Source organism: Uloborus diversus, chromosome 7 (assembly GCF_026930045.1).
Source record: "Uloborus diversus isolate 005 chromosome 7, Udiv.v.3.1, whole genome shotgun sequence".
Lineage (NCBI taxonomy): Eukaryota > Metazoa > Arthropoda > Arachnida > Araneae > Uloboridae > Uloborus > Uloborus diversus.
This window is the reverse complement of record NC_072737.1, coordinates 56,927,251-57,215,608: the sequence shown is the minus strand read 5'-3', so window position 1 is coordinate 57,215,608 and position 288,358 is coordinate 56,927,251. Positions and strand designations below refer to the sequence as shown.

At 34.1% G+C, this 288,358-nt stretch overlaps 1 protein-coding gene across 1 annotated transcript; it reads right to left on the bottom strand.

Annotated features, from left to right (window-relative positions):
• Positions 1 to 97,845: 97,845 nt before the first annotated feature.
• On the bottom strand, positions 97,846 to 272,182 carry LOC129226213 (cell adhesion molecule Dscam2-like). Its single transcript, XM_054860812.1, is given in 36 exon segments — positions 97,846 to 98,349; positions 110,320 to 110,456; positions 115,509 to 115,719; positions 120,265 to 120,516; positions 121,946 to 122,009; positions 124,584 to 124,714; positions 125,642 to 125,746; positions 125,786 to 125,896; positions 125,997 to 126,193; positions 127,197 to 127,476; positions 128,031 to 128,216; positions 129,811 to 129,906; positions 130,005 to 130,010; positions 132,997 to 133,151; positions 134,439 to 134,553; positions 134,936 to 135,089; positions 137,365 to 137,504; positions 141,807 to 141,962; positions 143,362 to 143,508; positions 145,223 to 145,460; positions 147,808 to 147,878; positions 150,298 to 150,465; positions 152,040 to 152,171; positions 153,451 to 153,599; positions 155,989 to 156,136; positions 157,428 to 157,601; positions 158,414 to 158,533; positions 159,316 to 159,597; positions 162,348 to 162,509; positions 170,187 to 170,594; positions 171,555 to 171,827; positions 173,493 to 173,677; positions 184,043 to 184,160; positions 190,052 to 190,201; positions 223,785 to 223,946; positions 271,864 to 272,182. Coding segments are annotated over 36 exon segments (5,940 nt in total). The 5' UTR covers positions 272,162 to 272,182; the 3' UTR covers positions 97,846 to 98,290.
• Between the last annotated feature and the right edge of the window lie 16,176 nt (positions 272,183 to 288,358).

Sequence of the window (288,358 nt, the reverse complement as noted above, 5' to 3'; positions counted from 1 at the left end):
AAACAATTATACACAATGTTTTAGTTTTTAAGAAAGGTTTGAATTTTAAGTTGCGTCCTGTAGTAGCTTTAATACGCATTGCGGTGACAGCTCAGCGACCGGTAAAAGCATTTTAGAATGGCTCGTCGCCGCGATGTCTTTACAAAAAATGTAATACAGCTGCAGGTTGCAAATTTCTACAAACCCTTTATTAAAACTCACATGTCGTGTAAATCGTCTTTGTGTCATTACTTTGAAACCTGTTTTTTTATGTTTTAGTAGTTTAAAAATCGTGTGTTTCTGTGTGTGGACACGTAAATAGGTAATTATGTTGCCATTGTTAAATATAAATTAAGTAAGTTTGAACCCACATTTATTCATATTTATTAATCAAACTTCAAGTAAATTAGAGTTTTTAAATGCAACTTTTACGCGTGATTATTTTAGACTAATTCCAGCATGCTGAAAGAGTCATTTTTTCTTTTTCTCTCTTTTTGAACGATTACCATCAACAAACCCTATTCGGAATGAAGCGCTCAGGGCCCGTGACTCAGTTCGGAAAACACGGAAAACGGGCAATAACGGGCAGCATATGCAGTCTTAAATATTGCACGGCGTGGATGAGTAGATAGCTGTGGGATGACCTATTCCGTGAATGCACTGTCCATATCGTATTTCTTTCTCTGGGGTGCAATTCCCGAAAGACGGTCCCCCTCTCTCTTTGCTTGTGACGTAGGTGGATCGTCAGAGGCAGGTTATGATTCATTTTATTGCCTTCTTCATTGGATGCGGCTCTATGCCCATTTTGTCTGATTTTTTTTTTTTTTTTTGCTTTCGTGAAGTTGCTGGTTTTCCAGTAAACGTGGTTTTGTTATGTTTTTTTTTTTTTTTTTCAAATCGAGTATGGATTGGATAAAAACAATAACCAATGTACTCTTAACCGGAAACTCGTTTAACCTACGTCGGTTTCCTTATATTAGTATATCCTTAATATTTTGGCAATTAAACTACATCATTTCAAGGTGACAGCAGCCAGCCACTCCTAAATGTAGGCACAGAAGTGCTTTTCCACGACTTCTCCTTTTTTCTTTTTTTTTCCATGTAATTACGTAGTCTGTGAAATAAATACGCGAACTGAGGGCATAAAATTTTACTTTGCAAAATTTAGTCCACACTGATTTTGTCCCCTTTAAAGTACTCTCCATTCGTTGCTATGCTTTTACCCCATCTTCTTTTCCACTCTTTAAAGCACCTTTGGAAGCCTTCAGCAGTAAAGCTCTTTAGATGTTTCGTCGTTTCTCGCTTTATTGATTCCAAATCTTCCCAATGGTGTCCCCTCAACACATTTTTGCATTTTGGGAATAGGAATAATATTCCCAAAGGAGGATAATCAGGATGGTGATTGAATTTTTGCCAGAAATTGGCGAACAATCAATGCTAAATGTGCTAGTGCATTGTTATGGTGAAGGATCAATCCATCGCCTTGAGTCAAATTTGGTCGCCCAGGACGCACATGATCTCTCCACACTAATTGATTTGTTGCTCCGTGATATTGTCGATTTCCATTTTCGACGAACAGTAAAAACAAGGACAACAGAAACTATTATAACTTGCAACATATACACTGGCAATCTGCCAAGCACTGACAGCTCATTGGACCTCGGGCAACTATCGTCAACAGTTAGCGGGACTATAGTCCGCTTCATGGCCGCTAGATAGCATGAGTTCGTGCATTTATTGGACAAACTACGTACAATTACTTATTGTTTCACACGATGTCCTATCCATGTACTCATCCTGGTCGGTGGCTCCTCCGGCTCCTTGTCGTCATCCATGTACCCCGGAATCTACTTTTTTTTTAATACACGACAATCTCGGCTTCACGCTATCCATTTTAGATTAAAACAACTACCAGCACACAGCATCTAGCATCCTGAAATTAACATCTAATGTAGCATCCAGCCTCTTGCATTAATATGAATTTCGATACCTTGAATTCACATTATGTTTTATCGGAAAAACAATTGCGATAGAAGCCATTTGTAGGAACAAGAATGCCATCGAGTAGAGTCCTACCGCAATTCATTCAATACATAATTTGAATTGAAGATATAAAATAGATATTAATGCCAGGTGCAGGATGCTAGATGTTGTGTGCTAGACGTTTCTTTTCTTTTTTTTCACACCAGTAACTATTTGGAACACTTGAAACACTATAAATAATCCTAATTTCTAAAAATGCTATCAAATTTGAAAGCAATCCAATCTGAAAGTCAACTATTCTTATATTTAAAAACTATTTTTTTCAACTACGTTTTTGTGTTTAAAATGGAAGAACAAAAAATAAATTTAACTTTATTACTGAACACGTATTCAACATTTCTTTTAAATAACTATATTAATATGATCAAAGATTTCACATTTAGTAGTTATCTTATAAATACAGACGTGTGTGAATCCAGAAGTTCAAATTTCTGCTGTTATTTTTAAGTGCTTTCATTTATCCCGAACTTTTGGTTTCCGGTCCTGTTAATCGAGTCTCTACTGCACTGCAGTAAATATTTCAAAGGTGACAGCGCAGCTACATCATCCATCAGTGCATAAACGCTAAACACCACACATAACAACAAGGTCATGAGTAAACATGAAATCAACCACAGAGATAATAGTATTTCGGCCAGCGCAAATTTTCTTGCGTTTTCGAGAAATGTAGAAGAATAAGTCTAACACATGACACATGTGATGTCCGCATCAGCTTTTTTTTTTTAGAAAAATCGTTGACAGTACGTATTGCGCAAACAGCAGTAGAATGTCGTTTATCCGGACTCCGTTTACCCGGATCTCCTGTTTATCCGGTTGAAATTAGAAGAGTTAAGATAAAAAAAGTTTAAATAATAATTTTAAATTATGATAGAAGAACGGGACCATAAATTACTGCTTTTGACTTAATAAAATTTGTTAGGGAATATGCAAAAAGTATTAATAGTTCTGCTTTCAGTACCGTTGACTTAAAGTAAACTGTACCAGTGGCGCAGCGAAGGGGGAGGGGACGCCCCCCAGAGCCATTGGTTTTATCTATATACAAATTCTAATACTGTAGTATATGCATATGAAAGGTCTGTTTCGATCCAAAAAAAAACCTTTCAAAAGGTATTTTTTTTATCAAGAAACCCCCCCAGAAGGTATTTTTCATCAAAACCCCTCCGGGAGGTATTTTTGGCTGCGCTAGTGGATTGTGCCGTTGCCAAAATTAACATCAAAAGCTTTTTACTTGCGTCAGATGTAGTTCTATAATCTAGGCATACATATAATTTGTAAAAAAAAAAGTGTAGACAGTGCCACATTTTTATTTGAACTGAGACGACGTTGTCAATCAAGGAAGTTCAGAAGTCTGTAGTTAAATTTTGACGGCAATAGAAGCAGATGATGAGCTTAAAATGAAAGACTGTTTAATAGTATAGAATGATCCTTGTGCTGGTCAGAACAAGGACTTTTCAATGATCTGCCTCTATCAATTCCTTATACTGAAAGGTTATTTCAAATCTATTAACCACAAATGTCCTGAAATGGGACACACATACCTGGGATTCAGATCGGGATTTTGAAAAAATTCAGAAGGGTCTTAGAAAACACGAAACCATATATCTATGTACCAAACCAGTATCGTGATATCATCCAGAGTGTATCTCGAAAGAACTAAGTGATTGATATGACAAACCATTTTCGCAATACTGAAATGCTTGCAACAATGTTAAATTTGGCAAACAAGAAGCAAGATATTGTCTACAAGAGAAGCTCAAGTTTAGGGATGAGATCAAATGAATTCTGGTTGAAGAATGTGGATCTTACACTGTTAAAACTACAGGATGCATTCGGCACCTTTCAGGGGAGAAACGCTTGTTCACCAGCGGCACCCAATACGGAGCCGAAATCGCACCTCTAAATAGGGTGAAAAACAGGCACCTTTTAAAAACTAGACAGCCGGAGTGAAAAAAAGGATCCTTCGGAGAGAGAAATGGCACCCTTACTATAGATCCTCCTCCCCCCTTCCCCGTATTGTGTGCGTTTTTAAATACAGTTGTGTACCTTTTTTTTTTTTAGTTTTGTTTTGATTTATGATATTCTACGTTTTGGACATTTTTCACATTGAACTCGGTATTGGAAATGATTAAAACATGTAATTACAGCATTTGATCATATTTCAGAGTTTTCAACATAGTTAAGAAGTGCTCATAGCGTTAATTCATCTGATCGTGCTCTAACTCAGTGTTTCTCAACCTCTTTTGACCCACGGGCGCGGTAAAAGCAAATGAAAAACTTTGCGGACCGGTGAAATCTTTATCGTTTTCTTAAAGAATCATAAAAAAAATAATATGAATAATAACTCTGGGGTCGTTAAAAAACATGTGAAAAAATTCAGGGTTCTGATGGTTTTTTTTTTTTTTTTTTTTACAAAAAGTAATGTTAAAAATTAATAAAACAATAAATATCTACCCCTTCACTTGTATCAAAGATCTGTCACAAATACGTTATAATTTAAAAACGAGTAATTATTTAAAACATGTGAGAAATTATACATTTACTAAAACTTGACGTATTCCGAAAATGAAGCATAGCTGTACTTATGGATTATTTAAATGATGAGCCAAAAATATTCAGGGATATTACAATTATGGAAAAACAAAATCGTTTCATAAACGTTAATCAAGAGTAACAAAAGAAACTGCGCATAAAGTTTTTCAACAGTTAAATAAAAAAAACAAAAGAAAGTTCTAACGCTTTCGAGGACTGCTAACAGGAAATGATTCTAACACTTGAATGAAAAAGCAAAAAAAAAAAAAAAGAAAAAAAGAGCTAGACTGAGAGAGATTTTTTTTTTCGCTATCTTTATGTTATAATCTACGAAGCACAAGAAACATTTTTATTAAGGTTCTTTTGGTGACTAATAAAAGCTGCTTATCGAGTATTCAAGAAAATAATGACAGATATTTTTAGTAGCGTTTTGAATGATGGAAATTTCACGATAGTAACAGTAAACGAGAACTAGAAGACTAACGGTTACTGTGAAAAGCAATAAATGCACGTTTAAACACTTAACTATGTTTGAAAGCCCTAAAAGCTACAAAGTGATCAAAAGCTGTACTTACTTGTAATTTCGGATAATTAATCCTAGAAAAGTTGGGTTTTAATCCAATAGTGTACTTCATTCAATGTGAAAGACACACAAACGCAATCATCATTTGTCCGCCATATTGAGGTGGTTGAATGTATGTCTAAGGCAAAAAGCGCATGCGCAATGAGTCTTTCTGCGATTGCATGATGTTCTGGCTCCTCTGCTCTATTTTCTAGCCTGTGATGCACCTTCAGGCACTATGCTTTCACCTTAGAGGGAATATTTTCACTCGTCTGGAACCCCTGCTTTTAACAGTGTACCTGTATGAGGAAAGTTATGATCAATCTGCACTATTTAAAAAAGTAGATTTACCACGAAATGCTAGTACATATTAGTCTTCCGAGAACAATGGTTAAAAAAGGAATTGCAACCAAGGAAAAAGCTCAAAATCTTAAAGAGCAACAAAAGTTTGTCCCAGAGGAACAACAATGGTTTTACAACATTATTATAAATGGAAATGATTTGTAAATGACAGGAAAGCTAGTAAATAAGTTTATTTCATTATTGAAGTATGGATACCACAATGTTTCCTTAAGTTAATCAATTAAAAAATCGATTGAGATAGATATTAGTGTATTTTAATACCATCATCCATTGACATGGCATGAAAAGTTTGATTCGAAGTGTAGTGGATGAAGGTAGAACATACTTCAGAAATTCCGAAGTAAGAATTTTAACAGAGATAAAAAAAAACCCCAATAATTTATGGTTTTCAAAGCTGATCATTTTATAATTGATATTTCAATTAGAGAACTAACATTTGCCACCAAAATAGAAACATTCTATCCACTGCATAAGAAATACTAGCCTTTGAACTTTGACTGCATTTTTCTCAAAGCATATGATTTGTCAGTTAACATTATACACCCCTTCAATTACTACCATAATAAGAGTTTTTAATATAGAGTGTGAGTCAATTAATGGCAGATGCCACAGACAAGCGTAGAATTGAGAAATATGTAGTATATATTTTTTCCCTCTAGCATTGTATTTCAAACAAAATCAAAACTTTTGCTCATTGTTAATTAGTTTCACTAGCTCGTTCCTGCTTCTATCTAACCAACTCAAACACAAATATCCACCTAATAAATCACTCATAAATAATTTGATTTCCATGCTCTGTCCTCTCTTTACATATTTCTCAATTCAACTTCATTAAGTCCTTAATCTTTCATCCCAAATCAACAAGTACATACTGCGCAACCCAGCATCAGCTCTCCATCCTCGCGTTTGTGGATGAAATTAGCCGGAAGTCGCATGTTTAACAGTGGCCCCATGGGCAAAAAGTCTCCCTCTCTCGAAGCCCTCGATCTCCATATGTGGTGGGACGGACTGTTAATAAGTTTGCCCACTTCCTGCCGCCCGTTTCCCAATGGATGCGGGCCACGCATCAACATTCGAAGCTAATTCGAAATTCGATCCCCGTGATCGAGTTATTGGAGTAATCGAATAAGACTTCTTACATTCTTTGGGGAACCCCGGGGGTAATTCGATAAGCATCGTCAGAGGAATGTGCATATGTTTTGTATAGATGCACCGAGAAGTTTTGTTCGATACATTATAGGTGGAATTATCAGATTGGCTTATACGTAGGTATGCACTTGAACTTCCTTAAGATTTTTAAGTCAGAGTCATTATTTTAATCTCGTAATAGTTATCAGACTCAATGCAGTTAACCGCGATTATAAAACAATCGGAGGAGCCGGGATAGTGATGACGTTAAAACGAGGTTGGTTTTAGAGATAGCAAATCAATTGCATACATTCCTGTGACGAAAAAATATATTCTTCATGGCGTAAGAACTTTTGCACCGATATTTAACTTCGCATTTGGCACAAACATAATAGCCGGCTCATTGAAGGTAACTTTCAAACCGCGATAAGAAAATTCCTTATCATAGGGGAAAAAAGCCGATTATTGCAGATAGAATTTTCGACTAACTGCTTAGGAAAAGAAAGCTGGTTATTTAAATGTACAGAGTTGCTCTTGTAACTTTATGCTTGACCTTGGACGAGCTCACTTATATTTGGTTTGTAAGCAGAGAAATTCTTAGATCGACACAACACTAATAATCGTTATAGGTAACAAAATATCCAACCGCCTTTCTATTTTAACGAATGAAATCGTTTAAGTCGCAACAGATCGGAAGTCAAATTCAAAGTTACAGTGAACTACACAGGTTATTGTACATTCGGGTGCTATCGGAAATTCAAACTCCCACTTACTTCCTTTGTAAACGCACCATTTATGACTGTAAGATTTTTTTTAGTTATTACTTTTACTTTATTTATTAATTAATTATTATTATTCTTATTTTCCTGTTTAAGTCTATAGCACAACTAGGCCTTGGCTTTGGGCACCAGATTTATAAGTTCCCGAAAATGACTGAAATTGTTCCTGTTTATTATTATTTACGTAAAGGAAATAAAATTAAGGTTTCTCACTTATTTACCTTTTCTTCCGTATACTAAGTGTAAGAGGCTCTTCAGGCCATCAAATATTTTGAACCAGGGGTTGAGCACCTGAATACCCCTGAAATCAACACTCCTGACCCTCCGTGAATATTCGGGTACTGAGCAGGGCTGCGGAGTCGGCGTCCAAAAGTCAGAGTCAGATTGAATTTTGGGGTAAAAGAGTCGGGAGTCGAAGATTTAAAATTTCAAGAGTCGGAGTCGATCATTTTCCTCTTTAATCCACCACTCTACCAGTACTTGCGGAGTCAGAGACGGACTGATTTTGGGGGTGAAGAAGTCGGAGTCGAGTCGAAGGCACAAAAACTCCCGGGGTCATTTTTTCTCAGACTCCGCAGCCCTGCTATGAGGGCCCCAAATAAATATTTTGCCCAGGATCCCCCAATATTGTAATCTGCCCAGGTGACAACGCAATTTTTTGTCTTACGAATCTCACATTAATTTGATTTTTCAATTCCATGCAATTACGCCCCCCTCCCCCGACCGATTCTCTAATACATTTAAATCTTGGGTTAAATTTACTCTGAACGTGGAAGGGGTGATATACGTGCAGCGAAAGTGTCCCGTGTATTTGATTTTCGGCATTCAAACAAATCTTTCCCGGCCATTTTGCAGTTCGTGAGCCGACGATTTAAAAAGGGACACGTAATCATTAGTTGCTCCCAGAAGAATTGGCTGCCGGGGAAAAAATGTCGCCTCTTTTTAGTTCACTGAAGGACGGCTCTCCGGGGAAATCTGGGCCGGAGTCGATTCCGTAGATCGGGGGAATAGGGAAAGAGTGAACTGTGTATTTAAAACGCTTTGGAGCGATTTTCAGATTGCATTTGACGTAAAGACGCTAAGCAAGCAATTTTGCTGAGTTTGTTTTTCTCTAAATTTAAACGTTTTCATGCGACATTAATTTGCGAAGAAAAAAAAAAACATGTATCTTTTAAATTTTCATCAGTTTTTTGTTTTTGTTTTTTAATCAATTAAATACATTTAAATTCGCAAAAAATCAAATTTTTCATGTTTTTCAGAAAACTTTTCGTAAAATAACAATTATGATATTCTAATTAAATTTAATTTTATCATCAGCAAACCTTGATTCTTTATGAAACTTTTCACAAATTCCGATATTAATATAAATTCTGGACAATCTCTTTACCTTTTAGATTTTTATTGACCTCTAAAAACATGTGGTTTTATGCGTCAGTACTTGGTATTTTTTATGTTCCTTCTAGCTTTCGTTAGTTATAAGTTTAAGTTCTCACTAATTCCTTTTTTAAAAATTTATATGTTCTTTCATTAATTACATTTTAACTTTTAAACTTAAGAAGTTTTTGATTTTTTTTAGTCTAGTCATGATGATATTGTACAATTATTTAACAATTATTTGCTAAATATAATAAAAAGCTATCATGCAACTATTTATATCCTAAATTATAACTTCCCAGCAATTCCTGGAAATATATAAACTTTGAGAATATTTCCGGAAACATTCCCCTGGCACATTTCATTTGTATAAATTCCCAGGAGGTTTACATCATCAGCTATGTAGTACTGTTGTACGCTAAGAGCACTGAATGCTGAAACACTAGCTTACAACAAATCTGTTCTATGCATTTATGGTTATACGTTGATTGCTATCCCAAACTCATTATCAATGCTATTGTGAAGCAAGATCTGCCTTTTCAACCCCCAATATAATAAAACGCTCTACTCATAATGAAAAGGGCATCACGCAAGTTCGAATGAGAGGGGGTGCTCTTTTAGGGACTTTTGTTATCGTGGTAGATGAAAAGATGCTCGAGTCACCAACCAACATATATTATCCCAAAGGCTGAGCTGAGCGAAAATGGATACAATGGGAATACTTCAACATATTTCTTAAACCGATTCGAAAATGAAGTTAGACTCCAGGTGGAGCAGCTGTGTCAATTTGCAACTCACGTGATTTGAGATTCCAGGGAACGTCTACAGCGAACCCTATGAAGAGGATACTACTTCAATATTGTGAAAGTTTGATAAAAAGAACTAGTGATGGTTTGGTTAGTAATCAAATCCTGAGATAGAATGTGAAATACGTAGGCTGTTCAATAAGTAATAAGACTAATTTTAAAGCCGCGAAACTATTCATCGGAATGCTATAGGGTTGTTCGGAAAGTCATTTCGTTTTTTTTTGGGGAACATGAAAGACAGTTTTCGTATAATGAATAAATATTTTATTAAATTATATATTGGCCATTCTGGTCCAACACCTTTTGCCATCTTTCTGGCAGTAACATAATTCCCCTCTCATAAAAGTTTTGGTCCTTGCTGGCAAAAAACTGGTTCAGGTGGTTTTTGACATCTTCATTTGAGGTAAAGGTTTTGCCATCCAAAAAATTTTGCAGGGACCGGAACAAATAGTAGTCGGAAGGCGCCAGATCTGGAGAATATGGTGGATGTTGCAGTACGTCCCATTCAAGCTGTAAAAGTTTTTGGCGAGTGACCAAACTTGTGTGAGGTCTCGCATTATCCTGGTGGAACACTACACCCTTCCTGTTGATTAATTCGGGCCTCTTCTCTTTAAGTGAATCATTCAATTTGTCCAGCTGATGACAATAGACTTCTGAATTAATCGTTGTATTGTCCGGCAAAAGCTCAAAAAAAAAACGATTCCTTTGACATCCCACCAAACGGAGAGCATCACCTTTTTTTGGTGAATGTTGGCTTTTGACACGCTTTGAGCCGGTTCATCTTTTCTGCTCCATGACCTCTTGCGTTTAACATTGTTGTATACACACGCGTCAACGCGACGACACAAATTTCGCTCCGTAAGGACATGGGGCACCCACACATCGAGCTTCGAGGTTAAGCCCATGCCTTTCAAATGGCCATAAACAGTCGAATTTGATAAATTTAATCTCTCACCGATCTCTCGTGTGGTTATTCGCCGATTTGCATCAACTAATGCCTTTATCGCATCTTTGTCAGCTTCGACCGGCCTTCCAGACCGTGGTGCATCTTCGACATCAAAATTGCCGGATCGAAATTTTGCAAACCAGTTCTGGCACTGGCGTACTGTTAACACGCCTTCTCCATACACATCCGTCAATTTTTTTCTCGCTTGGACAGAATTTTTACCTTTTCTGAAGTCAAAAAGTAAAATATGACGAAAATGCTGCTAATTGCTCTCCATATTTAAAAGGGCACCAACCAAAAACTACTGCGTAGAATTAATAGAACTTTTTCACACACAAGCCTTGCAATATCAGCTCTCAAGACATATAATGGTTATGCGGCTTAAGTGTGAAGTTGGTTTCGAAAAAACGTAATTAAGTCCTCTGACGGGAAAAAACGAAATTACTTTCCGAACAACCCAATAATTTCTGTAGCATGAAAATGTTTGTTATCTATATTAACAGAAGCTACCGATAGTTGTCGCGTACAGACTCATGCTCCTAAGTATCAAGTAATTAAATTGAAGCCTGTTGGCGGACGCTTACAAGACGTAGCCAGTTGTCAAAATAGAAGGAACAAAGTTATGCGATTAAAGTTTGTTTTCGTCTGCAAAAATCAGCTTTGGAGATCTTTGATTATGATATAGCAAGTTTTCAACGATGAAGTAATGTTTAGAGTCGGTACTTTTTGCTGGCATAAAGCTCTTAAGGAAGGCGGGCAAAATATGGAAGATATTGAACGCGAGGGACAACCTTCAACGTCCATCACAGAGACAATGATTAACTCTGCTATTATCATCAATGGGAATCGCAGAATTATTTTACATCAGTGATTTCTGGCTGTTTCCTCAATTTAAGAAACCATTACGAGGCAAACATTTTGAAAGCATGTCTAAACTCTGCGAGGCGGTTTTGAAAACGCTCTCACAAACTTAACGTTCACAAATTTTTAAGAAGTGGATAGAGAGTTGAAATAAATGCATTTAGTCCCGCAGAAGTTATTCTTAAAAAAAAACATGTAAATTATGACGATTAAAGTTGTCCTGTATCTTTTATGAATTTAGTCTTATTACTAATTGAACAGCTCTCGTGCATCTCGGTAATATCGCATAATTTTCCCATCAGTCATTCACTTAGATTGAAAGTTTAAAAGATCGTACTTGTGAAAAAATAATATGTTTAGTCAGTTGAAAACTTTTCGGAAATACAGTATTCCTTTTTTCCATCTTTTTATAAAGAACGAATATATGACGATCTATTAATTTTCACTTTGTTCATTGAAGCATTTTCTTTTGAACGATAATGTAGTTTTCAATGTTATAAGATTTTACTTTTAGAAAAATTAATTAATTTCAGTTTTCCTTTTATTTATTTCAGACAGTCACAAGAGCTGAAGAAAGCGAATCGGCTGTTGATGCAATCTTATATCAAATCGTCTATTGGAGATTAATGCTGAAAAGGATGTTCTAGATCAGTTTTTACGTTCTTTTGTGTCCTCTGGAACACTTCCATCTGCTTTTTACTTCGACGGATCATTATGGAGTGCGAACTACTTTAACGGAATCTTGTTCGATTTCAACTATGTTCGATTACTGAAGAGCTTCTAAAAAAAAGTGAATTTGTCGTGAAGTGTCATACGCAAAAATGTAAGATCGCGTTGTTCAAAGGAGTTTTTTCACTCTTCAAAGAACATTTAAACAAATTTAAACAGCTAAGAAGTTAGTGAAAAACTCGCCATTGTTTATAGAAAGGAATGAAAATCGAGGATCTTTTCGAGTAATCTATCAAAAAAATCCTGTTGATGAATAAATTTGACATCAGTGTTTACGAGACACTAGGAATACTCGATAATCGTAACGCGTGAACTACGGATATGGATTAAAACTGTCTTCACAGTGTCAGACTTCAACAGACTTCACTGTGTGTTTCACGTTTCAATGGTCGTCTTCGAGTTGTGTTAAAAAGTAAAAAAAAAAAGAATATGAAAAATCCACGTTTCTAGTTCGTCTAAATATGTGTTTTATAAAAAGTGCAAGTGAATATTCTTTGGTTTTCTGCGTAATTAATTGTATTTTCTAATTTTGGATTTATGTGAATAACATTTACTGTCAGTTTTCATGAGAAGTTCACCAGCTTTCTAATTACCTTCCATGAACAAAATTTGAAATATTTAACAAACTTTGAAGAATTTTCGTCTATTCCTAGTTTAGATGGTGCTTTACGAGATTCGAATCTAAAGTTTACACGAGGATTAATGTTAATAAACATTTCCTGTTTCTCTTCAAAAGGATTTCATTGTGATTATCTTCCATAAACAGAATTTGAAATATTTAACAAACTTTGAAAAATTTTTGTCTACCTGTTCCAGTTGGTTTGGAAGGATGCTTTGAAGGATTCAACTCAAAAGTTTGCGTAAGGTTTAATGTGAGTAAACACTTCCTGTTCCTCTTCAAAAGAATTTCCCCAGTTCTCTAATCATCTTACATAAACAAAATTCGAAATATTGGTTTGGAAAGATGTTTTTCGAGATTCAAATCAAGAACTTACCCTGATTCTCCCACCATGTACGTCTACCCCCCTGACAACCTTGGACCAGACTCTTCACCGGACGACTGCTGCAGCCACCCTGGGAGCCGAGACCGGGTGACAGCCCTGGTCACCCCGCCCGCCTCGCGGCCCCGTACCGCGGCCGGTCCAGGCGGGGGCGGCGTCCTCGAGGGCCCCGAGGGCGCGACGACGAGTCCCGCTTCAGCTCAGACACGACGACGTGCCGGGGGCGAATCCATGACGCACTTGACGCGTGAGGAGAGGCGGCGTCGGCGCCGTGCCACCCAGAAATATCGGCTGGCACATGCCACCAGGGAGAGGATTCGAGTCGAAGCTTTCAACGTGGCATTTGCAGAGCTCCGGAAACTGCTACCCACCCTACCACCTGATAAGAAACTATCCAAGATAGAAATTTTGAGGCTGGCTATCTGTTATATAGCTTACCTGAATGACGTACTTGATGTCTGAAAGAATTATGGATGTATTTACGAAATATGTGACTATAAGAAATACAGTCGAGTCTCCCTATGACAAGCTTCCGTTGATACATGTTTGTCATGGTAATGTACATATTTTTCCTTAACTTGCTTAAAAATTGTTTTTATGCAACGGAAACATTACTTTGGGGGTAATGTTTTGTTTGAGACTATTTTACCTAAGCATAGTTTTGAGGTTTGATGCGAAACAAATTTAAGCATTTCATTAAATAAGGTTTGTTGTAAATCAGTTTTTTGGTTTAATCATATTGCTGAATAGGGGAAAGCGAGCCAAAATTGCACCTTTAAGCTTTAGTGGACTTAAAAGATATTTATCGACTTTCGTCGATAAACATTTTTCAGCATGTACTTGCTAACCCACTGAAAGGCAATACTCCGAGTTTGGAAAAGCAGATGACAATGTAAAAACCGTTAAAATACTCAACACTTCTAACGGTCGTGTTACGTATTCCGGATATTTGTTATTTGTAATTACTTAGGACTCAATGATTCTTACATAATATATTGAGCTGTTTCCATTAAATTAATAAAAAATATCACGAAAAACAAAAGGTGCAATTAGAAGTCACATTAAAGTAAACTTGCCAGACGTCCAAGTTTGACCGGAACAGACCGGAACAGCACCAGACAAAACTCCGGTGTACCGGCCGGTTTACTTCATATCCCGAAAATTGATAGATTTGCTAAAATATGACCAAAAAGGTCTGAAAATAAGAAACTGAAGGATTATATTTAGGGGATAGTCAATTTGTCATTTGTAACATTAACATAAAAATTAATATTAGATTAGCTTGCGAAGATTTTTACAACAAGATTAAAAACGAAAAAGTTCTGGGCAATTGAAATTACATGAAAATATATTTCAAATTTTTATTCCTCATTCAAATAGTTTCTTTTTACTTTAGCGAGAAATGAAATGTTTAAATTTATTTGCTTGTTTCATGGGTTTTGGTTCATAGTTAGTAATCATTTATTCATCGCATTGAGAAGAAACTACCCACTAAAGTAATAATCTAAAAACCAACAAAAAAAGTGCACTCTTCTGAATACCTGCAACACTGGGAGGGGGGGGGGCACTTCTGATGGTCCATTTGAACATTTCAGAAATCTGGCAAACCTACTTTAAAGTATTATTGGTGAGTTTAAAATTTATACAACAAAATTGTATGAATAAGTTTTAACACCTCAATTAACTGTCTATTTCTTGTTTAAAACTGCTTTCTGAGAAGTATTAAATATTGCCTGGTTCTATTATAGTTTCGGACTCATAAATACATGAATGGAGTTTTGTTTGCTGAACTTGTAAAGACAATTTGAAACCCATTATATTTGTAAGCGATTATTTACTCAAATTACGGACTTTTTCCTTCTGTTTAATTGATTTTCAGTTTTACTGGAATCCAACCTATTTTGTTATACGGAGACTCGATCGTATATGTAAATAGGAAGTAAAATCATTATTATTTGTTTCATTAAGGAACAAGTTTAAATGCAATAAATTTATGCAAATATGTAATTAATATGTAATAAAAGATAAGGAGTGCGAGAGATCCTTCAGCTTGTTGCGACAAGAGAAGCAATTTTGAAATCAGAAAAACAATGAAGCAAATTAGATAATAATTTATAGAGATGCCAGATGCACCGAATGTTCGCGTTTTTTTTTTTTTTTTTTTTTTTTGAATACCGAATATTTGGTTAAAATTCGAACCGCATTTTCGTGCCAAATATTTAGATTGAATTTTTTAAACTAATATTTGAATGTTACGTCAATTTAAATCAGAAAAAGTTTATCTGTTTCGGGTAATGTTATACGCATTTCAATTTATCATCTCAATTTTGTCTACATAAAGTATAATTTTGAACTTAAAATAAATCATTTCGAAAGCAAAACAAATTCATGGAGTAAATATCTAATTTGGATTTTGTTTACCTGCAATTCATGCGTAATGGATAATTAATTTCTTTCCTAATCTATACTTTGATAACTGGTAATCACGGTAACATACATATCGTTACAAGTTTCAATTTGTTCACTTGATTTTCTGATATCTTAGTCTCTTCGGTAACATAACTGCATGGTAAATAACTTTGTCATTGAAATTGAGGAATGAAATTCAAACATTGCCACAAATTTTTATTTTTGTTTTTAAGTGCAAAGGACTTTTAAACTTTTATTACAATGATTAATTTTGAAAAAGGTTCTCTTTTTTATTAGTATTTAATGTGTCATACAGTGGAAAACTTTAAAAATTAAAATACTACAAAATTTGTTATACCCAAACGTTTTCACCTGCTTTTAGCTCAGCATTGTATGTAAAAAAATAGCAGTTAATGTTAAGTAGTAATACATTGACTCTATTTATTGATTACTGTTTACCCTTATGAGCTTTTTTTTTCTGGTTACTGTGTCACATTTAAATGAGTTAGTAATAGTAAGAATAATAGTGTCATAAGAATGAAGAAAAATTGAGAAGCCACAATATTTGAATTTAATGTCTTAGTATTTTCTTTTTCGTTAAAATTACTTTGAATGTGATTTAGTTAATAAGTAACAATTTGAATTAATTGTGTACTATGGTACTGTACTGTACATTTCATTCATTGTGTAAAAAAACATGATTGTTTACCAATTATCGAACATTTAAATTTGTTTGCTATTCGGTTCCCGAATGTTCTAGTATTCGACCGAACCAAATATTCAGTTTGTCTCTCGAATATGCAGTACATCGAATACCATATTTTGCCGAATAACGACTATCGAATATTCGGCAGAGTACCGAATGTTTGGTTAAATTTACTTTTTTTACTCTTCAAGGATTGTATTTTTCTTTTATGAAAATAGAAAATGCTCATCTATTTTGTGTCTTTTATGAAATGTAAATACACAACCATTTAGCATCCTAAATTTATCTACGTACTGTATAAATATTTATTTGAAATAAATAAATGACATAAATCAATCCTAAGGCAAAAGCAAATTAATTGCAATTCTGCACTTTAATTTCTTTCTTTCTTGACTTATGATTAGATAACTAATTATCATGGTAATGTTATGTTACAAATAAGAAATTTTGAATTTTTAAAAACCCAAGGTGCTTAAAATATCATGACAATTAATTCAAGGGATTTTCTGCTATTTTAGTCGCCTCAGTAACGGAACAATTAATAATAACTGATTTAACATCCAAGTGTTTTCTCAGAAATTAAAATTACTATGAATGTGAGAATATTTGTAAGTAACAATTTGAATTCATTTTTTACTATGGTAATGTACTATAAATTTAATTCATTGTGAAAAAAATGCGTTTACCAACTGTTATCAAATATGTAAATTTGTTAACTACTCGGTTGCCGCATATTAAAATTTTCAGCGGAACCGAATATTCGGTGCATCTTTCATTATTAACAACAAAATCGTGATTCAAGTTACCTACTACATCATATCTTACTAATTTACATTGTATTTTCTAACTTGTGTGACATTTATTGAGCAAATTAGTTTTTTAATTTTAGAAATATAATATAAAACATTATATCGTGGTGTGAGTGCTGTTTTTCACAACGCTGCCATGAAAACTCTACAAATCAATGTTTCTTCACCATTTTTGGGGAGTGTGCGGACTTGATTTAAATCTTATTAAACTACTGTAGAACCTCGTTTATCCGGCTCCCATTCATCCGGGTTAAATTCGTGTTATTTGTTATTATTTTTTTTTATATTCGCTGAAATAATTTTAAACTATAACAGCAGCAAGAACGGAACAGACAAAATTGTACCAAACGTTTGATTTAGATTAAATGTACTATAAATTACAGTACAAGAATTACGTAAATCGTACCAATAATTTAAATTTTTAGTAATATAGCAAACATCATGAAATACTATGGGCGTCATTCCAAAACCACTGCAGCTGCATTATAAATAATTAAGAGTTATCGCCAAACGATCCTAAGTATTTTTTTTTTTTTGCTGTAATAGAAGATAAGGTTGCTCAGTTAACACATTGACTGACACCGCAATTTCAGAAATCTGGCCTGAAATGACAACTTGATTTAATCATATTATATTATCATAAACTGTAGTTCTAGTGCATAGTTATCATCAAAAAGCTTAAAAAATGAACCACCTGCCGAAAAAAAAAATACTGCGTCCAACAAAGCCATGTCTTATGTACCCAAGTAAAAAAACGGCGAAAAATGTGTTATTTTTGTCCAACCTGTAAAGAGAAGCCAGCCTTTTGTGTGGAAGATTATTTTAAAAAGTTTCACAAACAATAAAATATTATTTTATTAATTGAATTAATTTTTATAATTATATTTTGTATTCGTTTTTTAATAAATTTTCTGCATGTGCAAGCCAGCATTTATTTTTTGTTCTTTTCCCAGAAGCAGTGCCGTAGCGAAGGGGGTATTTTCATGTTTTAGGGGTAAAAACACCTCCAGAGGCATTGGTTTTACAGTAGTTTAGGTATATTAAAAGACTGTTTTGTTCAAAAAAAGAAACCATCCATAAGGAATTTTTAATGAAAAAACCTACCCCAAATGTTTTTTTTTTTCTAATCAAAAACCTCCTCCAGACGGTATTTTTTTGATCAAAAAAACCCTCCAGAAGTTATTTTTGATCAAAGAACCTACCCCAGAAGATTTTTTTTTTAAATCAAAAAACCCCTTCAGACGGTATTTTTGATCAAAAAACCCCTGGCAGCGCTAGTGCCCAGAAGCCATATTTCGATATTAGATACGATCACTGATATGTTACGAATTTTAATCGAAGCTGCACAAAGATATAGCAAGTAAACAAGTACGAGATAACTCGTAGTTGGAGCCCTAGAAAAGAACGCGATCTACAAGTTATCTCGTAGTTGGCAGCCAACGTGTTATGAATGTTTTGCTTATCCGGTTCACCTTTGGTTCCATTTAACCCGGATAAACAAGGTTGCACTGTATGTTATTGTAAACTTTGCTTTAATGTTTCCCCATTTAAAACTATCATTTGGTGATGTTTAATAATGCTGTGATGGTACAGGTACATTTTCTTTCAGTGAGAATTGTTAAAATTGTAAATATGTGAAATTTGTACTGAAAATTGTTCTTTTCAATGGAAGTGCAATCATGAAATTGAAAATTATGTATACAGCAAACCGAAATGTAAGCCCGAGGAACTGGCATTACCACTGATGCCAATGAACGAAAGCAATAAATTAAAAACAACGAAAATGTGTTTGTGTTTTTTTGATGCTCGTATCATTTCTTCATTTTTCAAAGCGAAATTAGGGTAAATATAATCATTAATTCTAAAAGCTTTGTTTGGGTGTTTTCGATACTCTTACGCAAAATGTGAGCACTATAGTTTGGGGCAAACCTAACCTAGCAGCGTCGTAATGCTGTGATTAAGATCTGCTTAGCCTTCACAATGTTGCCTGCCAGGTTAGGTTTGCCCCAACTACAGAAAGACGTTTTTTCACACATTCAAGTTCAAAAACAAGAGCACTGTAAGATAATTCCAAAACGTCACAGATTACTGTAAAAGCACTTAATTTCGTGAACCGTAATATTCGCAAAAATGGTATCGGTGCTTTCGTGAGCTGAAAATTTTACGAATTTTAAACTAACAGAGCAGAAAATTGAAGAAGAAAATATTTTCTCGACGCTTAAATTTTCGCGATTACGACGGGTTTGCGGAAGTCGGAGAAATTAAAACCTCGCGAATATAAGTGCTTTTGCTTTTTACAGTATTTCCAGGCAACGTTCCGGGATTTCCTGTGTTTCCGTTATAGCTTCTTGTGAAAGTCTAGTATTTTTGCGAAAACGTTTGCTGAATTGCTACGAGTTTCATGAATTCAGACTTCTCAGCGTTGTGAAAAACCTTTTCAGGTGAAAATATGTTCAGTTTCTTTATTAAAAAATTCAGCCGTCAGCTCAGTTACGTCCCTTCCAGATTGACTGAGACCCAAACGAAGACAAAATAGTTTCTGGATATTGTAGCGTTGCAAGAATTGCAGGCAAATATGCAGATCGGTATTTGCTTGTAGTTCTGCCTTATCTTCGGGCACATTTGCTTCAAAAGCTTTCCTGATAAATCAGGTAGGTGCCGAGCTATCATTACAAACATATCTAAGTTTTATCTGAAAGTTGATGATTTATTCCATATACAAAACTGGATTTTATTGGCAAGGTTTCTGAATAATTTAGAAAGATTCCAGGAAAATTTTATGAAGGTCGCTGACTTTTAGTGGAAACTTTTCCGTTTTTTGCGAGATGTGTTATACTGGCGGAAATTAGACACATTTGCTGCCCATTATTTTTCAAGAACGTTTTGAATTTTTTTATCGTGCGACACAAAGTTCTGCAGGTTTTGATTGTTGTATCGAATCTTGATTTATAATTAATCTCTAATTTTACAGTTGCTATAAAAAGACCCATGCATTTAGTTACATCTTTCTAGATCAGCCAACTTTTTCGGGGATAGTGCCCTTTTCTGAAGGTCAAAAGTTCTATGAGCCACTTTATATATATTTTTTTCATCATAGTGAAAAATATAAAAAAGTGAAAAAATGTTATTTTTCGGCTCAGTGATTTTTACTCAAATTGCCTTTTTTTTCAATGTTAGCCTGAGTAGTGGAGAAGCTCAGTACAGGAAAATCTAGCCGATCTAGAACTCTTACAAGCTTTCGAAAATGTAGATTTTATTACTGCAGATGGATCACTACATGGTCAGAAACAGAACCTCAAAAACCGAGCGATGGAAAGCGCTGGCTCTGGCAGCTACCTCGTGCAGTAAAGGATGTGCTGGGACCGATTCCCTGTCCTGGGTGTTACTTCCTTCTCTTTGTGATGTAAATTCCATTCTATCTTGGGCCATCTGTGCTGCGTCGTACTCGCTGCGGAGCATTTTAAAATGCCTGTGTATTGATAAAAAGAGGAAGAAACATATTTTAAGATTGCAACAATAAAATAAAAAGAAAGCCTGGTGGTGATTGCTCAAAAGTAACGTAGAAAATAGTTTGACGTTTGTAATCCAAGTTGTATTCAGAACATGACAGCATAGTATACTGTCAAATGTGTTGGCATCAGCTAGTGAGAAGTTGCGTTTGTTGTGAAAATGTGTTGGCGAGTTTGCTTCAAGAAAAATGATTGAAAATGATGTTACGGAATTTCAAGGTAAAAGCTTTTCGTAATTCTTTAATTTTCTGTTTGTAGCCTTATCATACGCTCAAATACAATTATGAATAACTAGTTTCTTGTTGTCGAAATGCGTGCATCGCACATTGTCTATATATTTCTAAAACTTCAATTTGATTTCTCAGACGTTAACAACAACATCGAGCATCAAGGTAAAATACTGCCGTGGACAGGTAAAGGGCAGTTACTACAAAGTCCCCTTCCCCCCTATTTTCCCCTTGCGTTTTTATCATCTATTTTACGTTAGCTTTATTGAACAACTTTGCTTTTAATTTTCTCTGAAAAGAAAAAAATCGCAAAATGAAGTCTGATTTTAACATTTCCCTTGAACCCAAAATTCTTCAAATATCTTGAAAACTTATTTCTACATATATTGCCGTTTACTTGATCGCGGCAGAATATTACAAAAACACATAAAATTATGGTATTTAAAAGAATTAAAATTTTGCTTCAGGGGCCATTCATTAATTAGGTAAGGGTCTCAAGGGGCAGCGGGTTGGAAAAATCTCTACGTTTACTTGGGGGGGGGGGGGAGGGATCAAGCCCATTCTTACGCAATATTTTCCAAGTCAAAGTTTTATATTAGAAATTACACGGTCAAGTGGTTTAGCAGGAATTATATTGCATTTGTGTGTCTTGGGGAAGGTAAAAAGCGCAGTAAGATGAGCTGTTTTTTACTTATTTTACAAAGAATGAATAGTGTAAAATATAATAAAATAATCGCACTATGGTACGGTATGTTTTATTTTTAATTAGTATCTCATCATATACAAAAAAATTTCGGAAAAATATTCAGTCTAGATCTGAAGTGATCTTGTTTTAACTGTTTTAATTAATTTTCTTTAAGCTTAATTAAGAACAGGGTTCGTGATTTTTTAAAAAAAATTTTAAATAAAAAGAGTCGGATTTTTTAATTTAAATCAATTTTTTTTATTTTTAAAAAATCTTCAAAAATTTGTGAGTGTTAATTACTTTTATTAAACTGTAGATGAAAAAGCAACTTTTTAGCTATTTTTATAACATAACATATATAATATATATAATTTTATTAACGTAATATATATCATACTATAGATGAAAATGCAACTTTTTAGCTATTTTCATTTCATGGCAGTAGCTATTTTCAATAATAGTTTAAGTAGATCTGTTTACACAAATGCATGATTCAAATTAAAATTAAAGGTCCCCTCCCCCCTAGCTACAACCACCAATTCTTCAACTATAATTCTAAAAAACAGCATTACCTCTATTTTCTAGAATTATAATTTTCATACTTTTTAGAAGAAAAGATTTTCAAATTTTTGCAGTTTTCTATGTTCATCAGCTTAGAGTCAACAAAAGTTCTGAAATTGATTCAATTGTTCAATTGGGATGAAGAAGGCAAAAAAAAAAAAAAATATATAATTTGAATTTTGTCATCTTGAATTTAAATTGTTTTTCGCAATCACGAGTGTGTGTGTGTGTATGTAGGCCGTGTGTTTGTGTGTGGGGGTATGTGTGTTTGTGTGTAGGGAGTATGTGTATGTAGGCATATGTGTTTGTGTCTGTGTGCAGGCATGAATGTGTGGGTAGTTGTGTGTAGGTGTATGTGTAGGTATCTGTATGTATGCGTGTGTGTGTATGTGTTTGAGTGTGTGTAGGTGTATGTAGGTGTCTGTATGTATGCGTGTGTGTATGTGTTTGTGTGTGTATGTGTTTATCTATGTGTGTAGGTGTACTTATGTGTGTATATATATATGTGTGTGTGTATGTGTGCGCGTGTGTGCAGGACATGGATGCAACCTCGAGACGGCTTTCGCTGTAGGAGCAGCATCGTGAGGACCCGGTCGACGGTGATGGTGCGGAGGGTGGCGGCGGGAAAATAAAATGATAGGACGCCAAAACAGTCAAATGAAGCAATAAGCAATCGTGATTGCTCGAAAAAACTTGATAATAAAGCAATCTGAACTAATGAGTCCATTCAGCTTACTTTTAAAAATGCAAAAAGTACTTTAAATATTCAACATTTTTTAAATATTTATTAATATGTTATAATGTTTAGATATGATGGGATTTTGTTTTACACTTTGCTTAAAGATAAGGTTTCCATCATCATTTAATGATGGGATAAAATAATATGTTGAACAATTACTTTTCTTGACTATAAAATATTTGTCATGGTGTATGAGAAAAACTGCGAGTTTTTATTTTGTTATGAACAACTAATTTTGGAATAAAAGTAATATTGAAAGAGTTTGAAAACCTATTACACACACAGAAAGAGGGATCTATGTAGTTTTGCCAGTTGGAGTTAAAAGATTGCATTATGCAGCTTTGTTAAATTTAGAGTCACACATTCTAAAAATGCAAAATTACTTTATAAAAATAAATGCAACTGATTTTAATCAATGATTTTGTTTAAAACTAGTGGTACCCCGCACGGCTTTGCCCGTAATAGAAAAATTAAAAGGTCTTTTAGTTCGCCTGTATATTTACAAATAATGTATGGTGAATTTTCTCGCCAATTGGCTTGTACCCATGTTACGGTTCCACGTTATGATAATTTTGTAATTTACTCGTTCATCTTATGATATTTTTGTTCTTAAAATTGGAATAGAAAAAGAACCACATCGAATTTTTGAAAAATCGCTTCGAGGTGCACACCCCCATGCCACGAACTAACTTTGTGCCAAATTTCATGAAAATCGGCCGAACGATCTAGGCGCTATGCGCGTCACAGACATCCTCCGGACAGAGAGACTTTCAGCTTTATTATTAGTAAAGATAAAGAAAATCACTTTATTAAAATCAATTGATTTAAATCAATGATTTTTTTTTTTTAAATCACTTGATTTAAATCAAGCTGATTTAAATCAAAGAACCCTGATTAAGAAATAGTCGATCATGTCTTTAAAAGTGTTATTGGTTTGTAGATTGTTTAACTGATTTAGGTTTAAGATTATTTAAAAACTTTTGACTACTGATAAATAGTATTCCAAAGACTAGATAGATATTTTAATATGTAATGGTAACATGTAGTTGACGGCAATAAAATAAAACTTATCTGTTGAAAAATAAATACTTTGATTTACGTCAACCTGGGAGTTTTAGTGGAACTGATCCTTTTCTAACAGCATTTCATTATTTTGAACAACGAAATGGAATCTTATGCAAGAATAGAGGGAGGAGCTTGAAAATTCTTACGTACCCTTAGTTGGGGATGGGGGGGGGGGGATCAAAATTGTCAATCAAACTTACGTAATTAATGAATGACCCCTAATAACCCATGGCTGTCCCTGAACAGTTCATTTACAGCAAAGTTCAGGATAAAGCATGACTTCTTTACTAATAATAAAGCTGAAAGTCTCTCTGTCCGGAGGATGTCTGGATGTCTGTGACGCGCATAGCGCCTAAACCGTTCGGCCGATTTTCATGAAATTTGGCACAAAGTTAGTATGTAACATGGGGGTGTGCACCTCGAAGCGATTTTTCGGAAATTCGATGTGGTTCTTTTTCTATTCCAATTTTAAGAAAAAAAATATAAGATGGACGAGTAAATTACGAAATTATCATAACGTGGAACCGTAACATGGGCACAAGCCAATTGGCGAGATACGAAATTATCATAACGTGGAACCGTAAGATGGGTACAAGCCAAATGGCGAGAAAATTCACCATACATTATTTGTAAATATACAGGCGAACCAAAAGACCTTTTGATTTTTCTATTACGGGCAAAGCCGTGCGGGTATCACTAGTATTACATATAAATGATGCATGATCATAAATAATGAAATAAATAGGACATAGATAAAGTCCTGAAGAATCAAGTTTTATTGCGTGAATTGATTTCTAGTAAAAAACTCAGGTACGTTAATTGTAATATTTCACATTAGTTATGATAACAACCCCATTCCAATCCAAAATAGGATTTGGAAAATCGATGAATTTTTAGTTTCAGTCAAGTCCCGTTTTAGCGAAGTCCATCACAGCAAAAGTCCCGTTTTAGCGGACACTTATAGTGAAATTTATTCCGTTGGTCCTGGATTCGAGTGTATTACCCTTTGTGTTTAAATTGAATATTTAATTCATTTCTAGTTAGTTTTTGATAAGTTTATAGTTGAAATACAATGCGTACTTCAAAAGCCAGCAAATTTTTTCAGAAAGAGAAGCAAGTACTACTTGCTCAATATATTTTTGGACTAGTAAATGCTTTTTTATTCAACAGGTATTTGATTCTTGATTTGCAGGAATGGCACTCAGACTTTCGTCTGAATTTCTGACTTCTCTCAAATGTTTGAGAATATTTCTAATTTTTAATCAATTTCCTTTTTTTCCTTTCTGTGAACATAAAAACTAGGATCGTCGCGTCAAAATTTTCCATTCGGGGAGATGGTCATAGTTTACATTACAGAGGTGTTTGTGATCCGAAATTTCCAAACATTTTGGGTTGCCGTTTCCGAACATTTTGGGCTCACAACACATTATAAAACTGAAAATTGGTTTAAAAAAACTTTTAAAATGGTTGTTTTTTGCAATTATTTCAATGGTGTTCGTATGCATATTTGAAGAGTTTTTACTCGGGGGGGGGGGGGGGGGAGCAGAGTCTGATTACCGAAAGAATCCCTCAAAATCCCTTAATTTATCATGATATTTAAAAATAAATAATGATTTCACTCAGAATCTAGAGTGCAATGATATCATTGATATTTTTGCAAATGCCAAGACAAGGAAAAAATATAATTTTTGCTGATTAAAATCCCTTAGAAATTTGATCTCTTTGGAAATCCCCAAGCCACTCCTAGTTAGTCAGTAAAAGTAGTTAGTAAGTATATCTGTTAAAAGTTATATCATAGATAACTTTTATATTTATGGTTTACTGCAATGGGCAAAATAGCGGGGGGGGGGGGGGGGCACAACATGAATTTCATGCTAGAGCCTTAAAAAATCTTAATCGGGCCCAGGGGGCCCTGAAATAGAAATGTGCCCCGTTTCCAATATTAGAATGATCGGGCTCTGGGGGGGGGGGGGAGTCGGGGCTCAACTCCGGAATTGCTTCGAAATCGAAGACCGAAACATTCACAATCGACATACGTAATATGGGATCTGTCGTGGGTAAATATTAAAGATTCCCCCCCCCCTTGAAAAATGTCTGGATCCGCCCTTCTCCTCTCTTAAAAAGTATAACTAATCTCTCAGTGTAACCAAATATAAAAAGATCACGAATCGGTCATTCAAAATTAATATTGGTTGCCAAACACTTTGTACTTTATAAATTATCTGGAAAATCGCCCGTCAAGGTATGACGGATGAAAATTGCTTCTACATTTGATCGAAGCCATTGTTTGGTGATATTTTGATGGTTGAAATTTTTATCCTAACTCCAGTGGATTAACTCTCAACTTAAGATAGCGTTCATTGTTGACCACTTTTTCGTTTCTTCAATCTCTTAAAATCTGTACCTCAGATCCAGAGGAACGTAAGTTACATTATGATAATTTTACAGGAGAGAGGAAAAACGCTTTCCTCGCAAATGCAAAGGATGAGACGCGCACGCTTTTAACCCTTGTAAAATATTGAAGAGGATTTTTTAAGAATTGCGTTCGCATAGCTCGATCGGAAAAGTCTTCTACATACAAAGCACTAATAAACACAAAATCGCAATTTTCGGACTTACGTCCTTCTGGCTCTGAGGAACAAAAATGAGTCTTAGCAGTAAAATAGAAGTTAAGTTACCGAATACAGTTCAGCCTTGTCACAATAAAGCCTTTCCCTCCATGTCAAACATTACCAAAACATATTATCAAATTATCATGCCGTGGCGCAAGTTTCATTGTTGATGACGTCAGGAGCGTTACTCGATCATTGTCTATTATGTATACGAAGATAAGATTTGAGGAAAAGTTTCGTTAATCTCGCATTTTATATCTGGAAATAAACTCACACATTGCCAACGGCACTTATGTTCAAAAGAAAAAAAAAAAAAAGCTGCTTCTCGGAGGAACATCGTCTTTACGAAAGATAAAACGCACTACATCTCGCTTTAAGCAGGTGAGAAAAAACCATAAATGCATCAGCGGCCGTAAAGCTCCCAAATTGATTGCAATGATGGAATCTCAGTCTGACCGCCGAATCAATTCCTCGAGATCCAGTCCATCTCGAGGAAGCCCTCCGGGAAAAGACAGCCCCAGCCCCAACGTCGTCAACCGTGGTAAGAAAAACGACACCATTATCCACTCCTCTAACATTTCGCTTGTAAGCAGCGTCCACCACTTCTTAAACTGGCGCCCCATCCCCTTGAACCGGCCAATTCGCTGACCCGCCATGTCCATTTCACGCTACAGGGATTTGATTAGACTTTGACCCTATCATCCAGTAGCGTTTATTTTAGCCTCTTCCCTCGGCCATTCGTTTTTTCCCGCTCTCCCAGAAGGGGCTGGTCTTTCCCCAAGGGTCCGGTCATTGACTGGCAGGGTGATTACTCAGCCCCCCCCCCCCTCTAGATTCGTCCCATCGTTTATTCCTGGAGAATGGAACGTTTCTCCGCTTTGGATCTCCCTGGTCCTCTTTACCAACAGGGGATAGGTGCTTTATTGAAATGGTTTTTAGGATTGCGGGATTTCCTGAGAACCGTAGACCTTTTTTTTTTTTTTCGTTTCTGTTTGCTTGTTCTTTTTGAGGGTCTGTTCCATTGGGTAGAGTGAATAAATCCGAGAAAGATCAATCCTCCTGGAGGTAATTTACTCCCAATTCCCGGAATGTTTCTTTTATGCATACGATTTCAATGAATTTTTCAGCGAGACGTGATAGATCGGAACAGTGAGGAATAAATTAACCCATTGAAGATATTTCCGGTGTTCTCAGATTCATATATCTCTTTGGTTTTTAAGGGACGGAAGTACGTCCAAGGAAGTTAAAATAAAAATTCTAATTCGATTCACCTTGAGCATTTAGTATTTCGACTGAAAAAATTCTTCACATTTTAGTTTTTATAAAATTATCTTATTCTCCTTTCTTGCATCCAAGTGATTAAGATTTTCTCTGTCGCTTACTGCATACATATCCAGTATAACCCCGATTTAACGATTGTCAAGGGACTGTAAAAAGTTGTCGTTAAATGAAAGATATCATTAAATCGAGGAGATATAGACATTCAATACAATCAAATCCGGACCAGAGAAATGTATAGTTAAATTCGGGATATCGTAAAATCGGGTTTCTTTAAATCGAAGTTATACTGTATGTAGCAAACTTAAATGCAAATATGTGCTTTCACTTAATATAAATATTTGTTTGAACAATGAGGTCGTTCTCAAAATTTTAAAAGTATTTTTTTTTTCTGAAAGAGCATGCTTAAAAAGATAGGATCTGATCAGTTTTTTAAATAATTTATTTAAGTTTAATATTTTTAAAAAAAATACTTAAATCGTTGCGCTTTCATTGTTTACACTTCATCACAAATGATGAAATGCCATTCAATGTTGCCATTCACAGAACAAAATATTTAATTCGCATCTTTACTCACGTATATTGGCAACGATAAGGTTGATAGCAAGCGTAGAGCTCAATTTTAATTCGCTGCTTGATTATCATAACGTGGAAACGTAGTAGAAAGATGCTCCACAAATTACATCATTTGTGACGTCATAAAGAACACGCTTTGTTTGAAAAATTGGACGTTTAAAAAAATTAATTAAAAAAAACTGTTGGGAAAATGAAAGTATTTTCTGGGTCCATGTAATTTTTTTGCTCATTCTATCCATTGCAATGACTAAAAAGTAGTACTTTTGACTGAAGGAAACCACCCCATTTACTGTCAAAAACGATCTTTCAGCAGTGCATGTTGCAACAGGTAATTGATTAAAATATTTTTAAACTGAAGTGTATTCTAAAAAAATACCTATGTTGCACCCTTGAAAAACTTCTACAGTCTAGTTTATTGTGCGAGTATTTTCATTTTCCCTCGCTGATATTCCGCAATCAAAGAACAAATACACTACAATCTTACAAATCTTGAAAAATTCTTTCAAGATTTCTCATTTTTTCCCCCTATCTGTACGTGGTGCAGGAATGAGGTCATTCTCTCGTCATGATTAAAAGTTGTAGCGGACATGTAAATACTTTGCGTTTTGTCAAACTTTCTTTACGATGTAAAATATCAGCATCTAACAACTGATTAAAAAAAAAAGTGTTATTTTAAAATGAGAGAGAAGAAGATGAAAACAGAAAATATGTAATATTTAAAGTTGAAAACATGTACAATCGGCGGTGATAGTGCTAGAGGTTTCTGCAATGCTTGAGTTTCCTACAAAGTATTTATTAAATGCTAAGACAACCACATTGGGAAACATAGGAAGCACATTTTAATAAAAGTTACATTTTAAAATTTAACCTACTTTCTAACTCCTTCCTTCATTTTGGATTCGGGCATTTCCACTGGTTTTTAAAACTTGGTGGCATTGCATGTATATCAAAATCGTGGAGTGGAGATGTTCCTTTCCACCCCCACTTCTTTAGGAACGCCACTGCAACAAATACATTTGAGACTGAAATCATGAATGAAGGCTTTGTGGCCTTAAATTGCTAAACAATGGTATGGAGCTGCGCCGTTCTAAATTGGCCTGGGGTTGAAGCTGTAGAGACGGAGTAGGGTGGTTAATTCTGCGTGTGACTTATTGGTAGGAATTTCATTCAGAAAGTCTAAAAGTGACACTGAATTAGAAAAAAAAAATGTATTCAAAAAAAAAAAAAAAAAGGTACATATGTATAAAAATTTGTTCATTGTAACTCATATTGCTATTGTTTCTGGTTTCGAATTAGAAAAAAAGTATTCAAAAAAGAAAAGTATGTATATTTTTCCATTGCAACTCATATTGCTATTTTTTCTGGTTTGCACACTCACAAACCTCGTGTGTCCCCCCCCCCTTCCTCCGCTCCTCGGGAATCTTATTTACGTCAACGCTGCTGACCAAGTGCATCAATTGTTCCAGCAAAAATGCAGAAAAGACCAACAAGGGCGGTTGTGAACTAATTCAGACGAACCTTGATAAAGTTTGACCACGGAGAGATGGCGGATGACCTTGAAGCGGGAAATCATCTGTTAGATTCAGAATCAGCCAGAAAGTGCTGCGTAGTAAGAGGTGCTGATCCTATCTATATTACAAAATAATAACTAAAAGCCGATTACTAATGATACAAATGTTGTTTCCGCTTCAAGATCATCCGCCATCTCTCCGCGGTCAAGCTTTAGAGTTGCGGATGAAAATCGTCCTGAGCAACGATCAACATCTGGCAATGTTCCGCGACTGAATTTGTTCACAAGTAGTCAGATACTGGTCCTTGCTGGCGGATATTTTCCGTATTTTCGTTGGTACAACAGACGCAACTTTTATTATGTTTTATTACCACCCAGTTTCCAAGAAACGATGGCTATTTTAACTTCCTTTTACAAAAAAGGATATTGTATTCGCGAAAAAATTTTACTCAAAACTCGGCCTTAATTTCCATTTTGCTCGCGCCCGAATGAATATTTATTTTTTGTTCTACCCAAGCACACGTGGATACATGCCTAAGAACGTATAGACAAAGAATATAGATCCGGTTTGTAAGCTCCGCAGAGAAAATAAATTACTAACGAAAACATGTTTTGGGACAAAAGCCGACATTTAGGAACAAATTCGTCGCCAACGGTGAACTGGCTTGGCGGAGGGTTGCCATTTCCTCGCGGGAGTCGGGGAGACACACCCCCCATGGAGATTCTAAAGCCTTTTGTATCTGAAGATTTGAAGAGTTCCAGATGTTCAATCGTTCTTCTCTTTTAACTAATGTACTCATTTGCTACTGTTGAAAAACCGCAACTGATACCGCGATTTTTCTCTTTGAGTGGGCCTGGAAGAAGTGTCATCGCGCCGTTCGACCCCTGAGCGTTGTGCGAACTAATGCATCTACTAATCAGAATGAATTCGCCCTAAATTTCCCCTTTTACTGATCATTGAGGGAAGAAACATTATTATTTATTTCCACTTTTGCTGATTTATATCATTGAGTTTGTAAAAACAAAATAACCTTTTTGGTCTGCTACGGGAGTTGTTTTAGGTTAGTATTCTTCTTTTTTTTTAATTTAAAGAAATGGTTTAAACGAAGAAATAAATTTAAAAGTTTCTCTAGCAGTTCTAGTTTTCAGATAATTTCAGCTGCTTTACCCAAATTATGCAGTTTTAACTCCATTTTATGCATTTCTAAATCAAAGTGTAGGCTTCTGAAACAAGGACTGCCTCCAGCATGTTTGCTCTGCTATAATCAGTTGGCAGTCTAGTTACATTCAGAAAAACTCACTACATGAAGTAAATATCTAGTAAGTTTAGTAACAAGGCTTCAACGAATTGCGGTCAACTTGTAAGTTCTTGCAATGCATATATTCGCTTTGCGTGATGTGTGACGAATTGGATCTTTGTATGTAATATTTTCAGGGTCCGACTAATGTAGACAATAAACAAAATTTTTTGGGGGTCCTCTACAGTCAAAACTTATAAACAAAAGCATTAATAAAGAATCAGGGGTGGTAGTTTCAGGGGTGTTCAGGTGTTAAATCACTTATTCAAAGCAACCCACACTTGTACACATGAAAAACTAGATAAATTCAGGAGAGTACCTTAATTTTCTTACATAGAAACTGCAGCAATTTTAGTATTTTTGGGGCTCTTAAAAATTGGGGACCCATGGCCAACAGCCTAATTGGTCTGGTTCGTAATTGAGCTCTGATTCTTTTGTATAATACACTTTGAATAAAAATTCCATTATTTGTTTTTCATTTGATCTATGGATGTAACTTAAACCCATGTCACAAATATTTCAATGTTATGTTTTAGAAATTTGAGCTCCTGCGCAAAAATTGATGCCCCGTAAGAAATGCTTTGGTGAAACGGATGCAACGTGAAAATGCAACTTCAGACCGTTTAGTTACATTCATTCCAATAAAAGATTAAACAAAAAATAAAATGTGTTAGCATCTCACCCCTCCCCCCCCCCCCCGCACACACAACCGTACTCCGATTTTCCTGCTTTCCTTAACAAGGAGGAACAAGCGAAGTCTTAATTACATCGTATGCAATACTTCACACTTCACTGTGGCATTTTACGTAGAGGTCAAGTCCACCGAGAAGTTAATCGGGTCAACGAGAGAACATGAACCAACGGGACCCCACCTTACCCTAGCCTTGTCAAATAGAAACGCAGCTAAAAGGGAGCTAAGAAAATACGAACCTGTACAGCGAAATAAATGCGGTGTGTTGATCTTCTGACAACAAGCTTTAGCTATAAACTATCTGAATTCTATTTAACGTGTAAAAAAATCACCTAATAAAATAAGTACAGATTTTAGCTTCTGAGAATTCCTATGCAAACTAAGCTCTGACACGGGACATATTGTGGCTGCATAAAGTTTAAAAATTTCATACGACTTATTCATACAAATGTATCGAAATTTAACATTAGTGTTGAAAGGCAACAAAATTTGTAACAATGGGTTTTATATTTAAACATTTAATGAGGAAATTACATGAAACTTGCGGTTTTCCATCTTAACTTAAATAATTATTTTATTTTAGAATTTTATTTTTTCAGCGCTAAGTTGTACCTTAAGATTAAGCAAATCATTTAGTGAAATCCCGAAGTCTCTAAGTAGTCTAATAGCAGAGATATAAGAGAAACCAGGCCTCAGATTTCTCCGAGACAATCAGGCCAAGTATAATAAAAGTGCTTAAATAACAGAATTAAAAAAAAAAAAAAAAAAAAAAAAAAAAATACTAAGCACTTTTCATAACGCACTCAAAAGGACAAAATAACCTTTCTGGGTCAGAAAGGACAATTTAAGCATTCCTGTAGTTTTCGAAAATTCCAAGAAAATGACACCACAAACGAAGAAAAGTGCGGCTCAAATCATGAAGAGAATTTCTTATCATTATATAGCTTTCAATCATAGCTTTGATTGTTCAAATATGCATATTTTTCTTATTGGGGAAACGCTTTTTGTGTTCTCAAGAAGCATTATGATATTGAATGCAAAATAAACCTAATATTTACTCTTTGTTAAGCTTTAGTAGTTCAAAAAAAAAAAAAAAAACTCTTAAAAGTGTTGCATGACGTTGTGTATTTATCTCTGTACTTTTTTGAAAAACCTTCTTCATATAAAAACGCTGTCCGAAAAGGTGATTTTCAGGAAAAAGTTATAAAGGTCACTATATATGTGTCGTGAAAAAGGTCTGCGGACTGATTTCTAGTTGATAAGGATACAATGCGAACATTTATCGCTTGAAATCTGAAGACTTTTATTGTCTTAAAGTTAAAATTGCGGAATAAAACGCAAATGCGTATATTCACAAGGAACGATAAAATTAAAAATTTTAAAAACCTTCGATTGAGTCGCAACTGCAGAATCAAGAGGGAAAATTGAAAATCCTTTTAAAAGTCTTATATTATTTAAAATCAAAGTCAAGTATTTTTTTTTTGCTATTAAACTGAAACTGGCAACAGATAAAAACTTTAAATCACTGCTTTTAATTCCCTTGTTGGTCAACAATGAATGGGGTCGTTTCCAAAATTTTAAAAGTATTTTTTTCTGAAAGAGCATGCTTAAAAACACAGGATCTGACAATTTTTTAAATAATTTGTTTAAGTTTAATATTAAAAAAAAATGCTAAAATCTGCGCGCTTTCATTGTTTACATTTCTTGTCTATGACATCACAAATGATGAAATGCCATTCTGTGTTGCCATTCACAGAGCAAAATATTTAATTCGCATCTTTACTCACGTGTATTGGCAACGATATGGTTAATAGCAAGCGTAGAGCTCAATTTTAATTGGCTTCTTGATTATCATAACGTGGAAACGCGGTACAAAGATGCGTCAAAGAGCATCATTTGTGACGTCACCAAGACCACGCTTTGTTTGAAAAATCGGACATATTAAAAAATTAATTAAAAAATAACTGTTGGAAAAATGAAAGAATTTTTTGGGTTATGTCATTTATTTATTTATTTATTTTTGCTTATTCAATCAATTTTAGTGACTAAAAGTATTACTTTTGACTGAAGGAAACAACCCCATTCGGTTTTCAATCGCGTGAATAAATGCTTAGCGGTTATTAAAATCTGCATTAAAAAACGTCATAATTCGAATTATATGAAAGATAGAAGCTCCAAACACATTTTATCAGAAGGCGGAAAAAATTTCTCTTTATTTTGGTATTAAATTTTAAAATTTTTAACTATGTTCTCACTGCAAAAATCGCGAAAAACATTTCAGAGGTTTTTAACTAATATCTTCGTTAATTAATGTCATCCAAAAACACAACCTAGCTAAAAACACTCCCGATCAACTCCCCTTTCGATTTTTTTTTAATTTTTTTTTTTAAATAAAGCTGTCCGTCCATTTTGGCGCTAGAGTGCGACAGACAGATACACACACATAACGGGAGCTCAGATTTTAAGAAAATGCATATATCTTGAATAATTGCAAATTGCTTATCTCTACTATATCAGTGATATAATTGATTCACGTGCTTTAAGAAGTACTGCGGAACTTAGAATTGGATATGGATAATGTCCATCCGTCTCAATTTTTCAGGCTGGCCAAATTGATTGAGAAGGTAATTCAATAAATGATGAATTACTTTTTTTCGAAGATCTTCTAACAATTGTTTTACAACAACATGAGGGGTATTTAGCACGTTTGGGAACAAATAACAGACGTGTTTAGCGTTTATCAAAAGTCTAGAACATTTTGACTGCAAAAATCCACAGTGAAAAACACACGAACACAATGAAAAAGTATGTTTTGGTTTTTCCAGTAACTGAAATAAAATATTTAGATTTCGGATGTTTAGTTCCGATGTAAATTAGTATGCTAATTAATTAACATGTTGAAGTTTGCTGATCGTTTATTTAGTACTTTTGATATAAAGTTATCTTACCAACCCACTAGTACTCTCATTTTAGAATTAAGAGAGGGGGGGGGGGGGGGGATATGTAAGAGGTAAAAATGTCGCGTAAAAATGAATAAGTGAAAGGGAGGGGGGGGGGTCACAAGCGGTTTCTTTATAATATCTGATACCAGGGTCCACCGACTGATGACAGGCCCTGGTGTTAAGCAAATTGTAATTTAAAAAAAGGACAAAAAGAAAAAAAAATTCGAAGTGAAAAACAACGCTTGTTTTTTTTTTTTTTTCCGGCAAAATTAATTTATTTTAAGGATTCAAAATTTTTACTCGTTTCATACTTTTGCGCCATTCTAATTTCGCCCCAATTCTTTTAAATCACGTATCGCTAACGTAATAACTTACTCTTGACGATTCTACAATGACTTTTTTACTACCCTTTAGCAATGAACCATCGTCCGCAGAGGGGAGAGAAGAGAGAAAACATCTTCACCTCCGGATTCGCATTGCAAATGCAGCGACATCAGCATTGGCAATTTAGTGCCTTTTCGATCATTCAAGCACGCTTTTTCCCAAACTTGTCTCGCCAACCTGTTCCTTAATGTCGGCTTCTTGGTCGAACCACTTTTTCGTCAGGGGTCGAAAGGAAGGTTACATACGTTTCTACCGGAGTGGAACATCTTTGCGTGTGAACTATCTTTGGTATAGACACCTGAAGAATCCATTTTGACGATCCCCGAGTTAATTACAACGATTTTTCTCGTGACGTCCGTATGTATGTGTGTACGTGCGTATATATTTCGTATAACTCAAGAACGGTATGTTCTAGATCTACAAAGTTGAAGTTTAGTACATAGACTCCAAATGGGGTCTAGTTGTGCACCTTTTTTTTTTTTTTGGCTGCATTCGGATGTTCCAAAGGGGGTCTTTTACACCTTTTTGGGGTAAAATCATTGTTAATTTCAATGCAAACTCAAGTGGTGTTATAATTTGGCAAACACTTGGCAATATATCGCCAAGCTTTTGGTCGCCAAGTTTTTTCGCCAACTTGGCGACAGATTTGGTGATTTTTTTTAAAAATCTTGTTTTAATTTAGCCCCTGTTGGTGATTGCCAATAAAAAAAATAGTATTTAGTGAATTTGAGGATATACTGGCGATTTATAATTTTGGTAGAATGCCTATTATTGATGTATTTCCCCTCCATCAGTTATTTTCACCTCAGAAATAATGACATTGATAAGGCCTGTTACGGAGGTGAGGAATTTTCCATTAATATAGACCTGAGAGATTCATTTTTCAGGGAAATTTTTTTTTCTTTGTTGCTACAATCTGCACATGTTAAGCATATGAAAACGTATATTCAGTAAGTTACCGCCCTATAGCCAGGGTTAAGGGAGAAATACATTAAATACACCGCCAACTCAGTCAATTCCAGCCGAGGACTGCAGTTTCGTGCTGCCTTCAATATTCGAGTTGAACTGAATCATTGTTTCGGTCATTCGTCTGGTCTGTGCTAATTCTGTATTAGCTACCATGTATGTTTGGCACTCTTGGCTTCCCGAAGAGGTTTTCTGCCTCCAGCTCAATCACTTCCTATGCCGGGCTGATGAGTGCTAATAAGCACGCAAATGTTGTCCTCGGCTGGAAATGATTGAGCTGCCGGTGAATTTCATGTATATGAAAACGTGTTCACTTCTTCTTTTACATTAATTTACATCCCTGAAATTCAAGTTCACGGAGGTGAGAAGTCAGAATAACCGCACTAAGTTTTAAAGCAAAATCTATCTTCTTGTTTTTCGACAAAAATCTCACAACTTCAACTATGATGATATCGTGTTTACGCCACCACGTGCCAGTCATGTAAGCTAACTTCCTGCTGGTTTTGTATCAAGAAAGAGAGCATTCAATTTAGATTTTAAACTAATAGTTAGTACGCTTTCCTCAAATTTTAAGTTGTGTCGCTTTCTTTGCCGGGGTGCGATATGATGCACTAGCATATTAAATCAGTGTTTCTAACCCAATTATAGGATTTATTTTCATCAATAACTTCTCTTGACAACTTCGACAAAGAGGTTGAAGTATTTCATTCATGTTGCCCATTCTAAATGTTAGAGAGTGGAAAAACATTCAATCTCTCCTCCCTTATTGGCTGTTGAAATCATCGAGGACAAACCGCTAGATGCTGCTTGCTCCAACTCGTCCTGGGAGGCAGTGATTGTTTTCCTTGGAAATAAATATGCAGATTAGAGGCTCGCAAACATCCCGGCGGATCGCCCCTCTAAACTCGTGTCTGCGGTAGAAATAGCGCGGATCGGTCGGCCGCAGGTGCAGAGATCTTTTTTCGCCTCTATTTTCGATGTTTATGGAGCGATTCTTTATCGACGCCGCGTACAATGTTTTTCCTATCCTCTTTTTCTGCCCGTTTTTTTCAGCTGCTTCGGACCAAATTTTTCTGTTTTGGAAACCAATTATTCGATTTAAATTCAGAAGGAAAAAAATGCAGGCTTGATAATTTAATTGGATTTATTTGTTTTTCATTTTTACTTTTCTTAAATGGTTCTTATGTTTGGTAAGCTCTGCTTAAGTCAAGGCGATAAATTTTTTGTGTTGGTTCTTTTGAATTTATATATAAGAAGGGATGTTGTGTGGGTGCGTGTGTATGTTTCTCATACAGTCCACAGTTTATCTCGTATTTTTGCCAAATTTGGCAAAGAGGTCCTTTAATGCGCAGGAATCCCCATAATAAGAGGGGGGGGGGGGGGTGAAAAAATCTAAAAAGGGCAAAACTTTAAGTGTTGATTTGCAAATAACTCTTCCCCACACTCCCTCACACACTACGAGTATAGTTAAGAATTTGATCTGAATGAAAAACCTGTAATAAAACTACTCTAGATGAACTATCTTCAAAGATTGTCTATAATCGTTAAATTTGGGAACCTTTGTTGTGAGCAAACGAAAATTGTAAGTTTCGTTTTTTCCTTGATTTTGTTTTGTCTTTAGACTCGAATCAACAATATGTTTAAGAACACGGATCAAATATTGCTAGATATGTGGCGCTGCAAACTGAGAAAATACTTTACCTTTTCACTTCGCCCCGCTACTTTACTTTAACCCCACGTTCCACTACATGCACGCGTATGTGTTTATAAATGGAACACTTTCATAATGGATGCTCAAGAAATCATTCTTAAAATTTTTTATAAGTATTTTTTTAACAGAATTTCTGACATTAGTTTTATTTTTATGTGTACTAATCGCGTTTACCGGGGTTGCAGCGCAGTCTACCTCGAAATTAAAATTTGTGTCAAGTGACTCATGTTCAATTATCAATCTTGAAGAAAAGGGGGAAAAAATCAAAATTTTCCATTAATATGTAGAAAAGAGCAATTTTAGGACAAAAAATCTAAATTTATCCCTATTTGGATTTTTTTAAAGTCAGTCGATATTGTTAAATAGGCATAAACATTCCGTTTCACGGATTTTCTGGGGAAACCTTCCCTAAGGAAGATCTCCTCCCCATAGGAGAGTGGAAGACCCCTATGTGAATTCCTGTGCATCTAAGGATTTCTGTGACAAATTTTGCAAAGATCCGGAGCAAATTTTGGATTTATATAAGGAAAATTTTTATGGGGGTGGTTCTCATTTGTAGAGCGCCGCCCTCCTATGAGTATTTTCCGTTCTTTGACAATTCCTGAGCATCAAAAACCTCTGTGTCAAATTTGGTAAAAGCTTAGACGAAAACAGTTGTAAAAAGATCCCCTCTCATGGAGGTGAGCATCACATATAATACAACACACACACACAAATAAAATTCCATTAAGGATACGCAAAGCATGTCTTATCATGTGGTCTATAAAAGGATAGAAAACTTTCAATGACTAATTGTGAAATCCTTGAAGCGATGATAAAATATATGACATATAATTTAAATATAAGGGGCTCCAACCTCTGCTCGTTTCACTCGCCAACCCCCGTTCGCCTGCAGTGGTTCACTACCGCCTGCGACGGGTGGCAATTGATGATTTTGATGCTTTTCAGTGTGGCAGGGTATATCATCAAGGCGGGATGTCCGGTACATTATTGCCGGGCTGAGAGAGAGAGGAATCTCTTTCCTTGGATGTCCTGCATCCAATAGTACCAGAATTGACCTGGTAGATATTGCTAGTCTGGGGAGGTAGGCTTATAGATACACACATTAAACAGAAGCGTTTGTAACTTAAACAAGATTAACCTATTAATTATTATCTATTAAAGTATGAGAAACTAAATAACTCGGAGTGAAATGTCTCTGTCGTAAGTTTTCTGCAGTGCTGCGAAATACTGCAGGAAATATAGTTTTACAGAGATTGCAAGCAGAAATTCCGAAATTAACCATGGGGTTCTAAAATTTTGTGGCTTTGGCTTAATATCATCAAGAGGTTGTCGAATGGTCGCAAAATTTTGAAGTAACTTCTTTTGCACTTTCCGTTCCATTACTTTTGTTTTATTTTGTTGAAATTTTACCTTCATTGCGGTATAACAGAATTTTTTAAAACATACTAAGCACTTTTCATAATGCAATTAAAAATTACAAAATAACTTTTCTGGGTCAGAAAAGACAATTTAAGTATTCCTGTAGTTTTCAATTTTTCCAAGAAAAAGACTTCTCAAACGAGAAAGGTGCGGCTCAAGTCATGTAGAGAGTGTTTTATCATTATCTAGCTTTTAATCATAAATTTAAGTGTTGAAACATGCATATTTTTCTTAATGGAAAAGTTAAATTTGAAATGACTTGATCGCACTTTTCTTCGTTTGAGAAGTCTTTTTCTTAGAATAATTGAAAACTACAGGAATACTTAAATTGTTCTTTTTGACACAGAAAAGTTATTTTGTTATTTTGAATGCATTATGAAAAGTGTTTAGTATTTTAAAAAAAATTCTGTTATTTTAAAATTTTTTAATTTCAAACAAAATTTTTATGTCCAAAGAAGCTTTGATTTAAAATTTTCATTATGATTACTATAACATAACTGTCGCAAGGCAACAAATTTGTAACAATGGGTTTTATATTTAAACATTTAATGGAGAAATTAAATGAAATTTGCTGTTTTCCATCCTAACCGAAATAATAATTTCGTTTTAGAATTTTATTTTTTGAGCTTTAAATTGTACCTTAAGATTAAGCAAATCATTTAGTGAAATCCCGAAGTCTCTAAGTGGTCTAGTTGCTGAGAAATAAGCAAAATCAGACCTCAGATTACTCCGTGACAGTCAGGCCAAGTATAATAAAACTGCTTAATAACAGATTATTTTGAAAAATACCAAGCACTTTTCATAATGCAAAAATTCTGTTATTTTATTTTTTTTTAGTGTATATGTATTTCGGAAATAGAATAATTTTACCCTCACGAAACCTCACCTTATTTTTTCATATAAATGCTCGGTCTTAAAAGGGAATAAAACCTATATGCGTGTCTAAAACTTAAAGCATTTGGCACTAAAATTTAATGCTTGTTCCTCTCTAGGATTTATGCTTGCTAATTTCATGCTTGCTTCAGAGAAGATTTGATTCAAAATTTACATTATGATTGTTTTTAACGTTACTGTTGCAAGGCAACAAAATTTGTAACAATGGGTTTTATATTTAAGAATTTAATAGGGAAATTACATGAAATTTGCTGTTTTCCATCCTAACTGAAATAATAATTTTATTTTAGAATTTTAATTTTTCAGCGCTAAGTTGTACCTTAAGATTAAGCAAATCATTTAGTGAAATCCAAAAGTTTCTAAGTGGTCTAAATGCAGAGATATAAGCAAGACTAGGCCTCAGATTTCTCCGTGACAATCAGGCCAAGTATAATAAAAGTGCTTAATAAAAAGAAATATCGCTTCAAAAATATCTTACATGTCCTTATGATAAATTCAAAATCTGGCTCAGGGGAAAAGAGTTTTCATTCCTCAGAGACAATCAACCATTTTCAATCTCGGACAGAAAATGGAGGATATTCAATGTTTCAATTCATCTAGAAGAAAGGGAAGGATCTAAAGTTTTAACATTGAAATTCCGTTTCCCTTCACCGCAAATGACTAAATAATTACAGTAAACTCCCGATTATCCGCGGAATTGGGTGGCACAATTGCCACGGATAATAAAAATCGCGGATAAACCACAAAAAGGCTGAAATGAGGGACAAATAAGGTTGAAAATTGTCCTTCCTCTAAAACTCGGCCGCACTGATGTAATATACTTTTTACAAAGAGTTGAAATATATATAGTGTAGTAAAAATATTTTGTATTTTTGCACAACGGAACTTTCCGTCAATAACAAACAAGAGTATGCACAATGAAGAAAGCCCCCCTCCCCCCCAAAAAATAAATAAATAACCAAATAAATAAAACAAAAACAGGCGAGTTTAAATTTACAATTTTTCAGAGAAAAAAAACCATTGGTATTTGCTTTTTGTTGCGAAAATACATGTTCCTGATTGTTAATTGACTCGCGGATAATCCACCCCGCGGATAATCCGCTCGCGGATAATCGGGAGTGTACTGTATACAGGGTGATTCAAAAAAAAAAAAAAATACTTACACTTTGAATGATGAGAAAAACATTGTTTTGGAACCATGGCGAGAAATAGAATAGCTTCAAATAGAGAAGACAAATGTAGTTGAAGAATCATGTTCACAAATCTGACCATAATTGTCCAAACAACGCTGATAATACGCACCCGGGGATTTGCAAACCTCACGAATCAGGTCATTACGAATATCGCCTTTTCAATTTCCAATTCCAACCTCCGTGGTCGTCTAGAGCAGCGTTTCTTTTTTTTCTTTGACAAGTATAACCCTTTTTAGCCTACTTTCCCAGTAAAAGTCAGAAAAAGAAGAAAAAAGCATGAAAGAAAGCTTAATGCATCTTAAAAATATCGCAAAAAACAAAAAAAAAGTCAAAAATGAATTAAATAATTAAATAAATATTGAAAAATTAAAAATTGGAATGTAGGATATTGAGATATGGAAAAATGTCTGTCGGTCTGTCTGTCCCCAACCCCCCTAATAACTTTTGAATGAGTAGTCCGATTCGAACAAACTTTTTTTTTGTTCGAAAGATCTCGGCGAGGGCACCTCATTCCCATATTTTACTTTTTGATTGGAACTATTTTTTGTTCAATTTTGAACAGTTCAAAAAAACTTAACATTAGCGCCTACGGGTAAATTTAAGGCAACTCCGAACTGTGAGGCGAATTTGCTTCAAACAAACTTTGTAGGGAAAAAACTTTTGATGAAAAACTTGTATATAAAATATCTTTTTGATTTGAACAATTTTCTGTTCAATTTTGAACAGTTCAAATCCCTTAACATTAGCGCCTACGGCGAAACTGAAAGTCAATGCAGATTCTGTACCTGAAGGCGGATTTACTTCAAACAAATTTTGTTGGAAATAGCTCTTGACGACTAACTCCAGACTCCGACTCCGAGAATTTAAGAGCATCTGACTCCGACTCCTGTGCCCGATATTTAATCGGACTCCAACTCCCCGACTTCGACTCTGACTTCGTAGCGTTGCAAAAATTTATACACGGAGGACAAATGACTGACTCCGATTCTTAGATATTTGACTCCGACTCCTTTACCCCAAAATGAAATTGACTCCGACTCCGCAGCTATGGTTTTGACTGTGAAATAATTATTGTTGATATGACTTGTTTTTATTTTTACGCTAAAGTTTTAATTTAGGTATTCAGTTTTCGGCGAATAAACTCGAAGTCATTTATGTTTCTACATAAAGATATGCGCAGACGATTTTTTTTTTTTTTTGACAATGAAAGTTATTTCTTTAAGTTGACATTTTATTGTTTTTATTTATTTTGGTAAGGGCATTAATTCATTTAAAAAATTGTTTTTGGCAACAGGGGAAAAAGAAACAATTTTTTTTTTGATATGATGTATTTATTTTAATGAGCTTATTAATTTTAATTATTATTTTTTTCGTTTTGAAAGCTGTTAAAGATTTTTTTAATGGAAAAAAGTGTATTAACCGCTTTGTTTAAAAGTTGCTGCTACTTTTTTTTTTTTTTTTTTTTTTTTTTTTACGCATCTAATTTTTTTAGATGAGTAAGGAATATTTTATTCCTAGAAATCAGCTTAAAGTATTTTAAAAATTTGTTTGAAAAAATTTGCGATTTTAGCTATTTTTGAGAATATTGATCAGGTACTAGAAAGTAGTATGGGTATACGGGAAAGTAGGCTCGTCTAGTTCTAGACAGAACTTCTTGTTAATATTCAATTTTTTTTACGGAACCCCTGTTTTATCTTCATCAGTATAGTTTGAATGCAGCGTTCAAAAACGGCTTACTTGCAATAAAAACGAAAAATATCCCCAATAGTAATACTTATTATAAACATAGAGTAACAGTTTTTTTTAGAATAACTTTAAGTTATTTCAATAAAAATTTCATATCCTTGTACTAACATAGTCGCAATAATTGAGTTTATAATCCACAATTCATTTTGATCTTTCCTCTGCTGTTCATTCGGAAAATGTTGATTGAATGTTTCACTCAGAACTTATTTCAACCGATTTTTTAAAGTGACTTTGAATTGAAAAAAACAGAATGCGGAACCATAGATTGATCTTCATGGAACCCTGGGGTTCCGCGAACAATATAGGAACGTTGGTCTCGAACGTTTCTTATTGTCGTTCTGCACGGTTCCATCTGCTCCAAATTGGTCTCTGTTGCGAGCGATGGTCCTGGCAGGGGCGAGCGCATAAATTTTGGGGCTGTCAGAAATGACTAACCCCCATCCCCCCCCCCCCCGATATTCATTACACCTACGTCCCTACATATATTCACTCCTCATTTTAAAAATTTCGGGTCTCCTTCAGGCTCGGGACCGAACCAACAGGTGTCCCTTCTCCCCCTCCCTCCTTCCCCTGTGCATGCCCCTGGGTCCTAGCAGTTTTTTTTAATTAACTTCTGTATCGTATTTGCACTTCAATGGCGTTTTCGGTCTACCAAAAACATTTCAGAACAAACTTTCTCTTTTTCTAACTAAATTTATTTCCCGCCATGCTGTGATTAATTAATTACACCTCCAATAAGTGGCGCAGCGAGAAATATTTGATGGTGGAAGCTCCCTCCCTTTATATGTAATTTTTGGAAATTAAAGCCCGAAAAGCTCAATTTTATGTATTGCATATGTGTTTATACATGTAAGTTTGTTTCTCCATTGGGAGTTGGTTCAGTGGTGGGTCCACAGGGGGGGGGGGGGAGAGAGCAAAAGGTTTGTAAATTTGAAAAATTTCCGGGAAAAGGTCTCCAAATTCTCCCCGGCCCCAAACACATCACAAAAAATCACCTACAACTGTATTTTTACAGCTTTAATTCCAAAAATTTTCCAGTGGAGAGCCTTTCAAATGTCATGGAAGAACGCCAAAATTTTGAGATTTTAGAGCTTTAATTTCGAAAACATCGGCGGAATCGAAAACTTTTTCGAAAATGTCGTTAATGAGGGCCTTCAATTACGTTTTCAGAACCTCAATTCCGAAAAAATTCCGGGGGAGAGCCCCCGATCACGAGCCTTTCTCCTAACATCAATGAAGATCCACTAACATTACGTTTTTGATGCTTCGATATTGAAAAGTAGAGGGATAGCTCCTGACCCATTCCTTACCTTTCGCGCTACAAAATATGGCCAAGCATCGCATTTCAAGTCTCCAATTCCTAACAATTTCTGATTGAAAGTTCCAAACCCCGTTCCATCCCCCTACGTCATAAAAGATGACTTACAATTGCGTTTCAGGACTTCAATTACGAAAATTTTCCAGAGAGGAGCCCGCATTTCCTTCTTTCCTTATCTTTTAACACCATTCAAAATATCGTTTAAAGAAGCGTTTTTTGAACTCCTACATCGAAAAGTTTCTGGGGAAAAGTTCTGAACCCTATGTCTTTTACTACGTCTTCCAACGTGGTCTACAATTGCGTTTTTAGGACTTTAATTCCGGAATTTTGTTCCTAACAAAAATTTTCGGTGGAAGGGCTGCAAACATTTATACTTATGCACGAATATTAAACAACTCAATCAACAAACAAATCCCCAATAACTGTCTTCAAATTTTATTTACCAAATGCAATTTTAGTATTTTATTATATTTAGTACGAAAACTGGTAAAAAGAGATGCCATCTTGATACTGCAACATTTCTTTCATAATAAAAAAAAAAGTACAATTGAGGACCTAAATGGTTAGTGGAAATATTTCACGAATCCTCAAACGAATCAAAAGTTGAAGGGTTTAATTTGGATAATGAATCCAAAATGTTAGAGGAAATTTTTTTTTTCAATTTTTTATTCTTGTGTGTGGTACTCGAAACACTTAGGGTCTGGTGGGGTAAAGTGGTCATAAAATCGTAGGTTTTCAACTTAGGTGGATAATAAATGCAACAAATTCTATAAACACTTCAACTTTTTTTGTTGTTATTTTACATTGCATTATTAAAGAACACGGTACATTAAATTTTAGGAAGAAAAATATTGATTTTAGTAGTTTTATAGAACTTTCTTTTCCCTATGTTTTTATGACCACTTTACCCCATGGGATGGGGGAAAGTGGTCATAGCATGGGGTAAAGTGGTCATAGTTAAAAATAGTAGCAAAACCATTATAAAAAACCCTAATACTTGTATATTTCAGTTGTTTTTATAATTACAAGTATATTCACGAGTACATGCGTGTGTACACGAATATATACGTGTCGTGTTATACACGAGTAAACACGTTCCTATATGAGTAGATACATGTATACATCAGATACATGTATGCACGTGCCTACTCAAGTATATACGTGTATATACGAGTATATAAGCATGTATACTTGATTACTTACAGGAGTCTATACGTGTCTACATGAGTACATACGTATCACATGTATATACGTGTCACGTACATGTGCGTGTCACGTGTATATACGAGTATATACGCGTATAAACGAACATCATATGCGCGCATGCACTTGTATCTCGAGAAAATACGTGCATACTTGAGTATATATGTGTATAGTAGACGTATATACGCATATATGAGCGTACATGCATACATATGCGGGTGTACACGAGTTAATTCGTGGATACATCCATTTCGTCTTTGTACGTATCTACTCACGTATATATAATATGGAAGCACGAGTATATACACATGTACACGTGTACACACGATTATATACCTGTATAGACTTATATACGTATACTAACGTGTATACACCAGTAACATGTATGTATACACGAGAATATACGCTTATATACATGTCGGCCTACAGAGTGAATCTAAGCTCTTGGGCAAAAATCAAAGTGGTGTGAGAGGGGAGAATAGAAAGATAAGAGGAAGAAAGATAAGAAGCAAAGAATCATAAGGAAGTTATAATCACTGACGGGCTACATGCACACAAAGCCAGGAGACAAAGCAGGGCACAAATTTGTTGCACACAGATGATTTTACTTAACATTTTAGTTTTTAAGGAATATTTAGAGCAGTTGTTGAAAGTTACGGTCCGTAGTAGCTCTAATACACGCATCGCAACAAAGGCCCAGCGGCTGATGAAAGTTTTTCAAAAGTCTCGTTATTGCAACAGAGAGGGATCTGTAAATGCGACGCATGATGTTTTTCAGCTAAAGGCCGTAAATTTCATCAATCGGTTTAAAACTTTCTTAAGTCCTAAAATGTTGTGTAAAATTACATTTGTGTAATATATATATATATATATATATATATATATATATATATATATATGGAAATTTGTGACTTTTTTTGCATCCATCAGTTTCTCACTTTGCGTGCATGTAGCGCGTCAGCATTGTGTTTGTGACCATATGTTCCTTATTAACTCTTGCTTCTTCTCCTCTCCTCTAACTCCTTTTATTAATTTGCTCAAGAATGCAAACTCAACCTGCACTCTTTTATATCATATGCTTGTATGTAAGTGTCTACTCGAGTACGTACGCGTATATACGTGTCTACCTGAGTATATAAGTGTTCTTATATATACGAGTATAAGCGAGCATAGTAGAATGTAAAGCTGTGTGGATAAAAAATACTTGCAGATACCCATATATGTATTTATTGGCGCATTTATGTGAATACGTCTATGTACATGTCTACACGAGTATATATGCGTACAACGCATATACTCGTATATTTAACCCCGTTTACTGTAAAAACAATACATATTGAGTAAAATTAATATTTAATTTGTATCTGCCTTATACCTAAAGATTAAGTGACATTAGAAGAACAATATTCGTTAAGCCTAATATTATGACCACTTTACCCCATCTTACTTAAATTGCTCTAAAAGATTATCTAAAATAGATTCAGCTAACTGCTAATGAGTAAGAGTTCTTGAGAAATGTAGGAAGCTTCCTGTACAGTCAATCTGTTCCTAATTCTAACAAACAAAATTTCCCAAAGATGTTAAAATAGGTGTTTCGATTTAAAAAATTTTCATGTTCACGCAAAATATTTTTTTTACCAAATAAAATTTTTCCAGTTGTAAAATTTTGTATTCAAAATGTAGTTTCTAACTGCTTTACTCTAAAATAAAAGTTTCACATTCATTCGAACGTTTATTTCCAAGCTATAGCCATTTATTTGACGTATGACCACTTTACCCCATTGACCACTTTCCCCCACCAGACCCAATTTTCATTCGAACACTTAGAACGATATACATTATTCAAAAAAAAAAAAAAAAAAAAACATCATGCTTTATTTCTTAAACTGTTTTAAAATGTTATATTCATTAGTTCCCCCCACCCCTATAATGCAATACTCAATCGTCCCTCACAACAGGATCGTCTGGATCCTCCACTGGGTTGTTTATGACCCCTCTTTGGTTACGCCACTGCCTAATAAAAAATGCAGCATGTTAGCGACACTTCAAGTGTGAGTACCTTTTTTGAGACACCCTGTATTTATTCCGCGTAACTACAAAATCAATTAAAAAAAAAGAAAGAAAAAGTTGGACTAGGGGGGGGGGGGGTCCCCGTTAATTTATGAGAAAAGATAGCGTTTTTCTTCAGTAATGAAATATTTGACAAATAGTTTAGTTTGAGCTAGACTTACAGTTTCAGTAAGTTCTCGTACACATGACACCATAGCTGAAATATATAGTAATTGTACTTTAAATCAATTTTAGTTCAGAAGCTTTGAACTGGAGTGTGGAGTTTTGAAACTGAGAAACAGAGTAAACTCAAAATACGTGAGCGTTTTAAGATCTAAAATTACCATTAGTCGTTGTATACAAACAATGATTTTAGATTAATTCAATTAAGTTTTTATCCAATTTTTTAGTTTTCATTGACGTTTGAAAGGAAATATATTTTTAATAAACAACATGATTTATATGTCACTCCTTTCAAAAAAATTTGTGTCACTCTTTTGCAGGATTACTTAAGTAAAAATCCTTCTCTGATGCAGGGAAATCTTCTTACAAAATATTGTCAAACACCAAGCTTTATTGCTCTACATTCAAGGCTCATTTAGTTTGTTTTTCCCGTATAAAAATTGGGAGAAGTTCTCCGGCCTTAATTCGGGAAAAGTTTCGCGGGATACGGGAGGAGAAGAGAAGGATAAGGTTCAGGTGGTTTCCAGCTTGAGGATTTTTTTCTTCTCCTCGCTCCCATTTCCTGCTCCGTGCAAGTGGTGGAGTATATCCCGCAAGAAAGGCAATGTATTTCAAAGCAGCAGTCTTCGAACTTGCCCCAGGGCTGCCCAAATGCAACAACCTTCTATTGTCGATTTGGAAATGCATTTGGAGGAGATATGGCTGGGTTGGCAGAGGTTCTATGTTTATCGCTTTTTTGGTGATTGTATAAGTGCTTTTTCTGAAAAGTAACATTTGACATGATTCTATATTATTAAGACATTAATCTCTTCTGTATTTTTTTTCAATCGATTAAAACCGATTATCTTGGTGTCAATTGAAGTGTAAATGAAGGATCCTTTTGTCAACAGAACCAGCACACATAGTCAGGGCTTGACTGTGACCTTTGAGGACACTGGGCATATACATTATAACTTCGATTTAACGATTTCCTCAACTTAATGATCAATTTCCCTGGTCCAGATTGGATTTCACTGTAAGTCTATTTTCCTCGATTTAACGATATCCTTGATTTAATGATTAGCTTTTCCGGTCCATCGACCATCGTTAAATCGGGGTTATACTGTACATTGTTTGGTGCCACTCCCTCCCGTCCCCCCCCCACACATTTGCATATACAGTGTAGTAGTAATAAAATATTTTGATACTCAGTATTACTAGCAAAATTTGGCAATTTCTTATATTAACATTCATATATACTTCTTTAGCACTTTGAAATGGGGTCGTTTCCGAAATTTTAGAAGTATTGTTTTCTTAAAGAGCAAGCTTTAAAACATAGAATCTGACAATTTGTTAAAAATAATTTGACTAAGTTCAATATTTAAAAAAATATATTTTAATCGGTGCGCTTTCATTGTTTACACTTCTGCGGATGACATCACAAGTGATGAAATGCCATTCACTGATGCCATTCACGGAGAACAATATTTAATTCGCATCTTTACTCAAATATACTGGCAACGATAGGGTTGATAGCAAGCGTAGCACAATTCGCTTCTTGATTATCACAACGTGGAAACGCGGTAAACAGATGCACCAAAGCACATCATTTATGACGTCATCAAGACCACGCCTTATTTTTAAAATCGGACATTAAAAAAAAAAATAAATAAAATAAAATCAAGCGTTGGGAAAATGAAAGTTTTTCTCCCTCCATGTTAGTTTTTTTTTTCTTTTTTGCTTATTCTATCAATTTCAGTGACTAAAAGTAGTGCGTTTGACTGAAGTAAACAACCTATTAGACTTCGTTACTCAAGTTGGGCACGTTGGACTTGGAAAATTAATCCTTTGTGGCTAGATTTAATTTCAAAATCCTACATGTTAGCACAGCAACGCGGTCATAAAATTTGAACTTTTGGCGGTATTGAACTGGGTGTATTATTTGTATATAAATCACGTATAGAATGAAAATATAAAGCTCGATATAACGAGTCTGATCTGTACGCGATTTTCAATATTATCAGTGATTTGCGAGGTACCGTTGACGGTGTCAATGTCAAAGATGCAAAAGTAAATTATATTGAAAAAGTAAAAAAATTACTAATATTCGCTACAAACGTTAACAAGTGTGTGAGGTAGAATAGTTTTCTTTATCCATTTATTCTCAGAAAACTACAGAAAAGGATAAAATCGGACATTCTTTGTGTATCAATATCTGGAATAAAATAATAATTCAAAAAACTAAAAAAAACACGTTTTTGTAACAACTTGAACTAAAAAGTAAAAAATAATCTTAGGATGTTAAGTACGATAAAATAATTGATCGAACAATTAACTTAAATGTTAAAAAAAAAAAAAAAACCGTAAGGTGCCGTCCATTTACATTCTTGCGAGGACAACAAATGGAAGAAATTGAAGACAACTGATATGAAACCCCCCCCCCCCCCACCACCCTTTCAATTATTTTATCGTATTTGACATCCAAAGATTATTTCTTACTTTTCAGTTCATATTGCTACAAAAGCGTGTTTTTATATTTTTTCAAAACAGTATTTTCTTTTCTTTTTTTAGTTTTACTTGTCTTACGAAAAAATATTTATTTCACATAGTTAGAAATTGTCTATATTCATGAAATATCCCCCCCCCCCAAAAAAAAAAGACCACTAAAGAGCTATGGCAACATCACTCCGACTCCGCAAGTACGGGCAGAGTTTTCGGTCTTCAATATGAAACTCCCCCCACCCTTTTTTTACATTAAACTTAGTTGTTTGCTCAATTATTTTATCACATTTAACGTCCAAAGATTATTTCTTACTTATCAGTTCATATTGCTACAAAAGCGCGTTTTTATATTTTTTCAAAACAGTATTTTCTTTTCTTTTTTTAGTTTTACTTGTCTTACGAAAAAATATTAATTTTCACGTAATTAGAAATTGTCTATATTCATGAAATCCCCCCCCCCCCCCCCCGAAAAAAAAGACCACTAAAGGACTAGGGCATCATCAGTCCGACTCCGACTTCGCAAGTACTGGCAGAGTTTCGGACTTCAAGGGAAAATGACTGACTGTTGAAATTTTGATCCTTCGATTCCAGACTCCGACTCCTTTACCCTAAAATCAGTCTGACTCCAATTCCGATTCTGCAGCCCTGGTTGACCTTTAGTGCGTTTCATGGTCTCCGAATTCCGTAAAAGTAGTTTCTTTATCACAAGTGTACCATAGCAAAAAAAACAACTTGCCCTAACCACAAATGTTTGGTGAAGTTGGCAATTTGTCTCTGAAATCATGGATTGTATAGAAATTAACTGCCGGTTAACAGCTAAGATATTAAATTTTGCTCCAATTAAATTTATTAAATTTGAAGTTTTCTTTAAATGTTTCACCTTTTGGGAAGGATTTGACTTAACAACTCCTTGTGTTGAATCCGCAAGAGACTGGTATTTATTACATCACAGTAAACAGAATAATCATAATATTTTTCAGTCAAAAAAATCCTTTTTTGTAAGTTATTAAAAGTAAAAGACAATTCAAATTAACAATAATCAATCTTATGCACACATAGGATTTTTTTATTTATTCATCAGCGATCACCCATACTTAACTTTAGCGCGACTATTTTTTTTCATCAGATTTATTTTCTACTGAAATTTGTAAATAGCGAATGATATCCGATAGCATTTGACTGCTTTTATAATTAAAAAATCTGTAGAAAGTGTAATCTTTTTTTTCCCCTTTTCTTTTTTTTCTTTAACAACCAAGATCGCTCTTACTATGCCGCCACTGGTGTTCACTCCCTTTGTTATTAACTTCATCATTTGATAGATAAGTTGGTTGGTATTTAACGTACCAACGCAGCAAAATTTATACCCTATAAAAATTAGTTCCTGTCATTCAAGGACATATGCGCTAAGTAAATATTTTAAACATCATACTCGTTCAAACATGTTTCAATTACGTTTTACAATACGATAGTGGGGTATTTCATATGCAGAACGAATATACGAGGGTTAAAACAAATCTATACTAATATTATAAAGAGAGAGGACGAATTTTTGTGTGTTTAAATGTTCGAGGTAATTTCCGGAACCACTGCACCTCTTTGAAAAATTCTTTCATTGTATGAAAGTAGTAACACTGTTAACTTCTCACTGAGTAACATAGGCTATAATTTAAAAAAAATCTGATAAGTAGTTTTTTTTTGTTCCAAATTTCACGTAAATTGCCTATTATTGGCTATTAAAGGGGTGAAAAATTACTTGCACGTATTAATATTATATATCGTTGAAAAGGATAGAATTTTCCGCGTTCTAAGCAATTTGTTTCGATGCTCTAACTTCATTACGACGGGAGTAATTTGCGTTTTTAGCTCGAACTGTTTTAGGCTTAGCTGAAATTTAGGCACTACTTTCTTCATTCAATCTATCAATAAAAAGTGAAGGAATTGTCCCACAGTTTTCTTTTTGACACCACTGGAAAAAGCGACATTTTTTACTCCAGATCTCTCTTGACCTGTGGTCGAAAAAATTAGCTTCTATCTTCAAAGGAAAATAAGTTACAAGCGTTTTTAAATCAATTCCGAAATGTATCATTTTGATTCAGGTTGTCAACTATTTTATTTTCACGTTTCTACGGTTACGCTTTTTGAATCCATTGTTTATTTCCTCAGTTTGCATTTAATATCTTAAACTTATTTTATTTCATGTTTCCATGGTTACGCTTTCAAAATCCATCTTTCGCATTTTAATTTCTTAAAACTATTTTATTATCTGTCGTCAATGTTTGGAAGGGTAATTTTGCATGGTGTTTTTTTTTTCTTTCATTTAAGACTGATTGTTGAATATACGTCACTCGACACAATTTTTATTCTCAAGGTAGACCGGGCAAAGCCGGGAAACGCAGCTTTTAATATATAAATATTTGAAAGCTACTGTTAATGTGATCGTATACCTTTTTGTTTGTTAGGCGAAACATTTATTGTTGCCAAAGAAAAAACATCCGCTTCACTCGAAAAAGGACTGGTTTCCGGTAGCGTGGTCACTTGGCGCGTTAGGCGCTGAACAGGGGGGGGGGGTTCAGTCTAGGATTATTGTTTTAAGGCAACCGTTAATGAAATTCATTGTTTTGGCGGAGTGAAACGTACGACATTTTCTTTTTTTCTGACGATGATTTTTTGAATGGTCCACGGCATGTTTTTTTTTTTTTTCTTTAGACGGATGGATTATGATAGCGTGGTTGCTGGGCAAGTTTGGCGATAAACAACAGAGTTATGGAATTATTTTTACATTTGAAAGATATTATTTGATGCCTTTTTTTTTTGTTTTTTTGGCGAAATATTTTATATTGCAGTAAAAACCGCTTCACTCGCTGAATAGAGTTTTAAAGCAAATGTAAATCTAATTTAATCATTTGACGAAAAGTTTTAAATTCCTAAGAAACTAGAAACTTAAATAGTTTTTTTTTTTTGAAAAAGTGAGTACGCATTTTATACAAAGAAAAATGATCATTTCACATCCGAGGGGGAGGGAGCGTCAATTTTTTTTAATTCAATGGACCTCCATTAAATTTTTAGCACGGGCATCGCTGCGCTGTGCAGGTACTGCTAGTAACAAATAAATACCTTTGTGCTTGAAAATTAAATGAATGAATTACCAACGTTTTTATGCACAAATTTGGATGGAAAGTCATCCGGATGACTTTTCATCCAAAAGCTCACACTTCTTTGCATTGAAAAAGGTGTTCCTTCTAACACCGAAACCCGTGTCTGCAATAATTTTCAGTTTTTGTGCATCAAAATGTTGGTAATTCATTCATTGGGGAGGGGGGGGGGGGGTTACTCTGAAATTTTGAGATACATCTAGGTTTTTAAAGTTATACTTGCAAAATTTTAGAGCGTTCAAAGAATTTATGTAAACGAATTTACCACAGACCATTTGTGCCACAAACCTTTTTTTTTCCTTGGATGAAGAAAAAATGCATTTGTTGCCCCAACAATCTCTTCTTCTGAATGAGAACGACGTCCACGTAAGTTCTTTTTTAGATTAAAAAAATAACCAAAAAGTCACACATAGTTAGACCCTTATAGAGTAATGTGGATGTTTCATAACTTTAATTTGTTTTTGCTCACAAAACACAATTGTTAATCAGGCTGAATGGGAATACGCGTTGTCATGGTGAAGCAAGAGTCCTCTAGTCCCCTAACATTCATTTCTTGGAGAATTTCTGGAAGACATTTAGTACTGTTACTGTCTTCTGTGTGTTAGTGCAATTTGCTGTCACTGTCTTCTGTTTTTCCAACTTGATAGCTTTACCAATCCCGTGCTTCTGAAGAGAACGGAATATATTACTTAATTGCATCGTTGTCTTTTCACCATTGTCGACGTAGAATCATCTTCAAAGACCCAAACTTTGCCTTCTTAAGGCGCTAGAACGTCAAAAAACGATATGTACGTTTATCACCCGTTACAATTTCAGAAATCATGCGGTGGCCGCAATCATTTAACAATTTATGGGTTTCTTTACTGGTTCTGATACGCAAGTCTTTTTGGTGCTCAGTTAGATTATTGGGAATGCAATGACAACTTTTTTTTCAATACGTTAATCTTCATGAATAATTTTGGGTATGACTGCGACTTCAATGTTGAGTTCCTCCTGTATCATTTGGTAGGTATAGCGAGTATCATCCATTATCTATGGGATTACTGTCAACGGCGGCCTTCCTGTGTGTTCTTATCCTGAAGAGAATTGCGACCTCTATACAAATTCTTTAAACCATTTGAATACAATAGCACAAGATGGACATCCATTGCCAAATGCAAATTGCAGCCATTAAACTCATTCGTTTTCATTTAATCCCGTTTAAAATAATACAAAACCATAGCACGGGAATGTTCTCGCATCAACTCCATTTTCTCTTCTGTTTAAAATTTATTCTGTACTAAAGAACTTGAACTAAGTCAGTAAAAAAATCGCCTGCCCAGTTAAAATCGTTTGTATTTTCAAATTAAATTGGTAATTATTGTTATTATTATTTTATTTTCTCGTCTGTGCGTATCTCAAAAATTTTAGAGTGACCCGCGTATAATCTGCAATATCTTTGTTCGGGTTAAATTCCGAACAAGGCTAGAAATTAGTCATCTGCAATGGCTGAACTTGTTCTATTTAAGGAAGTTGAGCGCGATTGATTCACTAATAACATAAGAAACGTTGCTTATTCATAAGTCCTGCAAGCAGTGACGGCACAGTTCCAAACAATATCTCTGCCCCGTGATTGAGGATCCTTGTCCGAGGGAAGCCCGGGAGTAGTTCGTTTTGTGTCTGGGGGAAAGCTGCTTTCCTGAAAGACATCTAAGGGTTGATATCCCACTTTCCCGTTTCGTATTGAAACCTTTATGAGCAAGTCGTTGAGTTTTGTGGCTGCAGCGATTTTCTGTTTTGCGTAAAAACCCTTATGAGGCAAGTTATTGGGTGTTGTAGAAGTTACGCTTTCCCGATTTGAATTGAAACTCTCATAAGGAAAGTCGTAAGATGTTGTCGATGTCCTGCTTTCCTGTTTTGAAGAGAGAACCCTTATGAGGTAGACAAAAGTCATTGAGTCTTGTTGATGTTGTGCTTTTCTGCTTCAAATAGAATCCCTTATAAGGCAGTTCATTAAGTGTGTTCACATGCCCTTCTTTTCTGTTTCGAATAGAAATCTTTGCGAGTCAATGCATTGAATGCTGCCAGATGCCCTGCTTTGCCGTTTTGAATGGAAACTCTTACGAAGCCCCAAGCACTTGAATGTTGTAGATGGCTTGTTTTTCACTTTTAATTGAAACCCTAATGAGGCAAGTCACTAAGTGTTGCAGATGACCATCTTTTCTGCTTCGAATAGAAACTTTTACGAGGCAAGTCATTGAGTGTATGAGTGTTGCAGATGCCCTGCTTTGCTCTTTCGAATAGAAACCCACATGAGGCAAGTCATGGAGTGCTGTAGATTTTCTGCTTTTCCGCTTTGAAAATCCTTTTGTGGCAAGTCATTGGCAAGTATCGCAACGATTTGCCCAAATCGTGTAGCTACATGGGTCACGATTTGGGCAAGTCAATGTGAAGAAATCACTTCAAGAAATATTTAATAACAAAGTGTTACAAATTTTCAAGAAATGAACTTGTTGAAAAAAAGAAAAGAAAAATAATAATCATTTTTCTCCTTAATTTACGTACGCATCTATACATTGTTTTGTAAGAAAAAACATAAAAAGACAAATTAAAAATTAAATGCGCATAGAGTTAGGCTTTATTATTTCTTGCGTTTTTATTCTGTTAAAAAAGGAGCGATTAATCGACTTTCTATGCATTTTTTCTTCGCAAAAAAGTTCCTCTTTTTACAAAAACATCTCTTCCGTGTAATAATGGAAAAATAACATATCAATATAGCCATTTTCATCATCACTATTCAGTGTAGCAACATTTCTAAGAAAAAAAAATCCTTTATTACTATATCTCTTACTTCTCCAAAATTATTACTCCCAAAAAGTGAACGAGCAACACAAACAATCGAAATGCTTCGCATCGTTGCCTTAGCAACCGCCGTAGAAGGATAAACTTGCATGCAATTAACAACCGGAAATTAAAAAACTTAATAAAACACACAAACACGTTTACTGTAACTCCTATTTTAATTTAGGAAAACTTCTACATTCATTTTGGCGATACAAGACTTGGCGAAAGCTTGGCGGTACCACACTCCGGCTCGGGGATTAGCTGAATTCTATGCATTCGTGGGCCTCAGCTGGCGAAGGATCGGCGCGGATTAGGTTCTGGAGGAGTGGGGTGGGTTCGGGCTTCTTGGAACAGTGGCGGTACACACGCACCTCAAAAGAGAAGATAATTTAATTGGCCCTCTCACTTCTGTGGCAACATTTTTGCTGCCTCGTGGTTCGGAAGGGGCTACGAACAAATATGCCGTCAGAATTTCAAATTTATTTTCTCCACGGAGATGCTTCGATATTTTTTCTCTGGGAAAACTAAAAAAGAACGACCGAGTTTTTTGACATTTTCTTTTTTGTTCTGAATAAAAATAGTTGCCTTAAATTCAACTTGATTTTCCGTCAGTGTCGTCCATAGTTTTTTTTTTTTTTTCATGCAGTTGATAAAAATTATTAGAGAAGTTTTCTAAGTTCTTTAGTACAAATAAAATCTTCTAGTTCTCTTGACATTTGAGTACATGAGTACATGAATTCCTAATCTATATTCTATTCGATATTAGCAGTTTCATTATATGTAGGTACCGTATTGGTACATTCTACTGCAGAATTTTCTCGCTATCTGTCAATTTCATGCAAGTTTTTAGTAGTTGTGCCATTTCCAGTTTTAATTCTGAGCTATTCCACGGGTAACTTGACTGATATTTTTGAAGCGGAACAATACGCATTTTGTAATATTCAACGCAAAATATATATTGTAAAAACAATGTTTTTCCGTGGAATATTGTATTTTTCAGGCTGAGCTCAATGGTATAGTTAAATTCTCAAAATTAATTTTGACGATTAAAAAAAAAGTTAAAATCTTTATAACTGACTAGCATACTTGTTTTTTAAAATGTAAGTCAGTTACCACGTTTTTAATAAATATTTAAAAATCCTTTAAAATGTATTTCGGAAAATTCAATTATATCATTAAATTCAGGTAAAAAAAAAACAATATTCCAAGACGAAAGATCGTTTGCGCAACATATATTTCGCATTGAATGTTATAAAATACGTATTGTTTTGCTTCAAAAATGTCAGTCAGTTATCCGAGGAATTGCTTTTCTATAATTTCATTATTTTTTTCTTTCAACAAGATTTCCATTTATTGTATAAAAAGACAAAGATCGAGGTATATTGCACTCGAAAATTTTAGTACTAGTATTTAGTTTGAGTGTTAGCGCTTTCACGAATGAGAGTCGATGCATAAACTTTTTTAGTTGCCATACCAAATGGAGAAAAAGAGACTACTTATAAAACCAAACAGTTGGAAAACTGCGTGTTTTCAAGAAAAAAACGGGGGGGGGGGGGGGGGGGGGGGGGTCACCGCTCAAACTCCTTAGCCTCGAGTCATGTTCACTACACTCGTTGTGAAAGCAAAGTTACTCTCTCTATTTGCATTTCCTACTTCTTTTGGGAAAACTATCGCTTGTGCCTCAAGAACTACGCACACCAAATTAATTTAGGTCTGTATACACATTGATAAATACCTCCTCAAGTGATTAATCTAGAAGTAACCATGTTATTATAAGTTTTATGGTTTGTAACCTGACCTCTACTTTGTGAATTTTCAGCTTTTCTCGGGGTAACTTTAGGAGTGAGAGAGTTTCAAAGGAGAAGAGCTATAACTTTACAGCGACCTTTTGGCTTTGATTAACAAAAACAAAACGTTACTAAGTGTTAAATAATACTTGTTAATAAAATATCTGCTTGTTTTGAACATTTCAAAGCACAATTTGAAATAATATCTGTAATTTTAAGCCTTACCCACTGATTAGAATGTATGATTCTTATGACCTGTTAAATATAATACTTTAGGATTTATAAAACTCATTTCCTTTGTTTCTGATGTAGATAATGCACCTATATAATGATATTGAGGTAACATGGGTGCAAAGTCATATATCCTACTGCTTTTAATGGGGATATTGCACAGTCTCAATGTTACCCCAATCAATGGTGTAAAATTGGGACAAATTGATTTTTTTTAATATAAAATTGAGTAACAGCACCAGTAACAGACAAGAGTCCAGTAACAAACAATCTTAAGTTTGGATTTTAATAATAGGAATTTTAGGTAGGGAAAACTGATGTTGCTGTGGCCTATGAATACGTGCAACCATCTAGTGTTATCAGAGTAAATTTATGAGCCAGTTGGCATTTACAAGGCAGTGGTGGAAGGTTATGAACAACTACCACGAGGTCTGCCGGTGTTTCATGTTCATTTGAGTTCAATAAGGCATTAGTTTTAAAAATAAAGAACTTTTGCACATTTTGAAGAGAAATGGGGAATTTTGTACATTAATCATCCTTTCCTCATACTGTATATTATTAGATTTTTTTTTGGTGTTTGTTACTGGAGGGTTGGACCTTTTCTCGAAATTGAGCATGTAAAAATAGAATTAACTAACTCAGAGGATCCAAAAGCAGCCAAACGTTGGATGAGATGTAGTTTCATGAGAGAAAAATAGTTTCAAAAGTCTAAATACATTAAAAGGCTCAGAAAATTGAGTTAACCTGAGAGCGATGTCTGCAGCATATCTGTTACATGGTACCGTTACCCTATTATGGCAACTAGAGTTATTCTTTTGGCATATCTTGTAGGAGAAATAATCAAAATTAATACATGTACATATTAATGATATTGCAAGTTTTTTTTTTTTTTTTTTGAAAATAAAGATGAGAACAGAGTAAAACTTTGAAAAGTGTCTCAAAGTTACCCCATTTTACGGTACATTTTCTTTCTCTACTACTTTTCCACCTCCTGTTTGAGTGCTGACACACATCTGTATAATGATCACAAATTTGGTACTTAGTTCAACCCACGAAAAATGAGCTTACACTTTCAAATCCATATAGAGCCCGTTTATATTATCCAAAAATCAGGATCATTGCAGGTGCTTTAAAAAAGCCGCGATAAGAATACTCCCTAAAAAAGGAAAAACAACCGAATCATTGAAGGTAGAATTTTGGCACTTCCCCGTACTAGGTTCTGAGTGTGTAATTGTTCAATGGAGGTGTTAGTTAACTGCATGTGACTGGCTGCTATCAAAACTCCCTATTTTCAGCAACAAGCTGAGTCATTGCATTTTCTCTGTAAACACGCTTGTAGGCGAATCTTATAAAAACATTTTAAGTTCTGTTAGGTTAAGGAGAAATATAATTTCAATGTTTCAAATTGAGATCCTTCCCTTTCTTTCGGATGATTTGAGACTTAAAATTGTGTACATTGTGTGTCTAAGATTTTCTGAGAGTAACTGGGTATGAAAAAATTGATTTTATGTTGTTAGCGAGAGAATTCAAGTTTGTTTTCACTGCTGTGTGTTTCCTTTTATCCCAGCGATTAGGGAGGGTTAAAGGGAACATAATTTCAATGTTTCAAAGTGCTTTGAGACTTAAAATTTTCTGCATTGTGTCTAAGACTTTCTGAGAGTAACTCGGTATGAAAAAATTGACTTTATGACTGTTAGCGAGTGAAATCAAGTTTTCTTTTACTGCTGCGCGTTTCCTTTTACCTCAGAGATTCAATAGTGGTAAATAGAAACCCCAGAAATGCTGCTAGGTTAAATTTGCTCCTAGTAATACTAACAGTGCGACCAAATAAAATCAATCAGCACAGTATCACACTGCTGTCACAATGTTGTCTCGATACTTTACCGTCAAACGCTGGCTAATCGCAAAGAAATCTCGTCCTAGTATAAAAGCAAGGTTTAAAAATTCAAGGAATTCAGGCAAATGGGGTAAGATTGCTTCATGATTAATATACGTTTGACTTTAATATGACGCAATAGTATTTAACACCGTTCTGGGTGATTTTACTCGATGTTGCTGATCCTAGAACTGCGGAGTCGGAGGAAAAAGGCCTAGCTACGAGTCTTGGTGTTTTAAAGCCTTTGACTCCGACTCCTTTACCACAAAATCAGTTCCACTCTACCAGTACTAGCAGATTTATGGACTTAAGAGGAAACGACTGACTCCGACTCCTGAAAATTTAAACCTTCTGACTCCTTTAAACCAAAATCATTCTTTACTCAGATTCCTGTAGCCCTGATTAGTACACCGTTTCATTCCTCTGAATTCCGTAAAAGTTCTTTCTTTGTCACAAGAGTACCATAGCAAGAAAAAGAACTTGTCCTCGCTACACGTGTCAGGGGAAATTAACATTTCGTTTCTGAAATCAGGGATTGTATAGGAACTGTCGGTCAACACATCTTTTTTTTTATTTTACTATACTAATTTTGTCTAAGATATTAATTTTTTTCCAATTAAATTTGAAGCTGGCTTTAAATAATTAAACTTTTTGTAAGGATTTGAACTTAGCAACTTTTTGTGTTGAATCCACAAGAGACTGGTAATTGTTTCATCTCTGTAACTAGAATAATCATACCATTTTTCAGTAAAAAAATTATTATTATTATTATTATTATTTGCAAGCTATTAAAAATAAAATTCCATTCAAATTTTCAATAATATTTGTTTACATTCATCGTTAATGTCTATAGTCGAGACAGAGATAGAATTTTTTGTGGAGCCTTTATTTTTATTCATTCATTAGCCATCACTCACTTAACATTAGCAGGTCAATTTTTTTTTTTATAAAATCTGATTTATTTTCTATTGAAATTTGTAAATAGCGAATGATATCTGATAGCAGTTGACTGCTTTTATAATAAAAAAATCTGAAGATAATAGAGTTTGTTTCCCTTTTTCTTTCTTTCTTTTATTTATTTATTTATTTATTTTTTAAGCAACCAAAATTGCTTGTTGCTTTTACTATGCCACTACTAATGTTCACTCCCTTCATTACATAATTTCAATGTTTCAAATTTAGATTTTCCACTTTCCTTCGGATGTTTTGAGACTTAAAATTTTGTGCACTGTGTCTAAGACTTTCTGAGAGTAACTGGGTATGAAAAAATTGACTTGATGACGGTTTGTTAGCGAGTGAAATAAAGTTTCCTTTTACTGTTGTGTGTTTTTTTTTTACCCCAGAGACTAAATAAGTAGTAGTAAATGGAAAATCCTCATGAAGTTGATGTAGGTAAATATTCACACTATACATATTCCGTTTAGAAATTTAAGAAGTTCTCCACCAGTAACACTCAGTATGGGATCCGCAGGTTGCATGCTACCCGCTGAATCCTCCAAACGTAAGCTTAAACAATTTAAAAGGAAAAATCGTATAAAATTTTTACCTTCAACTACATTTATTTAAAAACAAAAACACATAAGTGTAATTTACATCAAAATGTAGTCTTCCAAAAAATAGGAAGAATGAAAATCTTAGTTGTTTCAATGTACCCCTGAGTACAGTACTTTTGGGTTGAATGGAACTTTCTAAATGGCAAATCAAAAATAGCTGGGAACGTGAATTTCATTGAAAAAAATGTTTTCTAACCAAAATTCTGCGTGACAAGTAAAAATTGTTGAAACCGGTTACTTCGCATTCGTAGACGTGTTGGAGAGGAAAAAAGATCACTAATCTTTTTTTCTCAGCGTGATCTTCAAGCGATGGTGACGGCTAAAAAATAGTTTGAAAAGGAAATCTCAGAATGTCTTCTATATGTTGCCTAGTCTTCACTGTCCAAAAGTTTAGTTTCAAAAATGACCAAAAGAGCTGGAGTTTGTTTGCATTCCCATGTTTCCTTCATCCCGACTGAACCTAGAATGAAAGAAACCTTCAACGAACAATATTTAACTGAGAGACTGCCCCCACCTTTGGGTCTTTCAATGCATCTTCGCATTTGGAGCCAAACGCCGCTTATTCTGCGTCAAACAAGCGTTTAATGGCTGCAACGGTGATGCTTCGCGGCCGATTTCTGCCACTCATTTCAAGCATTGCGTGGGAAAAAGAATAACTCCGATCCCGAGGGTGCCCTAAAAGGGGGAAGCGGAAAAATTTACAACAGACGATCATCACACGTGGGCTTTACTTGACGGCAATGAATCCTGCAATGAATCCAGGTTAGTGTAATGGCAACAGGTTAGCTGGGATTTTTCTCACACTACTGGACTTGCAATTGTCACAGAAAAGTGTCAAGGGATTAATTGACTAGAAAGTGGGAATGGAAGCACAAAAAGAAAATGTTTCATTTCCTGAATTTCCCATGCTTGATAAGTTTGTTCCGTTACTGCAATTGATACTTATATCTCGATAATACAAGAGAAATGTAAAGGTTCCGATTCTCAATTGTTGGACCATTTGACTGCTTTAGGGATTTGAAAGGGGGGGGGGGGGAGGGAATGTGTTTCGTAAGTATCAGTTTAAAAAAAAAAAATAATTGATTCAGTATACCAGTTAAAAAAGATCGAAAGCCCTCACAATACATACACGCACACACTCTTCAATATTCTAAATAAATCATATTGAATGTAACCGTGCTAACCTAGCTCAAAAAATTGCAGAACATTAATCATAAGCAAAATGTGTCAAACATTAAATTTTTTTTAAAAAAATGCAGTATCTATCATACTGCCGTGCTAAGCACAAACGTCGTATCTGAATTTTTCATCAAAATTGAGTTACAGTCACCACGTGGTTTTTTGTCACATATTGCATCTAAATACAACGTTTTGTGTTCATTTGTGATTTGGAGATGTTTTAAAAAATTCTGAAAAAGTAGCATTTGAATCAAGTACATGGAGGCGCAAACTTTAAAACGGCAATTTCTCTTTTTTTAATCAGCTGTAGATACGACTTTTGCGCTTAGCACTGCAGTATAATTCTATAACTGTTTTTAAAAAAGTTATTTCCTTCTTTCTCTTTTCTTTCTAAGGGAGTTGCATTAGGCGATTTAGTCATTTGCAGACCAACAAGTGTGATCCCACGATACGGCATCCCGTCTCTCATGTGCCACCATTAAGACGCGGTTATCAATGACACAGATAATTTCCACCAGATGGAAGAACCTGAGCTCTATTTGATGTGAAACTGAACTAGGTATTTAATTTTTCCGATTCGAAGCTAAAAAAGTAAAATTACCTTTAGCCATCTGACAATATTTCTCCCAATATGACTTCCTTATACGGCTTACATAAGATATATGTTTTGATAATTAAATACAAAGCTGCAATCCGAACATTACGATTTCTAGTGCTGAGCTGAGTGGCGCCTCAGAAAATGTCTTGATACAAAAAACCAACCTGAAATGAACGTTGACTTGCCTCGAAAAACAAGGAAAGATCCCTTTTAAAATATCCCTTAAGTCCGCTTTAGCCGTATTCTACAAGTTAAAATAGCGTGCACGTAATAGTCCAGTCAATAGATACATTTTACCTTGCAAAAAATGGGGTCAAAGATTTTATTTTTTTAATTTGTACATATTGGTGCCGACATGGAAAAACCAAGTTATCCGACACGAAAGACCCCGGGAGAACTTTTGGGAGCCGAAAAACCACAAAAATTTATGACTTTTTTTGTTTTTTCCAAAATATCTCCGAAATGGTTCAACTTAGAAAAAAGTTTTAAATGTAAAGTTTAAAGAACATAAAATTTCCTACAACTTTTGTATTTACAACTTTTTTGTAGCACAAATAACAAGCTTGCTATAGCTCTTTGAAAATAGGCAGTTTTCCTCCACTCCAAAAAAAAAAGCTTTCACACTGAAAGCAAGGCGTCATAATTAGTAGAACTTCAATAGAAACTTTAGTTTCAGAGAGTTTATCGACAGTTCGAGTAGTTTGAGTTTCTTGCTCACCTCCCCCCCCCCTCCCCCGCTGGACACAGTAGCAATTCTGGCTGACAGATTAGTTCCCACTAGACTCCAAAAACAAACGATGTATTATGAAACTGAAATACATATATACGCATTCATTTAAAGCACATACGACGATTCAATAATAATTTTAAAAAAAACCTTCCCCACTGCTCACGAACTAACTTTTCTGATCTGACAGAGGTAGTCTTCATCAGACTCCAATAATATATGATATATTATTATTTGTAACTGGATTACGCAATATATACATTCATTTGAGAGATATAATTCGTACATTTCAGTCTTTTATTGCAAACAAAGATGCGATTTTTAAATATTAATGTGAAGGAATGAATATTAGGCAGCTAATAAGCAAACAATCAACACAGTCATGCATCCTATGCTCTGATACAATAATAATAATAAACCCTCCCCCACCGCTCACGAACTAATATTTCTAGTCTGACAGAGATAGTCTTCAGTCAGACTCCAATAACATATGATTTATATTGCAGTTTGTAATTGAATTACAAAATCTTCTCATTCATTTAAATCACATAATTCGTACCATCTATTCTATTACAAGCGAAAATGCAATATTCGAATATAAATGTGAATGAATAAATATTAGGGTGATAATAAGCAAACAATAGACATAAAAATGAATAAATAAAGGTACAATAGTAATATGTAATGAACACTTTGAAAAAATTCTGCAGAAACTGACTTTTTGAGGCATGAAAAACCCAAAAGAATTACCTTACAAAATGAAAATCCAACTGTAGAAGATTAATACATACATCTAAATTACAGAGAGATTCATTCGACCTTAAAGCAAATAGAGAAATAACAACAAAATACGCTGTTTATCTTCTTCGAAGCCGTTTTGAAGGTCCAGGTTCTCCCAGTTCAGAATCTGTAGGGGGTAGAAAGAAGCTGTGGTCCTTTAATTGTTCATCTCCTTGTTCCGGTAATTCCAAAAGCTCCTGGAACAAATCATCTTCTTCAGCAGTCTCATCCAAACATGAAATTTCTGCAACATTTTCACAATTTGTGCCACTGCAGTGTTTGCACGTGCTGGAACATTTTAAGCCTGCCTTGTGACAAGAACAGGCTCCAGTACAATTTTTCTTGCAGGAACAAGGTACAATCTTCAAAAGATTCTGAGTAACTGAATATCTTTTCGTGTCAACATGCATTAGATCTTGCGTCCTGCGTTCCCAACCCCATTTCTCTGGATCAATTATGTTGCCCAACGAACTTTGAATTTGGTGGTAGAACCGATATGAGTGATAACGTCCAGCATGCCCCCCCTTCCAGCACGTTGGAGGTAGCCCTGCAAGATTTATCTTAGCCCTGTATACTAGTTTTATAAAAAGATTAAATTGCAAAGTATCCAAAGATAGGTTCAAATACTTTACGTCACCTGTGTATAATATTTGCAAAATGTTTTCTCCAGCTGCAGCTAAGGAAAGCATCATGATGACAGATTGGGTCCATAAATACTTCAATAGTTTCCTTAATTTCAGGAGGTTTTTTTTTTTGACTATTTTGTACAACTTAATTTTGCCTTGGCCAAAGATTGCCGAAGTCGTATCACACTCACTAGACGCATGGATGAAAAGAATATTGCTGGGGTCAAACTTAAAAGATTTAGTGGGAAAAAACAAATCACAAGCATTCCCTCTTCCAGGTTTTAAAAAGAACAAGTTGCTGAAAGGCTGTCCTAAAGCTGTCATCAGTCCTCTTGCTCACTATAACAACCTTTTCAATTTCTTTTGTCTTTGAAAGAGCAGTAAGTGAGTGAGTCGGCATCATCTTGAGTCTGCCTGACTTCAATGCCACACTCTTCGAAATATGTCTCAAGAAGTAGAATAAGACAATTCTTTTTGTTATAATTTGCCAGAAATCTTTCTTAAGGAATTTAGTTAACATGTTAGGTTCAACCATTACTTCAAGGGAAGAGATTGATTGCTCATTGATATAGCATTTGTGACAGGCAGTGTGAATTGTCACTTCTTTTAAGAACTTCAAAAAACGCTGATGTTCTTCATTTTGCCGTTTTGCGCTGCATCTTTGAAGATTTTCTGTTCCCTTCCCCTTCACAATCTTTATTTCGCATTCATGTAAACTGATTTCGCAAATAATAATGATAATAATAATAAAAAAAAAAACCTTGGTCAGGCGTAATCATTTCTAGGAAAAAAAATTGTAATTCAGAACACACAAATTGATAAAACATACTCTCGCTCAAACCCTGAAGTGACCAACATGAGTAGCTATTGAGTCGATTCATCTCATTTGGAGAAAAAAAAAGGGGGGGGGGATGGAATGGGGGTGTTTTGTTTAAATTAAAGGGAACGGAGGCATTTACCCTCAGCTGTGAAAGACAAATGATTTCCAAGGTCAGACTGCCGGCGTTTCTCCTTTTTTCCTCCGTTATCCGATGCTCTTTCACGCACTTCGCTGAAGGGGTTCAGAAAAAGTGTGACTTTCAAGAAGCTGTAACTCGCTTGCTTTTCATGCTACAAAAATGTTGTAATGACACAAGTTGAAGGAAATTTAATCCTCTTTAACATTTGCATTGGAAGTTTTTTTGTAATTTTAACCATTTTTGAGATATTTTGAAAATACTAGAAAAAGTCACAAATTTTTGGGGGTTTTCGGCCCCCAAAAGTTCTCCCGAGGTCTTTCGTGTTGGATAACTTGGTTTTTTCATATTGGCACTAGTATACACAAATTTAAAAAATAAAATTTTTGACCCCATTTTTTGTAAGGCAAGCCCGTTTTTTTCTACCTATTGACTGGACTATAATAGGATACAGGACTTCAACCTACATTCTGCGAAACCATTGGCGAACCTTGACAATAGTTCCGCAAGGGATCCCTATTTGTTTTATTACAGCTTAAAATCTTTACTAATAAAAAAGGTCCAAGTCTCTCTGTTTGGAGGATGTCTGGATCTCTGTGACGCGCCATGGCACCTAGACCGTTCGGCCGATTTTCATGAAATTGGGCACAAAGTTATTTTGTAGCATATGGAGATGTGCACCTCGAAGCGATTTTTCGAAAATTCGATTTTGTTCTTTTTCTATTCCAATTTTAAGAAAATTCTCCGGAGTAAAATGATCCTAAGATGGACGAGTAAATTACCAAGTTATCATAGCGTGGAATGGGAGAGCGAATGAACATAGCCAATTGGCGAGAAATTCTTCGTCCATTATTTGTAAATATACAGGCCTAATGACCTTTTAATTTTCAACTATGGGCAAAGCCGTGCGGGTATCGCTAGTTCTTAATAAAACTTAAATTCCTTTATTAAATGTTTTTTATTCCCGTTTGATTGCAAAAATAAATAAATATAAATAAACGGTAGAAAATATTTTTTCATGATTTTTATCATTTAAAATACTGCTGCTTTTGTTGATTGCTTGTAGAATATATTTTAGACCCCCCCCCCCACACACAAACAAAAAGCTATTTTATCATTCATGATCTCATTAATATATTGGTATTTTGATAAAATTAAAAGATACAGAAATAATTTTGAGTAGGAAAAGCACTGATATCATATTTTTTTACTCTTTGATCAACGGGTTCCTCCATAAAACGGTAAACAAAAAAGGTTAAAGGCTCATGTGTTAGGCAAACTTGATTTGAACTGAACTTTGGGGCTTAAGTTAACACGGGAGCTTGGCTCCCATTTTTTTTTGCAGTTTTATGTGAATTTTTTTTTATTTAGCTGGAGTATTTTAGTATAAAAATAAGTTAAAACGTACCGAGTACTCGGTAACTACTCGGTCCACTCGGCCAATTTGCCGAGTACTCGGTACTCGGCCAAATTTTAATCAGTTACTCGGTCAATACCGAGTAGTTGTAAAAAATGGAATATTGTTCAGGTAGATTTTAGAATTATAAAAAAATTGCAACCACATGCTGCAATCATTTACAATTCAATTTACAAATCAAATTTAAATTTTAAGAACAATGAAATTTGTTATACTTCAATGGAGTTAATCTTTATTTTAATGTCCCCAAAGTTAATAAAACTTATTTATTAAAAATGGAGCAGTGTTAAAAACATGAATTTTTTAATATTATTACATTTGGCGGAGTAGAACCAGAGGACGTTGCAGGGGTGGGGGGGGGGGGGGGAGGGACACCTGTGGGCCCAGGCCCGAGCCTGAAGGGGACTCGATATTTTTTTAACTAGGCATGAACTATAGAGGTAACCAATATGGAGGGGGACCCGGAAAAGTCATTTGTGACGGGCCCCAAATTTCTGTGCTCACCCCTGACTAGAACTATAATAGATTGACATAATTTGTTTTAATTCCAACTTGATTAATCATACCTTTTACTTATTTGTTAATTTTTAATTTTAAAAATAACCTTTTTATAAAATTTTGACACAAACAAAATCTTTTAAATAATGCGTAATTAAATTTCAACTGGAATTTTGTTTTAAAAACTATTATATGGACATGGAGGTCTATTCCAATAAGTTCGAAATTCATCACGTGTGTGTCGGTGGTTCTTTTTAAAACATAATTGGAACTCGGTACTCGGTACTTGGCCGAGTACTCGGTACTCGGCTACTCGGCCAAAGTGCTACTCGGCACGTCTCTAAAAATAAGTTTTGAAGATGATTACAGTAACTCCTCCGATTATCCGCGGGCGGCTAATCCACGGCGTTTCACTTTCGTGATGAAAAACTGAATATAGAGAAATGCACACAATACATTGGAAACAATTGCAAAATCTATTTTTGGACATTCCTATTTCTTTCTTCCCGTTCCCTTTCAATGACATCAAACCTTTCGAGAGACCTAACTAGTTGAAACTGATTTTTAGATCTACACTACTAACGAGCGTAAACGAGTGACCGGATCAGTCTCGAAAAGTATCTATCTTCTCCCTAATACGTTTTTGGTGAGCTTGATCTGTTGCAGTTAATCTGCTTGCACGGTTTTCTCGCGTATCTGTGTAATTCGTTAACAGTAATCAACGATCCTCTTTCAGCTTTTATATGCACTTTTATATACCTTGTTACTGTTTTAGCTATAGTTTACATGTATGGAAGCATTATTGATATTTCTAAGCTATTGCAGACACTATCATTGCTTTTCTCTAATTTACCTATTTTCCCTTATCCGCGGTTAGCTCGCCGCTCTGCGGAAAATAGGGAGCTTACTGTATGTATAAAGAAAACAAAGTATGAGCAAAGTACATGCTGCATTAAAGATTATCTGCACTTAAAACCTTTCGCAGTCCCAACAAAGTGAAATTGTTACGCAATCAAAATCAATCATCTTGTTCATGAAAATTTACCGTTCATTTTTGAACGAACTCTCATAGAGTTCCTGTTGTATTAAACATACTGTAATATTGCAACAACTTCATTTAGAGAAAAAGTATTTTATCTGTTGACTTCGCCACTGCTTTCCGTAACACTGAGGCTGAAGTTCCTAGTACAGCAACCCCTTGTATCGCTCATTCGGATACGTCGAGTGTTTTCGTTGCCTCCCGAAAAATTAAAAAAGTAAGTAAAACCTAGCATTGCATTTGAGGCTACTTAAATAAAAATAATGCATTTATGCGGATAATTTGTTTGCTCTTTTTTCTATTTGTAATATAGGAACAAAATTGGTGCGTTCTATTGATGTAAATTCACTGCAGTATGGAAATTTTGGATTCGTATTTCATCAAAGAAAAATATTAAAATAATTTAAATTCATTTTTCTATCTTAAAAACGCAGCTGTAAGCGAATTTTCCTCTGCAGTACATATTAATAAGGTCGTCTTATTATGATGGTAAAAAGAAAAATTAAAAATCTGTAGGAAAACACACGAAACATTTAAGGCAGTGAGAAGCAAAGGGAAGCACAAGTGGCAAAATTAAAAATTTGGCGATAACCAGTACACATGGTAGGTGAACCTCTCCTTAATGATTGTATTTTTTATACCAATATCAAATGCTCATCTATTTTGTCTTTCGTGAAATGTAAATGTGCAATCATTGAGCATTCTAAATTTATCCACAATAAGCACATTAAGATAATAAATTGCTAGTTTGGTTTATCTGTAATTCTACACGAACTTTAATTTCTTTCTGTCCTTATGAGACAGTGAGAAGCAAAGGGAGGTAAGTAACAAAATTAAAAATTTGAAGGTTACCAGTACAAATGGTAGGTGATCCTTTTCTCCATCTTGGGGCACCAGATGGTATTAGTAACCCTGGTAGGTTCTGTTATATACGGCATGATTTAGGAAAAAAATTCAATAAAAATCTACCAATGATTTTATCTTTAAACGAGTTTTACTCAAAACTTGAAAATGTCCACTTTTTACCTTTACTTCTCACTGCATCAGATGAGGTAGTGAGAAGCGAAGGAATGCAAGTGCCAAAATTAAAAATTTGGAGATAACCAATACAAGAACCTCTCCTCTGTCTTGGGGCAAGAGATGATACTAGTAGCCTTGATAGGTGCTGCCGTATAGCATTATTTAGAAAAAAACTTCAATGAAAGCCTACCTAAGATCTGATCTTTAAACGCGTTTTACTCATAACTTGAAAATGTCCACTTGCATCCCTTTGCTTCTCACTGCTTCATTTGTGCGTTAAATGAATTAGTACTTTTCATGACTCCGGTTATTTCAGATTCGGGAAGATTTTTTTTTCGTTACTATGCAACAAAACTTGTTTTAATCCTTCAACGAAATAGTTTGTGAAACTCTTGAATTGGATAAAAACAGTGGCGTACCCTGGGGGAGCGGGGTGCAAAGGGACATATGCACCCACGAAGATTATGTTGCATAAGAATGTAAAAAATATTATTTTGCATAAAACAAGTGAAATTTTTAAATAAGGAATGAGGTTGGGTATACAGCACATGAACACATAAATCTATTTTTAAAAAGCTAACCTATTTGTATTTCTATAACTGGGATTAAAGTAATTATTTTGTACCAGTTTGGAATTGGTATAACGTGTAATTTAAATTAAGAGGGAGAGGGGGGTCAACTCAGTGGGAAAATAGCTAACAATTTAGCTCTTGGATATTCGGGAGTTTATTGCATCAATATTTTTCGAACATTATCTTCAAACCCAGGCAATCCGGCAGAAGGCGTGAAATTTGAACGGTCCAGGAGTCTGGTAATACCAAGCATTGGTTTAATTAGATTTCTTTAATTGTCAAAAGTAATCCTTTTATCAAAAGTGCGTTACATAAGTTTAATTTGTCTGAGTGTGCATGGATAATAGAAATATTTATTTTTCATTTAAACTGATTTTCCCCTATTGATACCATGAATGTGAAGTCTTTACGCAGGTAACTTACATTAGAATCGGTCAGTTAAATATAATCATGTCTGTCTTTAGGAAAATATTCTTCAGAAATTCTAAAGTTACATCATCGGTTTTCTTTCTTTGATTAAACTAGATGGATCTGGGGATTGCTTTTTGCCAGTCTAGGTTTCAATTCTTTTGAAAATGTATGCCAAAAATTTTAAAAGTGCTAATGGTTGATGAAAATTACTAATGACTCTGAGTCTTCCCTGCATTTTCACCGCAAAAGTAAAGATCCCCAGAAAATATTTGGAAACGAATTTGGATAAAAAGCGCACTTGTCATTTAAATACAATCTTCTTCCTATTGAACGTTTTCTGTTGATTCGGCTTTGTAATGTATAGCAAATTTAAAAGATTAAAAAGACATCCTTTTCCCGAATATGATCAAAAATCCATGATGAGGTTGAAAATTTAAAGGGTCTTTTAAATCAACATACTTGATGCACGTCGATACCAAAAGTCCTCTTAAATTTTCAACCACTTCAGGATGGATACTTAGCAAATGGGAGAAATTCTTTTGGGGGATAGATTCTTTCTTCAGAAAAATTGTGTCTCACTTACAACTTGATTGAAAAGACATTCTTTTCCCAAATGTCAGGGGTCCCCACCCCCTTAAGGGCTAGGGCGTACCCCCCCCCCCCATTAAATTTCACGAAGACACCACTATCCCAAAAAGGGTGAATAATACCCCTCAAAACGCCCCCCTAAAAATTTCAATGGCGCAGTCTGCGCCAGGCCCCCTCTCCCCAGGTGGACACTTCTGCAGATATGATCAATAATCCATTAAGGGGTTGAAAATTTAAGGGGTCTTCTGTATCGACATATTTAATGAAAGTCGATACTAAAGTCCTCTCAAAATTTCACTTACTTTTATACTTTTATACTTAAATTTTATGGATACTTTGCAAAAATGGAAGAAAAATTCAGAATAAATTCTTCCTTCAAAAAAAAAAAAAAAAAAAAAAAAAAAAAAAAAAAAAAAAAAAAAATTGCGGTTTTCGTATATTGCCGTAATCAGGCAAACGGCAGTAACTGCAGAAATGATTTTTTGAGATGTTTGAAGAAATGTGTGTTGGATTCAATACTAACAACAGGAAAATGATGGAAATATACGTTTTATTCGCGCCTTTTTTCAGCGAAAACCAAATAAGCAAGCTCGTAAAGTAAAGCTAAATTATAATAGATGACAAAAATGAAATAAATAAATAAATGGAAAAATTTGCAGTTACTGCACTATCACGTTAATATGGTCCTTAGGCATGGAAAGTTTAAGAGGTATTTCACCACCGACATACTTGATGTAACGTACTTTGTAAATGAAAAAAATACTCTCAAAAAGTTTTTTTTTTCAGAAAAATTGCATCTCACGTATAATTTGGTTGACCCGACATTCTTTTTCTAAATGTGGTCAACAGGCGTTGAAAATATGAGGCTTTTTGCATCGACATATACTTGATGTAGCGTTTTTCGCAAATGGGATTAAATGGTGGAATTAGAAGCCACTCTCTCTCAAAAAAAAAAAAAGTGAGGCTCTCTTTTAAGTCTAAAATCCCGCGCCCCATTCCAGCAAGTCCCTCTTTCGTATGCAGAAGAAGCGGCCAATTGATAAATTACGTGCTTAACCGCATTCTGAACTGCGGGCGGCTTTCGCTTAAAGTGGCCCTTTGCGACAACCCGTGAAAATTGAATTTTCCTCCCGCCAGCGAGGCTTGATCCCCTCGTCTGGGGGCTGGCCGGGATCGATCCGCTGCTCCCATTGGACGGCAAGATGGAATGCGCGGGAGAGTTGATCCTTCCACTAATCCCCGCCCTTCCAGCTAGAGACGATGCGGCTGTGCATATTCGAGGGCAGAGATTTGCGCTACGGCCCCAATGCACTCCAGTCCAGATGGATCGAGAAATTAGAATGCGTTAACACTTCCTGACCAAACTTATATTTTGCATTTTTTTTTTTTATTATCTCCGAGTTTTGGAAGGAAAAAAAAAATCTTTATATCAGGTCAACTGTTTTACAATCAGGTTTTCTTGCCGAAAATAATATTTTTCTCTCCGTAAGTATCAGTAACAATTTCAAAAGTGTTCCCTGCATACGTGATCAAAAACTAGGAAATCGCCCGTCCGTCAAGGTATGACGGGTGAAAATTGCTTCTACATTTGAACGAAACAATTGCTCAAATGTTCATCAAGCATTTCCCCGCATGTCAAACATTACCAAAACATATTACCAAATTATCATGCTATGGCACGTTTAATTGTTAGCGACGTCAGGAGCGTTACTTGATCTGTTAGGGCCCCTATATATACATTATATATAGGGGCTCTACGATCAGTGAATTCGCTATTATATATATGAGGATTGCACAATCCTCAACTTGCAGCATTTTTTGAAACTACGCTTAGAGACAACAAAGGTGACGCAGAGCTTCAAAGTAAAATACCAGAATACCAGTAGAAATTTCTCAAAATAGGATTTAGAAAATATTCGTTTTGTGGACATATTTCATAATTTTATGAAGAAAAAAAAAGCATTAATTATGATCTATATGAAAATTTATTGTGAACGAATCTAAAGTGAAGGACCAAGTATTGTAATAAAAATTAGCAGTAGTAAGAAACGGGCGTGCACAGTGGAGGGGCGGGGGGGGGGGAGGACACATGTTGGCCCGTGCGTGAAGGGGGCATTAGGTTTTTAAAATGAGAGGTGAAATATATGTAGAGACGTAGGTGTGAACAATATGGAGGGGGCCCGTCAAAGGCATTTTTGACTCACCCCAAAATTTCTGTGCACTCCCCTGGTAAGAAACATAACGTATCTACGAAATTGTTGCTAAGTCTGGAATTCGTTTATGTGCAAAATATTCCTATAGTTAAAATACTCTGTCTGAATTCGTGCTGGTAGGTGGTATTGTTAATAATGCACGATACACTTCAAATCGCTTTGAAGTCTTATCCTCGAAAATTTTCTCCTATGGCACGAAGCTGGTTTTGGATGAATCAATTTTCTTCGTGTTTCTTTCTTTCTTTCTTTTTCTTTTTTTTGTAAGCCAGTTATAGCTTCTCTTTGAGTGACGATTCGTTTAAAATATTAATATCATCTTCAACGACTTTCTATTATAACCACAATGGGTCTGTACTTGTTTTTTTGTTGCTAAACTTGATCTTGGTCAGTTTCTTTTATTCGTTTTCTTTTCAAAATTCCTTATGCAAAAATTACACTATCTTCCAGTTCACTATGCCTTTACTATGTGCCAATTTTGAAGGCACTAATTACTTGCGAAATATTTTTTCGTCAAATATTACAGCTAAATAGTGAGACAGGACACCAAACCAATACCGTGACACCAAATTGCTATTTGTTATAGGGTCTGGGAAAGAGGTCAATGGAGTCAAGTGGTCACAAAACAAATAAAAAAGATATGAAATAAATAAAAGAATGAGGGTTAATTTTTTTATTTTAGATTTTAACGATCAGGAATTAAGTTTTACTTAAGTTAAGTAATCCTGATTTTAACAATCATGAATTTAAGTAATTTAAGCATTTAAATTATTAGCAGATTGGGCGTGCATGCAGCTTTCCAAATGTCTCAAGAACACATCTGCATAAACAGCTAAGCTGGATTCAGTTTATGTAATATTTTAGAACTTAAGTAAGATGGGGTAAAGTGGTCACAGGTTAGGCTTAACATATATCCTTTATCTAAAATCATTCAATCTTCACTTATGAGGCAGATATCAGTTAAATATTAAGTTTACTAAACATTTTAAGGTAAAACGGATTAAATACAACTGAGCATAAATTTGATATAATGTATCGATTGAATTCAATCATGTTTGTAATCACATGATATTTGGGAAAAAAAATCATAGCATTTCTTCTGCAATCACAGCCTTCAATTTGTTCTAGTAGAATAATTTATGACCCCCCTCCCCCTTAAAAAAATCAGCTGTTAAATATCGGTAAAAAGTAGAAACTTAGAGCTAGAAGTATTTCGCATACATTTAGGGATTGCAAGGACCGAAAATTCAATCCCGGTATTCGGTATTTTTAAAACGTGATACCGGAATACCGGTATTAATACCGGTGCTTGAAATTTCTCAAAAATGCTTGAAAACATATCGCTTCCTGCCACATTTCATAATTTTGTACAAAAATTGTATTATTTATGAAAACGTATTGTGAACAAATATAAAATGAAGGAGCAAATGTCATAATGAAAAGTCAATAAAAGAAAATATATAATGCATCTATTGAATTGTCTCCAAGCCTGGAACTCATTTTAGTGCCCAACTTTCCTACAGTTGAAAATACTCTTTCTGAATTCACGCAGGTCGGCGGTCCTGGTAACAGTGCGCCAGTGGCGTATATATGTTTTTATTTTGGAGGTGGCCCAAAACCAAGATCAGTTCCCTTCCCCCCCTTTTTTTCGATTTCCATTTTTCTTACGGGGGAGGGGAGCAACAGTGCCTTGATCTTCTCCTTTTTTTTAGGTGGGGCAAGGACTTCATACTGTCATCCAGTGTCGCAGCCAAAAAAAAAAAAAAAAGACTCTCGCTTCTAACGAGGGAGGGAAGGGGGTTCCGGGTTTTCTCCCCCGGAAATTTTTTGAAATTGTAATCCAAGGAACACAGTTTTAGACAGTCTCCGGTGATGCTACGAGGAGGAAAAATTGTGAACCATGATTGTGAACCATATTTGGAAACGTTAGCGATTTTGGTAACGTTAGCGTGATTACCTGATGAATAGTCAGCAACTTTTGAATTTTTTTATTTTAAAACTTATTTTCAAAAGCAATTCAGATTTCCCCCCATTATTAGGCAAATTTTGGAAAGGAAGAGAGGAACCTCCCCTGAAAGGTAAAACTCAATTTCAGGTTATCTTTGGATACATTTACAAGTTAGGAGCGGTTAGAGATCTTCCTCCGAAAGTTTTCAAAATTGAAATCCTTTAAGCTACTACCTATTGTAACTGACTAGGTTTCGTTTTAAAGATTAATTTCGTGCTAGTTAGATTATTGTTTAGCTCCGGATTTGGTGGGTTTTCAGTAGGTTAGGTACTGGCTTATAGGAGGCACTGCTCTTCAAAAGGTGATTAAAAATTAAGAGATCGTATATAGTTAGTTAGGTATTCAAACAATTTGTGGTATAGTATTTAAATTCAGTGTTTATTTTATAATTTGGTGTTTAATTGATTTTTGTACTGGAATTGAAAAATAAATTTGATTTATAGGTTTTCGGTAGGAAATCGTATGTAAATGTGACCAATTATTTTTTTTCTTTAGTTCCTGGGTATTTTTAGGGCGGTTGGTTTTTTTAATTAAAAAATAATTGGTCGTTACGTTAGTGAAAGGATATTGGTTCGGGGACCTTCCACCAGAAATGTTTTGAAATTGATGGTCGAAAAGTGCCTAGACAAATGCGTTTTTAGAACATCAATTTCCATTATTACTCAAATCGAACAAATGAAACTTATTTTAAATTTCTTGCCGGGGACAAGAGTTAAGGAGAGAAACATTTGAAAACTCTTCTTTTCAGACTGACTAGGGGAAAAAGGGCGGGGGGTGAAAGAAAGAGACGGGAACTTAATTTGCTAAGCAACAACCTGCATCTGTCAAATATTTTTAATTTAAAGATTTCTTTTTGAAAGAATCGAGTTTTTTCCCCCAACATTCAAGAGCGCCTATATGGGGGGGGGGGGGGAAAGGGGGGGAGCTCGAGCCCCCCCTTCTCTTAGAAATGAGAACTTTATTGCTTTTAGTACTTTTTTCTTTGCAAAAATGTAAAAACATTTCTTCTCCAGTCATTAATGAATAAGTTATTAAAAATGTCAAATTTTATGACTCTAATCTGTCCTGAAATCTGCTTCCATGGGGAAAATATCCTGCTAAACCATGGTTAAAATATCTGAGCCCCCCCCCCCCCCTACAATTTTGCATATGGGCGCTCATGCCAACATTATTTGCTTTTATTTTTGTTAAAATAACTTCGCTTTCCCAAGACGCGTTCTTTTCTTGAGTAAGGGGTACGGAACCCTTGACCCCTTCTGAACTCCACACCATTGCCTAGTGCAGTGGTTCCCAACCGGTGGTTCGCGAACCCCTGGGGGCTCGCGTGAGGTTTTCAGGGGGTTCGCGAAAAGAATATTGTAATGGCAGAGCTTTAACATGCCTGTTTCTGATGAAGTTTCAGCTTCATGTTCAAACAGTTTCAAGCAAATTTTGCTCCTTTTTTATTCATGTGTCTTTCGCACATTTGATACTCTCAGCTTGAAAATATTTGCAAACTCCCTGACATATTTTACATTTGAATAATTTAGTCTGTCATTGCAAAGTGCCAGTTTTGGTGTTTCCATTGACAATGATAGCCCTGAAGCCATGCTAAAAAAACTCCAGTTATCAATATAATATCCTTAGGTGAAAGAATTTGAAAGCGTTAGTTTCCTCAGAAGCTTTTGATCGGAAAGATTGATTAAACTTGATGAAAACATTACATGGAGCATATACGAGCATCTACAATATTTTGATGTTTAGTTTCTCCACTATTTGAGTGACGAAGAGCTATCGCTTTTCTTTTGTGTTGAGTCAAAAATGCAAAGAAGTGTTGTTTGTTGCTATAATTTGCACACTACATTGGCTACAATTTACTTCGAGCTTTATTGTCGAAAAAAGGAAAGAATGGCTAGCAACCCAAAAATACCACAGGAAATATGAAAAATTAATTACTATAGAAAATTTTCGTGGGTGAAAGTTTGGCAGTGTGGGTTTACGCAGTAAAAAAAAAAAAATCAACAGAGTTTAACCATGCAACTTAATTTGCGCTACATGTAAATAAGCAATTTATGAAATTTGTGTAGAAAATTTGTCTTGTAGTGAATGAGCTTAACAATATTTGTTTTGTTAAAAATTACCTGTTGTGTAAAAATGCGTATATTGAAAATAGACGCTTCTATTATTTTGTAATATGCGCTGTTTACTCCGCATTTACAGCATAATTACAAGAAAATTCTTCAGCAATCAAACGATTAATGTGAGCAGTAAATCTTTATCAAACAGTTAGGCTCGTAATCCTTTTCAAAAAGACTTAAACCTAGATCTTTCTCATTTTACTGTAAGAAAAAAATTCATTTAGTTAATCTGACAGTTCTCTAAAAGGTATTTTAAAGATCATTCTTTAAATGACTTCTGATTCAGTTATAATAGAGATAAATGTACTCTATGGTCAGAAAAATTTCAGCCAAACTTTGAGCCTCTTTGTTTTACAAATATCCAATTTTCATAGTTTTTTCAAAGTTGATTAAAGCTCAACACAGAATAATCAGTGTTTATTTTTTGGTGAATTTGTTTTGCATTCATTTTTAGCGATCATTTTAGTTCGTAAAAATATTTGTAATTCTATATTTTGCAATTTTGTTTTCGTTCTTGTTATAAACTATGCAGCAGCATTAAACTAATAAAAATCTCACAAATTTTATTGTCTAAGTGTAATTGTGTGCGCGCGCGTTTTTTTTTTCCTTGTTAGTTATTACCTAGTACCCAAGGGGTTCGCCAGGGGTGCCCACAGGGGGGGGGGGATTATGGCGCAAGTTGCGCCATCAAAATTTTGGGGGGGGGGGGGTTCCAGAAGGTTTTTTTTTTTTTTTTTTTCAGAAAATGAATTTTTGAACTTTGGATCGAAAAAATATTTTAACTCATTCCAGCAAGAAATAGATGCATTAATGATACTTTTTTCACGTACTCTTCAGGGCCATCGCCGTAGCACCCTCTCCTCATTTTTTCAGAAGTGGGGCCGCAAATTTCATTTTAGCGATGCAACTAACGAAGAAAAAGGAAAACTCTTCGTTGTTTTTTAAAATCAAAATAGTTATTGTAAATGAACAATCGAAATAATAATGACAAACAGTATTTTTGTAAAATTTGAATAGAAAATGTAATCTTAAAATACAATTTAGGAACATCCATGATTTTCTTTTATTAAGAGTATCGAAGTAAGGACCGCGGAAATGTAAGCCTCAAAAACTTTTACTAACGCAAAAAAAAAAAATTCTGTGCAGTACACTCTTGACTACGCCGCAGAGTGGGTATGTCTGTCTAGTCGGAAAGTATGGGCTCGACTCAAATTAAAGTATTGTACATAGAGTAAAATTAGAAAAATGGGAGGGAGGACCGGCGACAAAACTAACATGGTGCACGCCTTGTCTCTCGGCGGCCCCGGTTATACAAAACCATGCTTCTTAGTTCTTCAGTTTAAAGAGAGAGACAGAGGAAAAAAAAACATAAATAGAACAGCTTCATTAGGGCAGCCCATAGGATAGGGGTCGCCAAAACATTCCCATGTTTTTTTTTTTTTTTTTTTGAAGAAAAATGTAGTCCTGAAAATAATTGCTAAATGGAGAAAAATGTATAGGTCGCCGAAATAAATTTGAAATAAAGAGAGAGAGAAAAACAGTTAAATGCAAAGAGAGATACAGGGTATTGTAATGAATACTCACACCAAAAATTCTAAATGTTTGAATGTAAAAATCGTAAGTAAATCAAAGCTTGATCAAGAGATGCAGGAGGCACATTTAAAATAAGATGAAGTGGAATAGAGACCTAAGGTATCGCTGAAAATTACCACCTCCATTCAAAATGTTAAAAGTCCTTTTTCTAAGGCCACAAACGCTTGTATTGCAGGAAAATAAAAATATTAGGCGGGAAATTGAAAACTTTATTATGGAAAATCTAAGCAAATAACCATGTTTGGCAAAGAAAAATTGGAAGAAAATATTACCACAATATGTTTATCAATAATTAAAATTTACAATGAAGATAGAAGGGACGTAGCCAAACTGAAAGAAAAAGTGGGGAACTCCAAACCCTTCTTTTTACGTCTCCAAAGCTGGGCTGCAAATGAGTTTTCAAAACTTAGGCTTTGAAAAAATCCCGGGAAAACGTTCTCAAACCCCATCCCTTACCATAACGTCATTAAAGATGGCCTACACCTGAGTATTTAGGACTGCAATTTCGAAAAACCGTGAGAGTGCTTGTTCCCAACTTAACCTCCGAGAAACACCCTCTCCATTAATCATTAATCATCATTCAAGGCCGAATAAATTTCGTCTTTTGGGCAGTAATGTTAAAAAAAAACTCTCTTAGGTTTCCCAAAACTGTCGTCCTCCAAATATTACCGAAGATCCTCAAAAATTTCATTGTTAAGGTTTCAATTCAGAAAATTTTTTTGGGGAGATCTCCAAAACCTTCAACAGTATTTAAAATCGTCTACGATTGCGTTAATTGAATTTCAATTTTTTGAAAATTTGACAAGGGAGGACTCCGAATCTCTCCACTCATTAACATTACCTAAAATTTTTAAAAATGCGGTTTCAACAGATCGAAATTTTTTCGAGAGAATGCCCCCCCCCCCCCTCTCTCTTCAACATCGTCGAAAAATATCTTAAAGCTCGCTTTTATTGCTTCAATCACGAAACATTTCCGATCGCGAGCCCTTTCAAAACTCCCCCCCCTCCCCCTTTCATCGATGGTTAGCTTAAATTACGTTTTCGGAGCTTTACTTATAAAAAAACTGGCAGTGCACTAAATTTTAACAAAAAAAGTCTACAATCTCGTTTTTAATGCTTCAAAATTTCAAAACATTTCGGGGGGGGGGGGGGCATTTCTCTTTTCCTTAATATCACCATAGATCGTCTAAAATTGCATTTTTCGAACTACAATTTTCAAATTTTTCCCGGGAATGAGTCCCCGGACCCCCCTTTACTTGTCACAATCAGAAATAATTCACAATTGGGAATGCGTCATTGAAGTTTACATTTTGAAAAATTATTGAACGATGACCCCGATCTTCCTTTTCAAACACCAAACCAAGATTGTTTAAAACTGTTTTTCAAATAAGAATCTTGAAAATTCGAGGGGGACAGCTCCCCAGACCCCCCTCTTCTGAACATAGATATAACGTACGATTGTGTTGGGAACTTAAATCTGGAAAAAATATCGGGAGAGGCTATCCTGGACCTCCTCTCCCCTTCCCCCCAAACTTAAAATATGGTCTAAAACTGCGTTTTTATGTCTTCAATTTCAAAATAATGCAAGAAGGTAGCGCTCGACACCCCCTAATTCTGATTGAATATTATTTTTACGATTAAATTTTTATTGCTAGCACTAAAAGGTCTAGTAATATGACTATCTCTGCTAAACCAGAAGCCAAATCATCTCTCTCTCTGCATATTGGAAAATGCGTTGGAAACAAGGGGACGCCAAAATCGTACCCCCCTCCAGTTTTTTTGACTTAGCGACGGCTCTGGTACTCCTTTCAAAAATTTAATGACCGTGTCTCTTTTTCAATGAGCGGAACATCACAGACGATATGGTGTTGGTGTCCGTTTGAAAACTGAATCAGACAACTTGATTTCTTTTTAGTTTTTCATAAATTTTCTGGAAGAAGCACAATTCTGCATGATGAATACGTGTGACAGTGATGAGAGGGAGAATGGTCTAAAATTTTTTATTGTTTGTAATAATTCTAACCAGTATGCTCTAGAGTCTTTCATTGATTCATTTGACAATCGTTATGAACTAGTTTTGAAGTTTGCGAAAAACATATTTTTTCTCCCTCCAATCGACAATTAATATATTTTCTTCATTAACTAGCTTAAGCTTATGAAGAATTTTTCACACACACACACACACATTTCACTTTTACTCCCATATTCTCTACCATTTTTAAACTGACTGTTTCAATTTATCATTAGATGATTTTTATTAAAACTTTCAGTGATGTTGGTTTTTGTTGATGGAAGTAGAACAATCTGTTCCTAAGGTGTTTAAATTATTTTTCGTAAATCATATTTACTTTCTTCTATATCTAATACGTGTAAAAGGATATTGGATCCGTTAAAACTCTCGAGCTTTGGTTTTCGATGTGTGCTCAACAGCTGAATCTATTTTTGAGGATTTCCGAAAAATATCTGTCACGGTGTGTGTGATCCATCTTTTTTGGCTATGCGACTTCACTTTTGGAAAACTGTAACAGCCCGTACTGTAATGCCAGAATAACACCCTCATTATCATCAGTCATCTAAAACTAAGTTTTTTGTACTGCAATTTTGAAAAATTTATAAGAGAAAGCCCCTGATTTCCCCCTCTTTCTTTAACACGATCAAACACCAGCCTAGAAATGCGTTTTTGGAGTATCAATTTCAAAAAATTGCCGGGTGAATGGCACCGAAATGCACTTTCCACTAACATTATCAAGATCTATTAAAACTGCGTTTTTAAAGCTACAAGTTCGAAAATTTAAGTGCAGCACCCCTCTCCTGACCACCCTCCCCAACTCTCATCAACATTATTGAAAAATCGTCTTAAAATTGGTTTTCAGGGCTTCAATTTCGAGAAAATTTCGGCAGAGCTTCCGAAAACTTTTTTTCTTAACATCACAAAGGTCGGCTATGATTGCGGTTTTAGAGCTGCAGTTTCAGAAAACCGCTTTTCCCCCAACCATAGATAGCGTTTTTAAGACTTTCAATTTTAAAAATTTCCCTGGGGCGAGCCCTAGGATATCTTCTTTCCCTAACATTACCACAGATAGTCTAAAACTGCGTTCTTAGAACTAAAACTGTGAAAACAAAGGAGAGCCTTCCTTAACACAACGTTGACTATCTATAGTTGCACTTCTAAAGTTTCGATATTGAAAAATTACCGGGAAGGGAACACCAAACCATGTATCCCCCTAACACCACCAAAGATCGTCTAAAACTGTAGTTTTAAAACTACATTTTCGAAAATTTTCCGGGGGAGAGACCCCCGGACCCCCTATCAAAGTGGCAATAAATTTCCGTTTCAAGATTCATATTGTATACATCTAGTAATGACTCCATCCCAAGTCAGAAAGTTGAATCCACTCTCCCTGTAACTATTCATACGTTTAAAAAAAAAAAGAAGTGTAGCAAAATTCAGGGGTACCTAAAATTTGTTTACACAAGGACTACGTTGTAAAATTTGGGAAGGCAAGGTGGGTCACACAATCCAACAATATTTCAGTTTGTTAGCGCTCCCCATTCCCCCCTTGAATTTGCCTAGAAATTACACACTCTAAAAACTGTTATGTGTCACCCGATTCGAAAGCGGGAATTTTTTTTTTTTTTTTTTTTTTGGGGGGGGGGGGGAATTTGCGCCATTGAGCTTGGGGGGGATGGGCACCCCTGCGGGTTCGCCAACATCTTTCGGAGTTTGGAAGGGGTTCGCAAGAGAGAAAAGGTTGGGAACCGCTGGCCTAGTGCCTTCTAACGTAGGATTCCCAAACTTTATCGCGGCACCTTTTGAAAAATTAGAATTTTCTCACGGCATCTAGTCTAGTTTTGTGTACATAATTATTACCATGGGCACTTCGCGGCACTCCTCACTTCTTCCTGCGGCACCCAGTTCGGAAATCCCTGATCTAACGTATTATAAGTATTATTAGCACTATCATTTTTATTTCATTCATTTATTTATTTATTATTTTATTTTTAATTATTATTATTATTATTATTATTATTTGTAGCCTAAAGTTTGTAAATTATCAGTGAGCAAACTGAAATCAAATAATAACTAACTTTAGTTAAATTTTTTTTCCAGATTTTGGAGGGTGCTCGGACCCCCTCAGCCCCTCCCTTATATACGCCCTTGCAGAGCGCGATACACCTCCAATAATTGTTTAGAAGTCCTTCATCTTCAAATAATTCGGTCTCTTGCGTGTAATTTTTGGATAAATCTTTTTGTGTGTGTGCACACAAAAAGATTTATCCAAAAATAACTTCCATTCTTTTGCATTGTGTGTGTTATTATTATTTTTTACATTTATAGCAAGTTATAATTTCTTTCCGAGAGATGATACTTTTCCAATATTAACATCATTTTCTCTTGAGCAGGAGAGGTTTGTGTTTGCTTTTTATTAGCCTTTGGTTTGACATTTACGATCAACTTGACTAAATTTGATCTTGCCAGTTTCTCTTAATCGTTTTCGCTTTCTTTTCAAAATTCTTTACAACTTTAATTATGTAAATATCTGAAAATATGTTTCAATTGATTATGCTTTCCCTCTATGCTAACTATCAAGGCACTATTTTATTTTTAATTTCTAAATATTATCTGGGCAAGAATAAAACCAAAAAGCGAGGCAGTACAACAAACCAATACTGGTGACAACAAATTACTATTTGTTTTGAAAAAAATTTTGTACAGCTGAGCGAAATATATTTTTTTAATCATAAAGTATTACTGCAATTGATGGTTGGATTAAATTGTTCATAGGAAAAATTCATTTAAAATTACATTTAAAATTAATTTTCACAAAGCAAAAGTGAGTGATCAGTTTGATCACTCACTTTTGCTTTGCTTTATTTTAAACTAGTGATACCCGCACGGCTTTGCCCGTAGTTGAAAGTTAAAAGGTCATTCGGTTCGCCTGTATATTTACAAATAATGGTTGAATTTCTCGCCAATTGGCTATGTTCATTCGCTCTCCCATTCCATGTCATGACAATTTTCTAATTTACTCGTCCATCTTATGATAATTTTGATCCGTAAAATGTTCTTAAAATTGAAATAGAAAAAGAATAAAATCGAATTTTCAAACAATCGCTTCTAGGTGCACACCCCCATGCTACAAACTAACTTTGTGCCGAATTTCATGAAAATCGACAGAACGGTCTAGGCGCTATGCGCGTCACAGACATCCTACAGACATCCAGACAGAGAGACTTTCCGCTTTATTATTAGTAAAAAAGATAAATATAGTTGTTTTCTTCAAAAGAACTTGATGTGTGTTGAGTATTAAAAAATTTATGGTTATTTATGATGGTATTAGATCAATGTTTTAAAACTATGACCACTTTACTCGATGCCAGGTCATTAACACATAGGAGGGGAAAAAATCCATGAAGCTATTTAAAAGTTAATTTTTTTCTTCCGAAAATTCACTTCAGCGTGTTCATTATTTATATACAAGAAAGTCGCCCGTCAAGGTATGACGGGTGGGTGGAAATTGCTTCTACTCTTCTACATTTGAACGAAGCAATTGCCTGTTTAGTGTATTTTGATATTTGAAATTTTAACTCTAACTCCTCCGGTGGATTAACCCTAAACTCCAGCGGATGGCGTTAATTTTCAATCAGTTTTGATTCTTCATTCCCCTAAAATGACTGTCTTATCAGTAAAACAGTTAAAACGGATCGAGTTCAGCCTTGTCACAGTAAAGCCTTCCCTGCATGTTAAACATAACCAAAACATATTATCAAATTATCATGCCATGGCGAAAGTTTCATTGTTGAAACACGCGGTTACTCGATTTTCGGCTATCCTCATATAAATAATAGCCGATGATAAAGTAACCCGCGAGTTTCAACAACGAAACTCGCTCCACGGCATAAGAATTTGATATGTTTTGGTAATGTTTAACATGCAGGGAAATGCTTTATCGTGACAAGACTGAACTCGATCTGGTGACTTAACTGCTTTACTGGTAAAACTGTCATTTTAGGAGAATAAAGAAACGTAAAAATGGTCAACAAAGATCGCTACCTACTGGAGTTAATGTTCAATAAACTAGAGTTAGGGTTAAATCATAGAATAATAATAATCTAATTACTAATTGACTCTAATACTCTTATTATTAGTCTGTGGGTTAAACTGCCAAATTTAACTTAAACTAACAAAATATCACCAAACAGGCAATCGCTGCGTTCTAATATACATAGAAGCAAATTTTCACCCGTCATACCATGACGGGCGACTTTCTAGTTACATATAAGAGGATTGTAAAATAATGACAAAAAAACTTGATGTTTAAAAAGAAATTCCTGTACTTATTATTTACTTGAGTTGAAAAACATGGGTTTTATGACCACCCTACCTCACCAGGCCCTACTAACAGAATAGGATTTTCTCGAAATTCAGTATACAATAATTTAAAAAATAATAAAATAAATTATTGCTGGTAATTGCTGTTTGGAATCAATTACTCACAGCCCAAATACATTTGTAATTATACTTGAAATTAACTTTTACAAAAGGGCATGGAAGTGAAAGAAATCAAAACACGGTACACATAAACTCTCCAGTCACGAAAATGCGATTCATCTTATCATCATTGATGAAAATATCAGTTTGTAATCTTTCCGCTACTTTTATTTATTGATGTTCTTTGAAATTTGTGTTCTTGAAGACAAATTTATTCATAAATAGATTGATTTTGGTACTGTCTTATGGAAGAAGAAATTCACGTTTAAAATAAAAGTGGATATCCAAGAAATTAAATTGGAAACTTTTTAACTAAAAACTATTTATTTATTTGCAGCTGATACCGAAAACACCGGTATTTTACCTCAGCTAATACCGGTATTAGAAAATTGCAAAATAGCTCGAAAGACCGGCATTCGGCATTTGCGATCACTATTTGCTATGTCTTCTTTGTTTCAACTGTTGATAAAAATACTATGTGCAAACCCCTCTGCCACTTTTCTTTTCCAAAACAATTTGAATGTTTTGGTTTTCGTTGTGAAATTTTCGATTTCCATTTTGATATTTTTATTTGTTTGAAATACAAACGTTTGCGGTCTCAATCTCAATAGAAATACTTTTCACATTTTAGATTGATGTGGTTTAGTTACCTTAAGTCTTTTTTTTCCCCACTATATTTCATTTACTCAACCCATAACATTTATGCCGATTACAGACTGACTTGGGTATATGAAAGGAAAACAACGCAACTTAATAATATTAAAGTGCATATTTAATATGTGTCAAACAGTTATTCGACATTATACGAACTAAAAAGGACCATAATGATGGAAAATTTACATTTTTAAGCGTAGGTGGGATGAATGGTGAAGAAAGTCTACAATCTTTCGGTCATCATTATCACTATCATTAAAACAAAAAGGTTTTTAATTTAAGGATTTCTTTCATATTGTTTGCGTTTTTCTTTTCATGTTAGATGATCTAATGCTACCCAAAAAAATTGTCAGAAGCTAACAAGAGTCCATTCAAAACGCTTTCGTTACAATCGTATTCGCAAAATTTTCTGGAGAATCTTTTTTTGTACTGGCGAAAATGCCTGTTTTTCGCTTCTGCAGACTCTTCCGGCAACTGAGGCAATCAGAAGCAAAGGGATGTAAATTAGAGATGAGTTCGGGCTCATTTTTGAGAGCTCGGGCCCGCCCGAGACCGAGTGATACTGTCTCGGACCAAAATCCGAGCCCGAACTTTCCGAAAGGAAACTTGCTTGTATCAAAAACTGAACCTTCTACATTCTGACATGATCTCTCTGTTAAGGAAAAATGTTACGTCAAATGCTCATTAACAGAAGTTTCTAAATTTTCTTAAAATGCTCCACTTCAAATGCACTACTGTATGACCTTATTGCAATAGTAATCGCAAAAAAAAAAAAAAAAAAACACTATAAATAAGCGTTTGGGAGGGGGGGGGGGAATTTGACATCGGATTGAACTGATTTAAATGTTCCTTTCATTTTCTCACAGTAGGAAAATTTTTATTTGCTTTGAATTTGTATGGAGATTGACGATTGAATATCTGTGCTTGAGCGCGAGCCCGAAACCTATTTTCGGTTCTAGAGCCCGAGCCCGTCTCATCTCTAATGTAAAGACCAAAATTAAAAATTTGGAGATAATCACTACAAAAGGTAGGATAACCTCTCCTCTGTATAGGGGCAAAATATAGTACTAGTAGCCCTGGTAGGTGCTGCTGTACAGCGTGATTTAGGAAAAAAAATCAATGAAAGCCTACCTAGGAAGTTATCCTTAAACGCGTTTTACTCAAAACTTGACAATGTCCACTTACATCTCTTTGCTTCTCACTGCCTCAACTGAACATTGACCAATTGGTAACAAAGAATGCAATATAATACTCGGAGTTTACTATTTGTGCTATAAAAAAGTTACAATAACAAAAATTGTAGGGAGTTAATGTGCTTTAAACTTCACATTAGAGATTTTTCGCTAAGTTTAATCATTTCGGAGATATTTTCAAGGGGGAAAACGAAATATGCCGTACATATCTTCTACACTTAAAAATTCAGGAAACTTTTGCGGTAAATATTACTGTAAAATGGAGTGTTTACAGTACAGAAAAATTTTACAGCAAATTGTACATGAAAAAAAAAAGATTGTAGCGCCAATGGATACATCCCGTGACTTGCAGCAATGCGAAGATAAAACCGTATTTCCTTTACTCGATGAGTCAAGACTGGTTTGGTGGTCAGCGAAAGCGATTACCAATACGAAGGTCCCGGGATCGAACCTGCTGCTCCTATGTTGCTTTTTTTAACTCTCGTTCATTATACCGTAAAAGCGTACAGTAAAATGGGATTTTATGGTAAAAGTTACTGACAACATAGATGCCAATAATTTTTACCGTAAAATTACAGGATTTTTTTTAACAGTGTACCCTATTTTGGCAAGGTAGAAATGTATTTTTTGACAGGACTCACTTGCGCATCCAGAAGTACATTCTGGAGGGGGTTTTTTTGATCAAAAACTTTCTGGAAGGTTTTACTTTTTTTTTTGATCAAAAAACCTTCTGAGGGTTTTTTTTTTGTTGATCATAAAAACCCTTTCATATGCATAATCTACTGTATTAGAATTTGCATTTATGTTAAAATTGATGGCTCTGGAGGGGGGGGGGGTTCACCCCCTCCCCCTTCGCTACGCCGCTGACGGGACCAAACATTTTTTCTGTTGCTTTGCACTTCGATCTTTAACTCGATTCTCCGAATTCCTAACTAGTCTCCCTTTAGGTAAAAGAGTCGATGAACTGTCGATACAGGTAAAATAACTACTTCACTTAACCATTCTTAGTTGTCCCCCCCCCCCAAAAAAAATGGCTTTCCATTCGATTGCATGCTGTCCAGTTACAAAATTGTTAATGGTGTTTCTGAATTTAGAATATTTTTCGGAAGGGTAATTTGTAATTTAAGCTAGAGTTTTTTTACTAATTCCTTAAAACTTTCCATAAAAGGGCCATTCTGTACTTCCAACTATAACGTTATGAGGTTGATTTCGAGTCATAGATCTGCGAACCTAAAACTTAGCCAAAAGAAGAAAAATAAATAAAAATCACTATCTCTCTCAATGTGTGGTGTTAGTATGTTTTCGGGCAAACTTTTAGTTTAGATTATCAAAATGGACATGCACTGTAACAAATTTCGGAAACGTTTCTCGATATATCGGAAACGTTTCTCGATATATCGGAAACGTCTCCGAAATAGTAAGAATCCTTCATCCAATAGCGAACTCCTCATTATTCAGAATGCTTTTTGTTATTTCAAGAAATCTAGAAGCGGAAGTGAGGCGCAATGCATCGAAACGTATTTTATCCTTCGGCGCCAGTGAGTCGAAAATAACGAGAGCTTAATTTTTTCCTTTTCTATGGTTGCTGCAGTCAGCAACTGTTTAGCATTGGATTGCTTGTTATTTCATGTCTAGAGAGTAGTAAATTGTGTCGAAACTAATTTTACGCCTTTGCATTTTGGGCTGCTCTTCATTTTTTAGAAGATGTACGCAGCTATTAAGTTAGTTAATAACGATTTGCTTCTTTACAATTTCCGGTGCAACCATGATTACATTTATATTGTGTGTTCAAGCGTGAATAGTTTCAGCACCCGTTTTTATGCTTAATGAAACGAAACCCTTTGGATTACTTATCCAGTTGTAATGGAGGTACTTAGATTTTCTTTCGCTCATGTTCACTTGTAAGTATTAATGAATATTTTAAAACATGCTGTTATATACATTTATATTTTTGTTGATTTGCATTTGATGAGGCTCCAATTGTAACTGTTTTTGGGTTTATCGAATTAATTTAAAGTTATCCTACATACCTGTGAGCGCAGTGTACTATTTGTTGTAACCAATTGAAACTGATTAATTACGCAAAAGAAATAAGATTTATATTTTAAAAGCAATCACAGAAAAGTTATTTCGAAATACTTGGATATACATACATTGGTTCAAAAAAAAATCAATTGTTTAATTCATTAAAAATATGATAATGCAAATGTATTCTAGTATTGTAATATGCTTCACAAAAAATGTGCCAGTATTATTTATCTTTTTTTATTATAATTTATTCATTTATTTAAAAATATTTATACCATTAGAAAATGGCCCAGTTATCTATTAGTAAGCTACATAGTTATGCAATTAATTCATGTGCTTATTCATTTTGTTAAATGTGGTTGACAATAAAAAATTCCTTGACATTAGTTGTTCGGTAAATAACATTTCCTTCGTGGATATACTAGTTTAATATAGGACAGTCAGGAGGAATGAGCCAGAGGCAAAAATGGAACAGCTGCATTTTCAAGCCGAAATAAAAAGAAATATTATTTCATGTCATTGTTTTAAAAGTGATCCTTTTTTAAACACTATGTTATTAATTAAATATACAATGTACATATGGGGAGAAGACGAGGGGCGTTCACCACGCAGACTGCCATTGACATTTTCAGGGATTGCTTTTTTTAAGGGGGGGGGGCGCTTTATAGCATTTTATGGGTTCACCATCACTCTTATGGTGTGGGGGGGGGGATCTCGTATATATGAAATGGAGTAATCATGCAATAGAATTCAATGTTTTAATAAATAAAATATGTAATGCATTTTGCGCACATTGTAAAAATAAAATCAGTAACCTATTTTGATAAAGTATTTATATTTGTGATGAACTGGAAAAGGGCAAGAACAGAAGAATCACCCCGAATGGTTCCAACAGGAGGACTTGGTGTCATATTTAAATTCACCAATTTCGCTGTTGGCACTTTTCGGTATACTTTTTTCGTCAGAGAAATAGACTTGACGCGAAGGGAAGGTAAGTTCTGTCAAATTTTATCCGAAAATAAAAGCTATCAAGTTTGATACAAGATATGTTTTTAAGTTCTGCATTAAAAATACAATATGTTGATAATTTTGTCTTCAAAATATTGTGAGAAAAAATGAAGTTTAAGATTGTTTAACAAACAATCCCACTTTTGAGAAAGTACCCCCCCCCCCCCCCCTCCTCTCCCCTGACGATTTTGTGAATAGGAATGAAACTACTATATTATTTCATAAATTTTCAAAAATTTATAACTGTGCATATGTTATGCTGTTAACCATGCTATTTGTCATCAGAAATTCAGAAAAAGAAAAAAAAATCCACGAATAATTCTAATATTGTTTGTTTCATTGCTGTTGGATATGAAAAAACTGAAACTGATATGGTATGCAATACTAGAGTAAAAAATCATATTTTAGAAAAAATCACGGAAAAAGGATTCTGAAATTCTCGGAAACGTTTTTGAAAATTGTTTGGAGAGTTCCGAAATACTCGGAAACGTTTTCGAAACTTTCATGAACCACAGCTGCACAGAATACTCAGAAACATTTCTGGAAATTACGGAAAGAGGATTCCGAAATACTCAGAAACGTTTCTGAAAATTACAGAAAGAGTATTCCAAAATACTCAGAAACATTGAAAGAGGATTCCGAAATACTCAGACACGTTTCTGGACATTACAGAAAGATAATTCCGAAATACTCAGAAACGTTTTTGAAAATTTCATGAACCGCAGCTGCACGATATACTCAGAAACGTTTCCGGATTTTTTTTACAGTGTGTTGAAGTATCACTGGGTATAATTTATTATTAGTACATGAGGAGTGTAGCCTGTTTAAATACCTTCCCTTACTAAGGAGTAGCGAAAAAACATATGTAATATTTGTGGGGTTTGAGGAATCGCATTAACATAAAACGTAGTAGTTTAAAATAAATAAAAACTGATGTATAATAGTGCACAAACCTTGCTCAACCCCGACCATAGTAAATTACTTCACTAGAATTACTTTTAACGCGAAAATAATACAATGAAGTTACTTTGAGAAACAGTTCTGCCCAGTAGCGTAACTTCAAATTTTGGGCCCCCTGCAAAATCTGATTTTGTGCCCACTACTAAAAATTGTATTAATGCATATTTGTTGTACAATTTCTCGATTTTGTCAGCCCCACAAATTTTTTTTTCCAAACACACACCCACACAATATATATATATATATATATATATATATATATATATATATATATATATATATATATATAGAGAGAGAGAGAGAGAGAGAGAGAGGGGGGGAGGGGGGGAGGGAGGGAGGGAGAGGGATTGAGCTTTTAGTTTAAAAAAAGAATCAGCAATATGAATTTAATTGTAAAGATAATGTTTGTACAAAAATAGGGTTTCGGGGAGAGTTTCTAAAATTCTTCTGAAATTCTAGTGTAAAAACGGAATTTCAGACTATATGTGAGAAAGAAGAAAACTTCAATTCGTCGTAAATTTTTCGAAATTGAAAATTTAAAAACGCGATTGTAAGACATTTTTTTGTAACGTAAGGGGTCAGTGATTTTCTTCCGCAACTGTTTGTCACTGGAAGTTCGAAAAACGCAATTTCAGAACAACTTCGATGATGTTAAAACAACAAAGTTCAGGTTTGGGTTTATCCCCGGAAATTTTTCGAAATTGAACAGCTAAAAATGCAATAGACCACCTTTGATGACGTTAGGTGAAAGGATGAGGTTCAAGAGTTTTTCGAATTTCCTAAATAGTGATTTTAAACGTTCGTCAGTGATGTTAGAAAGATTTAGGGTTCGAGGGCCTTACCCGTAAATTTTTCGAAAGTTTTTACACACGTAATTGTGAGTCACCTTTGGGGGGAAGGCGTCAGGAACTCTTCGGAAAATCTCTCAATATTAAAGTTTCAAAAACGTAATTTTAGACAATCTTCGTTATATTAATAAAGGGGTTGGGGTCGAGGGCTCTGCCCCGGAATTTTTTTTTAATATGGAACTCTTAAAAACGCAATTATAGGTCTCCTTTGATGACGTTACAGTGAAGAATTGAATTGGGGACTATGCCGCAGAATTTTCTAAATTGAAATTCCAAAAACGCAATTCCAGGCGAATTTAGGTGATATTAAGAAAATGGCAAGTTTGGGGGAATGTCTTTGTAAATTTTTCAAAATTGAAGTTTTAAAAATGAGATTGTAAGCCATCCTTAAATTGCCTTTGGAACTTCGATTTCGAAAAATTAAGGTACAAAGTTTCAAATCCTCTGATCCCTTCCCCTAACTTCATCAAAAATGGTCCACAAATGCGTTTTTAGGGTGCTATGTAAGGGGGAGCTGTTCAAAGATGTGACTTCCGGGAAAAAATTTCATATTGAAGATCCCAAAACGCAATTTTAGATGAGCTTCGGTAATTTTAAAAGGAACGAGGGTTCGAAGGAAAAGGGATCGGGTTCGGTGTTTTACCGGAGTTTTTTCAAAATCAAAGGTTTAATATCACAAATTCGGAACTTTGTCCCGGAAATTTTAGAAGTTGAAGTTCCAAAAAAGCAATTTTTGACCAAGTTAGGGAGAAGAAGGTTTTTCGGACTATCTCCTAGAATGTGTCCGAAATTGAGGTTTAAAAACACAACAGGCGATCTTTGGTGAATTATTGGAAATTATTTAGTTTTTGGATCCCTTCTTTCCCACCTTCTTAGCTAATTCCCTATCTTTTATTTGCTTTGGAAACAAATGTAAGAAAACTTAGTAGGTAAAAAATTAGCAATTGCCCCCAAAAAAAGTTTAAAGTAGCTATTGTATTTCTTTTCTTTCAATTGGGAGGTCTGGAGTTGGGGGCTATTCCCCCACCCTAATGTCAATGCCAGTTTACTGAATAGGCCGTGGTCTAGAGACTCTGCTATTTAGGGACCCCCGAAATGATGACAACTGTTTTAGCAAATGGCAAAAATTGCTATGTTTGGCCACAAGATGGCCCCGAAAAAGTGTTTGGAGTACAACCTCTGTCTTAATTGAGGGCCCTAATCCAATAGGTTCTGGGACCCTAGAGGGAGCCCAGAATAAATTACGGAAGAGTTTAATAAAATTGAAAGAAAACAAAGCTAAAAAAATTTCGGGTTCCTTCCGATTTCTCTCCCCCCTCCCAATCCAGATCCTACTCAAAATTCTCTCTTCACAGTCTTCTTCTGGGCTCCGGTACGCCCAGGACTCTTTCCTTCTTTTCCTTTTCTTTCAGGAATTTTCCCTTCTTTCCGTGGCAGGTGACCTACGGAGGGCAATACAACCTTTTGCACCGAGCCAAGGTCTGGTTTTCGCGTGGGGAAGTTGGGCCGCGGTGCCCCCTTCTCTCTACTCAGGGAATGTTTACTAAATAGGCCTACTAGGTCGTGACCTAGAAATCCTGCTATTTGGGGACCCCAAATGGCTAAAACTGTTTTAGCAAATAGCAAAAATTGTAATGTTTGGCTACATGAGGGCCCCGAAAAAGTGTTTGGCCTAGGACCCCCCGATTACTTAATCGATGGCCCTAGGTCTGGGGTTTTAGGAGGCCCTAGAACCAATTTATAAGCGTTTCAAACTAAATTTGATTTTCGGAGAAACTTTAATCAAATTGAATGAAAACAAAGTTCAAAAATATTCGGGCCCCTTCTTACTCCGCCCCCTCCCCCCCCAGCGTTGCAGGGTCTTGCGGCACATAGTTACGCCACTGGTTATGCCGCAAACGAAGACAGTCATACCTCGAAAGTGCGAAGTTCTGTCTGCTGGTAAGTTTTACTTGTTAGTCTCGGTGAAGAGGGAACACTTCCACGTGATGCCAAATTTATTTACCTTTTTGACATTTAAGGTCAAAGCTACTCAGTAAAGTTTGCATTTTCAACTTTTGGGCTCAAATATCCCTTTGTGTGACGTGCAGGTGGTTGAAATGCAGTGTGTAACGTGCAGTGCACTTTACAGCAAATTATTACGGTGCTCTGGATTTTTTATCTCCAAGTTATTTTTTCCCAGAGCAAATGGGTGTATCGCGGTACCCCTAGTGATTCTTTGTCTTGTGTGCACCCCTAGGGAGAACATTGCTTTCGTAGCTGGTGGAAAATGAAGAGATTTTGATTAGCTTACATCTATCTCTTCACCTATTCCCAATTCTTCAAAAACACAATTATCAAATTTCATATGGGATTATTATAGCATGTAGAAATGTAGATGTTTATAGAGATAGGAATGAGAAATTTCCTTGTTGAAAATATCGTTCTTTTGCGTAGTTTGGCAGAATAACAGGCTCAGGATAGATATAGGATTAGAATTATTTGGTGCATTGTAGAGCAAACTTTCCACCTCTGAATACTTTTTTGATCCACTAAAAATATAAATGTTCTAAATTTCAACAACCGTTTAAAATTATAACCAAATCTAACTTTCATCTTTAGCTAAGAGGCATTAAAATTGAATTGGTTCCCTTTCAGGCCCGGATCTATAAATTTTGGACCCCCCTGCAACAAAATCTGTAGGGCCCCTCCCCAGAGGGGAGATGTGTATATTTGCAACGTTAATGGATCTTCGTGCTAGTTTATTTCAATTTCTCGGGCCGGTGGTCCCCTTAAGGACATGCCCCCCCCCCAGCACTGGGCCTGTTGCTTAATCTTTTAAAAATATTCTTCCAACACTTTTAAGACAATTGCTGAACACCCTCAAGACAAAATTTTCACATCCAGTAAAGTTGCAAAAAGATTATAAGTTTCGCCACATGGATTTCACCACTTTTTTCAACTACATTTGTCCAAAGACATTTTTATCATTGCTTGCATAATTTCTTAATCATTAATCAAAAATGTCTATCAAAGACTTCACATTTCTTTCTGAAATACTTATAATCTAATTTTAATAATTTTACACATTTATTTTTTATGAAATAATATAATTACTACTTCTATGATTACAACTTCCTTTTTTAATTCTAGGTGTTTCAAGCAGTTGGACAACCAGATAAAAACATCTTGTCTAGACAAACGCAGAATCTTCACAAATATGAAGTACTTAAAGGATAAGAGGTAAAATGACTTTTTTCACCCCTTAAGTAATGAGAAAACTGGTAAGTTAATAGCTGGAACAGTAGACTCACTGAGATTTTCTCATGATAATTACTTTTTTTTTTCTTCTAAGGTTCGGCTCTTATGTTTCTGAATATGCCTAACATAAAAACTAAAAACTCTAGCAAATGTCCCCCTGTAATTGTGTTTAAATGTCTAACCATTGAATTTCGATAGTTATTTCCTTATAAGCTTTTATTGTGTACTTATTCTGTGTTGGGTAGAAAAAGCTTTTTAATTGATGCTAAAAAAAAAGTAATTATGAAGTTAATTGTTAATTTGTCGATTTTTGGGGCTGTGAAACTAAAATTAATACAGGTTTTCAATTCATTCCTTGATTTAAGTTACTAGTTTAAAAGTGTCTTTGAAAGTTATTGGCTGGGTTGCATAGTGGTTCAGCTTTGACCTCTTAGGCCTTTGGGCTTGGGTTGAAAACTGGTTCCACTGGGTGTTTTCAAGGTACATAACATCGTCAGTGTCCATGTCATTTGATTATGCAGCATGTAAAAGATCTCCTGAGCATTTCTTTAGCTTGAGTACACTCAGCAAAATCAAATTTCTTGTGCAGAGTGAAAGCTTAGGTGCCTCCATCTGGTGGGAACTGAGTGTCAAAATTCTCAAATGGTATTGCAGTTTTCTCTGAAAGTGGTGCCAAATGAAAGAATGGGTGCACTAAGTCTGTAAAGGGCAAGGAAAGAATCTCAGTCCCACTAGAACGAAAAAAGCTTTTTAAAACTCCCCCCCCCCATTATGTATATGTTTTATCATAAACCATACTGCATAAGTAAGATGTACCATTATCAGCTTATAATGTTGTGAATATATGAATTCAAAAAAAAAAAAAAAAACCTCTACATTAAAAAGAACATACACACAAACTCAAAAGACAGATAAATTTCTTAAAAATATAAAAAAGTTTATTTACTTGATGAATATACCATTTCATTAAACAATGTGACATTACTGAAATATGAATATTTTATAAAAAACATAATTATAGTTTCAACATTCAGGAGCATTTTAAATTTGTGTCGATCTCAGATTTTTCAGCATTAGCAAGAGGTGCATTCAGTCCTTTCAAAGACCATATTTTCAACTGCTATACAATCACAACAATTTCATGAAGGTGATGACCACTCTGCAGATGACATTCTGTTTTTTTTATCAAGGTAAATTATTTTTTAGTCAATTAATAATTCCAACTTCATTGATGAATTTTAAATGAATCTTTAATGGAATCAACAGCTCACTTTTAGAATTAAACAACAAAATTTAGAATCTTTCCAAAAAACAATTTTTTTTTTGTCATTAAGAATAACCATAAACAATCATTATTTATATATATATATATATATATATATATATATATATATATATATATATAAATCTTCAATTAGGACAATTGACTCTCAAAACTGTACTCCACTCTAAAACACACTTTTTGATATAAAATTGTCTATTGTGCTTTTCTGATAACTTTTTAGAACAATTAATGTCCCGAAAAAGATAATTAGTAAAATGTCATATAAATTTCTCAACACCAGAATAGATATTTTCCACACTCTCCGTGACACAATAACAGAATAGATGGTTAAGCTACCAGCTTCCACACCACTGTTCATCGCACCTATACCCCTTTGGGGTGGCAACCCTAATAATTGGAAGGAGTCGCCGGACGGGCGTAACCAGGGGCACGGGTCCCTCCGTTCGGGGGTCCCCCTGCCCCATTCTACTGATCTCAGCAGAGTATTTATTCTCCAATGTGGAGTAGGGCACTCAGACCAGTCTGAATAAGAAGTTAAAAAGTCTGTCTCTGGTCAGCAGTCTATGATGTCAGACTTGGCTTGGGACCTCTGAGGAGGTCTTCGAGGGAAACCTGAAATTAAAAACACATCATTTAACCAAAACTGTTTCTGTCATATAAATCTCTGTCATTTTATTTATAAAACGCTTGAAAATAGAAGATTCAAAACATGATAAAGAAAGAAACAAGTGAATTCAGAGAACACATTCACAATTGGTAGATCCAGAAGTTTTTCAAGGTAGGGATGATTGAGGGGGACCTAGTCCAAGGAGGAGACTACATTTCTGATTTACATCTGCTTGGGGGGGGGGGGGGGAGAGGTAGTTGAAAGAGGTAAAACCAAAACGATACATTTAGGTTAAATATGACCTGTCTTCCTGTACGATGAGACATCTGCCTTGCGTGCAGAAAATTGAAATTGGCTAATCTCTTTATAGTAAACTAGCAAAAATACCCGGCATTGCCTGGGTCAGTAATAATTGTCAGAAACAATCGCTACTTTCTTTCGTTTTCTGTTTTAACTGAAAGAACTTAAAATGCACTGCTTTGACGTGATTAAAAATCGAGCTTCTTCCTTACCCAGAAAAGTAAAATAGCAATAAGTATAAAGAACCAACGAATATTCATTAAGAAACGAAAGCACGAATTGAAGCATATAAAATTTGAAGAATTTCCAAAATATGAACTAACAAAAACAAAGATCACTAAAAAAAAACCATGCCTAACTTCATTTAATTAAATAGTACACACACACACACAAAAAGAAAAAAAAATCTCTACTATGTTTCCCTTAGGGTGCGAAAAGTAGAGTTTCCAAATGTTTAAATGACTTTAAACTCATGTTTGCTCCAGAGAAACTTTGATTCAAAATTTACATTATGATTGCTTTTAATGTTGCTGTAGTTAGGCAACGAATTTTCGAAACAATGGGTTTAATCTTTAATCATTTGATGTGGAAATTACATGACATTTACTGTTTTCGATCACGACGTTTTTAAACTAAGTTTTTCAGCAATAAATTATAGCCTAAGAGTTTCCTGATAATATAGCTATCTAAGGGGAAAAAATGGTTAAAATCCGTCCAGTAGTTTTGAAGTTTACCCCCGACATCCGGACAGAAGTAGCCCTTTATGTATAAAGATGAGGATACAACTCCTAAGAAAGCAATAAATGTCATGCTTGCTCCGGAGAAGCCTTGATTCAAAATTTTCATTGTGATTACTTTTAATACTGCTGTTGTTAGGCAACGAATTTGCCTAACAATGTGTTTTATATTTAATCCTAACATGGGGAAATTACATGAAATTTACTGTTTTTCACCATAACTTTTTCAAACTAAGATTTTAAGAAATAAATTGTAGCCCAAGTTGCTCCCCGATAATGTAGATATCTATGGTGAAAAATGGTTAAAATCCGTCCAATAGTTTTGAAGTTTACCCCGGACATCCGGACAGAAGTAGCCCTTTATGTATAAAGATAAAAGTAAGGTTTCAAAGAAATTCTGGAAGGAAGTCTGTGGCAGACGTGCGTCCAGGAGACCCATAGCACCTACTGTCTCGAAATTTTGTATAAAATTATTTCTGGCCCTGAGGGTGTGCACCTGGGGTTTCATTTTTTAAAACTCGAATTAGTTTTTTTGTAATTAATTTTTTAAGCTCAAATTTCACGTTTATTGCCTATTATTGCCTATTAAAGGGGTGAAAAAGTACTTCCACATATTAATATTATGTATCGCTGGAAAGGGTAGAATTTTCTGCATTCTACGCAATTTGTTTCAATGCTCTAACTTAAATACGGCGGGAGTAATTTGCGTTGTAGCTCGACGTTCATTAGGCTTAACTAAAAGTTAGGCACTACTTTCCTCATTAAATCTATCAGTAAAAAGTGAAGGAACTGTCCTACAGTTTTTTTTTGACACCACTGGAAAGAGCGGCGTTTTTTGCTCCAGATCTAACTTGACCTATGGTCGAAAAAATAAGCTTCTATCTCCAAAGGAAAAAAAGTTACAGGTCGTTAAAAATAAAGTTCGAATAATCTCACATCCATTAAAATTACTGATGTTTTATTTGGCGTTGCCATAGTTACGTCTTTTCTATTCGCATGTTTCTTCTTTCTTATTCACAAACTTTTAGGGTTTCGATTTTAACGCAAAATCTTAGGCTCAACTCAATTCAAGCCCAGAGTTAAACATCAAAATACATTACTAGAGACCACGAATATGAAAGCGACTCTTCAAACGTACAAAACTGCAGTTTTTCAATGCTTATGAGCCCCTTATCCCTTACGGCTTTGCAAGTTCGTACAAGTTATTTTGAAACCCAGGGAAGGGGTGCTTTTTGATCCAAAGGGAGCTCATTATGTGTTTTTAATCTGTTGCTTTCTAATGGACGATTTAAATCTTTGCGAATCAAATAAGATTGTGAAGCAATCTTAGGGGATTGGTGAGCGTCAGCGAGCAGGGGGCAAGGCCCCCTAGTTTTTTAAATTTCTGCAAGGTGGCGTCAGGGGCGCCCTGAACTAAAATTTTTGGGAGAGCTTAAAAGTCTCAGTTTGCCAAATGGAACTAAAAATTCTGCAGAATGATGACAATTTTGCTGAATCGTCAGAGAAAATTTGCAGAATAAGGAATTTTTTTGGGAGGTCACAGTGACCTCCCATCAGGGCATGTATGGGTGGCTTATTCAATTTCAGGAACTGCAAATGCTGAAATTATCTATGGTAAAATCTGTTTAAAAACCTCAGAGGCTTTTTTAAAGGCAACCTCCCCCCCCCTTTTTAGTCAATTATTAATGAGCCATATTTCAGTTGGCTGACTTTTTTTCCCCTTCTTAACGGAGGTCTCAAATGAAGTCACATGCATCAAAGGGTTAAGTTCCCATTTTAAGAAGTTATCTTGTTTAAAATGCTTGTAATTTCAGTGCCAATTTTACTCCTATTTGTGCAATGTTAAATGAAAACTGTTGTTTTCTCTGTTTCTCACTTAAGATATTTCACTCATCAATCAATCTTCCTTTCAAACAACATTTTGGATTTCATAGGGTTCATTTCTGTTGTTGTTGTAAGTTTTTAAAATTTTCTCTCCCATAGAAAGCAGTCAGAATAGAAGAACACTGTTTAACATTTTGTGAACTATAAGTTTTGCGTTAGAGTATGGACAGTTTTTATGTTTGAAAAATATTACAGTAATTTTAAAAACAATATTACTTTTTTGTTAATAATAATAATAATAATCGAATTATGAACTGTAATTTCTCCATGTTATTTGTACTTGATTAAAAATTTTTTTGACCTTATGAGACATCCCCCCACGGTCCTTAAAGGCTGTTAAAGATGTTTTGGCCAGCTCCGGCCTTAGTCATACTAGTTCTGAAAAAAAAAAAGAAATAGGTGGCATTTTTTCCTTTCTTTCTACTGGGACTGAGTTAGGCTGTTTAGCCATTTGCAGACCTAGTGCCATTCCATGATATGGCATTCAGTCTCCATGTGCCACCATTAAGGCATGGATATCAATGACAAATAATTTTGACGCTCAGTTTGCACCGGATGGAGGCACCTGGGTTCTTTTCGATGGGAAACTGCACTAGAGATTCAATTTTGTCGAGGGCACTCAAAGCCAAAAGAACACCCAAGGGATCTTTTAAATGCTGCATATTCATATGACATGGGCATTGACCATTTTCTACAGGTGGCGTTATTGATAAGGCAAAAGAGGTGGAGGACATGAAAACTACGATTTATAAGGGGGTGAAACTAATGCAGTGTTTGTATTGTGTTTACTAAACAGTAGAAAATTATATGTAAGTATCAATATGTTACCCAACAAATACCTAAAATGTATTCAGGGGTGCCCACAGTGGGGGGGGAGGGGATTTTTTTCTAGAAGTTTTGTTTCTTTAGAACATCAAATTTTTTCATTTTGGGAAGGAAAAATAACTTATTCAACAAGAAATAGATGCATAAATAATACTTTTTTCCAAGTACTTTCCAAAATTTCATGACTGTCTCTTTTTCAATCAAGGGAGCATCAGAGACGAGATGGAGTTGGTGTCCGTTTCAAAGCTGGATCAGACGATTTGCTTTCTTTTTAATTTATTATAAATTTTCTGGAAGGGGTAGCGCAATTCTGCATGATGAATACGTGTAACAGTGATGAGAGGGAGAGAGATCAAAAATAACTAAAATAAAAAGTTTTTCCCTCTCCTTTATTCAATGTTTGTAATAATTCTGACCACTGTGCTCTAGTCTTTCATTGATTCATTTGTACCTTAACAATCGTTAAGAACTAGTTTTGAAGTTTGGGAATAACATATTTTTAATCCCTCCAATCGACAATTACTATATTTTCTTCATAAATTAGCTTAAGTTTATGTAGAATTTTTCATTTCACTTTACTATCATCTTCTCTACCATTTTTAAACTGATTGTTTCAACTTATCATTAGATGATTTTTATTAAAACTTTCAGTGATGTTGGTTTTCACTGATGGAAGCAGAACAGTCTGTTCTTAATGTGTTTTAATTATTTTTTGTAAATCATTTTTACTTTCTCCTATATCTGATATACATTGAAGAATATTTGATCCGTTAAAATTCTTGAATTCTGATTTTTGATGTGTGCTGAACAGCTGAATCCATTTTTGAGGATTTCCGAAAAATATCTGTTAGAGTATCTGTGTCTGATCCATCTTTTTTGGCTATGCAACTGCCATTTTGGAAAACTTCTAGGTGAGCGCTCCCACTGTAACGCCTGAATAACTCTTTATCATCGAGAATAGCCTAAAACTGCATTTCCAGAACTGCAATTTTGAAAAAAATATAGGAGAGAGCCCCTGATTCCCCCCTCTCTCCTTAACACAATCAAAGGCAATCCTGAAATTGCGTTTTTGGAGTATCAATTTTGAAAAACTGCCGGAGGAATGACACCGAAATTTAACCTTCCACTAACTTTATCAAGATCTATCAAAACTGCGTTTTTAAAGCTAAAAGATCGAAAATTTAAGTGAAGCGCCCTTCTTCCTTCCCCCACTCTCGTCAACAGTAATAAAGATCGTCTTAAATTTGATTTTCAAGGCTCCAATTTCGAGAAAATGCCGGGAGAGTTCCGGAAAACTCTTTTTCTTAACGTCACAAAGGTCGGCTACAATTGCAATTTTAGAGGATCAATTTCTGAAACCTGCCTGTCCCTTGCCATAGATAGCCTAAAATAGTGTTTTTAAGACTTTAATCGCGAAAATTTTCCTGGAGCGAGCTCCCGAATCTCCCTTCTCCCTAACATTAACACAGATAGTCTAAAACTGCGTTTTTAGAACTACAATTTTAAAAACCTATCGGAGGAGAGCCCCCGAACCCATCCCCTCTTCCTAACACAACAGTAGACTATCTACAATTGCGTTTTTGAAGTTTCAATATTGAAAAATTACTGGGAAGGGTCCACCGAACCTTTTATTCCCCCTAAGATCATAACATCACCAGAGATCGTCTGAAACTGTGGTTTTAAAACTACAATTTCAAAAATTTTCCGGGGGAGAAACCCCTGCACCCCCTAACTAAGTGGCTATACTATTTCCGTTTCAAGGTTCATATTGTATACATCTAGTAATGACTCCATCTCAAACCAGAAAGTTGAACCCACTCTCCCTGTAATTACTCATACGTTTCAAAATAAATAAATAAATAAATAATGTGTAGCAAAACTCAGGGTCTCCAAAACTTGTTTACTCAAGGTTCACAATATTTCAGTTCAAATGGTATTTGTTAGCGCAACCCCCAACTCCCCCCCAAATTTGACTGGCAATTCAATACTCTAATAACTGTTATGTTTAACCCGATTCGAAAGCGATAATTTTTTTTGGGAGGGGGGGGGGAATTTGAGCTATTGAGCTTGGGGGGGATGGGCACCCCTGAATGTATTCTGTTCTAATTCCATTAAAAATGGACAAAACAAGATCACACAACAAAGTTCTGCCCCCATCTCTTTTTCAAACAAAAAATTTTTTATATATATATATACATAGTTATGATAAGATACCTAAATAAGTGTTTGCCAGGTTGTCCATGAAAATATGGTTGGAAATATATGGAACTTGCTGCGTCATCTTAGATTCTAGGTACGTTTTTTCGGTTTAGTTTCATGTTTCAAAAACTATTTACTTGCAAGTAAAATCATTCATTGATAAATTAAAGAGCATAAAATTACCTTTTAAAAAGTTCTTATAATTCTATTGTAGCTGTAAGAGGTGCAGAGATATTTAACCTTAGAGTTCATGAATTTTGAACCAGAATTCAAGCATAAAAGAAGAGTGATGTGTTGGCCTGTCCCTGAGCCCCAAAACAAAACGACGAAAAATTAGTCAGTTTTACAAAAAAATTCGAACTTTGAAATTAAATATCTCTACACCGCCTAAAGCTACAAAAAAAAAAAAAAAACATCATTTCAAAGTTAATTTTATGCTGCTTAATTTTTAATCAAATAATTATTTTACTTGCAAGTAATTAATTTTTGAGGTAGTAAACCATAACTGAAAAAACACTTACAATCCAAGGTGGTGGCGAGGGTTCCCCCTACTTAAAGCCATATCTAAATAGGGTACCTAGCCGAAACATATTTCTGTAATCATAACTATGTACAAAAATTACGGTTTGTTTAAAAAAACGAATGGATGCAGAAAATTGCAGTGAAAGCTTAGTCTAGGAGTAAAATCACAGCTGCGCTCAGCAGGTCATGATATTTGAATTTCTTGACTATAATCTCAGTATCTTAGTCTGCCCTTTACCGGAAAAAAAATTGGAAAAAATAACCCATTCCTGTTCTAAAATGTCTGGAAAATTAGATATTAGTGTAAACCAGTGGCAGTTAACTTGGTCTATTAATGCCTACTGCAAAGACAGATCCAGCCTAGCCCAACCCATTGTATCTACATGACATTCACATTTGATGTAATAAATACCCAATGATCAAACTGTTGAACAGTACAGGATCTTTAGCAGTAAATTACCACCTTTAGCCAGCGCTAAGGAAGAACTATGTGTAATATAGTCTAAGATCCTGCTAGGCTTGACCTACGCTGATCAAGTTTCCGAAAATTGTAATCATAAATGAAGATCAAAAGTCGTAAATAAAACGCTGAAAAAAGGTTGACTACCTTTTTTGGGACCCTAATCATGGTTATCAGGAGCTAAAAGGTACCCAACGATGAGATAACTTACTCTCACTGAGTTTTCGAAAATTGTTGCCATAAATGAAAAGTAAAAACTGTAAATAAAAGGGTAAAGTACCTTTCTCCGAACCGGAAAAAGTCAACCTTTTTCCGATCCCTAAGCAGGGTTGCCAGGGGTAAAAAGTGGCCAAAAATGAGTAATTTACTCTCATTGAGTTTCCAAGAGGTAGTTCACCTATTTTGTATTAACTAATCAGGATGTCACGAGCTAAAAGGTGCCCAAAAATGAGGATTTTACCCTCATCAAGCTTCTAAAAATAGTTATCATAAATAAAAAGCAAAAGTTATAAATGAAAGGCTTAGCTAAGGTTGTCTACTTTTTTTCGGGTACCTTAATTAGGGTTGTTAGAGGCTAAAAGGTGCCAAAAAATGTAATTTACCCTCAAAGAGTTTTCACTTAAGTTACATGAAAAAAATGTAGGTAAAAATATTACAAACACGATGGTATAGGGTTGCCCAAGCAAAAGTGGTCAAATCATAGGGTTATTGCAATTCGAAGTTGCAATAATTGAGTAACTCTGCAGAAAAGCTAACTTTTGGTTGAGCTTGCAGAAAATTTTATTGCGCTGGTAAACTAAAATTTTGGGATCTTAAAGTACACTTGGTTGTTGATAAGTTGTAGTATTTTTGTGGGTTTAATTTTATTAGCTTTTGTGTAGCATGTATGTAAACTCTTGACAAAACATGACTGGAAATTTTTTCCCTGGATTGTAAGCTGTCATAAATTTTGAACCCCCCCCCCCCGCAAATTTTGTACTTTGCCATTTTTTTTACAAAAAAGCTGTTTTAATGGGTTACAGTTGTAGAGTTTTAACATTTAATTCTGTAATACATATTATCATCCAAAGTGGCTATTGCAATCCTTCACATCAAGAAGGTCAAAATGTCCCTATTAAAATACATTTCAACCATAAAAAAATGTACGAGGCGTATCTGGAAAGTAAGTACCGTTTTGAAAAAAAAGCTATAAATTTTTTTTTTAAAGATTATTTAATGTTTACATGAAAGATCATACCTTAAATTATTTTTCAACATAGTTTCCACCATTGTTAGTCACTTGTCGTAGCGGCTCACCAGCTTATTTAAACCTGCCTCAAAGAAACTTGCCGCCAATGAAGAGCGCCATAAATTTACAGCGTTTTTTGCGTCGTCATCACAAGCAAAGCGCCTACCTCCAAGTTCTCGTTTCATATGCAGGAACAAGTGGAAATCAGATGGTGCCAAGTCTGGGCTGTACGGCGGGTGATTAAGCTCCTCCCAACCGAACTGTTCAATTAGTCTTTGAGTGTCACGAGCAGTATGGGGCCGAGCATTGTCATGCAGCAGCACAATTCCTTCACTGAGCATTCCTCTACGTTTGCATTCAAAAACTGGATCACAGAACGAATTTCACAGTCGGCGGGATCATCGATTTTTTTAAACATTATATACGGCCACAGTAAACGCAAAACACAAGACAAATCAACCGTAATGGCGCAAGTTTGTAGCCGATGAACAGAGGAAACAAGTACGTATGCACTGAGCGCCGACAGCAGCGCTGCAGCGGCATTAGAACGAAACGGTACTTACTTTCCGGATACGCCTCGTATTTTAAAAGGAAAAAATCTGCTTTTTCTAATGGTGTTTACAAAAACAAAATTGATGGAAGCAAATATGAACACACTCTGGCACATTGAAAACAAGCTATTCTTGATGTGAAGGATTATGATAACCCCTTTGAATGACAATATCTTTTACAAAATTTATACTTATGCTCTGCAACCGTAACCCATTAAAAACAAATATTTTGACAATAGAGTTGCGAAGTACGGGCTTTTGAATTACTTTGCTTCAGAATATATTACAACCTAAAATCCAGGAAAAAATTTCCCCTCTGCACTTTTTCATGAGTGCTACTCAAAATCTAATGAGCTTAAACTCGCAAAATTACTAGAATGTATTAACAACCAAATAGACTTTAAGATCCCAAAATTTCAGACCTCCAATGCTATAAAATGTTTTTAAAGTTTAACCAAAACTTAGCTTTCTTAGCAAATTTACTCTATTATCTAAACTTCTACTCATGACAACCCTATGATAAAACCACTTTTGCTTAGACAACCCTATACTACTGTATTTGCAATATTTTTTTCTACATCTTTATGTACAACTTATGTAAAACTCTATGAAGGTAAATTACTCATTTATTAGCCCCTGACAACCCTTGACAAGGATCAGAAAAAAGGTAGACAACCTTACTTTAGCATTTTATTTACAACTTTTACAGCCATTAACAATTTTTGGAAACCCAAAAGGGAAAATTACTCATTTTTCGACACCTTTTAGCACCTGACAACCTTGATTAGGGACTGGAAAAAGGTGTTTCATTTACAGCTTTAAATCTTCATTTACGACAACAGTTTTTGGAAACTCTATGAGGGTAAATAACTCCTTTTGGAACACCTTATAGCACCTGAAAACCCTGATTAGGGATCGGAAAAAGGTAGATAATCTCACTTTAGTGTCTTGTTTACGGCTTTTGCTCTTTATTTGTGGCAACAATTTTTGGAAACTATGAGGGTAAATTACTCATTTTTGGGCACTTTTTAGCCCCCCCCCCCATGACAACCATGATTAGGAACTGGGAAAAGATAGACAACTTTACCTTTGTTTTATTTACAACTTCTTACCCTTTGTTTATGAAAACAATTTTTGAAAACTGGATAACAGTAAATTAGTCAGTTTTGGCATTTTAGCCTAACAACCCTGATTAGTTCACTCGAAAGAGGTTGAGATTCTTTTTTTCATGTTTTAAACATAACTTTTACTGTACTTTCACGGCCGGTGTCAATAATGCTGCGAGATTTCGGGCTGTTGTGCCGTGGTCTGAGTGTTTCCCCAAACATTTCGACCCCATCTGCGGCTGTCATCTTCAGTGTTTACGTGGTCAAAGCTTCCAGGGTAGCGAATTCCTAGCAACTGATGCAGATTTCAAAGTGTTGTCACTATTTATGTGGGAAGAGCTAGCTCTCTCTTCGTTCTGGGCCAGGATTGACTGATGAACGTTTGTCCTTGTTTCCGGTTGGCTTAAACTTGAGCTCTCTTCATCCTGGTTGGGGATTCTGAATGAATCTCTTTATTCCCAGAATGAAGAGAGCCCAAGTTTCAGTCAACCAGAAACAAGGACAAACATTCATCAGCCAATCCTAAACCAAAACGAAGTGAGAGATTTATGTAGGAAGAGTTCAAACATAAATAGTGACAACACTTCAAAATCTGCATCAGTTGTTAGGAAGTCGCTTTCCTGGAAGCTTCGACCACACTAACGCTAAAGATGGCCGCCAGATGTGGTCAAAATGTTTGGGGAAACAACACTCAGACAACGGCACAACAGCCCGGAATCTCACATCATCATAACTTTTACTCTTCATCTATGGTAATAATTTTTGGTCACTCGATGAGGGTAGGCCAAACCTAGTAGAATCTTGCTCTAATATGCTGACAGCCCAGTTACCACACCCATAGGCTGTAGTTTCGTCCTTGTTGTGCATTTATCGGTCTGGAATAGTGAATAACCGAGCTGGAGGAAAATGTTATCTCATTGAAGAACTTTTTCTACCAGTTTATTGACACTCTGTCAGTTTCAATGAGATGATGTCTGCCTCCAGTGTGATTAGACACTATTCCAGACTGATGAGTCCATAAAAAGGACAAAACTGCAGTCCCTGGATGTCAGGGGTGACAGTGGACTCAAGTTAAATTTTCTGAAGATTGAAATTTTTTGGAAACTATGAGGAAGCTCTAATTTTTCGAATTGTCCCCGTTTGACCATCACCCAATAGGATGATATTTTTTGAGGTATAGCGTAGAGATGCCTTTGAAACTAACCTACGCAAATTTTCAGCTTCCAAGATTCTAATCCTGAGGATCTAGGATCTAACATAAAAGTGATCTAAAATGACAGATCAGCTTTTTGTGACAAATTGCCATGTTTAGGCTAAGGTTGCAGAAAATTTGATCACACTGGAAGCCTGAAATTTTAGGAGCTTGAAGTACATTTGGCTGTTAATACGTCCCAGAATTTTTGTAAGTTTGAGGGTAGTAGTTTGAAGTATTAAAATTGCAATTTTAGTCAATCTTTGGTAGTGTTAGGAAAAAGAGGTTAGAGGAGGCTAAAGGTTCATCTCCAGACAAGCTTTCAAATTTGACTTGTAATTTTAAGAACATTTTGGAAACTTTATTGTAAATGAAGGTTAGGGCTCCCTCCCGAAATGTTTTCCAAGTTGAAAACAATTTTTGGCAACCTTCGTTAACATTAGCTGCTGGGGCTCCTCCTCAAAATTTTAGGGCACTGAAGTTGAAAATCCTCATTTTAGCTTATCTTTGTTGACATAAAGGGAATGGGGAAGTTTCAAGGGCTCTTCTCTGGAACTTTTTTAAAAATGAACTTTGAAAAATGCTTAGTTGGCCCTCACAATCAGAATTTTCAACATTATCATGCCAAGTAAACATAATTGAAAATTATTTTCGACAGTTACTCCTCACTTACGGTTTGATGCCTAATAGCAACAATAAAATGTCAAATTTAAATCCGTAACCGAATGAATTAGAGAAAACTTGTTTCTTTTCATTCCTACTGTCACGTTTTAAGGATAGTTTATTGAAATTTTACACCCTGTTTTTTTTTCTTCATTTTTTTTAGTTTATTAAATGAAAGTTTTTCCTGTACTTTTCACTTTTCAAACATTATTTCATAAAAAGTTTAAGTGTCCAATTAGTTCAGCATTAAGGGGTTAAGCTTTTCTCACAAAATAGTAATTAAAAATATATTAAAAAGACCACTTTACCTCGACCTAGTCGCGCTACTTTCTCTTTGTCACATTCTGTTTCAGACTGGTCATTCCCAGAGCTTCCACGAAGAGCAGTATCAGCATGGCTGAAAGTATAAATAGTTCCCTCACTGTCACTCTCATCACTGGAAAGCCTAAAGGAAAGTAGAATTTTCTCAATAAAGCAAGACCAATGCATTGTTTAACTAATTCAGAGAAAAAATCACTCAAGAATTGGTACCAACCGAAGAAATCCAGAATGGAAAAAAAAAATCACTACTGCAATACAAGGATGCGATTAACAATAATAAGCAAAAAAGGTTATTAATTATTATATTAGGAATGGCAATGTATTGAACCTAATATTCCTGCATTAAAAGACCAATAAAATGGTTTCAATTATCAACTCATATGAGTTAATTTGATATCATCATGCATAATAGTGACAATACAGAGGTGGATCCAGGATAAAATAATAAAGAGGAAACTAGGACGACTGGTCTCAAACAAAAAAACCTCCTAATCATGAAGTGAAGGAGGGTAAAGGGGGGGGGGAGTGTTGGTGTTCACTACTTAGGTGGTGTACACCAACGCTCGCAGCCCCTAATAACTGAAAAACTATGTTACCATTTTTGCTTGAGTTTGAACAAACAAAATTCTTGCTTCTGCATAGGGTATTTACCTGTAATGAGGGATTTAAAATTTTCCCTTTTTTATTATTCTTTGTGATTTATCAAATTTTTTTCCATTGAAAATTGAAAATAATCTAGGATTTTATTAATTGTGACTCTTATCATTTACTTGACCTCATTATTCTGATGGGGACTTTTAGAGAATATTAAACTTATTCAAAAAGAAATTTTTTTGAAGCAATTGCTTCAATTCTGATGTGCTTTTTTTAAACAAAGAATGTTGTCATTATTTTAAATTTTTTCACATTCTGAAAGAGGGTTCTGGAACTATTTTCCTTATCAAGATAAATATTTTTATAGGGACCGTTGACGGTTATTGAAAAATAACTCTTATTCTATCAGGGATTTTAAGAAACTTGACAGGGATCAACAATCGAGTTTGCTCAAGCAGCATTAGAAAAAATCCGATGGTAATTCTAATTTTTAAGGAGTAATGTCCAAATTTTAATAGGGAGTTTTAGGGACTGTTGCCAATTACTTGGACAGGAAGTTTTACACTATTTCTTTTCTTTTATTTAAATCTGATTGCTGAATTTGTGTCACTTGATGTATCTTTTATTTTCAGGGACACCGCACAATACAGCCAGGAAATAAATAAAAACTCCTTGCACAGAATCTATTATCTATTTTTAAACATTGTTACCGAGTTTTTAATACAATATTTAAGGGGGAAAAAATCTCAAAACTAGCATACCTACTGGCATTGAGTAATGAAAACTCTAATAGAAGGGGGGAAAGAAATGAACCTAACTGTAATGAATATTTAAGGATATGTCACAAATAAGGACTGTTGAAATATATTTTGCTTAAAAAAAGAACATAAGCAACGACACTGATGCTGCCATTTTGTTAAGGAACACTAAAAACTGTTCAAAATGCATTCAAAAGTTCTAATGCTCCCGACATGAAGGAGAATAAAAACCCTTATGTTCAAAATAATTCAAAAATTTGTTGAAATTTTATATCAAGGCCACATTTAATTTTTTACAAAAAGAATTGTGTTTACAAAATTAAATTACTTTCTATAAGGAACATGTAAAACACATTATAAAATAATAAATTATACCAATAGCAATAATGTTCAAGGATTATTAAAATCAATAGAGAAACAATCAAAAAACATACTAGAAAGGTAATGAAATACAACAGATGAATGGAAAAGACAACAGAATACAGTGGCTCTCAAAAGCAAATACAAAATGATAAAGATGAAATGACTTGCAATCTACGGTTTGCAATTTTGATTAACAGTTAAAATAGCGTCATTTTTTTTTTTTTTTTTTTTTTAAATTCAAGCACATTTTTTTATTATGGAATTTTTCCATAATATGCATTTATACTTCTTAATCTTTGCTCGTATCCTTGCTGCAATGAGCAGATAAATAACAGAAGTGGAAAATGAATAAATATCTCATCAATACAACAGAAAATAATACCTACTCAATAACTTATTTTTGAGTCTTTTAATTTAATGTTTTAACTGTGTAAATGAAAATATATATGAATTATTATGTGTTAAGATAAATGATTAATAATAGAAGGTAAAAAAAGAGGAATAAATACTTTTTAAAGTCTCGCTTGTAGTAAACAAAACTTCATGCATTGTAAACTGAAAGACAATATTTAGTTTCAAAAAACTATGAGTTATGTCTGTTACGTGTCTTGTTGAAACTTACCATTGTAAATATTTAACAAAACTAAATAAAAAAAACTAAGGCATCATGATTATAGTCTGTATTTAAAGAAATTTTTTTTTTCAGTGTAAAGAAGCAGCAAATTTCAGCAAGGATTGATAATTAAGACAGCGATCCTCAACTGATCTGTCTTTAAGTTAATTTCATTTAGCAAATTCAGAGTATTTTGAGAATGCATTTGTTCATTCGAAATGAAAGTGAAAAGTGTTATTTTGCATGTGACAAGATTTGATCATTAGCCCAACAAAACAAAGGAAAAAGAGAAAAAAAAAGGTGTTTGAGAACCACTGTCTTAAGATCAAGAAGTATCGGTTGCATCTTGTTACTTACAATAGACGTCGACACATGAGGCTTAAGCCCTGCTGATGAAGAGGCACAATAGGTGAGAAGAATCAAAGGCCTCTCAGTGCTGGTAACAATGGTAACCAAATCACTGAGTAACTCATAAAAACAGATGCACTAATTGATTGCTACTTATCCCGCTTCTGATGCTGCCTAAAAGAAGATGGAGGATTCAATGTACTAGTTGTGGCAGATGAAAATGAATCAAACTTATTAGCCTGTTAATGCAGTGCAGGGTATTTATAATTCCCTCTAGAGTTTTGAAGTGCTATACTAAAAGAACTTTGACACATACAGCAAAAAAGAACATCTCAAAGAATACAGAAACAATTCAAGTTTTTCTTAAACACTTTTTGGAGGTGCTCTATCTCCTTGGCCATACCGCATACATCAATGCCAAAGTCTAGTTCCTGGAACACATGGTACTATCAACATTATTGACAGCTAGTTTTATCAATCTATGCAGTTTAGTTAAACTAGGAGGCAGTTCTTTTAACATAACCCCACAAGAAAAATGCACAAGGATAACATCTACCCCCCAAAGCACTTATAGTACCATGTTGAGTATAGTATGTCCCTGATAAGTTGATCTATGACCTTGACTATGTTTACCTCTCTTTTGAAATAATAGAGAAGGATAACTGGCATTAATTTGAGTTTGGATGCTTGAGTAGTAGTTTTAAAAAAGTATTCCAACTCAAATTCAAGCCAATAACATGTCCCTTTTCATAGGACTCACCAAAAAGAGGTAAGTATTGTCAAGGTAATAGCTCAACTTATCAAAGTTGATATAGAGGGTAGCAGGAACTGAACTGTTGCATTGATGCATGCTGTATAACTGCTGCAGGCAGAGAAGCTAGCATGTTAATAAAACTTGAAATGCTTCTGCATTCTTACACATGTTGTTTTCAGCTGTAATCTCCATATTTTTAACTATAGCACTTTGAAACCGAGGAAGGAATTATGAATAACCCCATGAGTTTTTAATTTCAGTTTTTGCTTTTAAATTACTAGGATGGCCAATATATACATTGGGTTGGCAATATCAGGTTTTGTTTTAAATCAGGAGGAAGATTTAGCTAGATTAAACCAAGGTTCCAAACAAGTGATGCAAGTGGAGCACTAACAAGATACAAAATCGCTGAAACATGGTAAGGATTCTAAACATCTTGAATGAAAACAATAAATTTCAGAACACAATTTTCAATTCATTTAACAATTACACCAAATCTAAATATTTATAGAATTTACACATGGGTGCTCACAAAGGAGAGGGACATTGAGAAGAGCAACTGTCTACCCTGTAGAAATTCTGAAATCTGTTTCGTCATTAAAAAAACTGTTGAAGAAAAATTTAAAAATCATTAAATTGCATAAGTCATTTGTTAGTTTAAGTTCATTTACTAACTCAGAAAAAAAATCATACAAAGGCTTGGTCATGCTTTTAGCTCTAAAATTAATTAAATATTGCACTTGAAAGAACCTAGCTACATGTAACAAAATAGAACAGCAAACGTTTTACATGATAAACTCAAGTGGTGGCAAGCAACTTGCTTATTAACGCCACTGACTGGAATCTTTTAGTTACATCATCTTCTACAACTTTGAATATAAGTGTTGCACAGAATAAATTAACACGTTATTATTTTTGTCTGATATGTAATTAAAAACTTTGGCTGAGAGAAAATTTTAATCCCCATAAATAACTTTTCAAAAATCTGTTCCCTCAAGAAAAAATTCTACAAATGCCAATGTTTCTATACAATAGTAATTGAAAATTTTGAGGATAAACATTTTTTGAAGCATGTATGTTACACATATACAAGAAAAACCATAAAAAAACATCCAATAACTTTTTATTACAAAATTCTAGAATATCCAGTTATTTTGTAAAAATGCTGAGAATTTATTGTTCTTCTAATAGTTAAAGAGCTAAAATTAATACCTAATTTAGCATTCGGTAACAAATGCTAAAATATACAAAAAATGAGCAGAGGTCATATTCAAATTGTTAATCACTTCAAAATTTACTCTAATGCAACTATAATTTGCACAATGGTCAACAATTTAATAAGAAAAACGTATTAAGGGGATTTTATGAAAAAAGGTTACAAAAACCCGAAATATTTTACCATTACTAGTATAGCAATTTTTATGAACCAACAAAAAATGGCGTAAAAAGTGAGATAATGTATGAAACGGGCAAAGTTTCTACTGTAATCTTAAGAGCTCCGGTGCAAAATATTTATTTCTCCTAAATATGAAAATTTATAGGAAATTACTTAAAACATTACTATTAATGAATTACATCAAACTTTTGAACACTAGAGTGACATTTTATTAAGCTATTACAAACAGAAAATTACTAGTATAAAATACAAGCATTTTCAAACTAAATCACTTTCAAAGAAAAAAATACATAATGTTCTTTTTGCTTTTAAAATTATATTTAAAATAAATCATTAAAAAGGAACCTTACCCTTTTTTAATTCCTTTGGAGCTTGATTTCTTGGCACCTGACTGGCTTCGCCCCTTCTGTCCTCCCCAAGACGTCCTTGACCTCTCCCTGGGAAGTGCTCCGAATCCCGCCGGAATGATTCTGGCTTGATGAGGAGTGTTGACAGGCGTGGCTTCATCCGAAGTGCTGGAGTCCGTGTTCTGACCCGAAGCACCTGGCAGGGAAACAAAAACTAAATTTAGGTTAGGTTACGGTGGTTAACTAGGCTTTAAATACAAATGCATTGCAATAAGAATATTGCAACACTACATACATAAAATAAGAAATAACAGTTGATACAATAACAATATTTTATACAATTAATGGTACAGTATAACCCTGATTTAACGATTGTCAAGGGACTGGAAAAAGCTATCGTTACATCAAGGATATCGTTTAATTGAAGAGCGTAGAGATTAAATGCATTCAAATCTGGACCAGTGAAATGATCATTAAATTGAGGAAATCGTTAAATTGGATAACATTAAATTGAAGTTATACTGTATCATAATAATATCTAAAATTAGTCAAAGACCTTTATAATCATAGAAAGTGAAGATGAAACAACGTTTTAAAATGATTTACTATAGGTTTAAATATTTTTTAAATTAAAAATATAAAATTATTCATTTTTCAGTGAATGAAACACATAGTTATATGTTTCATCCATGAAACATGAGTCATATGACAGAGACAACAGTTCAACTAATTTCAATTTCAAAGCAAAGAATCGTACCATAGAACTAACCTTACAATTTTTTTGTACAATCGAAGCAGGGGGTATAAGTGCAAAAAAATAAATTTGGAGATAATTAGTGTTAATAGTAGGAGCAGGGTCACCCTAATGGGAGGTCATTCTAACCTCCTAAAAAATCCTTTTCTGACAAATTTTAGCTGACGATTTAGCAAAAATTTGGAGACAGTAGCGTTTTTTCCTTTTACATCTCAGTGTGCATACAATAAAACCTGCAAAGTTGACCACCATTGTAAGTTGACTGCTATTATCGGTACAGAAAGTCCTGGATCATTATATTAACCTCCATAAGTTGATTACTAAACTACTGCACTGCAGGCTGTCAACTTACACAGGTTTCACTGTACTTGTAAAGGGTGTCCCAAAATTAACGCAAGATTTGAATTTGCCACAATTTTTGCTGTGAATTGTTGGCAGCCACGGAAAAAGAACAATTTGACAGCTGGGAGTTTAGGGTTAATAAAAATGGAGTGTTATGCTATTATACAGCCAGCGAAACAATTCAATCACTGCATGAGGAATTTCCTGTTCGTGTACTCTCTCGTTTCGGTGATATGAATTGTACCCTAGATCGTGTGATTTTACATCATTAGACTTCTCCCTATGGGGTTATTTGAAGTCAAACGTCTATGTCAGCAATCCCACAACCACCTGCGCATTACCTAATTGCGATATCGAGCGCCAATAACAGTAAACTGCTTGACCCGCCCAAATTCATTATTTTTCAAATAATTGTTCGATAATGAAAACGCATTATAGAATCGAAAACGCTCCATTTGTAATAACCCTAGACCCTCAGCTGCCAAATTGTTCTTTTTTTCAAGATTGCCCACAATTTATTGCAAAAATGGCACCAAATTCAAATCTTGCGTTAATTTTGGGACACCCTTTATTTTGCCACTTGGTAATTTGGTCTGAAAGAATTTCCCCGCTCCCTAAAATTTAAGTTTTGGGGCATCCCTGAGGAGGAGAAACCCTCATCTGTTTTGTGCAAGAAATGCACCCTGGTAGGTGCAGCAAAACAGTATGATTTAGTAAAACTTTTCAATGAAAGTCTACCTATGGTTTGGTCTTGGTACTTGTTAATCTAAGTCCATTTACATAGCCTTGCTCCCCATTGCTTCAAATTCTAACACTAGAATTTTATGCAAACTATATATTACAATATGTAGTGATGGATCAAGTCAGAATTGATGAAAAATACTTTATATTGGACAGAGAAGAATCAAATTAGGATCAGTTGGAGATAATGGAAACGAACTGTAATGCTTAAAAACTATTGTATACTGTGTTATTGTTCACCAGTTATTATCCTGTAAACTGCATTCAAAAACCATACTTTTGAAACAAATATAGGTGAGCAAAGAATAGGTAACATAAAGAAAATATTATGACAGTTCCTCAGCATTTTGAACAACTGTGAGGAAGTCATAATTATTTGAAGATGATGGTCTGAAAAAGTTCTTTATCTAAGGCTAAATTATACATTTCCCTCTCCAGCATATCTACAAACACAAAGTAATTTGGCTTCAACTTGTTTTATTTGTCATGTGGAAAGGTTACTGAAAACATTTATTTATGAATTTCACCTTCTTTGCAATTTATATTAGCGATCTAGGTGTTTCAATTTACCCATACATACTGGATATGACACATAGAAACAACTAAGCTTGTCATTCTTTCTATTTTTTTCCCTTTGCAAGATTCAATTTTGATGCAAATTATACTTTTGTTTGTATTTTACATAAGTTTAGCACATAATTAATAATTTTTTAATTATTTCTTATTTTACATGATTTGAGATAACATTTGGAGGATTCAGCTGGTTGGCCGAGAACTAAGGGACTGCATTTTGAGTATTGTTGCTGTAGACTTTTTTATGCTTCTAAACTGATAGTGTATGTCATGATTATACACTTACATCAACCTCATGGGAATTTAAATCACTCTTCCCATTTACCTCTAGTGTTTGGGGTAGATAAAAACATGCTGGGGTAATGGAAACAGGATTTTTCATTCACTAACCAATAATCACTAAACCAATTGTTTCAAACTCAAATTGAGTCAGAGACTATAGTTTTGAATGCAATGCACAAAATGTTATACAGTCAGTTGTCAGCTCCACTTAATCGGGTGACGGATAAATGAATATCCCGATTATACAAATAAAGCCTTCTGGAACCCAATATTCCCCACAGATGCAATGTTAAAGATTCCTGCTTAATCAATTCATTTCCTTGGATAATCAAAAAATATTTTCTCAGCAAATATTTTTGCTGAGAAAATTTTTGAATAAACAAAACCTAAATTAAGTAAGAACAATTATACAAGAAATATACCACCAGCTCAGTAATTTCCAGCCGAGGACTGCAGTTTCGTGCTTATTAGCACTCATCAGCTTGGCATAGGAAGTGACCGAGCTGGAGGTGGAAAACCTCTTAAAGAAGCCAAGAGTGCCAAACAAACTGGCAGCTAATATAGAATTTTTGAGTTGAACCGAACCATTGCTTCAGTCACTTGTCTAGTCAGTGCTAATTCTATATTAACTACTAGTTTGTTTGGCACTCTTGGCTTCCTTAAGAGGTTTTCCACCTCCAGCTCAGTCACTTCCTATGCCGGGCTGATGAGTGCTAATAAGCACAAAACTGAAGTTCTTGGCCGGAATTGACTGAGCTGGTTGTGTATTTCATGTATTTCTGCCTTAGCCCTGGTTGTAGGGCGGTAACTTAATGAAAAAAAAAAAGATCAATTATAGACATAAAAATATGAAATAGTTTCCGCCAATGACGGGTGAGAAAAACAACATTCACATTTCATCAAAACATTTTCACTATTTTATCTAATTTCTTTTGCTGTTGCCATTAAAAAAAAAGCGCTGACAAAAATTAGAGTTAAATAATACAAAGAAATATAAGTATTGCAGAAGCTAACAAATTAATAAATATTAAATGAGGCAGTGAGAAGCAAATGGATGTAAGTGGAAAAATTAAAAATTTGGAGATAACCAGTACAAATGGTAGGGGAATCCCTCCTCTGTCTTGGGGTAAGATATAGTACTAGTAAGCCCAAGTAGGTGCCGCTGTATAGCATGATTTAGAAAAAAAATTCAATGTTAATCTTCCAAGGGCGTTATTCTTAAAGTCGTTTTATTCAAAATTTCAAAATGTCCACTTACATCCCTTTGCTTCTCACAGCCTCAAATGTAAAACACAATAATGAATTGATAAATATTAAGTGTAAAACGGGACAGACAGAAAGGGGGGGGGAGAGTTACAAAAGTGTTCTCAAAAGACTTTCAGCAAGCAATCTACAATTATAGATGTTTTCAAAAAATAATGTAATGAAAAAAGGTGCTAAAAACAAAGATTTTATAATCCAGGTTTTAAGTTATTTTTTATAATTTTCATACCAATTTTTATGTTTAAGGAATATACTGTTTTGTTGTTTACTTAGCTTATTTCAAAAACTTTTTACCAGTAACATTAATTACTACATAAAATCTATCATCATGTTGTACAAAGCACAAAATATTCTTTTTGGACGATTGAAACCTACAAGATTATTCAGTGGAATTTAATTAACTTGTTACACAAATTGAAAATCTTAACTATAATGTATAGATAGTTAACTTTTCTGTTTCACTTTCTCAAATTCTTTAAAGAGGACTGTACCTTTTAATTTCTATTATATGTACTTATATGTAATTATAAACAATATTAAAAAGAAAAAAAAGAAGCTGGAATTTATGTAAGATTATGAGTAATATTAAATAAATAAATTTTGAAAATAGTCAGTAAAAAAAAGGAATTTAATATTTTTGTCTATTCATTGTTTTGACAATATATATCCACATAGATAATAAAGATCAACTTTTTCGGATAAAAACAAGTTTTAGAAGAATTCATTTTTTCCAGGGGCAGGTTTTTTCACAAAAAATAATTACATTATTTGATACAAATGTAACTATCAAAGAAAGCTTCTTACTTTGTGTTCCAGGAGTAAGGCATGCTCCTTGGCGGCGTTCATTTGGCTTTGGAGGAGTACCACTGAACTGCCGGATGCCAGGATCAGTGGCTTCCGATTCAGTGGTACCTGTTCCACTTGTATGACTGTGACCTCGATTGTGACCGTTGTCATACTGAATAGGTGGAGGCGGATGACGTCTTGCATACTCATATGCACGCATCAGTTCTTCTTGATTAGATGAACCAGATGTGAGGCTATGACTATTAGGAGCTGAAAGAGAAACACCAGTTAATAATTTACATAAAGGTTATTGATATGAATAATGAGACATATTCATATCAATGACATAAATATATTTGTTGCCAATTTCATCAAAACTGAAACTATTGTCAAAAGAAAATTAGAGACTGTAAAATCTTGCTAAAAATCTCTGTCCAAGTGTTTCAAAATGAATAAAACACAATAACGAATAAATACCTTTGTGATTGAAATTTAAATGAATGAATTAAAACCATTTTAATGCACAGAAATTGCAAATTACTGCAGATATGTGTTTCGGGGATACAACCAAACCCTTTTTCAATGCAAAGAAGTGTGAGCTTTTAGATGAAAAGTATGACTTTTCATATAAAAGCTCACACTTCTTTACATTGAAAAAGGGGTTTCTTAGGACTAATCCTAGCAGGTGTGCAGCTCGTGCACCCCACATGGGCGGCCAAGAGCAAGGAGCGGCAGCAGGCCACATAGTTCTATGAATTACGCAAAATTTCTCAAGAATTTTTAATAACATAACTTATAAGAAATTGAATAAAAATGCTGATTTTTAAATGTTTTTTTGAAAAGTCAAAGCAATTCTTGATTTTCCAATAGCATAGCATAGTTTAAGAGAAACAGAAAGTGAGTGTACAAGTGTGCTTGAATATTCCCCTCCCCACTCTCTTCTTCTTGCTACCTAACACAATTAAAGATTGATTAAATATGTTTATCATGCATTAATTTCAAAATTTTTCTGGTGGAGATAGCCCCCCTTCCTTCTTGTCCTTCCTCTGATGCCCCTGAAGACAGACTAAAATGCGTTTTTATGACTAGTCATTTTTGGAATGTAGTATTTTCTTCAAAGATACCTTAATAGTATCTTGCTAGAATAAACTTTTATTACTTTTTATAAATTCATCCTTCTTCTGTTCTGTTTCCCTTTAAACTTGATACAGAACCTTGAAGGAAGATGGATAAGGACGTTAAATATTAGTCAAAAAGTGCAAAATGCTCTAGAGGGGCGGCACATTTGGTTTTTGCCTGCGGGTGGCCAACACCCTAGGATCGGCCCAGAGTTCCTTGTAACCCCCAAACACGTGAACAGGACATGTTTAGTAGTTCCATCATTGTCGATCCATTCCCCCCCCCCCCCCCCCCCGACAACCATTTTTATTTCTGGGAAGTTTGTCAGCAGAATAAGACATGGCTTGAATAAATAAGTTTTTAATCTTATATTTGTCAGCTATCTAATATTGAAATGCTAAATTATATTTTTAAGTTAACTTCTGTTATGTGCACAAAAGAAAAAAATAAAAGATTGTAGAATTAAGTTAAATAAAATATTACAAAACAGTTTTAGTACTAAAAACAGAAAGATTATAAAGCCATCCATAATTAAGCCCAAACCTGTTCATAAAAAATGTTAAGCAGTTTAGGTACTCACCTTGACTTTGATACAATTCTTCGCTAGCTTTTCCACTTTTACTTGATGGAGGGTCTAAACTTGTCTAAAATAGGGAGAAAAATGCATATGTCACTATGTTTTTATCATTCCATAAAGAACACTTACTCTTTTTTTTTTTGTCTTTTTAAAAATTTTAAATCATTCCTTTCTTAGGTGTAATAAATTATTAGGTGGGTAATAAAATATATTTACTTTTAAATTAAAAAAAAAATTAAAAAAGGGAAAGTTACAAAACACTTATCTTATATTGAGAATGCAGTACAATGAAAGAAAACAAATCAATTGGCATGTGCACAGGTGTCAACACAGCTACTGTGAAACCCTCAGTATCCACGATAAGAAGAGGAATTGTCAGAGATATTGCAAGAGTTTTTTTTTTTCAATGCATGAAAAGACTCAACAGTTGCTGTGCTAAGCCCAAAAGTCGTATCTGCAATCAAGTCCAAAATGAGAAATTGCCGTTTAAAGTTTTGTGCCACCATGTATTTGATTCAGACGCAACTTCTTCAAAATTAAAAAAAAAAATTTCCTATTGACATATGACACTAAAAATTTGTATTTAGGTGAAATAGGTGACCAAAAACCACATGGTGATTGTAGCTCAATTTTGATAAAAAGTGCAGATACAACTTTTGTGCTTTGCATGGCAGTACAGTAACCAGTTCCATAAAAAACAAACTTTCTAAGGGTGAAATGGAATATGGCAGGGAAACAAGAGATGTATACCAGGGACGGATACAAGGGAGGGCCGATCGCCATTCTCTTGAGGGACTCTCTACTGGTAATTTTTCGAAAATGAAGTTCGAAAAACGCAAATTTTGACAAGTTTCATTGATGTTGGGAAAAGAAAGTTTTGGGTGTGATACCCTATCCCGGAACTGTTTAAGAATTAAAGTTCAAACCCTTTGTGTTCCATTCTTTTAAATCAATATACATAGTAAAAAGTAAGTAACAAAAATAAATCGCCCCTCCATTGAAAATGTTCTGGATCCGCCCTTGACGTGTACTTTTTTTGTTTTAACTTATTACACATTTTGTATTTATAAAAAGAAAGCAAAATACCTGAATCCAAAATGAATTAAAAAAAAAAAAAAACTCCAATCACTTTTCTTCTGACTGAATTTCATGATGTTAAACTTTTATTTCTCCATTTGCAAAATACGAAGTGTAAAAATACAATTGACTAAATTTTCGGGCCAAATTTCTGATTTTCAATGCATGAAATACACTTGTAGAGATATAAATATATATCTGGGTGCTGTATAAATTGTTTTAGTATTGTTAACGTTTTTAAACAAGTAAAAATTATAAAACTCATTAGGTTAATATGATACAGGAATTTTTTTTGCATTTCACATTTACTAATTTTGCACTTCAGATAGTTTTAAAATACTACTTTTTACTTTAATCCTTCAAAGCTTTTAGTAACTGAGCTCCTGGAACTCTTGGGTCTCAAGTGCAGTGGCCCTCGCTAGAGCTGCCAACTTTCGAAAATCTAATTTAGTAGCAGAGCTTTGCACGGGGGGGGGGGGGGGGGGGGGGGGGGCATTTTAATAACAAATGTAACTTACGCAAAGAATAACTTACATTTAAGTTTACAATAGGACATGTAATAGTCTATTTGAAAAACATATTTAATTCATTTTTTTATCATTTATTATATAAGAATTTCAGTTTGTTTATTTTTAAACAAAAATTTGGAACGTTACTAAGCACAAAAACAATATTATCTTAATGATTAATAATATAGATATTATCTGTAATGATCAAAATGAAAAACAAAAGAAAGAAAAGTATGAGTTTTGCACGTTTTTGTAGTGTCGTTAATCAAGGTTGCAGTTTGTATATATATATATTTGCAGCTGCTGGCAACTCTGATACTCTCTCTTTCACAACTCTGTGCATGCCTATGTCGACGCAGTTAATTAAAAATAATGGTTTTAAGAAATACAAATAATATTTTAAATATAAAAAAGGACGACTTTTTCTAGATCTTTCCTCTTCCCTCCTACTTACAAATCCTACTTACTATCTTTTTTCTTAAAGTGACTTGCCCAATCAACTTCTTTAAAAAGTAATGGAATTTTTTCTGTGTTTACATAAAATTTTAAACACATTATAAATTATCTAAAACACTTGCAAAAATTTCAATTAACAAGTTAGGAATGGCTACTCTAGCTCAATGATAAGACTTAAAAAAGCATGATTTTTAACTTTCTATATAAACATCTTGAGTAATTCATGCTTTATCAAATTTTATACTGAGATATGTTAAATTTCAATTTGTTCACTCTCCACTTTAATTTCCTTCGGCACATTACCTGAAGTGCAGTGCAAAAAAAAAACTGCTTTTTTCAAAACAGCAATTTTTAACATGTTTCATTCAACGCCGAATCTGGGGGGAGTGAACTAAGGTTCTCGACTCAGATGGCAACTTCTAAGAGACACCAAATTCACCCTCTATCCGTAATTTTTTTTCCTTAAACTCTAAGATTAGAAGCAAGACGAGTAAGGGCAGCAGTTTTAAGTTCTTGCCCAAATCCAAGATCCAGGTCGCAATATTGAACTAGGGTAGCGATATAAGTGTGAATCAAGATAATAGAGTAACAACAATTACTTTTGTTAAATAGGGAGGCTCTCCATGATGAACACTGAAGGTTTTGAACTCTTCCGTTTCACCATTATCTTCTCCAGTAGGAGGGCCAGGGAGTTGAAATGTTGCATAAGGGGCTATCTCGTCTTCATACTCTGGAACAGAATGAGAGGCTACACACAGCATGATTTACTGTTCTTTGGGGAAAACATTTTCTAAAAATCGCACAGCTTAAATAGATGTTGCAGCATCATCATAATTGCACTCTTTTTCAAAAAAAATATGGATCTAATTAATAAAACTTATTAAAAAGTAAAGAGGAATTGAAGGAATCATACACAACGTACAAAAACTATTTTTGCAACAAAAAATAAATAAATACCTTCGTGCAGAAAAGTAAGATTAAAAATCACAACATTTTATTGCAAAAAACTGGCAGATTATGGCATATCTGCGTCTCCGCGTTACAAGGAATGCCCTTTTTTAATGCAAAAGAAGTGAGCTTATGGATCATCCATAAGCTGACTGCTTTTGCATAGTAAAAGTTTTTTTTTCAATGCTAAAACATGTGTATGCAAGTTTTGTGCAATAAAACATTGATTTTTAATTTTAATTTTAGAATTTTTTTACGATTAACTTTCAAATTGCTATATATGTTATAATGTTGTGCTTAAAATATTATAAGTTAAAAACATGCAAGTACTGCCAGTAATAATAATAAATATGAAATACAACATTTAAACATGTAAAGTTCAACATTTTGTACACAAAATAACGGATGCTTAAAGAAACATTCAATGGTCAATTAAAATTGTGCAGCTAACCCGGGTGACTTTGGAATATAGGGTGAATTTAATCCTTTTTAAATGTTAATTTTTATCATTTCTGAAGCTTCACAACTATCTTTTTACTTTTTGGTTGAAAAAGAACTGTATTGAATGAAAGGTGTAACACCCTTACGTTTGCTGGCAAGCTTCACAAGTGACGCAAATTCACCTTAGACAAGGCAAAGTCACCCTGGTAGACAGTATTGCACCTTATCCTGAAAAAGTCTCGAAACTGGTTTTAAAAGTTCAACTCACAATGACTAGTGGAAGGTCCAGCTTGTTGACTGCTTTGGCGCGATTGAGGAACATTGTTTGTGGGAGCCACTTTACGAACGGGAGAAGAAAAATAGGACGGGAGATCTCGATTATTATGACTTTGTTGATTATGCGTAGAATGACCATGACTGTGACTATGACTGTGCCTGCTGGAAGCTTCAGATCTGCCAGTTTTCTTATCGATGTGAGCCATAAGAGCAGTTGTGGTAGCAACATCTGCTCTTGAAGCTGCATCTAGGACAACACTCAGTAAACATTTAACTTGCCTTAAAAAATCAAATGTACAGTTTTTAAATAAAATGATTTTATTCGAAATAAACTAAGTATAGTTCACCTCTGTAATGATGACCAGTGTTCCGCCTACGTTTGTACATAACAAGGCATACGACTGCTACAATTCCAGCAATCAAGACAACACCGGATGACGCCATGGAGACGAGGGTGGTAGTGTCTTCAAAGAAAGAAGTTGCAGAAGGCATATGACCTTGAGTACCATGGTCTGGAATGGGAAATGCCGAAACAATTTTCAAAAACTGATTAATTTCCCTCCTGCTACATCTTAAAAAGTATCTTTTAATAAACTTTTCAAGAAAAAAATCAACTACATTTTCGTACACACAACATTTTCAACTCAAAATTAATCGCCCCCTCAGAGCAGTAAAATATTCTAAGTTTTATGTAATTTATGGGGGGAGGAGAGCCTGGCAACCAAACTGACACTGACTACATTACTGACAAGGGGCCCGCCTTGTCTCTTGGCGGTCCTACAAATCATGCGAACCGATCAACTAAAACAGATTAAGTTAGGTTGTGCCAAAAACATGTGTAGGCAAGGGCGCCCATATAGGGGGGCAAGGGAGGGCTCAAGCCCCCCCCCCTTAGAAATGAGAATTTCCTTGCTTTTAGTGCTTTTTTCTTTGCAAAAATGTATAAAAATTTCTTTCTCAGCCATTAATGAATAAGTTATTAAAAATGTCAAATTTTAATATCTCTAATCTGTACTGAAATCGGTTTCCATGGGTAAAATATTCTGCTAAACCATGGGGAAAATTTTTGAGCCCCTCCCCTTAAAATTTTTCATATGGGCGCCCTTGTGTGTAGGGGAGAGGAAATTTTTTGAACAAAACTGATCTGGTCACTTGTTTTAGCGCTTAAGGAATGTAGATGTAAAAAAGGGTTTCAAGTAGTCAGGTCTCCGTGACCAAAGAAGGTTTGATGCCATTGGAAAGAAGGGGGAAAAAATAGGAATGTCAAAATGTAGATTTTGCACTTTTTAAGTTAAAATAGGTGCAATTTTATACATTCTACAAGTCATAGCCAATATTTTTTTTAAAAATGAAAGTGTAAAAGATTGCAGATAACCAAAAAAAAGTGAAAAATCTGCTCATGGATTGCCCCCCGGGTTCATTGTAACAAATTGTTAAAAATGTCATTGATTTAATTCCTTTTTGTGCAAAAAAAGGCAATTTTTTAAAAGGAAGAATTTATAGATTAATGGAGAATTAAGTACAACTTACGATTTGAATTTGTGAGGGTAATGACATCATACTCGGCCATGGTGAATCCAGCAGCATTGAAAGCAGTGATTTTGATGACGTACCAAGTCTCTGGGGCAAGATCTGGAACTACCAGTTGATGCTGCCTTTCAGGGTTAGCATGATCTGTTAGCACAGTCCAGCGACTGTTGCTATGAGGACGATATTCAATGCTCATGCGAGTTATGGGACATCCGCCAGCTTGCCAAGTGGATAGATGAAGAACGAGGTGGGTAGAATTAGTAAAAACCATGTCTTCTTGTTTTGGAGCGAGTGGAACTAAATGATAAAAGTTCAAATAAAAATCTTCGAATATTCCACATTACATGAGTACACGCACCCATTTCATTCAGTTTTAAAAAACATCCACTATTTAATATATGTAAAAGAAAGTACTGTGACAAGATTTGTTTTTCATCAAAGTAGAAATAAAAGTTAAATACTCTGAGTTTAATTATGGTCAGAAAATTATTTTTCTGCTTTCTCACTTTTCAAAAGACATAAAATGTTAGAAAACTTCAGTTTTGTTATTATAACAGCAGATGTGCTCTTTCAATTAAGTTCAGGTGCAACAGAGATAGAGTTTTTTTTTTCTACTTTTAAAATAGTTAAAACGAAAATAAATGAAGAAAGATATAAAAATGAGACATGAAGTTTTGAGTACAAGTTTAAAAGAGTTAAAGTTAAAAAAAGTTTGAGGAAAATTTGAAGAAAAAAAAGTAACTAAATTTCAAGACATTTATTGCAACAAGAAAAACAAGCACTTCTAAAATTAAACTTATTTTGAAAACATACACATATGGAATAAATGATCTAAATTTAAACAGACTCACCAGAACCTTGAGTTTTAAATGATATGGGATTGCTTCTCTCTCCTTTACCTTCACTAGTAAGGGGAACAACATACAACTGATACTTCACTCCACATTCTAAATTTTCCAACCTGTATGTCTGATTTTTACTAAGAATTCTACGCTGCTGCCATTCTCCACCATCAGGTTTAAAGTGCAACTCATGACCTAGTAAAAATAAAATTAGTTCGTTATAATGTGTCACAACAAAGCTTTGAAAATGTAAATATTACTTAATTATTGCTGAGGTGCTTAAAAACTAAATATTACAGTTGAAGTAATTTTTTTATTTTTTCGACTATTTGTGACTTTGTGGGTGGTATTTTACAGACACAATTGCAGCATGTACAAATCATTTTTATATTTTTTTTAAACAGAAAATTGATACTTTCTATTATAATACATGATGATTCTTTATATTCAAAGAAATAAACTTTAAAAGCAAAAGCTTAAAATTTGTCAAATCAAGCACAAATATATATATAAAAAGGTCACACCCGCGCAAATGAATTGAGCAAATTTGGCTGTGCACTCTTCATTTGTCTGGACATACAAAAATTTCATTAAATAGCACCATTAATGTACGAGGGCTGTTCAATAAGTAATAAGACTAAATTTATAGAAAATACAGAGTAACTTTAGTTGTCATAATTTATATGTTTTTTTTTTAAGAGTAACTTCTGCGGGACTAACTGCATTTATCCCAACGTTCTGTCCAGTTCTTAAAAACTTGTGAGCGTTAAGTTTGTGAGAGCTTTTTCAAAACTGCCTCCGCAGACTTTAAATATGCTTTGTTGCTTTCAAAATGTTTGCATCTTAATGGTTTCTTAAGTTGAAGAAACAGCCAGAAATCACTGGTGTAAAATAATCACTGAGGAAAATAATTCTCATATCAAAGATCTCAAATGATGATTTTTCACACGAAAACAAACTTTAATCACATAACTTTGTTCCAACGATGCTTCCATTTTGACAACTGGCTGCGTCTTATAAGCACTCTCCGACAGATTTCAATCCAATCACGTGATACTCAGGAACATGAAACTATATGCGCTAACTATCAGTAGCCTTTGATAATACAGGCAACAGACATTTGTTTGAGAAGAGTTTCCATAATCAAAAGAAGTGCTTAAAAGTATATAAGCACCTAAAACAATGGTGCTCAACCTATGGCCCGCAGGTCACATCCGTCTCGTGAAGCTGATCTGTGTTGCCTGTTGTTTTGTTCGAGCGTTACTAATCAAAAAGTAGGAGAACTGATAATATCACACATTTGGTGCCAAATAGTCAGAAATTAGTTTCCGAAAAACATACATTTAATAAAATTAGCATCATGTAATGATAACAATTATGAGCTCGTAATTTTCTTTCCTGTTCTAAATTTTCTTGTGTTAATTAGAAAAGAATGATTTTTTTTTCAAAATTTTATATGTGTTATGGTCCGTGAGAGTGATTATAATACGAGGCATGGCCCTCAGGCAGAAGAAGGCTGGGCATCACTGATCTAGAAACTATTTATGGGTTAATATTTTTCATGAGCACAAGCCACATTCACTATTTGGGGTCTTGGCTGAGAACCATTTTCATGCAACTAACACAGCTAAAAATAATTCTAATCAACATAATTTACTTTAACACTCATTGCTCATGCATATAATTAGAAAAAAAAGAGGAATTTATCCAAGTTGCTAATGTATCGAGAATACTACATGGTGGTGTTCTGTGCAATTTTGTCTAAATAAATAAAAAATCAGATAGCTACCTCTGATGATGCTCCGATCTTTAGATTGAGGAAGTTCTAATAAAACAGAATTAGCTGTAGTTGACAAGACCTTCACTTGTGGCACATGAGATGGAACTGGAATTATTATTGAAAAACAAGATATAATCATTCAGCTGCTAATTTATGTACATTTAATAAATTAATGTAAAACTATTTAAAATTGCATGACATACCTGGCTCTGTATATAGAAAGTCCATAGTAGTGCATGGGAAAAATAATTTTGTTATTGCTTTCTGACAGACGATATAATCTTATCAAATAATATTTACTAAAGCATTAATTATTGCTTGATGTAAAATAAAGATAAAGTTAAATTAGGACAATCACTAACAAGAATTTTAACAATAGATTTTTGAAATAGAAATTACATATTTCTGGATTTCTGAAAGATTTAACTTGCTGTTTTCTTTTTATTGTTAAGATATGGGATCTGATGGAATGGGACATTTTTCAGTATACAGTCGAGTCCCGACTTACGCGAGGGATGCGTTTCAAGACTCCTTGCGTAAGTCGAAATTTCGCATTGTAGAAAAGGGTACGTATACACAATTTTTGAACCATACCAAATCCTTTTAGACATATATAAACACCCCTGAAACTGATTTAAAGCATTCCTCAACTATACATTAAAGTTTCTTATAATTAAGAACTGTACTTATACTGTACTTTAAAAAATAAAAAGCTGCTTCATTCAACATAAAAACTGTTGAGATGCACAAAATAAATGATCAGTGGCAGGGAAAGAAATAAATTAAAACTACACGGTATGTACATCACTTATACTTATTGTCCTGCTATCGTCGACGTACTTTTTGGTTGTTCAAGCATATAAAATATATCTCAAGCTTTTTTTCTTTTTTCTTTTGGCAGAAACTTTCCTTTTCTTCCCATCTTTACAAACTTTAGATGAAACAGTGCACTAAGGTGCCATTTTATTTCATCAACTTTAATATTTAGAAAGAAACAACTTGATGCACTAACAAAGCGATACGTGGACTAGTACGGTGAAGGGAACTTCCGCTATCAGAAACATTATAGGGATAAAATATATTAACGAAATCAATATTTTGGACCCAATAACGATACCAATACTTCCTTCCTAAAAATTTCGTATTGCGAGCGAGGAACTTATTATGTTAGCACTAAAATTCATTACTCGGGAAAAACTTGCGTTATAGATATTTCGCGTAAGTCGAATCGAGTTGTAGCGGGAGTCAACTGTACTTTGCTCTATAAATAGAAATTAAACAAGCTAGAAATTTTATTTTTGATAGCAACAGTAAGGATTTCTCAAAAGACTTCTGCAGAACATTAAACTTATCATTTTCAAATAAAAATAATTGATGAATACCCAATAAAATGCCCGTGACAGAATGTGATTTGTATGAGTCCTGTTCCCTCACGGGCATTTTATTGCATAACGTTCAATTACTTTTTTCAAACTGACTAACTTTTGATGTTCTACATAGTTTTTATGGCAAATCTTTACTGTTGCTGTCAAAAATAAAATTACTAGATTATATTATTTCTATTTATGAAACAAAATCTTGAGACAAAACTACTCAAAATGCCCCATTCCGTCATACAGAATGGCCTATATCGTACAGCATTTCAGTTGAACTAGTTTTTTCACTAAAGCAATAAAATGCTAAACAGATTTAGCACAAGAAGAAGGTAAATGTAAGAAAAGCAAAATGTCTCAATAAGAATTTTCAGACACAATTTTAGCAGTTTAATATTGTATTCTTTTAAAGTTTAATGTTAGTAAAGTGACAAGCAATAAGTTACCGCCCCAAGCCAGTAAAGTGTTTTTTTTTCTATTGATTATTGTTACTACAAGAAAAAGAATAATATGAGGTCAAGTTTTAATTTTAGTTTACTTTAACTTTCAAAAACAAAATATTTCTACTTTACTAATTCAGAAACAGACCAGAGAGAAATAAAAGTCAAGATATTAATTGTATTTTAGTATACCTTAAAAGAGTTTCATTTTCTTAAGAAATGCAAAACTTCAATCAGAAATCAGGATCTTAGGACAGTAAACTAATCAGTTATCCAACGTTTTGAAGCACAAAAAATGCAAGTTACTGCAGACACGTGTTTCGGTGTTACAAGGAACAACTTTTTCAATGCGAAGAAGTATGAGCTTCCGGATGAAAAGTCATCCAGAAGCTCATACTTTTTTTGCATTGAAAAGGATGTTCCTTGTAACACTGAAACACGTGTCTGCAGTAACTTGCATTTTTTGTGCTTCAAAACGTTGGATAATTGATTATTTTAATTTTCAGCACAAAGGTACTTATTTGTTATCTTAGGACATTGTTTAAAACAGGAAATTTAATCATCTATCATATTCAAAGGTGTTTATTGAATTATTTCAATAAAATAGCATTAGCAAAGAAAATAGCAAAGAAAGTAAAATAAGCTTACCAGGTTTTTTTTTTTGTAAAGTACAAAACATACATTTTTTTTTGTCTACAGTACTTTTTAGAAGAAGACAAAACATCTACTAAAAAAAACTGTTGCTCTTAGTAAAATATCTTTTCAAAATTAAATTTCAAGGGAATTAGTTTTTATTGAATGAGCAAAATAATTTTTTCAATATAATTATTCATTCCTAGTTATTTATGCAGTCTTTTTCTGCACACTTTGCAATATTCAAATTTGTGGAAACATATAGCAAGATTTCCAAGAGGACAACTGCTCTTACATGCTATACACTGTTGATAACTATTAGTAAAATAAGTCAATAGTATTGATTTTTGAATGTAGCGACTTTAGGTTCAGATGCGTCCACAAAACAATTTAAAAAAAATCTTTAAAACATCACTGTTTTTAAAATTTCCCCCAAGTTCTAAAATAATTTAAAAATTCCTTATAGATTCTCTAACTAGATAGTTCTATCAAATCTCATTTACAGATAAGTAAAACATAGAAGTGAGATATTAAAGAAAAACAAAGTTGCGTTTTTATATTTCAACAAATAAAAACACTGTAGTTCAAATGGTGTACAAAAACAAGCAATACATTTTAGAAAAAAAGTTTCCATTAGAAATAAGTTGGATTAAAATCCAAAAAGGTTCAGTTTCAGAAATTATATTTTCAGAGAGTAAGCCTTTAAATATATAACATTTGAACAAATTAGATTACATCACATAAGATACCTGTGACGGACAATGCGTAAATAATTTCATCGGCACCATGTCTATTTTGAACTCGACATGAATAGTTGCCGCTGTCAGATATCTGTAGTTTTCGGATAACTAATGCACTTTCAGCATGAAGTTCAATTCTATGCATTTTTGGCAAAGGTTCTCCCCTAAAATTATACCCAAAACAGTTGAAATTAGGTGCAAAAATATTTATAATTCAAAAATAATAAATTAGCATTTTCTATTAGAATATTATTTTTTCTAAACAATGAAAAATATGAAAGTTCAGAACCCTTTTTTAAATAAAAACGTTTAGAGCCCTGTGTGATTAGAAATAGCAAATTATTTAGAAGGAAAATAATCACTCAAAAGTCGGCTAATTAACTGTTCTGATAATAAAATTTGATCTCAATATAATTTTAAAGCAAGATAAATTTGCATCCTAAACTATTAATGCAGATTTGATAATAAAAGAACTCTGAAACATTGCATTATGGAAGTGACAAATGACATTTACATTTTGAAATATATCTTTTTGCTTTGTCAGTGAGAAATAGGTTTATTGAAATTCTTTGATTTTACAGTTACAATTCATACTAATTTTTATGAAGCATTGTTGATAATGGAATGAACACATTTTAAACTCATAATAAATGAATTATGTTACACACACACCAACACACATTCCAAAAAAGTATTGCAAGTACAACTTTTACTAAGAAATAAAATGATAATTTTACCATTCATTTTTTGAACATATCAAAATCAAAACATGTTCTAAAATGAATGGAAAAAATTGAAAAAAATTCAAAATCAGCAAGAGTCACTCAAAAAGAAAAAAGTTATCACTGCTTTCAAAGTCACACTAATTCTTAATCAATTTTTTTTAAAGCAAGTTTTAATGCTGTCATAAGAAAAATGTGAATGGAACTTTATACAAACATTATTGGTAATTAATTAGTACTCTAAACAGTATAAGGATGGGAAAGTCTTATTGTACTCATTGAAATAAAATGATATAACATATTAGAATCACTAATTCAAATGTTAGTACAGGTTGCATGTGATGTGTAAAGGATGTGGTGAAGTGATCCTCCATTTTGTTTTGTGGCCCTTTCCATTTATCTGAGGCCAGTACATCATACATTCTAATCCATGGCTTCAAGTAAAGTTTTGCACTCAAAGGAGAACTCATGTCTACATATGGATACCAAATTATCTGAAGAATAAAACATCTGAACACCAAATCTTCAGTTTTCTGGTGTGAGACCTCTGTGTTCTTGCGGTAGCCAAAGTTTGATATGAGATTTGACTTGCAGACTGCACAAGGGTAAAAGCTCAGAAGAAGAAGTTTTAGAAAATCACTCAATCCAATGAATAATTATGTGAAATACTTACAAAGGATAGAAATTTATGTCATAAATGTAATTCCATAATAGAATGGAAAAACTTACCGGAATTTCCAATCCCGCTTTGGAACTGGTGATCCTACAGCTTGGCAAGTTAAAATAACTTTATCTCCAGGCACAGTAACAATACTTTCCCCGAAATCCATGATACGAGCAGGTACTTAGAAAAGAATGAGAGAAAAAAAAAATCACAAATAAATATGTAGTTATTCTTCAGATACTTAAAATCACAAAAATCTTACTGTTAAAAATAAAAATTGCCTACAACATGTAATAGCAATTTTAAGAAATTTAATTACAGCTGTATAATTTTAAAAGGTCCGAATTCCTATTGGGTCAAAACCCTCTCAGCCCACTTTGTACTCTTACAAAGTAAGTAAAATTACTATTGGAAATGGCAGTTTGAAATTTAAATTAAAAAATTAAAAAAAAAATTACATAGACTGGTCTAAATCTCCTACAGTTTCCCTACTTTGATAATAATAATAAAAAAAAGTATGCTCAAAAAAAAGAGAGAGAGAGGAAACAAAAATTAAGCTTACCTCTATTACTTGTTGTCTGTGATACAACTCGAGTAGGTTCACCTTCTCCTCTTGCTGTAGATGCTGTAACCCAAAACTCATGACGTGAGCGTTCAGGTAACCCTAACACTTTGTACTGATATTGGTTGGATGGAATTTGAATAACAGATTCATTCTGAAATAATAAAAGTGTACAAAATATATAAGACATTTAAATCACTGTATTATTGCAAATATCAAGGCAGCAATCAAGGGTAATTTTAAAGTTTTTTTTTGGTTCTGACACAACCCAAGGGCATATTTAATGGGGGAGTAGAAGGAATTCAGGCCCCTCCCAAAATAAATGTTAAAACTGCTCATTGTGAATAAGGATTTTAATATTTTCAAACACACATTTGGAAAGTTCTCATAATGTTTGGTTTGGGCACCTCTGGAACTAAATTTGTATATATGCTCCTCACTTTTACAAAATCTGGGACTGCAAAGACTTTGGAAAAAAAGGAAAAAAAAAGCATGATTGCAAGAAAAAAAACGTTCATAAAAATAGAATCACAAAAACTGATTTTTAAAAATGATCATAAAAATGTATTCGGTAATTTTTTTTATTATATCGTTTCATATTATACATGTAACTTTTACACTTATAATTTCAATATCCATTTCAAAATTTAAATTAATTTATGTAGAAATCTATTTGTAAACAGTACAAAAAAAAAAAAAAAAAAAAAAAAAAAAAAAAAAAAAAACACACACACATTCAAAATTATTTGCAATTTATGAAAAAGAAAAAAAAAAAAAAGAAAAGAAAAAAAAAAAAGAAAAGAAAAATGGAGGTTTGAAAAAATTTGTGGACAAATCTCTTATATTGTAAACAAAATACAAACAAAATATTCATCAAATGATTTTGCTCTACTGATTATTTCCACTATACATTTAAATAACACAAGAAATATTTACATTTAATGAACTGATTTGTCAAAAAGAAGTATTTATTAAATAAAGTTTTCAGCTAATCAAGTTTTAAAAGTAGGGGAATGTGGGGCAAAGTGAAATAATGATATATTTACTCTGCTTTTAGTGCCATCTATCTAATAATAGTTTAACTATGTAGTAACATTTGTAGTTTATCCAGTTAAGAAAAAACAAAGCCTCTGAAAATCAAAGAATGTGATAATACAAGCAATTTTCAAAAACTGATACTGACATTGCAATATTTGAAGTAAACAGTTTTTGGTATTACTAAATGATAAAGTTTTTGTTTGTAACATTTTAAATATTAATTGAAACCTACTAATATTCAGTTTTTTTTTTTTATTATGCTCATTTGTAATTTAAATACTTTGCACAGTTAGTCAAGTGCATGTGGAGCAAAGTGAAATAGTTCATTTCACTTACTTATTCAGTTTTTTCTCAAATCATTTACGTATTCATTTACTAATTAGTTCATTTAGATTCCTTCATTTAATAATTCCCTTTTTATTCAATTATACTATTTTATTTACTCATTTATTTGTTATGTTACACGGGTGGAAAGGTTGCACCACAAGATATTGAATTTTGGCGTTTTACCAAGTCTTAGAACCAGCAAGATAAATTACCACAGTGTGTTTTATGAGAATATGGACTTGAGACGTACATTGAGCCACCCATAAGGTGAATTTTTAAAAATGTAAAAGAACAGAGGTTAGTTTTCTAGGCAATAAAATATAAAACTAACATGCAAAACACAACTATTTATCAGTTAATGCACATATTTAACCCCACATATGATAGAAAGCCAAAAGCAACATAATTAATTAAACTAAGAAGTGAAGAAGATTTAAGAGCCATAAATAAAAAAGCTATCATAATCAATCAAAAAGTTGGTTATCTTGGTTTGCATAATCAAGGAAAAAGCCAATAAAACATTTTACTTTTATTTATATTTTTTACACCAATAGTTTTCTTGTTTGAAATCAACAAAAGCTTTGCAAAATATCCACAGAATTTGTAACTTAAAATAGGAGAACACAGGGTTTTCATTATAAACATTCATTTTTAGAAATTTTTCTAAAAATAGCTTTTTTTTATGAAAGAAAACATTTTACTGTTTTGCAGAAAGAAAAGATTTCCTTCTGCTCCAAAAGAGATAAAATAACAAATGATTTATCATTTAATGCAGATAACTAGACTTGTTTAAGGTAAGGATGTGGATATACAGAAAACAATAGTTCCTTATTACCAGTACTTTTAATGTATATTTGAGCAGTTTTTGAAAACAATACTAATAAACAAATAAAACGGTATTTGAAAACCTCTCATTAAAATAAGATGATGGTAAAATTTTTTCAACACTTTTCTTTCAAATTGAGACAATATGAAGAATATTGTTTCAGCTAAAACTAATTTTTGAGTCACAGTAGGTTGTACTAGGAGACTAAAAAATTAAATGAATAGATAATTATATTTACCTTGGCACCACTCACTAAACTACGCCAGTATAATGTAAATTTGGTAACTAAACCATTTGAATGTAAAGGGGGCTTCCAACTAACAAGAATAGTATCTGAAGACATAACAACAGCTTTGATATCGGCAGGAGGGCCAGGTACTAGGAAAAAAATAAGCAAAAAGGACAATTTAACCTTTAGATTAACCATAAATGATCACTGAAAATAGACTCTACACAACATAACCAATAAATAAATGACTGTACAAGGTAAACATTTGATATTATTTCAAGAAATCACACAAATTGATCACACTTTTCTGCAACTGTTTGGAAAAAGAAAAACAAAAGATAAAAACTTAGTTTTGAAATGTAGGTCATTAAAATAGTAAATATATTGCACTTCAGAGAAAAAAGTATTTATAATCGATGAATAGAACAGGGATGCTTTTACTTTTTTCAATGACCTTGGTAAAACCATGTTTTGACATATTATGCTTTTTTGCAGTCTCTCTGCACAGGAGCTATATAATGGCTACTGTATTAAGTGCACATGTAACACATTTTAATTTATATACAAAATTCAGCTCAATTCATTTTTAACTTATTTAAGGCTTGGTTTTTGAGAAATTTCAGGGAAAATATTAAAAGATATTTGTACTTATATTTTAAGTGATAACATACATTTTCCTAATTATCAAAGGACAAGATATCAGTTCACGTAAAATGGTTAATGAATTTATAAACTAATATTTATTGCTGCTTACTGGATTGCTTTATAGTTTACTGCATTTTACATAAATTTCTATCTCAATTACTAACAACCGAAGCAAACTGATTCCAAAGTAAGAATTGCAAGCATTTAAGAAGATTAGTAGTTGCTTCAACTATACATTTATAATCCATTTCACATGGCTTAGTGGTGATTTTACGAAGTCATGTTTTTAAGAATAAAATACAAAAATACTCATACAAAAGGATAAAATACAAAAATAAGTAAAACAGCAAATTTCTTTATAAATTGTACAAGAAACCATTAAAAATATGAAATAGTAAATATTTTAACAACAGAATTTGTTGATTTAAATCAAGTTTTTTTTTTTTTTTGAAAAATTATTAAAATAATTTTGATTTGAATCATGAGATTTTAAAACATTGATTAAAGTCATTTTAAAAGGCGATTTTTCAGCTTTAGAATGTGTTGTTCTAAACATAAAATACTTTCTATTTATAATTTTAGCATCAATTAACTAATTTATCTAGGTTCCTCTCTACTTGTCTATATGTGAGTTCTCATTCTGTGTATGTGACTTCAATACTTTAGAACAAAATTATTTTTTCAAAACCTTGAAATATTGCTGTTATTCTTCAGAAATGAAATAAAGAACAAAGTAAAAATTGTAGTTTTGCACTAATATGGGCCTGAACAATGTAATTCATTCCTCTGCTAAAAACATACTATGATTACGGAAAAAGTATTAACTTTTATTTTTATTCAAAACCAAACAGCTTTGATTCCCACCAGATTATAACATATTTCTAAATTTGAACCTTTATTAAATAACTAGAAAATTATTCTAATTTCATTAATAAACTGCATGAATACATTGATTCTGATTAATTTCATGGCTTTTAGTAATTAAGTGATCCTGGACATTTGAATTTATTAAATAGGTAGTGAAAAACATCTTAAGGTATTAAAATAGAAAAATATTACTGTGTACTTCGTGTAAAAAAGTAAGAGCTCATATAAAACAAGAAGCAATTGCTTGGCTTATTTCAGCTTTCAAAAGTAAAAGATAATTTTAATTAAACTTACACTTTTTTTCTACTCTTACAATGTAGTACTATTTCTGCAACTGTATTTCTTAAAGGATAAATGTGATTTGAGTTATGCATGTACAAATGGGTTTATGTTTGTATACTTTAAAATATCATTAAAGACTTTAAAGTATGTTTTTTATGTTTTTACATATATATTTTTAAAATATTGTGCATATTTATAAACATAAACATAATGTAACATAATCTCTAAAAAATCTCAGAATGTCTATTTTAAAAAAAATTTAAAAAGTACAATTAAAAAAACACGAATCCTGTTTAAACAATTTTAGTAAAAGAAATGAAGCAATTTAGAGCCAAATTATTACTTAACTGAGACTCAACTGTAATATCAGTGCATGATTTTAAAATAAGAAAACATATTTAAATACAATTCATTCAAGCTTATCGGTGATTTCATATTACATGCATTCAAAAATGAATTTAACGGATAAATCATGAAACAAATATATCTAGATATCTATATATATATATATATATATATATATATAGGTTGGAAAAACTACATTTTTTTTCGTAGCGAACTACAACTACAACTACTTTATTATAAATATAGTTAACTACAAACTACTTTTGAAATGTAGTCGCTACTTCGCTACTTTCCAAAAAATAAGAAAATAAAAAGCATACACAATAGGTTGTCCCTCAAAAAAAATGAAAGTCGATTTTTCAAGTCGCATATTACACTCTTGTATTTTTCCTCTTGTGTCAAAACAATGGTGAGAAAAAGTTTCATATAATTTGCACAACGGCAACCTGTGCCGAATAGCACCTGAAAGTGTAAAACAGTACTTGTATGCTTGGCCAAATCGGGGGGGGGGGGGGGGGGGGAACTTTTCTCAGAAACTCGAAACTTCTGTTAATAAAACGTTGCCCCTGTACCCAACACCCCACATGTCCCACAAGAACATTTATTCAGATTAAAAAACATTTAGATATGCCACACTTGACCTAAAATTTATAATTTTATGTAAAAAATTGATTTTTTTTTCAGTTATCTTTCAAAAAATTGCATATAAATTTTAATAGAATATCGAGCTCAAAAATTACTGGCGAACACACTTACAGATCAACAATTACAAACGAATAATAAAAAATAATATCTTTTAAATGAAAAATTTAACTCAACCTGGAAAAAATCCATGTCTTTGAGTACTATGACTTAAAAATTGCAAGAACATAAAAATTTCTATTTAACGCTAATTACCTACTTTTCTACTTTAATGTTTATATTTTTCAGCTTGATAATTTCATTAAATCTTACAAATCTGAAAATATGTATCAAAAACCTAATTTTTTGAAGAAAATTATAAATGTTAAGTCACGTGTGATATATCTAAATGGTTTTTAATTTGAATAAATATTTTTGTGGTGCATATGTGGGGTATAGGAGCAACGTTTTATCAACAGAAATTTTGAGTTTCTAAAAAAACATTTTATTTTAATTCGGCCTAGCACTGCACAAGTGCTGGTTCACACTTTCAGACATAATCAGCACTTGTTGCCGTTGTTCAAATTATATGATTTTTTTTGACGTAAAAGGATAAAATATAAGAGAGTGTGCGACTTGAAAAATCAACTTTCGATTTTTTTTTGGGGGGGGGGGGAGGGGAGGGACACCCTAATACAGAAACACACCGTAAGAGGATCGAACAAAAAAAGATTGATAAATTAGCTCATCAGAAGAAACTAAGAAAAATGTCCGTTATCATACGCTCATGCGCTGTAATGCTCGCATTTATTGTAAGTCCTCCAGAACAGTTCAATTTCATCCTTTTCTATAACAGTTTCCATAGCTTCTTTTTATTTGATGAATACTGTCGAAAATTTAAGCCTCGCTAAAATATTTTTGTTTTTCAATCTTCGGTCTGTTCATATAAAATTCACCAAATTTTCAACTCGCGAAATCACCGATATCTTCATTTTCGCGAAAACAAGTGCTTTTTTCCATATAAATATTGGTGAAATATGAAAATTACGACGGCAAACAAACTAATGGCATCGAACAGATAGAACGTATGGCGTCAAAATGAAATGCCTGAGGTCAGCTCGTATTTTTATGAGTCTCCGCTGATGTACTTGTGTAAAATTTGCGCCAGTCAAATTCGTTTGAACCTTGATTTTTTTTTTCAGTTTATTTAAAAGTAGTTTCCAGAAATCACTACAAACTACTATTTTTTTGTAGTTAACTACTCACTACACTACAAACTACTCAAAAATGTAGCTACTTCAGTAGCGTCGCTACTTGTAGCGCACTACTTCCAACCACTGTATATATATATATATATACATATATATATACATATATATTGTCACCTTGGAGCAACAGTAGGATATCTTAGTGTTATTTCTGAGATTAGATGTCTTAGTGTTGCTCTGAGGTGACAATAGATACATTATTCATATAGTTGATAAAATACATATCAATATTTTTCAAATTAAAAATCTACTATTTACTAGGAATTATTCTTATTTCGCACAGACAAAATTCTAAAAACAATATTTAGTTGTCATTTCTGATGCTGAGAACAGTAATTGCAATGCTTACTAATATGATTATCAATAACAATAAAAGTTAATCACTAATCTAGACATTGAATTATTCTAATTGAATGTATTTACCATCTTCCAATGTGGAACAAAAAACAGGATCACTTCTAACTCCAAATCCTTTTTGCGTAAAAGCCATGATTATCACAGTATAATTAGTAAATTTATGTAAATTAGTTAATTTTACTTCTTGTTCTGAAATACTTCTTTCTTCATATTCTTCATCACCTAATTTTAAAATAAGGAATATTTTAAACGGTTTACATATTTCAATGGCTCTGCATGCAAAATAAATTTGTAAATTTCAAAAAACATGCAAGAAAGCATTGCAAAACGCTTCTTTTATAACAAAAATAAAAATTTGTTTCATAAAATCCTTAGCATTGTTAAATCTACAAAATGAATATTAGTACATAAGTAATGAAATTCTGCTTTTATTACAGTTCAATTACATCAATATGAAGCTCTGTGAAAAGGTTACTAGCCTTCCTAACAAAGCTCAAGTTATTAATATCAATATAGAAACAAATAAAATATATTTAAGGAGAAAAGTTAACCACTTCCCCAAATACGAAGGAAAGTAAAATAATTTTCATATTTTCTATAATGGACACTTCGATTATCAACAAAGCAAACAAATATTAATGATGCTTTCTATTTTCTCTTTAAAAGAAAAAAAAGGGGGGGGGGGTATATTGATTTTTAAATCTTTTTTTTCATCCATTATTTTTGTAAAAATGTAATTACAATGATATCTTTTTTTGGCCCTTCTATATATATAAAAATGAATGTTTGTATGTCATCCATGAACTCAAAAATTACCCGGCAGATTTGGCTGAAACTTTCACCGTTTGTTATTTTTGGTACTGGGAATGTTTATAGACCAGTTCGAAAAAAATCCGATCGATAGTTCCTTTTTTATTCCAGTTTAAGTCACAATCCATTGGATAAATATGAATAAAATTATCGGCTGCAGAAATTAATTCGCGTGAAAGATCTCATTGATAAGAAGTTAGCTGTTGCCATTTTTCTTGAGTTTAGACAAATAAATTTTTTCTTTATTGTTTTATGGCTTTTCATGCAACGGGGGGATTTAAAACTTTTTCTATTTTATATTTTTAGCGATTGATTGATCTTGCAAACTGCGTGAGTACAAAATTTGAGTATAGTCACGGCTTCACTTGATACCTGGACCGATTATTATGAAAATTGCTACATATATGTATTTTTCCACGGAGAAGGTGCATAATATGCTCATTGAAGCCACTCGCCACCAGGTGGCACTGCAGAGTAGCAACTTCTGCCCCGTTCAACCGATTGTCATGAAAATCAGTATAATGATGTATTTTTTTGTTGGCGTAGCAACGCGCGTCGGGTACAGCTAGTATTTTATATTTCATGATTGGATTTAAAAAATAGTAATTGAATAAATGTGTAAATTTCCTTGGATAATCAAAAACAAAGCATCTATGACTTTATTTGATGGGAATATAAGTGGAGCTAGTTACATAGTCTTTTGTTACAAAATAGAGTGGGGCAGTTCGAAACAGTAATCAGATGCAATTATGCAATAAGTAAATAAATAAATAATAAAACATCTTTGGTAATCATAACTTAAATAACTTACCTGCAAGCGTTTCAGCAGGTCGAAAAAGAACTTTGTATCCTTGAAGAATTCCATGAACTGAGGAGGATGGGGGTGCACTCCAAGATATGTGTAAAGTTTGGGATGTAGGTGATGCACACTTAATGTCTCTGGGAGCCTGCCCAGGAACTATAAAAAAGATCACATCTATATCTGAGTAAAGATAGCTTTAAAAACAAATGCATACTTATAAAGACTTTTTTTTTAACAGATTCATTCCAGTTTTCCTAAAAATTTTTTTTAAAAATGTATTTTTTAAAAACAAATAATGAACTGTTGGTTCACTGGCCAGTCTACTCAACATTTTTATTTGAAAACACTTATTAAAGTACATTTTTGCTTGTTGTATGCTTTTCATACATACATACTTATATTGGACCTTTTGATAGAAAAAAAATATTGATAGAAATAATTGTCTGAAATGATTCTACATGATAGCAAATGGGTCATTTTCAATTCTTTACCCCTTCTTTGCTACATACACTAAAAATTTATTAAATCCTTCACATATTATAATAGGAAAGTCTTGAAATATGAGCAAGATACAGAATATTACGGTGCATACATACATATTTTAAAATAAAAATTTAACAATGCAAAGAAATATAAAACTCTGCTGAAAGGTGAGCAAACATCTCCCCACTTTGTTTGCCTAAAAATAAAGGAATATTGCTTGATAGCATTAAACGAATGACATGTTATCTATGTTTTAAAACAAAATGGTAGAAAGAAATGCACATGTTCGCCCAAAGCATGAGTAAAAATTAAAGCTTTTAATTAATTTTGAACGTCTTCAGTAAAAAATAATGATTTTTTAGGAACCTTCTTTCTTTTATGGGGAGATAACATTTCCGGGCTTATTGGCCGTGGTCTAATTGGAGTAGAAATTCCAGACATTTCGGCTTGCTTTGCTGCAGCCATCATCAGTGGTTTGACTTTGGTTCTTTTGTTTGAAAGCAAATAAGGTCTATTAGGGCAGTTACATTCTTAGGCTATAGGATAAAACAATATTAATGTATACAATATTAATGTATTCATTTCAACTGCATGTTTATGATAAAGTAAATTATTCATCAAGTTGAGAAAGGCCAGTTGAAACAACAATAATGACACTTTATTGACATATTCTTTTGTATTTAAATATAATATGTGTTTTTAACATAATTAACTAATAGCTCCTCATGAATATCTTGAATAAAAATATCCTTAAACAATCAAAGTAATCACTTCTATGAAAAACATAGCACTAGGCGAAAAAGTTTAAAAATTGAAAAAAATAGCTCATATAGGGATCAAATGTCCTTGTAAAGTCCTTAAGTGATTTTGAACTGTTCAAAACTGAACCAGTTGCTTCAAAATTTAACAGGGGAGGAGAAACACACATTTCTTCAATGCATTAACCTTTTAAAAAAAATTGTTGAAATAGTATGCAAATATTTTTATTAATAAGTGTTTGTTTTTTCTGAGACATTTAGTCTTTTTTCCTACTTTCTCTACTCTTGAAAACAGTTAGGGAAATTTAAGCTAATAAAACTATTTGTTAAAACATACAGCACAATTTTGCATATTTTTTTCAATCCAAAAACATTAGAAAACAAGTAATAAAACAAAGATATCCACAATGTGTTCATAAATACATGTCTTTGATTGAATATGCATTAAAGACAACTTCAATTTCAAAACTTTGCAAGATCATATTTCAGACAATTTCTGCAAACAATTAGTTTCAAATTGTCTCTCTTATAATGAGAATAACTATTTGAGCAATAAATTTGAGATGAATATAGTTAATATAAATGGAAACTTGTGGTTAGGTAAGAAAATGAAACAAAATACAATTTACCATCTTCCAATGTTTGAACAATAACTTCATCAGAACGTGGTCCTGCACCCATAGAATTATATGCTTGAACTAACACACTGTAACTAGTAAACTTTTGTAGCTGAGTAAGCAAAACTTCTTCTCTTGTTCCTTGTCCAACTTCCAAAGTTTTATATAAATAGGAGTCTTTGGAGTCATACACTTTATAACCAACATAATACCCTTTTATCGGACCATTCCACAGATCGACATCAGGGGGCTTTACAAGACAAGAAAAATACATGATTTAAGAATCCAGAACTGAATAGGACATACACATTAGAAACCTTATCAAATTTGAAGAGGGAGCATTCATAAAAACCATGTGACACAGAAAGTAGAAAAAAAAGATTAAGCATTAAGTTACCAGCCCTAAGGAAGAATTACATGCAATATACTAATGGCCCGGTTAACACATCCAGAAACTGCAGTTTCATCCTTGTCTGGACCCATCAGTCTGGAATAGGGAATAACCAAACTGGAGGCAGATGTTGTCTCATTGAAGCTGAGAGTGCCAACAAATTGGTAAGAGATCTACCTCCAGCCAAGTTATTCCCTATTCCAGACAGAGGAGTCCATAACAAGAATGAAACTGCAGACTCTGGGTGGGACAACTGGGCTGTCGGTATTTTACACATAAAAATAAGGTATTTGAAATAAAAATGTTTAATGTTATGTAAGATAGAACATTTTGAAGTTTGTTTTGGTTTTTAATTTGTTACTTTTCAATTATTTGCTTTTCCTCCTTCAAGGAAAATGAAAAGCTCATTTATGATGGTCAACAGCTTTGGTAATTGAATACGTGAGAGATTTGCTAATAGCGTTGCTAAAAACTGAAATGCACAAGAATAATCAAAATTTCGACCTACTTCTTCAAGCAGGCCAAGACCAAATTTAATTTTAATACAAAAGGGACTAGTTATGATTAAAAATTACAGTAGCTTATTATACACTTGAAGGTGTTTTGTTAAAAAATAAGTTGCTTCCAATGAAATAATTATTATTTTGATTCAAATTTTTATGAGTACTTTTAATAATTTTTATTTATTCATAATGAAAGACAAAGGATTTTATAAGATGCTGTAGATAGGGGTGTTCCCATAGGGTATACTCCATATATGTCGTCTATACTCTCAAACATTTTTTAGACATATAGCAAAAACCCTCAAGCTTCAAAAAATTTCATATTATGACATATTATGTACTAGTGGTACCCGCACGGCTTTGCTCGTAGTAGAAAATTAAAAAGTCATTTGGTTTGCCTGTATATTTAAGAATAATTGATGGTGAATTTCTAGCCAAATTTGCACGCCCATGTTACAGTTCCACGTTATGATAAGTTGGTAATTTACTCGTCAACGTTAAGACAATTTGCTTGGTAAAACCTTCTTAAATTTGGAATAAAAAAAAGAACAAAATTGAATTTTTGAAAAATTGCTTTGAGGTGCACACTCCTATGCTACAAACTAATTTTGTGCCAAATTTCATGAAAATCGGCTGAACGGTCTAGGAGCTATGCGCTTCACAGAGATCTGGATATCCAGACAGAGAGACTTTCAACTTTATTATCAGTAAAGATATGATCGCATACACATATTGTGCATAGTAGATTATTGGGAGCATACCTTCAGAAAAATTGATGGGAACATCATTGGTTGTAGAATAAATAAACAAAATAAATATATGGACAAAATAAATAAATAAATAAAATAAAGGAAAAAGAGAAACAAAAAGAGAAAATGCAAATAGAGAAGAACATACTAATAGTTTTCTCATTAAAGAGGGACATACTAAGGGGGGGGGGGCGGGAAAGAATGAGAAAAGAAATGAGCAATCCAATAGCTTAATGTTTCAACATGAAAAGAGGGGAATAGGGTCTTGTACATGATGTTGGTTTAGCTTGATGGAGAAGGGGAGCAAACAAACTGAAAAGTCAATCACCAGGTTTTCTGTAAATCTGAGAACACATCGTTTCTTCAGAGCAACAATAGGATACCTTACAGTTATTCCTGGGATTAGATGTAATACTAATGCTCTGGGGCGACAATTAGGGCAAAACAGAGAAGTGCAGGGAATACACAAAGGGAAATTTCAATGTTTAATTCAGAATCAAGTCAATTTATTCATTTCATGTGATACATGGGCAATGATTTTTTTAATTTTATTTTGTATCATTCTTGTCTTGTATATAAGCATTTCACAAGCTTTTTTATTTTGGACTATAAGCCTTTTTATTGGATTCTTGACTGGGTTATAAGATAAAAAGTAGTTTTTGGTTCAATGATGTTATCTTTAAAATGCTCTGAACTATGACTGAATTTTATGAGGGTGAACCTTTAACTACTATGAAGTATGTTTTACATCAAAAGAGATCCCTAAGATCAAAAATATTGCTGAAGGAAGGGAAAAGGATGGGAAATAGAAATAACTGCAGACAAAGCACTACATAGCTTTTTGTCAAATACTTTAAAGCCCAAAGATCATAAAAATTAGAAAATTTAAAAAATAGAAGACTAAACTTGATTACCTCATTCCAAAAAAAAAAAAAAAAAAGTTATGAAACTTACTCTCCAAGTAACTCGAACTGTTTGAGAATCAACTGCTTCTGCTTTCACTTCTAATGGAGGTCCGCCTGGAACTAAAATAGAAAAATAATTACAGGCAAATTTAGATTGGTATAAATCAATGAGAAACAGAAGAAACAAAGAGTACATTACAGGGATTTTGAAATTTTTAAGTGTTTGAAGGGGCTGCAGCTGAAACTAAAGAGCGGAAGCGGGCCACAGCATATCTAAAATACTTTCTCAAGGGTGGGGAGGAACTGGAGCATTGTAATGAACATTACAAAATGACTATATATATAAAAAAAATGCCCATAGTATGTGAAATGTTCAGTGGAAAAACTGAAGTTGCCGGCTTGTAACCAACAAACCCAATGTCCCCATTCTAGCTTTGTCAAGAAGAGTTTCAACTATTTCACATATGAAACACATCTTAATTTTGGAAGTATGTTTTGTAGTCAGCAAAATATGCTGTGTGTTAATGAACAGCATTTAGAACAGGTTTGGATTTCCTAAAAAAACTGTTGAACTTGCATTCGAAAATGAAAGTTAATGATGCATATTATTTTCCCAGAAGGCTTAGCAGACAGTATGCTGCATTGAGGCAACAAAATTAAACTAACCCTAAAAATTTCAAGTTTATTTCTTTATATAAAAAACCAGGAAGTTTTCAAGGTTTTAAGCAAAATGAATAGATAACACTAAAGATTGAAATAAAATTAGCTTTTTATAAATTAGGAACTAATACAGGGTTTCCATAAATTAATCACTGGATAATGATGTGCTATAAAAATACAGAATAAGTAATGCAAAAAATATTGTTTCTGAATTTTACTCTGAGGTTATTAGATTTTGTTTATAATACTGCTTGTAACACATATCAAGCTTGTCCGTTTTCCTTTCACATTCTGTTAAACTGCAGTCACAGTAACTCTATCTGTGGGAATTAGATTTTGTAATTCACCAAAGTTTAGAACATTTGTAACATAAATTATGAAAGGAAGTGGCTGTAGAAATAGTTGCTGTAACTCTGCAAAATTTTATGTCTGAAAGAAAATTGAGAGTAGACTGGGTATTCTGAGAGTATTAAAAAGAATTTAAGGTGAAGGTCACTGAAGACATTACAAGCTACAAATAATGCTGAAAATTTTAAAAGTTATAGTTTATAGATGCAGTAAGATCCCGCTTCAACAAACTTTAGGGGACTGCAAATCTTAATCACTGCAATGAGATTTTCATAACAATGAATTCATGCACTCTAATGGCACTTAAAATGGAACCAATCAGTGGCGGATCTAGCCGATCCTTTTGGGAAGGCCGTTCGAATTTTTTTTAACGAACTTTCTTTAGATGTTTCACCTAATGGTCACCTCTTAAACAGCCCCAAGTCATTGATTTTCCGAAAAATCACTGCCTCTACCAATTTTTAAGTTTTTATACCAAGGTTGAATGTAAAAATACAGAAATAGGCTGAACTTATAAGATTTAAGGTAAGATTAATACCGAAAAAATCTATATGTGTAATTTATTGGCATAGGAAAGTGACTGAGCACAGCACAGTCACTTTCCTATGACAAGCTGATGAGTGCTAATAAGCACGAAACTGCAGTCCTCGGCTGGAAATGACTGAGCTGGAGGTGTATTTCATGTATTTCTGCTTTAGCCCTAGCTATTGGGCAGTAATTTACTGAATATACCACACCATGCCTTGCCTTCAATCCTCGAGTTGAATTGAACCATTGCTTCGGTCACTCGTCTGGTCTGCGCTAATTCTATATTAGCTACCAGTTTGTTTGGCATTCTTGGCTTCCTTAAGAGGTTTTCTATCTCTAGCTCAGTCACTTTCCTATGCCAGGCTGATGAGTGCTAATAAGCACGAAACTGCAGTCCTCGGCTGGAAATGGCTGAGCTGGCGGTGTATTTCATGTATTTCTGCTTTAGCCCTAGCTATTGGGCAGTAATTTACTGAATATAATGTACGCTGTTTATTTTACATAGCCTGAACATTCAAGCTATGTAAAATAAACAGCATACAGGCAGGGTAACGGTCTCTGAATCCTGCTGTAAATATTGAAGTTCAATACATTGGAAAAAAGAACAGATAATTCGGGGTAGTGTATAACCCGTACCTAATTAATTGTACACTTTTTTTAACAGATAATCCACGGATTATGCACAGGAAAAAGTCTATAATCCATTTTTTTTTAAATTTCAAGCACATACACACAAAAAAAGGGGGAAAAAATAAAAATATAAATTATTGTCTGAAAATAGTGAGGGGAGCCCAGGCACCCTCCGGCCCCTCCCACAAGCCACACTGATTCAAAGGATCTTTGACACACTGCATTATCATGCAACATGATAATTTTTTTCATTTTTTTTAAAAATCAAAATGCACTTTTTACAAAATCCAAAACACAACTTCAACTATAGATACAGTACTAAAGAATAACTGCAGCTGTTTCACCATAACTTAAAATACATTAAAGAGCTTACCTTCTTCTGTTGTTACAACAGTTATAGTCTCACTAGGATCTCCTAATCCAACAGAATTTTCAGCTCTAACTCTGCAATAATAGTTTCTAGCAGGACGAAGTCCGCGAAGAGTAATGCTAGTTTCTTCACTCCCGGTAGTGACATTTTGGATTCCTGAATCCCAGTCACCTAAAAGCAAAGCAATCATTACATCAGAATGCTGGTAAAAATAACAAAAGTCTCTAAAATATTGAATTGAAACACAATACTAAAAAGTAAAAATATTTGTGAACAATGAATATGAATTGAATACAGTTAGGAATAAGAAAACAATTGAATTTAAAGTTTGAAAGAAACACAATATCTACATGAAAAAAATATATTTAAAAAAAAAGAAAAAAAAAGAAGTGCGGTTGTGTGTGTGTATTTGTAAAGGGTGGGGGGGGGGGGAGGGGGGGGGGAGGGGGAGGATAAACTAAAGAGGCAAAATGCATAGTCAGAATTTAGAACAACTGAGGGTGAAAATAAGAAATTATGCACAACTATACAGGTTTTACACAAGGAAGTTTCTGTCACAGTATAGAACCTATGAAGTAATGATTGTGAGGGAAGAAAATATAAGTAACAAGTATAAATATAATCAGCAGTGGTATACTTTAAAAAAAAATTCTGGGCGGGGGGTGCCGCAAATTACGGAGCAAAACTTACGGACACAGATTCTAGGGCAATTGACTCTAATTCTCTGGCAATTAGAATAAATGAAACATTTTTTAATGCTACACTGAAACAAAAACAAAGATTCTGGTACAAAAATTAGTTCAGCAAAAATGAACAGTGAGAAATCATAACACATCTATATAAAACCAGGAAAAACATTTTATTTTATGTAAACAATGTGGATTGCATATATTTTGAAGTCTTGTTTTTAAATCAGATTGGTTTGTTAAGCATATCAATTGATTATCACACATCAACAAGTTTATAAAGCGCAGCGTTTGCTCTAGACTTAAAATCTGATTAATAACAGGAAGAGAGGGGAGGAAAAAAAATCTAACAGTAGAAATAACTATCAAATATAAACCATCACACCTAGCTCTTCTAACTTCAAAAGTGTTGTCATTTATTTCATTTTCCGCACATTTAAATTACACACATTTGTGTAATTTAATCCAATATAAATTTTCACACAAATACATACATTTGCACATATTTGGATTTAAAAAATAAAAATAATGCATTATTTTCCTTTTTTACCCAAATATGTATAAATATTTCATCTCCATATTAAAGAACACAATTCATTTTATAGATTATGTTTATTAACACATGGCATGCCGATTTATCTAGGCTTGACTTTCTGCATGTAGTAAGCATTTTTTTTTTCGTGAATTTTGTGGAAGTTTGGTCACTCAGTATACTTGCAATACACTGACAACCACTCAATTATTTGCAACCAAACTTTTTCTACTGTACATTTAAATGCATAATAAAAGATTATAAAAAAGAAAACTTTTTTTTTTTTGAACAAGTCAGAATCAACAAGTCAGAATCAGAAACAAGAATCAGTTGAACAAGTCAGAATCAAATACAGAACAGTGAACAAAAGTAGTGAACAAAATCTACTAAATATTCTTTTATGTAACAAGTGCTCCATGTTTTCCACACATGCTATGTGCTAAATAAATACCTATTTGCATCAAATTTTCAGATCAAAGCTGCTGCTAATATTTTTAGATTAAAAGAAGAAAAAAAAGTATCCTTACCCGACTCTGATTTACATTGTACTAAATATCTACTAATGGCACTATTTCCATTGAATGGAGAAGACCATGAAATTTTGGCTGTGCGACTTTTATGTTCTAACACTCGTACATCTCGTGGCGGTTCAGGTGGCTCTGCAAATTCAAATATACAAATGAAAAATTAATAAAATTGAATTAAATTCAAAAAGTACTCAAGAATATAGACCATTGTGGTTATTGAAAGGGAAAGAAGCATACACATCCCTCTGATAATCTAGGAAGCTCCCAAGCAACATCACTTAAATATATTGAAAATAAATGTCCTTAATTTTAGATTCAAGCAATTTTTTTCTTCAAGTTATTTCCCTTACAGGTTGTGTGATATTTGGTTTATGGTAATTTATTAGTTTTTACTCATCACATTCAACTCTTCTGCTACTATCTAATGGATATCTTCATTTGTTACTTAAGTTTCTTTTTTAGATGCTAAGGTTTTTTATTTCCTTCAAATCATACAACTTTTTATTTTTGAACCTGAATAACTTACATATGAAAAACAAATATTTTGTGCCTTAAGTAGACCAATGTATAAAATTGAATAGCTACCTTTGTGCTTGAAAAGCAAAATAAAAAAAAAAATACTGCAGGCACCTGTTTTTGGTGTTACAAGGAACCCCTTGTTAAATGCAAAATAAGTGAGCCTATGGATGAAAAGATGTCTGACAAAAGCAGGTCCTTTTGTCGATAGACTTTTCATACATAAGGCCACATATTTGCCATTGCAAAAATGGGTTCCTTGTAACCCTGAAACACATATCTGCATTAATTTTCAATTTTGTACTATTAAACATTGTTTTTTTTTTCTTATTTTGCCTTTAATGCATGTTGGCGTAGAGTAAATACAACTTGTTGCGCTTCTAAAAACAAGCATTCTGTGACTAATGAATGCACTTACAGGTTAAGAAACTATAATTAAGTAGGAATTATCCTGCAGATGGAGTAATTCCTTGACAATTCTGAGGTAGTTCATACCAAATACAAACGGGTAAGTTTTTTTTAGTAGTAAAATATTTTATAAGAAAACTAAAATTACATTTGAATACCTAACATATAGCAAATTTCCACCAAGAGAGAATTGGAAAATGCTTAAAACTTGAGATGTGAGTTCAATCGTTGAAAAATTATATTTTACAAAGTTATATTATAAGCAGCTTTAAAAATATTTCTTTTTCAAAATAAGTAACACTCATACTTAAGTAACAATTAAAAATAATGTAGTTAGAGTACTTCTAGAAGTTTTTCACTTTTTTGAAGACTTCTCTTAAGATAAAAAAGACTTGCATTCAGAAATTACCCCAAGTGATTTAACAATAAAAAAGAGATACAACAAAAATATTGAAATGCAAATAATCCATTATTTCAAACAACTGACCTTGTACTATAAGTCGAATATTCATGTCATCACGACCAAATGCATTTGTAACAAGGCACGTAAAAAGGGCAGAGTCTCTCCTCTCTGCAGACTTGATTGTTATTTCCGAAGACATGCGTTTCTTGTCCACCAACTCCTTCAAATCATATCTTCTAAAAGTTTAAACAACGCATTCAAAATACCATAGCATGATAGAAAATCTATTTTTTACAACTTAATAGTTTGTAAAACATACACACATAATCCCTCACAATAAATTATTAATGGCTTTATGAATATTCGAAATCTTTTAAAAATTAAAGTAACCCTAAATTTTTTTTCAAAGGTGATAGTATTTAATGGAGGGTGGAGAGAGGAGATTCAACTAGGGTGGAAAAGAAAGACTTCACAAAAGTTCTTGAACAAGAAATAAGAGGGGGGGGGGGGTGCAGTATGTATATGTGCTAAAAACTTATTACTAGCTGAAAAAGATATACACTATTAGTAGAAACAAATCAGAAGAAAAACTTTTTTTACTGAAAAGGAGTTTACTTTTTTTTTCTTTTTTTTAGAAAATAATTTCAAAAATGCATCATTAAACAATTTACTATTGAAAATCAAATTTTCTCAATAATAAAGTTTTACCATTTACAAAACACATCAAAAGACTTTTTGAACTTACAGTAGTGGCCTGTTAAACTAAGTTTTAAAGAAAAATGAAATAAAAAAACAAATAAATAAATAGAAAAATTAATAAATTAAATTTAAAAAAGAAAGAAAAACCATGCAAATGTTGATTTTAAAAGCAAAACCAATGTTTGGAAACCAATACTTATAATCTTATATTTTGAGCTTGACAAGAAATAAAAAGTCAAAGATGCAAATATTAAAAAAATAAACAAAATTCAAGGCAAAAACAGCGTTTAGGAAGTAAAGAAAACATATATGCCCCAAAAAAGTGAGCAAAATAATTTGAACTAATTAAACCGTAAACTGAAAAAAGAATTTTCCAAAAACTTAGCAATATTACTTAATCACAGCCAGAAAAGAAAATAATAAACAAAAAAAGGAGTGCACAGTGCAAAAACGTTATTCATTCATAATTTATTTTTATGAAAAATAACTTGCAATAAAGTGATTTCATCAAATGTTTAAAAAGTATACAAATAAGAGAAATATCGAATGTCAACTAAAACTTTTATCAAACACAAAAGTATTAATTAATAACGGGTAAAATTGGGAGTTCTGTTTGAAAAGCCTTCAGTTGCCAATGGTCAGCTATCAATTTAATATTAGCAGCCATTTTTTTAAAAAAAAAGCCACTTTTATACTCAAATTATTAAACAATATATATGTTTTAATTCATTGAAATTAATAATCCTAAATACATAAATTAATATATTTAAAAAAAAAATTAGTTCATAAAGACTGCACCTTGAATTTGGTGGAAAGGTTTTATCATTTACTTAATGTCTTTGGTACAATTTTTAGGTTATCGCTAATTTTTTTCAATTAAGTGAAAATTTTGAAATGAGGCAGTTATTTCTTTTAATAATTTTGAAGAGAGATACAGCATGTGCAGATGGCAAATGTCTCTCTTTTTGCAATATGCAAGTTTAAAATTTTTAACTTTAGATTCTGCAGATATTAAAAAATCTATCTAAATGCACAAAGTTGTTGCAAATATACAAATGGAACAATTAAAAATGACATGGTTCAATTGACAGTGCTTGACCATTGGTCTTATGGCTAAACTAGGTTATTTTGCAGCGGTCTAGAAGTCTTTTGTGATCTACAACAAGGGCATCCCCAGTGATAGTGAATGCTGGAAAAATCTGGAAAAGTGGGCTCATAAAATTTTTACTTCTTATACACATGTCAGATAAATAATGTTTATACAAGTGGAAATCTTTGAAAAATTTTAACTGCACACAAAGATTTCTCGCAATAAAGGACAGATATGCTTTCTATTATTTTGCTAAGTCAAGACCGTTTATCAGATTTCATGAAATTTAGGGTAAAATGTCATTAGTTTAGAGTATGATTTCAAATGGATTTCTCTAAAAAATGATTTTGTTCTGTGTGTATTCCTTTATATTGAACACTCCTTTTGTATAAATTTACAAATCTGAAGTTGAAAAAGTTTTTGAAATTTTCAAACTGTAATGCAATTTAAAGTTTTAAATTTTTTTGTATAGTATGAAATTTGTTCAAAACTCTAATTAAAACATTAACAATACTTATTCTTTGCATAAAAACAAGGTTTACTGGTCAATTTCAACATTTTCCCTGAATCTTTGTTTTAGCTTTCTTGCTTAAATCTGGTCCTACAAAATTTTCATGTTGACTAGTTTACCAATCATAGAAAAATGGTGCCCACAAAATCTTTTAAAAGATTTTCGTTGGGAAGAAATCAGTTTGCAAGTTATTTTCAACCAAGAAAAAAATTGAATGAATGAACAAACATTAAGGGGCCTTTTCTAATAACTGCACTCCTCATGCAACAGAGGCCTTTTCACCTATAGATCACGAAAGCAGAGCCTTGGGGGCCACTCGTACCGCGGGTCCTCGGCAGGAGTGAGGGGCTGTTTATCAATGTTCCAAACGATTGTCATCGGATGGTCTCCGGTAGCTTCACACTTCAGTCTCACAATATCACCCTTACGAGCAGTCTCGCTCCGGAACTTGTTCTCAAAACGTGGCGGCACTTGAGGAAGAAAAAAATTAAGAATTCTTAAAATAAAAATTGTCACAAAATTTCATAAAAATACAGACATAAGAAAACATGAAATAAGAATTAATTACTAAAGATTTTTGGTATTTTCCACCATAGAAATGCATTGGTTGGGTGTCTTCTTTACTTTCTTCTTGGCAAAAATTGAAAAATTACGTTTATATTATTGCCATATTTGATTCTCTTTTTCTAATTTTACATTTTGATGGAACATTTAATACTTATTTAAGCATCAATATATTTGTTTGGATAATTGTTTCAGTTGTCAATGGAGCCTTTAAAGTTCATTTAGAGAATAATTTAAATGGAATTTCTCATGTTATTTAATGGCTTGTTCTTTTTTTAAATTTTATTTATTTATTTTTTATTTGGCAGATTATTTTACTTTTAATGGATTCATTTAATTATTTAGTGGATTATTTTTCATTTTAATGGAACTTTTAGTCTTGTTTCAAGGCTCGTTTTGTTTAAAAGTTCATCAAAATACAATGAAATGCATTATAGTGCCAAATAAGTATAGTTTGTATGTAAAGATGATTGTTGAAGGATTTTTAAAAATCAGGAGGAGCAAATAATAAATATTTTGAATTTTTAAATTATCTTCAGCATCTCTAAATAAATTTTTGCTCACAGAAAATATTTAAAATGCTAATTTTATTGAAATAGCAAAGCACTATTTAGGATCAAAATGCTGATTATTTTCGATAACCTTGAAAATGACAGGACAAGTTTAACGTCTAGTGTAATTGATGTATCTGAGCAACAAAATTATATTTCTGCACAATATTACTTAGAAAAGTTCAGAACAGCCAAGCTGTCCTTTTGCAACTATACTACAATCACGAGAAAGATAGACTAGATGTAAACAAAGAATTGCGCATTTCGCGACCTCAATAACGTAATTGGCTTGGACAAAAATAAATTGGTGTCAAGCAGAGGGCAAATGCTAAGCTCATTCGTTAACTTTTTTTATTCAAGGGAAAATACTCAAAAGTGGGATAGCGGCAAACATTTTGGAAACCGTTTTGTTTATTTTTGGTCTATGTATTCCATGAGCAGAGTTTTATGACTCAAATGCATTTATAAAATCTCTGAAAATTGCAATGTTGCAACATACTTCAAAACATATAAATTTAAAAAGAAAAAGGTTCATAAAGCCTATTCTGATTAAAAAAAATTCAGGAAAAAAAAATTCTCAAAACATTCCAAGATTGAACACAAAAGATAATGAATAATATCACACAAATAAAATATTGATGCATACCATGAACAGTAAGGAAGACTACTTTACTAAGGCCAGAAGCAATGCCATTGCTTGCTTGGCACAAATAATACCCAGCATCATCTTCTTGGGCGTTTTTTATAAGCAAGGAACCATTGGCGTAGACCTCATAATGGGGCCCACTTGCTATGGCAGAATAGTGACGAGGAGAGTTGGCTATAACAGAAAGGCTTTTGTAACATGTTGACTAGTTTCATTAAATTCAGAAATACTATACCTAAAATACAACATCATGAATTGGCAGCAAATATGATAGCATTAGGGCAGTGGTTCCCAATCTTTTCTAGGGTATTACCCATAAATTAGGTTGCCGTTGTATATTAATATTTCCTCCATGTTTTTGATTTTACAATATGCATTTATAAATTTTTTTCGACAAATTTGCTTTTTCACCAAATAATTTGTTGTATTTTCATTAAAAAAAATATTTTTATAAAATTAATTTTTTTTTCACACACACACACACAAAAAAAAAAAGCATTTTAAATAAAATTAGATATATTTTCTCAAAATTAACTACATTTTTACAAAAATAATTAAAAACTCACATAAAGACCCACACAAAAATTTCCTGTACACCTGCTCCAGTTTTTTACAGAGTATTTATTAAATATATAAAATGAGAAATTATCAATGAGTAATTACAAAACTGTGAGCACATTAAATGCATTGATACTATCTTGTGAGTACATAACAAAAGCACTTAAAATATTTAACATATTGTCGCATCAGAGCAACAGTAGGATATCTTAGTGTTACTTCTGGGATTAGATGTCTTAGTGTTGCAGTGTTGCTCTGAGGCGACAATATATATATATATATATATATATATATATATATATATATATATATATATATATATATTATGATGAAATAATACTACCTCATAAAAATGCTGGAAAAAAAAGCAAAAATAACTGTGCAAGCATTTGAAAGCCATAGACAACTCAAAAAATAGATACCTTTACCTGAGCCTCTCTCCCACGTTATCACAGGTGCAGGAAAACCATCTGCTAAACAATCAATTCGCACATTTTGCCCTGAAACAACAGAAGTATCCCGGGGCTCCACATGCCACCTTGGAGGAACTATTAAAACAAATAAATAAATGTAAATAAACATTCTAAGAGCAGAATAGTAGTAATAAACTAAATATGGGAACAAACTTTTAAAATGCAACCAAAAACCAAGATGTTGGAGGGAATTCCCCAAACTTGCAGCTATATTTTGATTCTATTGCTATATAAAACTTATATAATTGTAGCTTCAAGTTGTTTCAGCTAAAAAAATCAATTGCAGAATTAGTACTATGCTATTTTTTCGTCTCATTCAATATGAAGCACTCCTTGTAACTGCTAGTCATACATAGATATTAGGTCTTTTATACAATTGGTGGTGAGGTTGCAAACAAGAATATCAATTTATGCATTAAAATACACATGATCAACAGCATATAGTGAGCGATAACTAAGGTTTTATATTCTATAATTGGATGCGACATATCGCACACCTAATACAACACTGCCACAAGTCAAATATTGACGATATCGAGTTGTATAGATGTCCTGGTGTATTTTTATTACTTCCAGTAAAATGCAAGACAGGCACAAACGAAAAAGAAAATTTAATGTTATTTTTGAGAGGTGTCAGTGTGTTACTATAAGAATTTAAGTTAAGGCACATTACATTTAAGTTGATTTTTCTCGAAAAGTAGTTTTTGCAGAGGTGGCAGTGTTGTACTGGGTATGCAATATGCTATTATCTTCAAATGAAATGCATAGTTAAAGATAAAATATAATAATCTGAATGTTTATTCTTAAATTATATTTATAACACTACACACAAATGAAGAAAGGTCTCATGAACTTACCATCCACAACAAGCATAGCAGTATGACTCACAGAAGCAGCAGCATTGCTAACAATACAAGTATAATTTCCATTATGACGAGGAGTAACACTAGAAAATGTCAAATCACTGGAAAACTCATCATTGCGAATAATTACACCCAGACCTGGCTCAATGGGCCGGTCATCTTTTTTCCAGTTTATTACAAAGGGAGGATCCCCTTGAATCACAGTACAAACAAGGCGGGAACGCATACCTTCTTGAAGGTTCTTTGGAAACAAAAAAGGATCAATAACAGGCCTCACTGTGGGAAGAAAAGAACATTTTTGCGTAAATAGAAAACCATAATACAAGCAATTATTTCATAACAATGAAACAACTCTGTTGGTATACTTTCATTAGAAGATCTAAATTTGGATTAGCAGCATTAAAATATTTTGCTAAAAGTCCTTTAATATCTGGAGATCCTTACTTTAAACACAAATTACTAAGTTGAATTTAAATTTTTAGCAGCTATTTTTGATTTTCAATGAAGAACAAGGTTGCATTTACATTTCAATAGACTTTTATTAAAAGGAAATTATTTTAATGTTGCATTATTTAAATTTCGAGCGATTATAGTCAACAAGTTTTCCTCTTTTCGTGCATTCCCTCAACTATTCAATTCTGTTTTAGGCACCAATTTGGGTATACTTGGGGCGAGGGGGAGATAAAGCTTTAGACTAGAAATTTTAAATATAGTAGTCAGTGGTTACCAACGTCGAAAAATTGGTAGCCATTTTTCGTTTTTGGTGGCCATCTTTAAAATGTATACAGTAGACCCTCATTTTAAGCAGAATTTTACTACGCAGTTTTGATTATACAGTCGGACCTCCATATATCGAAGCAGCAAATTTCCGGTGAAAAATTCGATATATAGAAACGATCTTATTTTATCGTACAAATATACTAAGACACTAAAAATAGAGCTAATTTTCGTGTATGAAACTCAATTTCTAATTTATCCGAGCATTAGATTAATGCATCAGAAAAATAAAAAAATAACAGAAATTACATTTTTGTGCCGTCATACAACTTCATTCTTCGGCAATTAACTTGATTCGCAACATTAGGGGGGTTTCATTTTGACAGTGTAATCGAGAGAAAAGTAAAAAATCAATCTACTTAACTTGAATGATTTTTACTGAAGCTAAAAAGACTAGGAATGATAATCAACAGACAAAATGGATAACTTGAAACTGATTTTACAGTGTTACTGGTTACAACTTAGATTTGAAATAAACTTGAGGGAATTTAAGAACTCCAGAACGGAACAACAACCTATCTATGCAGCCCTCAACCCCATATTCCTTATGAGTTTCGTAGCAACTTTTAGTGAACATAATTTTCTCCCCTAATTTTCATTTTTCATGAGACAAACAGTCTGAAGTGGAAAAAAATCTAAGAATGTCTGGAAATTTTTTTCGATATATAGAGATTTTTTCGATATATAGAAACAATTTTTCTATGTAATGAACATAGAAATTTGCTGGGATTTCAATATATAGAAAATTTTGATATGTGGAAGTTCGATATATTGGAAGTTCAACTGCACATGGTTTAAGTTTTGACACCTTTATTTAATTTTACGCTGATAAGTTTTGATTTTACACAGATGCGGCATTGAAAACAGACAAAATTTTCCTTTCTTTCAAGATCCAAACTCTTGAGATTGCAAATAACATGCATTTTGGTGTTCTAATAAGTGAGCTTGGGCCACAGGAAACATTTCTTGAGATTGGTTCCAGAGCTCTTTCCAGAAGTAAAATTAAACTCACACAGTTCAGAGCTCACTGGAAGAAGAGCTTTTAGCAGTGACAAAGGAGAAAGAAACCAATGAGGATCATGGGCGCCCGTATGCAAAATTGTAAGGGGGGGAGGGGGCTCAGATACTTTAATCATGGTTTAGCAGGATATTTTCTCCATGGAAGCAGATTTCAGGAAAAATTCGAGTCATTAAAATTTGAAATTTTTAATTACTTATTCATTAATGGCTGGAGAACATATGTTTTTACATTTTTGCAAAAAAAAAAAAAGTACTAAAAGCAAGGAAGTTTTAATTTCTAAGGGGAGGCTCGAGCCCCCCTTGCCCCCCGAAATGGGCGCCCTTGACGAGGATATTGACACTGATGACACACAAAACAAAAGTTTTCACACTGAAAATTTATTTCTTAAGCCATTTTTTGACAATGACAAATGATTTATCTGATTTGTTAGTGAAGGAAGATCCCGTCATAGAAGTGATGCAAGGGATGATGGATGCCTCAATGGACAGTTTAAAAAAAAGAGGGTTAATTTGTTAAAAACTAAAGTTAAGTGTAAAAAAATAATAAAAGACTAAATAAATAAAAAATATAAAAATTTTGAATAAATTAGGAGATAGTTCAAGACTTATTTAGTTCATAAATTATAGTTCTCAAAATAATATCTAATGAATCCTTTCACACACACACACAAAAAGAAAAAAAAGTTAGGAGGAAAAAAAGATTGTAAAAAGAAATTTTCAAAAAAAAAAAAAAACAGCTGATGTTTCACACAATTAATTAGCATTAAATATCTGAAAACATCAGAAATTGATATCAAGACAAGTATAAAAAATGTTTGAAACAATTTCTAAAAATATGTTTCAGTTTGACGACTACACCAGAATTAACACAATTCACTATGACAGGTGTCTAAGAATAGTATGTTGGCAGTATATAGAGCAAGTACTGTATGTACACTTGCAAACATAATATTTTCCCAGCAATATATATTATATTCTAGTTAAAGTACAACAGTGAAGTAACAATAACTGATTAAAAACTCCTTATGGAGGAATACTACGGAACATTTAAAAATATTAATTAGGTTTAGTTATATACCTTACAGATACAGCAGACACATAATATATTATCTATACTTAAATTACTCAGTTTGAAATTTTATTTCAAAGTCAAGTGAGAAAAAGTATTTCTTGAAATTAAAAGAACAATTAATATTACAATATCAATTGCACTAGACTTGTAAACATACCCATGACATGAACACGAACAGTTCCAATAGCATTCTGCCCTTGCTTATTCCATGCCCTACATTTGTAGGTCCCATCATCCACACCCCTCTGAACATCTTGAATGATTAATGTACCATTTGGAAAGACTTCTTGTCGACGATTTATAGGCAGCCTGCTGCCTCCTGTACAAAGAGAATTATGTAATACCTTTAAAAGCAAACGTTCAAATTGTTAAAAAAGAACTTGTTGATAATGTTAAGAAAAGCACCATATAATATTACTCAGAAATGGAAACACAAATAGGGCTAGTTGAGTTTAAAGCACAGATGATACAAATGGGCTGAGCTGGCAATAATAAGTCAGGTGAGCATGAATTCAGAAAACTGTTGGAGTGTCTCCCTTCACAAGAATAGTACTACGGAATACTCTAAATAGTACTACGGAAAATACAATGATCTTGCCATGTTTTGACTATATCCCACTTATATGTGCGAAGAAAGAAAGAAAACAAAAGCTTCAAAAAGAACAAAAAGTTGTTATAACTTTTGGTAGCAGATCAAATAAAGAGATATTATATGAGCTGTTGAGAGTAAATGTGGTATGAGTCAATAAAACAAGATTTTGAGTAAATGAATGGTGTGTTAGCCACTTTTTTTGTAAAACACTGTGGCTGTTCTGTTTTATAATTATTGTCTATTGGCGAATAGTTGAACCTAGATGTACTTCACTATTGCATAAAATAGAAAGAATGAGGATCAGGGCCGATCCTAGCAGGTGTGCAGAGTGTGCGCCGCACAAGGGCGGCCAAAGCAAGGGGCGGCCGCAGGCCGCATCATATAGTTCTTATAATCAAGCAAAATTCCCCAAGAAATTCTCACAAGATAACTTATAATAAGTAAAATAAATATGCTGATTTTTAAATGTTCAATTGTCAAAATATATGTCGATTTCCAGACAGCATAGCATAATTTAAGAAAAAAAAATGTTAGGAAACATTGTGTTAGTTCATTGTCCATTAATATCTACTCTTAACACACATGCTTCATTTGGTTGCAAAGTTTGTGACAGAACCAGTAATCAGGCACTGATACAGGGGAGGGGAAAGGCCCCCTTCTGAAGCATGAAATGGTCCCGTCTAAAAGGAGCACCGAGGGCGGCCACTAATGTTTCCCCCCCCCCCAAGCTTTTATAGACCTAAACAATGAAGACATATTTTATTTATTTAAAAAAAAAAAAAAAAGCTATACTGATTAGATACTCTCGCAAGCATTTCAAACAACAAACTATGTAATAAACTCTGTGTTTATGTGTGGATGCGTGGAGAGAAAGTGGAAAATTGCGACTCCCTTGAGAGTAACATATATGAATGACGAACTAAAATGTTGTACTTTTCCCCCTTTACGACAATTTTTCTGATTAAAATCTTGAATGAACTGCCCGGTTTCAGATCAAGTAGGAGGACAGGACCCTTGCCCAGGGAAGCAAATTTAAATGTAGCTCCAAAACGAAGATCCAAAAGGATGCCTTGACCTCCTTGACGAAACTAAAGAAGGCTTAAAATTGCGTTTCTAGGACTTTACTTTCGGAAAATTTCGCTGGTTGAACCATCGATCTTAAGAACCCAATTAAGTCTCTGATTCACCTCTTCCACAATAACTTAATCAAACATAGCCTAAAAATATTGGCTCCAAAATCCAAAACGTGTTTCCAGACGACAGCCCTTCCTATCATCAAACGTCATATAAAATTGCTTCGGCATTTTTCGAAATTTTTGCAGTGGGGACTCCGAAATCCATTCGTAAACATTACTACCAAAGACCGTCTCAATTAGCGTCTTTAGAGAAGCCCCTAATTCCACCCCCTCTCACTTAACGTATTGAAAAACAAACTAAAATTGCGTTTTTCAAACATCAGTTTCAAGAACTTTTGGGGAAAGACCCCGGACCCCCCTTTTCTCCAACGCAATCACTATGCCTGAAAATTTCGTTTTTAGACGGTTCAGTGAAGCCACAGCTTCCTGCCAAAACTAGCCTGAAATTGACTTCAGTTTCAAAAACACAGTTCGTGCGGGCACACTGAACCCCCGCTCGCTCTTAGTCCCATCGTTATCAAACAATGCTTAAAATACGATTTTGGGACTTATATTTCTAAAGAATTCCGGAGGAGAGCTGCCAGGCTTATGTAACTTTTTACGGCGCTAGGGCATATCCATCAATCGTCGAGGTGAGGTGAACAAAAGTCTATAGTTATATTTTTCAGATATTAATGTTGAAAAACATCCGAAAGATCCGTAGAAGCTTCCCAGTTTTGTTAACGTCACCAAACATAATATAAAATTGCGATTTTAGAAATATCCGCTTAAGAGCTCCAAAATCCTTCCTTCCCAAAAATAGCCTATAATGGATTTTAGTACCGAAAAATATTTTGGTTCGGAATATTTTCACGTTTCCCCTATTGTTTTCAAATCTAGCCAAAAACGGGTTTTTGAAAAAATAGTGCCGAGAAATTACCGGAGGATAGTCGCCAGATCCCCTACCGTCATCAAAGATGGCCTAAATTTGCGTTTTAAACTTATATTTCGGAATCTTTCGATGGGAGACGATTAAATCTCCCTCCCTCTTGCAACGTCAACAAAGGAAACCCAAAATTGCGGGTTTAAAATTTCACGGTTTTTCGGGAAGAACGCCGATTTTTCCTAAGCTACGATCTTAAAAAATAGCTTCAAATTGATTTCAATTTTGAAAGAATTTTAGGAAAGAACTGCAACATTACTTTCACCTAAAGTCTCGAAAAAGTTCCTAAAATTGCTATATTTGACGTCAATTTCGAAAATTTCTCCATGCACCTTGAATATACTTGACTCTTTTGTCCTTGCAACCAAACACAAATAAAAGATTAACTAAAAATATTTTTCATACGCCAATTTCGATAATTTTCTTGGAGCAATCCTCCTCCCCTGAACCCCTGACACCTCCCACCACGCTTCCCCTTCCTCCGTCCCTTTTCTGATGTCACCGAAAAAAGACTATAAAATGCGAAAAGTAACAACGAATAAAAAGCACTAATTCGCAGATGGTAATCTGCGAATTTGTGCTTTTTATACGTTGTTACTTTTCGTTACTTTACAACAGCGCAAAGGTATTTATTTATCTTACTATAAAATGCGTTTTTACGAGTAGTAAATTTTGGTATCTATTACTTTCTTCAAAGATATAAATTGTACCTAAGGAGTTTCTGACTATAAAAATTTCTTCCTTTTTATAAGATCATTCTTCTGTCCCCCTCCCCTTTTTTTAATTCGAACTTGGCATAGAAATTTAAAGAAAGATTTATATAGACGTTAAAGATTAGTCAAAATATGCAAATTACTCTTGAGGGGCGGCACATTAGGTCTTTGCACATGGGCGGCCGACACCCTAGGATCGGCCCTGATGAGGATAAAACTAAACTCCAATGATGCAAACACAAAAAAAATATTGACTTGCACCACTTTTTGCTCTCAACGGCTCATATGAGCAACTTTTATTGCATGTATAAGGGATTGATACCTCACATGTTATAAATACAGTATTTTTTTCACAGTTGAATACTTGGTTGAAGTTACTCACAAATACTGAAATGGGAAACACAAATTTATTTGTTTCTGAAGGAGTCTTGCAACAGACTTCGAAGAATCCATCAATAATTAAACTTAGTTAATATGATATTTAAAAATATGATTAATACAATCATTTTATAAAAAATTCTTCAGCAAAATTTAAATTTATCAAGAAATAACATTTTAAATATAAAATGATAACATTTCCTGCATCAGTATAAATGTGAATTACTTCAGCGACTAATAAAGCAGTCAACAAAATATAAGAGGGTACACTGAACCTGATTTCTACCTTATATAGTCTGTTAGAATACTTCAACCTCTTGCTTGTTGAATTGCACAAAACATTGAAATATATGAGAGAAAATTGACAATACAGCTGAGTACCCACCAGGGCGTCGACTGTGCCATTAAAGTTTTTAGGGGGAGGGGGCGGAAATGGACACTCCTGAATACAGTAAACCCTCATAAATTTGGATCCTATTAAACTGGATTTCACTTAATCCAGGCATCCATTTAGCCACTTTTTTTGATAAAATTGTTTTTGAATAAAAAAAGGACTAACTTAAAAGTAAAAAATAGTTAGTCATACTTACATGCGATTTTCTACCCAAACATGTAAAATTTATTTTACAATTCCGGTACAAAAATCAACTAACCTAAACACGCAATCATAAAATACAAACTGATTTTAATTACTATAAGACAAATTATTTTAATATATAACTAATTATATACAATCTCTTAATTTTTAATAACCTTTTGAAGTCGAGGCCTCCTATAAACTACTATCAAACGTAACTAAAAAGTTTTGATTTTCAATGCTAATTTTGCATTTAGTTAAATTAGTGTTTAATTCAGGATTCAGTGGCTTGTCAATTACGTTGATGTGTGATGTATCTCTTAGTTGATGTAAGTTGATCTAAGTAGCCACAACACACACTTACATATGACATTTAAAGTTTCTTAGATTTCTCCAAGACAAAATCTCTCCAGACTCCATCAGATCCAGACAAAATTAACGTGGGACCATCTGGAAAGTATACCCTTTCAAACAAAAAAAGAATTTTTCAAACCCATCCAAGGGTCTTTGATTAATCAGATAACATACATAAAAAGCTGCAGTCGAATACATAACCTCCTTTTTTGAAGTTGGTTAAAAAGACATGAAAGATAATAACGACTAAGCTACATCTGGATATTACAAACATTTGAGACAGCTCCATCAATTAATTATATAGGAAATGACTACTGAAATGTAAGCCATTAGTAGATCATTAGTTTCTTAGAACCAATGAACTTGCCAAGTGTGGTTAGTGAAGATGAGCTTGGAACAAAATCAGTCCCACTTTTAAATCTCTGTTTTTTATACTTGCCAAAGGGCAATTCAATAAAAAACACTGAGCAAGCTCAAAAAATATAGATTGGATTACAAATATGAATTTAATGTCAACTGTACTCAAAAAACCCTTTAGAGTTGATTATAATGCAATAGAAGTTAATTAGATTGCTAAGTTGACTTTTAGAAGCTCAACTGATTGTTGTCAATCAAACAAGAGTTCATTGTAAAAATAATTTTTTAAATCACAATTTTAGCACTTAAATAAAGTCTATATTTTTTAAGAGTCAGCTGAAAATTAAATTAGATTTAAATGAATAAATAAATGAACAACACAGGTAACAGTTTGAACTGTTTCCTTTTTAAGTTCATGTTCTCTTAAACAGTAACAATGTTTATGTTGACATCAATCATGCAAACTTGCAGTAAGAAGCAACATGTGCCTATGGGCATCAATGACGTAAATATGGGTCTAAACATATTGGGGGCTTAATTTTCTCTTTGAAGATATGAAGATCCCTTTAACGTAACCTGTTGCTACTAATTTATTAATTTATTCTTCATTTAAATAAAAATTGTTTGTCCTTTTATTCACCATGCAATTGAAACAATTTACACTTGATATTAAACATTAGGGTGGTCCAAACAAAAATTTTTTTTTGCTAAAGACCAAGACTAACCCTATTTTTTTAAAAGCATTTATAGCATAAGATTACTCTATAAAATTTCAGCATTCTACCATTAATGGAAGATGGTGCCCAAACACCTTTCCTTTTTATGTTTTTTCATGATTTCTCACAACTTTTGAATTTTAGATTTAAAAGAACATTTTTCTCAGTTATGCTGATTTTACAATACGTAAATATTAGTTGAAACAATAGGAATTTTTCAAAAACCGGTTAGACCTGGCAATATCTTTGATGTAATTCATCATTTAGTAGTCCACAGCAAACAACATAGATTGCAGTCCTACTTGTGTACATTTTGAGCAATGGGTTTTCAAAAACAGTCATTCCATGAGACACAGATTTAAGCAAAAGCACTTTTAGGGCATGTAACTGAAAGGAGACACTAACAAGTTTAAAGTCCAACTGTAATCTTTTTTAAAAATCTATAGATAAATCTACAATCATTACAGCTGATTACAAAGAGCTAATTGAGTTGTTATTTTCTATTTAAGGTAGCTCAACTATAGATGTAGTGTAACTAGATGCACAAATCCGTAGTGACAGCCACTGCCCGCCATTGTACCTGCAAAACTTGAAGTAAATGGGCAAAAGCATAGCTTAAGACTTTGCAATTCTGTTTGCCTCCTATCAGGTCAATGCAAAAGCTTTTGGGGTGCATGCACTATTCAGACGCTTGCCCATCTACTAGAAGGGCTCGGTTGCTCATGGAATGGGTTCTTGTTGTATATCTAGTTAATGCTGCATTTATGAGCCCAACTGAGAAAATTCATTTGAGGGTGTTGGGTTGTTAGGTGCTGTTTTATAATGCATGGTGGATGGCTAAACTCTTAAACGCATTCAAAATATTTCTGTTCTCTCCTCTTCTCTGCGACACTGCTGGAGGGTGGACGAAATCCTGACCCATGAGTTGAATAACAAGTTACGGATTCTGGAAACTTCAATCTCTCATCACTTAAGATTAGATCATCCATTGAAACTTTGCAAACTCATCAATAAAAACTTCCACCATTTTCTAATTAAATTTTCAAAACAAATATTTTGAAAGGATAGCAATGATCCCAATGATCTTCCATTGGCTATGACCTCGATTGGGATTAGAACTTCTTTGGATAACAAAAAATGAAAATAGAAAAGAAACAGATGTGTGCTAAAACAAGCTGAAACTAATCTTCACTTCATTGATTTAGCAGTAGAATGACAATGATTTCTCTTGTTCATTTGAATTTATGAAATGTATCACTTGCTATGAAGAATCACTTGTACACACTAACTGAAGTGGTGTCTAGTCATACTGAAGCCAATCAGTTACATACAGATTATAAAAAAATTTTGGATCCAGAATAAGCCACTGATCAAGGAGTAACTGGTGAACCAGAGAATGTTCTTGTTTCCCATTCTGGAGCTGCAAATGTATTATAAATGTTGCATTGCAACATGCAGAACAGAGTGAAAATATAAAATCAACAGATACAGACACTGTGTTTGTGAGATGCTGGTTAAATACTGTTTCCCTGTCAGGATCAACATCACCCAGTTGGATAAATCCGACAAATTTTTTTTATCCCAAAAGTTTGTTATTGTAAAAACGTCAGTACAAAGATATTTCAACAAAGGGTAAATCTTGAATAGCTATATTATTTTTTTTCAATTTGCACATTATGTATGATGATATTTGTTTTATTTTTATATTTCAGTACATCTAAATTGCTTTGGGTAATCCTTTTAGCTATAATTCAAAAAGAATGAAATTGGTTTGATTTAACCACGATTTTGGATAAGTGGGGTTCTGTCGTATTTGTGCTAAAAGCAACAGTAGACGAAAAATGTTGATGCTCCTAAATTCAATGCAAAAGGTAAGTTATAAGATATACATCCTTTTTTTTTCTGCATGGCTACAATGTGAGCATAAAAATGATATCACAGTTCAATTCTATAAGTCATGCAATATACTGAAAACGATATCAGAAGCATAATTGATTTTGATATGTGGCAGTGAAAAACACAGGAATAAAAGTGGACTTTTTAAAGGTTTGAGAAAAATACATTTGAAGTTCACTAGATTTTTTTTTCTAAATCCTGCATAGCAGCACCTGCCAGGGATACTAGTTCTATCTCTCACCCAAAAACAGAGAATTTCTCCTAAAATCCGTACAGGTTTTCATGAAATTTTAAATTTTGGCACTTACATCCCTTTACTTTTCATTGCCGCATATAACAGACATATCCAACTTACCTCGCGACCATGTGATTGTGTCAATGGGGTATCCAGCTACGTGGCAGCGAAGCATAAGGCTCTCTCCTGCGACCGCCGACACGTCCTTCATTGGACGGATGTAGGGCAATCCATAAACATTAAGTCGAGCTGCATGACTCACTATTCCAACCGTACTCCTTGCATGACACTCATACTCTCCACCATCTTCAACGCGCACTGAAGTGATATTTACATAACTCACAACGCGACCTTGCATTGTAATATAGTCACCAACGCGAAACCGCTGGTCCTCCGGTAATAGAGAACCGTCCAACGTCCACGTGATTTGCGGCAACGGATTTCCAGATGCCACACATTTTAAAGATATAAATGGTCCCGGCTGCAATGTTTCTTCTGTAAACACATAATGAAAAACTGGTGCCGCATCTGTAAAAATAAAATATGGAATTAGGAAGAAAAATGTATTTGCTTCAAAACAAAATAAGGTTAGTTCAATAAACAGCATCACATAGAATAACTTTTTGGATTGTCTCGTTTTTGTTGGGGCTGGCAGGGCCGCCTAGAAATAAGGCTGGTCCATTGATATTTTGCGGAGCAACTCAGTATTTCGCATAAAAAGCAGTAAAAAAACTTAAAAAAAATTATTATCAAATTGTTTTTAAACTTTGATGATCATTTTAAGAACTAACAATAAAAATTATTATTTTCAAAATAATAAAACAGCCAGTAACACTATGTCATGCTTTGAGTAAAAGCACTCTAACTTTCCATATTTACATATATGTCATAATAAAATAGTATAATATAATTAAAATAAATTTAATTGTATTGAAATCTTCAGGATCTTTGTTAAGCATGGCTAAGCATCAAGACTAAATTTGGCAAATGGTGCTGGCTTTGATTAACTCGAATGGTGTTGGCTTGAACTAACTTGGATAGAACTGGATAAACATTTTTGAATGGGAATGACAGTCCTCAGCAAAGAAATTAAATATAACAATGGTGGAAAAAAGTCTAAAAAGTCATTAATGTCTAAGCGGTAGAGTGGCATAACAGATGCATGAAATGAGGAGAAAAATGCCTTCTTTATGGAGCTGAAGAGTTTCGCTACTTTTGCGGAGCAGTTGGCAACCCTGCAAATGATTTTAACAATTTAACAGCTGTTAAGAAAGTTAAATATGACATTTAATCTTTTTTGGCAAGGCCCAGTGAAATTTTACATTTTGTATCAGACTTAAAATATGGCTTTTTTGACTTCGGAAAGTTTTCCACAAAAAACTTAATTGCAAATGATCAAATGATTTATATTTTTTAATGAATGAAAAAATGTTTTAATTGATTAAATGAGAACAATTTAAGTAATTGCAAAAAAATTTAACAAGTTACCTCCTAACAAAAGCTGAGCAGTTCCCTGAGCAGACTCAACATCATTGAAAACAAAACATTGATACATTCCACTGTCTTCTCTTTGTACAGAGTCAATAGTTAAAAGCACTCTTGATGACAGTTTAATTCTAATACCATCTTCAAATAAAGGGTTGCCATCTTTGATCCAAGAAATACCATTCACAGGATGACCAGAAAAAGAACAATTAAATTTTGCAGGCCGCCCAACATCTATCGTTTGTTGTTGGGGCTGGATATGGGCAGTAAGATGAGCTAAGAAATAAAAGATAATCATGAATTGTAAAAAGTTTCAGGAACATCATTTTGAAAACTGCATTTGGAAAAACAGACAGATTTTGTTTTATTAAAAGTAAATTGAGGCAACTTGAAGGATTTAATCACCTGAGTTTCAGAATAACTAAAACAAAAAAGTTACATTATAAATGTTTCTAGTGAAATAGTCTCAAAAACCTTTTTCAAAGCATCTGCATTAAAACCTAAAAAGAATTACAATACATTTACAATTTGGCACTCATTATACTTTTTGAAGCTATCTTCTTTTAATTACGTTGTGGTGGCCGGGGTCAACTGAAAAAGAAATAAAAAACCAAAAAAAAAAAAAAAAAAACCCTGATATAAGAAAGTGTTCCAATGATCGAAGGTGCATTGAATCAACTTAATTTGATTTGTTATCACAATATGCATTGAAAATTATAACCTTATGCTATTCAATCAATTCACTAACAATAAGTAAAAGCACAGCTTCTGTCGGTCAGTCTTCCGACTGCCACATATATATATTTTTTTTCTTCAAACATTGTTAAATAATAAAATCACTTTTTATGTAATAAATTATTTGGTTAAAGTGATACTATTGTGCTCCTATCTCACAAACCAAATTGGTATCTAAAGTTGTTTTTTGGTGCATCTTTAAAAAACACTTTTGAATGAAAAAAGAGCATTCATGAAACTCAAACTGATTTGTTTTTTACTGAAAGGAGGGGAAAGTTCACTTCTTTACATGTGCGAATAAAAAGCAATTTAAGGGGAGTCTGTGGTAACCAAGAATGAATTTCCTATTTTTTATTCCTAGAAAAAGATTGCATTGCTATTAAAACACACAAAATGCCATACATAAAGTTAGTTTTGTCAGGGTTTGTCTTTGTATTTCTGTTGATTAAGGAACAAAAAAAAAAAAAAAAAAAAAAAGGGGGGGGGGGTATTTAAAGTTTATGAAAAAGTGTTAACAATAGAAGACATTGATTACAATATCCGACATTTTTTATCCTGTGCTAATATACAATTGTGCTGGGACTTCGTGATTCTAATAACATTAACCATGATCACATTAAATGACATCTACTGTATATTAAAACAAAAGCCAATACATTTTTTTCAAATAAGGTAGCTAACAAGTAAATATGTTCTAAATTTCAAAAAGTTACACCACAAGTTAATTTCAATTTTTTAATAATAAAAAGTAGGAATATAAGTGTTATAGTAAAAGCTATTTGTTCAAAGCCCCTGACTTCTCTGTCAAATTTTTAATTTAAATTTTATCGGCTGCTTTAAAATTTATCTAAATGTGTAGGTATTAAGATTAACTGCAGTTTTTAAGTGTTGTAATAAAGAAATCATAAACTTATTTTATTTCATGCTTTTTATTGCAAATCAATTTTTTAGAATTAAAAAACATTTTTTTACATTTTATTTCTTTTTGAATTAAAGTTCTTTTTTAAATTTTTATTTTAAACTTTTGCTGCCATGCTAAAAATTTTTTCCTTTGGTAATTTAAAGTTCCTACAAGGAATTGAGGTTTATTAGGTTACTTTTGCATGCAAAATTTTATAGACTTCACTAAATAAGTTGCTAAAAAAAAAAAAAAAAATCAGTTACAAACCTAAGATAACATTTTGCTACACATTGAGGTCAGCTTACCAGTTATTATAAGTAGCATCTCCGTACGTTCTTCTCCAGCACTATTGCTAATGAGACAAACATATTTACCACCATCATCTAAACTCACTTGGCGGATAACCAACGATCCACTTAGCTGGGATTTTCGAGGATCATGATATACAGGAAGAAGCTGGGAGTTATTCCTTCCTGCATATTTATACCAACTAAAAATTGGAAAAATGAAGAATTAATTACATGTGCAAAGCATCAGAACAAACAGCATATTAAGGGCAAGAAAGAAAATGATATTGAATATAACACAAGGTTGCAGCGAATGGATTCTTCAGCATAAATAATTATATAAATATAATTGGGTTGTTTCTGGAATTAATTAAAAAATTAAAATGCAAAATAATTCAAAAACCATCGCATAAAATGAAAAGTACTATTGAAATAATCTGCAAACTAAACATAAAGCATCTGGAAGCAAATATTTGTGATGAGGTTGTACAGTTGGTTCTGTATTTAAAGCTGACTTTTCTCGGTCCCGGATGCTCCACTAGTTTTAGAAGCATTCTATTTAAGGACGATTTTTTGTGGTATCTTGAAAGTCGTTAAACAGAGAGTCAACTGTATGTTGTTTCATAACGTGCAGTTATTTTATTTTAAAATATGGCTCCGAATGTTCAGTTGGTATAATATGAGATAGGGTCACATGGGGGGAATTGTGGGTCACTCTCTTTCCATGGTAAATAATGGTCACCAACTTTTTTACTGTTAAAAAATGTTTTCGCTAAAAAGCTAAATTATGCTAAGTCATCCTTATACATTCAATGTTCCTATAACCAGGTCAAAAACAATGCAACAGTGAAGTAAATAAGAGAGAAAAAAGAGTTTTCACACTTCTATAAAAACATCTTCAAAAAAGATTGCCTCGGAAAATCATGATTTTTCCAGGAATCGTGTCGGTGAAACACTGTAGAAGGAAGAATTTTGTTGGTGATGTTTTTCAATAGTAAATGGTCTAAGCTTTTCATAGCAACATACATTTTTCTTTCTTTTTTTTTTAGTTAGCATAAAAGTTGACTGGTTTATACCCCAGTTTAGTGGGGTAATTCTGGGTCAGTATATTTTCTGATATTTTAGATGTTTTTCTTATTTATTTCTATGTAAATAATATCAGTATCAACTTCAACTTATCCTTTTCTATGCCGAACTCTCTCTTAAATAAAATTTTAATGTTCCAAGTGCAACATTAAATAATCTATCTTCTTCAATTGCAGCTGAAGTATCATGCCCTTTTGGCTAGTAAATCAATTTCAGCTTTGAAGATAAACTATGTCAGCATGCAATTATGGCGCACATCAAGAACAAAAATAAGCAACAAAGTAATACAAAAGTACCAAATAAGGAGACAAATTCAAGTTATAGCAAATCAAACCCGCTTGTCTACCTTGTAACTGCAAGAGAAATCAAATTCACAAATGCAGTCAATGCAAAAAACCCTGCTTGCAAAAAAAAAAATCAACCTTCAACAAGCTGATATAGGCAGTCATGAAATGCAAAATGACCATATTTTGGAATTGTTTACAATGACAAAAAGAGGGAAGAATTTGTAATAACACAATTTGCAAAAACAATCCTGTTTAAAAAATGTTAAAAGATGGTGCTATAACCGAAATTCATTCTATACTTGAAAATCAGATATACTTTGTTTTGTATGATGATAGCGACATATTATACAATGGGGAAGTAACTTAAAATTTGGGCAAAGAAAAAGTGGAAATGAATTTTAAGGAACAAGGTGTCAGAAATTTTACTTTGTTCGAGTGAGAAATTTCTATAAATAATTTGAAATAAGTGCATTTTTTCAGTCTAGTAAATTGAAATTAAAAAGAAAATTCCTTGCAGTTGATAGAATCATGAATGATGAAGGTAGCATACAAAGATTAAAGAAATTTCTTCACTGAATCGTGGGCTTAGAGCAAAGAGCAATAGCCAATTGTAGTCAACTAGTAAGAGCAACATCAAATTATTTCAATTACAATGTGTTATTTCTTAAACATAAAACTTTTTGTCATTAAAAATTCCCTTTGTAGGCTAAGAAATGATAATTTAGAATAGTAATTACTTTTGACATGGATTATATAAAAAAAAAGGGGGGTGACCCATATTTACCCCATATGTGACCCATAATTGCCCGGATCTGGATAATTTCTGGTCACTCATTTAATTTAAAAATAAAATAAATAATAATGTAATTTTAGGTAAAGAGATTATTTGAATAATTTTTAAATTGTGTAAGCTTACTCCATGCCAAATTATATCATTTCATCTTTTATACTTAAGAAAATATTAAGATGTTATGAAATTTTGACCCATAATTGCCCCGTCTGACCCTATCACTGTTGGCACAAAAAAAAAAAAAATGACTTGCTAAGATGGATATATCCTTCTTAGCAAATACGACATGTGCACTTGACGAAATAAAATTGTCATTTATCAGATTCTTAGCGACTCTTCTTGGTGCCAACACAAAAAAGTCGCTAAGAGGACATTGGCCCCTAAAATGAAAAATAATCCGTGAAATAAAGGTATCAAAAAACAATAAAAAGATCCATAGAAATGTCAAATTAAATCATAAGAAGCAAACATGGCAGACGTAGATGATAGGTAGTTGGGTCATTCCATGTCAGTTCAACCACACCCCAACACCCACCATCTCAGATTTCAATGAAAATTTGTATACTTCTACTTTTCATAGTCCTAAGTAACCCCTCCTAAAGTATTTCTTCTCTATTAAAAATAGTTTTTATTTTTTGATCCTTCAAAGTTTTGCGATTTTGTGTTAGTTGTCATTTACAGTTCTCTGAGAATGAACAGCAGCTGTTTGCAAAAAAAATTATTTCTCAATAACTAAAGATAAAAAAATTTTGAAAATTTTTATATTATATATTAAGGTTTCAAGTATTTCAGAAAAAAATATGTCAAAATTCTAAATTTATATTCAGCAACTAAAAAAAATTAATCAACTGAAAAATTTAAGATTTTTTCAATAAAAAAATGATAGTCAAAATTTAAAAATTTTGGCAAGAGGGTCTAAATTAAAATACTTTATACATATTTTTTAATGATCATTAACATGTGTGCTAACATATAAAATGAAAATCTTTAGGGGACTTTGAGGGATTCTCCCCCCCCCCCCCCCGGCCCCCTGTTTTGATAAATGAAAAAAAGTTGATCGCAATATTACAAACTAAGTTAATATTCGCATTAAAGAAAATTTAAATATTGAAATACATTGGTGTTTGAACTTAAATTTAAACATTTAAATACTCAAGGTTTCTTTGAATTGAAAATAATTAATTAATAATAAATAATAGAAATAAGATATCGTGAAATTCGAAATTTTCCTACAACAGTTTATGCATACTAAAAATTATTGTTAAACTTAGGGCAACATAGAAATTAAAACTTTTCATATAATTCTGATTTATAATCAGGCAATTTATGCAAAGTATTAAAAATCCTATAAATACCAGCTCAGAGCTTTTAACTTGTTTCATAATCTAATGCAATATCAAACTGAAACTTGGATTTGTTTATCTCTGATCTAATGGAATAACCCAGAAAAGTTTTGGTTTAACATAGCAATTTATTGGGTATGAGTTTAAAATGGTTATCATTGGCCAAAATATTTACAATTAAGGCTTTGCAACAATCTCATTTGACCCTAAAAGTGTGTTTTGTTATCTTAAGTGTTTCTATGATCATAAATGGATCTTAATAACCTGGCATTTGTACAAATGACAGGTATTTTTATTTTACACTTCACTAGTAATTTTTTTTTAGATGTTTTGTTTTCTTTTTAATATATTTGCCTGTCACCTCCCTAACTTTACGGTTGCTTTACTAGCTCCCAAAAAGGAATAGCTGGTATTATATGACAGCTGATCAGCAAGCTGTATGGTTTACATTAAGTTAGTTGCTTATATTATGACTGTGAGGTTGTTGACTACTTTTTATTTAAAAGACCCTTTCTTTTTCTTGATTCCTCTTTCAACTGCTGCATTAGTTTTATCAAGGGCAGTATGTTCTTTTAAACCACTTTTTATTTTGTAGAAATGATTTATAAACCTTATATATATTCCAGTTTAAATACAGTGAAACTTCAGTAACTGGACACACTGATAATCCAGGTGACTCAACATTTATTTTTCGTAGGGTTGGCCTAATGCTAACTTCAATGGTCGAAAACGTTTCTAACTTGACACACATTTTGCTAGAACCCCCATAAGTCAACATCCAATTGCTATTCTAGTTCAATTCATTCCTTCATATTGACCTTTTCTCAAAATTTTAGAAAAGCACTTTTAGAGAATTCTATCTTTTATCCAGAAGAGTCAGCAACTACTCTGTGCTGTTAGTGCAATTCTGATAGGGTAGGATAAAATGTACCCCATCGGAGGCGTGTAGAGAAAGAAGGCACCATTACTTGTTTTCTAAACAAGTGTGAGCAGGACTTGTTATCTTTAGCAGACCTAACTAACAAGAAGCTTTTATCTCTTTTCAACAATTATGTATTTATTCCTCACAAGATATTCAAATCTATTATTTGATTTTATTATGTTTTTTCAAAGAAAGAAAACAAAAAGAATAGAAAATTCATTTACTGGAATTAATTTTCATAATGTGAATCTTAAGCATTAATAAGTATAAGTGACACAAACAGAAAATTTTTAGGAATTAAAATTTTAGAACCCCATTGAGTTGAGGAAAAGTTGCGAGTTATGTCATTTAAGCTGGGGGGGGGGGAGAATCTGGACAAAAAAAATTTCCATGCAAATCATGTTTTCCAATTGTCATTAAAAAAATACCTAAATCCATTGAATACAAGAGGTGCATATATGAGGGGAGGGGGAAAAGTAATTTACTTTAATTTATAACATTTTATTACTAAACAATCAAGCCATTGATTTTTAAGGGGTGTTAAATGTAATTTCAAGAAGTTAAAAGGATGAATTTTTTGTTGTATAGCAGTAAAACTATAATGGAAAAGCAGTTCCAAGATAGCAATTTTTCACAAATATAGGGAGGGGGGGGGGGGATCCTGAAAGTACTAGAAACTGCATGATTATGAATTGGTATTAAGACTTTACTTTTGTTTTAAGTTGTATGGACTAAAATGCAGTAATCCGTATGCAGATATTGTTGTCTGCAACTTTTGAATTTCATGATATTTTAGTTTCAGAATGTCTATATTTTAAACAATTTTTAACTATTTCAAATAAAAAAAAAAGCTTGAATATTAAATTAATATGTTTGAGTTCAATATTTAACGCATTTTATATTTAAATATTTTAAATAATTGCTGGGAACTCTTGTTTCAAGTACATGGAAGAACTTTTCTCTATGATGCTTCGTTGTTTCTAGGGGGGAGGGGACAGAATCCCTAAAAGACCCATAATTTTTTTCGCAGGAAAAGTTAGGGCACATACTCATGATCATTTTTTCTTTAAATCATGATTTTTAAAACTGACCCTGATGTTAAAAATTTAAAATTTCAACAATGGTTTTTTTTGACCAAAAAAAAAATCAAAATGTTTAATTTTTTAAATTTTTTAAAATTTTTTAGCATAAATTAAGATTATTATAATATTTTTTATAAAAATATTCAAAGTCTTAACATTTTTTATGAAAATTTTCAAAAAGGTAATATCATTAGTTGCTGAGAAACATTTTTTCCCATTAACAACAGCTCAGTTAGTGTCTTTGAAAATGACAAAAAAAAAAAAAAAAAAAATGCAAAATCGAAAAATTTCAGAAGTTTATAAAATTAAAATACATCGAGATTGAAACAAAAGAAACTAAGAGGTTGCTTTTAACCACAAAATAAGAAAGTATACCAAGTTTCATCAAAATCCGAGATGGTAGGTGAAAATCCTATTTTTGTGGTTGATTTGACATTTTTAAACTATTTCAAATAAAATAGAAGGTTAAATATTAATTTTTTTTTTATTTGAGTTCCATATTCAGCACACTGTATATTTGAATTTTTGTCATAACTGTTAACAATTCTGTTTTAAGAATATGGAAGAGATTGTATGATGTTTTACGCTTTTTTTCCAGAATGTGGAGGGGGGGGGGGGCAGAATCCCTTAATGTCCCGTAATGTTTTTCATTGGATAAGTTAGAGTACATATTCATGATCATTATTTTAAAAAATCATAATTTTTAAAGCTGACCCTTTTGTTGAAATTCAGTTTTTTGCCAACATCTTTTTTTGAAAAAAACAATTCAAAATTTTCAATTTTCTAATTTTTTTAAAAAATTTTGTGCAAACTAAGATTATTGAAATATTTTTTATCAACATGTTCAAAGTCTTTCTATTTTTTGTAAAAATTTTCAAAAAGATTATAGCATTAGTTACCAATAAATAATTTTTTTTCATAAACAACAACATCTCGGTTTGAGTGTCTCGAAAATGACAAAAAATATAAAATCGTCAAATTTCAAGAGGCTATAAAATCAAAACGCATTGATACTGAAAGAAAAAAAATTAGAGGGTTGCTTGTAACCATAAAGGGAAGAAGTATACCAAGTTTGATCAAATTCCGAGATGGTGGGTGTTAAAATCCCATTTTTAGCCTACTTTCCCAGTAAAAGTCAGAAAAAGAAGAAAAAAGCATGAAAGAAGGCTTAATGCATCTTAAAAATATCGTGAAAAACAAAAAAAAAGTCAAAAATAAATAAAATAATTAAATAAATATTGAAAAATTAAAAATTGGAAATAAGGGTATTGAGATGGGGGAAAATGTCTGTCGGTCTGTCTGTCTGTCTGTCTGTCGGTCTGTCTGTCTGTCTGTCTGTCGGTCTGTCTGTCGGTCTGTCTGTCTGTCCCCCCCTAATAACTTTTGAATGCATAGTCCGATTCGAACAAACTTTTTTTTGTTCGAAAGATCTCGGCGAGGACACCTCATTCCCATATTTCACTTTTTGACTTGAACTATTTTTTGTTCAATTTTGAACAGTTCAAAAAAACTTAACATTAGCGCCATGGGGGAAATTCAAAGCAATTCCGAACTGTGAGGCGAATTTGCTTCAAACAAACTTTGTAGGAAAAAGCTTTTGATAAAAAACTTGTATATAAGATATCTTTTTGATTTGAACAATTTTCCGTTCAATTTTGAACAGTTCAAATCCCTTAACATTAGCGCCTACGGGGAAACTGAAAGTCAATGTAGATTCCGTACTTGAAGGCGGATTTACTTCAAACAAACTTTGTTGGAAATAGCTCTTGACGACCTACTCCCGACTCCGACTCCGAGAATTTAGGGGGACTTGACACTGACTCCTGTTCCCGACAATTAATCGGACTCCGACTCCCCGACTTCGACTCTGACTTCGTAGCTTTGGCAAACATTTATACACGGAGGACAAATGACTGACTCCGATTCTTGGATATTCGACTCCGACTCTTTTATCCCAAAATGAGATTGACTCCGACTCCGCTGCTGTGGTTTTAACTGTGAAATAATTATTGTTGATATGATTTGTTTTTATTTTCACGCTAAAGTTTTAATTTAGGTATTTAGTTTTCGGTGAATAAACTCGAAAAATATGCGCAGACGATTTTTTTTTTTTACAATGAAAATTATTTCTTTAAGTTGACATTTTACTGTTTTTTTTTTATTTTGGTAAGTGCATTAATTCGCTTAAAAAATTATTTTCGGCAATAGGGGAAAAAGAAACGATTTTTTTTAATATGATGTATTTATTTTAATGAAACTTATTATTATTTTTTCGTTTTGAAAGCTGTTAAAAAAATTTTTTAATGGAAAGAAGTGTATTAGCTGCTTTGTTTAAAAGGTGCTGCTATTTTATTTGTTCGTTTTTTTGAAGAAAAGTAAGGAATATTTTATTCCTAGAAATCAGCTTAAAATATTTAAAAAAATATGTTTGAAAAAATTTGCGATTTTAGCTATTTTTGAGAATATTGATCAGGTACTAGAAAGTAGTATGGGTATACGGGAAAGTAGGCTCGTCTAGTTCTAGACGGAACTTCTTGTTGTGGTTGATTTGACGTGGAATGACCCAGTTGCTATGGTTTGGCCAATTTGGAAAGAAAAAAAGTCACAACTATCAAAAGAATTATAGTACTTTTACGGAAAAATGCAAAGATTTCTTTGATTGTATGAACACAGCTCAGACAAGTTCATGAAATGGTTCCTTATTTTCAATTTTGAATTGAGTCTAATTACAAAAAAAAAAAAAAAAAAAACACATTATTCATCATGAAGATTTTGAGTAGTATGTGTAAGCTTGAAATTCTATGATTTGCACAATGAGTTCTCGTTAATAGTGTAAAGTTTTTAAAGTCTTTACAGTAAAAATGATAAAAGGTAACCTTAACTAATTAACTAATAACCTTAACTAATTTTTTTCATTGCATATTTAAAAATGGACAATTTTGAGTATATATGCTCTGCATATTTTCAATGAATTCTGAAAGGTTCATGAATTTATTTTACAAAATTTATTAAAAAAAAAACAAGGGGGGGGGGAGGATATAAGTAGCACAGGTTTGTCATTTCCCAAAATTAAAGGTGGTGTAAAAGGGTTTACTCAATGTTTATTCAGTAAAAAAAAAAATGCACAGGTATGCAAATAGACAGGAAGGGATTGGGGGTGGGTGAGGGGAATTGCACCCTCCCTCACTGCCCCAAATGACAAGCCTGCTTGTGTACCACTTAATCTGTTTCAGAAAACTTGATTTAGTGCAATGAACATTGAATAAGAAAATTTCAGTCAGAAACCTTCCTAATTGTACTGCGCTAAAATAGATGTGCGCCAAATCTATTTTTTTCATCCATTTCAAGATTCCTTAATAATCCTGAGATGGATGAGAAATAAATGTAAAGTTATCTACGCTCTAAATTTCCATCCCATATTTTCTTCAGCAGGAAGAAAAAAAAACCGTTTGGCTGATTAATATTTGAACCCACTTTTAAGTTCTCTTAATAACTTTATCTAGTCCATTTTCAGCTTGTGACTGCTTTAAGTTTCCCTTCATTCCAGTTTACTTGGAGAAATCATTTTCTTCTGTCATTACCATAGACTAATAATAAGAGTAGACCGAGCTATGGCAACCCTTTTGCTGCTCATAAACCAAACCATGTGACTGGTGGATATCCTAGCAACAGCGGGCGTTAATCGTAGCAGACGATCCACGCCAGCGCGAAATAAAATAAATAGAATTGATGGAACACGGAAGAATGATCTTTTATGGAGCCCGATTTGTAAATTTGTTATTCTAAGTTGTAAATATTTTGTTAATATAGTGAGTTTTTCGTTTAGATAGCATTGTGCATTTTCTTTAGTCAATTTCAATAACTTTCTAAGCAATAAAAGATGCAAGCGACGAAGAAGAATCAGCAAACGGTAAGATTTTTACCTACAGTTTCAATTTAAGATACCGATTAGTACATTTTTGCGTTAACGCAAAACGTTTACGCCATTTCGTTCACGCCAACGCTGACAGCTCCAAATGAAATATAAGTTACCGAAAACTGATCAAAACTATTACTAATGTCAAAATAATGCATAACTAAAAGAAAAACAGTTCAATCTCTGCACCTGGAAGTTTTTTTTAATGAAAACACATTGTTTTAAAATACATGTCGAGTGCCAAACTATAGATAATGCTGCCAAAGTCTTCGCCAAGCCCTTCCACTAGTCACATGATACATCTATGAACCAATTTTCTTTATCAGCAAGAATGAGAAAGCTCGGTCTACTCTTATTATTAGTCTATGGTCATTACCAAAAATATGACAATTTTATTTACGAACTACGGTATCAACATGTGCAAAGTTTTCTTTATTTTTTTTTGGAATTCTAATAGCAATTGTTAGTTCCATCAGGGTTTTACTCGGTATAATATTTTTGAGCAATTCTATCCACTCCTACCTTCTACAGCGAAAGCATATTAAACTAGGAGTTTCCATTTCCACAAGCTAGGCATTATAATCTTACTTTGCCACATTTTTAAGTGCTATGTGGAGTGGATAAAGGAAAGCAAACAGCAGAATATCATAACTCCAAGACTTAGGAAAATCTTAAATTTTTTTTCCAGTTGTTAACACTAAAAATAGTTGTTACGGTATCGAATTTATGTTTTAAATAGGTTAAGAAAAATATTCTCATTTTAGAACTACGTCAAATATTCGACTTTCTGCTTAAAATCGCCGCCATGTTTGACAATATTGTAAACAATATTCATGTTGCCATCTCATTTATAAAAAAGTTTTTATTATTGCTGTGCAAATATGAGTGGCCAAACTTGATTCTTTCGCACAAATTGCGAAATGTAATGCATGAAAAAAAATCTATTGCAACAAGTTTTGATACTGCAAGAAAAACCTAATGTGCAGTACTGATTAAAAGGAGGGACTGTTTACGTGTGCAATGCTTTCACTCATTTCAATGCACACTGCTCAAATTAATGAGACTTAGTTTAATTTAACAAATGACTAACTAATTTTGCGTCTTTATGCGGGAAAGATTTCTGTGCAAATGAATCTACTTACCTATATCTAGGCACGGGGAAACCCTGAGCTGCACACGGCAATTCTACAATATCTCCTTGAACTGCCGATAATGCAGTCCTCGGGTCTGTCACACGAGGAGGAACTGTACCACTCGAATCTGAAAACAAACAACCAATTGTTTTGGGAAAACGACATTTTATGATTGCAATGAAATTAGATATGGAATTAAAGACTGCTGTAGTGTAATCTGAGATCTTCTATCACCAATCTCTTTCAATAACATCTCAATCGACTTCATGCTCTTACGTTTAGGAATCGTGTGAATATTCAGGACTAGAACTTCGAACTTCTAACACACCTTATGCAAAATGTTCCATTAATAATGAAAGTAAGAAAAAATAGCCTTCCACAGTTGGCGATTACACGGGATCCACCCTGGCTCATCCCAGATAGACCACGGTCTTTTAACAGAAGGACTGAAAGGACGAAAAAAACTGACCGGTATCACAATTTTTTCTAAAATAAACTTTTTGGCACAGGTATTTTTTTTAACCAGGTTCTGCGGCAGAGTGCAAATTATACGAATCGTTAAGTTTAAACGCCGCTGCTTGCAAGATTCATATCATTTATGTCATTTCGAGGAATCGATACCCTAACTTTCTCATCAGATATTCTTTACTACACCCTTTAAAATGTTTCATATCTTAAGCAAAGCGATACGTATCCCATATTAGGTGCAAAATCACTCATCATCAGTTTATCATACAGTGATGTCATCCCATTTTTCACATAAAAATGTATTGTTGTTTTTCCCTCACCAATTTAAACCGCTCGATTTGGCATGTAAGCTTTTTTCTTGCTTTTAGTTATAGCAATCTTCATAGTTCATCGTATTCAGTTTTGTTTGTTGTGATTAAGAATAAAAAAATTAATATATGTATATACATATATACATATATATATGTGTGCATATATATCTAATTTGAATTCGAATTATGTTTTTCGCAATCACGAGTTGCGACAGGACCCTATTCATTGGAGGATATTGTTCTAGAAACGGCTCCTGTCCTCCCAAGCCTGCTCTTTGGCGGTTACGTGTGTGTATGTGTGTAAGGACTTGTTTGTGTGTGTGTATGTAGGAGTGTGTGTATGCAGGACATGGACGCCACCGCCTAGGAGGAGGGGATTCTGGTGGAGAGTGCTGCTAGTGGAGGCTAGGACCAGAGCAGCAGCTCCATCCTCCGGTGGACGGCGGTGCTGCAGAGGCCTCTGGTCTATTCTGAAAATTGAACCGGACATCAAGGACGCTCAAATGAAAGCAGTTAGCAATCGTGATTGCTAAAAAAAAAAAAAAAAGCTAACTTGAAAACAGAACTCATAGAATCAGTGCCAAAATAAATGAGGTACCCAGATTGTTTTCAATTGTGTTCGTCATTAGCTATACAAAATAAAGACAAAGTTCAAACAAAAAAATCTGTTAACCTATTTGCTCATTTTCATGGTGAAAGAATGGCTTGTGATTGAGCTTATTCATCAAATACACGGGTTTGTATTTTGTTTCTCTCTCTCCGCTGTCCAGACAGAACACTGTGAATTAGATAGCTACCACAAATGGAAGAAATTTCTATCGCGATTTTCAAAGATAGAGAACCATTTCTTGGTTTCTATTTCCTATTTCTGATTTACTTTTTTGAAAGATCAACAATTGGGTTGCTTCCGAAATTTTAAAAGCATTTTTTTTTTCTAAAAGAGCATGCTTAAAAACATGGGATTGAACCGTTCTTTAAATAATTTGACAAAGTTTAATATTTTTTGATAATTATTTTAATCGATGCGCAGATACAGTTTCATTTTTTACGCTTTTGCACATGATATCACAAGTGATGAAATGCTATTCATTGATGCCATTAGCGCAGAGCGTGATACTTAATTCGCTTTTTTATTCACATGTACTGGCAACGATATGGTTGATAGCAAGCGCAGAGTACAATACTTAATTCGCTTCTTAATTATCATAATCTGGAAGCGCGGTAGACAGCAAAGGTAAGCATTCAGTGCGCCAGAGCTCATCACTTGCGACGTCATAAAGACCACGCCTTATTTTAAAAAACGGACATTTAAAAAAAGTAATTAAAAATCAAATGTTGGGAATATGAAAGTTTTTTTTCTCGCCCTATGTTTTTTTTTTATTTTTGCTTATTCTATCAATTTCAGTGACTAAAAGTAGTACTTTTGACTGAAGGAAACAATCCCACTAGGATTATGTCTGTTATAGCTTGTTGGGTTATGGGCAGTGGTCAATTTACGACGCAGTATAAAAATATCAATAAATGAATAAATAAATATGTAAATAAGTAATAATAAAACCAATTGAAAGAAAATATACTTTGTCATATTTTAGTTTGTTCACTTCAAAAGAAAAATATAACTTTTTGCTTTTCTGACCGATTTTATATCTATTACTTCACCAACGTTACTCCTTGAATTAGTAAATAATGAACTTAAGTAATTTTATGATGACATAATGCTTACATAAAGAAAAAAAAAAAGAAGCTTACATCAAAAGAAAAAAAGCAAATTAAATATTGATGCAACATTTTAAACGAGGAAGAAATATCACGCGTCCTCTGAAAATTAGTTATCTCCGAGAAAAAGAATAAGATTTCATTTAAAGAAAACCTTAACAACCATGTGCGGCGAGACTTTTAGAATGCAGAATTAACTTTTTGGTTTAAAAAAAAAATGAAAGTGATCACATCTAGCTTCGGCCATTCGTCCCCGAAATTCATTTTCCACTCCCACTTTTCGTATCTGCGGCACGTGAGCTAATTACCCCTCCCAGAAAACGTGTTATTGACTGCGAAAAGGCCGTTTTAAGTAGCCTTAATCGAAAGGCATGTTCATGACACGCAATTATAAGCGGGGGATGCATACAGAGGTAATGGAGCGCGAGACCCGAAACATGTGGCCTTGTCGGAAAGCGGCAATTTTTGTCTTCCCTCCAGTGTCCTCTTTGTGTACCAGAGAATTGGGAATAAAAAGAGGAGCCATTGATTAAGTTATTTGAGCGACCGATCAGGGAATTTGGGTAAATTACGAAAATTATTTTCATGTTTTTTTTTTTTCGAGCTGCAAATGGGATTGCTCAGGCTTTTTCCTTTTCATTAGTGCGCGTTCAGATAATTAAAGCATTATCTGAAACTAGTATGTTGTGGCCATCACGAAACTTTCTTCTATATTTTTCTTTTCTTTTTCTGATCCCTCCCCATGCTTGATGAGGAAGCAATATTCCCAACAAAAACAAAATTACACATGCAAAAACTTGAACAATGTCTGAATTATTGCAAAAGTAAAGCAAAGAGCGAAAATTGAAAGTTATTTTAAAAGCCTTTCTTGAATTAATTACAAACATTTATTTGTTAACAAACACAGGATGGCAACAATTAAAAATTTTAAATCATTGAGATAATTTTTCCGATCATTTCCATACAATTAAAATCACGAGAAATACGCAGACGACAGTCTATTACGATTTATCTTTCTTATTGTTGCAATTATAAAGCTATTTCTATTCACAAAAAAAAAAAAAATCAACACCTCTTGGAGCGATTGGCGTCAAAATTGAACCAAAGCCGGTTTACATATTGATTCACATATATTCCAAATTTCAACCAGAACGTAGCATTACTTCTTGAGATAGGGCACTCACAATGGAAAAAAAGAACGGGTGATTGCGCTACCCCCTTTTTAGCTGTTGACACCAAAATAAAATCAGCTCCTATACCCACTAAGGGCTACTTGCCGATAAATTTTTCTTTCATTCCGTTCATTATTTCTTGAGATACAGCAGTCACAATTGACGACAAAAAACGTTCTATAGCTCAACCCCCGTTTGAGTTATTGACACCAAAATTGAATCAGCACCTGTTCCTGTTAATGGCAACATATGGACCAAATTTTGTTTGATTCCGCCAGTTACTTCCTGAGGAATAGCAAGCACGCGTAACTCAAAAAAGTCCCATTGCTCCACCCCCCTTGGAGGAATTCGCGCGAAAAACCAATGGGCACAAGTTCACATAGCGACACATATGTGTACCAAATTTCGTTCGATTTTATGGGGTAGTTTTTGCTGTAGAGCGGCCACAAAAAACTGGTCACACACAGACGTGACACACACACACACACACACACACACACACACACATACACACACAGACAGACAGACATTTTCCAAAAATAGTCGAAATGGACTCAGCACACCTCAAAACGTTCGAATCCGTCAAAATTCGAAATTCGAAAATTTGCACGAATCCAATACTTTCTTCTATATATTAGATATAGAAGAAAGTAAAAACAGTTGCACAGTGGTCGTATTCTTCATCCGATCAAAGCCGATGTGTGTGTGTGTGTGTGTTATACAAATGCTATACTTTGAGTTCAAAACTAGATTTTCTTCCGTTGTGATTCGATACTCGTACGGTGGTGGTGGATTAGACAATCGTAACGACGATTCGTAATACGATTGAAATCGTAATACGATTAGATAATCGTATAAACTCAGATTTTCTTCCGTTGTGATTAGATAACCGTATGGTGTAGGTGGTCGTATTCTTCATCCGATTAAAACCGATGTGTGTGTGTGTGTGTGTTGCACAAATGCTCTACTTTGAGTTCAAAACTTTAGATTTTCTTCCGTTGTGATTAGATAACCGTATGGTGTAGGTGGTCGTATTCTTCATTCTATCAAAACCAATGTGTGTGTGTGTGTGTATGTGTGTTACACAAATGCTCTACTTTGAGTTCAAAACTTTAGATTTTCTTCCGATGTGATTAGATAATAGGGGTTTAGACCACGGACCGTTCATCCCCCTTTTTTGTAGGAGCTTATAACTTTTATTTGAATCAAAGTAACTGAACGATCACGCGAAACATATTTGGAATAGTCTTTGCTTATCAAAACACTATGCCATTTTTAAAATTTAAACATTATAATTAAAAAAAAAAAATAGGTAAGATGATCAAAATTACTGCATGCAAGAAAACCTGATCTCGATCTTCAGGAGACTTGATGCTGGGGGGGAAAGAGTGTTTTCATAAGTGTTTAATACAAGTCAAACGTTTATTATTGCGACCTGTTCATTATTTACTCACTAAATGAAAAATGAAATAAAACAGAAACAATAGTTATTGAAACTAACATTTAACGAATAAAATCGACTTTGCAATAGAAAATATTTAACATTCCCAATGAAACCCATTTTTTCATTAGTTTTGATCAAATATTCAGTGAAAAGAAATAAATATAAAAAAGATATTTAAATTTTAACGTACTATTAGTGACGAGAAAAATAAGGGTTTTAAAGTATTGAACCATAAAAATATTTCAAAACTGACATAAACAATCAGCTGAAATTAGTGGTTTGCAAGTTAAGAAAAAAATTAACATGAATTTTCAAATTTCAAGAATGATTTCGGAAAAGTAAAGAATCTGACGAGCTTAATAATAGATTTAAAAGTTGGCGCGGAACTGTAAATTAACTATAAGTAGAAATTTAAGTAACCACAGAGTTTAAAAAAAAAAAAAAATAATAATATTTTTTGAACTAAACGGGTTTTTTAGATTTGCCGAATAAGAACTAAAGTAAACTGTTTGAAAAAGGTATGCTCTAAATTTCATTACTTTATCTTTATCTGTTCTTGACTTATAAGAGCTGGAATGCAAAGAATCGAGAAAAATTGCATCAGGGAGAAAAAGACGTTTAAAGTTTTAAAGTTAAATATAATATTAGTTAAATGCATATATCTTTCGTTCTAATTAAGTTAGAAACAAAATTAAAACGTCCTTTTGAGCAGGCGAAAAAAAAAAGATTTTTTTTTAAAAATGAGATTAAAAAAAAGTGAAAATTTGACGTTTTTTTGTGTTCCGAGCTCCTTTAAGTTTAATTTTATTAAAATGAATGAGTATTTTATTTCTTCTCTTAATTCTAGCATGAAGTAGGTATTGTTTTTCTTGTGCATATAAAAGCATCAAAACGTAAAAGATCATACCTGTGACGATGAGTCGTCCTGACGTAGCGCTCACGATGATTTCGTGCGTGAGCCGATGGCTGGTTTGGCAGCGATAGCTCATGGACCCATCACCCGTCGTCACATTACGAATGTGCAGCTCTCCGGTGGGAAACACGCTGTACCGACCCCCTACGGAAGAGGAAGAGAAACCCATGAGAAAACAAGAAACTCAGAAGAAAACATTCCCCTGCTAATTCGTGTTACAAGACTGATAAGCTGTCAGACACCAAGGAAATAACATTTCTTTTTTTTTTAACCACATGATGAAGTGAAACATAATGTTAGTGAAAAATATTTGAAGAAACTAATAACTTTGTTTTACAAAAGTAAGAAATTCGATTTTACAGCGTTTACATACTCAACTTTAAAGGAGAAATTATTCTTGAAGTCGTACAACCGTTTTCTTTGCACTAGCACTACATTTGCAAGGAAACAACATTTACAGAGAGCGTAAACTTCAAAACAGTTTTGTTCTTCCAATCTTTGTCGCGAGTTATTTCAGCTTCGACTGAGTGGCAATTTTACTGTTTTAGAAACTTTTTTTTTTTTTTCATTCGTAGATTTTAAAAAGACCTTTATTATTTGTTTATCGAGTTTGTTTTCTCTCTTTTTGTGATGGGGCTTTCATAACATCTTAGGATGCCGTAAAGCAGCTTTTCCTACTTTTTTTTGACAAGTTGAAAAAAGTTGTTAAATGACCTCTTTTTCGTGAAACCCCTGCTTTTTCATATGTATTATAGTTTGAAACAACATTCTTAAAAATGTCGTAATTACAGTCAAAATAAAAAATATTTAAAATTGCATTTAATAATTTCAAAAATACACAAATAAATAAATAAATAAATAAAATAAAGTAAATAAAGAAAAAAAAATAAATAAAAATAATAAAATCGTAAAAGAGCTTTGAAAGCAAAATTTTACAGACAAACAAAGTTTTAATGTTTTAAATTTAAGTTAAGTTTTGAAATAGTTTTAATTTTTAATATACTTTTTAGCTCTATAAAAAGAAAGCTAGGAAAACAAAGAATGAGTGTTTCGTGGAACCCTTGATTGATCTCCATTAAATCCTTGGGTTCCTCGGAACACAATTTAAGAAACTCTGCCATAAAGCAATGGATCTCAACAAGTGGCATACCGGTTGAGGAACACGAAAGTCTAAAAGGATCGTGGTTAATGATCAAAAAGGATACAAAACTATATTGATAATGATAGAATTTAACTCCGACACATCATTTGTCCCTACGCTAAAATAAGTATTTCAATCCGTGGTTAAAATTGTTTGGACTGATTTTGAAAAATAACAACGAGAACGTTTTTGCTATGCGGTAAAGATTGACCACGGATAGTCGGCGGATGACTTTGAAGCAAAACATCATTTGTGTCATTCGTAATAGGTAGAATCTGCCAGAAAGTGCAGAATAGTAAGAGGTACGGTCTCGCTAACCCTATCTATTCCAAAATATTACCAAAAAAACCTATTACAAGTGACACAAATGATTTTTTTTTTGCTTCAAGGTCATTTGCCTGCTTTTCGTGGTCAAGCTATAAGCTCGAGGGGAGTAACTACAGTGTATAACTGTAGCTCTGATAAGCTGAGCTATGACTTTGACAATGTTTAAGGGAGACTGGGGCAGCTGATCTCCTTTTGGGCTGAAGTTAATAATTTGTGTTAGAATTAAAAGAACTAAATGATCCCATGTTGCGTACTTAGAACAGTCTTTTTCCTATTAAAATGCTAAGCTGCTTTTTAAATATGTATAGAGGAATGTGGAAGAAAGTGAAATGGTAAAGATGACTGAGTTTTTTCTAAATGAACAAATCAAAAATTTGCTTTTAAAATTGTAGAACATAAAGAAGGAACACTGTATTTAAAAATAAAACTTGAGTTGAAACATAATTTTTTTTATTTTTGGCAGTAAATTTGAATCTTTAAAAAAAAAAAAAAAAAAAAAAAACAAGAAGTTCTGTCTAGAACTAAACGAGCCTACTTTCCCGTATACCAATATCGACTTTCTAGTATCTGATCAGTATTCTCAAAATTAGCTAAAAATAGTAAATTATTTCAAACATATTTTTTTAATATTTTAAGCTGATTTCGAGAAATAAAGTATGCCTCACTCATCTAAAGAAGTAGATACCTAAAAAATAAATAAAAGAACAAATAAAATAGCAGCACCTTTTAAACAAAGCAGCTAAACACATTTTTTCCATCAAAAAAACAAAAAACAAAAAAAAATCTTCAACCACTTTCAAAAAGGAAAAAAAAATCAAATTAAAAGCTCATTAAAATAATCATATGAAAAAAAAAAATCGTTTGTTTTTCCCCTGTTGCCAAAAATGTTTTAAGAATGAATAATTGTACTTTCAAAAATAAGTAAAAACAATAAAATGTCAACTTAAAGAAATAATTTTCATTGTCAAAAAAAAAAAAAAAAAAAAAAAAAAAAAAAAAAAATTGAATTCTAAAATTTTGAATTCAAATTATGTTTTTCGCAATCACAAACTGAGACAGGACCCTACTCATTGGAGTTATTGCTTCTAGAAATGGCTCCTGTCCCCCCCAAGCCTGCATCTCCTCCTGGGCGGTTACGTGTGCATAGTTGTGTGTGTATGCACGTAGGCGTGTGTGAGTATGTGTGTGAAGTCGTGTGTGAACGTGCGTGTGTGTAGGACCAGCACGCCTCCGACCAGGAGAAGCGGATAGCTCAAAACCGGAGCAGCCGCTCCGCGCCGCCAGCAGAGGACGGTGGGCGGTGGTGCTGCAGTGACTTCTGGTCCAAGTTGAAAAAGGCACGGACACCAAAAACGGTCAAATGAGAACAATAAGCAATCGTGATTGCTCAAAAAAAAAAATCGTTTGTGCATATCTTTATGTAGAAACATAAAGGACTCCGAATTTTTCCGCCAAAAACTGAATACATAAATTAAAACATTAACTTGAAAATAAAATTGCTTTAAAACAATTATTTCACAGTAAAAACCATGGCTGTGGAGTCATAGTCGGAGTCCATCTAATTTTGGGACAAAAGAGTTAGATTCGAGAGCCGAAAGTTTTAAATTCAAAGATTCGGAGTTAAAATCGGTCATTTCCCCAAAAAGTCCGTCAGTCTACCTATATTTGCAGAGACGGAGTAGGACTTATTATTTGATACAGGAGTTGGAGTCAGAGTCGAATATCCAAGAGTCGGAGTCAGCCATTTTTCCTCCGTGCATAAATTTTTGCCAAAGCTACGAAGTCAGATTCTAAGTCGAGAAGTCGGGGTCCGAGTAATTTTCGGGCACAGGAGTCGGAGTCGGAGTCAGGAGCGCCAAAATTATCGGAGTCGGTAGTTGGTCGTCAAGAGCTATTTACAACAAAGTTTGTTTGAAGTAAATCCGCCTTTAAGTTCGGAATCTATATTGACTTTCAGTTTTCCCTTAGGCGCTAATGTTAAGAGATTTGAACTGTTCAAAATTGAACGAAAACTTGTTCAAATCAAAAAGATATTTTCGATACATGTTTTTCATCAAAAACTTTTCTCTACAAAGTTTGTTTGGAGCCACTTTGCTTCTAAGTTCAAGATTTATCTTTGATTTGAATTTCCCCGTAGGCGCTAATGTTAAGTTTTTTTGAACTGTTCAAAATTTAACGAAAAATTGTTCAAATCAAGAAATGAATTATGGGAATGAGATGTCCTCGCCAAAATCTCTCTAACAAAAAAAAAAAAAAAAAAAAAAAAAATTGTTCGGATCGGACTATTCATTCAAAAGTTTTAAAGGAGGGACAGATAGACACACCGACAGACATTTTTCCCCCTCTCAATACCCTACTTTCCAACTTTTGATTTTTCAATATTTATCTTACTATTTTATTTATTTTTGACTTTTTTTTTTGTTTTTCGGGATATTTTTAAGATGTATTAAGCCTTCTTTCATGCTTTTTTCTTCTTTCTCTGACTTTTACTGGGAAAGTAGGCTAAAAAAGGGGGGAGAGGAATTATTCACTTTTTTTTCATTGGGCAATGTGAAAATAAATTAATGTAATACTTTCTATTCGACTATAAAACATATTTTTGATCTAAAGAATAAGTAAATAAAAGGTTGAATGAATAAATGAAAAGATAATGAAACAATAAACAAATAATTAAATGAATAAATCAATTAGTATAAGAAGAAATATTAATGAGCGAGTAAAATAATGCATGAATAATTCGCCCCCCTTCTGATGTGAAATGATCATTTTTCTTCAACTAAAATGCCGTACACACCTTTTCAAAAGACCTATTAAAGTCTCTTTGGAATTAAAAACTATTCGCTAAAACGCATAAAAATATTAACAGTAGCTTTAAAACTCAAAATAATCCTGTAACTACATAGTTCATCGCTTAACGCGCCAAGCAACCACGCCACCGTAACCCTGCCCTTTAGCGAATAATGCGAGTTTTTTTTTCATGCAATTGAAAGTGTTTCGCCAAATAAACAGTGACATAATAATGACGTTATAAAGATCAATCACAACTGAATAATACGACAAATCAAATTATTTACCTAGATAAGAAACTATCTTCAACTATAAGAACAAAAACAAGCATGGTTCCTCGCAGCTATCGACATTGTCAGCTAGCGCCCTCTCGAAGAGTTAACTGACCCCGCCATCTATTAGAAATTCATAGAACTAAACAATTAATTAAACATTTAATTTGAAATTACATTACTTCGGTCAATCTGATTTTTAAAAAAAATAGCATGTAGCCTCCCTCAATGAATGGACTATTCAACACAAAAATAATTTTTCAACTCGAACCAGTAATTTCTGAGATTAGCGCGTTCAAACAAACTAACTCTTCAGCTTCATATTAATAGTTAATTAATAAGAAAAATAAGACATTGATACGTATATATATATATATATATATATATATATATCACAAATCATTTTATGCATCGTCGTCCTCTAAAAATGTACCCCCGAGATTTACCTCATGGCTGACTCGAACCTACGTCCACTGGATCGCAAAGCCCGCACTTTCAGGTCGAGCCACCGTGGCTACGCACACTTTATGTTCCAAACATTTTATATCATAAAATAAATTCTCCGGTTTTCATAACATTTTTTATTGCGGCTCCACTCCTATTAGTCATAACCTGATGTTATATAGCCTATAGCCTTCCTCAATGAATGGACTATTCAACACAAAAAGAATTTTTCAATTCGAGCCTGTAGTTCCTGAGATTAGTGCGTTCAAACAAACAAACTCTACAGCTTTATAATGGGATTTACTTTAGCTGTAGGCTGAATTTTGTAACGGAATGGCATTTCTGTTAAAAAATAAGTAGAATAAATAGTACATATATGTAACATCGTATTAAAAAACATTTGATCCCGGAACATGTTTCCTTGGTTTGAAAGGATCAAGTATCACCAAGTATACCATTCAAACCTCTTTTATAATTACAGCAAAAAAGAAAAGAGAAGAAACCACAAATCGTTACCCATTATCCTTTAACATCTTTTTGAATCCAAAAAAAAAAAAAAACCACTACAATTTATGGTCTGCTTACTATCTTCAAAAAAACTACCAACTTTTTAAATCCACAATCCAATATATAAACTCATTCTTGAAAACTGACAATGACACCAAACATCAAAAGCGTGCCGAAAACGGGTCGTCTGACACTTGGGGATGTAAACAAACCATGCCAGCTCAGTAATGTGCTAGTGTTAAAATTGCGCGTTAAAAGAGTGTCGAGATTCAAGAGGAGGAACAAGTCTCCCCTATGGGATCAAGTACGAGTATCGCCACTATCCTCTACATATTTTGGTGCGTTCAGTAAAAAAGGAACGTGTATATAAACGCACGGATTTAAATTGTAATGAGTTTACTTTGATAATGAACTCAGTTCAACTCAGCGCTCACTGTCCTTCCCTATTGCTTCCACAAAGAGGTAAAAACCTGCCAAGGTCATAGCTCAAGGTATTACAGCTACGTTATAATTGTGAGAAAAAGGCGTCTTCCCCTTTAAGTTTTCCGAAAAGCAAGTATGGAAACTAGCCTAATATTGAGAACGAATTTTTAAGGGTTCCCATCTTAATAGTTCGTTCTCTCCCTCCAAAGCAATGTCGCACTACCGCAACTGCTGCAGAGCATTTCCACCGAAAGAGATTACGCCCTCTCAGAACAACCCCGAAAAATGTTCTGTGGTGCAATATGCACCATCCCACCCCTTCTTGAGCACTTTGGCTTTACGGATGTATTTCATCCAACTGGAGACAAACAGTGTTGCACTTTGTATAAAAAAAAAAAGCAAACTCAGTGCCCCCCCCCCCCAATTAGTAGTTCATGAGATTTTTTTAGTTGTGTGTCCGATTAATAATAAGTTCGTAATAAAATGTCAATTAAAATATTTATTATTTATAATTTAAACTACTTATTTGTAACTAAGCGTTAACAGTTACATTAAAGAAGAATACAAGACATTTTAAACTAAAGTTTTTTGTTGGGGACACACATATGATATGATATCCAAAAAATGGTACGTGTGTTGGTAAAGGTGCAGTAACCCTGCCGTAAAGCACATATGTAACAGGTTACAAGTGAAAAAATTCTTGACTATCAGGTTAGGAGTGACAATTTCGAGTAAGAAGTAAAATGCTGTTGCCGACAAAAGATATATTTTTCTAGTTAATATAAAACCTACCAAAGTTACAACAACAAAACAGCGAATAAGAGCAGTCAACGAATATGTCAGAAAAAATGTTACTAGTTCTCACATTAATGCGTTTCATTTGCATTTTTTGTCGTTTGCTTTTAACGTTGAAGGAATCTTAAACCGCTTTTGTTAGTCTGAATTTTCCTTTTAGGATAAAGATCTCGAATTTTCCTTCAAACCAAAATGTCAAAAAGCCGAACTGTGCGATATTTTTTTCTCAATGAACTTAGGATATAATTTTGCTGGTACATCGTAAATTGAATACCTACATGAAATCGTTAAATCTTTCAAAGATATTGAATTCTAAAATTGTATTAGTGCAAAGTGTCACATTTCCGAAGTAAAAAAAAAAATAAATAAAATTTTGTAAAGAAAAATAAAACTTTGTAGTTTTAATGATAAATTTTGGAGTTTTAAAGGTAAGCAAAGCAAGGAGAATGGAGCCGGAAAATGAAAATATGCTATTAGTATTAATCAAAAGTAAAATTTATAAATAAAAGCTGATGTTTTTAGAAATGATTCGAGCGTTGTTGAAAATTTTAGTCTTTGGGAAAACAATTTGAGCACAAGACAATCGTATAAAGCAAAAAAAGGGCCTCTTTGAATAATTAAATAGGTAAAAATCAAATTCGGAAAACTTTAGTAAAAAGTAAAGTTTTTCATAAATTTTGTAGCATATCTTTTTTTTGCTTTTACACTATTTTCAATTATTCACGCACTAGTTTCAAAACATGGCGATTAAAAGATTTTATCTTGATCTCAGAAACGATTTACGACAAGTGCAAACCTTTTTCAAGATGTCGCGAGAAAACAACAGAACGATAACATAGTATCTCTCAGGGAAATCCCACAAAAGTTGCACACGTGGCCGGCTTTTCACTCACGTGATTCAAGATGGCGCCTGGTGATTTATCGAACGCCGAGTTCTTGGCCATTGCACCTGATCAGAGAAAGAACAAGATAGAGAGGCAATGGGGTGCGGGGGAAACGCGTCGTTAACGGACGGAGCAACGGGGATTTTCTGGCATCTCGCCAGGAAGCGCCGGAAATAGCCCCGTTCCTTGGCACTGATCCAAACATCCGAACTGCTCTTCCGATTCTTCGAGCAGCGCGCACGCGCCGGTAGTAGTAGTTACGTGTCGGGCCTAAATTACGTCGGCTCTACTTTCCAAGTCGGTGATTTATTTCTTTATCAAAAAGACAGTGAAACATTTTTGAAGGAAACTTCCAGAGTAAATAATTTAGTAGGTTATATTTTCAAAGATAACCGGGTACATAGACTTTATCTGCATGAAAGAGTTAAGATACAATAATAATTAAAAACATTGTTGTGACATCGAGTCAATGTAAGCAAGAGAAATTTATCACGAACAGAAGAAAATAAAATTTTAACTTATGTGTAATTTATGCGTTCACAAATTTTTACGGAATGGCTTCAGAATTTAATTGAAAAATAAATGCAAACATTTCTCAGAATTATTTTAAGTAAACATTTAAGAAACTTCTTGTTACATTAAAAAAAAGTGAAACAAGAATTAAATTTATGAAAATGAGAAAATAATTTAAATGTACTGCTATGTTCTACGGCAAAATAATGAAATTCAAAACTGCATGCTTTTCATTAACAGGAAAGCTTTTTTGTGCAAGTATAAAAATAGAGTACCTAGAATATTTGTTGCATGCACTGTTGATCAGCAAATGCACAAGTTTTCACTTATACCAAAAAAAAAAAAAAAAAAAGAAAGAAAAAAACCCTACCTCAAAATTTTTTTAATTGTTGTTTTACCGAATATAATTTTACTATTATGGGTGACAATAACTAAGAATGAATTTTTTTGCCTGTACATAATTCACATGTAATTGACACTGATCTGTATTACATCTGTTATTAAGTCTGAATTTTTTTTTCAATAACAAAAATACAGTAAAATGCATTGTAACAAACTGAAATATGAATGTAAAATTTTAGAGAGAAAAAAAAAACTGAAACAGACATTGGGTTACACATTATCATTCAAAATGTACATTTTTGGAAAAGTCATTTTTAATAAGTGCTTGGGATTTTAATAGCACTAACATGAGTATAAAAACTTCATATCAAAAATGATAAACTATTACGTTGTAAGAGGAGAAATTCTTCTCCATGAACTGAAAAAAAAAAAAAAAAAAGATGGAAATAAAGTTAAATGAACAAAATGGGGAATTTTAATTTTTTTCGAGTTTTGTGGTTTTAAAGAAACTCATTATAGTTTTAAAAGGGTGTGAGCTTATGGTTAGAAAGACATTATAAAAAAGCAGGTAATCATTTTCCTTCTTAATTCTTTCTCTTACTAATTAGCATTCTTTTAGGTATACAAACATAGCTATTTTACAAATTTATACAATGAAATGTTTTTATGTAAAATCATTGGTGCTGTGAAACGAAAAGAAGTGATTAAATAAGATAGTGTAAATTAAGCGGCCATTATAGTGTTGCTTCAACACATGTTGATGGAAAATATGTGCCGAAATTAAAAACCATTAAAGAAAACCTGATAAAGGACACAACAGTTACCATGTAAGAGAAACAACTCCTCACCAGTTTGCAGTTCTATGCAACTTTGTGCGAATTAATGTTGTAATATTTATTTTATGTTTTATTCACTAGTGTCTTAAAGTGTTTTTTTACTCAGGGAAAAACCAGCTCAAAATTGTGCCACTTTTTTTTATAGCAGAGACGATAAATCTGCAGAGAAGCCACACTTAATGAGGGCGTTAAAAGTAGCAAAGAATTTTGTTATGTTTAATGAATTGTAATATGCGTGATTTTGATTTGATTAGTGTTTTCAACCAGGGTCCCCAAAGCCTAATATTCCGCGATACTTTCTAAAGGAATGGTAAAAATCTTTTACCATATAAGAAAAACCACTCCTCACCTAATCTGACATTATTAATCCACTTGGGGAGAAACGAGCATCATAGCTGTACAACTCTTTTCCTCGCAGTAGCAGTAAATCGGCAAAGAAGCCACCCTTACAGAAGGTGTAAAAAAAAAAGTAGCAAAGAATTTGGTCATTAAAAGTTCAAACAATTCTAAATTTTACTTTGATTAAATTAGATTTTGATTTGATTAGTGTTTTCAACCAGGGCTCCCCGAAAGCCTAGGGTTCCATAACACTTTCTAAAGGAAAGGTCAAAATGTTTTACCATATTAAAAAAACCACTCTTCACCACTCTTATATCGTCAACTCTCAAGGAGAAACGAGCCTCAAAGCTGTACAACTCTTTTCCTGGCAGTAACAGTACCTCCGCAAAGAAGCCACACTTACAGAGGCCGTAAAACAGAAAGAATTCTTGTTTTGTATCGTTTAATGAATTATAATTTTTGCTTTCATTAGATGTGATTTTGATTTGATTAGTATTTTTAACCAGGACTGCCAGAAAACCAAGGGTTCCGCGACACTTTCTAAATGAAGGTCAAAATCTTTTACCATATAAGAAAAACCTCTCTTAACCTATCTTACAGTGTTAATCCACTCACGGAGAAACGAGTCTTAAAGCAGTACAACTCTTTTCCGGGCAGTAACAGTACATCCGCAAAGAAGCCACACTTACAGAGGCCGTAAAACAGAAAGAATTCTTGTTTTGTATCGTTTAATGAATTATAATTTTTGCTTTCATTAGATGTGATTTTGATTTGATTAGTATTTTTAACCAGGACTGCCAGAAAACCAAGGGTTCCGCGACACTTTCTAAATGAAGGTCAAAATCTTTTACCATATAAGAAAAACCTCTCTTAACCTATCTTACAGTGTTAATCCACTAACGGAGAAACGAGCCTTAAAGCAGTACAACTCTTTTCCGGGCAGTAACAGTACATCCGCAAAGAAGCCACACTTACAGAGGCCGTAAAACAGAAAGAATTCTTGTTTTGTATCGTTTAATCAATTATAATTTTTGCTTTCATTAGATGTGATTTTGATTTGATTAGTATTTTTAACCAGGACTGCCAGAAAACCAAGGGTTCCGCGACACTTTCTAAATGAAGGTCAAAATCTTTTACCATATAAGAAAAACCTCTCTTAACCTATCTTACAGTGTTAATCCACTCACGGAGAAACGAGTCTTAAAGCAGTACAACTCTTTTCCGGGCAGTAACAGTACATCCGCAAAGAAGCAACACTTACAGAGGCCGTAAAACAGAAAGAATTCTTGTTTTGTATCGTTTAATGAATTATAATTTTTGCTTTCATTAGATGTGATTTTGATTTGATTAGTATTTTTAACCAGGACTGCCAGAAAACCAAGGGTTCCGCGACACTTTCTAAATGAAGGTCAAAATCTTTTATCATATAAGAAAAACCTCTCTTAACCTATCTTACAGTGTTAATCCACTCACGGAGAAACGAGCCTTAAAGCAGTACAACTCTTTTCCGGGCAGTAACAGTACATCCGCAAAGAAGCCACACTTACAGAGGCCGTAAAACAGAAAGAATTCTTGTTTTGTATCGTTTAATCAATTATAATTTTTGCTTTCATTAGATGTGATTTTGATTTGATTAGTATTTTGAACCAGGACTGCCAGAAAATCAAGGGTTCCGCGACACTTTCTAAATGAAGGTCAAAATCTTTTACCATATAAGAAAAACCTCTCTTAACCTATCTTACAGTGTTAATCCACTCACGGAGAAACGAGTCTTAAAGCAGTACAACTCTTTTCCGGGCAGTAACAGTACATCCGCAAAGAAGTCACATTTACAGAGGCCGTAAAACAGAAAGAATTCTTGTTTTGTATCGTTTAATCAATTATAATTTTTGCTTTCATTAGATGTGATTTTGATTTGATTAGTATTTTTAACCAGGACTGCCAGAAAACCAAGGGTTCCGCGACACTTTCTAAATGAAGGTCAAAATCTTTTACCATATAAGAAAAACCTCTCTTAACCTATCTTACAGTGTTAATCCACTCACGGAGAAACGAGTCTTAAAGCAGTACAACTCTTTTCCGGGCAGTAACAGTACATCCGCAAAGAAGCCACACTTACAGAGGCCGTAAAACAGAAAGAATTCTTGTTTTGTATCGTTTAATGAATTATAATTTTTGCTTTCATTAGATGTGATTTTGATTTGATTAGTATTTTTAACCAGGACTGCCAGAAAACCAAGGGTTCCGCGACACTTTCTAAATGAAGGTCAAAATCTTTTACCATATAAGAAAAACCTCTCTTAACCTATCTTACAGTGTTAATCCACTCACGGAGAAACGAGTCTTAAAGCAGTACAACTCTTTTCCGGGCAGTAACAGTACATCCGCAAAGAAGCAACACTTACAGAGGCCGTAAAACAGAAAGAATTCTTGTTTTGTATCGTTTAATGAATTATAATTTTTGCTTTCATTAGATGTGATTTTGATTTGATTAGTATTTTTAACCAGGACTGCCAGAAAACCAAGGGTTCCGCGACACTTTCTAAATGAAGGTCAAAATCTTTTATCATATAAGAAAAACCTCTCTTAACCTATCTTACAGTGTTAATCCACTCACGGAGAAACGAGTCTTAAAGCAGAACAACTCTTTTCCGGGCAGTAACAGTACATCCGCAAAGAAGCCACACTTACAGAATCCGTAAAACAGAAAGAATTCTTGTTTTGTATCGTTTAATCAATTATAATTTTTGCTTTCATTAGATGTGATTTTGATTTGATTAGTATTTTTAACCAGGACTGCCAGAAAACCAAGGGTTCCGCGACACTTTCTAAATGAAGGTCAAAATCTTTTACCATATAAGAAAAACCTCTCTTAACCTATCTTACAGTGTTAATCCACTCACGGAGAAACGAGTCTTAAAGCAGTACAACTCTTTTCCGGGCAGTAACAGTACATCCGCAAAGAAGCCACACTTACAGAGGCCGTAAAACAGAAAGAATTCTTGTTTTGTATCGTTTAATCAATTATAATTTTTGCTTTCATTAGATGTGATTTTGATTTGATTAGTATTTTTAACCAAGACTGCCAGAAAACCAAGGGTTCCGCGACACTTTCTAAATGAAGGTCAAAATCTTTTACCATATAAGAAAAACCTCTCTTACCCTATCTTACAGTGTTAATCCACTCACGGAGAAACGAGCCTTAAAGCAGTACAACTCGTTTCCCGACAGTTTCACTTAATTCACAAAGAAGCCACACTTACAGAAGGCTTTAAAAGTAGCAAAAACTTTTGTCACGTAAAGTTTAATCAATTATGCAGACATGGAAAAAAATTATAATCACAAGTAAAAGTTCACCAATTCTAGGAGTAACTTGACTAGAAAAGTATAAAGTATATTTATGATAAAAAATTTGTGGAACGAAACATTTTCAAACAAACTTTTCTCCTAAGTTTTTGAAATTCATTAAAATGTTTACTTGAACTGAGGTTAACAATTTGGTGTCTTAATTTTTTATTAAAACGTATCCTATTAATTATAACTGCTAGGATATTTTAGCAATTATTTTTGCACATTTAGGCAGTTTTCTGCGAAGTAAGAAGATTCAACAAAATGTAAAGCTGTGACCAATTTCTGAATTTTGTTAGTATTGCGTTCAAACTGCTTCACAAAAATAGAATTTTTTTGTATTTATTGTCATTTTATATAAGTACTAACAAAAACGAGATGTTTAGCCAAAATGAAATTGTTTACGGAATTTACAGCTCAAACTTGGACTTTATCTAAAGATTTCAGTAGGAACTAAAAGGTAGGAAATCGCTGGATCAAATAATCATTTTTTAATGCTTCAGTTTTCTAAATTCGTATTTTCAATAAACGAAATGAATCACATCGTTCATCCCTATTTTTAGCATTATAGGGTGTAGATAATTTTGATTTGAAAACATGTTTAAGCTACGGAATCAAAATGTTTTGTAACAATCTGTGTGGAGAAAGCATAAAAAACACATTTCAATAAAAATTAATTCACTAAAAAATAAAAAAACGCAATTAGGAGGCACAAGTTTATTTTTAAATGTAAAAATTATGTCTATTGCAGAAAAAACCTTTTCTTTAAGGCTTTTAAATTAAATACTTAGTTTCATCAGAGAAAATTCTGTATGTTAAGAAAATGTAAAATTTGGAAGGAAAATAATATTATAGGGTAGACCGGGGCACATTTACGCGGATTTTTTTCAATGAATTTTCTAAATTTTATGTTTCAACTTAGGAAATTTTAGACAATGCAGTTTTATAAAGCAGTTAATGGAGTCAAAATTGGTATATTCAGTTGTTGCTCAGTTTATGTTTTTAACCTTAAAAAAATATTTTTGAGTCCAAGTCAATTGCGTAAAGTTGTCCCGGATACGGGGCGCGTTTACGCATATTTATTTTGACACCAAACGTGGTTCTGTTCGTGTTTTGAACATAGTGTCTTACCATCGCGAAAATAAAGCAAATTTATCACAGACTGAATAGTGTATAAAGTAAAAGTTGAACGGCATGAAGACAGCACTACATGATTATAAGCTATAAGATACGAATTATTAACTCAATTCAAAATTAAATGGTGATTTTCAAAACTAAATAGCCTGAAAATACTAAAAAGTATTGAGACAGTTCGGAGCGAAAAAAAGTTAGGGCATGTTTAGAAGTGAGACATAGAAAGAACGTGCGTAAAGGTGCTCAGACGTCAACGCGTAAACTTGCCCCGTCGCCAAGTTTGGATTTATTTTTACCGTGAAAAAAAATTAAATAACATTTCAGTTCATAAAATACAATTCTCAAAAATGGATAAAATTCTGCTAATTTTTATATGTTTGTTCTTTTTTAACTAAGTATTATTTATTCACAATAAGCTTCAAAACGTTCAACTCAAAAGTTACTCGACTTGGTAAAAAAACATATTATTCTTTCTGCACGCTAGATCGAAGTTCGACTGATGCTCAAAAACTTGTAGGGATATGTGCTAAGAAGCAGCATCAATTTTTATGACTATTGACTCTCCAGTTATAATTTTTTTTGAAAAAAGAATTATGAAATGAAGGGCACTGCGTAAATGTGCCCCGGTCTGCCCTATTTTTGCTATTGAAGAGTATAAATTTTTTTCAATAGTCGAAAAGAACTTCCATTTAATGTAACAATATTTAAAATTGTAATAAAACTTTTTTGAGTGCTCAGTATGGCCACGTTATATTGTTACATAATAAATTCCGTAATTAATTTGTTTCACTAATAAAAATGTTGTTTTAGTAACAAAAATACTGCAAGAGATGCGGCGAAGAATTAAAATATTAATGTATTAATTTCGGAGTAGACAAAAAAAAAAAAAAAAAAAAAAAATAAATAAATAAATAAATAAATAAATAAATAAATAAATATTATATTGGAATAATAAAATTGTATTTAATTTTAAATGTAATTTCCAACATTAAATTGTAGATGCAAGTAATTTTGCCTTTACAAAAGAATATCTGACGTTAAATTTACTTAACATGCATAGGTAGCTTAAAAGTATTATTTTTCGAAATAAAACAAATAATTTTGCGTATTATAAAACACATATCTTATAATCGTATTATCTTTCAGCTCCATAAATTTCAAGATATTTTTTTGTTTGCAAAGTCAAATTTCGATAACGCATGTTTTTCAAAATAACTTTTTGTTTTCAAGGTTAAATTTTAATAACGCATGTCTTGCAAGAGTTTTGAAAGCATCAAAGACCCACTTAAGTCTAGTTCAGCGACACACACACACACACTTATTTTTCTCTTTTTTTCTAAAGTTTCTCGTTGCTCATTAATAAAACGATTAAACTCGCTTGAAACTATATATTGAATAATCTTCCAGAGATAATAACTTCGATATGACCAAATATGGCAGCCAGGTGAGTTGTTTTACTTAAACTATGTTATTCAAGAAAGAAAGAGGGTGTAGCATTGACGTAAAGACGACGTAATCGATCGTCCGCGGAGACTATGACGTCACCGCCCCATACATCTAATACTGAGAGTCCCAATCTGTATCAAAGCGTGCGCATGCTACACACAATAAACTGAGCACACAAGTTTCGTGCATAATTAATTGAATTAACACGAGTTTCTGCGTTCAGACAGTCCCTGTAGATTCAAACACACAGACAGTTTTACAAACAATCAAAAATCGTCGGGGGTTCTTCGAATCTGTATCAAATATTCAAGGCTTTTGTGTGAGAGGGAGAGCGGGAATTGTGCATTTTGAGACATATAAAGGTTTTGTTGAATTGTTAAATAATGACTATTGTGCGAAGTGTAAGAAAATTTCATAACTTTATTTATTACCAGTGGTACCTGCACGGCTTTGCCCGTAGTAGAAAATTAAAAAGTCTTTTGGTTCGCCTGTATATTTACAAATAATGTATGGTCAATTTCTCGCCAATTGACTTGCCCATGTTATGGTTCCACGTTATGATAACTTGGTGATTTACTCGTCCATCTTATGAAAATTTGGCTCGGGAAAATGTTCTTAAAATTGGAATAGAAAAGGAACAAAATCGAATTTTCGAAAAATCGCTTCGAGGTGCACACCCTCATGCTACAAACTAATTCTGTGCAAAATTTCATGAAAATCGGCCGAACGGTCTTGGCACTATGCTCGTCACAGAGATCCTGACAGACAAACAGAGATCCGGACACAGCGAGATCCAGACAGAGAGACTTTCAGCTTTATTATTAGTAAAGATTCAACGCGAGAGACTAAGTTTATTGCGCTCATATTTGCTTTACGGGGAAGAAAGTTTTAATCGAAATGACAAATGAAGACAAGTTAATCATGAAGACAAGTTTTCCGAAAACTCATTTTTTAAAGTTATTCCTTATTTTTTCTCTTTTGCTCAAAAGTTTTCTTTTAATTGAAAATAATTTCAGAGTAACTTTGTTTTTAAACCCAAAGCCTGGTTTAATAGCAGTTGTAACGTATCCTCGATCATTTTGTCCAAATACGTACGTTTTCCAAATTTTCTCTTTGTTGAAAGTTTTGACTTTCCTGGTGCAGCAAAACAATTAAGACACTAAAGTTATCTTTATACTAATAATAAAGCTGAAAGTCTGTCTGTCTGTCTGGATATCTGTCAGGATCTCTATGACGCTCATTGCGTCTACACCGCTCAGTTGATTTTCATGAAATTTGGCACAGAATTAGTTTATAGCATGGGGGGTGTGCACCTCGAAGCGATTTTTCCAAAATTTGATTTTGTTATTTTTCTATTCCAATTTTAAGATCATTTTCCGAGCAAGTTATCACAACGTGAAAAAGTAAATTACCAAATTATCATAATGTGGAACCGTAACATGGGCAAGCAAATGAACATAGCCGATTGGCGAGAAATTCATCATCAATTATTTGTAAATATACGTGAGAACCAAATGGCCTTTTAATTTTCTACTGCGGGCAAAGCCATGCGGGTACCACTAGTCTATACATATAATAAAATAAGATGTTTGTGTGTGTGTGTGTGGCGCGCATCCCGGGAAAACGGTAAGGCCCAGGCCCAGAAAGATGAAATTTGGTATACAGGTGTAGATTTTGCTGAAGTTGTGCACCTCGGGCTTCGATTTTTGATATTTTAATTAGAAAAAAAAGTTTTTTAATGTTTTATGTGTTTTTTTGCACTTTTTAGTACTTTTTACCTCACAGACCCCGAACCAATAGCACCACACAAATGTTTTTTGTAATATAGTGTAGGAAATTTAATTTTAATTATGATGAATGAAAAAATTTTGAAGATAGAGCAATTTTTGTATTTTTTATAAATTTTTGAAAAAACCTTTATTTTGCATTTTTTTCTGGGTTTAATTTTTTTCGAAACCCATCCTGCAAAAAGTATTGAACCCTCAATTCTAAAAGTTTAGTTGGTAATAGTAAAAACATTCTGCCCCCTTCAGAAGAAAAAAGTTTTTAAAAATACGCAATAGTTTTTTTACAATTTTTTTAATGGCAGAACACAACGCGAGCTGTTCGATTGCCGGATGAGTTCCGAACTTAACTCATCACGTGATCCAACTGAAATCGTTTGCCTTCTCTTTACCCTTTTTTTAAAATAGTTTTTTATCTTTTTGCAAGCGCTAATTTTTGAACACTACGGGGAACATAGAGCCTTTTTTTTTGCGGGCTATTCTGATTAAATAAATAAAGCCCGCGATCTTTTGCATGATCTTTGTTTTTGTTACGGATTGGCGGTTAGGTTAGGTAGATACAGAGATAGATAGAGGTTGAGTGGACAAAAAATGTTTTTGTTTTCGAATTAATACTTATTTAAAAAAAAAAAGATTACTGTCAGGAGGTAGATATGCCTAGATCGTATAGCTTGATAGATAGACAAATATAAAGGTTGATATAGTAGATGGACAGCAAGAAAGAGGCATGCCAGTCATTTTAGGAATTTCAACGGGGTGTCAGTGCCCCCCCCCCTACACACACCATGACTTTGAAAGAACAATGTTTTCACATAAAAGTGGAAGTGCTTTTTGTTATTTTTCTACAAAATTTGCATGAAGAGTACGTCGTTTGTGTCTCCCCTTCTCAGCAACATCGGCGTAAAAAGGCGAATGATAAATATTGATATATAGAGAAACACATTGATTAATACCAGTGGCGGATTGGTTGAAAAAATCGGCCCTGGCATTAGGCGATGAAGCGGCCCCATAGCTCTTATAGATATTGAATTTTACCTACCAATTGAGGATATCACTTAAATATGAGGAAATTATGCTTAACAACTAAATGTGTTTTATTTAAACAAAATTAAACAGATAGGAACACTTCTGCGCTTTAATGGTGAACAAATTGATACAGTATTAGCTAAACCTTATTTTGTGATTGTAATTGTCCATTTAAGTATTTTTATAATGTTCGGAACTTGATTGACTACTTTCGTAATGATAACACTGCTTGGATAGTATGTCCTTTTCTGCAATCATAACAAGTAAATAAATTGCCTTGTTATATGAAACTGATCTAGCGATGTTCATGGGTGAAAGACTAGGGCCGTCTTAGAACGTGATGGGTTCTTCGGCACAGACATACATTACTGGGCCCTGTCAGAAACATTCCCTTTTTTATACTGCCATACCCTGACGACCCCCAGACTCGATGCGAGGTCAAAAACCTGGTGGGAGGGGTCGAGTACGAATTTGGCAGCCTCTAAATTTTTTTTCAAACGCATGTATCAATACAAAGAGAGAGAGAGAGAGATGACTTAGCTTTATGGCTTCTGGGAGTCATTAAAGTATTAGCAATATAAACTTAATGGAAAGATTAAATTTGAGTCTGAAATAGGGGGGTCCGGGGGGCTTCTCCCAGGGAAAATTTTATATTGCAGTCTTAAAAACTCAATTTTAGACAATATTTGGTGATGTTAGGGGATCGTGGGTTCAGGATTTCTCCTGCTGCAATTCTTCGGAAGTGGAAATCCAAAAACAGAATTTTAAATTATTTTCGAGTATATGGTATGAAGAGCGGTTCCGGGGGCTCTTCTCTGAAAATTTAAAAAATATATTAGCTCTGAAAACGCCGTTTAAGAAGATCTTTGGTGATTTTAAGTCGAGATAGATTCCATTCACCAGAAAATTTTCAAATTGAAGTCTTAAAAGCCTTTTTTGGTAAAGAGTAGGGCACCGGCAGTTTCTCGAAAGTTATGTTCTGAAAACGAAATTTTTGCTGACCTTCAGTGATGTTAGGAAAAAGAGTTTTCAGGCGGCTCACCCCAGAAAATTTTCGAAATTTAGGCACTAAAAACGAGATTTAAAACATTCTTCATTGATAATGCCGAAAGAGAAGAGGGGACGGGGCACTTTCCCAGAAAAGACCATCTTTGGGAATGTTAAAGAAAAAAAAAAAAAATGGGAGAGGTTCGAATGCTTTCCTCCAACGAATTTTCGAAACTGGAATTCCATGTTATGGCGGGAGTGGATTCGGCTGGTCTCTTATGAAGTCATTCAAAATTGAAGCCCAAAAATTTAAAATTTACACTACCTTCGATGATATTAGGAGGAGGGGGGGGGAGGTTCTGGCGACCACCGGAATTCTTTCGACATTGGTTTTTATCAACTTATTTTCTTTTCAAACTGAGGGGACCGAAACCGTGAGTTTGTACAGCGTACAGAATACTTTATGATTCGTCAAAAAATGTTTGAAACTTGCGTTTTGGCGGTCTTAGACCTTTGATTTGATAATCTTAATAATGTAGAGTCTTTCATGCTCCTCAATGGTATTTTAAGATTCCATTTTTTTAAATAATTTTACCGGAAAAATATTTTGTCACTTTTATTCCAATTGTTATAAAAAGGGTCGCCGAGAGCAAAAGCGGATCCAGGAAAAAAATGACATAGGCCAATTTGTTCAAAGGCCCCCTTCTATACCTTTCACCATTAGGATATTTTACTCTCTTGCGCGAGTTCAAAGTCGAGCCGGACCCCTATTCTCCAACTAAGCTGACATGACCTCACGTCGACCCTTGGTGTAAGTTGCATTTTATAGCGATTGTGAATTGTCATTTATAAATAAAAGTGCTAAAGAGACCAAAAGTATTTAACTTATTACTACCGCTAAGGTTTTCCTGTTTTTTTATTATTATTTTTTTTAATTTATTCATTTATTTTTAATTATACCACTAAAAATATATTGGCAGCCCCAAGGCCAGACTAACTAAAAGTGAGGTCTTAGGCCCACATTAATTTGGAGGCCTTCTGAAGACTATGCAGTGTTTGATTTACATTTTTAAAGCACGAATGCACTTTTGGAGACCTCTTTGTCTAATCACACAACTATGTATAAATCACTTACGTGCATTTATGAATCCTCTTTGGGCCCCCTCATAATCGTGACCAAGTAAATTCGTTACTGGCAGAATGATTAAAAATTCCCCTTCAAAGAAGTTTTTTCCAATTAATAAGTCATATTTTTTTATTTTTTTAAAAATACATGTATTTTTCATATCGTTGCAGTGCTATGCAAAAATGTGGGGCACGTTAGGGACATGGAACCCCAGGCCTAGGCCAAGTCAGCCTGTGTGGTAATCTGGCCCTGGGAAGCCCCATTTCAGAAATTCCCCCTCCCCCTCTTGGTGACGGCCCTGCCTCCCTCCACCCGCAAGCTTTGGCCCATGCGTAAAGAGGAGCTGAGGCTTAGTTTTGCGAATTTGCGTTATTCTAAACACATGCGCTCAAAATTTACATTTTGCTGTTAGTAGACAGGCCCGAAAGACTTTGTTGTTAGTTGATCGGCCCGAAGCATGACCGGCCCACCGGGCAAATGCCCGGTTGCCCGCCGGCTGTATCCGCCACTGATTAATACCGTCGCTAAATTGTCTAAGCAGCCGCCGAAGGCGGCAACCCTGGCGCAAAAAGGCGAATGGCGCAAAAAGGCGGACCAGCTGGTCGCCGCTCGTTTTTGACTCTTTGTACAAATAAAAAAATACTACCTCAATTTAAAGGGTAATATATATTTTTTTCTTATTTTTGCAAAAAAACAAATAGCGTATCACATTTTTACTACATTTGAAAAGCTACGCTTAAAAAAGAACTTAGTTCAAATTATTTTGTATTTTAACCGTGCTGTTAAATGATGAACACGTGCTGCCATCTAAGTCATAACGGTTCAAACAGCCTGCGATAACAAATTGTAAAAATTTTTAAAAATAAAAACAATTCTCAGCAAGAAAAAAAATTTAAAATTACCTGTGGGTTTTTTTTTCGGTAGAGCGTTCGGCTATAAACTGTCTGAACTTCGGGCCAGTTCGGGCTGTCCGACATAATAGCAAATTTACAGTAATATTACGCATTACATGTACTCATAACATACAACAGATAACACACGTAAAAAAAAAAATGCAGTGGGAATGCTATTTGGTGTTTCGACTCCTTTATGCAAGCTACAGTTATCATTCAGATAAGTTGACTGCTAATCGAAGGGTGTTCTTCCTTTTTTTTTTTTTTTTTAAAGCTTTGACTCCGTCCAGACCATGGAGCATAATGTAAGCATAAAAAAAGTATTAGATATACCTCAAGGGAATCCTTTTTGTGCAGAAAAACATTTTCATTGTATGCTGAAATGTAGATTTTTCTAAAAGCAGTGTTCGAACTTTTGTACAAATAAAAAATACTACGCCAAATTAAAACTACGAGTTTCAACCAGTAAATCTTTAATTATTTATTCGAATACGATATAAAACATTAAAATAATTATCAACTTCATTAGTAAGAAATCATTTTCTACTCCTCTGCTTTCGGCTGAAAAAAAAATATATTTTGTCTACGTTCGAAAATTACACTTAAAAAACGGACTCAGTTCAACTGGTTTTGGTTTTGAATTTTAAGTGTTCGATTAAAAGAAAAACAAGAGCGGGCTTTTAAGCCGTACAGGTTAAAGAAGCCTGCTATGGGAAATTGTTGAATATTCAAAAATAAAAACACTTATTTTTTCAACCGAATTTATTACTTCTCTAGAATGTTTGTTTCAATCGCTACGTGACATCTTCCTCATTCTTTAATCAAATTCCATGTTTTACGATTAATTTTAAATCGTATCATGCTGGCTAATGACAAAACATAGACGCATGATCTTATTATATTTTTTTCGGCGAAAAACTTTTTTACTGTGTTTTATTACGCATTCCTTCAATGACTAGCACTCGAAAAGGAAGGCACAGTTGCTAGGTTTGTTGGAGCGTCGCACTGTTAATCAGAATGGCGCCAGTTCGAATCCGTGCCATAAATATCTCTTTAATGTTTCTTTTTTTCCGTCAGATGCTCACATGGGCAGGACTGTATTTGCCACAACCTGTTTTTTCACATGCAAAATTACTGATTTCTCACGTGTCACTCAGCCACACTTTTAATGATATTTATATTTGCATTGAAAATACGTACAACCAAAAGGGGAGCGATGATCAAATTATCACAACGTTGTATTTAACGAGGTTTTGTTACTGATGTCTTCAAATTACATGCCTTCTCTTGTGCTCTTACTTTTTTCCGTTTACTTTCTTCGGTTTTTCTTTGGTTTTCTTCATTTCTTTCTTTGAAGTTTTTAAAGAGCGAAATGCCTTATGAAACGATTCGAATTACAGTGCGGAGTTCCGCACGGGTCGGCTAGTTTGTTTAAGTTTAATATTAAAAAAAAATACTTAAATCGATGCGCTTTCATTGTTTTACACTTCTGCCAATGATATCACAAATGATGAAATGCCATTCAGTGTTGCCATTCACAGAGCAAAATATTTAACTCGCATCTTTACTCACGTGTATTGGCAACGATATGGTTTTTAGCATGTGCAGAGCGTAATTTCGATTCGCTTCATGATTATCATAACGTGGAAACGAGGAAGAAAGATGCGCCAAATAACATCATTTGTGACGTCATCAAGACCACGCCTTGTTTGAAAAATTGGACATTTAAAAAAATTAATTTAAAAAAAACTGTTGGGAAAATGAAAATACTTTCTGGGTCCATATTATTATTATTATTATTATTTTTTGCTTATTCTATTAATTTCTGTGACTAAAAGTACTACTTTTGACTGAAGGAAACAACCCCATTATTTACTATTTTTATGATTTAATATTATTTCTTAAGGTATATTTTCGAATTACGCAGTTTAACTTGGTTATGGACGTTGAAAATAAAATCCAAGAAAGTTTAAAATTTACCCTACTGGCCAAATATTCAAACATTCACTTTTCGCTCTGTTTAACCTGAAAATGATGTTACACTAAAATGCAATAAGCTCGACGAAAAAAAGAGGGCAGACTTTTTTAATCAATTAAATTTTATTTTAACGATGACGACTCAAATTTTAAATATTTGCTTCATCTGATACACTTTTCACAGAAAATCTAAACCCGTCCTACTAAAAACTACCAATATAAATCAAGTTTTCGACGGTGACGTCAAGCAGGAGTGTTGGAAGACTTTGAAAACTTGTTACTTGACTTCGAAAACTGTGGAAAAATGACAGTTCCAGGACAATCACCGAGATCAAATCAAGCGGCCAATCATTGCGCTTGGTTACATTTCGCTCCTCGAGGGTCTTCAAGTTTTGGCACCGCATCAGCTATTTTTTCTGCGGGTAACTTTATTTCGGATTTTGATTGGCTGATTTAGGGTAATTTTAAATGCCAAACCGTCGTTGTCGCCATTTCTGAGAAAAAGAAAACAGCTTGTTTTCTAGTAACAGAATGGGGTTGTTTCCTTCAGTCAAAAGTACTACTTTTAGTCACAGAAATTGATAGAATAAGCAAAAAAAGAAAAAAAAAGAAAAAACGAAAGAAACATGGACCCAGAAAATACTTTCATTTTCCCAACAGTTATTTTTTAATTAATTTTTTAAAGTGCCCGATTTTTCAAACAAGGCGTGGTCTTTATGGCGTCACAAGTGATGCACTTTGTCGCATATGTTTATCGCATTTCCACGTTATGATAATCAACAAGCGAATCAAATATTGCGCTCTATGCTTGCTATCAACCATATCGTTGCCGGTACACGTGAATAAAGATGCAAATTAAATATTATGCTTTGTGAATGGCAACACTGAATGACCTTTCATCATTTGTGATGTCATCCGGCAGAAGCGTAAACATGAAAGCGCTCCGATTAAAGTATTTTTTTTTTAAACATTAAACTTAGTCAAATTATTTAAAAGATGGTCAGAACCTATGTTTTTAAACTTGCTCTTTCAGAAAAAATATTTTTAAAATTTTGGAAACGACCCCATTTCAGAAAAAGTATTTTGTATCTTCGATGTATCGTGGCTTTGTTTGCCACGTTCTATTTAGCCATTTTTTCAGCCAACTTTTGAAGCCACAGTATCAGTTGTCTAAAAAATAAATAAATGAATAAAAGGTTATATGTACTCAAATGAATCCACTATGCCTCAAAGGGTTAAAGAACATCAAACATAACAAACCAAAATTATATTTTTTTTTGTTGTTTATGAAAAATATTAATTTAGTGGAAGAATAGATCGTGGAACACTTACTGAGCAATTGCTACAGAATGAATAACATATTTCTTTTTGAAATAGCAGACGACTGAGTTTTTTCGAAAATCACGATCTATTTGTTTTGGAAAATTACGGTGAGATACACGGATTTTTTTCTTTATACAAAAAGAACGTTCTAAATTTATTTAGATAAAAATCATCAATGGCGTTGTTTCCTTCAGTCAAAAGTACTACTTTTAGTCACTGAAGTTGATAGAATGAGCGAAAAAATAACGTGGACCCAAAAAATACTTTCATTTTCCGAACAGTTATTTTAAAATTATTTTTTTAAATGTCCGATTTTTCAAACAAGGCGTGGTCTTTAATGACGTCACAAATGATGTACTTTGGCGCATTCCACTGGCACTCTAAATGTTTACGCATGCTGTTTACCAGATTTCCAGGTTATGATAATTCAGAAGCGAATTAAATATTGCGCTCTACGTTTGAATCAGCCATATCGTTGCCACTACATATGAGTAAAGAAGTGATTTAAATATTGATCTCTGCGCCAATGGCAACAGTGAATGGCAGTTCATCATTTGTGATGCCATGCGCAGAAGTGTAAAAAACAAAATGGAGTCTCCGCGCCGGTTTAAATATATTTTTTTTTAAATAGTCAACTTTGACAAATTATTTTTAAAATGTCAAATCCTATGTTTTTAAACATGCTCTTTCAGAAAAAATACTTTTAAAATTTCGGGAACGACCCCACATTAATCCGAAGTTCCATCATCGCGTCATTTACGATATTCTTTAAAAACTTTCGTGGCCAACAATGGCAGTTTACTTTTATCTCTGTTGCCACATTTTCCCGCACTTCGTAACGATATTTGGCGTCCCATTTTTTGGCGAAATGAAATAAATTGGCAGTTTCTTCCGAACCTAATCTCAGTTTCCCCCCCTTTTCGTCCGAGTCAGCAAAATTCCAGATCTACTTTCTCTTTTCTATTACAAAAATGATTGAAGATCTAGAACGAATGCTGAAGTGGCTGATGGCTATTTAAGTTATTTAGCGTTCGATATATCAAAATTTGATACGATAACTTCTCAGGAACTTGCAAATCCAACAATTTTTTTTTTCATTCTGTATGTTATGACATTTCTTAAGTAAGGAAATATTTTCGGATTTATGAAGGTACTCGATTCTTATGGAAGATGAAAATATTTGATTAAATAAATAAGAAATTGGACGTTTAATTTTCTCAGAAAATGAACAGCGCTGATAAAGCGGAAAATAACTTTATTTCGCTAAACGGGAAGTAGAAATGAAATAGAAATCTTCGACATATAAGCTTAATTCGTCATTTCCATTTTAACATTCCCATTTTTCGTTTCCATTTTTCCGACCTCGACTTACTTCGTTAAAAAAAAGTGGCAATTTACTTGTAATTTAAAGTCATAAAATTTGGTTTTCTTTGAAAAATGCTCTGTTATGAACGGTTAATTGTCGCAGTTAGAATGAGAGTGAAGTAAAAGTCATTCCACCATAGTTCCTAGTAATTGAAGGATTACAAAATAAATAAATAAATAAATAAAATAAATAAATAAATAAACAAAATAATATATAAAAAATAAATAAATTAGTTTGAATTTTGAGATCTTGGATTCAAATTATTTTTTTCGCAATCCCGAATTGTAAAAGGACGTACTGGTTGGATTTCTTGTTTCTACTAATGACTTTTGTCGCAACCATAATTTGAATTCAAGACGTTAAAACGCACATGAATGCCAGGGGCTGGATGCTGGATATTGTGTACAAAGTCAAAAACGTCGTTCATAAATATTTCGATTTCGAGTCACGTGAACGCCTGCATTATTATAAGTATCGAAAGATAAAAATCAAAGGACGCGGGAGGACGTGGACGTCATTCAATGATCAAGTGAAATCAATAAGCAATTCGTGATAACTAAAAAAATATAAAAAAAATCATTAGAATTTTGACGTTATGAATTCAAAATATGTTTTTACATTCACGTATTGCGATAGAACCCTCGTTGGGTTTCTTGTGTCTACAAAGGGAATGGGATGGAAATAGCCAAGAAATTTTTCATCCGTCATATTATACTTGACGTTAAATCCCGGTTATCACAAATTTGCCATTTCAACTGCGCTTGCGCGCGGACTTAGCTGATTTCAAAAACCTTGCTAAAATTAATTACAAACATTTTAAATTTGGTAATAAATATGAGATAGCAAGAGATAAAAATTAGAAATAACAAAGTTTTCTCCGATTTAGTTTTTTGTGCCTCAGTAAAGATTGAGTTTTGCGTCTTAATTATTAATGGATTCGGTGTCTGATTTGTCTGTCCTTTTTCAGGACCATTTTTAACCTCAGAAGAGCGTTCTAGAATTGCAGCATCACCTGCAATACAAAGCTGAACCCTCAACCTAAATAAAAATGGTTGTTTACGCCTAACGTAAAATATCCGCAAAACACGGATTTCTGTGCTAATATTCCAATTATTTTTGAAGTACACAACGTGTTTTACATTTATGTTAAATAAATATTTCCAAACTAATAAATATTGAAGTGTCATTTTTCTCTCAAGATTATCAGTTATTCATATCCGTTGTTCCATATATTATATCACGAAATTGCTGTGAAAATATTCTAATCGCATTCATTAATTTGGTGGGACTCTCGCTCAGCCTAAATATAAACAAGCAACACGAAATCTTAGAAAGCCCAAAAAGCTAAGTCCGCGCGCAAGCGCAGTTGAAATGGCAAATTTGTGATAACCGGGATTTAACGTCTAGTTCATATTATGACTGGTGAATTTATAGAATAGGTAATACGAGGCATATCAATAAAAAACTAGTATGTTGTGGCCATCACGAAACTTTCTTCTATATCTTTCTTATAATTATGATCCCTCCCCATGCTTAACGAGGAAGCAATGTTCCCAACAAACACAAAATTGCATATGCCAAAACTTGACGACCATCGCAATCCCTGATTTATCTCAAAAGCAAAGCAAAGAATGAAAATTTAAAATTATTTTAAAAGCCTTGCTTGAAATAATCACAAACATTTATTTGTTAATAAACACAAGATGGCAACAGTTAACAACTTTAAATCATTGAGATAATATTTCGGATCATTTCCATGCATCATAGACTAATAATAAGAGTAGACCGAGCTATGGCAACCCTTTTGCTGCTCATAAACCAAACCATGTGACTGGTGGATATCCTAGCAACAGCGGACGTTCATCGTAGCAGACGATCAACGCCGGCGAGAAATAAAATGAATAGAATTGATGGAACACGGAATCATTTATGGAGTCCGATTTGTAAATTTGTTATTCTAAGTTGTAAATATTTTGTTAATATAGGGAGTTTTTCGTTTAGATAGTATTGTGCATTTTCTTTATTCAATTTCAATAACTCTCTAAGCAATTAAAGATGCAAGTGCCCCAAAAGAATCGGCAAACGGTAAGATTTTTACCTACAATTTCAATTTAAGATACCGATTAGTACATTTTTGCGTTAACGCAAAACGTTGACGCCATTATACGTTCTCGCCAACGCTGACGTAGCAGTTCCGAATGAAATAAAAGTTACTGAAAACTGTGATCAAAACTAATTACTAATGTCAAAATAATGCATAACTAAAAGAAAAACAGTTCAATCTCTGCACCTGGAAAAAAAATTATAATGAAAACACATTACGTCTTAAGATACATGTCGAGTGTCAAACTATAGATAATGTTGCCATCTAGCAACCATGCCGCCAAAGTTTTCGCCAAGCCTTCCACCAGTCACATGATGTATCCATGAAAAAATTTTTTCATCAGCAAGTCTGGGAAAGCTCGGTCTACTCTTATTATTAGTCTATGTTTCCATGCAATTAAAATCACGAGATAAACGCAGACGACAGTCTATTACTATTTATCTTTCTCATTGTTGCAATTATAAAGCTATTTTTATTCACACAAATAAAAAACTAGTATGTTGTGGCCATCACGAAACTTTCTTCTATATTTTTCTTTTTTTTTCTGATCCCTCCCCATGCTTGACGAGGAAGCAATATTCCCAATGAAAACAAAATTACACATGCAAAAACTTGACGACCATCCCAATGTCTGAATTATTGCAAAAGCAAAGCAAAGAGCGAAAATTGAAAGTTATTTTAAAAGTCTTGCTGGAATTAATTACAAATATTTTATTTGTTAATAAACATAAGGTGGCAACAGTTTAAAATTTTAAATCATTGAGATAATATTTCCGATCATTTCCATTCAATTAAAATCACGAGAAATACGCAGACGACAATCTATTACGATTTATCTTTCTTATTGTTGCATTAATAAAGCTATTTTTATTAAAAAGAAAAAAAATCAACACCTCTTGGAGCGATTGGCGTCAAAATTGAACCAAAGCCTGTTTACATATGGATTCACATATATTCCAAACTTCAACCAGAACGTAGCATTACTTCTTGAGATAGGGTACTCACAATGGAAAAAAAGAACGGGCGATTGCGCTACCCCCTTTTTAGCTGTTGACACCAAAATAAAATCAGCTCTTATACCCACTAAGGGCTACTTGCCGATAAATTTTTCTTTCATTCCGTTCATTATTTCTTGAGATACAGCAGTCACAATTGACGACAAAAAAACGTTCTATAGCTCAACCCCCGTTTGAGTTATTGACACCAAAATTGAATCAGCACCTGTTCCTGTTAATGGCAACATATGGACCAAATTTTGTTTGATTCCGCCAGTTACTTCCTGAGGAATAGCAAGCACGCGTAACTCAAAAAAACGTCCCATTGCTCCACCCCCCCTTGGAGGAATTCGCGCCAAAAACCAATGGGCACAAGTTCACATACGGGCACATATGTGTACCAAATTTCGTTCGATTTCATGCGGTAGTTTTTGCTGTAGAGCGGCCACAAAAAACTGGTCACACACAGACGTGACACACATACATACACACACACACACACATACATACATACACACACACACACAGACAGACAGACATTTTCCAAAAATAGTCGAAATGAACTCAGCACACCTCAAAACGTTCGAATCCGTCAAAATTTGAAATTCGAAAATTTGCACGAATCCAATACTTTCTTCTATATATTAGATATAGAAGAAAGTAAAAAGGGGGTAGCGCAATCGCCCGTTCTTTTTACTTCCTTCTATATCTAATATATAGAAGAAAGTATTGGATTCGTGCAAATTTTCGAATTTCGAATTTTGACGGATTCGAACGTTTTGAGGTGTGCTGAGTCCATTTCGACTATTTTTGGAAAATGTCTGTCTGTCTGAGTGTATGTGTGTGTGTGTGTATGTGTGTGTGTATGTGTGTCACGTCTGTGTGTGACCAGTTTTTTGTGGCCACTCTACAGCAAAAACTACCGCATGAAATCGAACGAAATTCGGTACACATATGTGCCTCTATGTGAACTTGTGCCCATTGGTTTTTGGCGCGAATTCCTTCAAGGGGGGTGGAGCAATGGGACGTTTTTTGAGTTACGCGTGCTTGCTATTCCTCAGGAAGTAACTGGCGGAATCAAACAAAATTTGGTCCATATGTTGCCATTAACAGGAACAGATGCCGATTCAATTTTGGTGTCAATAGCTCAAACGGGGGTTGAGCTATAGAGCGTTTTTTGCCGTCAATTGTGACTGTTGTATCTCAAGAAATAATGAACGGAATGAAAGAAAAATTTATCGGCAAGTAGTCCTTAGTGGGTATAAAAGCTGATTTTATTTAGGTGTCAACAGCTAAAAAGGGGGGTAGCGCAATCGCCCGTTTTTTTTTTCCATTGTGAGTGCCCTATCTCAAGAAGTAATGCTACGTTCTGGTTGAAATTTGGAATATATGTGAATCCATATTTAAACAGGCTTTGGTTCAATTTTGACGCCAATCGCTCCAAGAGGTGTTGATTTTATTTTTTTGAATAAAAATAGCTTTATTAATGCAACAATAAGAAAGATAAATCGTAATAGATTGTCGTCTGCGTATTTCTCGTGATTTTAATTGTATGGAAATGATCGGAAATATTATTCCTATTAAGAGTCACAACTGACTTCAACTGTATTTATGTCGAGGACTGCATACTAAGTGCCTTGCCTCCATTATTTTATATACCGATAGATGGCAGCACCATTACCGGATCGAACAGTTAATGAGAATTTAGAACTAGTCCAAGAGCTAATAGCTACCTGGTGCTAGCACCCCCAGAGGTATCGTTTCACTTGGAGGACATTGAGACCACGAGCATATTTAACGTCGCCCAGTCCCCTTTAATGACGACGGTGGGTCTTCGACCAGCGAGGATCGAACCCGAGACCCTCCGGCCCCGAGTCCAATGCCTTACCGATCAGGCTACCACGGCCCCTCGGAAATATTATCTCAATGATTTAAAATTTTTAACTGTTGCCATCTTATGTTTGTTAACAAATAAAATATTTGTAATTAATTCAAGCAAGGCTTTTAAAATAACTTTCAATTTTCGCTCTTTGCTTTGCTTTTGCAATAATTCAGACATTGGGATGGTCGTCAAGTTTTTGCATGTGTAATTTTGTTTTTGTTGGGAATATTGCTTCCTCGTCAAGCATGGGGAGGGATCAGAAAAAAAAAAAATATAGAAGAAAGTTTCGTAATGGCCACAACATACTAGTTTATTTCTTATCAATCTTAAATGATGGAAGTTAGTAATCTGGAAATTTTATATTTTGATGAAGTTTTTCTTTTTAAGTTCATCGATGTTGATCTTTTTCCTGATAAAACGTAATTTTGTTCCAAAAAACCCTATATTTAATGTAACGTCTGCTTGAGTTAAGTCCCGAAAAAAAAAAAATAAAATAAAAATAAATATAAAAAAAAATTAATTTGAATTTTGTCATCTTGAATTCAAATTATGTTTTTCTCAATCACGAGTGTGTGCGTATATGTAAGCGTGTGTGTTTGTGTGTGGAGGGTATGTGTGTTTGTAGGCATGTGTGTTTGTGTCTGTGTGCAGGCATCAGAGTGTGGGTAGTTGTGTGTATGTGTGTGTGGGGGTATGTGTATGTGTGTGTGTGGGGGTATGTGTATGTGTGTGTAGGCATATGTGTTTGTGTCTGTGTGCAGGCATGAGTGTGTGGGTAGTTGTGTGTATGTGAGTGTGTGTGTGTGTTTGTGTGTATGTGTTTGTTATGTGTGTAGGTGTATATATGTGTATGTGTGTAGGTGCGTGTATGTATGCGTGTAAGTGTAGGATATTGACGAAACCTGGAGACGGTTTTCGGTAGAGGTGCAGCATCGTGAGGACCCGGTCGACGGTGATGCTGTGGAGGGTGGCGGTGGGAAAAATGATAGGACATCAAAAACAGTCAAATGAAAGCAATAAGCAATCGTGATTGCTCAAAAAAATATAAAACCGCAGAAAATTTGTAACTGTGACGACGAAAATTTCACTCTCTAAATAAATATTAAACACAACCGTCGTCATGGTAATCTAAAAAAATCAGAGAAACAACGACTTTGGTCAAATAAGGACAACAAGCAATTCGTGATTGCTCAAAAAGCAACTTGGTATACTTCTTCTTAAATTCCTGTATCACACACATATTGTAATATGTGCAGTAGCTCCGAAAATATGATTCCTTGAAATCTGGTCCATCATATGGGCTCACTTTATATACAGGTCATTCTGGAGTCATTTAATTCCTAATTACTGCTCTATACGAGTATACGACTGAAGGGGTCAGAAACGTATGAAGGCGATAACTTTCACAGATCACTTATTTGCGAGGAAAGCAAAAGTTTCAAATATACCCGCACGGCTTTGCCCGTAGTAGAAAATCAAAAGGTCATTTGGTTCGCCACTATATTTACAAATACTGGATGATGAATTTCTCGCCAATTGGGTATGTTAAATGGCTCGCCCATGTTACGGTTCCACGTTATGATAATTTCGTAATTTACTCTTCCACGTTGTGATAATTTGCTCGGTAAAATTTTCTTAAAATTGGAATAGAAAAAGAACAAAATCGAGTTTTCGAAAAATCGCATCAAGGTGAACACTCCCATGCTACAAATTAATTTTGTACCAAATTTCATGAAAATCGGCCGTACGGTTTAGGCGCTGTGCGCGTCACAGAGATCCAGACATAGTTCCAGATAGGGAAAAACATCTTCTTCAAACAGTTAAGCACCCTAAGGAAGAAATGTTTGGGCTTATTTTACTTCTGGAGGACCTGACCTGATGTAAGCCCTAAATAAAATTTGTTAAAAGTGGTAAAGAGACGTTTGAGTAAAATAGACTGCTCGACCAAGAAAACAATGATTGAGAAACTTATAAAAGTTTCGTTTGGTGCGGACGAAATCAAAAATTTATGGTCTAATTCATTGAAATTCATGCAGAACCATGGACGGGATCTCATTCAAGTTAGAGGACATGTTTCGTATTAGAATGCTTCAACGGTGGATGTAAGTTAGCCTATACCAATCGAACAACAATGTGAACATTTTTGAGCTTCTCCCAATTAATTTCACAGTACTATAATTTTTTTCTCCCTGACTCCAATGGATTAACCCTAAACTACAGTAGATGGCGTTCATTGTTGACTACTTTTTCGTTTCTTCACTCTCCTAAAAGAACAGTCTTACCAGTAAAACAGTTGAGTGACCGGATCCAGTTCAACCTTGTCAAAATAAAGCCTTTCACTGAATGTTAAGCATTACCAAAAAGTATTATCATATTACCATGCTATAGGGCGAGTTTCATAGTTGATGACGTCAGCATTACTCGATCAGTGAATTCGCTATTATTAGAGCCGTTACACAAAGGGGCTAGCTATCATGTATATGAGGATAGATAAACTTGAGATCTGTTTCCCAAACGACAATTTTAAAATTCAGCAGAATTTTAATTCAACATTACATTTCATTGATTTCGTTGACTGCTGAGGCATCATCCTCAGATTTTTATACACAAACGTAGATACAAAAATCAAAATAAAATAGAAAAATTAGTGAACCCGCTAAAGATCGGAGAAAGTGTTCCTGATTTACCCCGATCGATTGTAAGGAAATTGCGTGTAATAAACTCACCTTCTTGCACAGTGGAGGCAACTGTAACTACATCATCCCTTATCCAAGAGGTAACAGTGACGTAATCCTTTACGAAACTAGGCACGTGACACGTGAGCACAGCAGTGTTGCCTCGAATCACGTACTCGTCATACACCTGCACCTCATAGTACTGCTTCACCACTGCAAGAGAAGAATAAAAATCATGATTTTTTTTCAAAAAAAAGACAAAATTATGATTTAATACAATAACTATAACTTTTTTAAAACCGAAATTGTATTAATTAAAGGCTAAGATTTGCAATGTCTCTCTTTCTGCAGGATTTTTGACTTTTGCTTAGTTGTATCGAAATGCAATAGATACTAGATTGACCACGGATTGTATGGAATTGGCAAACATCCAGTTAAGGCGACTCCATATGAATGAGGGGAAAAATAAAAAATTTATGCGCGTATTCCGCTCATTTGAATGAGACTCTGCTTAATTTAGAGGCTAACATACATCTGCAAAATCTGACATCCCTGAAAACTAATAGATGCTTCCATTTCCGCGTGTAAACCGGATGTTTGCCTTTCCATACAATCCGTGGTTAGACAGTACTTTTTTTTTCAAAAAAATTGTTTAGTCATCATAAAGTGCAAAAGACACCCTGTGTCAGTGGGCAGTGTCTTTTTTTCCTAGGTTTGCGCCAAAATCCATCAAAATATGTGTTTTTGAACTTGTTTAGGGTCAATGGTATTTTCGTGTATACAATTGACTTTCTTGAAATTAAATTACAATTTTCAATTTTAAGAATGCTCATACAGGTTTGCTATTTTATAATCACACAAAAGGATTAATTAAGCAATCAAGATTACTTTTTCTTCTCACTTTGACTTAGCCTCGATTTAGAGATTTATTACATTTGAGATTGATAGACAGTGAAATACGTGATTCACTGCAGTGTGACCAAAGAAAATTAATTAAAGCTCTGGAAATAACTATAAAATGACATCATATATCATAGCCCATCCTACGAAAAGTATTGCAGAAAATCTGCAATACGATTTATCAAATTTGTAACTTACATAAATCGTGTTGTAAACGTTACAAATTACAATGGCACCTCATGTTCAAAAATAACACTAAAGGCTGCCACAATGAGCCAACATAGCGCCCTTCAGCAGGGGCGGATACAGAAAATTCTTTTCGAGGGGACCCAGGAAATTGAATACCCCCTCCCCTTCCCCATACACTGTTTTACAACTAAGTTTTCATGACTTATTTTTTAGTTTTTTTTTAAAGATTCCTTTAGGCCAATGAATCTACTTAAAATACATAAATATTATGCACAAAGATACTTCGAATGTGGACGTGAAATACCTTCAATGTTTCAAGCCAATTAAATACTAAACCCAACAAAATGTCACCCAGATGCTGATGCTATACAATAAGCGATTTTAATTAAAAACAGTGTCATAATGATTATAACACGAAGCTGAGGTTCTTTAAAAAACACATACCTCATTTGAGTTTTTATCAATTAATTTCTTTTTTCCTACAAAATATTATATGATTCAGAAAATCATAGCTTCATAACATTTGTTTTATTGAAGAATTCAGAAACTATTTTTGAGTGAGTTTCAAAGCAGTTACTGTGTTTTGTTCTCAAAGCCATGATACAATTGAGATATCATATTGATACCACATGCCGTTTCCATTAATATCATGGGTTTGCCAAGAAACTACCATATTTCTTTCAGTTTGCATTTTTTATAAGCTGAGAAAGAAATTCATTTATTTGAAAATAGTTTCCTGGATTGAAATGATTCTTGTAGGCATGCCTATAAATTTCTTAAAAAATGTTAATTGTTCGTTCTATCAAAGAGGAACTAATAAACGAACTCTGATATTTCTTTCCCTTGAATTCGACACTAGTGAGTTAAATGTATTCTGCCCCTCTGGCCTTTGACTCCAATACTACTTCGTTAGCAAACAATTTTTTTTTCAAAATATGCTTTTGTTTTGTGCTCTTTTTAACCAACTATAAAAATAAATAAATAAATAAAATCGCTATAGAGAAGTCAATTAATTAATAATAAATAAGATAGTTAAATTAATTCATCCTTTGGGGGACACGGGCCCCCCTGGGCCACCTAAGATCCGCTACTGCCCTTTAGGATGTACCGCTGGTGCAACAACGTTTGACCCTAAAAGGTACCGCATGCAACCCACAGTTTTAATAGTGATGTCGGAATTCCCTTTACTTTATGGTTTGAAGTATATGCTAGTTATAACAACTCTTGCTTCCATATAGGGAAAAAGGGAAAACTTAAAACTCAATAAATTACCCCCAGTTTATTAAATAAAATGAATTGATGGGGCTAATGAAAGAACATAAATATGAAACAATTGTCAAGCTATCCAAGATAATTAAAACAGAATATTTACGTTAAAAAAAGACTCCCAAAAATTGCAAAAAAAAAAAAAAAAAAAAAAAAGATCAGTTTTCTGTGTCTCACAAGATTTTTAAATTAATTCAAGAAAGAGATGTTCATCTACACTTAGCAACAGATTTCCTTGAAAAATGCAGAACAGAACACAACAGATAAATCCTTTTACGTAAAAAAAAAAAAAATCCATACAAATTACGTGAAAACAGTAAAGTGAAACAAAGAAATGCAAAAAAAAAAAAAAAAAAAAAAAAAAAATCAAGACAAGGATTCTAACTTTCTCATTTTATTCTCAACAACTTTGACAACTTCGTTGGTAATAAATTGAAAGAGAGCAGTAGATATCAACTTGATTCAAAAAATGGTAAATTTTCTTCGGAATGTGGAAAGAAGAGAAGATGGAGCAGACGCGGATTCTTTCCGGGAAAGTAAAATTCCATCCAGACATCGAAAGAACATTTCGACAAAGTTCTTCTTCTGAGACGCGATTCTTATTTGAGAAAGGAAGAAAATGAATGATAAATCGTAATCTTGTTCCAGGAACAATGAGTTTTATCCGAAGCAAGAAGACAGACACATAAATGTGCGATATATTGAACGTTGTGAGCAACAGGCACCTACGGCGGTACATTTCAATTCGGAAGCAGGAATCTTTTATTGTTTGGCCTTAAAAAGAGGAGTTTTCAGATTTATAGTTAGGTAGGCATGTATGAACATGCACTAACGGACTTTCCTTGGGTGAAGAATAGCTACGGAAGCAACATATAGGAAGAAAATATAAATTTTAAGAAAAGATTCTGACGATATTGCGACCATATGAGGCAGTGAGAAGCAAAGGAATGTAAGTGCCAAATTTAAAAATTTAGAGATAAACTGTAAAAATGGAAAGTGAACCTCTCCTCTGTTTTTGGGCAAGATATAGTACTAGTAGGCCTGGTAGGTGCTGCTATACAGCATGATTTAAGAAACTTTTTTTAGTGAAAGCCTACCTAGCACCGCAACTTTAAACGCGTTTTACTGAAAACTTAAAAATGTCGAATAACATCCCTTTGCTTTTGACTGTCTTATATGGATTCAGGGGCGGAGAGAAGGGGAGGGTCAATTCCCTGAACCGACGACAATACTATCCGTCCACGTCGTGCTCAAACAGTTAATGAATAATATGTTTGAGATTTCAGTAGTCTTTTCCATTTCATCAATTATTTTTGAAAGTAAATTTTTGAAAATGTTCATTGCATACGAAATTTACTAGTAATGTTTATGCCTTATCCCTGGTCGATTTAGTGTTTTTTATTGACACCCGAGCAGTTTCAGAAATTTTCAATACCCAAAACCGTAGGTTCGTTCATGGGGGGGGGGGTCATTTTTAAGTATGACAGCCGCCCCCTAAAACGGTAATCTGTATCCGCCCCATATGGATTATGAGTTAAGTCTACTACGCGAGGAACTGTATAGGAGTCATTGAAGACAAAGCCAAAAAACTGAGGAGGCAGAAAAAGAGAATCAAGAATATAAACTTAGTTGCAATTACAATATTCGCTTAGAGTTGGAGGGGTGCTGAGTATTCCCATGGAAATTTCTCGAAATTGAAGTTGTAAGAACACACGTTGGACGACCTTTGGTAATGATGGAAGGAGGGGATGTTCAGGGACTTTTATGAAGGGTTGGAGCTGTTAGACTCTCCTCCCTCTACAAAGTTATTGAAATCAACGTAATGCAGGAGGAGAAGATCGTTAACGCTCTCCCGGAAATTCTTTGAAATTGAAGTTCTCAAAAACAATTGTGGACTACCTCTGATGAAGTTAAGGGATAGGGTGGGTGTCGGGGACAATCTTGGAAATTATTCGAAACTAAAGGTCCGAAAATTAAATTTGAGGCGATCTCTAATAATGTGAAGGGAGAAAAATTGAGGGCACGCTAACGAAAAATTTTGAAATTAAAGCCTTTAAAAAGCAGTTGTAGACCACCTTTGATGAAGTTAAGGGAAGGAGTGCGGTTCAGAATTCTATCGCAGAAATTTTCCGAAACTGAAGTTTTTTAACGATGATGGGGGCTCTCTCTCTGGTCTGGAAGGGAAAGGGGCTGAAGCCTCACAACCCCATACCTGGATTTACCTCCGTAATGATAATAGATAAATGGACAGACACAGAGAGAGAATGAGAAATTGTTTAAAAAAATCCTCATTTGTACCTCACAACACTATTTATATCCTCTATTATATTCCAAAGAATAATACGATGAAGAAAGAAAAACTTCAACAGCTTTAAAAATAGCTTCCGAACTATAACTTCAGATACTTTCTGACCACGGACTGCATGGAAAGACAAAAATTCGTTTTACAGCCGGAAATGAACGAATCTATTATTTTTTAGCGATGCCAGCTTTTGCATAAGCATAGTCTCATTCAAATGAGCGGAATAGCGGCATCAAATTTTTAATTTCTCCCCCTCATTCAGATAGATTCTTCTTATTTGGACGTTTGAAAATTCCATACAATCCGTGGTTGGACATATTGACTTATGCAATCAACTGTAAAGAATGTTGCCAACTTTTTTTCCTCGTAAAACAAAGAATATAAAACTTAGTTCATAACATTGCATTCTATTTCATTATTGTTATTTTATTTTTATTGAAGTCGAATGCACTAAACAATATTGAAATGGGGCAAAGACAACCGACATGACTCAAAGTTGCCCAAAATGCATACCTGGGTCATTCCATGCGAAATGAGCAAATCAGCTGTGGCTGACATGTCACAGATTTCAATGAAAATTTTTATTTAGGTAAACCATGCATATCTATAAGGAAATGCAAAGTATGAAAGTTTAAAAACTGTTTGTTGCTTTGTTATTGAAGTTAGAAGTTGATGCTTACGCTAAGCCTAAATTTTCAGAGTTCATTGCTACCAGTTTGTGACTCAATAACTCCATAAGTTATAAACGTACACTTAAAAAATAAATATTTCCGCATTCTATAAACAATTCTCTATTGAGAAAGAGAAAAGTAAAATTTATTCCGATCTTCTTTTGAATCTGAGATATTAACAACTAGTATGTTGTGGCCATCACGAAACTTTCTTCTATATTTTTCTTTTTTTTTCTGATCCCTCCCCATGCTTGACGAGGAAGCAATATTCCCAACAAAAACAAAATTACACATGCAAAAACTTGACGACCATCCCAATGTCTGAATTATTGCAAAAGCAAAGCAAAGAGCGAAAATTGAAAGTTATTTTAAAAGCCTTGCTTGAATTAATTACAAATATTTTATTTGTTAACAAACATAAGATGGCAACAGTTAAAAATTTTAAATCATTGAGATAATATTTCCGATCATTTCCATACAATTAAAATCACGAGAAATACGCAGACGACAATCTATTACGATTTATCCTTCTTATTGTTGCAGTAATAAAAATATTTTTATTCGCAAAAAAAAAAAAAAAAAAAAAAAAAAAAAAAAAATCAACACCTCTTGGAGCGATCGGCGTCAAAATTGAACCAAAGCCTGTTTACATATGGATTCACATATATTCCAAATTTCAACCAGAACGTAGCATTACTTCTTGAGATAGGGCACTCAAAATGGAAAAAAAGAACGGGTGATTGCGCTACCCCCTTTTTAGCTGTTGACACAAAAATAAAATCAGTTCTTATACCCACTAAGGGCTACTTGCCGATAAATTTTTCTTTCATTCCGTTCATTATTTCTTGAGATACAGCAGTCACAATTGACGACAAAAAACGTTCTATAGCTCAACCCCAGTTTGAGTTATTGACACCAAAATTAAATCAGCACCTGTTCCTGTTAATACCAACATATGGACCAAATTTTGTTTGATTCCGCCAGTTACTTCCTGAGGAATAGCAAACACGCGTAACTCGAAAAACGTCCCATTGCTCCACCCCCCTTGGAGGAATTCGCGCCAAAAACTAATGGGCACAAGTTCACATAGGGGCACATATGTGTACTAAATTTCGTTCGATTTCATGTGGTAGTTTTTGTTGTAGAGCGGCCACAAAAAACTGGTCACACACAGACGTGACACACATACATACACGCATACATACACACACACATACATACACACACACACAGACAGACAGACATTTTCCAAAAATAGTCGAAATGGACTCGGCACACCTCAAAACGTTCGAATCCGTCAAAATTCGAAATTCGAAAATTTGCACGAATCCAATACTTTCTTCTATATATTAGATATAGAAGAAAGTAAAAATTGAAATTTTGCCAATTTAATTCAGATTTTAAATCACTCTTCTAGTTCTTTTAATGAAAAAATAACAGTAAAAATAATTCAGATTGAAAAACTATCTATAAGTAACTATCTGCTCTAATTTAATAACTGTTTATGAATATCTTGATGACGAAATTGTACTTAAAAAAATCGAAAATTTTCAAAAATTTCATTTTTTCCTCTATTTCAGATGTTTCTTTGAAAATGAGGGAATGCTCTAAATTTACTCAATTTTTTTAACATAATATATTGAAGTGTCTTTTAGATGCTACTAAATTTTAATCATTGGTATCAGCGTATTTTTGTTACTAGAGTAACTTGAACTAAGGTAAAATTTCATTAGTTATTTCTTTTTATTTTGTAAGTTTAGCAAAGCTAACCATTTCTTTCGTGTTTCATTTTCTTAAAAGCATGTTTATGAAGTACATGCTGAAATGTACATTTTTTTAATTGAAATAAATGTCAATTTTACTTGCTTTTGTATCATTTAGTCGTTTATCAAGTTCTTTGAATTCTCGTAATTTCACATAAGGGTCAATCCATACAGGTTCCACACAGTATAAACTACTCATTCATGTCCAAATATTTCTAAGTTATCAAATTAAAATAATTATTTTGAAAATTACAATATGTTTTTTCAGTATAATGTATTATATAGGGCGCAATATACGTAACTAAAGAAGGTGCCATGAAGTTTTTACACTTTTTATTTCTGTTTTAGTGTGAATTGACTAGCGAAATTGCTTAATTTCAAAGACCTGCATCTTTTTTACAAACCAAATACAAAATACAATATGTATAACATGTATAGTACTTGAATGGAATAAACAATTGGCCAGGAAATTTTATTTTTAATTCAATCCCCTTTTGGTTTATAGGGGTCTAAAAATGTAATTTTTGTCATTTTTCCGAATTTTGAGGGGCTATAATCTATAAAGGGTACACAAACACACAGCAACAATTACATACTCTTTTTAGCATGGTTCCACTGATTAGTTTTTGCCGTATTTCATTTTGTGTTTCTGTCCTCTACGTGAGTTTTCCCCCTTTGAAATGATAAAAATTTTACATTTGGTCTTGAACTTTAACCTCTTGCCATTATTTTAATTATTAACGTACATCTACGTAACTCAGCATGTAAAACTATCAACTTATGCACTTTAACATCAAAGCGTTAAATTAACTGTCATAAATGTAATTCAAATAGATTTTGGCCAAAATGCAAAGGTCTAAAAGTCCCATTTTTGACTACGAAAATCACTTTTGATGACCTCCAAAAAATCAAAGTTGAGAGAAAAAATAAAAGAGGTTTTAAACATCTTTTATATGCAGCTTTTAGGGATATGCATTTCAAAAAAATTAAAAATGGTCGAGCGCAACCATCTGTCGAACCTGTATGGATTGACCCATAAAACAGAAAGAAAATGCTATTTTTCTGAATTTTATTTTACGTTTGGAAATCAAAAACCAATTTCGAGTTTCTTCAAGCAAATAGTAGAAACACAGCTCTATATTCTTGAAAAATTTTAAAGTTGTCTGAATTTTCCCTCATTTGAATTTTTGTGTGTACGTGAAGGGGAAAATCATCATTTTACAAAATGTCACTAAGTTTCAAACTGATTTTGAAGACAAATGAGTTAAAATACAACTTCAAAAGTAAGGTATTTCTTTTATGATACTTAGCACATTGTTGGGTATTAATTTCATCAAAGCTAATGCATTCCTTAAAGATTGAGTTTAAAAATAAAATGCTTAATTATGAGAAAATTGAAATATTTTCAGTATTTGAAACTTGGTTGTAAGTTAACTGTAGTAACTTTGAAAATTTTACTGATATCAGATTGATTACCCTACTCCATAGATTGCAAAAACATATAACTTTTATGTTTTCATTAAATAGTTAACAAGATACAAGCCTTCAAAAGTGCAACATTTAGCATTTATGAGAATGCTGTTCAATTTGACCAATTTTCAATCGCATGTAAATATTTAAATAAAAAATTTTAAGCAAAAATATTTTAGATATTTTTATATAGGCATAAAAGGAACCTGTATACCAAATTTCATAAAAATCTGTTACCATGCGGCCACCACTTTTTTGCGAATTTTGCTGATTTCGCATGGAATGACCCACCTGCCAACCTTCCAAGAAAAAAAAATCCATTAGATTTTTTACAAGTTCTTTAAGTACAATCCTATGGAAGTTCTTCACTTCATATATTCATTGAATAATTAACTGAAGCGGAAGAATAAAAAAAATTTTGAAAAAAAAATAGAACCGACTTCAAAATTGCTCTAAAAAGTGAAAAAAAATTTTATTCTTTAAACACCATCGATAATACTTTTAAACATAATTTTTGAAGTTGGCGCAAAAACGATCGATAAAATCATTCACAGCCATAACTCAACTACAAGTATAAATTTAACCACGTCCAGTTTCTTCACTACCACATGCATTACGCATTGATGACAGCATATTTGAGTAACGATATAAATGTTTCGTTCCTAAGGTTGGATGAGTTTTTGATAAAAATATGAACGAAGCATGGTTACAATGGATTTTACTTTTTGTTTTTGCGCCAACTTCAAAAATTATGTTTAAAAGTATTATCGATGGTGTTTAAAGAATAAAATTATTTTTCACTTTTTAGAGCAATTTTGAAGTCGGTTCTATTTTTTTTTCAAAATTTTTTTATTTGATTCTTTTTAGTGTAAATGTAGATATTTCAGTAAAAGTAAGAAGTTACCTAGTAAGAAGTGCGGTTCTATATCACTGTATTGCTTTAGAAAAGCCTTTATTCAAAATTATCATTACAATTACTGTTAATGTTACAGTTATATGGCACCAAACTTTTATAACAATGAGTTTCATATTGTCGCGTAGATGAAGATAGCGAAGACAATGTGAAAGCCAAATGAAGCGAATACTCGTTAGTCTCAACTCGAGATCTTTATTCAGAACCACGAATGAACGTTACATCTCCTTATATACAACTTGAAAAAGTGCTGGAACTTTCCAGACTTGAAAAGATACAGAAATTAATAGAACATTCGAGAAAATACGGGAAACAGTAGAAACGAAATTTTAGTAAAATTCACTTTGTCCTAGTCGGGATTTGAACACGGGCTGCTCGTGTGGGAGACGAGAATTCTACCACTGAGCCACCGTTATCCACGGATGAACAGTGCGAACTTCGCTACAATATCATTTTAATCATTTAATAGGGAAATTTACTGTTTTTTGCCCATAACTTTTTTTCTAAAGAACAAATATGGTCAAACAAAGTAATGGGACCTAAGTTGAGCCATCCTCTATCCATTAAAAAAAGAATCATCAAAATCGGTTCACTAGGTGAGACGCTATGAGTGGACAAAAAAAAAAAAAAAAAAAAAAAAAAAACATACATACGGTATGAACTGATAACCGCCTCCTTTTTGAAGTCGGTTAAAAAGTTAAACTAACGTTTAATTATACAGCTAAAACGTGTTTTTGGTCAAACTTAATAAGCATCCATATTGTTGCTAGATTTCGATGTACTAAAATTTGAATTCTAGCAGAAAGATTTCAAACAATGGAGTATATACGTTTGGACAATCTTTGTAAGCACAATTTTACAGGATTTTTTTTTCACAAAATTTCCTAAATGAAGGGATTATCTCAAAGATATTAATTCCAGTAGATTTTAATAAAAATCGGGAAACGGAGTGAAATGCTCAAAAATGCATCAAACTACTGGAAAAACCAGTAGCAGCCATTTAAAATGGTTATATTTGAAACAAGCGAAAAATTGTATTTGTTAAGGGACAAATTTGTGACGCTAAGATTTTCGAGATTCAAGTCAGATAAAACACGAAAATATTTTACGCGATTCAAAAATCATAAATTTTTGATAGTTTTCATCTTTTTCTCCTTCTTCTTCGCGCCCGCTGCTTCAAGAATCACATTTTGCGCATTAATGGGGTTGTTTCCTTCAGTCAGAAGTAATACTTTTAGTCACTGAAATTAATAGAATTAGCGAAAAAAATAACATAGACCCAGAAAATACTTTCATTTTCCCAACTGTTATTTTTTTAATTAATTTTTTTAAATGTTCGATTTCTCAAACAAGGCGTGGTCTTGATGATCATACAAATGATGTTCATTGGCGCATATGTCTACAGCATTTCCACGTTATGATAATCAAGAAACGAATTAAATATTGCGCTCTAAGCTTGCTATCAACCATATCGTTGCCAATACACGTGAATAAAGATGCGAATTAAATATTTTGCACTGTGAATTTCATTTCATCATTTGAGATGTCATCGGCAGGAGCTTAAACAATGAAAACGCACCGATTTAAGTAATTTTTGAAAAATATTAAACTTAAACAAATTATTTAAAAAAAACCGTCAGATCCTATGTTTTTAAACATGCTCTTTCAGAAAAAAATACTTTTAAAATTTTGGAAACGATCCCATTGCGGAAACATTTCTTCTACAATGTATCTAATTTATGTACGCGAAACTTCCCCACCACCTTTAACTTCCGAGGAAATAAGGTGTCACTTTTTTGCTATAAAAGCTAAAACCGTCCTCGAAAGAGCCTCCCTTAATTTGTTTGGCGTACAAAAATAGTTGGCGACGGTTAGAAAAAGGAGACGTAATTACAGGCAGCACGAAACAGAACAAGAGAAGAGTTATGACAAACGCCCAGTGATATAAATAGAAAAAAAGAGCATTGATTTACTTTGCCCGATTATTCGCTGTTAAATAAGGTGTTCTTATCGAGTATCTCAGGAATAACTTCAGCTAAATTTAGCCTTCTGTTTTCGAGGAATTCTAATCTCACGATTTCAGTTTAACAAATCTGAAGACCAGCTCGGCTCCGGTTGTACCACAGACTTTTGTTTTTCAATTTAGTACAGCAACGAAAACAATATCTCTCGGATTACAGAGAATTCATACAAAAAATAACTTTAAACTAGATTATATTCCATCGTCGTGGTTACAGTGAGAGTGGCATAAGTTACCCTAGCATAGTTTTGAGCAGTTGAAAGCTTTGTAAAAACAGCTGGAAAGAAATCAGAACTGTTTTTGAATTTTGAAACATAGGCACTTTCCTTTTTTAAAATTATTCATAAACTTTCATGGAAAGTTAATTGTGATTTCTTTTAAAATGTAGAAGAAATGTGCGTAATTCTAATATTATATAAAACATTAGGAGGCTCCGTCCCCTGCTTGTTGCCGCTCACCAGTCCCTGACGATTGCTTTGCAATCTTATTTGGTGCGCGAAAATTTTAAGTGTCCGTTGAGAAGTATCAGATTAAAATACACGTTACGATTAGAACAAAATAAAAATCACGCTCCCCTTCCCGTAAAAGATAGAGTCTCAGTAAAGAGCTCATTAAACTTAGAAAATTATTAAAAGCTCATTCCAACGCGAAGACACTAACTATTACCAAATGTCATAGTTTAATTGCCCCTAGTACATTGCAAAACGTCCATGTTGTAAGCTTGAAAAGTTGCGCTCAAACTCGTGGCCTCCAGTAATACTTTGTTCTTTAGCTCCGGCCTTGAATTGAGTTGAGCCTACGACTTACTGAGCTTTACTAAATTAGAAACCCTTATATCTGCCGTATTGTTGTTTTTGTTGTCGTGCGCCAGCTAGACTGGCAATTTGGTGTTCACTGCTTTACTTTTCTAGCTGTACCGTATTTTGGTGTGAAGTCCGACTTCCACATAGTACACGGTACATACATGCCATAAGGACTCGTTTATAGGGTAGGCAACCATTCACGGCATAACAACACATTCACACAAAGAAAGGACAAGGACAGTAGAGAGAAAGTACGTCCATGCCCCAGTCGGGATTCGAACCCGGGACCTTCCCATTCAGTCAGACTTCTCTGACCACTAGATAAGGCGGACGGCTCTTATGATGTTCTAATTAATCTTTAAAATCGGAAAAAGCGCAATCTGATGCAGAAAAAAAAGGTTCTTTTAAACGCTATAGGACGTTAAGGATGTGAAAAAACTTTCACCCCTTCAATAGGCAATTCAAGTGAAATTTTAGATTAAAAAATTAACTTAAAAAAAGCAATTCGAAATTAAAAAAACTGTACCCCAAGTGCAACCCCCCGGTGCTCGAAGTACAAATTTCAGGGCTGTACGTGCTATGTGATCTCCTGAACGCAGACCCACCACAAATAAAATTTCACAATTTCTTTGACATCACTTTTTTTTAATATATAGAGATACTGTTAAAAATTATAAAATAAAAAAACCCTACTCCTTTTTTATTTGACAAAAGGGAAATGAAAATCATGTTTTAAATGAATTCATTTTAATATCTTTAGAATATCTAGATGAATCAACTTCATGAGAAGTTTCCATTTACCACTCCCAAACCACTGCGGTACAAGGGAAGTTCTTCCCATACGTTGTTTAGTGTTTGTAGTGAATTGCTGCAACTTGCAACAGCTGCCACAATCCTGCTTCTTAAGTCGGGCAGGTCGGCTTTTAATGAAGGCACATGCACCACGATCCTCTATGAATCCCTACCTTGGGAGCAGGAATTAAAATGGAGGGAGCAAGTCCAATCAATCATTGGCTTAGCAAAAGCTAACACATAGACCCCAAGTCACGTGACTCAACAACGACGAATGTTTGGCACGTTTGCTTGAAACAAGCGAAAGAAACCTGATTTCTTTCAAAGCTTTATTTTAAAATTTATCACGCGACTTGGGGCCTGGTTTCATGAATGAAAAAGTCCTCACTCTCTCCATTTTATCTCATCTCAATGATCCCTACAGGTAGAAATAACGTGAAATCTTCGTGAGATCCGGTGAGCGGGGCGGTCGTGCTAAACAAGCTCTCCGCTCACCGGATCTCACGCCATTTGATTTATACCTGTGGTTGTTTATGAAGGATTGTGTGTATGTTCCTTTACTACCAGCTGACCTACCCGACCTCAGAAACAGGATTGAGGCAACTGTTGGAATAATTACACCACAAACACTAAAAAATGTTTGGAAAGTACTGGGCTATCGACTTGCTGTATTGTTCCGTGGGGCGAAACGTGCTCACATTGAGCACTTGTAAGCTTGTACGTATAAGTGATTGAGATGTTCTTTCAGGTCATGTATTAATTAGGGTTTTAAGTTTTAAAACATACTACAACGTGTTAAAATCCCGATATTTACTTAGGAACACCTTCCACTATGTCTCAATTCATGAAAAAAAAGGGGGGAGGGAGGATCTGAAGTTGAAACTTAGTTCTATGAGATTGATTAGAAAAAGAATATCAGTACGAACTGCAACACATAATATATGTACAACACTTGGTTATAATCATGTATAAGTAATTTACTAAATTTATGAAAGTGAGTACAAATAATTCATCGAAAAGTAAAGGTAATTTCCATATTCAATCAGAGGTGATGTTTTTTTCACCTCGCATTGCGTTTACAGCACTTTTATTTTATTTTCAATTTCACTCTAAGCTGTGGACGAAAATAGAAAACTATATCAAATCGTAAGTTTAATTCCGATGGATCTATAGCAGTAGTGTAGCGCCAAATTTTCCATGGAGGTGGTCCTCATTTTTTTTTCACTCATACACACAGATAGATAGATATATAGATAGATATAAATAGATATTTAGCTATAGATCTAGGTATACATAGATATATACAAATCAATTGATAGAAATAAAGTTAAATAGAAATACATAAATATAAACATATACAATGGATAGAGAAATATATAGATATGAATATATAAGTATGTATACAGGATAGCTGTAAATAGATAGCTAGCAAGAGAGCTAGGCATAATTAGATATCTAGATAGACATAAATCCATAGATGGATAGAAAGACAAACAGAAATAGATAAACATAAATGTATAAATGGATAGAGAAATGTATAGATATAAATATATAGATAGATATAATAGATAGCTAGCAAGAGAGCTAGGTATAATTAGATCAATGGATCGAGAAATATACAGACATAAATATATACGAGATAGATATGAAAGGATTGCTAGAAAGAGAGCAAGATATAACTAGATATCAATATAGGTATAAATCAATAGATGGATAGAAAGACAGAAATAGATAAATATTAACAGATAAATGGTTAGAGAAATATATAGATCTAAATACATAGATATTAGATATATGTAGGAAAATAAAGTTGATTGTATAGAATAATGGATAAATATAGACAGATGGATGTAAATAAATGGATGAATCATAGATAAATAGATATATACGTAGGAGCGGTAGACACGAAGATAAATTGTATTTTTTGTACGCTGTACTGTTATAAATGATGTTTTCATGGGAGGGTTATGAACCCCCTTTTCCTTCCTTCACTACGCTTCTGGCATATAGCTCCAGAGGTTCCTTTTTCTCATTTCGATTTTTAATTGAATGACACCGGCCCTACTCCAGTACCCTACTCAAAACGAAATTCTCGCGAACGTCCCGAGTCTAAATTCACCACTGCATGTTCATGGGTAGTACAAAGAAAGAGGCGACCTTCAAGTGAAGTTCAAGTCCGGGGCTTGCCCATGTCCATCGTAAATAAGTGAAAATCTTGTGAATCGGGGTCCGGGAATGACCTTCACACAACCCTGACGCTGGAGTAAAGATAAAAATAGAAACTACGCGCGACGGTCGCAGCACCATCGATTTTCCGGCGAGCATCGTGTTTGGGGACCCGCCCCAAATGCAGAATTCAAAGAGGCACGTAACAACCATCTTCGGCCTTCTTTGCAGCTTTTTTTTTCCCGCCAAGGAAGGTGATGGGAAAGAACCCTTACGTTCTCTGTCGTATAACAATTTCAGCAGGTTGTTTGGCATAAAATATATCTTTTACGTTCTGGTGGTGTGTTTTAAAAGTGGGATGTTTTGAGAGTTCGTTCCTTTTTTTCTTCTATAAAGAGAAAGCTGTTTTTTTTGATATGGTATAGTTATGGTATAGTATTTTGTTCTGACAATCTCGAAAGCTTAAAATATAGTACCCGAGCGACATCAATCAGGACTCAAATCGAATGTCAATTATTTACTGTGAAAAAAATCATAAATTAAAACTTGCAGAAAGAAATTTTAAAAGCCAACTAGCTGTCTTTGGAGACAGTCAATTAACTCTTTCACCAATGCCTATTTTCATCGATGTATCCATCTTTTCCTTATTCAGTTATCAGACTTTAAGGATGTTAAAATGTTAAAATGTGAGAGTTTGTCATTAAAATACATAACTGCAATTGGGCTTAGTAAAACTCAGGTTTTCGAAAGCAGAAAATATTATTATGCAATCTTTCTCATAAAAAATACTAAATTATTACTACTCACACATTTTGTTATTTCTTTTTATGCTCAATAAAAAAAAGACACACACACACACATACTGAAGTATGCTAACTGTAAATCATTGATGATTGCTATCTTGCTAGTTCATGAAGCTCGCGCAAAAATACCAAAAGTTGTCCAAGAAATATAACAACAACAATTTCAATATTTTTTCCTGCCTGGAGATGACTCTTCTGATTATACTGAATGAACTTTTAAAATGGTACAGTTCTGATTTGTATGGAAATTTCAATAGCTGTTAATAATTCTCAGGGGTACTAATTTGTTGCTGTTTCTAATCCTTCACGATCTAGCTCCACAGCACCAGCTACAGGTAGTTATCAAATAGTGGAAACACCTGTGAATAAAAGTGACATTTTTGAATATGCTTCGTACGTAATAAAGAATAAAACTAGACATGTTTTTTTTTAAATAAATAAATAGCAATGTACGTATTTCAGTAGCATATGGTGGATTAACTGAACTTCTGGACGTCTTGGATTTTTTTTTCAAGCGCGTGAAATATCGGACCTCTCAAATTTTAAAAGAGGCCAAATTGTTGGAGCGCGTCTAGCCTGAGCAAGTGTAACAAAAAACATCTCAACTTTTTGGCTTTTCTAGAGGTACAGTATCCAAAGTCATGACAGCATACACAGAAGCGCGGTAAGACAAGCTCGACAAAGCAAAACAGTGGAAAGAAAGAGAAGCTCAGTAAAAGAAACCGACGGCATTGAAGCGGATTGTAATGTCTGTAAAAAGCGAACAATATCAGCAGAAATGACCAGAGAACTCAATCACCATCTGGATTCACCAGTGTGAGTGATTAGAGTCAGAAGGCATCTTTATCAACAGAACATTTATGGCAGAATAGCGATTCCCAACACATTTGTCACAGAGTGCTTCCATTATTTTGATAACTACCTGTATATCAGATCCATCTAACCATGTAGTTGTGCAACTCCCTTTTTGGTTGCATTCGAATGTTCCAAAAGGGGTCTTTTGCATGCTTCAGGGAGAATCAAATTGGTGTTTATTCAATAAAGACTTAAGTGATGTTATAATCTGGCGATACAAGACCAGCTTTTTGGTCACCCTGGTCACCAATTTGGCCATTTGGCAACATTTGTGGACAAATTAGCGATATATCGCCCAATTGGCGACAAATTTAACATTTTTTTTTTGGTACTCTGGCGATGTTGAGCACCAGAAAAGGATACGAGTGAAATTCGCTGAAAGTGTAACCCAAGCAATACAAGATAGAGGGTAAATAAAAGTCAGCAACATTCCCGGAAAAGAATGGGCCTAATTATGTGCTTAATTTCTGTTGTAGCATATCTGATTGAAACCAGGGAAGTTTCCCGCTAAAAGTCAGTAACCTTCCTGAATTTAACATGGAATCTTTTTTATGCATTCAGAAATTTGCTCAATAAATGTTTCTGTAATAAATGAGGATACCTCCAAGAAAACTTAGAAATGTTTTTAGTCGTAGCCTGGTACTATACTGATTTACCAGGATAGATCCTAAAGCGAATATGGGCAAAACTAAGACAGAGTTGCAAGCAAATATCATACTGCTTATTTGTCTGTAGTTTTCCAACGCTTCAATATCCAAAAACTGTATTTCGCTCTCGTTTGGGGCTTACTCAATCTGAAAAATCCGTTAATGAATTGAAGGCACCCAATAAAAAACCGAGTATATTTTCACACACGTAGCTAAAAATGTTTTTCTCCAGAAAAAAAAAATCTGCATGCAGAAAACTTGCTGCGATCCAGGAAATTCTTTTCGCAAATATACTTGTTTTTACCTGGAAACTGGTGGAAACTCGTGAACGTTACCCGGAAATAATCTTTGCCGTTCCGGAATTTTCTTACAATTGTTATGGTATATGGCTGTGCCCAGGTGAGAACGGTTCTCATGGAGAAGGAATGTAGTAGCTTCTAAGGAGGAGGACTTGACTTGGTTCCATTGTCTGTTTTACGACACGTGTAGGCTACACTGGGCGTATTCTTCTGCGGGCACAAAAGGACGTTTTTAATTTAGTTCTGTGATGTAATACTTATTACCGCATTTCTAATATAGGCACCAAGGCTTGTGCCTTTAGCTTTAACTTTCAGCATTTACTGTTCTTAAACGCCAACTTGTTGAACATTCTGTTGCCAACTTGGTTAATAGCCACTTCTGTCCTTAGGTAAACATAAGTAGGTTTTTCTTCTTAGCAAAATAAATTCTAAGCTGCTTCCGGCTTTGGAATTTCAATTTCTTTCCAGAGAGCTAAACAATCTTATACTATTAAAAACTGATTGTCTTCATGTATGCTTGTATCTATCTATGTCACTCTATCTTCTTCCGAACGCCAGAGAATTGACAATCAAGGTCATGACAATACGGCAAACTGGTGGGTTTAAATTACAGTAAATCCATCGTTTTAAGCGTTTTTTTTTTTTTTTTTTTTTTTTTTATAACGCGGTTTCTATTGTACGCGGTTTAAGATTTGACACCTTTATTTTATTTTATGCTGACGAGTTTCGGTTTTACGCGGATGCAGCAATGCAAACAAAAAAATTTTTCCCCTCTTTCAAAATCTAAACTCCTAAAGATTGCAGACTACGCGTAATCAACTGCATTTTGGCTCGCTAATAATCGAGCTTGGGCCACTGGAGACCTTTTAGGCGATTGGTTCCAGAGCTTCTTTCGGAAGTAAAGTCTTAAACTCACACAGTTCAGAGCTCACTGGAAGAAGAGCTTTTAGGAGTGACAAAGGTGTCTAAAACCAACGAGAATACCGACGTCGGTGACGCACAACCAAAAACGTTCACATTGAAAATTTTGAGCCATTCCTTGACAATAGAAATGATCTTTCTGATTTGTTAGTGAAGGAAGATTCTATCATGGAAATGACGCTAGTGATCATGATGGGTGCGTTAATGCTCTGCAAAGAATTACAGAGAAAAATTCTCATTGACTGCCAAAAGACTATCATAACCAGCTCCTCTTTATAAACAGAACACGAAATTAATTTATGGCTTAACACTAGTATTAGGTCTCAACTAACGCGATTTTGATTTACGCGGCATTTCCGTGGAACGTAACCCCCGCGTAAAACGAGGGTCTACTGTATTGCATTTGCACATTTCAGACAACACAAGCGTGATATACAAAGACTGACACAGCAGATAAACCTTCCAATCAATGTACACTGAGCATCATCTGCAAACATTAAATCTGCACCGCAGAGTCAGAAGGACGTAAGTCACAGTATGAAAATTTTACAGGAGAGAGGAAACATTTTCGCATGATTTGACGCGGAATAGGCTTCTACATACAATGTACTAATTAACCGAACATCGGAATTTTTGGACTTACGTCAGTCTGGCTCTGAGGTACAGATATGTTTTTTCGCTCGAGGGTCAAAATTCAAACTGAGGTTAATCTCACGTGCTAGAGCACATATAAAATTTAAAGATATTTAAATATTTTTAGATAACATTGGATGACGTGGAAAAGGAAAGAAAACTATAACTAAGTATAGTTGTTTTGATATCTTTACTGCACTAGAAGGTATCACCCGTCAAGGTATGACGGGAGAAAATCGCTTCTACTCTTCTACATTTGAACGAAGCCATTGCCTGTTTGGTGATATTTTGATAATTAAAATGTTAACCCTAACTCCAGTGGATTAACTCGAAACTCCAGTGGATAGTATTAATTTTTAACCATTTTTTCGTTTCTTCATTCCCCTAAATGATAGTTTTACCAGTAAAACAATTAAGTGACCGGATAGAGTTTAGCCTTGTCAAAAGCCTTTCCCTGCATGTTAAACATTACCAAAACACATTATCAAATTATCATGCCGTCGTGGGTTACTCCATCATTTTCTATTATGTATATGATACTTATTTCCTTTGCATTATGTTTTCATCAGTTTTTTAGAAACTTATTTTCGACTGTTTGGCTTCAAATTTGCAAGAATAATTCGTAATACCGAATGAAGATTATCGGTCGTTTGGGAGGTTTCAGAGTGCACTTTTTGATTCGCAATACTGAACACTACAACGGGTCACATGGATCAGCTCCGCGGGCCACGTTTGGTCTGCGGGCCGTAAATTAAGCACCACTGATCTAAAGAGAAACAAAATGTGAACGACTGAAAATGAGCACAAAAATAAATAAATAAACAAATAAATAAACTGAGAATAACTTGCGCAGTTCCGAAAATGAGAATATCTAATGTAGGACAGAATATACTTGGAATATTCCAACGTTTCATTCTAATTGCAGAGCCCATCTGAGTCCACAGATCTAATCGACTTCTGCTTCGATGCACTGGATAATTGGCTACGCTGCGGGAGTTCCACCACACCATGATGAACAGTGAAAGCAAAATTTGAAAATTGCACAAAATACGGATGGAGGCCATGCCAAGAAGCAAAACAAAAAGAAACAAAAGTGATAAATAAGGGGTTTTGCTTTTACCTTTCGATTTTTTACAATAGAAAAGTGAGAAAAAGCTTATTCAATTGCTAAAGATGATAAGGGAAACACTCAATGTGAAAAACCGGATTTATAATTTCTGCTGCCAAATTTCGCACATAAGTTTTTTTTTAAAAGTGTTTTCGTGTTTATTTTAAGTGTATCTAATAAATATTTGCGTCCTAAGAAAAAACCGAACTAAATAATTATATAAAAATAAACAATAAAAAATGAAATAAAGGGGGAGGGGGGGGGGCAAAGCACTTGTACATCATAGGCATGAGGTTCTTGCTAAATTTTGAGAATCACTTGACTATTCGCCTCGTTCAGCGTTGCTAATTGGGATGTTTCCTTCAGTCAAACGTATTACTTTTAGTCACTGAAAATAAAAATACATTAAAAAAAAAAAAAAAACATGGAGCCAGAAAATGTGTTTGTTTTCGAAACGTTTAATTTTTAACTATTTGTTTTGAATTGTCAGATTTCTATAACAAAATATTTCATCGAGTGACGTCACAAGTGAAGAAAGCCATCTTGAATAGGAGCGCGTGGTTGTCTTTTCTGGCGAAATTTCGCCTTGGTGATTTTTCACCGCGAGCAATTATTAGCGAGAATTGTTGTAAAATACTCGTTGGGTGAACTTCGGCAATGTCCTGAAACTTTGAACTGGTAATCCCAGCGACTTGTTCACTTGTAGCGTCAGCGGCGAAAATGAAAACAGCAACTGAACGTGTTTTAAGATTGTTTTTTAAAGACAGAAAATAAGTTAAAATTAAATAAAAAGGTAACTCACCCCAAGTTTTCGACCATGCTTTCTCAAAAAAAGAATATTTTTGAAAAATGACAAAACAACTCAATTTATTCGTTCAGTTTCTCATAGTGTTTACTTTCGAGTTACTTCACTTAATGCAAGGTAACATCCAGTTTACAAATATGCAAATTGTATGTTTATAATTTGTTTTTTATCATCCACAAAGGGGCCATTCATTTATTTCGTAAGAGTCCCGAAGGGGAGAGTGGTTGGAAAAAACTCTACATAGCCTTACTTTGAAGGGGGGAGGAGTAGAACCGATTCTCTTACGTAATATTTTCCATTTCAATATTTTCATTAGAAATCGCGTGGTCTAGTGGTTTGGCAGGGATCATATTTCATTTGCGTCTGGCAGGTAAAAAACGTATTAGGGTGAGCTATTTTTTATTTGTTTTACAAAGAATGAATAGTGTAAAATATAATAAAAGAATCGCACTATGTATGGCATGTTTTATTTTTAATTAGTATCGCATCATTTTCAAAAAATTGTCGAAAAAACATTCAGTCTCGATTCCAACTTTTTAGTAAATATTTTTTTACACAAAAAGGTTTAATTTAATAATAGTGAATTTAATACTGATTTCAGGGATGTAAGATTTGTTATTTTATTATTTCGAAAAACGAAATGGAATCTTATGTAAGAATAGAGGGGAGGGGTTTAAAAACTCTTACTTACCCTAACATGGAGGAGGGTGGAGGGGGGGTCAAAAATTGCCAGAATCATCCTTACGTAATTAATGAATGGCCCCTAAAAACATTTTTAAAAAAAGTGCGTATTTCCAAAAAACAAAATCCAAGAAATCTGAATTTCTAATTTTTTAAACGGCTTATAGCTACCAATATAACTTCACAGAGCTTTTAAATTGATCTTAACCCACTTTAGGAAAGCTAAAGTGAGAAAAATTAGAGAAAAACAGTTAATTTATTGCTAATACAAATAAAACAAGCGGTTTCGACAAATAAAACAAGCGGTTTCGAAACTATCTTTTGCTTTGAAAGAGCCTAGGAAAAAATCAAAACAAGATTGAAACCTTGTTTACTTAAAAGGTTTTTGAGGTAGAACCTCATTAATCCATTTTGTCATGAATTGAGCTGTTTTTTAGGTTCCCTTGACGAAATTCTTTAAAGCTGTAGTATTACTATTTTTCGAAAAAAAAAATGTTTTAAAAAATGTTTATACAAGGTCCATTTAGCTTTTCTGAAATTTTAGACATAAGACGCTGATAAAAACATCAACTTTTTGTGTATATTTGAAGGTACAATGGGGTTGTTTTCTTCAGTCAAAAGTACTACTTTTAATCACTGAAATTGATAGAACAAGCAAAAAAAAAAAAAAAAAACACGGACTCAGAAAATACGTCCATTTTTCCAACAGTTATTTTTTATTTAATTTTTTAAAATGTCCAATTTTTCAAACAAGGCCTGGTCTTTATGACGTCACAAATTACGCATTTTGGCGCATCTGTCTGCCGCGATTCCACGTTATGATAATCAAAAAGCAAATGAAATATTGCGCTCGACGCTTGCTATCAACCATATCGTTCCCAGTACACGTGAGTAAAGAAGCGAATTAAATATTACGTTCTGCGCATGACAACAGTGAATGCCATTTCATCATTTGTAATGTCACGGCAGAAGCTTAAACAATGAAAGAGCGCCGATTAAAGTAATTTTTTAAAAATAGTAAACTTAGTCAAATTATTCAAAAAATGGTCAGCTCCTATGCTTTTTAAACATGCTCTTTCAGAAAAAAATACTTTTAAAATTTTGGAAACGACCCCATTCTCTATGCTTGACATACTTTTATATGTGTTGGGAAATGTCTAAAAATATATGCATTTAAGAAGTAATGTTTCTAACGCGTGTACTTGAGTACGCGTACTCATTCTTTTGTGTTTTTAAAATACATCGATTATTTAATAGACGTAAAAGGAAGTAATGTGGGGTGAACATCAGATTTTTTACTCAGGGGGGGGGGGGGGCTGCATTGTAAACTTCTGGAGGAAATGCTGGCTAACAATCCAGCATTATTTTATTTAGATGGTCTGGGTAGCACTAGCCCCCCCCCCTCCCAAATCCGCGAAGTTTTTTCTTAATTAAGCTCTCAGGGGTGGTTTTAAAGATTTTCTGGGTTTAGTTTTCTTTAAAAAATGCTTAAAAGAAGGAATTGATCCTTTAAAAAAAAAGGGAGTTTTTAAAGGATAAATTTAAAAAATGTTTTTTTTTTTCGATTGTAAACTTTCCGGATGCCGGGCAAACCATTGAGAAGAGGTATAATGGAGGGGGTGAAGACTTTTATTCGTGCAAAGATCCCAAGTCACGTGATAGATTTTAAAGCGAAGCATTGGAAGGAATCATGGTTCTTTTACTAGTCTCACGCAAAGCGTATCAACCATTCGTCGTAGTTGAACCACGTGACTTGGGTTCTTTTCCTAGCCCTTTGCTAAGCCAATGATTAGATTTGCTCCCTCCATTTACTAATTCCTTCTACAAGGAGCAAAATCTGTTCATAGTCCGGATGTGGCTTACACAACATTAAACGTAAAAAAAAATATTTGTTTTTAATAATAAAACAGGAGCCTTAAGATTATTTTGCGAAATTGAAAAACAAACAACGATACTTTATGACCCACATTACAAATATCGTTGTTTCCTTCAGTTAAAAGTAGTACTTTTAGTCACTGAGATTGAAAGAATAAGCAAAAAAAAAAAAAAAACATAGACCCAGATAATACTTTTATTTTCCCAACAGTTATTTTTTATTTAATTTTTTAAAATGTCCAATTTTTCAAACAAGGCGTGGTCTTTATGACGTCACAAATGATGCATTTTGGCGCATCTTTCTTCCGCGTTTCCGCGTTATGATAATCAAGAAGCGAATTAAAATTGCGCTCTACGCTTGCTATTAACCATATCATTGCCAATACCGAATTAAGTATTTTGCTCTGTGAATGGCAACACTGAATGGCATTTCATCATTTGTCATGTCATCGGCAGAAGCGTAAAGAATGAAAGCGCACCGATTTAAGTAATTTTTTGAAAATATTAAACTTAAACAAATTGTTTAAAAAATGGTCAGATCCTATGTTTTTAAGCATGCTCTTTCAGAAATAAAATAAATAAATAAATTTAGGAAACGACCCCATTATACTATTGTAAAATGTTTGGTTCCCGGTCTGTTTGAATCTAAAAGGTATTCTAATTTGCTGCAAAGCATGAAAGATTAATGTGATTTGGTTTTTGATTTTTGTCAATATTAATTCCTATCACTTCACTTGAACAGGCTTAGTTACATACACATTCCAAAACTATTTAATTCCGCATTTCATGCAACAAGGGAAGACGACCCGCAGTTCTATTTTAATTTCGAAACTGATTTGAGTTGAGTCGTTCTATGAATCTAATCGACTTCTGCTCTGGCGAACGAGGTAATTATTTATGCTGCGGGCGTTGCTCAAACCGGATGGGGCTAAGGGATCCAACATTCAAACGCGACAGAAGATAAGAAAATAAATTGAAATTCCATGCAACCGAACATTTCAGATATTTTTCTAATTACTATATATATATCTATATAAATAAAGCAAAGAATTTATATGTATGAATGTATGTATGTTCCCTATACAAATCCACATTTTACGTTTGATCTCGACCAAATTTGTCAGGGACGTACTTGGGTACTCGAGAAGGAACATAGGGGTGGAGGGGGGAGTGGTTAAACGCAAAAAAGTACCGAACTGTCCAAATTTGAATTTAAGGACTCGAAAAGGGCATTAAATGTCTCTTTCTACCCAAAATAATTATCCGATTGCCTTGATTTAAGTCTCATGTAAAACTTAAGAGCTTTTATTCAATAACAACGTAAACATCAAAAACGTTACATCACTTAGTCATCAAACGTAAATCTCTCAAACCCGATAATTCCGAAAAACATCCAACGTCTTACAAAAATCGTAATTCCAATCCCCATCGTTGCCATTCTCAATAACCCCAGTTCTTGCTTACAATCGGCCATCCTACAATCTAGTCGTCCACGACCTAGAGTATATAGTCTTGCAAGTGAATAGGCAACTTCTTGGCTCTTTGCTTACGGAATGTATATACTTCGTCGTTCATATGCTGTGTAGTCTCATCAGTCTCGGGAAACGGGGAGATGAGTTCGCTCGACGGTAACGGTTCGCTAGCTTGTAATTCATTATCTGAATAGCTGCACGTCACATTGTCTAGTGTGCTATCTTCTTCGTTCACAACGTGAAATAGTTTGATTTGTGAAGCGTGTGCAGTAGTCGTATGTGGCCGCCTTTTGCGCCCTTGCCCTTGTGTTCGGAAGTCCGCAACTTGATACACATCTGATGGTAGGACTTTAATTATTGCAAAAGGACCTCGGTACTTGACTTGAGTTTTAGTGCTACTTCCAGTACATTCTGGCGCTCGTTTTATCACAACCACATCGCCGACTGAATACTTATAAGCTTCGCAATGACGTTTGTCAAAACCATGTTTCATTTTCTTCTGAGCTTTCAAAATGTTTTCCCGGGCTTCTTCTCGGAGTGATTCAGGTCGTGAGTATTCATCGGAATCAGGCAACAAATCTTTTGGAAAATCTCCAAGCTTCACTGGTTTAAAACCGTATAACAGTTCAAAGGGTGGTTTACCTGTCGATTTGCTTGGAGTCCAATTTATACACCGTTGAACATCAGATAGCGTTTTATCCCAATCTTTGTGAGAATCCTTTCGAAAAGCTGACGATATCATTGGGATAAGAACACGATTTATTCTCTCGACTTGACCGTTTGCTTGTGGTCTTTGACTGCAATTCAATGTATGTTTTATACCATACTTTGAACAAAACTCTTCAAAACTATCTGACTTGAAACATTGTGCACGATCTGTTACCACACGATTAGGACTTCCAAAATCATTTATAAATTCTTCAAAGTGTTTTAAAACACATTTAGATGAGCAGCTGGAACAAGGACGTAAACGTACAAATTTTGTCAAGTTATCAACAAATACCAAGAGTTCGTTATTGCGATTTGAACTTAGAACAAAAGGACCCAGAAAATCTAAATGAATTATGTCAAATGGTCGTTTTCCTGGTGGGATAGGGTTTAGTTTTCCTTGAACTTTTCCTGATATAATTTTCGCAAAGGCACATGTTACGCATTGTCGTATATGTTGTCTAATGTAGCTGATCATCCGTGGAAACCAAAACTGTTGAGATATTAAAGAGACAACTTTATCTACTCCAAAATGTCCAGTAAAATCATGAAATCGTACAGCAAGATACTTTCGCATCGACTTGGGCATTACGAATTGTTTTCTTTTCTTCCCATCTACAACTGGCACATGGTATAAAATGCCGTTGATAAGTTCAAATTTGGCATCAAGATTCTTCTGCTTGTTCAGTTTAGGGTTTTTCAACATTTCAATAATAGCTTGCAGTTCCTTATCTTGTGACTGTATCAGGGCTACTTTGTCCTCTTCCGTAGCAATGTATAACACTATAGGCTCCGACTGATCATCTTTTCCCTTGTCTTGCCTACACTGATTTTCATCATCAGCGTTTTCAATTGGAGCACGACTTAGGGCATCCACATGCAGCATTTGAGATCTAGGTCTTTGTTTTACTTCGTAGTCAAATTCGCTCAATTGCTCAGCCCACCTGGCAATTTGTGGTTTTATATTTCTTTGACTGTTCAAATAAGCTACTGCAGAACAATCCGTAACTAGTGTGAATCTGAGACCAAGAAGCAAGGGTCGAAGTCTATTAACGGACCAAACTATAGCTAATAATTATACTCTGCTAGAGTGATACTTTTCTTCATCTGTGGTTGTTCTCCGACTAACACAGTAAACAAGATGTAACAAATTATTTTCTTCCCGTTGAAGTAACATACCCGCCAATCCCAAAGAACTTGCATCAGTGTGAAGTTCAGTTTCATGACGTGGATCAAAAAATTTCAAAACTGGCTTTGACGTTAATATTCTACGAAGCCTCTCAAATGCTTCTTGGTGCCTATAATTCCAGAGAAACGATTGGCCACTCTTCAATAATAGAGTAAGTGGAGCAGCAATGGAGGTATATCTTTTAATGAATCGTCGAAAGAATCCTGTCAGTCCTAAGAATCGGCGTACTTCTTCCTTAGACTTTGGTACAGGAAATTCAGAAATTGCAGAGAGTTTTCTCGGTCCAGGTCGAATACCTTCTCAGCTCACAACAAATCCCAAGTACTCAACTTCAGACATTCCAAACTCACATTTTGATAATTTCAGAGTTAATCCTGCATTACTTAAACGTTTAAGCACTTCTCGCAGTTTAATCATCATGGTTTCAAAATCTAAGCATCCAAAAAAAAATATCATCCACGAAACACGATACACCATTCCACAATAAATCTCCGAAAGCTAGCGACATACACCGTTGAAACACGGAAGGACCATTCGCTAAGCCGAAAAACATACGTGTTGGTTCAAAATGCCCATCGGGAGTCGTAAATGCTGCTTTTCGAGAAGATTCATTGTCCATTGGGATCTGGTTAAAACCTTGGCAAGCGTCAAGTATGCAAAACAAAATATAACCAGATAGTTGGTCGAGCAAATCATCAAGGCATGGTAAGGGGAATTTATCTTTGACTGTTTGAGAATTTAATTGCCTGTAATCGATTACCATCCGATATTCCCCCGTTTTTTTCTTTACTAGCAAAACTGGACTACTATATTCGGAAGAGCTGTCTCTAACTATTCCTTGTTTCTTTAATTCTTGAATAATAAGGCGTAACACTTCCCGTTCATGATGAGAAGCACGATAAGGTGAGCGAGCTACAGGTGAGCTACCTGGTTTTTCAGAAATACACATCAATGTATTATTGACGCATCCAAGTTCATCCGGTTTTAGTGCTATGCATGCTCTATATTCATTCAATAAATTGCAAATTTCCTGTTGTTGTCGAATGTCTATACAAGGGCCGACTTTAATGTCTTCACGTGTAATCTTTTGCCTAATGACTTCTTTTGCCATCAAAATATTAATTTTTCTACTGTCTTCTACTGAATCAGTTTCGTTAGGGATTTGGTCGATCTTGAGAGGCTCAGGTTGTAAAATCCCTCTTTTAATAACGTGATTTTTTTTGAGATGCATAGTTTGGTAACTAAAGTTGGCGACTGGTAGTATTGTTTTACCACCATCAAGGTAAACTGCTGTTTCAAGATCTTCACTTTGTTCCTTAACTAACACAATTCCATTTTTCTGATCAACGTTGCTTACTACATGGATTAATTGCACCGTACGGGGTTGTATTTGAACAGGTTCGGAAACTCTGAATACAACTTTTTCTGGGACTTCATCGACTTCGATACTGCACATCTTCTTAAACTCACTGAAGTAAAACAGTTTAGACATTCCCTGCTTTCGAACCATGACTAAATCGGGAAAATCTATAATGTCATTTCCAATGAGAATATTAGGTCCCTCAAAAGTGCCATCGGACACCATATAAAGCTTGACATTTGTCAAATTTACATTGTCCACTGTTACTTGTGCTGTGACTATTTTAAAAGACTCCGTAACTCCACCGATACCCCGTATGTTGGTTGAAATTTTACTTAAGATGATCGCATTTATTTTAGTTACAAATGTTTCTTTAATCATTGATATGTCTGCTGCGGTATCCATAATTGCCTCCGTAGTGATGCCGTTAATAACGATAGTCTTAGTACTTACGTTTCTGTCCGAAGGATTCGAATGAGAAATGTTCACTAGAGGAGAAATAGAGGGTTTTTGTGGACAATCCTTTGTTCCATGACCTTCCATTCTACACCTGGTACACAACTTGGGTCGTCTCAATTTTAGACAGTCACGAGAAAAATGTCCCTTTTCATTGCAGTTATAACATACTATGGATTCTGTAGCTCTAACACGCGAAATGTCTTTATTCCAACTTTCGTTTGAAGTATGATTCTTTCTCAAAATAAACTCTGGACGGTCATTCACTTGAAGTTTACCCTTAAAAGAATTGTCCAGTTCTATGTATTCATCTATCTTATTAGTCAATTCAATTGGTGTATTTAATGATGACCATGTGCTCAAATAGTCAAATCTCTTATCGAGTCAAATATCTCGTCAAATCTCAATCTCTTACTGCAGAAGGAGCCACCTCTTTGATACGATCAGGAGATTATCAGTCCTTTTAAGTCGTTCACACTCTCAATTTTCAGTCCTGTAGTCCATCCGGTAAAATATGTTTCTAACTCATAATAATATTCACGTCAGCTCTTTCCATCCTTAATCTTATGTGAGTAAAATAGTTGTCTGAACTTTTCGGGACTTAATTTATATCGCTTTAAAAGCAAATCTTTCACGTAAGCATAATCTTCGGCATTTTTCTCTGGTTCTTTCAGAATTAATTCAACAATATCACTTGGCAATACTCCAGTAAGACACGCCATCCACAATGTCGATTCCATTTTAACTCGCGTCATCACTCTTTCGAAATGGACAAGATACAACCCTATGTCGTCGTTAATTGAATCGAATTTTCTTAACTGAGCTTGCCAATCCACCTTTGGTAATTCTGACACTGCGCTGCTGGTAATAGTCTTTGCTTCTGACTCTAATTTCTTTAACTGAAGTTCGTGTTGGCGCTTTTCGCCCTCAATTTCATGTTGGCGCTTTTCTCGCTCAATTTCCTTTTGGTACTGGAGCTGTTCCCTTTCAAATTCCTGTTGGCGTTGCAACTTTTCAATTTCCTGTTGGCGCTGTTCATTTTCATGTTGGCGCTTTTCCCGTTCAATTTCCTGTTGGCGCTTTTCCCGTTCAATTTCCTGTTGGCGCTTTTCCCGTTCGATTTCCTGTTGGCGCTTTTCCCTTTCAATTTCTTGTTGGCGCAGTTCATTTTCATGTTGGCGCTTTTCCCTTTCAATTTCTTGTTGGCGCAGTTCATTTTCATGTTGGCGCTTTTCCCTTTCATTTTCTTGTTGGCGCTGTTCATTTTCATGTTGGCGCTTTTCCCGTTCAATTTCCTGTTGGCGCTTTTCCCGTTCGATTTCCTGTTGTCGCTTTTCCCATTCAATTTCTTGTTGGCGCAGTTCATTTTCATGTTGGCGCTTTTCCCTTTCCATTTCTTGTTCGCGCTGTTCATTTTCATGTTGGCACTTTTCACGTTCTTCTTCACTGAGTCGTTCGACATCTAAGCTCGAAATGATGCCCTTAACTATTTATTCTTCATAATTGTCATTACTTAAGATAACTTTGATCAAACGTATAACTGTTAGGTTTTTAACATCATCTTCTCCTAACTCAGTGGCAATATATTGCAAATCTCTCTTCCTGACTCTTGATAAATAGGACATTGCTTCAAAAAAAAAAAAAAAAATTATTATCCCACTTCTGAAGTGTAAAACTTAAGAGCTTTTATTCAATAACAACGTAAACATCAAAAACGTTACATCACTTAATCATCAAACGTAAATCTCTTTCTCAAACCCGATAATTCCGAAAAACATCCAACGTCTTACAAAAATCGTAATTTCCAATCCCCATCGTTGCCATTCTCAATAACCCAAGTTCTTGCTTACACTCATTCGAAAGTTCACGAAACATACCCCTCAAGTTGATTTACTTCCTTCGAATTTCCAAAGAAAAAACACACCCCAAGGCTGTAAAATTACCAGGAAAAAGTTATAAACATTTTTAAGCAAAGGAACATCAATGTTAAATCGGAAATTTATCGTCTGCCGCGAGATCAGTTCTAATTAGCGTGAATAAAATGATTGAGAAGAAAGATCTGTTGTCAATTTTTTCTCGACGGTGAACAAATAAAATTCGTGCTTTTTTTTGAGGCTTTTCCTGTAATCGGGGGATTTAAAAGTTTTCCTTTTTGGTCATTTTTCCACGTTCCGTCGAGAGATTTTACAGATTTCTTTTGTTCAAGCCTGAGTGTTGAACATGCGTCATTTGACATTACTTTCAAAGTGGACCGTGCAAAGCCGGGTGACGTGTTACAAATAAAGTCCTTTGATCGATAACAGGTCACTTCGAATATCAGGTATTCTTAAGAGATAAAGTTTTAGTTTTACTAAATAATTTAATCTTACAGGTTATTGATTGATAGCCTATTGTAAAAAGATTTCATGGAACTATTTAGGTAGTGTATGATGTCCAACTCAGTTTCTCCCTTTTAATAAGTAGAGAAGTTTCCTTTTTGGAAATAGTTTCATCTTCGTGATGGTTACAACATGCTGTTGCGTTATAAAAGTAACAGCTTAATTGCACTTTTTCACCCTTTAACAACTAACTACTGACTCAAAAGAGAGAAATTTCTTTTTAAAATGATCTTCGATGTGAGGTGTTTCGGGCTTTTTCATCTAATGTTTGGAAATTTTTCTATTTTAAAAATAATTCTGTATTATTCTTAAATCTGACTTTTGTTAGACGGCTTTGGATAATGCTTCTAAAAATTTCAGAAGATTAACACTTGCTAAAATTATATTTTTTTATTGATTTTTGCTCTCACTCTCGATACGTTATTAAAGTAGTAGATTATGTTTCAGCTTTAACCGCGAAAAATTAATGTATATGTGTGTGTGCGCATGTAAATGTGCGAATTCACCCCTAATATATATATATATATATATATATATATATATATATATATATATATATATATATAATTATATATATATATATATATATATATATATATATATATATATATATATATATATATATGAGATACATTTAAAACACAAATTTAAAAACATTGAAAGAATAAACACAAAAGTGGACTGTATTGTCAGCTGGAAAGAAAAACAGTGCAAATGTATTCAAGAAAAAACAAGTAATAAAAAATGCAAAAATACAAAAACCGCATTAAAAAAGGAAAAAAAGTGAAAAACGTGAACAAGGGTTACGACGTCATGAGAGGGAGGACCAATCTTTTAATTCACAAGGTCTTGTGAATTAAGGGATTGATCCTCCCCCTGATGAGTATCAATCCCTTGTTCACGTTTTTCATTCTTTTTTAGTGTGGTTTTCGTACTTTTGTATTTTGCATTTTTTATTACTTGTTTTTTCTGGAATAAATAAATAAATATATATATATATATATATATATATATATATATATATATATATATATATATATATATATATATACACTGCTTGACAATTGCTAAGGAACAACTACGTTTTTTGGAATAGTTAAGAATAGATAATGATTAAAGAAACAGAACGAAATATATAGTTAGTAGGGAGGATGTGCCTTTATTATGAGTGCAAAATAATACAGATATTACTGCATCAATGAAGTAAAAACTAAAAAATAAAAAAATAATCCTACTTAGATGACTTTCATGCAACAACAAAAAATGATCTAGGTCAGAATGATGGAGACATGAATACTTTAATATGATGTATGATTACCAGGAACACTAAAGCACAATTTACATCGGTTTTCCATACTCCCCACTAATCATTGAGGAGTGCTTGGGGGATGTTTTCCTACTCCTCTCTCAATGCGGATTTGAGTTCTTGTACTGTTCTAGGATGCAGGGTTCTTCGCGCAACACGTCTGCTAAAATAGCCTTCCAGGCATGTTCAATTGGATTTAAGTCGGGAAAGTAAGCAGGCCACTGCACACGGAGAATGTTCTCACTTTACAGTGTGTCTGACTCTTCAATGCTCCAGTGTGTCCTTGTATCATCGTCCGTAAAGAGAAAGTCTAGCCTACAAACCCCCTAAAAAGACGAACATGGTCCAGCATAACATCTCTGCAATACATTTGCGACGTATCGCTTTCTTATTCAAAAATGTGAAGCGGTGTTATGCCATTGTGCATGATGCCCACACTATGACGCCTGGGCCGTTCCGATCACGTTCGCAAACAAATTTTTGTGCATAACGTGTTCCACGCTCTCTCCACAGTAGTTGGTGACCAGGATCACTTGTCACACTGAAACGAATTTCGTCAAAGAACTACACTCTAGATTAATTTTGACGATCCCACCAACATGTTCTTACACCAGCGTAATCTCTCTCGACGATGGCGTGGTTGAACTTGGATGCAACGTACGGGTTTCCGTGCATACAAACCGACATTATTTACTCGCCGTGAGGTGGTTCTTGCAGAAACATGCGTACCGATAGCGGCTGTTAGATTTGCAGCTATCTGTCCAAGAGTGAAATTTCTGTTCCTTTTTGCCACGAGGGCTACATAGCGAGCCTCTGAAGGTGTGGTGCTTCTACCACGACCCCCGGCATGCTTTTGCAAAACATTTCCACCTTCAGCGGCCTTCTTTAATCGGGAGATGGCACTTTTTAATACACCCATTGCAGCAGCCACAGTAGTGACACTTTGACCTGCTTCTAGTCGTCCAAAAGCTTGTCCACGATCGTAGATACTCAAATGATGTCTTGCTGACATTTTATTTTAAAGTATTTCGAGAACCAAACAGAATTTCAGAGAAAAACCTTTTTTAAAATTCAGCACTGTTTTTGTTAAAAACCAAACAGCGTGAATTTTCGTACGAATCTTGAGCGTGTATGCAGTCTTTTATACAGATAATGAGTCTTGGTCTACTACGCCATCTGAACTTGAATTTATTTCCATTGTTCAGGTGGTTGAGGTACAAATATGCATAAATCCCTTGTTCCTTAGCAATTGTCAAGCAGTGTATATATATATATGAGAAAGAAAACGCTCTAAAAGCTGCATTTCATTCTGAAGACAATACCAAATCATTTTTTATGAGCCAGAAACAATGTAGCGAAATCGAAGCCATAACATCAGATTTCCTTTACGCTGCAATATCTATTATGTGCATTTGCAGAATTTTTCAATAGTATTAGAGTTGACTCATGTAGAAAGCATTCCCTCTAAACAGTTTGCTTTATTGAAATTATTGCAGTGACTGGCAACTTGCCAGCCGAAACTGCCTAGATGTCAACTGAAAGAATTATGGAACAATTTTTATTGTATCTATTTTATCTTTGCCCCGTATTTTTCTCGACCTACAATTTTTCCCTTTGGGAGATTCTCGTGTTGTTATTCTTGTGATGTTTTTCTTCTTCCCGCTTTTCTGCCCTCGGGTCTTGTTCTAATAACCGAGTCGAGATGCCCTTTGGAACAAAGTCTAGATTCGTTTTGTAACTTGGAAGCAAAATGGTTGAGAAAAAAATGTTTCGAGAAAAGCTTTCGGTCCTCGTATTTCATGCGATGTGACATTTCCTTGTCATATTTTTTATCTCGGCATTTTTATGTCCTTTCATTTTTTTTCTAGCATTTCGGTCTTTCATATTTATATGCGCGTTTTCTCACAGCACAGTGTTCCAAGTCACGATGCGAATTCAAAGAAAATGTTCGATGCCATTTGTATTAAAATGGGTTCATATTTTGTAATACGTTGGCAAGTAACCGCATTTGGCGGCGTCAAATGTGTTATGTACGGATTATTTATCAGTGCCTAATCTGCTGGTGCACTACACTACAATACACTTCCTTAGAGCAGGAATTAGTAAATGGAGAAAGCTACCCCAATCATTGACTTAACAAAAGCTGAGGCTAAGACTCTATGTCACGTGACTCAACAACGACGAATGGCTGGCACGTTTTGCGTGTAACTAGTGGAAGAACCCTAATTTCTTCCAATGCTTTGCTTTAAAATCTATCACGTGATTTGGGGTCTTTGGTTGAAGAAAGAAAGTCTTCACTCGCTCCATTTCATCTCTTCTCAATGTACACTCCAGGCTCTCCGTGACTACCATTAAGTACGGTACTTTAACCGGTTGAACGGGACCTTGAAGACAGCACTGTTTTTTTGAGCAATTACGATTGCTTATTGTTCTTATTTGACTGTCCTTGATGTTGTGGTTCCTTTTTCAGCTTGGACCAGAGCCTCTGCAGCACCACCGCCCACCATCCTCTGCAGGCGCGGCTGCTTTGTCCCCCAGCTCCCCAGAATCCACTTCTGCTGGGCGGTGGCGTCCATGTCCTACACACACATGCTCATAGACATATACACCCACACACGCGTGCGCCTTTAACACATACACACACACGTCTACGTGCACACACGTAAGCCTACACACATACACTCAACTATACACACGTAACCACCCAGGAGGAGGGATATGCTAGGGGGGGGGGACCGTTTCTAGAAACAATAACTACAATGAGAAGGGGCAACTCGTGATTGCGAAAAACTTAATTTGAATTCAAAGTTTCAGAATTCAAATTAGAGTTGATTGGAGAAAGCAGTTCACAGGCCTCTTTTTTTTTCTCTCTTTTCAACCAGATTAGGTGCCGAGCAACTTCTGATCCAGTGCATCCAATGACATTAATTTGGAATGGGAACTTCGAAGACTTTGTGAGCATGACATAATCAAATTGCTCCAGTCACCACTAGCGAACAAGGAGGATTTTCGACCAGTTTGCATAAAACCCGAGATCTTCCAGTAACGAGTCTTTGCCGCTCAGGTCACCACTATCCAAATCTACCGATACAGGGAACTTGTAGAAGATAATCTTCAATCATATCATTATTCTACTGGAATGTAGGTAATGTTAATTAAGTTTTTCAGAAAGTCGAACAGCTGAAATGAAACGGGAAAAACAACTAAATTCTAATCAAAGAGCCTTTCGATTGCAGCGGGTAGATGTTGGTGACCTGTGATGGCCCTTTTGTTTTGGTGACGTCTGTCTAATCGCTTGTGCATTATTCAGTGAATGATGCCAAATCACCTTGGCAAGTTACACGATTGGGGGAAGTACAAGGGATGGAGGGGGGTAAAGCAACTGGTTTTCAAATACAGTTGGCTCTCTGTTTAACGACTTTCAAGGGACCACAAAAAACCGTCCTTAAGTAGAAAATGTCCTTAAATAGAATGCTTTTAGCACTACAGTGAACCATCTGGGACCGTGAAAAGTCATCGTTAAATAGAAAAAGTCGTTAAATAAAGCGTCGTTAAACAGAGAGCCAACTGCATTTGAAAAACAAGATTTAGTTCAATGTGCTGAAGTTTTTTTAAAAAAAAATATTTCAACTCCACAAGAAGTTATCACCAATAGAATTAGCTTTCTTCTCTCTATGCATGGAGCTCCTAAAAAATCTACGTGCTTAGATAAGTTTCAATATGCATGGCTCGTTAAAAATACTCAAAATAAAAAAACAAGTGTATACAAAGTTAGCTTGTCTTGCTCCAACCTCAGAGGATGATGCTCATCAATATCTTTTTCGAGTATATTACCAAGCTCAAGTGTGGCTTGGTTATTAGCTAAACCCAAAAGACTGGGGTTGGAAATTGGTCGACAATTCATTAGAACCAGTTCAAACTTTACTCCTACCTGCGTCGATAAAACAACTAAACACAATTTTTTTTGCAACTGTAAAAGGGGATGTAGTGCTAAATGTGGTTGCAAAAAAGTTGAGTGTTTTGTTCGGTAGCATATACTAATTGTCAAGACCGGTCGTGCTCCAATGTTGAATCACCAACAATTGATAACTCATTTGATTCTAACAAGGAGGCATGCGATGTGTCATTATTGGGGCAATTTAATTGCACTCAGGATGAATAAGAAGAATAAAGAAGAAGAACAAGGAGAAGAAGAAGACGAAGAAGAACAAGGAGGAGAAGAAGAAAAAGTATTTGAAAATTATGAACCAGATGGATATATAAATTTCTCTATTTTTCAAAAAAAAAAAAAAAAAAACACCGCTTTTATCATTTTTAATCCTTGCCAATATCTTTAATTATTCAATAGCTTCAAACTAAACAGAATCACAACAGATCCGTCGAATGGGCCTACAGGGGAAACTACGTTAAAAAAATCGCGCTAAGTACACTACCTCAAAGGTGGCGAAGAAACGTTTGCATATTATGACAATTACAACTCCTTCAACTTTTTGAATCGTTACACCTCAAAAACGGTAGCTTTTAGAAAAAAAAAAAGCATTGAGACATTTTTTATAGATAATTATCTGAACTACAATTTTTGTCTGGGCTAATTTTATGATAAAACTTACCGTTTCGCTGAAAATTGCAAAAAGCTCGTTTTTGTTACCTTTGACCCCGAGTAAATTTTTTTCCTCGGGTCAGATCTATGAGGACTTTTTAGATTTTATTTATGATGGTGTTTTGATCAATACTACCAATTTTCAGCAGGGTGCGAATTTTTGTATATTATTTGCTGCTATTTTTGGTCTAATTTGACAGGACTAATAGCTCGGTACAGCAATATTTGCAAAGTTGACCACATTTGTGAGTTGATCACTTGACCGCTGCTGTCAGGTACAGAACTGGTTCTGTATCATGCTTCTCCACCTATATAAGTTGACCACTTGTCTAAGTTAATGCCTTGAACCGTAGAATAGGTAGCGACGCGTCCGCCATCTTGAAGCTAAACGAAGCTTTCTTCCTGTGTCTGCTAGGGCGAAGCAGCGTGTTTTGCTTCTTGATTGTGGTCTCCTATTAACTCCATGTTAATCGGAAATCAAGAAGCACCACAATCAAGAAGCAAAACATGCTACTTCAATAAAGCAGACATAAAAAGAAAGTGGCATTGATCTCCAAGATGGCGGACATGTCTCTACTTAAAACTACTATCTCGGGCTTTAGTCTCAGTTGACCACTGAAAGTACTGCACTGCAAGTGGTCTAACGACACAGGTTTCACTCTAGTGAAATCCCGTTACAACGAATACCAATGCAACGAAATAAATTTTCAGTCCCAATGTAATTGATGTTACATTGCTTGAGTTCCGTTAAAATAAAGATTCCGTTACAGCGAACAAAATTTGTGGTACCTTGAAGTTCGTTGTAACGGGATTTCATTGTATTTATAAAATATCAGAATAACCACATTACAAAACTTCTTAACGACAGTGACAGAGTGAAGATTGAACAGATCAGTAACTAAGATATGTTTTCCTTCTCTGAACATGAAGATAACCTCCTTACTTAAAGCTCGTAAACTTGCCTCCCCGAAGAAAGGGGTCGGTTCTCAAGTGTTCCTTATCCACAAAACAGAAATCATCAGCACTGCAGAGACAAGAAAACTAATTGGCCCTCCTTCACTGCTCAGGGGGCAAAATAAATCCACATTCCTGACAGGGCCTAATTGGCCAGGGCCCCAATCTTGGACGCCGGGTAATTTACTTTGGCCCCGTCTTCGCTTGCAGCGATTCTATTCCCCCTCCCTTCGGTTATTTATCCCGAGGAGCTTTCCCCTTTCGGTCTCCCCCCTCTCTGTCTCGATTAATCGATTGCCCCGGCCGTCCATCCCAGAGCCAGGCGGTTAATGCACTCTTTGCGGCCTGATTCAGTACCTTGATGAACACCCAGAGTTTCCTGAGGTGGCATGTGTTTAGGATAAACAAGCCATTTTGTCCTGTTTCAGATCCAGGGCTGGAAAAATATATCAATGGGATTGGAGGTTAAAAAGAGAGGCCGCTGTCCAGCCTGCATTATGTTTGAAGTGAAACTTTTTATCCCTGGACTTTGAAATTCTGATCCATAATCCTTTTGTGTGACGGAAGTGACGTAGTTGTTTTTTTTTATTGTTTCCAAAAACAATGAAAAATAATAATATTTATAAAGTTAGTTTTGTAAATAAATTTAACAAACTAATTTCAATGTTGAAATTACGTAAGCATTATAATTCGAGTTATCTAAGTCACTGGCGCAGCAAAAGGGGGGGGGGGAACACCCGCAGAGGTCTTGATTTTAAAATTATAGCCAACCCTAACACACCAATTTATTCACATGTCAGGACTGGCTAGATCATAAAACCGTTCCAGAAGGTGATTCTGGCCGTCCTGCTGATCTAAATCATCAGTTTAAAGCCTAACCCACAGGGTTCTACTTAGGTTCAGCCTTGAAATTAGTTTGTTAACTTATATTAACAAAATTAACTTTATAATTGCTAATATTTTTTATTGTTTTTGGCAACAACTTAAAAGCAAATTTCGAGTATTGTTTAGTTTTCTCGTCGGTTATAATCTATTTTCTTCATTAAAATATGCAATTTTGTTGTTAATATGCCTAAGTCAGGAGCAGAAAGAACAAGAGCGTGGCGTGAGAGAAAACGTGAGGGAGAAGTGACAGTTTAGAATGTAAAAAAAAAAGAGAAAAAGATAAAAGTTTCACTTCCATCGTGTGTCTTTATGACACACATTTTTTTTTTCAGTAGGTAACAATCAATATTAAAACTTCTATAAAGTTAGTTAATACAGTCGAGATTTTCTTCTTAAGTATGAGAGTTAAAATCAGACAACCTAATAATGTCGCAAAAAGAGTTAATAAACTATTTAAAAAAAATATTTAAAACTTAAATTCCAAAAGTAACTTATCACATAAATCTTTTCGAAGGTATGATTTTTCAAATTTTTTTGTATTACGATAAAATCATAAATTTCGGTGGAAAATAATTTGTACTCTCTTAAAAATTACGAAAGCTTACAAAATTTGGATAAGCGTATTACTTTTCCGTCACATATATGTGTTTCCTTACGGACTCATTTTCAACGTTTTTTGCCTATGGTCAACACAAAATGTTTGGTGACTCTTCAAACACTGCCAAAATCAACATCGTTGAAATTTTAAATTTAAAGATTTATTTTTTAGCAAAGCAATCCATCAGATAAAACTAATTACATTAAAATGAAAAGAATTCCCCCAGACAAATAAACTTAGCCGTGAAATATATCTCCTCAAAAACAGCCTTGTTGTAAACACTTCCCCGCCAAGAAAACCTTAAACTCTTCCTCGTATAAAGGCACTCTTTCGTCCTAAACCTGTAGCGGGTATTTGAATTTGAAGTAGCTAAAATGTATAAGCTGAAAACTCACTACGTACAAATACAATTGATTTTTATTTGAGTTCTAAAATATTGCACACATTATACTTAACAAAAAAGGTTAGGAATAAACTTAAAGTGATAGCAAGCAACTCGCTTGCGTGTCGCGACAAGGTTTTATATCTTCTACGTGATACACATCACGTGATGCCAAATTTACATAATCTGGCGTTGCCACAAACCCCAAAATCTTCTGCCTTAAAAGGTTAAGATATCTAGTTTGCCCGTCTGACTGCCAAGCTACCATATTCCCTTAAAATACACCACCAGCTCAGTTATTCCATCCGAGGACTGCAGTTTCGTGCTTTTTAGCACTTATAAGCCCGGAATAGGAATCACATGAGCTGGTGGCGAAAAAAAAAAAATGGATTTTCGCTACCAGCTCATGTGATTCCCATTCCGGGCTGATGAGTGCTAAAAAGCACAAAACTGCAGTCCTCGGATGGAATAACTGAGCTGGTGGTGTATTTTAAGTATTTCTGCCTTAGCCCTGGCTTAGGTCGGTAACTTGCTACAAAATACCATCCTCCCTGTTTTCCTCTTTAATCACACTTATTTCCACTAGAACCTCCCCCACCATCAACTCCTCATCAGTATGGATAGATTCTTCAATTTTTTTCAGATCTGTTTGGCGGGAAGCTTTGGAAAGTGAGGTGCTTAACGGTACTTCAGGTAAAAATTACAGGTGTGATATCACTCAGGCATCAAGAGGATTGCTCATGCACATTAGGGTGTCCCGAAAAATTTTTTTTTCGTTTTTCTTAATGCAAGACCTCTCAAAATTTGCGAAATCGATCGTAAATTACAAAAATAATTTAAAAAATAGAATAAAACTATATCTTCAGGGCTCTACCGATCGTCAAAGTTTTGAAAAATTGTCATTTTTATGGCAACTGAAAAAGAAGTACTGTGAATAAAGTTATAAATTTACTGTGAAATAAAAGCTCGACAGCTGAAATAAAAAGATCGTGATTCGTAATATCAACACGAACAGAAAAAAAAACATATGGTGATTACTACTGTAAATGCCTATATGGGAATAACCCCCATTTCCGCAGTAGAATCGTCCACGAAGCTTGGCGCCACGTCTCGATTTGCATGCAACAATATGTTACTGATGACGACTTCGACTTTGTTTGGTTTCAACTTGCTAATTCCTTTTACTTGTTTCGAGGACTTTCTTGGCTTGACTCACGGGTGTTTTCTTCGTAGCCAAAGTAATTTTAATGCTATAAAAGTACAGTTGCAATTGTTAGTGTTATATGCCGATTCTGTTAGTTTTAAGTAATGAGTTCGAGACGTAGTGAGACTACTTGTGCTATACTCGGACCCTACAAGGAACTTGATGATCGGCAGCTACCTACTGTAAAAGACGTCATAAAATTTATTTTATTTGTCAGGAGCGAACAGAAATGTATGCATAATGGAAAGGATCCTTCCAGTTCAGATATATATACAATTGTTTCTGAAAAAATCAACAGTATTTGGACAAAAGCTTCAATTCCAATCGTAACTAAGGAACGAGTAATTCAATTATTAAAATTCTATTTCGAAAAGTACGTCAATTTAAAACGATACCCCAGAAACAAACGAAGTGATAGTTTTGAAAATAAACTGAAGTGCTTTTTAGAGTCATCTGAGAAGTTCTTCGACGTTGCGGCTTGTAAGTGCCCTGTATTTGAGTCTTGTTCGTGTTTCAAACCTAAAAAAGTTCCCATCAATGAGAGAAGTTTCTTGTTGGATCAAAGAAATGACAGGAAAATGGTGATAAGAGGTGTCGATAAGAAAGAAACAGCTAGATTAATGAAACAACAGCAGAGAAAACTTGAAAAGGCAGCAAAAAAGTCTTCTACTGAAAATAACGATTCTGTCTCAGCAAATTTTGATGACGATTCGATGCGTGAATTTTCTCCAGAAACGTATCCCATAACAGAGACGAATACGGCCTCTACAAGGACACCATCAACTTCAACGACAAATAGGAATTCACTGATCTTGCCAACAGTTGCTAAGGTCTGTGATAGATACAGTTTGTCGACGCGATCTGCTGCTGCTGTTGCTTCTGCAGTTTTAGCTGATGTCGGCTTGGTTTCAAAAGAAGATTTAACTCTAGTTGTTGATAAAAACAAAATCCACAGAGCTGTAGCTAAAGCTCGGAAAGAAGCTTCCAAAGATATTGGAAGTATTGTTATAAAACGCATTTACTTTGATGGACGTAAAGACAAGACTCTGATAAATGAGAAAATAGGAACTCGTTACCATCGCAAAGAAATTTTAGAAGAGCACATCTCAATTTTAGCAGAACCCGGATCAATTTATTTGGGACACACAACGCCAAGTCGTGGCACTGCAAAGGCAATTCTAACTTCGATTACAGCTCTATTAGAAGGTCAATGCTTGAATTTAGAAGACGTGATTTGCGTTGGATGTGACGGAACTGCAATAAACACCGGTTGGAAGGGTGGCGTGATTCAATATTTAGAGGATTATTTGGAAAGACCATTGCAATGGTGCGTGTGTATGCTTCATGTCAACGAATTACCCCTTCGTCATTTATTCTTGACCTTAGATGGTTGCATTTTGGGTCCTAAAGAATATTCCGGACCTATTGGAAAACAGTTAGCTGGTTGTGAAAATAAAATGACATTGTTTTTTTGCGCGGTGGATGATAATTTGCCTAATTTGCCGAAAAATGTGGTTGATGAACTAAGCACGGATCAAAAATATCTTTATGAGATTTGTCAAGCTGTATCAACTGGTTTCTGTAGTCCTGAGCTGGCAAATCGCCAACCTGGAAAAATGGCGCACTCGAGATGGCTTACTTCTGCTAATCGTATACTCAGACTTTATGTAAGTACTCTTAATCCAACAGAAAATTTGCGATTACTTGTTAACTACGTAGTTAAAGTGTACGCTCCAGTTTGGTTCTTAATCAAGCAAAAGTCATCTTTTAAGGAAGCAGCCAAACATCTTTTTCAAATGATTGTGTACTCTCGTTTTTTACCCGAAAACTTGAAACCTGTTGTGTATTCTGTTATTGAAAGAAATGCTTTTTTTGCGCACCCAGAAAACCTGCTGGTCAGTATGTTGTTTGATGATAGGGAGCACATTCGGGAGTTAGCATTACGAAGAATAAAAAATGCTAGAGAGGCTGAAAGTAGCACTAAACGCAGAATATTTAAAACACCAAAAATTAACTTCTCTGCTAAAGATTATACGAAAATAGTTGTCTGGCAAGAGTGTCAGGTTACAGCACCACCGGTTCTTCGACATATTTCTAACGAGAACCTTCAAATTATGGCAAAAGATAATAGCTTGGAAATCGTTGACTTTCCTTGCCACTCACAATCTGTGGAAAGATGTGTTAAACTAATAACACAGGCTTCACAAAGTGTTACTAACGCTACTTCTAGAGATGACTTCGTTAGAACCAGGTTGCAATCTCGCGCAGAAATGCCAAATTTTGGACACAAAAATAAGTTTAAATTCTAAACTTTTGTCATTATTTATAAACTGTAGTTTGTTTATTTTGTTTTCTTGTGCTTTGTTTCATTAGTTTCTTAAATAAAATGCTTTCTAAACTTTATTTTTTTATTTTTTAAATCATATCGTTTAAGTCTCAAAAATGTGAAATATGCAAAACTTCAAAGATCGGTAGAGCCCTCAAGATGACACGCAATTCCATTTTTTTTACCTTTTTCGTGATCTGTGAAAAATTTCGAAAATTTTGACGCCTCTTGTGATAGTGTAGCTCAAATTTATTTTTTTCTCATATATGGACGGGACACCCTAATGCACATGTAACACCTTTAAAATGACTGAAGTACGTACAGTAGAGCGCCGATTATCCGAACTCCAATTAACCGAACTTCCAATTATCCGAACCGTGTTTTTCGCCCTTTAAAATTTTTTAACCGAACTTCCAATTATCCGAACCGTGTTTTTCGCATTTTAAAATTTTTTTCCGAACTTTATGCGAACGGCATATTTTTCATCCAAAACCTAATTTTTTTTTTCTGTCCCTTCCAACCAAGCTTTCAATTACGTACGTACTCTTTTTTTCACCCTGTTATCTATCTTTTTTCTTTTCTTTCTTGGCATACAAATTTTAATCCGGAAACTGCAAGGTATTTTTGGGGAGTTTTGTTAGTGGGAAGAGAGAACACAAAAGGTTTGAAGAAAGGGGTTGAGAAACCAAGGTCAAAGCACAAAATTCCTGTTTGCATTCTTCTCCCCCCACCCTCGCTGTGGACACGTGGGGAAAAACTGGTTTGTGTGACGTATCTACGTTGACAAAGTGAGTTGCTCAGAATCATGTGCTCTGCTTTTTTTAGAGTTTGTTATCGTCGATATCGGTTGCTAGCCGCTGTTAATTCTTGTTCTTAATAGAGTTGTTAGTGGTTGTTACTAAAGGTTTCTTGATAGCGGTTGTTGATTGCACCAGCGATCTAGCTCATTTCTTTTTCTGCAACGAAGGTGAAAAGATGTCTGGAAAGCGAAAAAGAGTTGTTCTTTCGCTAGGAGACAAAGGAAAGAAGCCGCTTCAAAATTAGCAGCGGAGTTTGGTGTAGGAAAGTCTACAATATCAGATATAAAAAAGAATGAAGAATCAATTATGAAGTATTTAACGGGACTTGAAAGTGAGCAAGGAAGCTTAGATAGAAAATCGATGAAAAAATCCTTTGATGATAAAGTAGATAAAGCTTTGCACATGTGGTTTTTGCAGAAACGCTCATCTGGTCATCCCATTTCTGGACCCTTATTATGTGAGAAGGCACTATTTTTCAACGAAAAGTTGAATGGAGAAAATACTAATACATTTCAAGCAAGCTCTGGGTGGCTTAGAAATTTTAAGCTACGGCATGGTATACGCGAAATCGGATTGCATGGTGAAAAATTATCTGCATCTACAGAGTCTGCTACGAAATTCGTAAAAGAATTTATTGAATTTGTAAAATCAGAAAAATACGAAGAAGAATTTATTTACAATGCAGATGAGACCGGCCTGTTTTGGAGATCTTTACCCCGAAAAACATTAGCATCTGGGTTCGAAAAAAGTGCTTCTGGAACTAAATTAAACAAAGAAAGAATCACAGTTCTTAATTGCGCAAATGCAACCGGTAACCATCGAATACCATTGTTCGTGATAGGACATTCAAAGAAGCCTCGATGTTTTAATAATTGGAAAAATCTGCCAGTAATTTACACTTCTCAAAGGAAGGCTTGGATGACATCAGAAGGTTTCATTGATTGGTATGATCACACATTCATTCCTAAAGTTAAGACACATCAAGAAGATATGAAGAAAGAGGGCAGAGTACTCCTACTTCTTGATAATGCACCTTCACATCCGTGTGCAGATACCCTTGAACGGGAAAATGGGAAGTTCCGAGTAAAGTTTTTGCCACCTAATGTTACATCACTGATACAACCCATGGATCAGAGTGTAATAGAGACATTTAAGCGCTTTTATAGAAAGCAAATGTTGAGAAAGATGCTTCTATCAGTAGACACTGAAGAGCCTGATTCCCAGAATGCCAAAAACATTAATTTAAAAGATTGTTGCATTATGGCTGCCGATTCCTGGAAGCTTGTAAAATCATCAACGTTAAAAAATTCCTGGAATAAAATTTTAAACAGGGAAAAAATTGATACTGGAGCAGAAGCATCTGATAAGGAAAATGAGGAGTGTAAAACTATAAAAGAGATGGAAAGAATCCTAAATTATGAGGAAAAAGAAATTAATGAGTGGCTAAATTGTGACATGCAAGACCCTGGATATCAGATTTTAAATGACAATGAGATTGTAGCTGAGATTGAAGGCGAAAATGAAATTGAAAATGAATGCTCTGAAAATGACCCAGGTCCATCACATAGCGAAGCCTTTGAATGCTTGGAAAAAGCTATGAAATGGCTCGAAAGGCAGAAAGACGCTGATCCTATTCAAGCAATGCATTTAAGAAGCATTAGAGATATGGCAGCATTGAAAAGAATGTCTTCTTTGAAGCAAGAAAAAATCAAAAGCTTTTTTACTTAAATTATAATCTTTTTAAAAAAAGACAAAAAAAAGTTTAAAAAATGAAAAAAAGACAAAAAAAAGTTTAAAAAATGAAAAAAAGACAAAAAAAAAGTTTAAAAAATGAAAAAAAGACAAAAAAAAAGTTTAAAAAATGAAAAAAAGACAAAAAAAAAACATTTTTAAACACGCCAGCACTAACAGTGTTGCCAGTCTTAAGCCTGGATAAAGTGTGAAGGTTTTTGTATAGATAGGGATATCCTTTAAATTGTCTGTCCAATTATCCGAACTTTTGCTTATCCGAACTAGGGTCGGTCCCGACGTGTTCGGATAATCGGCGCTCTACTGTATGTAAATACAATTTGCTGTAGTGCCATTTTTGCTCAGATATACTTTAAATTCCACCATTAGAATCACCCTGTAAATAAGGGTGGTTCAAAAAAAAAAAAAAAAAAAAAAAACCATTTTTTCAGTTAAAGTCCAAGACCCCCCCCCCTTTTTTTAGGCTTACTAACAGTATTATGCTGTAAAAGTTTTAGCTTCTTACTCAAATTTTAAGAGGGTGCTCAATGACCCTTCCATTTAACATTAGCCGTAGTATAGAAAATGCGTCCAGTTTAGAAACATTTAATTTCCTCAGCTGTTTCTATTGCTATGTATATGCATATTAATAGTGTATGTTACAATGTGTAGTATTGTTTTTTCAGTTCAATGTATTTTTTTAATCCCCCTCTCCATACGTATGAAGTTTGGGGGAGGGGGTTGAACACCCTCTTTCAGTTGAAAAAGGACGCTAAAATTCTTCCAGTATATTACTATCCACAAGTCTGAAAATATTGAGGGGTGTCCCGTTATCTAGGAGAAACTTTTTTTTACTTGTATTTTTGAACCACCCTACTGTACATGTATCTATTTTAAGGCTACGATAGAGTCTCTGCATCAGTACGAAAGTGGCTAACGTACAAAATAAATAAATAAATAAAAATAAAAAATAAAAGTAAAAATTTAAAAAAAAAAAAATCTGATTAAGTTTATAATTAATTTGAATTCTGAAATTTTGAATTCAAATTATGTTTTACGCAATCACGAGTTGCGACAGGAACCTACTTATTGGCTACTACCCTACTCATTTGTTTCTAGAAACGGTTCCCGTCCCTCATCTTGGGCGGTTACGTGTGTACAGTTGTGTATGTGTATGTGTACGTAGACGTGTGTGTACGCACGTTGGCGTGTTTATGTGTGTAAAGGTGCGTGTGTGTATGTGTGTATGAGCGCGCGTGTTTGTAGGATATGGACGCCACCGATCAGGCGAAGCACCTACCGGGAGGAGCCGCGTCTGCATAGGACGGCGGGGTTGAAAAAGGAACCACAACGCCAAGGACGGTCAAGTGAAAACAATTTCCAATCGTGATTGCTCAAAAAAGCAGTGAGAAAAACACATGCATTTTCTGGTCAACTTGTGATTCTTAAAATACACCGCCAGCTCAGTTATTCCATCCGAGGACTGCAGTTTCGTGCTTTTTAGCACTCATCAGCCCGGAGTAGGAATTACCTGAGCTGGACGCGAAAAACCTCTTAAGGGAGCCAAGAGAGCCAAACAAACTGGTAGCTAATGTAGAATTAGCACACCAGATGAGTGACCGCAGCAATGGTGGGGTTCAACTCAAAGATTGATGGCAAGGCATGGTATTTAGTAGTAACTCACCGCCCTAAGCAAGGGCTAAAGCAGAAATACTTAAAATACACCGCCAAATCTGCAGTCTTCGGATGGAATAACTGAGCTGGCGGAGTATTTTAAGTATTTCTGCCTCAGCCCTGGCTTAGGGCGGTAACATACTACTAAATTTGTGATCGATTTACGTTTCCTTTTCAACTCAATCACGTCATTCCACAACAGTCTTAATAATTCGGAAAAGTGCTCACCTCCCCTGACGTGCACGTCCCGGCTGAGCACTGCGCCCACGACGTTGGCGGCCTCGCAGCGGTAGGCGTGCGCGTGCACGTCCTGCCGGTAGTGCTCGGGCCGGAAGGGCCAGAGCACGAGCGTGCCGTTGGGCAGCGTCTGGCGCAGGCCGGGCACGTTGTCGGCCGGCTGGCCGTCGCGCAGCCGCCAGCGCACGCGCGGCGAGGGGTTCCCGTAGGCCAGGCAGTCCACCGAGGCGCCCGTCGTGTTCAGGAAGTCCACCTGCGAGGGGGGCTCGGAGATGAAGACCGGGCCCATGCGCTTCTCCAGCCCGCTCTCGAAGCCTAGGAAGAGAAAGAGAAACTCATTATAGTATGACAATTGCTTTATTTACTTGCATGAACTAATCCTCACATAAATAATAGCCAGTGATCGAGTAACCCGCGTGTTTCAGCAATGAAACTCGCGCCACGGCATGATTCATTGAAGCAGTGAGAAGCAAAGGGATGTAAGTGGCAAAATTAAAAATTTGAAGATAACCAGTGTACATAGTAGGTGGACTTCTCCTCTGTCTTGGGGCAACATATGGTACTTGTAGCGCTGGTAGTTGCTGCTATATAGCATGATTTATAAAGAAAATTCAATGTAAGCCTACCTAGGGTGTTAAACGTGTTTTAATCAAAACTTGACAATGACCACTTACATCCCTTTGCTTCTTACTGCCTCATTTTATAATATGTTTTGGTAATGTTTAACATGCAGGGAAAGACTTTATCGTGACAAGGCTGAACTCGGTCCAGTAACTTAACTGTTTTACTTATAAGACTGTGACATTTCAGGGAAATGAAGAAACGAAAACAATTAACGCTATCTACTGGAGTTAAGAGTAAATCCACGGGAGTTAGGGTTACAATTTTAACTATCAAAATGTGATCAAACAGGCAATGACTTCGTTCAAATGTAGAAGCAATTTTCATCCGTCACATCTTGAAGGGCGATTTTCTAGTACTAAAATAAACATAACTATTAAAAGCATGTTAAAAAAAGGCCACAGCTCTTCTTTCTTTCAAGAACAAATATTAAGTTAAAAATTTAAAAACAAAAGGAAGGAAAGACCATAGTTTTCTTTACTCACTGGAAAAAATATGAAATTGGAACTAAAAAAGGAAAAATGCCAGAACTTTTCTTTACTTACAAGGACTTATGTGAAGGAAGTAGGAGGAAGGTCATTGCTAGAAATATGAGCAAACAAATAAGAAGAATTGCGCTATATAGTTGGAGAAACAGAAATAGCAATGAGACCTTACGTCTTAAATGCAATATCCGGCTAGAAATAAGGAGCTTCAAGGGTTCCAACCTGAAAATTATACGAAATTGAGGTCCTAAAAACGAGATTTAGTCATTTTTTGACGAAGAAATGGGTAACTATGGGGTTCAGGGACTCACCTCAAGGACATTTTTTGAAACTGAAGTTCCTAAAATACACCCGGAATTGAGCCAGAGCCAGTTTGGTCAGAAGAATATGAAACATGCTGGTAAAAGCGTCCATGCTGGTTTCACGGCCTATTCGGAAAGCATATCATATGAAGAGCAAAAAAGAAAAAGAAACCAGCATCAATCTGGTTTCGTGATAACAATCGAATCACTTACAAAAATTAAATGAAAACAAGAATCAATACTTATGCAAAGAATTCATAATAACGGGTAGAGTGACGAAACGTTTGTTGCCACTTTTTCTCATGTTCATGTCACATCTTGCTCATCTTCACCTAGGCATTCAACGTCATCTTTTCTTTTTTGTAGCTGTTATACTTATCAGCCAGTTACAGTAAGGAATTAATAATTATCAATTGCTCTTTTGATTGATGCGCCTTCTCGTTCTATATTCCGGTCATAGGTTTATTCTGTTATTGTAATTTATGCTGCTACACACTTGCACTCCAAATTTGCAAAATTCGATGACATCGCACGTGCAAAATCTACTGTCTTAGATACTCGGACGAAAATAATACTTGATTACGAAACAGTGACTGTATGTTATCTTTGCCAGTATGAACACAGTTGAAGTTTAATTCATAAATCCGACGACGGGGAAAATCTTATACGTTGAGTATCCAACGAGAAATAAGGGAAGTGCATATAAGGTGCAGATAGGCGCTTGGCGACTTATTTATTTCCTTTTTTGGCGAATTTAGAAAAATATCATTTACGTCGTCGCTGTGCTTGCTCCTCATTTTATGGAACGTATTCTGGGAAGCAAAATATGCACCGTGTTGCGTGTTGCTGACAAATGTCAGTAACAGTTACAAGTTTATCTTTTAATAGTGAGTTTGGCTAAATATAAGATGGAACGGTGACCATTTTGTTTTCAGGCAAAAGCGGAAGCATCTATTAGTTTGCAGGGATGCCAGTTTATCTTTACAGATGTATAAAGTTAGCAGAGTCATATTGAAATGAACGAAACACGAACATCAAATTTTTACTTTTCCTCCTAATTCAGATAGAATTGCCTTAACTGGCAGCGTGCCAATTCCATGCCAAACGTGGCTAAGCAGTAAATAAACTTCGCCAAATTCCAACAAGTTTTAGATTGTAGGTTTTATTCCTAGGCACTACTAAGTTTCTCTTTGGTTCATCAAATACTACTTTTAAACACATTGAAAACAGCTACCATACTAAGGAATAGACCAAAAAAAAAAAGAGTCTAATAACAGAGAATGTAAATATAACTTAACCCAGCCACAGAATTTAAAACAATTTTGCCATTATTCCTCAAAACTGCGTTTCAAGATATTTCTTTATCAGAAAATGCGGCTCTTGAGACAATAGGGCGGATAACCGCAAAGAAAATTAATCAAGAAAAAGAGAAGAGAAAAATAATTACAGAAGAGAATTTTTTAAAAAGAGAAAAAACCATGGCGTAAGAAAAATCCGGGAAAATAAACATGCTATAGATATGCTGAATAAAAACGAGCTCGAGATAAGAGGATGACATCTCGAATTAAATTAGGATCTCGGGAAGCTGGAAGAGAACCAAGTTTTTAAAAGAAAAGAAAGAACCAAGAATTACCAACGCTCTCTCTTGCCGGGAAACGAGATATGGTAATTACAAATGAAGAAGAGAAGTGTTTCGAAAATCTGACATCGGAAATTTTTGCATTCGTTCGTTCTGCCTTTCCTCTAATTATCCTTTAACTGAGGGTTGCAAATAAATTTCGGGCATCAAAATGAAAACGCTTTTAGGAAGTTAGAGACTTTTTCCCCTTAATTTTTCCATCTTGATAGTAACTGTTGTGTTAACAATGTACGGGATGTTTCTTTGAAAATGATATTTAAGAATTTCATTTCAATCTTTGGGATGGTTATGTGTTTTTACTTTTCTTTTTTGTTTTCAATTCTGTGTCACGAGGAAAGTTTCTCTGACAATTTTGACTTTAAGCTGGTTCTAAAATAAGGCTCGAGGGATGCAAAGTTTTAAGTAAGAGATGTAGGCCTTAGTGGCCGAACGGTGGAAAGCGCTTGCTCTGACAGCTGCATGAGCACAGTAAAGTTGTCGAGGGCTCGATTCCTAATGGTGTTTTGGCAGGTATTTCTTTCTCTTTGAGATGTAATCTTTCTACTTTCGGAGACACGACACTATGTAAGCCGTCCTCTATTCTATGTGAATGGGATACTGTGGTTTAAGTAGTACCTACTACTGTAAATAAGTGGACCAACCCGGAAAGACTACGAAACTGAAGTGTAAAAACGAAATTGTAGATCACTTTAATGTTGGGAAGAGGGTTCGAAGAGCTTATACCAAATTGGAGTACTTAAGTCGCAGTTGTAGGCATTTTTTTGATGACGAAAGAGGTAACTGTGGGGTACAAGCACTCTTCCCGGAAATTTTTCGAAACTGAAGTTCCAAAAACACATCCGGAACTGTGCCAGCAGTGTGGTTGCCACATTCGAGGCTCTATACTGTACATAATTGTAGTGCTCCAAGGGGGAATATGGCACGTGTCCCCCTTGGGTACGCCACTATCATCTCCAAGCAAAATTGAAGAAAAAAAAAGTGAGGGACTAAAGAAACATAAATGAAAGAAGAACCATGAAAAGACAAAGAAAATTTCTCTGACGGTTGGAAAACTGCGTTTTAAGTGGTATCTACTACTGTAAATGACACTCATACTGCTATCCATCGATAGCACTTCAACCACCGTATATTCACCTCAAACAAACACATTGCTCTCTCTAAATACGGGAGGTTGATTTCACTGTTAAAAAAAACCCTGACATTTTTACTGTATAAGTTACTGGCAGCCATGTTGCCGGTACTTTTTACCGTAAAGTCCTATTTTACTGTAAAATTTTGCGGTAGAATAAACGAGTGTTAAAAAATGCAAAATGCGACCAGCTGGTTCGATCTCTCAGGCGACTTTGCTGACCACCTTACCAGTTGGTATCAGTGGCGCACACAGGAATTTTGCAAGGGGAGGGTCCAAGATCGAAAGCCTCAATCTCATATCATATCCTCAATACGCCGTCAAACATATTGACTTGATTTTTTCGATTCTCGAGAACGAAAAACAGTAAAAAATAAATTATTGAAAAAACAATTAGTGTTATTTAATAAAATATACTTAAATAAATTACCAGACAACAAAATAATATACGCATTAACTTTTCTCATAATAAAAAATGGATTCAACAAATCAAGTTCATCGTTGCAGAAGCACCACATGATTTAGAAGTTCATAGAATCTCATTTGGTATAATCTGTAATTACAAAACTAAAACATGGTTTTTTAGTGTATTCATTTATAATCGCCATTCTGCTTGTAATAGGCAATTCGTTATAGGAAAAGTGCACAATATTTAAAAAAAATCTTTTATCATGAGGATTTTTTTTTCCACTTATTAGAACTGAAATTAATGTTACCTTTGTTTGAATTTATTTTACGTACAAAATACACAGAATCGTAATCAATCGAGAAAAAAAGCAATACCTTTGGGAGGGGTCCGGACCCCTCCCTTGTGTGCGCCACTGGTTGGTATGCATCATTGAGAAGAGATAAAATGCAGGGAGTGAAGCCAAGACCCCAAGTAGCGTGATAGATTTTAAAGCAAAACAATTGGAAGAAATCGGGTTTCTTTCGTTTGTTTTACGCAAAACATGCCAACCATTCGTCGCTGTTGAGTCACGTGACTTGGGGTGTTTGGGCGGGCCTTTGCTAAGCCGATGATTGGACTTGCTCACTCCATTTTAATTCCTGCTGTAAGGTATGCATCGAGTGAGGGGCACTGGAAGTCACGTAGTGTATCAATTGGCGTTGTAATCGTTTATTTTTTTCGATACAATTTTCTGCAAATTTATTCTGAACTGTAAACACTCAATTTTACAGTAATATTTACCGTAAAAGTTTCCTGATTTTTTAACAATGTTGCTGCACCCCGGGCAAGAAGCAATTTAATTGAGTAGCAAATTTCGAAAGATGCCTAACAGGAGGTTTCCTCAAAGTTGAGTTTTCCCCTATTTTTTCCATCTGCATGTGTAAATCTGTATTTTTTTTGAGCGAAGAAAACTGATATCTGGTTTCTATCCAGGTAAAAATGACATAACTTTCTGCAATAAACTTTGAAAAGGTCTTATATCACTGAGATAAGACCTTTTTGAAAACTCCAGAATACTTTTTGAAGACATTCTGCAGTGGCCGAGAGATGCCAAATCACAGACGAACGTTTTAAGAAGATTTTTGAGGCTAACATTATGGGGGTTCATTTTTGCATTTTTGTACGATAATGTAATCAGAGTGCATAACATAGTGAAACATGAAAGAAAAGTTGTAGTTCTGTTCTTTTAAAGTAAATTAAAGCCATTTTACAGCAAAAATTACCTAACTTCTCAGATGAATTTCTAGAAATTAGAACTCAAGTCAGAAAACTAAAACAATAATATAATCTTCCAAATTCTTCCCTAAGGATAATATTTTACCTTGTTATAAAGTTGCCTTGTGCTCTTTTCGATAATGATACCAAAAAAAAAAAAAAAAAACCTTTTTCAATCAGTGAAATGGTTTAGTAGAAAATCAGTTTTCTGTGCGTTCTGGAAAATTTTAGTTTTCTGACTGGAGCCCTTGTTGAAATTTGCTATTCAGATGGGCTAAACGGTAGTAGACTTACTGGCTGTACGATGGTACAACCGTTTTTCCAGTTCTTCTTTAAGTACGACACGCGTTTTTCAAGTAAGAACGTACTTGCTATAAATTTGTCCACTTTAGGACTGGTGCCGCCAATCCGCACATGCGCGATGAGTACCTGAAGTTATTGGATGTATTGAATACGGAAGTATTCATTCCAGGGCCTTATTATCCAAACGCTGTAAAACTGCTCTTAAAAATTCCAGTTTCTGCTTTTAACTGCATTTTCTAAAGAGTGCAAACGCTAGAACTTTGCTAAACAAAAATGTTTGAAAGGATTAAATAATTATAGAAATACATTTGATAAAATGTAGCCACAAGCTAGATTTCCAAATGTGGGATTTTATTCAACTCTGTTACAATGTACTTTCGTGACCCCGATTTTAAGATCTGTACTGTTTTTCTATTAATTTGAAAATACGAATTTTCAAAAATGTTTCTAGAATTTGTAGGTTAAAAAAATAAACAAATTATCAAGATACTGAAATGTGGTAAAAGTATCAAAAACGCAAGAATTCTTTTCATTTTTTTTTTATTTTTGTTATTTATATAATTTTTTTTTTAAAATTAATGTCTTTCTTGAATATATATATACGGTCGAACCCCGGTTTAACGAACCTCTATTTAACGAATTTCGTGATTTAGCGAATTTTTCTTCCCCCCCCCCTCCTCCCGACTAAAATGAAGGCAAAAAACCCTATTTGCCGAATAATAAATTCCATTAACAAAATATGTTAACAGCAGATTTTTTTTTTTTGTTAATTTGAGTTAGGAAATATTGGGTTGTTTTCCAAATGATGCATCTTTCTTGTCCGATGTAGAAAAATACTTTCTTTGGAATCGGAAATTCTTTGACGGGCAAGGGAGCAACCAATAAACATCGATTCTGATGCAGAAAGCGGTAATGAGCCTCCCGTTAAAGCTGTTACTTTTTCTAATTCTTTGCATGGCCTGGAAATTGTAAAAACAAATCTCATACAGCAGACTGTAAATGACACAGTATTTTCTCCTCTCCATAAAGTCGAAAGAGAACTATTTTGAGTCAAACATCTATTACTCAGTACTTTAAAATTTCAAATTACCTAGTGTGTAAAGTCGCGGAATGCTGAATATAAAAGAACAGTTTACATTTTCCAAATATAGATATTTTTGTGCATTTAATTAAGGCTTTTAGACAAGATAAATGCACTTTTTTCCTCACCCCGATATTACGAATAACCCCTATTTAACGTACAAAAGTGTCGGTCCTGATAAATTCATTATTATATATGTATAATTTGATAGCAATACAAATATTGAACAAGAAAGAACGAAAATTTTTTTAAAGAACGAAAAATTGAAGAAATCCCAAAATACCTTGGGGCCTCATCAGGTTTGAACAAGAAAGAACGAAGATTATTTTAAAGAACGAAAAACTGAAAAAATCTCAAAATACTCTGGGGACTCATCAAGTTCATTTTGGTTGAATTGACCAGGTTACAAATACAGTATATGATAGTGTTTCTTATATATATATATATATATATATATATATATATATATATATATATATATATTAAACACTTATGTTTTGAAAAGGTAATGCATAACTAATTTCGTAACTTGAAATTCAGTTTGAAGCATGTGGAGCAAATGTTTAAAACATACCTCAAAAACAGCGGTTCTGTTAACAACTTTTGTTTGTTGAAATCAGAAAGAAAAACATGTTCCTTGTTTTTCTCATTCCCCTCTTGCTTCTTTATTGCATTTTTGAACGCACCTTGCTCTAAAAGAATTTATTTGTTACAAGGCGCTACCAGAATGCAATTAAATTCAGAATGTTTTAGCTGCATATCCATTCTTCCTGGATGCAAAAACGCCGGAAGTGCTAGATAAAAATTTTCTTTGACATTCAAGCAGAAGGACGAGAAAACCCGGCGCTAGGAATTGCAGCTAGCACTCCACAGCTGTAAGTTGTTAGTATTCATAGCTGGGGTGTATCGAGACGGGAATTATTGGGCCACATCAAAAGACCTGTGCGAATGATGCAGGTGTCGGACGGAATTGCAGATATCGATTTGATACGTGCACACATATTTTGCATACGATTTGAAGAAAGAGTTTTGATTCTTGGAAATTTCGTGAAAGATATTTGCTCGCTGAAAGAAATGTCGCAATAGCATGCTTTTAAAGTTTGATATAGGTAATTATTTTGTGAAAATATTGTTACACGAAGTGCAATGGGATGAAATCCATACTTTGATAATTTTCTTTAAAAATCAATAAACGTGAGATATTCTGCCGTGAGCACGTAAACTGCAGTAACTGCGAATTTTTCATCTTTCATTTTTGTCATCTGTTGTTCGTTAGCTTTATCGTCCACTAGTATATAATACCCGCACGACTTTGCCCGTTGTAGAAAATTAAAAGGCCATTTGGATCGCCTGTGTGCTTACTAATAATGGATGATGAATTTCTCTCCAATTTGTTATGTTCATTTGCTCGGCCAAGTTATGGTAGTTTGCTCGGCCACGTTTTGGTAATTTGCTCGCCCACGTTATGGTAATTTGCTCATCCACATTATGATAATTTGCTCGGTAAAATGTTCTTAAAATTGGAATAGAAAAAGAAAAAAATAGAATCGTCAAAAAATCTCTTCGAGGTGCACACCTCATGCTATAATCTCGACATCCAGACAGAGAGAGATCTCGACATCCAGACAGAGAGAGATCCAGACATCCAGACAGAGAGAGATCCCGACATCCAGAAAGAGACACTTTCAGCTTTATTATTTGTAAAGATAACGAAGCTTGTGTGCTTATTTCGTTACCGCTGAAGAAAAGGTGCGAAAAGACGTCAAGTTTCAACATTTCCCTATTGTTAGCGTAGAACCCAACACACAATTCTTCAAATATCTCGAAAACTCATTTCTTCTGATCCTGCCGTTTACCTGTCCACAGAAGTATTGTATCAAGTTTGTGATTAAACGTTTTTGAATATACTTGTTGGTATTACCTATAAGATTATTAGTTATTTTAAGGGAGATTTTATAGTATTTTAGGAGTAAAAAGCGTATTTTTTAAGGATAAAACATTTTTTACTTGGCGTTAAAAAAGTCAAAACAATTTTTAACTGCTGAATACAATCTTTGAAAATTGAAGCAATCACAGCATGCATTGAGTGGGTGTAAAGTCATATGTTTGATCAGTGGTTTTCAGTCGAGTTCAGAGTTTCTTCAATTGGGTCCCGCGGAACCCCATGGTGATCTTTCAGGGGTTCCAAGAATCTTGTCTGAATTTTTGTTCTTATGAAAATTGGTTGCTTAAAACAAACAAGCTTAAAATCAGTCTTTTCCGAGTAAGCACCGAAGATCATATCAAAATTGTGGGTTGAAAATCCATGTATTGACAATATACCGTTTTCCACTACGTCAGTCAAATATATAAAACTTTTATTCAAACAACATATGATTCATTCTTGTAATATTTATTAAAGATAATTCTGTTATTGAGATTTTTAAGAAGTTTAAAAAGATGAATGTCCTCCGATCGAAGTTGGTGCTTTAACATTCTGTAACTGTATGTATGCGTAAAACGATATTCTCAAATTATTTTTAGACATATTTGTTAATTTTACTAGTTACCTCTTAAAACCTTAGTTTTAGAAATGATTTTCGCTTTTATGGTAAGTAAATTCATCTCAGAATTTTGCATTCAAACGGCGCAATTAAAGAAAAAGCAGGGATTCCACGAAAAAAGTGTACATTACAAAGGGTTTCTCTTATAAAAAGAATTAAGAAACCCTCTTCTAGGTCAACGATATAGAAATTGTAATTTTATTGCGCTGTACTGTCATATATTTTATTTCTCGGGTTGATGGGAGGGGTTATAATATATACTCCCCCTCCTCTCCCATTCAAAATGCCACCGATCCCCGTAACAGTCAGCATCAATACTTAACTCTTTGATGCTGACCAAACATGGAAGCCGAGCACATCTCCCTTTTTTCTCCCTTTTCACTCTGACTGACCAGAGGAAAAAGAAGAGAAGTGAGTCCACTGACCCATAAAACGAGTTGTCCGATAAGGTTGGCTGGACCGGAAAGGGATAGCGAAGCAATGACCAATGAATAAGAAGGTTTGCCTTATCTTGCTGAAGTGCACTTGATCCGCGGGATGTATTCGCCTGGATTTCACCAAATCTTGTTCCAGATTGGGAGATCCTCTTTCCTTCTTTTCCTGAAGTGGTTATTGTTTCTTCATCTTGGACTTCTTCCGAACCAGGATGATGCATGTAGTCTCCTTTTTCGGTGCAGCTGTTTTATTGGATTGCATTTTGTGCTTCGAAGATGTATGACGCTTTTGCTTAACCTTTTCATAGATTTTACTATAAAATTAGTAGAACACCTCGGCGTTGCATCACTCATTTGGCTATGTCGCACTAATTAATCGTTTCCAAAGTAGATAAAACTATACTTTAAATTCGAGACCGCTGAAGGAAAAAAATATTGCATTTCTTATGCAAAGTCGCCTTTTCTCTTTTTAATACATAAACAAAACTGGTGTTTTCTATTCTTCTAAATTTTCTGCAGTTAAAGCTGAAACTTTAGACTCCTTTTCTATTGAAAAAAAAATAATAAATAAATAATTTCATTTTTCTGCCTTGAAAGAATTGCAAGGTAATTTTATTTTTCCGCAGTTTGCATTAAGAAATTTGCTCTACAGTGCTGGCCAAATTATTAGACTAAGACTGTTTTAAAAGCAAATTCTTTATCGATTACATAACTACAGACACATTAACGAACAGTGAAATAATTATCTAACATTTTGTATGCATTCATTTGTTCTTGATGAGCATTTTAAGTCCTTTTGGCATATTTTTCACAAGGTTTACACAATTTCTTAACTTTTTAAAAAATGAGGTAAAAAATCGTTTATACTCACTATTATGTATACTCACATACACATACTCATTAATTACCTAAAACTAACTTTGAATATAATAGAACACACTAATAAAAAGAACTGGGGAACTGTTTAAGCTGATTGAGGTAGGTAGGTCCTGGTAGGTGGATAAACAAAGAACATAAACAAAATACAGACAGTGCTGCCAACTGCAAACATTAAATTATGCTAAAATAACGCAATAATCATTGTACAGTATGTACTGCACTTTAACAGTAAAATAAATAGTATTGTAGTACAAATAGTGTACAAAAAACAAAAAAAAAGTCTAATAATTTGACCAACACTGTAATATAATACTAGACTAACTTTTTTGTAGATCCACACACCATTTGTCTGTACGTTAAATGACTAGGTACATAGGTATTTCATGACTTTGGTTTTCCCCCGGTTTGGGATGTATTGCAAATTTTTGTTGTCGTCCGACAAGGGCATTGTAACGACGGGTTATTCATTTTTAGTAGCTGCAGTATTCAACATTCATCGCTGATGTTGCTCTGCAAAATGTGATGCGTTGCTTGATTGTTATTATCACAAATACAAGTTGATACAAAGTTTGATGGGCAAATTGTTATTGAGATAAGTCGCCAACATCTTATTCACTGTTCCATCTACTGAATTAAGATAGATCTGTTCTTCTGATAGGGTAATTTTCTGTATCGTTATTTTCCTCAACTCACATAAGCTGACAATCAGAGGACTTATTGACAGAATTCTGTTAGTTATCAGCACTCTTACTATCATACATCAACAGCATGAATATGGATAAACATTGTATGGTATATTCGTATTTTTATCGTCCTGAAATGCGTAAATGTTCTTCAACTAACCTCGTTGTCCTCTGAATACATATTGTAACGGATTCGGTGCGACTTCCACTTTCTTGAAATGAAAACACAGTTCTTGATAAAAACACAGGAAATTTATTTACACTATGTACAGGAAAGATCTTCAACAACTGCTAAATTATTCATCAGCAATTAAGCAACTATCACACAACACCGTAAACTCAACGTTTACACACGTATTTACTTCCAAATACGAAAACAACACAGCGAAAATGCCTCGCAATAAACAGAGCAAAAATGCACTCAGTTCGAAATCTCAATCGAAACTAACTGTTTATCCATCGCTAACGGCTTAAATACACCGAAAAGAAATTTCTCAAATATTCCACACGCTTCTGTAAAGTAGTAGACCGTTATCAATGAAAAGAAAGAAAATAGGGGTCGTATACTTTAGCCGAATGAAAAAGGGGTTGTATATTCATTACGGGAAACTATTTACAGGTTACGTTCCTACAATAATTACTATTTACAGAATTTGTAACAATATCTAATCTATCAACGATGGTTTATAATCTATCATTTTTGAATTTATCTGTTGCAAGTTTGCCGTTTTTAAAAAGTATAACTCTTGCTATCGTTTTCAGTACATGCTTTTCCCGTAGCAACAGCTTGTTTTCTCTCTTGATTTTTCTTTCATCACTGAATTGCTACTTGTTTTCTACAGCAGATAGACAATCGATAATTTCACAATTTCATTTTAAAATTTAGTGGAGACTTTTCCTGTTGAATATTACCCAGGGTTGGCAAAAACCCAGGTTTTTTTTTAAAAAAAAGCCCATAGACCCGGGGTTTTTTGGGTTTTTTTAAATAAAACCCAAAAAAACCCAACTAAAGCTGGGTTTTTTTAAAAAAGAAATGTGGTTTTTTTTTGTCTTTTTTTAGGGGAAAGGTGGGGTACTCGTAGCATATTGTAGCATAAGTATATGGACAAAGCACAAAAATTGTCTTGATAAAAAAAAAGCTGGAAAATTCAGCGTTTTCTGAAGAAGGGTATAAAAGACGACAAAATTCAAGAATGGTGAAGTTTCAGATTTTTTTAGTTTCCATGATTACCAACAGTTAAGGCAAAGTTACTTCTTGAATGATAAAATCTATTGTTTATTTGTTCGTTTTTTATTGCGACACTTTTTTTTTTTTTTTTTTTTTGTATTTTACTTTATTGTATTTCATTTTGTTATATGCAAAACTACTGTAGAACCTCAAGTAGTTTAAATCCCTTTTTACTGAATTCCAGCTTAATTAAGACATTTCTTTGAATTTTATGTTGCCTGTTTTTCTATTTCTGTGTACAGAGTAAGAAATATTAAACTTTTTCGTAAGATAATGAAAATACTGTACATCCTATTCCGTTTTCTGTCCGAACATTTGTAAAACCTGTTAATTTCTAAAAAATATACCTTGTTTATTCGAGTTTTGTGACGTGTTGGTTTGCAGAAAATAATTCACATGAGAGCCTTTTAGCTAAAGTAGTATCATTTGTACAATCTGCAAATACCGAGAAAATCTGACGTGACAGGACTTAGTCAAGATAATTTGAGTTATTTATTGACCAGTTGAAGGAAAAAGTTAACTATATTTATTTAAAATCTTTGAAGCATTTTTTAATGCCCTTAAGAGTTAAGAAATACTATTAAAGTTCAAAATTCATTTTTTATGTCCATTGCCTATTGTGAAGAAGAAATAAAAAAGAAGTTTAAATTGTAAAAGTATTTAAATTAATTATTTAAAAAAAAAAGTTCTCAGAAAATTTTCAAAAACCCAAAAGTGGGCTAAATAATGGGTTTTTTTAAATGGGTTTTTTCAAAAAAACGAGCTGATGTGTGCATCACATGACTTCCTTTTACACCAATTTAATGCTATTTCCCTATTATTGCAATTTTAATGGGATTCTCTTTCTAACTCTTTAAATATCACTAGCAATGGCCACATTGAAAGCAGATTTAAAAAAAAAAAAAATCGCCAAATTTTTCGCCAAGTTGGCGACAAAACTTGGCAACCAAAAGACTGGCGATATATCGCCAAGTGACCGCCAAATTATAACACCACTTGAGTTTGCATCGAAATTAACAATGATTTCCCCCCAAAAAGGTGCAAAAGACCCCTTTAGAAACACCCGAATGCAACCAAAATAGGAGGTGCACAACTAGACCCCACTACGAGTCTATGTACCAAATTTCAACTTTCTAGGACATACCATTTTTGAGTTATGCGAGATACATACGCACATACGCACATACACACATACGCACATACATACAGACGTCACGAGAAAAGTCGTTGTAATTACCTCGGTGATGGTCAAAATGGATATTTCGCGTGTCTATACATTCTTAGGCACTTTTCCGCATGTGGTCGAATCGAAAAAAAAACTCAACATTCATTTGGGGGTGAGCAAAATGGAAATTAAGGGCGATTTTTGAGTGAAAATTTTTTCGCGAATACAATACTTCCTTTTTTGTAAAAGGAAGTAAAAACCATTGGGTCCAACCCAATTGGGTCCAATCCGGCCAACCCTGATATTACCGGACTCTTAAAAGATTCGCGAGAAACACCATACGATTTTCACCTATTCATCCCCTTGCAAATATATATATATATATATATATATATATATATATATATATATATATATATATATATATATATATATATATATATATATATATATATATATATATATATACAGTTGGCTCTCTGTTTAACGACGCTCTATTTAACGACGGCTTTTCACGGTCCCAGATGGACCACTGTAGTGTTAAAAGCATTCTATTTAAGGACGCTTTCTACTTAAGGACTATTTTTTGTGGTCCCTTGAAAGTCGTTAAACAGAGACCCAACTGTATATATATATATATATATATATATATATATATATATATATATATATATATATATATATATATATATATATATATATATATATATATATATATATATATATATATATATATATATTTCAAAAATGAAGACTATGATATAACAACACTATTGAGCTCTTCACTAGACTTCAAAATACCTTGTTCTTCAAAAATAGGATTTCGAAATTGCTATCAAGTTCGCAAGATGTCATAAGCAGCGATGAAACATATCGTACAGAAAATATTGCTTCGCATAAGAAACTGCATCTTTTTTCCCTCTTCAAAAGCCTACAGAACTTGGCTGTAGATTAAGATCAAGATCGGGTGATTTTTCTGGCTGCCAGTGCAAATTTATTCGTCGCCACTTTTTTACTAGTTGCCACATTCCTTGTGACACGAAAAAAAAAAAACAAATAAACAACAAATTAGCTTTTAAATTGACGGAATTAGTCAGAACTTACCGGTAGATTTTGTTCATCAATTATCGAGCGTGTTAATGATGGATTTCAAATTTATTTGTAAACGTGAGGTTAAAACCCTCTTACTTCTACACCTGCATCCGCCTAACCATTCGTCACCGGAACCGCATGTCGAAACCTTCCTATTGGTTGAAAAAGGCTTCGACCGTCGGCTTCGACCAATTTCCTTTTTGAGTTCTTAACAGGACAACTTGTGTTTCATTGAGTTGCTAACCAAAAGTTAGTTGAGAGTTGATTGTAGCTAGTTAATTAACATTTTATTTAATAAAATATGGAACAATTTCAAAGTCAGTAACAATCTAATTTATTACTGATCAAAATTAATAACAGAAACATAACATAAATAAATATTTTAATAATCGATGCAAAAAAAAAAAAAAAAATTTCAAATTTTGCAGCAATGATAGCAACCTCTAAATTTTATTCGATTTTTGTTTTTAAGATATGTGAATTTTTTTTTCATCTAAAGGAACAAAATGAGAGGGTGCCTCATGAAAAAATAACATCTTCCGAAATAAGACGCACCCTAATGGGAGCATTGTGAAGGCTGTGCAGATCCTTATCGTAGCATTTAGACGCTGCCAGATTAGATTCACTCTAACTAAGGCATTTCCTGCTCTGCATTTACAAAATGATTCGGTTGAATTCGCTCATTTCATTCAAAGTTTGTTGATACTGTCATGGCCACCTTATGGGGGGGGGGAGCACATTTAGTGCAGAAATTAGTAAGTATAGGGAGCAAGTCCTGTATATCGATTAGGGAAAGCTGAGGCAAGGATCCTAAGTCACGCGGGTTGAACTACGGCGAATGGTTGACAAGTTTTGCATGAAACTAATGAAAGTAATCTAATTTCTTCCTATAATCTTGGGATATTTGCTTTCAGAATATAAATCTTGACTACCGCTTATTTCTTTTCAATGGTGCCACAACTAGTGGCGGCGTTAATTCTTGCGGAACCCTTACAGAGCCGCCGACAGCTCCGCATTTTTAGAATATGCCGGAGGATCTCCCATGACAAAATAATGTGATTAGTGAAATACACCGCCAGCTCAGTCATTTCCAGCCGAGGACTGCAGTTTCGTGCTTATTAGCACTCATCAGCCCGGCACAGGAAAGTGACTGAGCTGGAGATGGAAAAACCTCTTAAGGAAGCCAAGAGTGCGAAACGAACTGGTAGCTAATATAGAATTAGCAGACCAGACGAGTGA